This window comes from Drosophila kikkawai, chromosome 3R, assembly GCF_030179895.1.
Source record: "Drosophila kikkawai strain 14028-0561.14 chromosome 3R, DkikHiC1v2, whole genome shotgun sequence".
NCBI classification, from domain to species: Eukaryota; Metazoa; Arthropoda; class Insecta; order Diptera; family Drosophilidae; genus Drosophila; species Drosophila kikkawai.
In genome coordinates this window covers 23315974-23590536 of record NC_091731.1, presented here as the reverse complement: position 1 = coordinate 23590536, position 274563 = coordinate 23315974, and the positions used below count along the sequence as shown (strand labels likewise).

Here is a 274563-nt window from a genome sequence, read left to right as displayed (position 1 = left end):
TCAAAGAGATCGAAGAATTCCTGGCCAGGAGGGACAACGTAAAAGAAGTGTACAATCACAAGGGAGCGGTGTTCTTTGTTTACTTGGCGGATATGGATTTATGGGCCCATCGCTACACGCCATTAAGCCCTAGGTTCAATCGGCAGCTCCTGCACACTCAGAAGGGCATTCATACCTCCTACGAATTCTTCGAGCAAGTATTCAACGACAGTCGGACGGCCTATTTGTGGACCTCCGATCATGGAATGAAGAATAGTGGTATGTCCTTACACTCTTGCAGGATATTATAATTTTAGTCACAAGCTTTCGACGCAGTCAAAGAGGTACCCATTTTTCCCTACAAATTCAAAAAAATAACTATTAATTTAATCAGAGAGAGAATGGGTATCTTGCTGCACTGCATTGTTTATTCTTGTCAAGCACCCTCAATTTTTTACTTGCTGTTTAAATGCCTATTTTTTTTAGGATATCACGGCACCTCTTCAACTTATGAAATAGAAACGCCTTTGTTTATGTGGGGCGCTGGCGTGAAGCGGACAGTTGGTCCGAATGCTGTCTTCCCCACCAGGAGGAATGCATCTAGGTTGGAACAGATTCAACTGGCGCCACTGATGTCGGCTCTTATAGGCCTTCCACCGCCAATGAACAACATAGCCATGATGCCAAGGGGGTACCTTAATGTGAGCACCGAGTACGAAGTTATGGCACTCCATCTGAACGCCCTGCAGATCCTGCATCAGGCCGAGATCGTTATAGCGCGAAATGAACATGCTCTCTTCTACGAATGGCTGCCGACATTCGATAGTCTGAATTTGAAGCAAATCGCTGACTACAAAGCTAAGTTCAAATATTTGGTATCCCAGGGACACAACCAGGAGGCCATGAACGATTGTCGGAGGATTACCAGATTGGCTCAAATGTGCCTGACATACTACCACGAATATTACCAATCACCGTTGCTGGTGGCCACCACGATCTCCTACCTAGTCTGGTTATACTGCCTGCTTCTGCAGCTGACAAGGATAGCCACGGAAAATGAACGAATGGGACTCGCCACCATGTCGACGGTGGTGCTGTCTGGCCTTGGAATTATCCAAGTAGTTCTGTTTGTTCTGCAAAAGGTGCCGCTCCTCACATCCGTTTGCCTGTTGTTACCAACCTGCTTGCTGATAATGGCTCAAGCAGAACGCTCAGCAAAAGGCGATGTGGTCAAGGCACCTTATATGAACATCCTTTCAATATTGGTGCCCGCAGCTCTGGTAATTCTAATGGTCTTTGAGCACAGATATTTAGCTGAGCTATATGCACTACCGGTGTTCCTGCACTATCATCGTCTGTTCTCGAAGCCGTCGATCAAGTTTTTTCTGTGGATAAGCCTTGTGTGCTTTGTCAGTGGTTCTCTGCTCATCTCACAATATCCAATATCTTATGGGATCAATCCTAAATTCCTTAAAAGTTCATATCTGCTGTACACGGGTATGCTGGTGGCACTGGTACGTCCTCTCGTCTTGCGACACCAGATTGATCTACAGGCTTGGGCCATTAACGCGGTGACCTTGGTGACTGGAGCCTACGGAATCCATTTATTCGACTCGAACAAACGCGTGCCTGGTTACGTTACTGCCATTAGCTGGTTCTTTTTGGTCTACGCCTTCTTGTCCTTTCGCTACTCCGATGCATCCCACAACACCACTATTAGAAGACTCCAGCTGATTACTATGAATATGATCACCTTACACGCCCTGCTCTGCGAACGGTGGGGTTCCTTGGCAATCCAATTGCTGGTAACGGAATTGCTTTTAGGCCTCCAGCAGTACGAGGACGCCAAGCGATATGATGATGCCGACAAGGAGCCCAAACCTCTACAACATTTAAAACAATCGTATAGGTATGGATTCGCTATAGTCCTGTACTTCTATGTGTCCTTTTTCCTAGCCGGACATTGGATAGCCGAATTTGCTTTCAAGGCGAACACCGCCCGACTGTTTTATCCGGACTATGCCATGTTAATTCCCGGCTGCCTAACCATACTGAAGATTGTGCTTCCATCGCTGATCGTTATCTCGACCCTGTACGCTCTGGTTCCCTTCGTCCGGCAAAATATCAGATCGACATTCACCTGCGTCCTGCTCATCAGTAACGTCATGGGGCTGTACTTCTGTTACTACGTCCAAAATAAGGGTTATTATAATAACGTAAGGCACTCTCTGGATAAGCTGCTAATCACTCATGTGGTTAACCTGTTGTTACTGGGATGTTGTTGCATCGTTGTGGCTTTTCTCGGCGGCACGGAAATGGAAAAGTCACCGCGCAAGGACGAGAAACATGTTCGTTTCACCACGCCCGACGAAGAGAGTGAAATTTAGTTAAATAAAAATTATTATTTTAAAGGCGCCTAAAGCCGGGTCAACCCTCTCCATTTGTTACAGTTCAGTGCCAGCTGATAATATTGCCGACAGGTATTCGATTCAATTCATTTCGTTAAGTAGTTAAGCCTTTGACACAGAATTAGACGCGGCCGCAACCGAACGGATGTTTGATATTTGTCATAATAATTAGATGGCATTTGCCTTTTTGCCATTAACCCCGCCACACCCCCATGGATGTGTGCTCACAATCATGGCGCGGCGTTGCAGGGCAACGGTTGATTAAATAAGCTTTCCGGCAAACGTTTTCCACTGCCGTTTGATGAAATTTTCTTATTTTTTCTGGGCCCGTCCTTTGGCGGATGGGTTTATATTTGCAAAGCCGTCGCCCGTTGAGCCTTTGTCGCCGTCTATTTGCCTTGGCCAGCTCTGACAGCTTGTTGAGTTTATCCTGTCAATACGGCATGGCCATGGCCTAAAGAGGGAATGTGCCGGGACTGGCCGACTCTAACTGGTATTGGCTGGCATTCGGATTTCGTTTGGCCCGTCTGAGCTCCCCGGCAGGATTGATCGGCCGACTGATTGATTAATTGACACTTTGCACATTAATTAGCCGAGAATCCCAGCCCTTTTTCCACGCGATGACTTACAGACGCTGCCATCGTCCTTGGCCTTAAGGCAGATGTTTATTTAGTCCCCTTCCCCAGGCACGCTGAAAATAAGTATCAAATGTAGTTATCATGATGTCCCTTTTTTATTCTTAGGTTTTTATATAATTTAGTATACGATAATGGGATAAACATAAATTATCCACACCTACTAAATGTAATAATTGGTAGTGTAAGTTCCCAGATATACAAATTTCGTCTAAACATTGGTTTGCTTACCTTTAAGTTTTATTAAACCTTAGTATTTTTTATACTATATTTAACGGACGGACTCAAGATCGTGTTTTTTGTTAGTGATTACTATTTTTCCTTCCCTTTTTTCTATACAACTAGATTTCTTTTGCAGACTTCTCTGATTACGAATTATGACAACTTAGCGGGGCGTCTTCAATTCGAACTTTGCTGGCCAAACTGCGTTGCATATGCTGGCCAAATTTATCGCTGATTAATAAACTCATTAGAACTTTCCTTGTTTCCTATTCGCTGGCACATGGAGTGAACGAACTTTCCTCAGATTTAATTGGAAAAGTTCGGGCGAGCCCTAATGTAAGTCAGTCGTTAGTTGGTCAATATTTAACTCGGCTTAGCACATCTCGCGTACATCTGTACTAATACAGTCCAGCCGTTGCGGCCTGTCATTGTTTGCCATTCTTATTATCCATGGAAACCCGAAGGCGACGGCAAAGAAAAGGATTTGCACGAGGGCGAAGACAAAGAATTATGCCGTCTTGTCGGTTATTAATGAGCCAAAGTCCCGAGGAAACGCGAAGATCTGATTCCCTTTTGCATCAAGTGAAGTTTCAATTTGGCGGCCGCCTAACAAGAATGCATTTGAAAGGTGAAATGATTAATGTCAGCGCCAGCTTGGGGCTTACCTTTTTGTGGGTTAACCGCCGCCACGGACGCGGATTTAATTAAAATAAAAATCCCAGCACTTCCAAGCGCCGGCAGCAGCTGTCGTTGCCCAAATGTATTTGGGCAAACACATTTGGCAATTATTACATTTGGCAGTTAATTAAAATATTTATAAACAACAAAAAACCAAACAATTTCCAACGCGAATTTAAATTGATTTGCCAAATATTTACCATTTGGATATTTGTTTTTTATAAGCGCCTCATTAAATAAGGTAGCAGGGCATGCCAGGCCTCTATTTCTATTAAAGTTGCAGGCAGAACAAGGGTTTAACTTAACTTAAAATCTAAAGAAGAGAACGAATAGGCTTTAATTTAACGATAGACACATTTTCTGGTAATTCTCAGAGCTATAAATTATAAAGTCAATACTGGATTTCCCACAGTCGATTCCCTCTCTGCATATTGCTGTTCAATGCACAGCTTTTTCCCTGTTATTATGTGTGTCGGAGCCGCGAAACGGAAAATCCACCAACTGAGTGTTCGCCGATATCGTCAGAGTGCAAATTAGTTAAAGCCCAACGGCAATTTAATTTGCTATTAAAATTTTGGCTATCAAACCAATGAATCATACGCATAAAATGTTTCAAATATGCTTAAAAGTTGTATGCAAATTTAATGAATTCGAATGCAATGTGCTGTGCTTTTTTCCCCCTGCAGAGCTCTGTGTTAAATGCAAAACCAAAATAAAATCTATAATCAACTATGCCATGCAATTAATTATGCGAATAGTTTTGCAGTTTGGACATCAGTGCATTTATTTTTGCCATTTGCAGCCGTTTCATGTGCACTAGTTATAAACGATATCCACATGCATTTAGTGAAGTTGAATTACCATAGTTTGGCGCATTTTTCCGATACCAGCATGCTGGGTAGAGCTTTATCCTTATTGCAATTGCTCTATTCAAGTGGATTAGCCATGAATGCTTTTTAGATAATAACGTTTGCAACGGTGTGTGCAGGTAGCCATGATGGGAGATGATCACTTTTTTCAACTACAAACAAAAAGCATTAAAAAGCCGGCCAAAACCGCAATAGGGGGAAATGTAATAAAAGTGGCATATTGTTATTTAAATTATATAAAAGAAAATGCAATTATAATAATGTAATAACTTAAATAGATCTATAAAATATGGCTACTTTCTCTAATACATTTTTAAACAAAGATTGTATTTAAGTTTGAAAGACAGGTGAATGTCTTTACCAATAATAAATCAATAAAATCAAAGAGCTTTACTTTGCAACCCTCTTTTTGGGTTTAAAATGAATCTAGTGCTATATTTTTCTCGGTGCATTAAAGGTGGATATGAATTTGACCTAGACCATTGGCCTTTTGTAGAGATATCTCTTAGCCATCGTAAGTGATTCAGGAGCCATGCGATATCTGCCATCTTTAATATATTACTATCGCAGTTTTCATCACGTTCTGACCTGCAAACAAGCACACCCGAAACTTGTTTGCCATTCGAAGTCGTAATTGAGTACGCCGTGCGCATGTATAAATAACAAACAAAATGTCCTGCCCTCCTTGGTATTTCGTTCTCGGGAGCGAGTCCTGCGAGTCGTATCTCCTTTGTTTTCTATTAAACAATTGACAAAGTGCCTGTGCTGTGTGGCTGTCGCTGTCCTTGGCTGATGCGACTACACATATAAATTATAATTTAATAAGAAAACAAACGAAAAATTCAATGGCGCCATAAACCATAAAAAGACGCTGCAAAGTGCTCTGTGTGCGCGGATGTGTGTCGAAAAACAATAAGCAAACAAAGCCCAGGACGAGACGAGAGTAAACATTGAAATCATCTTCGACGGCGGAAATCGAGCTCAAAGGAGCGGGAGCAGCTCCATTGCGGGACGAGGGCTCGATTAAGTAGCATAAAGTGATGATAAATGCGACATTGAGCAACAATAAATTGTTGCCTTTTGTCTCCTCAATGCTAGTGGTTGTTGCTTTATAGATGTTGTTGTATTTGTTGTTGCTTTATTGTTGTTTCGCATCCTCCTCTGATTCGCACTGCTTGCCATTGACGTGTTTGACTTATTGATGCTGCGTGCCGGGATTAGCGATGAGGCCCACACTGCGTATGAGCAACGCAAATATAGCAGAAAGCATAAAGCATAAAGCAGCGTTGATTAGCATTTGTATGCGTGTCTGTCCGTGCGTGTGTATGTGAGCGTATATATATATGTATATATTCGCTGCTCATTCAATTGTTTATTGGTAATTTGAAATTCATTGGACAACAGCCGACAATCCTCTCAACTTTATGGCACTGCAGACAGCGCATTAAAGCTTAAACTCAATCGAATTGATTTCTGATGCCATTGCAAATGCCATTGATTTTGAGGCAAGGCTAATTAAATACTAAGAACAATTTCTTCGACTGCGAAAAGAGCTTCCAGGAGAAATATTTGACGCAATCAAATGCATATCTTTGTTATAAATAAACATATCCCACGAACAAACCCTGGTTTATTACATTTTTCCGCCTGTAGATCACTCAGAACAAGTCTCTGGCAAATGCGAGTATTCCGGACACATTTGAACTGCATTTGAGGCACACTTTCAGCTTCATTGCAGCCAGAAAACCCCATGGCCAAATATAAGGACCAAAGTTTTCCACTTAAAAAACGCGAAGTTGCCTCAATGCTGAAATTGTTTTTCCACTCTCTTTTTCATTCTTTTTTTGTATTTTTTTTTTTTTTTGTGCCCTCCTCCACTCGGTTTTGATTCTCTTCGCAGCACTTCCTCGGTTTCTGCAGTTGCCCGCAAGTCGTGCCACTTGCCACAGAAAGCCAGGCCAAGCCGGAGCTGAGGTCGAGATTACTTTGGTTTACATTGTGCTACGTTTGCGGCTTAAATATTGTATTAAGTTTGCTGGCTGGTGATTGGAAAGCAACTGCACATAAATAGAAAAGAACTAGGAGCTCTCCCATGGCAATGTTCACCTCGTGCAGCTGCAGCTGGCCACATTTCATTGCAATTTTGCATTATTTGCGACTGGGGGTTGGCCAAGTTAGCAGCCACTTGAGCTGCTCGCTGCTATTAGTCCGGCCAAAAGGGAGAGGCAGCAGCAGCAGCTTCGGCAGCTGGATTTCACATCAGCCCAACCGTCCGGGCAATTGCTTAATTGCAACTTAAGCTCAATTTTCCTGCCCACTACCTCTTCCCTGGAAAGCCCTTCATCCTGTCAGTCTGGGCCCTGTCTGTTTGTTGTTGCCACATAGAATCTTGGCCAGCTCACAATCGTAGCATGTAATGACTAGCATTTGCGGTAGCTCCAATATGAGTCGAGGTGAAAGGGGTCGTGGAATCGAGCTCCTGACGTTGGAATCAGGATTCCGTGATCCGGGGGTCGAGAGCACTCCCAACTGTGTGGGCATAGATAAACAGGCCCACTCGAAAAGCCCCCGGCTAAACCCTTGAGCCGGAGCCAGTTTCGGCCACTTAAAACGCAAAGTTGCCCAGGTAGGAATTAGAATCGCAAATCCGAGGTAGTTGTCCTTAAATGTAGTGTAAGTGTGGTCTAGTTGCGGCCATTTCCAGCCTCAAATGATCCCTTTAATACCGCAAATCGAGTGCCAAACATCAGTGTGCCATGAGTATTAAACAGCAGACATATATTTTCTTTCCCACACATTCACAACAGAAATAATTCGTAAACAATGATTGAAATCAAGGAAACCGAGCTGCCAAAATGGTGTAGAGAGAGCTAGGACTAAGTACCTATAGTCTAAATAATCAAACATTGATGGGAGATAATGAGACCTTAAGGAGAGGAAAGTTTGGAAAAATAAATTTTAATAATAATAAGAACTAAATGGTTTTAATTTAAGTTCTTTTTAAGAGTTGCTGCAGTTCAAACTAGATCATTCTAGACCTCTTCTTTTAGATCACTGAGAAAGTCCCCTCAAAAACATTACAAATATGAGTGGGAAAAGCATTTTCTTAATCAGAAGGTTTCCCAAAAGATGCAGCAAGTAGTTTCTGGCAAACCCAGCCGCCATCGCTTATTCAAAAAGAAATCGTTACATAAGTAAACCGAATAAACCAGTCGAGATAGAGACACAGCCCCCCAGAGAGTATCTCAATATGTGTGTTAACGTGGGCAGTGCTTTTGGGGGTGGCTCAAAACACACCCTTGGGTGCCATATAATTGCTACAAATAATTTCATTAGCTGGGTCGGCCCGTTTGGGCTTTGGTTTCGCATTCGCATTAAGCGTTTCCAATTAGTTGAATGGCTGGCGTTTTGCTGAATTAATTGTCAACGTTTATGAACTAAGCACTTAGCTCACCCAGGCGAAGGTGTGTGTGTTTGTGCTGGTGTGGGTGTTTGTGTTTGGCCTGCAAATACCCAACACACAACGTCGCTGAAAAGCAAATGCAAGCAAACAAAATAAAATCATACATGCAAATGTCAATGCCCCTGGCTGTCAGATCGCTGAAACCGGTAAAAGAAAGGAAAACAACAGTTTTTTGTTTTTGTTTAAACAACACCAAAAGCCAGAACGAATGTTGTAAAATCGGGCGGAAAAACAACGCAATTGACAGGTATAATCAAAATATTTTCACACAAAAAATAACACAATTAACATGCAGAAATCAGGAAATAAAATAAAATCGATTCCATGCCACTATTTTTTTCCATCCACATTCCCTGGCCTTATTTGGGGCTTTTCCGGATTTAACTGCAAATGTTTGAATAACTTTTTTGTTTATCTTTGTTCTACCATTATCCTGCCTTCATAAATTTTGAGCGGGTGCATTAAAACAATAATACAAATGCAATTGATTTGGCTAGCGCCCGGGTTGGTTTTTGCTGAACCCTAAAGCAAATAAAGGCCAAAACGAAAAATAACAAAATTCATCGTTTTTTGGCCAATGTTATTTAATTGTCTGCCGCTGAAGCTGCGTGCGATAAATCAATTACTACAGATTAAGCTTCAGATTATAAAGAACGTTTTTTTGGCCCAGCCCTTTCGATTTTTTTCCGCATATCCTAAGGGGCAACTGTAGCTGATGTAATGCATTGATGCAAATGAAGATAGATGCATCTCTGGCAGTTGCAACGGCCGAATAATTGACGCTGAATATGATGAATGAGAGCCAATTACTACAAGAGATCGAAAGAAAAGAATCAAAAGACGATTAATGAGTCCAAGCATTAAAGAATTTTTGCCATTTCAATCGTCTTTAATTTAAAGATAAAAGAAGACAATTGATTTATGAATTCTTATGAATTCTTCTTTCCAGCTAAAATTCGACATATTTATTTACATACTTTTTAAAAATAAATTTCTCCAGACAAGTTTTCATAAAGTTTTCATCAATTTTCAGAAATATTGAGATACTTCAATAATAGCCTTTAACCTCTGCAGCCTTTGTTTTGGCCTTAGCAGCAATCCTTTTTGATTTTCCATTGCCCTTTATTGGCAGTTGCATAAAACTGATAATCCTATTGTGGTTTTGCTTATTCCCCTTAATTGCCCCCACACAACGCTTTCACACACGCAAACACTCACTCACACACCCAGTCGGCTGTCGACATTCACACCGTTCAAACAGCACAAACAAAAGCGGCTTTAGTTTTCATGTTTTGCGGCGGCTGCGTTTTTGAAGTTCCATTACTCAAACTCTAAGCGCTCGAAGGGTGAATCCTGGAATGGTGAAATGGGTGTGGAACAGAGTGACTGGAGGGGCGGATGGGTGGCAAACTGTTTGGCGGCAAACTTTATGGTGGGGCCCATTGTTTCAATTGTTCAAGTTGCCGAAAAGTTGGTCAATTGTGCCGCTGGCTGGTGGCCTTCACATTTCGAGTGTTTTTTTGGGGCTTAAAGGCCGCCGCACTTAAAGCCTGATTAGCTAATTGCTTTTCCCTAATTTGATTTGTCGGAATATCAATTAAAGTCGGTCAAGATAAGATCGGAAACTTGCTGGTACAGATAAAACCAATGCAAAGAAAAGCCAAGAGGCGTATGAGTGACGATGCCAACAGGGCGTATGGGCAATGCCTTTAGGATTATTCATTTGGAACGAACTTAAGAATAAAATAAAATAAAGAAATTAAATACTTAAGTAATGCAAAGTTCTTTACTTAATAAAAGCCAAATAATATTAATTAGGCAAAAATTTAAATAGAAAAGGCAATAAAAACCGTTATCTGATGCCGTTTAGAGAAAATAACCTACTTCAAGATCCCATTCAACTCGATAGAAAGGTGCTATTGACCCAATTGCAGCTTAGGAGCTTCAGAAAATTTGGATTTTCCGAAACTACACTGGTATCGGTACCGCCCTGCCACAACTACAAGTATGCATAATTTGCTGATTGCAATTAAAAGCAATTATGCTCGGTGTCCTTGCAACCACAAACTCATTAGCTTGTTGCACCAAAACCGCAATGCAGCATATCCCGCAACACCAGCGGCGGCAGCAGCAGCAACAACAACAACAACGAAAACTACTTACACATACCAAAGGGTCGGGTTGGGGTGTGCAAGTATTCGAGTGTACGGGTCACAATCAAAGGCCACTCACTTGACCGGGTCGCATGGACAGACGAAAAGGGATTGGCGAAACCAAATCGAATCGCTGGCAAAATTGCACAGCTTGACGCCATCTTTTTGCACAACCAAATCTATGGAACGCTTTTTTCCTCAATTTCAGTTTTTTCCTGCCTTTTTTTTTTTGGCTGCCATGCGTTTTTAAGCACAGTTTTTGACGTGCGTGTGTGAAGTGCTTTCAAACAAAATGGTCACAGCAAAGTGCCCACAGCTCTGGACCGGCAGAGGACCCGGTTTGTTTAGAAGGTTTTATGCATATGTCCGACATGTGGAAAATTCCATTAGGAAGTTTTCTTTGTTTGCATACATTTGCATGGCTCTCACCCGCCCTCTCTCCCCCTCTGTGTCTATCTCTTTCTATTGCTTTTTCTGGCTTTCCATCAGAAATAATTTATTTGCGGCCAGGAGCAGGCCCAGATTTTTACTATTATTATTTTGTAATGGTTTTCGAGTGTTTGCAGTGGCCGACAACACAACACAACACGGCACAACACGGCACAACAGAGCAGGGCAAAGAAATGGAAATGATTTGCATAAAATCGATTACATATTTTCAGCAAATAAAATGCATATTGAAATGAAATGAATAGAAAGCAAGCCATAAGCAACACTACGGTTAGTTCGGGCCCAGTCCAGCCAAGGGCCATGATTTCTTATGAGTTTTCCCAAGACCTGGACAAAGTGCTCGCAAGGATAAGCCGGGGATACGAATAACCCCACTCAATCGCTGCCCAGTGTGTACGCTAAAGATTTCTCAAATATTGCAAATTCGTTTCACCTTACGTCGGATATTTCACTCTTATATACTGCCCATTCAAAAGCAATAATGCCGAAGCGAAACAAAACCCGATAATCATCTGACCGCATAATAAACTCAGCTAAACTAATAACGAAATAGCGCTGGCGAGGCCATCAGAGCTCAGCTCAAATGATTTTCCATAGTTAAAATCCCGAGCATCTGCCTGCCACAGACATTAATTATGCTCGGGCAGCAATTACACTTGAGAATGACAGTCTGGCGAAGACTTGCATATGCACATCTAGGCAAACAATTTGGCTTTGCCTCAAATTTGATAAGTTCGACGGACGACGGACAAGGTTGAGGGGAATTTTGGCCATCGTTTACGGCAAAATGAGATGTGTAATCCAGTTTGGCAAACAAATACCAAAGTTATTTGTATTTAATTTCTTAAGCAAGCAAAGTTAATTAATTACGCAAGGACTCAAGGCTAAAAGAGAGAGAAAGCTGCAGCGGGATACACTGTGAATATATAACAGCAAATAGATCAGAAAAGAGAAAACTTAGGTAACTATTACAATTTGAAATGTAGTAGAAGTACATTCAAAGTGTTGCCATCTTTAGATCTTCCTCTCTGTGTAGCCATTTTATTGCTACTGTAGCTTGCTCTGGTATAAAATTACAATAATTTAAGAACTTTCGCTTCAACTCACTTGAAAACTTACTTAACAAAGTGAAAGCATCAAGCCGGAGGGCTGCCAAAGGGTTCGGAAGCCCGGCATCAGATGAAGCTCTCAGGATGCTCTCGACTACACTCTGGCATTAATGGCAACTTAAGCTGCCCCAAGATGCAACAATGGCGGGCACATCAAATATAAATGATGCCCCAGTCCAGTGCAGCCCCGAAAATAGAGCTGGTCGCCCGCAATGCCGCAGTTCGTCAGTCAGCAAAATGCAGCCGAAATGCAAATGCAAATGGAAGCGAAAATTAACGCGTATTTGACGGCGACTGCGAAATGCAACAGCAGGCAAAAAACAATTTCGGATACAATTTAAGGAGGATTTTGTTTGTGTGCTTGCCCCCATACATATATATTTGTTATTTCCGCTCTGCATGGCTAATGAAGCAACACAGAGCAGCAGCTCTGGCTAACCCTGAACTACAAGACCCCGAACGCCGAAGCCAGCTGCCATTTTTCGGCAACTTTTGGCTGCGGTCGCCAGCTCAAGATACAAAACTGCAATTCAATTGCCCGGCAGGCATCCAACCATGCAGCCTCGGACTTTAAGACTACAAAACTCTAAAAGTAGCAGCAAAAAAGTACAAAAAATAAATGTGGAAAAAAGGAAAATTGCTTGCAATAAATTTCGAATTAAATAGAAATTTGCACAGTCAACTGCCGGCAGGTTTCGGGGACGAAGGATACCATGCCGAGGGCTAGTTGGTGCAAAAAAATGCAAATCTCAACTAATTCTTATAAATTATTTAATAAGAAAAAGTCAAATGATTCATTTTTAAGCTGCACCCTTCATCACCAAAGCCCAGCTGGAGCTGCAGGCAGCGGAAAAGTGTGGGAGTTGCTGGAAAATAAGGCAAAGCGGCAGCTAGGAAAGCTATAAAAAGCGCAGCAAAAGAGAAAAGTCAGGACCGGAATACGGCAGAAAAATGCTGGAGCAGGATAGAAAAAGTAACTTTAAGCTAGAGCTCTTGAAATACTCTAAGCGAATCATTAAATGATTTTTGTACTTCGTTGTACTAACTGTGAGTTAAAGAGTAATTTATTTAAATAAATATAAGTTTCAGTTGTTATTTATTTGTGATTTAGGCAGATAAATAAATAAAGCCCCAGAAATGTAAAAGGATAAAGGAATAACAACAAGAAAGGAAGTTAACTTCGGCACGCCGAAGTTTGTATACCCTTGCAGATTGGTTTTCATATTTATATCATAAATTATAATGCCGAAAACAGACACTAAACAGAGTTTCATAACATTTTATCTATACTTATTATGTTTACAGTTTGAAAGTTACAGTTATACATTCCCAGCTTTACATTTTCTCTACATCTACGGATCGCTTCTATGGCAGCTATATGATATAGTCGTCCGATTTTCATAAAATTTATACCAAAATTCTGATAAAATACCAGAAGCTCATGTCTCAAATTAGATTTAAAATTTTTTTCTAATATTTTAACTTTTTTTTTAGATTTTTAAAATTTTTTTTAGAATTTAAAAAATTTTTTTAAATATTTTAACTGCCAAATTTGAATTTGAATTTAACTGTCAAATTTGAATTTGAATTTAACGACGATCAATTTCAGTGTGCCCAGGTGCAGTTGTAAAATAAAACCTAAATTTGGATTCAAAAGGTTTGAGTCTGCGCTAACTTTCGCCGGCTCCGAAATGGTTTGAAACTTGGACAAAATTTACAATATGGTCACACTGGCACGTTTTTCGTGGCCCAAAGTTTTTATAACAGTTTATACCAGTTTTCAGTTGCTTGCTGCTGATTTCTGTTCGCCTGGTATCCCAATTTGGGAAACGGGCAATTTGCATGGAAATGGTCGGAAATTTGGATTGGCTGCTGTAGGGATGTTATTGTAAAAAGGTTGTTGTTGCCATAAGCTGTTGTTGTCAGCAACAAATAGGTATAAATGCATAAAATGAAATATAACAGTTTATGCCAATTATTATTTTTGCCCAAATGTTTTTATAACAGTTTATACCAGTTTTCAGTTGCTTGCTGCTGGTTTCTGTTCGCCTGTTACCCCAGTTTGGAAAGCGGCCAAATCGAATGAAAAAATTTGCTCACTTGCATCAGTGATGCTCATCTCCATCAGTGATGCTCACTTCCATCAGTGATGCTCACTTCCATCAGTGATGCTCACTTCCATCAGTGATGCTCACTTCCATCAGTGATGCTCACTTCCATCAGTGATGCTCACTTCCATCAGTGATGCTCACTTCCATCAGTGATGCTCACTTCCATCAGTGATGCTCACTTCCATCAGTGATGCTCACTTCCATCAGTGATGCTCACTTCCATCAGTGATGCTCATCTAGCTATATTGCAATATTGGGAGGCTATAAAATCGGGCTTAATGGCAGTGATGCTCATCTGGCTATATTGCAATATTGGGAGGCTATAAAATCAGACTTTGCATCAGTGATGCTCATGTAGCTATTTTGCAATATTGGGAGGCAATATATCAGGCGTAATAGACAAAATAGATAGATGAGCATCACTGATGCAAAGTCAGATTCAGTGTGCCCAGGTGCATTTAACCAACATTTTAGCCAAAAAATGTACAATATGGTCACATCTGGTTTGAGTCTTCGCTTACTCCAAGATCAATGGTTTGAAACTTGGACTTTTTATAACAGTTTATACCAGTTTTCAGTTGCTTGCTGCTGGTTTCTGTTCGCCTGTTACCCCAATTTGGGAAACGGGCAATTTGCATGGAAAATTTCAGAAATTTGTATGGACTGCTGCAGGGATGTTGTTGTAAAGGGGCTGTTGTTGCCATCAAGCTGTTGTTGTCGGCAACAAATAGGTATAAATGCATAAAATGAAATATAACAGTTTATACCAATTATTATATTTGCCCAAAAGTTTTTATAACAGTTTATACCAGTTTTCAGTTGCTTGCTGCTGGTTTCTGTTCGCCTGTTACCCCAGTCTGGAAAGCGGCCAAATTGAATGAAAAATTTTGCTCACTTGCATCTGTGATGCTCATTAGCATTATTAAAAAATTAAAGCATACTTTTGGGGTTTTCTATTAAAAACGTGGCATCTTTTAGGCGGAAGTTCAGATTACAGTTTGATAAGCACTGGTCCAAGTGAGCTTCAACTTTTACAATTTGACAAGCACTTTTCGGATAATATAAAATGGCCATATCTAAAAAATGGTGCAAAAATGTTGAAAAACAGATAAGTTATAATTTTTTTTCTAAAAATTTATCGATCATTTGTATGGGAGCTATATGATATAGTCGTCCGATCCGGCCCGTTCCGACATATATAGCAGTGAGACTATATAGAAGACTATATGCAAAGTTTCATTCAGATAGCTTTAAAACTGAGGGACTAGTTTGCGTAGAAACGGACAGACGGACAGACGGACGGACAGACGGACGGACAGACGGACAGACGGACATGGCTAGATCGACTCGGCTGTTGATGCTGATCAAGAATATATAAACTTTATAGGGTCGGAAAGGTCTCCTTCACTGCGTTGCAAACTTCTGACTGAAATTATAATACCCTGCAAGGGTATAAAAATATTCTGGAAAACCCATGCACCCCCGGCTCAAAATTGCGAGCGCCTGTCTCTGTGAGTGTTTGGGCAGCTGTCCCTGTGCCTTTTCCAGGAAAACTCTGATGATTTACCGTCAAGCTGCAAGTGAGGTGATGCTGTCAAAGGAGCAAACCGCTCGCCGGAATTGGCAGCATGTGGCTCCGACAGCCGAGGCGTAAATAAGTTTGCATGCATCGAATGGGTACCGAAGGGAGGTGTCTGCGAAAGAAGTCCTTTGTTCGATGCCAGTTGTCAATATTAGTGTGTCGCACACTTTCTGGACCAGCGGCCGTTCGTGCGTGAGTGTGAAATCGAAAGGCTTGCGCCATCCATTAATATTCACGATCCCGTTTAGCACTCAGTCGAGCGGGAGCGAGAGCCACGCCCTCTTCGCTTTGCATTTATATATATATATTTTTTTTTTTTTGAAAGTGAAATGCCTTGGCAAAGTCAAGTTCTACGCAGAATTTGTTGCCTACAATGGGGCTCTTGGCTTGCTTCAGCTTTGCTCACAGGAGCAGAGTGGAAGGAGTCCTGGGCAAAGAGGAAAAATACTACAAAATAGAGCACGGAGTGCACAGCGCAAAAGAAGTGCTGCCACTGCAGGGATGGAAAATGGTGAATGTTGTGCACATGGCAGTTTATTCATGATTTCACATATTTCCAAACGCCCAGCCCAGCTCCCAGCGCCCACCGCCATTGTTGGACGCTGCAAGAGCAAAAAATATTGCCTTTGTGTGTGTGCGAGCGCTTTCCTTCTATGCGACACACACATTTACATGGCGAAGCCATAGCTTTCTGCACGATTTTGTTTTTCCGCAGCGCTATCCTTTTTTGCCATTCGCCGGACCAAGACAAACTTTTTCAGCTGCTTCTTTTGTAAACTTGCATTTTTATGGTTTGTGGGAATCGAGCCAGTGTGGCAACTCGATAAGTTTTATCGCCCACATTTTTCAAACAACCGGGCTGTTAAAGTTACGATCCTGCCAAATCGCTAATATGCGATAGGACCTAAAAAAAGACCACAAAAATTCGCGAACAGGATTTTTGCAAGCCACGGTCACATTGGATCCCCTCACTTCCGTTCTCTTTCTCACAAGGCGTCCCCGAGTTCGGATTAATTTTTGTCGATCCTAAATCCGCAAGCATCGTGTCGATCCGACAGTATTTGTTAAAGCGAATCATACCCATATTAAGTAAATTTAGTGCTCTAACGTATATTGGTAAGCTTGTGTGAATAATCGATCGCCGGAGTGCTAATTTTGCCTTTTCAAAACAGCGTCAGCCGTATCGGCAGAGTCGTCCAAGCGACCGGCATTGTTTTTGCCAGCAATTGCCCACCACGTGAGGTGGCAGTCATTTGTGGCATTCATCGTTGGCATTGTCTGTGGCTTCTCAGCGGGATCAACGCCACGTGTCATCGGAGCATTCGCACGCACAGCGTGGGGCTGCGCTTCCCATTTCGGCGGCCATACACGTGCCGATTGCGGTGATCCTCGATTTGGATTTTCTTTACCGCCTCGCTCACGTGCCACCGTTCCCTCACACGGCGCGCATATTGGATCGCCGTTCCCTCACACGGTGCACATATTGGATCACCGTGCTTTTCTTCGGCGCACCTATTGGATCGCCGTGTGTCTTTTTCGTGGCCACATCGTTCTTTGCCACATCGCCGTGCATCTTTGCCACATCGCGTGCGCTCTGCCGCATCCACACCTTGGCGGGCTGGTCTCGTTCCGCTCACGCCTCACGCAAGGGATTGCGGCCATCCCTGTCGCACATAGTGCGTGTCATCTTCATCAGCGCGAACGACGGAAGTAGCATTACATATCCGTATTGAGAGCTGGTGGCTGATCCGGCCCACACTCTGCTCCAGGAGCGGATAAACATGAATGATAGTGTCTAAAATATAATTAATTTTGCATATAGGAGCTTTTGATTTAAGAATTCGTACTTATAAACCTTTTCGGTCGTAATTTAGCAATTTTTTTTTTGGGAGATTTGGCAATTATAATATCGTTTTGTCCCTCAAATAACTTAAAACACATACAGCTACACATCACCAGTCATCAGGCCTGCTGACGTCGATGGAGAAAGCGTGAGTACGGCCTAGCCGCAAAACAACAAAATAAAACTGAACCCATCCTTATAATTTCGCCAAGACTTCTGAAATAGTTTGCACATCTTAATTCATTAATTGATTTAAAAGAATATTAATAAGTTAATCTATTTAATGTAACGTAAAAAAAGAAAAAGCGTTCTTTCTTATCTTAAATTTTATTTCCTTTCATTTGATCTAAAAACAAACTGACTCAATAAGAGGTCTCGTAACGTAAATAACGTAAACTTAGGCTTAAGGATTAGATTTAGGAAAATGTCTTTCAATATTATCTCAGCCTGCAATTATATGACTTTGAAAATGAACTAATTTGATATCTTGTTGGGCACCTAAGGGGATGTAGAGCATTGGTTGTATAAGGGTGGAGCCTGAATGGACTTCACAGGTTGGGAGGGTTTAGATTGAGGCCAATAACATCGGAGCCTCATCTTCAATAGGTACACTTCCTTCGTCTGATTCATATTATTTACCATATCCCCAGCTAGAGTATCTCTGTCTACAATATTAGTTATGTAGCACCCTTGTTCATGTCAACACAAAACCCACGCCCATTTTCCCTGAGCCTGCCGAGCAGAAAAAGTAGACAGAGCGTGTTGAGGTGGACAACGCTCGGTGAGTGTGTTTGTTACATAATTAATTGGCGCCCAACGTGGGGCCAGCCCGATGCCTGATTAGGCACCTGTCGTTTGACAGCCGAGCTTCCCGTTAATATTCAAACCATCCACTTCTAGTTTCCGTTTAGTATTTCAAATTCTGTCCTGGAATTGATGGCATCTGGATAGGTTCGGAGCCATACCGGAGGAAATGTAATACTTTTAACTGTTTTTTTTCTATCAGTTCGGTAATAATCGAACATTATAGTTAAAAGAACATTCCAATTTGAGTAATTGATTCCTTGGAATTATAGTTCTGATTCAAAGTCGGTTCTATACCAGGATTTCAATATTCAAACACTACCTTCTTATCAGTTAGGATCGAGATTTTATATGGCTGGATAGATTCGGCTAGTTACTCTTCTAATTGGTAAGACAAAATAAATTGATATTTATTTTACTACCCTTTATTTACATTCCGTTTACAACATTTGTACCTATTGAATGACACAACCAATTGCTATACTACCCAGGGTAAGACCTAAACTGCATTTCTCATTTATCGTATATCGTATTCATCTCGAACGACCAGTTTGTTTTCGTTATATCGTATCTTATCTTATCTTACCGTATCTCATTTCGTTTTTTTGTTTTATATTTCGAAAAGCGTCAAAAATGTTGACACACAGCAATGAAAATTTAGTAGATCTTCAGACTGATGAGTCTGCAAATTGCATCATCTGCAACGGACCAGTGTGTAATCTGGATTTACTTGAAGCCCGTTGCAAGCATTCTTTCCACAAGCTTTGCCTTGACAATTATAGCAAGAACAACGACAAATGCCCCAGGTGTGGCCAAACTTTCTCTCAACCCGAGGTAGGACCTCATTCGGCTCCTCTTAGTAGATCTCAGGGACACAAGGTACAGACACGTTCAGCGTCGCGAAATGCGGCAAAGCAAAACGGTGGTTCTGAGCAAAATTCACTGCAGGAAATTCGTAGCGAGGGTAACTCAGACTCGAGGGTGGTAACGGAAGATCACGTGGAAAAATTGATTCAGAAGTCAATGCAGACCTTCCAAGCTAACATGCTGCAGTCAGTTACAGAACAAATAACTTTGGCGTTCACACAATTGAATAGGTCCACATTTGCCAATAATGGACAAGGTGAGCCGCAGCGAGATTTCAGTCGAGACGGTTCCGATGCCAACTCAGATCGAAACAACATTCAACAGGCTAGGAATTCACCAGATTTTCGCAGTGATCGAAGTGATCTCTCTCTGGATCGACCAGACAGAATTTCGAATATTATATCCAATTGGCGTATTAAATTTAGTGGTTCAGCTAACGACATTGCTATAGAAGATTTTATTTACCGTGTCAATTGCCTCACTTCACAATGCCTGAACGGCAACTTTGAACTTCTCTCCCATTTTGCTAACTTACTGTTCGCAGGCCCTGCATTAGCCTTTTACTGGCGCGTTCATAGATCGGCAGATAACATGAATTGGAACTTGCTTTGCAGGCGTTTAAAGGAAAGATATCAAGATCAGAGATCTGATCGTGAGATTAAATGTGCCATGCGTAGACGCAAACAGGGTAACACGGAAAATTTTGATGACTTTTTGGATGCAATGCTTTCCATCGCAGATTCCCTTCGTGAACCAATGCAGGACAGTGAAATTGCGGTAGAAGTTCGTCATAATCTCAGACCGGAGATCAAGCACGAATTATTGCACATTGACACCCCAAACTTAGCAACATTGCGAAAGGAGTGTCACAGGCACGAAGAATTCTTTCTTAACACCCGAATGAAGCCCATTCAACGTTCGAACCCAAGCAAGCGTTTCGTTAACGCAATTCTGCAGGAAGAAGATTCAGAATCTCAGTCGGAGGAAGAACGTGAGGTCGAGGATGAAATTTGTGTAGTTAAGACGGCTGAGAAAATTAAGTGCTGGAACTGTGAGGAAACAGGCCACAGTTACCACAATTGCCTTAAACCTCGTCGTATTTTTTGTTATGGTTGTGGAACACCGGAGGTGTATAAGCCCAACTGTGCAAAATGTAATTCGGTTTCGGAAAACCCCAAGAAGGACATTCGTTACGCGAAGAAAACGGATGTCCGCCGCTAGCTTCGAAAATACCAACAGAACCAGATTTTGTGGCAAATGATGTTCATTCCATTTTGCCTACCTTTCAACCAGACATATCAGAAACCAAACCTTTTAACCCATACCATTTGCGGGTACAGGAGTACGCAAAGCGTAGATCCCAAATTTTGCAAGCTAATCCTGTTTATCGTCGCAAACAGCGATCTTCACGGCGAATTCGTAAATTTTGGACTCGTAAGCGATCATTAAATCGTTTTATGATTTCCTCAATCGCACAAAACAAAAGCGATATTCGGCCTTTTACAAACATAGAAATATTTGGTCAACCGTATTTAGCTCTCTTGGACAGTGGCGCCAACAAAAGCGTTATAGGTGGTGAGCTAGCAAAACAAATAATTTCAGCTAAGCCGTTTAATAAATTTAAATCGGTAGTGAGAACTGCTGATGGGCAATCGCAATATGTTGCAGGCACGATACACATTCCCCTGACTTATAACTCAATTAGTGACAACTTTGAATTCCTGATAGTACCTTCGATAAAGCATGAAGTTATATGCGGAATGGATTTTTGGCAAAATTTTGGCATTTCGATCAAGCAAACAGTTGCGATCAACGAAATTAACTGTGAACCGGAAGAACACTCGAATAATGTGAGATTGTCCGATTTACAAAAATCAAAATTGCAGAAAGTGATAGACTTTTTTCCATCATTCGAGAACGAGGGCTTAGGATTAACTAGGTTGTTAGAGCACAATATCGACACATCCAATGCAAAGCCAATAAAGCAACGTTTCTATCCACTTTCACCAGCTAAAGAAAAACTTTTATGTGAAGAAATCGACCGCATGATTAAAATGGATGTCATCGAAGAGGCTCCGTCATCGCCTTGGTCTTCTCCAGTTATCTTGCACATCAAGCCTGGCAAGGTACGATTTTGTCTCGATGCAAGGAAATTGAATGCAGTCACGGTGAAGGACGCATACCCCATCCCTATAATGGATGGATTGCTGAGTCGACTTCCACCCGTACACTGCATATCCAAAATTGACCTCAAAGATGCCTTTTGGCAGATCTGTTTAGATCAAGAATCTCGTGCCAAAACTGCTTTTACCGTTCCGAATCGTCCGCTATATCAATTCAAGAGGATGCCTTTTGGATTGTCAAACGCTCCACAAACCATGTGCCGATTAATGGACTTGGTTATTCCCTATCAATTAAAATCGCATGTGTTAGTCTACCTCGATGACCTGCTTGTTTTGTCAAACAACTTCGAAGAACATCTTCTGCATTTATCCGAAGTAGCTACCCAATTGCGTAAGGCTGGATTAACAATAAACGTTCAGAAAAGTCAATTCTGCCTGAAAACTGTAGACTACCTTGGTTACCTGGTGGGTGAAGGTACTCTTCAAATAAATCCAAACAAAATCGCAGCCGTGAGCGAATTTCCGGTTCCGAAGACCCAAAAACAGCTCCGAAGATTTCTTGGTATGACTGGTTGGTACCAGCGGTTCATATCCAACTATTCCACAGTCATTTTCCATCTGACGGAACAACTACGTGGCAAAACACTAAGTTGGAACGATAATGCCCAAGAAGCTTTCGAAAACATCAAGGCCAAGTTATGCTCTGCTCCTTGCCTTGTTCATCCCAATTACGACAAACCATTCATTTTGCAGTGTGATGCTTCACTACATGGAGTGGGTGCAGTTCTAGCTCAATGCGACGATTCCGGTTGTGAGCGTCCCATAGCGTTCATGTCCAAAAAGCTAAACAAAGCCCAGCGTAACTATACAGTTACGGAACTCGAATGCATGGCTGTAGTGTTAGCAATTAAAAAGTTCAGAATGTACATTGACGGTCATAGCTTTAAGGTAGTAACCGATCACTCAAGTCTTCGATGGCTAATGAACCAATCGGATCTAAGCGGTAGATTGGCAAGATGGGCTATCAAGCTACAGGGTTTTTCTTTCCAAATCGAACATCGCAAAGGAACCGAAAATGTGGTGGCAGATGCTTTGTCTCGATCGTTCGAAGAGATTGACATCTCTGCAATAGACCTTGAAATTTATCCCGAAATTGACCTATCATCAAGCGCTTTTCAATCGGAAGAGTACTCCGCTCTCAGAGACAAATTCAAATCTCTGAAATCACCGGATTTCAAAGTCATAGATGAGTTCATCTATCATCGTGCAACGTTCCCCAATTCTTATGACGTTTCACCAGACGATTGCTGGAAACTTTTCGTTCCTGAGTCGTTGCGTCAAAGTGTAATTAGTTCGGCTCACGACCAACCAACATCTGCTCATTGTGGAATGGCCAAATGCCTAGAGCGTATCAGACGACGTTTCTATTGGCCAAACATGGTTATCAACGTTCGTGATTACATTCGAAATTGCGAAACATGCCAGACCACAAAATATCCTACCCATTCTTTAAAACCACCAATGGGAGCACAAGTGCAAAGTGAAAGGATATTCCAAAGACTTTATCTCGATTTTATAGGGCCATTTCCGCGCTCCAATTCCGGCAATATTGGAATATTGATTATTCTTGATCACTTTTCCAAATTCACCTTTCTAAAAGCAGTGAAAAAGTTTACGGCTAAAGTGGTCATCAATATATTGCGCGATGAAATATTTTCATGCTTTGGTGTACCCGAAACAGTCGTCAGTGATAACGGAACTCAATTTAAAAGCCGTGATTTCTCTGACTTCCTTTCGAAATATGGCGTTCGTCATATGTTTACTGGTGCCTATGCTCCACAATCCAACAGTGCTGAGAGAGTCAACCGTTCAATCAATGCTGCTTTAAGAGCATATATTCGCACCGACCAACGCGAATGGGACACATTTCTCAGTAGCATCAACTGCTCTCTTCGTAACTCGATTCACCAATCCATCGGTTTATCGCCTTATCATGTTGTTTTTGGTCAACACATGATATCCCACGGTCATGACTACAAACTGCTGCGTAAACTAAACCTTCTTGCAGAAGGCGAAGTAAGCCTGACAAAAACTGACGAATTCCAAAGGATTCGTTCTAACATCGGCAAACATTTGAATAAGGCTTACGAGGCAAACCAAAAGTCTTACAATCTTCGAACAAGACCCCGTTCTTTTGAGGTTGGCCAAGAAGTAGTCAAAAGGAATTTTGTACTTAGCAACGCAGCAAAGGATTTTAATGCGAAACTCGCTCCTGTAGGTATCAAGGCCCGAGTGAAGGCAAGAATTGGACAGTCAATTTACCTCTTAGAGGACATGAACGGAAAGGAACTGGGTAGATTTCATGCCAAGGATATCTGGTGATTGCTCTTGATTCCTTTTTCAGCTTTTATTGTTAATCACAGGGACTAAAAATCAAAGCTGTGGTTGTGGGAATCGAGCCAGTGTGGCAACTCGATAAGTTTTATCGCCCACATTTTTCAAACAACCGGGCTGTTAAAGTTACGATCCTGCCAAATCGCTAATATGCGATAGGACCTAAAAAAAGACCACAAAAATTCGCGAACAGGATTTTTGCAAGCCACGGTCACATTGGATCCCCTCACTTCCGTTCTCTTTCTCACAAGGCGTCCCCGAGTTCGGATTAATTTTTGTCGATCCTAAATCCGCAAGCATCGTGTCGATCCGACAGTATTTGTTAAAGCGAATCATACCCATATTAAGTAAATTTAGTGCTCTAACGTATATTGGTAAGCTTGTGTGAATAATCGATCGCCGGAGTGCTAATTTTGCCTTTTCAAAACAGCGTCAGCCGTATCGGCAGAGTCGTCCAAGCGACCGGCATTGTTTTTGCCAGCAATTGCCCACCACGTGAGGTGGCAGTCATTTGTGGCATTCATCGTTGGCATTGTCTGTGGCTTCTCAGCGGGATCAACGCCACGTGTCATCGGAGCATTCGCACGCACAGCGTGGGGCTGCGCTTCCCATTTCGGCGGCCATACACGTGCCGATTGCGGTGATCCTCGATTTGGATTTTCTTTACCGCCTCGCTCACGTGCCACCGTTCCCTCACACGGCGCGCATATTGGATCGCCGTTCCCTCACACGGTGCACATATTGGATCACCGTGCTTTTCTTCGGCGCACCTATTGGATCGCCGTGTGTCTTTTTCGTGGCCACATCGTTCTTTGCCACATCGCCGTGCATCTTTGCCACATCGCGTGCGCTCTGCCGCATCCACACCTTGGCGGGCTGGTCTCGTTCCGCTCACGCCTCACGCAAGGGATTGCGGCCATCCCTGTCGCACATAGTGCGTGTCATCTTCATCAGCGCGAACGACGGAAGTAGCATTACATATCCGTATTGAGAGCTGGTGGCTGATCCGGCCCACACTCTGCTCCAGGAGCGGATAAACATGAATGATAGTGTCTAAAATATAATTAATTTTGCATATAGGAGCTTTTGATTTAAGAATTCGTACTTATAAACCTTTTCGGTCGTAATTTAGCAATTTTTTTTTTGGGAGATTTGGCAATTATAATATCGTTTTGTCCCTCAAATAACTTAAAACACATACAGCTACACATCACCAGTCATCAGGCCTGCTGACGTCGATGGAGAAAGCGTGAGTACGGCCTAGCCGCAAAACAACAAAATAAAACTGAACCCATCCTTATAATTTCGCCAAGACTTCTGAAATAGTTTGCACATCTTAATTCATTAATTGATTTAAAAGAATATTAATAAGTTAATCTATTTAATGTAACGTAAAAAAAGAAAAAGCGTTCTTTCTTATCTTAAATTTTATTTCCTTTCATTTGATCTAAAAACAAACTGACTCAATAAGAGGTCTCGTAACGTAAATAACGTAAACTTAGGCTTAAGGATTAGATTTAGGAAAATGTCTTTCAATATTATCTCAGCCTGCAATTATATGACTTTGAAAATGAACTAATTTGATATCTTGTTGGGCACCTAAGGGGATGTAGAGCATTGGTTGTATAAGGGTGGAGCCTGAATGGACTTCACAGGTTGGGAGGGTTTAGATTGAGGCCAATAACATCGGAGCCTCATCTTCAATAGGTACACTTCCTTCGTCTGATTCATATTATTTACCATATCCCCAGCTAGAGTATCTCTGTCTACAATATTAGTTATGTAGCACCCTTGTTCATGTCAACACAAAACCCACGCCCATTTTCCCTGAGCCTGCCGAGCAGAAAAAGTAGACAGAGCGTGTTGAGGTGGACAACGCTCGGTGAGTGTGTTTGTTACAGGTTTTAACATGTTTACTTAAATTTCTGTGTATTTGTCTTGCTGGCGTGGCTGTGACAAATGCTTCCAGCTGCTAGCAGCTAAAAAGAGCTAACAATCAAATGGCTGTGCGGAGGATTGACAAAATTAGTTAATTATTCATGTTGAAGTCTTAAGGTCTTAAAGGATTTATTACCATTTATTATTGATAAATAAAAACTCTATTAATAACTAATAAATAAATGTAATATTGGGTGCAATAAAATTATGATAGAGTACAATAGTTTGAAGTTTATAAATAGAAATAAAAATTCTTATTATTAACACATGATTTTTTCCTTGAGATCAACATCTGCTTTCTTACAATTTAATTTCGTCTTGCCATTTAGTTTTCTTAAAATATATTCTATTGATTTAACTATTCATGGAAAAAAAGTAATGAGACTACCACATTGCCTTGCTGATAACATTTTTATCCTTATTGCTGGGCTCAGCGTTTACCAATTACGGCCAGGGAGTCCATACACATACTCATACACATACATTTCACTGCCGTACCCTCTACTATGGTACACTCCACTCCAATCCCATTGCCGCTTGATGGGCCTTAGCTCAGGCCCGCATGTATTAATTCTAATTAAATTTGTTATTCAAAACGAAACTCGGGCACGTCCTTGCTAGCCATTTTGCAAGTGTTAACCTTTTTCCCGGCCATCCGCTGCCCAGGACTACGTTAAGCCTTCGAAAATGGACCAGCCGTCGGATTGGCGACGATTTGCACGACGCGGGGCTGGATATGGGGGCGGATCTGGAGCTGCAAGGGGTATGGGTATCAACCTTGACATTTTTGCTGCCAGTTTCTGTTTTCATTACACTAATGAAGTCATGCGCCACGGTGCGGTATGTAGGCACATACTTGCTCCTGCTGTATGCCAGGCGACCAGCTCGGGTCCAGATCCTGCCAAACGACTGTCAGACACATAAAAAGGTGTACTTGTGTGAGAGCCTCCGAGTGTGTGTTTGTGTGTATTTAGCAATGGCAGCTGCGCCTCATTACCCCATTTTATTGTGCCTAGCCTGAGTGATGCCGTGGCAGTCTTAACACTGTCAAAGCCCTACACACTCTGGCACATAATTAATGCAAAATGCAAACGTATTCATGACGGGGCGCAGCACTCGCATAACGCATACGCCGTGTGGCAATAAAAGGATTTAAGGCCTTAAGGACAAAGTTCAGCGCCTGTGTCAGGTCGAGTTGGCAACAAAATATACAAAGTATTGTTTTAAAGTCACTACTTAAATTTGAAATCATATATTTAATTGAAACCCTCGCTTAGCTTTACAAATTTTAGGTAAGGATAATTAGTACTTTAAAAAATATACTTTTGACTTTGGAATAAGCCTTTTTAAAGCCTTACTTGGTCTTAGCTTTAACTGGGTTTATTTGTTAATTAAATCAGAAAAACGATATACCTGTAATGAAACTTTAAACTTACAAAAAATGTTTATATCCTTTAACTTTGAGTTACATTTTCTATATCTTATTGGTTGCGCTTCACAATCTTGTGACAAAATTAAAGCTTTAAGTGCCAAGTTCTGTACCACCGCCGCCAAGTCAAGTTAGCTGGCAGAGCTAAATTGTAAGACGACAGAAATATTTCAACAGGAATTTACGACGCGAGCACACTAAATGCTCATTTAGTTTGCACTTTTATTTAGAAACTTCTTTTGCACGTTTGCCAAATTGTCTGCGGTAGCGCGCAGCACCACCTTCCGCCCCTTCCACCCCCTGGAACCCCATTCCGAAGGCCAACTAAAAGGGGCTGAGCTGAGACAACAACAGCATTTGTGTGTGGCAAAGTGCAATAATAATGAAGGTAGAGGCGTAAATTTCGCTTTGGCTGCCGGCGGCTGTAGGGCGAGAAAAATGGTCTGACTGCAACGAACTGGGCACCCCGTGGTGGCAAGGTCCTGCGGCTCCGACAGAAATGCACCCCCCATTCCACATCTGGCAGCCCCCTACCGCCTGTACAGGTGAGCCATGTTGTCAGCGGAAGGTAGCTACAAATTCTCGTTGCGAAAGCTTTTAGTGAATTTATGGCAAGGAAATTCCTTTCGCTTCTGCTCGAAAAAGCAGGCTGCACTCCTGGTCGTTTGTTTATGTCTTGGCCGAGGATCCGGACGCCAGAGCGGCGAACTCCGAGCTGCGAAACTCCCCAACACTTGGCATGTGTACGTATGGCTTTATAAACTCCTAGGCATAATGCACTCCACACCACTCCACCATCCTTGGCCAACTCGGAGCCCAGATTCGGAAGCTTTGAGGCCCTACGAGTGCCTAATGAGCCCCAACAAAGGGATGCTGCGCAATTTTCGCAATTGAAAGCCAAAACTTTGACGAGGCAAGGCCAAAGGCAGGCAGCACGCACAATTAATTTGCAAGGAGCTCACGCGCAGCCCCAACTCGCTTGAAAACAATTTGCCATATGCATTTCCACAATTTTGCGGGACTTTTCTTCTTTTCCTTAATTTCCGTTCTCTTTTCCCCCCTTTTTTTTTTTTTTTGGCAGCTGTACTCATATCAATTACCTGGCCATGTTTCGCAAATTGCCAACAACCTTGAAGTGTTGAGCTTCGCCCCACGTTCGCTATTTCCCCCGGCCCATACGCAGTCTGCATCCCGTTATACTTCTCCCTCGCCAAAAGTTGATTCAAGTTTATTCAAAAACAAATTTAACTTTTAAGTCATCAGCAAGGAGCTGCGAGCAGCAGGAGAGAAAGCTTCAGGTAGCTGCCATATGCTGGCTGAACACAGGAAAAAAAAACAGGTGATTGGCACATAATAAACATGGGTGTAAAGTGCCCATAAAAAGTTTAAAAATAAGAATGGAGATTTCAAGGCATTATTTTGTAATTACTCGGAATCGATAGACAACGAAAATAAAATACTATTAAGGATACGAATCCAATCTAGATACTTACGAATAGCAAAACCAAAGATAAACAAAAATATTATCAATTTATTATCATGCTAATTATTTTTATTTATTTTTTGTTGTGCAACACATTCTACTGCTCTCAGAACTGTACCGCCCAGATTATTCTGATAGTTTTCTCCTCCATCGCGAGCACTTTATTATTTTCCTTTCGTGGAATATTTTATTGCGAAAATTACGTTAGCCTGCATGTGCCGGTAGATGGGAGGGTGGCTTTTGCATCTGTATCCTTATTCTGTCTGCCATTGTTTAAATGCAGGTCCTCGCTCTCGCTCTTCTGCAGGCGGCCTGTCAGCGAACCGAATTCCCAGCGGTATTTGCATTCAACTTAATTGCGTTTTAAGTAGATTTGCGGTGAAATGTGTTTGTGTCTGTATGATTCGCTTACATATGCGATTGTCTGTCTGTCTCTCTGTCCGCATATAGCGCACATCCTGCGACTGCGGCCTCGAAAACCTATGGACTTTCTTACAGGTCTTGCCTTGAATATATGCATATGGAGGATGAAAGAATGGGCTTTAAGGTAAATGAAAAGCGAACCCCACACACGGCATCGGAATACAAAGGCAGACGGACAATTAAGCTGGTCAAAGATTTAATGAAATGAATTTACTGATTGTGAAAGCGAGAAATTAATTCAGTAATGGGCCCGAACGAAAATCACTGTTGCATTACTTAAGTGAGTTATATATAGTTTCTTTAATCAATTACAAATTTAATGTTTGATTTTACTCCCTTTAGGGTGCTGTCATGAAGTATCTTCTTTATGTCAAAATTGTAAAAATTCAAACATGAAAATCCAACTCTAAACAAAGCTGTAATAAACGCAGTGGCATTGGTTTTCAGTCAGTAAAAATTTTTAACAGACATCTGCAGACATAATTAGGTTTCGTTTCACTTTCAAATCCCCACAGACAGTCAGTGAGCATCGGGAATTCCCCGTCAGCATTTCTGCATCATTATTATTCGCACAGAATCCGTAAACCGACATTATTTTAACGCCGAAATCTCTGCAGCTGTCTGAGCCGAGATGATATCGTACTCGCACCCATATTCTTGATTTTATTTTTCCTTTCTCCCAGGTAAGGTACACGTGTCAAACTAATTTCACATTTTGTTGCCTTTTATTCGCCAGCGCATTTGTGTCACCTGCACCGTTCCCCCCTCGCTTCACCCTCCTCCTCCGCCACAGTGCTGGTGGCACATTGAAATTCATAAAATATTTGCTCAGCGAAATAGGCTACGAAGGCTGAGGCTGGGGCTTTGAGGCTGAGGCTGAGGCTCTAGCTACGGGCGGAGTGTTATGTGTCAAGCACGTTTGAATTCAAATTCAAATATTTGCCACAGTCGACAAACAAATAAGCGCAAATATGGTAAACAGCAATAAGCAGCTATGTGAAAGCGTAGCGAGCTGAAGTGAACTCGTGTACTGCGGATTTGTGTCCCGCTTTCGAGCCATGAAAAATCTTTAGCACCAGAATGCGAACACGAATATAATGCTGTCACCTTGGGAGTCATCTGAGCTGTTTGTTGTCTCAACGTATCTTTTGGTGTCTTAATTTCATGCACATTGGTATATATTCAATGGCCAGCAGACACCTGCAAGGAGCAGGATTTCTCATCCTCTTTATCGTATATTAAATGAAAAACAAAACCAAAAACAACACTAAAAAAAACACAAAAATCGGGTTAAGAGCTTGACTTGTCCTTGGCCTCAAAACAAGGAGAACAATCGATAGCAAAAGCGGGCAGGCAGTACCTAAGTCGGCTTATCCCGTCTCCGTAAATTGTCTCAGACTTGTAAACTCAAAATGGCCTGTAAACTGTGTAATTATGAACATTTAAAATTTAATTTACAAGACATTAAATTAAATCAGTTTTAAAGGAGGAAAGGAAACTCTAGGACTTTAGGAAGCATAAGATATAACATAGTTATCAAGAAACAATATTCACTAACAACTTTAGCATTTAAAATACAACATTTTGTTTCAACAAACAATTGTTAACTGGCAGTTTGACAGCTCTACCAACCAAGATATCTCGAATTTCTTGAAATATAAATAATAAACCTTAAATTTTGAGATGCTCAAGGTAAGAGATTCAATGCCTTGAAGGAAGTCTGAACAAATGGGCCGGAGAAAGTAACAATGAGGCCATCGACATTGGCTTGTCAATGAATCGATTATGATTTGTGGCAAAAGTATAGCATACTTACATGCGCCGCCTACACAACTTTTCGGTGGCAGGGCATATATTTCAGCGCGAATTTGCACATTTCGCAGTGCCAAAGAATGCGCCGAGGGACAATAAATCTTCGATTGTTTGCCCCAAAGAGACCAAAGGATGTGTGTCCTTGCGGGGGTGGATCTCTCTCTCTCTCTGCTTATGTGTGTGTGTGCCCTCTGCCGACAGCCATTTGGGCCATATCGCAGCCATTTTGGCGGAGCATTTTGCGTTTCGCTCGCCACATTTGCCGGCCTAATTGCGCCGTAGTCTGCCAGCCAGTTGGCAGAACACAAATGCAAACAGAACAGGGTAGAGAGATACAGCTGTCATTACGCTTCAAATCCCACCAAGGCACGACAATTTGTCGCTCCTCCTTTGATAATTGTCCCAGTGACCTTTTGCGATCGAATAACAAGTGAGTTGGCATCCAGCTGGCATCAATGAACTCCTCCGCGCCGCCCGCTTAACCCTGCCAATTAAAGTGAAAAATAGAGCCAAGCACACATTCCACCGAAAATAAGTAGGAATAAGCGAGTTCGGCAATAAATATAGCCATGGCTCCGAAGAAAATATATTTCTAGTTGTCTCGGCCAGTGCGAGGTCCTGCCCGATTTGTGGCTCCGAGTCCTGAGACTGCAGGCGACTTCGACTGGACTCACTCGCTGCCAGGACAAGATAAATGATGTTGCCAAACTAACACACAGTGCCCCTTTGGCCATCTGCCCGTCTGCCCGGCTGGCCGTGTGTTGTTATCACTTAGCTGGCCGTGTTAGCTGCCATTCCGCTGACTTTTTGCAATTGTCTGGCCGGGATTGTCATGACTTTTGACTGGTCCCTGCTTTTTTCGCTTGCTTGGCTTTTTTTATTTTTGCTGCCCTCTGGCAGGACATCTCTCATAATGATTGGGTTGTGAAAAATGCAATTATTTTTGATTGTAGTTTAAGGTGCCATGTTTGCATTGCTCGCCAAATGCCGCACATTTATCACACTTGCCCCGCCCCTCCAGCCCCTTGCCTTTTTGCAAGTCAACATGGAATTTATTGAGCCAGTCTGGGGCAATATATCAGGCGCAGCATTTGTCAGCGAGCGTGGCAATGGCTCTAAACGGAATTGAACTCGGCTCTTATTGATTTTCAACGACAGTCCCCTTCTCATCGCCCTCTCACCCAATGGCAGACTGTGTGTGATGCGTGTTGTAATTTTGGCAATTTTAATGCCATTAAAAGCAGCCTAGCCCCGAAAAAGTTGCAAATGATGTGCGAAGGATGGAAATGTTGGGAGTATTGTTCGTATTTATGCAATTTGTGGCAGCTGCTCGAACAACCGCAGCTACAAGACTCATGTAACACACACTCCTCCTCCGCCGCCTCCTGCCCGAAACAACCACAACAACAATTACAACACAACAAGACTGCTCTGGAATTTTCAATTAAATTGCAAAATCAATTTTCAGCAAATTAGCATATTTATATTTGCATATTTTTAATGGGCTGTGGGTCTGGCGCCGCCCAGGTCACAACAGGTGCGAAAAGGGAAATTGCGCCAAATTAAAATCAGATAACACGGAATGACTTACATTAGAGCGGCACATATGAAAGAAGGTTCAGTCGTCACCCGCATCTGTGCCGGAGGGGCGCGTGTGTGATGTTCAGCCATCAGCATCGGAGTTACAGAGGACGAGAGTTATGCCATCGGTGGGCAACTGAAAGTCGCTCACCGCACACATAAAACCACTTCCTGGAATCTCAGAGTCAGCACTCCTTGCGGCCACGTGCAGGGCACTTGAAGTTGTTGCCAGGGCCTCTGGCAAATCATAACCATATAGAGGCAGCAGCCAGAGCAAGTATTTCGATAATTACATTTAGCAAATGCTGCCAACGATTGGGGAGATCAAGGAGTGGACTGATAATATTTACCAAAACTTTAACAAAAAGTTAAGAGTGAAAAATATTAATATTAAGCTTTATGAGTTACATAAAAAATCAATTTAGCAGTCACTTTATAGTATAATAATTCCTCAGATAACGTTTAATATTTAAATAAGTTAGTAAAAGGTAAGAAAGGAATTTTCTTATATGCAATAATATATATACCCTTTTCAATTATATTTATTTAAACATTTAAAATCTCTAGAAATTTAATTCCATGAATTTTATATTATCTTGCCACCTTGAAACTTTTGTACCTTCCCATGGAAACAATTCCTATTCGCATATACATTTTAATTTATTTATACACCTTTTTACCCCAAAAGAGGCGAAATTGTTTCCCCCAACCTCTGGCACATGTGTGGCCACAATTTTGGTATACAAATTACAAAATTATACAAATCAACGCCGCACAATTGCTTCAATTGAAACCAGACCAGAGGCCTCAGTCCGCCAGCTGCTTAGCTGCTTGAAGTGCCAAGACTGCTACTCCTGCCTCGTCCTTCTCCGCCCCATATTCCCCACATTCCCCATTCCTGTCGCTGACGGTGATGGTGTGGCTGACAGAGATTAGAGTCGCGCCAGACGAACAATCAAAGACAAAGCGCCCTCGACACCTGTGCAGAATTATGAAGCCCATCTCCAGACGGGGATATAGACGCCAAGAGTCGCGGTTGGATCAATCGCTGTGAGTGGTTGCAGGGGGAAGGGGGGTGTATTCTGAGAGGGCGAGGCAATTAAGTCATTACTTCATATACACACAGTACTCTGCGACTGCCACTGCCTCTGCCAAAGGCGTTCGTTCTGCAGGTGTTTTACAAGTGTGCAAACAAAGTGCCACGGTGGTTGCATAAAAACCAGTAAAGCGAATGTAAGTGCTGTGCACAGAGAGAAAAAATCCTCAGCTCCAAGAAATTCAGGTTATTTCGGTATGTCCCTAAAGAGTAAATAAATATTCTTTTAATTTTCAACTTGGATAAATATTAATAAATTTTAAAGATAATAAAAAGAAAACTCTTTTAATGTTATTCTATAATCAACTTTCAATCTGTTACTACTTCTCTTTTTACTTTACAAAGTCTCAACATTTTAATTTAAGAAAAATGCCCTTTAAAGTGTAAGCTCTACTTAAACAAGGACTTAACGAATTTTAAGGACCAACTTTTTTTTCCATGTGTCTGTGTACTGCCTTCGTATGCGTGTTTGTACATTTCCTCGTTTGTTTGCCAGCGCCTGTCTTCCCCGGTCCGCATTTCGTTGTGGTTGCAATAAAGGCATGCAAATTTATGTGCGCCCCCGACCACGCCCCTCTGCCATATTTTTGATAAGCAATTTTCATCGCCCCCATGTCTGAATGTGCGGCAGAGTGTGCGAGTGGTGGTGGTTGAATGAAATTAACAAATCATTTCACTTATGGGCACTGGGGCATCTGCTTCCACTTAGCCCTCAGCATCGCTTTGATGCTAATTTGAATGGGAAATGTGTCATTTCGGGTGATTACAAGGGGATCTTATCAGCACGCAGGCAGCCTCAGCTGTGAAAGGAAAATTAAGGCAATTTTTGTAAATGTCACTGATGAAATACCGAGGGGAATTAAAGTAATATTATCCGTAAACTTGACCTATAGTTTAATATACATACATAACAGTTGAACAGTTACCCCACACAGATAATCGCAATTTACTAATTAAATTTTCAAACTACGTAGGGACACCCTGTGGTAGACTCAGTCATGGGACCAGTGTCCGGGGAACTACACGCAGTTTCACTGCTCGGCATGAATCGCGTTATGAAGTGCATGGTTATGCTTCCGGTGAGCAAACACCTGATCGCCAAGGTGTTTTGCAACGCGGTTCTCTTCACCACTGTGGGGTTTTCCACCAGCTGGCGCTTAAGCTTCGAATATGACCTCGCCTATGACTTTCGCAACGATCCATTTTCCCGCATCATCGATCTGATGAATTTTATAGCTCTGATAACAAGCCACGTCATCATTGTCATGGAACTGGTTTGGCTTAAAAGCGGTGATGACATTAATAGTCAGCTGGAGGAGATTCGCCGTGAGATGAACGTGCTCTTAGGTGTACAGGTCAACCTGCAGCGAGTTCGAGCCTACTGCAATGCCGTTTATGCATCGCTGTTCATCCGCTGCCTGGCCTTCGGACTGGTGACTATCTATGCCAACCGATCCCTTACCTACTATGCCTTCTACTCGGAAATAGTATTGCTGGTGCGCTTCTCCCAGTTTACTCTATTCTCTGCCGTGATTATGGTACTGTACCAGGAGCTGTCTCCGGCCGGCGAAAGTGTCCTGGCGGAACTGGAGTGTTCGCTCTTCGAGTTGAGTTCGGTGCGCCGATCGTCTCTGGAGAAACTGGCCAAGTTGCAGCGGGTCCATGGATTACTTTGGCGGGCTATCCGCTGCCTGGAGCACAATTTCCAGATATGTCTAATCACCATGCTCCTGAAGTTCTTTGTGGACACCTCGGCGCTGCCCTATTGGATCTACCTCAGCAAAGTGCAGCACACAGGTGTGGCTGTCCAAAGCTGTTAGTAAGAGCAGGTTTAATATGATATTAATATAAAACTATAATTATCAGAATAGAAGGAGATGCACTACTCAATAGGACTTTAATGGAAATGGAATCCACTCCAGTTATAAGCCACATTTTTCCAAGTCTGCTAGTTTATAGTTTCTATAAATTACTCATATCTACCAATCGCACTTAGCCAATTAAATAAGTGACCCGGTGCTAGGGACGCCCCAGAGGAGTTTCAGTCATGGGTCAAGTGTCCGGGGAACTACACGCAGTGTCACTGCTGGCCATGAATCGCGTGATGAAGTACATTGTAATTGTGCCGGTCGGCCAGCACCTGATGGCCAAGGTGCTCTGCAACGTGATACTCATCATTGCCGTGGGCCTTTCCTCATTTTTGCGCTTCAGCTTCGACTACGATTTCACCTATGACTTCATAAACGATCACTTCTCGCGCGTGATCGATCTGACCAATTACGTGAGTCTGATAATCAGCCACGTCATCGTCGTAACGCAACTGGTCTGGCGAAATCACTGCGCAGAGATCGATAGCCAGCTAGAGGGAATCTGCCGAGTGATGAATGCGCAACTTGGCAGAAGGATGAATTTGGATCGAGTTCGTGCCTACTGCAATGCCGTTTATGCATCGCTTTTCATCCGCTGCCTGGTTTTCTGCTCGATAAACGTCTACAACAATAAGGCCCTCACCTACTATGCCCTCTACTCGGAAATAGTTTTGCTCATGCGCTTCTCCGAGTTCACTCTGTACTGTGCCGTGATTCTGGCCCTCTACCAGGAGCTGATCCTGGCTGGTTTGAACATCCTGGCGGAGTTGGAGCGTTCGCGATTTGAGCTGTGGTCTGTACGGCGATTATCTCTGGAGAAGTTGGCCAAGTTGCAGCGAATCCACGGATTACTTTGGCGAGCTAACCGTTGTTTGGAACGAAATTTCCAGCTCTGCTTGATCATCCTGCTCATGAAGTTCTTTTTTGACACATCAGCGCTTCCCTATTGGCTTTATCTCAGCAAAAGGGTGCACTCGGATGTATCCATTCAATACTGTTAGTAAGCTCACTAATAACACGTATTTATAATTTTTTTTCTATAGTTCCTATAGTGTCATTTTCATTACGATTATCCGTACACTCCTAAGCGGTTCCTTTCTAGGGGATTTACTCATTAGATTAGATTTATCTTCCCAGGGCGCTTAGCCATTTTAAAGGGTTCGACCGACTGAGGTCGTTTCAGTCATATGAAAAATGACCGGGGAACTTCACGCCGCTTCACTTCTTCGGATAAATCGAGTGATGAAGTGCTTGTGTATCCAGCCGCTGGGAAATCATCTGTTTGGCAGATTGTTTTGCACTCTTGTACTGGCAACGTTTATCGCAGCTCCTGCCTTCTACTACTTTAGTTTTGAGTATAGTTCCGAGTACATCTACCAAGACGAACCGCTTTCGCTGATCTTTGATATGAGCATCTACGGGACCCTGATAACAATACATATCGTCATCGTAATAGAGAGGATTTGGCGTAATTCTCGTCAAGAAGTCGATGGTCAACTGGAGGAAGTACTAATAAGAATTAACGAGCAACTAGGCAAGCAGGTGGACTTGCAGCGTGTTCGTATCTACTGCAATGCCGCCTATGGATCCCTATTCATCCGATGCCTGATTATCGTCATATTCACCATGTTTGCCGAAGAAAAAATCATCTACTATTCCCTCTATTCCGAATTAGTTTTACTGGTGTCCTTCACCGAGTTCACTCTGTACTCTACAGTAATTTTATTCCTCTACCAGGAGCTCACCCTTGCCGGTTCGGTTGTCGTGCAAGAGCTGCATAGGACGAGCTTTGAACTGAGCTCCGTGCGACGGATGACGTTGGATAAATTAAAAAATCTGCAACGTATTCATAGTTTGCTGTGGCAATCGATCAGAAGCCTTGGAGGGTTACTTCACCGAAGCTTGATCACCATGCTCTTGAAATGTTTTTTGGACTCTACGACCATTCCCTTTTGGATCTACCTTAACCATGTTGAACAAACGGACGTGACCGATCAATTTTGTTAGTAATCCAAATTTGTTAAGCTTATTTATAAGAAAAATAGGGAAATGTTAGTTTATATGTACGTAGCTAAAGAACTCTTAGAAAAATATTTGTCTGGTGATTTAAAATAGACATTTTAAAACATTTTGTTTTCACCAAATAAGATTTTTACTTTGTTTTATTAAAAAATTCTTAATTCATTTTCTAATTTTTTCCAAGATTGCGGCATTGACGAGTGTGTAAAGATCCTGGAGGTCGTCGTTCCCTGCTGGATCTGCACTCGCTGCGATGTAATGCAGCGAAGATTCCGCTCGATGTTCTACACTCTCACCAAAGATAGACGCAACAGCCAGCTGAATGCGGCTCTTAACCGGCTGTGCCTGCAATTGGGCCAGGAGAGATGCCAGTTCAGTGCAGGCGGACTGGTGGAAATCAGCACGGAGATGCTGGGAAAGGTTTGTGTTACAATCCGCTACCCTTCTAAGATACTAAATAAATCTGTCTTTCCCACAGTTCTTATTCGGAATGATCAGCTACATTGTGATCTGCATACAGTTTAGTTTGAATCTCACCGCCAGTAACTCCAGTAAAGTGGCCAGCATTCCCACAACGAATGCGCCCCTTTAAATGGTCTCATTTCAATCGAATGTTTTTGGGCAGTCTAGTCGCGTGCTTATTAAATTAAAGTCAATTAACCTAATTAGCAAATTTGATGTCTGCCCGTGCATAATCAAAAAGGGACAGTGGCCAATCAAGGCGGCAGCCAGCAACAGCAGCTGGCCGAAAGTCTTATTCACATAATTATTCATGCTTAAAAATTCTATTATAAACTTTTGCCAGCGACCACTGACCGAGGAGGCTGTGTACGGAGGTCCTTGTGCCCCCCGTGTTTTGGGTTTGTTTTTGCCACGCATGGCCAATCTGTCAGGGCTCTGAGCCAGGCCGTGTGTGTTTCTTATGTACACTTGTAAAATACTTCGCAACGATGTAGGCCTTGGGGACACAATTAATTTTAGATGAATTAACTAAATGAAAATTACAAAGCCTTAAAAAATGTACTTTTCTTGAATACCTTTGTAAAATTTCAAAGTTACATATGTTATATGTGTTATTAAATTATATTGTATGTATTACAATTTTAAACTATATAAACACAGTATTTATTAGTTGATTTTCCAAGTAATCAATTTTTTCGTCTTTATATATTCAACTTAATGGTCCTTTATGACCTTTTTCTAAGCTCTTGTATTGAGTGTTTTTCGGAAACTCCAACTTTTGAGTGTACTGCTTTGGGTGCACGTTTGATGTTTGGGCCGCAGGCGATTGTTGCCACGCACAGATTCGTGGCCAAGTGAGCATGCATAATACTACGACTTTCTTCAAATGTCCGCATGAGTAGGCCCTTGTACCCGGCCTAGGCAAATCTTCCACAGTTGATGATAAATCGAATCGCATCGAATCGAATCAAGTGGTGTGGCTGGGTGGGGAGTGTCTCAGGTCATGCGGCAATTTTCAAACCTTCATTAATCAAGATGAATTTTTTGTCTCGGCTCACTTTAAAATTCCACAGAAGCAAATCCTTCGACGAGGGATCCAATAAACTGCAACTGCTTGCTGTCATATGCGACATGACAATGCTCTTCGTTATTGACTTGGGCTTCTAACGAGCTCCCTGGCACTTTTGACACATGGGATACCCGGCAAAGTTCTGGAAAGGCTTTTAGATTTCCATTCATTGACAGAAATTGCACACTCGGAAAAATTCAATCCACATTTTAAATAAATAATCATAAAGTTTCAACAGAAAAATTAAAAGAAAATGTAGTTTTGTGTTCAGTAAATCGTTATAGTAGCTTAACCACATTTTCTTTTTTATGTATACTGATTTTTCTCCCAGTGCCGAGCAGCTGTCAGTGCGAGATAGAGTGTAAAGTCATTTGGGATTTTCATTTCAGCCATCGACGATAGCTTAAGAAGCCAACTGCAGCTGCACCGGCTTATAGCTATGCCACCTGAAATGGTTATCTCTTTTTTTTTTTCTTACCCAAGTCAGCTTATGTGTTGACACTAATTAATGCTGGGGAATTTGCCCTAGACCCCTAACCGACCCTCGATCGGGTGGCGAATGTTCGTGTGCGGTTGCGGCAACACTTTGGCCAACCCAATGGCAAATAATAAAAGGCAACTCATAATCGTCTCATAAAAATCAGATGTGCTCACGCACATTAATGCACATAGACGCCAATGGCAGCAGCATACAGTTTTGACATAGACAATGGCGGCAATGGCCGCCTGCCTCTGTGCTTCTTGGCAGTGACAGACATGGAAGTGGGACAATGCACTGGAAAAAAGGCCTAGGTGATTAATTGAATAATAAACGAAGTGATCTTAATGGTGAGGCTTTTTGACAGGGAATAACAGATACGTCCTTCAAATATCTTATTAAACAAACCCGAAACAAAAATGCAGATTAATCAAAATATAAATATTAAGATCCCCTTGATATTGACCTTATTTTGGCTCTGTGTACACTTTCGCACACTTGCCGGGGGGACTTTTATAGCGACACGTAGTCAGGCACGTTTTGAAGTGCAGGAAGCTCGTTTCTGTCTATGATAGAGCCCCGGCCAGCATCTCTCTGTGTGTGCGTCTGTGTAGTTATTACTTTTATGAAGCATGTGATTACATTTTATTTTTAATGCTTTTAGTAAAATGAGGTTAGTACACACTTGGTTAGCGACAAATTACTTTTTTTTCGCCTGCGCCCAGGACACGTTGTGGAAATTCGCGAGCATTTCCTTGGCTTTTGCATGGGATTTGTGCACACAATATTGACGCTCGCTAATTGTTGCTATCATTGGGAGATGCAGAGGCAGAGAGTACTTAAACCATCAACCTCTGCCTGCATTAAACATGTGCACAATTAACTTCCGCTTCCGGTTATGATTGAACCCAGCCATATTTGAGCCGAGCACGTACACATGTCCTATAAGCCTTGCAATAAACACGCACACACAGCAGAGGAGTGTGTGCGGTGGCTGCAGTTAACTGTTTGCATATTAACGACAAATAACCCACAATCTCGCAACCTTGCAGCAGCATTATGCATCGATGGACAAGCACGCCGAGTAAGAGATAAGCACTAGATAATGTTCCGGACCTGCCAGGGCCTAAGATACTGTAATGATGGTCCCGATGGCTTTAATTTAAAGCAGCCATAACATTTCGCAAGGCCTTGGGCATTGTTTGACCAGCTGGCATTTTGAATGGGGCAGGGGCTAAGGACAGGGTCAGGGAGATTGCATTGCTTAATATCTGCGGGACATTTGCAAAGCAATTCGAGCCAATGATCACAGGCCGCGATGCTGGGCATTCCAATTAACTTAATGAGAGCTAAAGTCGGTAGTTTCTCGGCCAATTTAAATAAAACTATTCAACAACAAATATTTATTTTGAGTCTCCATTAGTTTTTCGTTTAAAATAAACCTAAATAAAATTATCTTTGCATCACTCTTTTTATTGAAAAAATCATTCAAATCACTAGTCAAACCAAGCAAATAACTAACATTATTTCAGAGAACAAATAACAAAATTAAAAATTATATATAAAAAAAAGGAAAATCAAACAATTAAAATCTTCTCATCAAACATTAACGCAGTTATTAATTGTTGATCAATCATATGAAAATTTATAAACGTCATTAAAAGTAAACAAAAACGGTAACCAATATTGACATTAATGCACAAACTGATTTAAATTCAACAGATGTAGCTCATAACATAACTTCCCCCTGGCCACAAAAAATAGGAAAGAAAAAAAGCATTGCGCAAACTTTTCATAATCAGTTGATTTGTTCAACGATTTGCAGTAATTAAAACAATAATCCTGCCAATGCCCCGGGCGAAACTGACCTAACCAGGTCAACCAGCGAATTGAACCATGCCAATTGGCTGAAGGATTTGGCATATTTATGGATTTTTACGTAAAGGAGTGCCAGTTGGGCCGGCATTTGAGGATTTCACTGTTGAGCCTTGCTGGCTAGGCCGGCTCTCAAAAGCTCTTCGAGACCCGGATCCGGATCAGCTTCCTGCCTCCTTGTCGGCATTGGACTCCGGCCAACCGAACTGGGTGGAAATAATAAACAAATCGAGAAGGCCCAAATGTTGACCAATATTTCAGCAACGATCCTTACCACTCCTTACCCACCCGGACTGCCATAAATTATGAGGGCAGGGGGCTCAGCAGCTCCAGCACCTGATTTGTTTATTTGTGGCACACATTTTTCACATTTTCCGTCTGTTGACATCGCACATTCCAATGCCGGTGCTCGGTGGCGTCACATGGACAGATTTTTAAGCCCGGTCGGTCGGTGAATGAAGCTGACAAAGTGCCGGAGGGAATCCAAAGCCGAAGCCAAATCCATTGACATGTGATAGTATTTGCCGAGCACAAACAAAAAGAGCATGCAAAACATTTAATTGCTGTGCAAATATCTGCTGAAGAGTGCTTAAAAATGTCTCAATACCGGCTGGGTACGAATTTAATTAGTTGCCAGGCAAACGGAGACAAAGGGGGGCTTTCCAAATACAATTTCACTTGGCTACCACATGTGGCTAACAGACATTGATGTGTTCTCCTAATCGGTATGGTTCAGGCTGTCAGGCAGCATCAGAATAGTCAAGGCCTCAAGGGTGACTAGGAAGCTGGAAGTTTGCTTTATGACATCAACTTCCCACTGTCCCCATTCACATTGTTTACGGAATGTGTGGAGTGTGGAGATCTTGGCCCACCTGCATTTTGTCACCCCTTTAAATGCCTTTGGCCAGCAAAGCGTTAACTGATCTGTGTGCCAGAGAGTCGTAAATTTCAGCGCCTGCCAACTTTTCAACAGCCACGCCCACCAGGTCTGTCTGTGGGTGGCAAGTTGCACTGAAATTTTCACACCCTCCACCCTATTTTACCCCTGCGAAAGCTTGGCTGGCCAAGAACTATTAGCATTAGCACCACTAAATAGAAAATTTGGCTCGATTCCAGACGGCACCCGCTGCCAAAACGCTTTAAATGCACTCAAGAACCGCTTTTTCCTCTCTTCACATTCAATAAGTTGGTTTTCCATTAAATATTTCCATATTTCAATGGGGCAAAGCCAAAAGTATTAATTTATTTCGAAAAACAATTCGTTTATGATTTATATAGTAGTTATTTTTTAAATCAATTCCCAACGAAATCAAGTTTGGCAATCCGGAGATACAGAGATAAAGTCAAGAGACTCATGTTTGCTTGCAAACACTCGCATGTAATTGAAAACGGATTTCTGCTCAGGCTGAAGTTGTGGTTGCAAATTGTCTTTGCCGTAGCTTGGCTTTCAAATCTAAATAAATTACTCGAAACTCTTTGATGCTAATTAAAAAAAGCTTTTCAAAAGATTAAGGATTCCAATTCCAGCTGCATTTCGGGCTGTGTAAATGAAAGCACTCAAAGGCCAGAGCCAAGACCGGACTAATTCGTGTGCGGGCAAGCCATTTGGCAAACATTGAATGGCTTGTCTTGAGATAAAAGTAAAGCATCTCTCAGCTCGGCTCCTTGGAGGCCAGGATGCCTTCAAGGACATGGGCAACCGCTCAATCAAGCAGAGCTGGCAGAAATCGCTCCATCTTCCATCGCCGGGACGCTTAACCCCAACCGAATTGGATCATTTGCAAGCTATCTAAACGCGCCCCAATGTTGCCTGCCGCCGCCTTTTGTGGCGCAACAAAATACGGCACAATAACACTTTGACACAACATTGTCATAACTCTTTATATCGCTGCGATGGCGAAGGCGAGCTTCTGCCGGTCCCCCATTCTGCCGGCAATATAAACAATGGCTGAGCTCTGGCCCTAAACGATTGCTCGTGGCTGCCACACACAAGTTGTATTTTTCAATATTGTTTTTCCATGTGATTGAAGCACAAACATTATTAGCATACTCCTCGGCTACTTGTCCATCCCTCGGCCCCTAGACCACACATACACAGTAACCACATACATACATATGTAAAACGGTATATACTGGTTCCCTCTACATTATGCAAACATACATCAATAACCTAGTACAATGTAATGCACTTGTCTCGCCAGCCGCGCCCCCAGTTTAGCCAGCTCCTCCTCCGCGGGGCATGGACAGCTGCCGCAATATGTTGGCGTTGCCGGCGCTGTTGTCTTGGAGTCTGCGGATGGCAATGTGGATGTAATGGAGCCTCCGCACGGCTGAGGGCATTATTTGAACAAAAATCTTGTTGTCTTTGCCAGGCTTTCGTTGGATACACAGGGCAGTCTCGTTTTTACTTTCGCTATATTTTCTCTGCCTTCAAATTAAATAAAGTCCAAAAGCAAAGTCCCAATTGAAATTGTCAAATTTACTTGTCACCAGAAACTAAACTCTTGCAATTTAAAATGACAAATCACTAGAGAAAGTGAATCTGAAACCTAGAGGAATTAGGTCTCAATCTTCCCACAGGAAACCAACGCCTAGAGCATCAAATGGCCACCTAATGGTAATTTGATGCAACTAATTTGATAACAAATTCAATTTGAAAGTGCCAAAAGTGTAGACGTTGGCCAAATGCATTTGGGCCCAGAAGAGGAGGGACACGGGCGGATTTCGGCTGAGGCTTTAACGCCAATGCAGATTGTGACACATTAACGCAGACAAACACCTAGACACAAACACACACAAACTCACACATACACCCACCAACACACGGAGACACAAAAACATTAGCTGCGACGAGGGCAGTAAACAGCACACATCCTGTGGCAGCACTCATGTAATTTGCAAAAGTTCAAAGCTTAACAAACTGTTACGGGGAAAATGCAAATGCAAATGTACTGGATTTTCCAACAACCCCTTTTCCGAGGGTGTGCCAGTCTACCTATGTGAGTGTGTGTTTTCGAAGGGGCGGCAGTTGAGTCAAACAAAACGTAATTTAATCGCCCTATAACAACAAACACTCATTCAATCATTGAGCGCCACAAATGGCGCATTCCCCTTGCAGCCTCCGGTGCGTATACGTGATGTGTTGTGGGTGGGAGGAGGAGCAGGACGATTGCTGACTTTGTGCGAGTTGGCACAGATGCTGACTATTTGCGAATACGCATACGCAACGTGCAACTATTTCGGCAATTAGTGTGGCAGCTCATATATAATTAAGCTAGTTGCACAGGAAACCCGGAAAGGAAACAGAAATAGTAGCAGAAACAGACACAGAAACAAGAGAAGAAGCAGTAGCAGCAACAGCAAAAGAGTTAGCATAAGCAGCACCGGAAACGGAAGTTGACTTAAACATTGTTGTGCCCTTTTTTCAACAGTATATTCAGTTCAGAGGAAAACGCATGCATAATGCCAGCTCAGCAGCAACCTTTACTCGCATCCTACACTGAAGAAATAAAAGCCATCCGTTAATATTTCAGGAAAATAATCTAGGGTTTGGTTTAATCAGGATAATGCTGAAATGGAAGCAACTGCTTATTGATAATTACAGTTGGGAACCAAGTTCTGGGGATTATAAGTTGAAATTAGGGAAATATTTCCAATATTTTTGGCACAATGCAGACAAACAGGCGACACCCGGGGAGCTGGATCCCAGCAGGGGTGGCCTGGACAGCATCTTGCGCAGTGCCCAATTGATTTTCACGGTGGGACGAGCTCTGGCTTGGCTTGGCTTGGCTGTCAACCGAGCTACTTTGGGCCATCTCCGCTTGGCTTGGCACAAGTCAAAGCTAGTTGGAAGTCAATGCGCTTGAGTGCATTGTGGCCCGGCTTTATCTGGTTTTGTTTCACTCTGCGCCACGGCACTTTGTTCGGTCGCTCTGTGTTTTGTGTGCACTTTTGATTTCCTTAAGCTGCTGCAATTAAAGAGTGCATCCTTGCCAGCAGCCAGCTATTATTTCAGGCGAGTGCGCCACTTACAAGCTAGCCGAAAACTTTTTAATGTGCTTGCGAAATTTCGTCAAAATTGCAAGTTAAATAAGTAAGTACAAGGCACGCGGAGATGACATCGCTGGCAAGGCGGCAAGACGAATAAAACAAACACCACAGCGAACTGACAAAGGACTGGAGACTCGAGACCAGAACTCCGCACTCCGGACCCCGGACTGCGGACCAGCACTCCGGACTCAGGACTCAGAACTTGGCAAGGAGAAACCATCAACTTAATTTCCCGCTCAAGTCAATCCAACTTTTGTGCAATTTGCGTGACAAAATGGGAAAAGAACTGAGCGAAACTGTGAAAAGAACTGAGCGGAATGGTAGAAACCAGAAACTTTGATTGCAATTGAGACAAATAGAAGGAAAAAATCTGCACTGAGCCTGCCGAATAATAAATGTCCTGGCACCTTTGCCTTTTCTGCGGTGGAGCGGGAGAGTGAAAAAAACTTTTGAGCCTTTGATGGCAGGTGATGCATTTTATGGATTTCCGATTTGCAGCCAGCAAAAGCAAAAAATGGATAGCCAAACCCACATATGTCTCCTCTGCTCAGAGTGTATTTCATGCAGCTCTGCATTTAATTGAATCGCTATAGCAATAAGCTCTGCCACGCCACAGGACTTTCGCCAACTTCTTTGTCGCAGCAGGGCAGCCGCAAACTTTGCGCCGATAAAGCCCGCCTTAGGCTGAATTAAAATGAAATACGCTTTTTTTAGCGGCTCCCTTTCAGCCCCGCCGTTTCACCTGAGAGATCAGGTGTCAAAACCAGCCGGAATTGTCAATAAAAGTGCACCGTGTGCAGCCTTTTATTATTGCCTTCGAGCACAAAGGAAACCACGGCTGAGCAGGATACTATATGGCTGTGTGTGTCTGTGCGACACATCCTTAATCAAATACGTATGCTCATTAAACTTTTTCAATTTAAAGCCTTTGGGTGCCAAGTTCTGGGGTCTCGTGCGTCAACTCATTAAAGTTGCATGGCAAAAAAGTTGCCAACGCCAAGCACTCGCCTACAAGTCGCAGCTACAAACTCCCAGCTCCCAGCAACCAGCTACAGCTACAGCTCTCAGCTCCCAGCGGGCTGCTCCACTCGAAACTCGAGCTCAAATGGCATGTCATAAATTTCAACCACAAAATGTATCTCAGCATGCGAGCAACAGTGCCCGGCATACAATATGCAAATGAAATTATCGGGCCCAAGCCGGAGCTCTTGGCAACGCATTAGGAGCCCAAAACCTTGGCCGAAGTGAGTCTCGGTCGGAATAGAGTGCTCAATTCGTAGCCTGTGGCCCTGGCTCTGAAACGAAAATATGGACCAACACTTGGACCACATGCATATATTGGCCAAAAAGGCCCTCTTCCGAAGGTGAATTAAAAACGTTGATGTGTTGGTCGAGCCAAATGGGAGGTGGTAATGCCAAGGAAATCGTCTTCATTTGGCCAATAGAAAGGATTACCTTTTACTCGTGATGCAAATGGCTTGCTTAACACGTTAAATCAAAAAGGAATGAATATAATTATGTTATTAAGATGTCGATCTGGAGCAAACTTTCATCTAAGTTTGCTAAGTGCTTTAGATTTGTTTATTTTCACGTTTTATAAGATAAAAATTTAATACTATTACTTAGAATGTCTTAGAATTCCCATACTTTTATTTGTTTTAGTCTTTCCCCGCTGTCAATCTCTCTTTGATGTGACTTCATTCCACGAAAAACTGACGAGAATCACCTGTCGTTGCTGGCAGCCGCGTACCCTAATCGCATTTAATTAGAAAACGCAAATTATGCCACCGAAAAACTGGCACTAGCAACCGCCAAGTTGGCATTTGGCATGCGGCTGAGTCTTAGCCACAAACTCAGCATTCAGAATCAGTCCGACACGTCGCCGCTCTTGGCCGCTTTTAATGAAATCGCAAAGCATATGTGTGAGTGGGTTCAGTGGTTGGATGGGGCATAAAAGGATAGCTGGATAGCTGGATGGCATGCAAGGATGCCAGCCCGGATGCCGGGATGGTCGGTGTCATTCCCACACACTCACCTGAAGTTTTATTTCAGCTGGGGTCAGGCGGGTCGCACCGGCAGTCAAAGCTGACACGCACACGCACATATTTAGGCCAGGTCGACAGGGCCAGCAGTGGGAGAAGGATCCCAGTTCTAGGGTGTGGGAACCACACCACACCACATGCCGCCCCCAAATCCGCCTGACTGTGATAAGAAAGTGTCAACACAAACGTGACAAAGCTACAAATGTTTAATTTTTATGACTGTGGCGGGGCATTTGGGCCCCCGCTCTGCGAGCGTCTCGCGCTGCGGCGCTTCGGCGTGGCGATGGAGCGCGTGCCTCTCCGCTTAACTCAACTTATTTACAGTTGGCAAAGGGTTCGAGGCTCGAGGGCCGGACCACATTTGGTCAAGCTCCGGCTCCGCTTTTTGTGCCGAAAATCACGTTTTTACCGTAAACATGTTGCAAAGTTCGCGGCTGTTTTATCTTCTGGCATAGTTTGCCGGGCGGCCAGTGGGCCATTGGGTCGCGAACGTGTCACATGGCAGAGAAAGGGAGAAGAGTGCCACGACCATGGGAATGCCCAGCCTGCAAATCCTAGAAGGACCTTCTGCAAATATTATATATCAAAGGAGTATTCTACAAATTCAGCCAACTTTAATCATCTCGAAATCATAGATATCCAATACCCCTCGCCTAACTTCTGATAGGTTTAAGTATATCCTTTTAAAATATAACAAAATTCAGCTATTTTGGAAGTAGTATAGAAACTGTGCTCTATATACCTCGCTTAGTACCAAGTATAAAAATGGGACTGTAGGCACTACTAAAATATTTAAATTTAGCTCTGCGCACAAACAAGCTGGCCCGGCTTAAGCACTCGACATTTGTTTGAATTTCCGTGAATTGCCAAGGAGCCGAGCGGACTGGATGAGAAATTTGCTCAACTAAAACTAATTTAGTATAGAGTTTAGGGGTATTTAAGCATTGCTGATCCAAATGTGCTGCTGGAATTAATATCTTCCATTCCGTGTTGGCTGCATGTTTCCCCTTGGCTAACTTAATTTCGAAGCAAGTTTTTCGGCTCACAAGCGGCTTTGTTTTTTGGCTAAAATTTTAATGCATGGCAAGCCGTACGTATACGTACGTACTCACACATACAATGGCAGGCTACATACATATGTATATTGTAGACATTCGGGCATAATGAATGTGCAGCAACATTTTTGATGGCGCCCGCTGACAACAATAAATTACTTTTGGCTTTAAACGAAAACCATTAGCATAAAACTTGGCAACAGCAACAACGGCGGCCGCAACATGAGTAGGACCAGCGGCAACGGCAGCGGCAACGGCAGCAACATCCTTTTAACGCGGATACTAGGCGTATGCGCAATATTTGTCTGGCTCTAATTTTAGCCAACAATTTGCCAGCACTTACATGATTAAATTGCAGCCTCGATGCTGATGATGGGGCGGATGGATCCGGAACCAGTAGCCGTAATGGTGATGGCTATGGAAATGGTGATGGCGATGCCAGAGCCGGGGCGAAACTTTTCAAATATGCGAGCCTTTTAATTAACTTGCTGGCACTTGTGAAGCCCTGTGTTTTAATATATTGCAGGAATACTCCTTTCGACCTTTTTTTTCCTTCTCTGGTCTTTACTTGCCCCCCAGCATGCTTTTATTAAGCGTTTCATAATTTCATGCAGTAAACTTGCTAATTGCGCCGCCTTGCTTCCTTTTTCCCGAGCACTCGACTTCCACTCCAGTGTCGAGCTTCCACACAACTCAGCTCAACGCCCTTCTGCCAAGACTTGAGCCCAAGAAAGCTGCCAAAAAAGTGTGTATAAAATAATAGGAAAACATGGCAAAGGACAGCCGAGTGCAGGGAAGTGGAAGAAAGGCGAGACGAGCCGGAGCGAGAATTAGTTGCCCCAAAGTGTTTTCCGTTTTTAATATTTCCTCCCAACTTGGGGAAAAAGTTGCGAGTATCCCAGCCACTTTGGACATTTGGCCACGGTTGGGTCGTCGCTTGGTCACTTGCCCGGTTGCCCGGTTGCTCGGTTGCTTGGTCACTTGCTCACTTGCTCAATTTCCGCTTTTAATTAAATGAACATTTGGCTGAGCCGCCACACAATCCCTGAGCCCACAACCACCTGATGCCGCAGCATTCGCTGAAATGCACACAAGCCTTTGTCAAATTGCGCGTAAATTGCATGCAGTTAGTTTTAAAATTTAAAATTAATTTTTAGCCCGCATTTCGACCGTTTGAACTGGCCATGCTATGTGGTGTGTGCGCGTTCTTTAATAGCTGTTAATATTTATGAACTAAAAGTTCAAACGGCAAACAACCGAATAGAGCCAGCCAACTGTTGTCGATATTTAACGATGCATTCGATATGGGAGCGGGAAACCCGGCTTTTGTGGATGGCAGCCAGAGCTAAACAAACTGTAGACCGCCAGGCGTGAATTGGCTCATAATTATTCAATAAGAGTGTGTTTAAAACTGGCCAGAATGAATTTTTATTGAACAGATTTCAGCTAATAGAATAGAGTTTCTATTTTCTAAAAGCTAAGTGTGGGTAATATTTATTAGGCATTAATAATCTATGGCCAAACAGGTTCGTTTTAATTTTTTTAATAAAAAAAAGAACCCCTCTTCAGATTCTAAACGAAAAGTGGCTTGCTTTAAATTGATTCTAAAGTAAAACTAATAAAAACTGTGTCTAGCATTTGATGGAATATATAATAAAGTATAAATAAAAAGCAATTAAATAATGCATATAACAAACACACAGTCTATTTACGAGTCTATCACTTGCTGATTTCTCTGTTCTCGCCATAGAAGTATACACAAATCAGGATAAAGACGTCAAGTGCTATCAGCAGCTTCAGCAAATTTAACTGCATCAACTGCATTCGAATCACCTCCAGATCTACAGAACATCGATTCATTTATTATATTCCTTGCAATCCCTCAGCCAACTCACCATCCTGTTCCTGTTGAGCCTGCAGGAGTCGATACTGCAGCTCGGGCAGGTCTGACGGCCTGTCCAATGATAAAGCAAACTTCACACTCCCCTCATAGGGCGCTGGCTGGACGAAGCCCAGCCACAGGATCGAAAGAAATAAAATGAACAGGGATCTACTGAGCAGCAACATCGCCAATTAACAATTGATGAGATCTGAACTCGATATAGACTTTCCTCGTCTACCCAAACTTTTACGACATTTGCGCAAACACTGGTATAAAGAAAACATCGGCTGAGTCAGTGTTTGGGGAGACATTTATATTTACATTCCCGTAGTATAAATACACGCACAAGCCAGCTGAGGTGCAAACAATGACGGGAATTATCCGACAGAAGGTTAAGAGACACAATTTCTCATCATGGAGCTAAGGTACTGCTGCTGGTACTACTGGTTGTACTGCTGACTGTATTTACAACTGTAGTTGTTTCCACTGTCGATGCAGTTCCTGGTGTTGTAGTTGGAATCGCCGTAGTCGGCATTGTTGTAGCCGTTATTATTCTAACGGTTGTGTTGGTTTCGGGAGGCAACACCGTTGTTGTCTCGCTTACAACCGAAGGCTGATTCGCAATTGGCTTCATTTGCTGCAGGGCGGGAGCTGGTGTAATTGAAGCCGTCGCTGATGCACTGAGTCCATCATCGTCCTCATCGCCGGCACTAAAACTGCCCATCAGACTGAGAAGCCCCTGCAGAGAGAAAACGATTGGGTGATTATGACAGATTCACAGAAACGATATAAAACGTATGAAACCTTTTAAACCAATTTGGAAATACCCGCAGGAACAAAAGTAATTTATTTTATTGTTTCTTCAAATATTAGTCCATCAAATAAGTCAATATCGTCTGGTCTACCTCTTTAATTAAACACACCTGGCGTAGGCTACAGAAAAGTCATTTGAAAAAACCAAATACCTCTTGATTAACATATTGTATTTTGTCTTTGTAGCTCAAGCTTATATGGATGGTGAAATTATTTTTGTATCTTGCTATTTTTTCTGTGTAAAATATCGAAAGCTGTGCTGTTATAAAAAATATATATATTTTCCCCCCACTCAGTCTCGTTTTACCTTTTTAAATTGCTGCCATAGACCGTCCATCGAGTCTGTTGCATGTTCAAGTGCCGTGTCCACCTCATCGTAAAATCCCGATGAGGACTCTGCTGATTCCTGGGCTGTTTTGTTGTGACTGCTCGTGTTCGTGTCTGCAGTGTATCCAAAGAATTGCCTGAGTCCGCCCATAAAGTCATCGTCGTCAGAGCCTCGCTTTCCCGTCGTAGCTTTCGAATCGAAGAAAATGCCACTGACACTGGCCAGGGAAACGGCTAGGCACATCCAGATTAGCAGATTCATGTCGGACACCAGTCAGTTGAGTATTTTATTTCTATCCTCAAGCGGCTAATAGACGCGATCAAATGTCTAACGCGATGCGGATACATTTCTGTTTTGTGGCTTGCTTTCGAGCCGATTGCGAGCTGTGACCCTGAATCTAATTGAACTCGACGGCTGTTTAAACACCTCGGAAAGAACTGACATCGTTCGAGGCAGCTGTGTCTGTATGTCTGACTCATGAATGAGCACTGCCACAATTTAGAGTACACAACAATCCAAGAACAGCCAGCTAAATTAGCTAATCAAATTGTCAACAAAAATACAGTGAAGTTCTCGATAAACCTTTACTAAAAGAACATTTGAAATTATATTAATAAAGCAATTAATAATACCTTAAAATTTGTACAAAATATTGATCAAGATAATATTATTTAGCACCGTTTGATGTTAAATATATTTTATTTTTCTTCAATAACTCTGTGTTGTAGCTTTTTGATAGGGATAAGTTACTTGTCTTTACTAACCCAAGAATCTGACTTTCTGCAATAAATTAAATTATTTCTCCAGCTGATTCGGACATTTAATTTTCCTCTTCTGTATCTTATTAAACCGCAGAACTGAAATTCGAACAAAAATGTCAACAAAATAATATTTTTCGCACAGTTTGATATCAATGTGGTTCTAAAGTCGCTGTCATCAACACTCAAATTTTAAGAAAATAATTGTTATTTTCCAGAAAATGTTGAAAACTCTAAGAGGCGTACTAGTTTGTCTTCACTAACCGCAGAATCAGCCTTTTGGCCATATGTCATAAAAACACTTCTCCGTATACTACTCTCCGGCAGAGTTGGACATGTAATTGGCCCTAATACCGCTGTCATCCGCACACGCACACCACTCGCACTCAGCCAGCATTATGGCTTTGATCTGACTGAGACATATGCCCAGGATAATGGTGGATGCGGCAGATGCACTCCACGCCACAACACCCCAGGACCCAGGAGCTTGAGAAAAGCATTTCAAATGCATTCATGAGCGGGGCCCAAGGAGCGCAGCGAATCGTTTTAAATTACTCACAGCGTTAAGGGTGAATGTGATGACTCAGTCAGTCACTCGGGCAGCCAGGGGGATGACTCAGTGGATAACTCAGACCCGGGCGAGTGAGCTTCAATTAATGTGCTGCATTTGCAGGTGCACGCTCGGTTATCTGCAGCCACCTAATTGTTTATTTATGTGCACTTCCCCTGGCATCTAATTAACTGAGCTGCACGCGGATTACCTGCCATTCCCACCCGCTTATCGCCTGTTTCAATTGATCAAATTTGCCCAAGGAAATCAAGTGTCAGCCCGGCCAAGACCAAGCAGCAGCGAGGACCTAATAAAAACGAGGATATGGCAGCAGAAACTAGCAGTCTCATCACTTGCCCCGCAGCCTGATCTATGGCACTGCAAGTGTCACATAAATTACAAGCGGAAGCATCAAAATGCTGTCAAATGGACGCGGAGAGGGGAGAGCTCTCGACTACAGTTGATTCGAGTCGCGTCGAAAAGGATTTTCATTGCCGCATTCTGTGAGCGACTTCCACTTGCAATACACTGGGGAAAATGTAAGCTTCTTATTTTGACATTTTTAGTGAATAAGGAAATATTTAAAAGTGGTTAAAAGATTCTCACAGGAGCGAGCTCAATGCAGGTTTGATTTTCACATATGAAGCTTTCTCCCTGTGAAAAGTTTCTCTCTGTGCACCTGTTTGACTTGCTTTGGCTTGACTTGTTCGGGAGCTTGGCGTTTAGTTTTTCGCATTGGCACTTTGTCTTCATCAGAGGCGACGAGCGGTGGCCGCAACAAGCTCATCATAGCCATCGACGGCCGCATCATCGTCATCGCCGACGCCATCGTCATCGTCATTCTCATCGCTGTCGTCAGGGTGCTCCTACATAGCTATAAACATCAATTTAGCAACGAAAATTGGTTTTCAGATAGCTCCACTCACACACATGTACTGTGCACACGTACACTGCTGCCTCTTCTCCCACTGGAGAAAAATTGTTTTTCGCTTTAAGTGACAAGCTGCAAGAGAGAGCGGAGCGTGGACAACTTTGTCGATGTCTTCGTTCCCCGTCTTGGTGTTGTATTCCCTTTCATTTATTTGTTTTTCTTATTTTTGGGCTAGTAAATTTTGTCATGTCGAGGCACCCGTGTGGAAAATAATAAACCAAAAGGGAAAGACGGCAAGCAGACACACTGCAAAATAAAAGTGTTGCCCACACATCGGGGCAATTATATGACTGTCATTCCAGGACTTTAACTAGCATATTTTAAAAGCTGGCTTTGATTTCGAAAGACAAGTATATCGATTTCCGGGCTCAGTACTACAGCATTTTCGGGTGACAACGCCCTGGCTGGACATGAATTTATCATTGCATAACCCCGGACACATGAATAAGACATTCGAGTTGCGGCTGCTGGTGTGGCAAATGGAAAGCATATTGATAATGATTAGATTGATTGAAATTTTAATGACAAAGCTGATGGCTCAAGCCGAGAAGGCCAGACAATTGACCGGCAGTGGCAAGAAACTCCGTCAGCTCGACACTCTGTCGTAAAATGCCAAAGAACCTGTCATAAACCACAAGCACAGACACACCAACAGATACCATTCCCCTCGAACGTTGTAAACGAAAGCGTCAAAAGGGAAAATTATTTAAATTTATGCCGCCGAAGGAGCAAAAAAAGAAGTAAAAAACGAAGGCGAACGAGTGGAGTGCTGAATGTGTGTCAAATGAAATTCGTTGAAATTTTTATGCAAACCTCAACAAATTGTCATTAAAAGCGGCAACAACACACAAACACACACACTTACAGACTCACAGACGGGACTTAGCCATAAACAGAGCCGCCATTTGCTGCCGGCCATATTTATGATGTGAACGACAAGACAAAATGGACTTCCGGCCGGCGAAAAGTGCTGGCCGTGGAGAGAGACGGCTCTTTGCATTTTAATAGACTGACCCAAACGCTTTTGGAGCCACATGCAGAACGCGAAAATACAAACGCTTTCACACACACGTGTGTGCATATTAGCCAGGGCGGGGCATTTGCAATGCAAATTGGCGAAAGTTTAAAAAATTTATGCGGCTTTAATGGCACCTGGCGACTGCAGACCGGACCCGGTTCAAACACCGACCACCACCAACAGCAAGACTATTCCAGGAAATTATATACTAAATAGCAGAATTATTTTTTTCTATTTTTGGCATTTACACTGCTCTTTTCTCTCCTCCTGCTGCTGCTGCTGCTGCTGCTGCTGCCGTTTTTGTCGACTACATTAAATGCAAATTTATGCCTATTTGCAGCAAGAAACTGTAACGGAACCTTGCTGCTGCTAGCTGCTTGTTAAACTCGCATAAATTTCGCTGGCGGCTTCCCATTTGGGCTGACATTAAAAGGATATCACCTAGTGGTGGCACAGGTTCAACTCGCTAAATGTATGGGGATGGAAACTCACAAAATGTACATAAAAACTATAGTAAAAAGGAAATATTACACAAAATCTGTGCTTCTACATATGATGTTTCCAAAATTCCAGTCCATTTTAGTTATTAAGAGCGTATTAAAATTTTAATAAATAAATCTATAGTAAAGGAAATATATTGGTTTTGGTATACAGAATATTCTAGAGTACACCTCTGTAATAGAGTACACCTCAGTTGATTCTTACCATCACTGGGCCATTGAGTGCTTCATCTGTACCACGGACGGGTTTAGAAGGGGTAAATCGAGGGATTGGCAATGGCGAAACTATGGCAAACTATCGCCACTTGCATTGTGCATTCGAGCAATGCTGGCAACTTATTGTTGTTATCGCTCTTTGCACTTCTTTTGACTTCTTTGGCTGCCACTTGGCAGTCGAAACTCTTTGCAACTTGGCTAAGTAAAATTTATGTGCATTTCTTGTGTCTCTCCAGTGTGAAATGTGCCAAGAAGCGTTTGGTTTTGTCTCCGGGTTTTTGTCCCCAATAGGCGTAGCAGCAGAGGCATTGGAAAAACGTTAGCTCCAAATAATTAGCCATTAACAATTGGCCTGGCCCGAACGGAGGAACGACTTTTGAGCGGTGCCTTATGTTGCCAATTTCTTTTCGGGGCCTGTTTGCAAAAGTTTCATGCTTTATTGTGCCCCCGTTTTATCCCTTTTTATCCCTTCTTGTCCCGCGCCGGCAAATTGCTGTCTTGGTGTTGCAACTTTTAGCCTGACGCGAAGCTCAATAAAACGATTTATGCTGCTTGCCGCTTACCCCTTTCCTGGGGGCCCTGCAAACTTTGTGAACTTTTGCCAACATTTGTTTTGTCTATTGCCTTGGATTCTGTGGCATTTCTGGCAGCCCCGGACTTCGGCCACTTGCCTCAAGCTCAACGGCAACTTATTAGTGCAGTTTATTCACCGACTTGAGAAGCTGCGTGCGGTTTGTCTTGCCCTGCACACATAAATCTCGGCGCGGCAACTTTCGGCTCCGAACGCGCACGGCTAGCAAATAAACGCCCGGAGGTCATAAATCAGTGGGGCGCCACTGGCCCCAGCTGCAACATGGCCGACATGACGTGCAACATGCACCGCATAAAAAACTGCATTCTGATGGGCCATAAGCTGAAGGCGGCAACCCGACCAAGATCGAAGCTGCCTCTTTGGGCGGAGCTAATGCAAATTCAGCTGCAGCGACACAGCAGCTGCAAATGTTGCCCAAATTGCCTGGGAAGCAGATGCTAACCTGACTTGGCATTCATGGAGCTGGATTTCCGAACGCCCCTGCATAATTTATCATATATTTGCGCTCATTACAGAGACAGATATGAATAATTAAAGGTTGCAAAAAAAATGGCATTGCTAATTGAGACAAAGTTATTTGCTCAAGGGGAACATCACTTCAATGTTTAAATTTTTTCACAAGCGAAACTATATTTTGAAATGTTAAGTTCAAAGACTAAGAGTATGGTTTTCCTTTTGTTTAATTTCCAATTTAAAGTTTATTTCTGAACTATATATTGTAGAAATAAATCCTTTTCAAGCTTCGGAATAACATTCGCTTACCAAAAGTTTATCCAAATGAAAGCACATCAGCCAGCACACATTTGAGGCTTTGAAAATTTGAAAAACTACCTGGGATTATATTCTGTGGGCTACCTCCTGCTACATGTCCAACAATGGACGTTCGATCTGTGGCAACTGCCACACTTTGGGTGAATGGTTAAACTGCAACTCCCGTCACGTGTGACAAAAATCGAGAAATGTTGCCATCGACAGACGCAATTTTGGCCACCAATTGTAATTGGTTTAGGAGCCGGGCAGTTAGATGCAGTGCCTGCAAGCTCGAACCATTCGTTAATTAACATGTTCGTGGCTTTGACTGGACGTAGCTGTTACTATTTGAATGGCAGCTCAGGTTGTCAAGAGTGGACCTTGTATACAAAATTACCGATTACCGATGTGCTTTGCTATTTTACTATAAGAAGAGGCCACACTGCGTATGAGTGATTATCAAAAGTGACCTTGTAGAGTCATAAAACAAATTTAAAATAAAGAACAAATTCGTTAAAGGTCACTAAAAATCCGTAATTAAGCCATGTTCCTTTGAGCTTACACAAATGCTTCTTCGGGGATCTGTGTAACCAGGTCCACCCCGCTGTCCACGTCCACCTTCTATGCAAAACTCTCACCATTAGGCGAAGCATTTTGCGCGCGCAATGAACTCGTCGCCAGCGTGGACTTAATCAATTTTCGTAGCACAAAATAGCTATAAGCATCAGCCCGTTTGCAGCGTTTCCGGCACGTTTTTTTTTTTTTTGCCCTTTTTGGCGAAAAGAATCTTAGCATACTTTGGAGCGCGCTTTATTTGGCTGCCTGCGGGGCGGGTGGCGGCAAGTGACACACTTATTTAGCAGCTGGCCTCGGAGCTCACGTCAAGCGGCGGGAGCAGCTCCATGACCAGCTCTCCGTGGCGATGGCGATGGCAATCCCTTCTGGGGCCCCCACTTTCATTCTCCTCTTTGTGCGCCGGGCTTGTTGCACGCTTCACGCTCGCAATGGCACGCGGCGCATAAATCAATGGCAACGATCTTTACGTGCTGCCTCAAAGTTCCTCGTCCAACATCCGCCACATCTAGTGCACTCGAAAAATAATGCAGATTGCTCTAGATTTAGCTTGATATTAAAGCACTCTAAAGAGGTCTGCTGCGAAATATTTTTGTAAGTGTATGAGACCCCATCTCATCCTGTTTGTGCCACCAACACTCACGCGCCTTGCAATCTTTATTGCACATTGCGGCTTCCGGTCGGCGGATGTGGATGCGGATGTGTTTGCGAGAGCGTGTGCTAGTGTTTGTGTTGGTGCCTCATTTTAGTTGAGAATGCGGCATTAAAATGCATTTGGCTTTCAATTTACTCGCACCCGCGTAATATTTTCATTAAGTGTTTTCCTTTTTAGTCATTTCGCCCACGTTCTTGCCCTGCTCCCAGCTCCCGGCTCACTGCCCGCCCACTTAAGTACTCTAAATTGTTAATGAAATGTTAAATGGCTCCGAGTGGCCGAGCAAAGGAAAACACAATTCGACGCCTGCTGATTGACCGTAATGAGCCAGTTACGCAACAATATACATTAATAAGTAATTAATAATGGTCCCTGTGGGGCACTGGGCCAGGTGTTTGCCACATGTGGCATTAATTGCCCAGATAGAGGTCAAGGGTCAGGGAAACCCAAAGCCAGGGCTCAATTAACAGACGAGAAGCAATCACAGCATTCGGCTTAATTAGGCCTACATGAAGATGGCTTCTAATCTGGCTTACGTACGCCCATTTCCTGTGAATTTTCTCCCCAAAATTGAGCCGAAAATGCCATGCAAACAAATTCATTAATTTTAACAGAAAGAAACAACAGCAAATCGATGAGTCGACACAAAAACAAATGCGTTTTAAGTGCACGAATGTGAATTGGTAAGACCCGGCAGAGGAAAAAAGCCAACAGCAGCAACTGGACTGGAACGCACAGATAGACAGCTGTTGATAACGCCCAGAGACCGAACCAGTCCCATCCAATCCGGGCTCAAACCGAACAGAACTCGCAGACACAAACATGTGTAGGATTGCCAAATCCTCTGACTCAAACTCACCCCGGAATATATCATCCCTACTGCTCCGCCTTCACCGCCCGGCAGCAAATGCGCTTGTCCCTGCTGATCCCTTTAGCTGTTGAATTGCAAATTGTTTGTATCTGGCGTCAACAATTTGTTTTTTGTTCCAGCTGGTAAGAGCCTTATGCCGGAGTAATGGCAACTATATGATATAGTTTGCCCAGCCAGATTAAATAATGCAACAGTGCAGAGAGAGCCTGTAATGGAAAGCTTTGCCCTTGTTAATATCAACTTGGCAATGATCCCCAACGTAGAGCTCCTTTAAATTTATGGTTAAAATAAAGTACATCAACTAGGCTCCTTCAGACCTATTAAGATAGTAAGACAAATCAAGAAAATATTGTAAAATTGTTACAATTTTCTATGGTAATATTTAGGCAAGAGTATTCGATGATCGCTGCTATCGAGTGATACTATCTTTCTGGAATTTTGACTGCTCTTTTTTGCTCTTCGCTGACAAAATGTCCACCCATCTGTCACGGCAGGCAGCAACAACTTTCAGCCAGCGGGCAGGCATCAGCAACAAGCATTCAAAAACTTAATTTTTTTTCCATAGCCCACATGCAGCAATTTGTAGAATTTTTAACTGCAGTTTTTTTTTTTATTTTGTTTTTACGCTTTGTTTGTAGCTTGTCAAATGCGTTTCTTCGCCTTGTTTTACAATTTTTGCAAGAAACAATTTTGAATGCGCGGCAAAAATGTGAATGGTAACTGGTAAATGGCAAATGAGCAAATGCATTGTCAGTGGGAATTATTAAATTGCAGGGGAACACAGCGGGCGGGACAAGCGGGGGTATTAAAAAAAGAGCAAGTGCCGCTTAATGGTCTGGCCATGTCGCTTAATTTTTTTCTCCATTCTTTATTTGCTGTTGCCGGCGCTTTGGCCGCATTGCTGGTGCATTGTGCGCTAAATACTTTGACGTCTTTTTACATTATGCTCTCTCTTTTTTGCATTAAATTTGCTGTATTTGTTTTTTATTTTTATTCGCCCGCAAGCATTCGAGCCATTTGCATTTACATATGCGCATTACTTGCCGGGCATTGTATTTAATTAAAATTTGTTGTATTTCTAGAATGGCCGGGAAATGTGGCCATAAAGCAGCCCTATGACAGCAGCAAGGACGGACCTGATTTAAGGCCGTAAACGCACAGAGAAATGCTCAGAAAACGAAAAACATTTAGAGAAAATCTTAATTATGTTAGGTCTTAAAAATATTATATATGAAAATAAATTAACTAGCAAGTAAGGTAAAATAATAAATGAAGAAGGCATTTCTGACCCACTTTATTTTAGGTAGAATTTACTTGATTGTGGGTTTAATTTTATATAGATTTTAGTTTAGTTATAGTTTGGTTTTAACCTTATTTTGGGAATAAATTTTAAGACTGGTTTTATTTGATTTTCATTGGTTGGAATAAGGTACGAAACACCTTCTTCTTAGTCAATATATTAACCATTTTCATTAGGATTATGGTTTATTGGTTAAAAAAGTATTTCTCCAGTGTAGATGTTTCATTTACAGCATTCGATTTGCGAGTGCGTGAGTGCGGGCTGCGCATGGTAAATAATGAATGCCCAAAAATGCAGTAATTTATCGGCATGTTTATCTGCTACTCATTACTAGGCAGCAGCAACACAGCAGCAGCAGCAGCAACAGCAAAATCTGCATAAATATCAAATGTAGCGCATAAGTGAGTGTAGTGTAGTGTTCCGGGGACAGGGCAAAAAACGTGGCCAGTGGCGATAAGCAAAATTCAGTTTTGTTAATGGCACTGGACCAATTCAATTTGTAGCAGGACCGGGGCCAGTGCCAGGACGTTCATCAATTTTGTTTGGCAAATGCAAATAGTGAAATGATAGGCAAATATTTATTGGGCCCCGCATAATGAGTGAGAAATCTTGTTTTGGCAACCAAGTCAGGTATCTGGCCGAGGGCAGGAAGCTAGCCAGATCCAATGAGGCCGGAGTATGACTTCATTCTGTGCATTTTGCATGCAAAGCAGCGTCCTCATAAAACTAATGCGCCGAAAAGTAGACTATTAAAAATGTAAAGTCAACTTTATTAGTCCAAAGGAAAATTGTGTCGTTTGTATATGTATGCATGTATGTGAGTCCTCTTCTGTTTATGTGTTAAAGTTCAGCTTTCAGGCCAGAGAAGTTGGGTTTTTAGATAAAACAAGAAAAGGGGTGTAAACATAAAGATTTAAACAATACAAAATTTTGGTTTTAAGGAGTTTAAAAATATTTTTAGCTTGTTAAACATTTTCTATTTAAACGCCTTATTTAAAATCTGAGATACTTTTTTCCTATGCGTTTTTATATATTTTATAATATTTATTTTTCAGTTTCCTTTATACATTTATGTGTATTGCTCTTTTCTAGTTAAACATTTCGATTTTTCTCTGTGAGTTTTCAGGTTTACTTAAGTCTTGAAAGGAAAATCGTTTCTTATCTTTGGTAAATTGAATATCCCCAAAGGTTCCCTTATACTGCCCCCTCTTTGCCAGCGCCGGTGGCAAAGGCCTGGCAATTGCAAACAGAGTTACACAAACACACTGGCAAACTAACACATTAGGCGGCGCTTCCTTTTGCCAAAGTTGGTTGACTTCGTTTTTGGGACTGCCATTGCCGCTGCCGCTGCCGCTGCCGCTGCTTACTGCCTTTGCCATCAACAACAAGCAAATAAACTGACAGACACTCGTTTCCGTTTTCAAACAAAACAGACGCCATATTTAAAATTCCAAACGGGCACCCCGGCAACAACAAACAGCAATACAAGCAGGCAAACAAATGGAATAACAGAAAATTGCCGTTTGCTAAAAACTTTTGCTTTGCTTTTTGAAGTTATTTTCCCCCCATCCGCCATCCCGGGATCCTGGAGCCTGGATTCGGGACTCTAGAACCGAGAGCTGCTGCCAAAACAAAGAATTCAATTTAGTGGGCCGTGCGTTGATGCGGACAGGTTCATTGAACGGGGATTCCCTCGAATGCGCATAAATTTGACGCTTCCCATGACTTGGACTAATTGTGGAATTATGCCAAGAGGAGATGAGATTTGGCGGGAATGCGTGTGCAAACGCGAATGCGTATGCGGGGATGGTCGTAGAATTTTGAGCGAAAAATCAAGAAAGGCGACCCGACAGAACGCCATTTCGGTTTGTTTTGGCATTTATCATACTCGCAGCAATTCGGGGCTGAAACTTGCTGACCGGCGGCCGTGACTTCCGTGCACCAGAAATGAAATGAAAGATTTATTCCAGATTCGCATGACGAGATAGTGTTGTGGCAACAGCCATGGCACAAAAGACACGTAGGCCAATAAAAATGCCATCGTCCACGGCTGGGCTCTACAGCTGAAGTTGTGTATATTAAAATGATTTGTGTGGCCAAATTGCCGTTCGGACGGTGCACTAATTTCATGAGAAATGCATGGAAAAACAATCAATAAAAGATAAGAAACAACTTTGTGTAAGTGCGGCCGAAGTTTCAAAGAAAAAGGCTCTTGAAAATCGTAATTTTTAGAGAAAATAACCTACATATTTATAAGTATTTTTACACTCAATAGGTATCAAAGGATAGTAAATCGCGAGATTTGTGAAATTAATCTCTTAAAAAAAGCTTATTCAATAAAAAGCTTTAGTATTTCATATTTTAAGCATACTTCAATTGAGGGTTTTTATATTATGAAAGTTTAGTTTAACAAAAGGGAGAGTTTTCCGTCGGTTCTCAGCTGCAAGCCCTAGGCTTTTTTTTTCTAACCCTTTCACCAGAGCATTAGAAAAATCTATAAAATCGCTGGGCCCGTCAGGACGCCACCCATACATGCCAATAAAATATTTTATCAAACGTACGTGCTGCTATTAGTCTCCCCCGGCAACTCCACCCCGTCGCCGTCACACGCACGCATATCAAATGACGGCGTTGATGTGTTGAAAGCCCAGACGGGAGAGTTGAGATCGAGTGAATGAATGTGCGGGCGGTCAACCCTTTTTTACGGCTGGTCAGTGGAGCACTCTCCGGCATCCGGTGCTCCGCTGCTTCGGTTCTGCTTCTGGTCCTGGTGCGGGTGCTGGTCTCTGATTATGCGTCGTGCGGCCATAAATTTATATTGAAAGACGTGCGCTGTTAATCAAATTAAAGTGTTTGATTAAATTTTAAAACTCCCACTCGCTCCACTGCAGTAGCAGCAGCAGCAGTAAAAATGTAAAATGAATATAAAAAAAATGAGAATGAAAATTAATTTAAGAACACGTGGCGTATGCGCAACATTCCAGTTATAATTTATACGCAAGATTATTAATTAAATTTTGTTGTTCTGCGTTAGAGATGGAGAAGTCGGTGTCCTTGTGGGTTATGTTATTACATTACTAAAAAAAAGTAAAATAACGTACAAAACCTCTGTTTTTAAAACATTTTATTTTGTGATACAAATTATTATTAAACATATTAATTTTATTTTTATTAGAACTAAAAAATATATATTTAATTCATTTAGTAAATTTACTTTTATCCCAAAAAGAATGGAACTTAATACTCAAAAATCTATTATATTATCTGATCCTTGGCAAAAAAGCTTCAACATCCTTATGTATGTTTTCTGTTTAATTATTACTCAGAATATTCGAGTTTAGCAGTCTTAACTCTCCCAATTATAGCAGTAGTAATAAATGAACAGAACTAAAATTAATTTGGGAACACGTGGCGTATGCGCGATGTTATATTTATGATTTTATTTATGATTTTAGCGCCAAAACGGTTAATTAAATGCTGCTGTTTTGTGGTGGGTGGATGGTTTTGGGTGCTTATGTTTAGGGGGAGTGGCACCAAAAGGTCACGCGTTTAACCGGGCTAGAAGAATTTCGAAAACGTGTCGCAAAGTACACAGTTATTTGAAGACTAGCCTGGCTCAAGTGCTGCACACTTTAAAGCGCTTAACGGGCCAACTGAAGTTAAATAACAATTTCACTGCTCATTAACCCTAATTTGTATGTAAATTTTTCGGGGTGCCCCAGTTGGCCCTTTTTCCCTCAAAATCCCCTTCCCCGGGGATGCAGCGGAACTCGCAGAAGCGGCGCCTTTAAAAGGCCAACGCCATTTTGTGTGTTTTAAGTAACGCACATGACACGGTGTGGCATGGGAGGGGACGGGATGGGACGGACCGAAATGGAAGTTACTAACGGAAACGGTCGTCGAGGGAGGAGGCAGAGGCAATGGCCATAGCCATTATGAAGCATTCGCTGGCTTCTTCAAGTTGCAAATAGTACGGGGCGCATGCAAAGTGCAGGAACAGGGAATGGGAGATCCCAGGCACAAAGAGATAGCCACGAAAAGATGAAAAAAGCGAGGGGATTGTGTGTCTGCTGCCCTCATTCTCGCCTTTTCGCCTTGGAAGCGGACCCATCTTCCATTAATTCATCCGCCGCCATGCGAACAATAGGCCGTGCAACCACGGTTGCCAATTTCTGTGGCTCCTGCCAAAACTGGTACATTTTCCTTAGTTGTTTTTTTATTTTTTAGTCTTTTTTGGTGGACTTTGCACATCTCAATTCTTCGTAATTACTGGGCAGCTGCAGCTTTAACAGTTGCGTCAAAGTTTCCCTTCATGACACACAATTTTCCACTTTTACAACTTAAAAGATGTTGGTAGTGCTAACAGTAAAGAAAAGTACTTAAAAGCCTTAACTATTAATAACTTAAAAGCCTTTTTATGGAATTAAATTATGTTTTGGTTTTTAAAAAGATTTTAGCTAAATATAAGAAGAAGATAGCAATCCCTTAAATACAAAAACTTAGGCTACAAACATAGTGCACGCTGAGACGAAGCTGAAAATTAAGACGAAGCTGAAGACGAATTGCTTGCGATGCGAGTAAGCTAATAGGTTGCATAGTGGAAGACGAATTTGTTGCGATTTTGTGATGTTAGTCGCTATGGATTTCTCATCAACATCCAATTCCTTTGAAATATCATTCCAATTCTGGTCCACAATATGCCTATTGTAGTATAGTTTATTCTGCTGGTCCCATAAACATTGTTTTTTAAAAACGGCTGCAATTAATTCATCATTTATTATAGACATTTATACAAAACATGTGCTTCAGGAAAATCGCAAGTCACAAGTAAATTGCAGTGTTGCCAAATGAAAATTTGGCTCTCCCCCTATCTCAAAAAGTTGAAATTTTCCCCTAAAAATTCCAGTTTTTCCCCTAAAATGTAAAAAAAAGAAGAAGAACAACTCAAAATAGCAAGCGATTCGTCTTTAAAAACAGTACTGCTCCGTTTGAAGCTGATCGCTTGCGTTTCGTCTTAATCTTCGTCTTCGTCTCAGCGCGCACTATGTTTGCGGGCGAGCGAATTCATATGAATTGTTCTGCACTGTTTTTCGTCTTCAGCTTCGTCTTCATTTTCAGCTTCGTCTCAGCGCGCACTATGTTTGTAGCCTAATTCTCAACTGAAAACTTCTCCAAAATATTATATCAGAAACCAACAACCAAGAATCCCAGTGACCTGCAGGCCAGAAAGCTTACTTTCGCCGGTCATTATCCACCAGGCTGTAACAATGGCAAGAAGGCAGGCCGAAGTGCATTAAACAAAAGTGAGTGCCAGGGCATGGGCATGGAAAATCGTGAAAATGACCATCGGACTCGGACTCAACTCCCACTCCAACCCGCACTCCAACTCGCACTCGCTGTAGCACTTGCAGGCGAAAAAGTGGCGAGCGACAGTCGAGGCAAACAAGAAATGACGGCAATGCAGCCTTGTGCCATGCAAATTCAATAAATTAAGGCAACGACCATTAATTATATTTTAAATTGCAATGTCCACACGCACGCTCGAAAGTGGGAAAGTTTTTGCTTTTCAAAAAAAAAAAAAGTTCCACTCGTTCAGCGGGAAAATTGTCGCAGTTTATCTTCTCCGCACGCATCGCAGCGAATGCCACGCCCCTTCGGCCCCCATTCGTGTTGCCAATGAAAGTGCAGCAACAAATAAACCACTTTGGCCATTCCCTGGCATAAAAGATAAATAAATGCAGAAAAGAAAGGCAACGAGGGGAATAAAGGCGAAAACAATGGAACTCCAGATGCAACTCAAACTGCCTTCTGGGTCCACTCTGGATCCCATGGTCCTCTGGTCCTTCCTCCTGCTCCCGTTTCCCTTTCCTTGGCATTCCGGCACCGCTGACCATTATTATCGCCTCGCGTAAACAATGCCCGAGACGGCCCCGTTGACACTGGCAGCATGTCATTAAGGACAACGTCAGTAGCCGACCGCTGACGTGTTAACTGCAGTGCGTCCAACTTTTAATTGGTTTTAAGTCACAAGTTAATTTCCATAAAGCGCCGGAAGACGCAGAAAAAATCACTCGCAAAAAGCACAGAAAGAAAGACGATAACAAGTTGTAAATGTTTACTATAAGCTCTTGAGCCGAGTTAAGAAAAAAGAGATCTTTATTAGGCAAGTTTATTTATTATTATTTTGAAACTACTTTGATTTCCGGCTGCCTCTTATTTCTTGGGCTTGCCCCGCTTGCCGCGCTTCGGTTTCTTCTTGAAGGGACCCAGGCCTCGACGCACCATGGTGCCGCGCCACCAGGCCTGCAACCTTACGGCGCACTCGATGCGATGAACCTGGAGATCGTGCAGACGCTGCTCCTCCGCCTTCTGGGCGCGATACTCCTGCACGAAGATCATCCGTTCCTCGTAAATCTCACGATGCCTTTCCAACTGCTTCTTCTGTTCAAGGATGCGCAGCTCCCAGGACTCGGCCTCCCGATCCACCCGCCGCATCTCGCTGACATACCGTTCCTGCCACTCCACGATTCTGCGGTGCAGATCAACGATTTCTTGCTGGCGAAAGGAGCGCAGCTCAGTGCTCACGCGCTCTTCGCGAGCCAATTTCTGCTTGATGTCCAGAATATCCCGCAAATAGGCCCGTTCAGCGTTCTCACCCCAAATAGTTCCTTGGGCCAGACGCCCCTCTTCCCAGCGTTGGACGAGACTGTACTCCAGGTCGTTGACCCGCGAGACGCAGCGCAGCTTGTACTTGGTCTCGGCGATGCGATCCTCTAGATCCAGCAATTTGTCCTTGGTCACCCGCTTTTCGGTATCTAGATCTTCCTTGAGTTTCTTTAGCTCGTCCTTGGATTCTTGCAGTTGCTGGGCCGCTTGGGAGACTTCGCTTTTGTTGCCGCCCAAGGCAGCTATAGCCTGCTTAAGCTTTTGCAGGCTCCTGTCCTCCTCATGAGTCGTCTCCTGCGATTCGATTTGTGGTTGCGGCGCATCGAGATCTTCACCCTCAACAAATTTAGATTTTTCCACATCAATCGGCTGGCTTTCTAGGACATTAAACTCCAGAATTTTAAAAGACTTTTGTGACTTTGGTTCATCAGAATCATCTTTACCTTGTACAATTTCCAAGTCAGGCTTTACAGTTTTCTGTTGTATTTCAATCCTTTGAATTCCCACATCCTTCGAGGCAATTTCCTCCTTTCCTGTTTCCAGCTCCTTTCCGTCCACCGAAATAATCTTCCTCTCTTTTAATTCCTCGTCATCCATGGCCACCTCATAGATCGCTCGCAGGGCATCCATATCGCGCTCGAATTTCAGAGCGTCCAGCACATCCTCGTCTAGCTGATCGGCATCGTCCTCCGTCTCCCCCAGCAGCGATTCCAGTCGAGGAAGAACCTTTCCGGTTATCAGGATGCGGTCCGGCTTCTCCTGCTCCCCCAGCGACGAGCTGCGTCGTCGCCGTAGGGAGGCGGGCAGCGAGAGCGGTTTACGGGCATTTAAGCGCTGCGAACGCTGCTGCAGGACCAACTGATTGAGTGTGTTCTTATAGACGGTCAGCAGTAGGATGCGTCGCAGCTCTAGCAATTGCTCCTCGGTGTGTGCTTCTGTCATTGCAGCCAATCCCAAAATGCGTTGCCCAGAGACAATGGACTCGAAGACCCCAGAGTTCACCCCAGTAACTGTTGCTAGGTGCCGGAGTTTATCAATGTTTGGCTTTCGGCTTGAACTCGGATTTCCCCCCATGCTCCTTTGCAGTTTTCCCTTTGGCCGTGTGACTCATGTACGCCCTGGAAAATGCCTGGGTTTCCAGCAGGACCCGGCTTGCATATTTCATTGCTGTCATCGTCCTCGTGGCTTACGTGCAAAAATGCCCAACTGACTGCGTCCCCTTATTGCTGCACAGCAATCGTTGAATTTATTTGCCAGGCTCTCTTGCTCTCTGGCTCCTCTGGTCCTCCTCCTTTGTCCTTTTGTAGCTCTCCGTGTATCCTTGGGGTTCGTTCACTCCTTGGGCATGCAAGTATGTGTCTTCGCCCGGGGCGCTGGCTTATGTGTTTAACCCAATAAATGCCGCGCTGATTGCAAGTTAAATTATTGGCACGGAGGTCTTCAGACCCGCATTACAATTAAATTATCGCATTAACCGCAAAACCTGCACGGCGTTTGCTCTTGCGACTCCGTTCTCGGCCATTTTCCCAGCATACCCGCAGCGACGGTGTTTATAAATAAAACAAGTACATAGACCTCTTTGGTCTTAACCGGAAGGGGGATAGACTGAAAGATACCCTGTGTTAATAATGTGAATTTATACTACTTTCTAACTGCAATTAAGAAAGATTAAAGATGGGATTTTAGAGCTAATTGTAGATTAACTAAAGTATTTTATTGTATAGTAACATATTCTATCAACGGGTTTTTAAATTAAAAAAATACAAATATATAAAGTAGAAGTCATTTAATTAATTTAACTAAGTTATCAAGAGGTTAAGAATATTAAAATATTAAAGTAAAAGCAATATTAGCTCTTATTTAAGACATTTATTTCAATTTCTTTTCTATATAAAAGTGGAAAGAATTAATTTTTATTTTTAACCTGCTATGTAGGTCTATTACAATCCCCCTTTATGCTGGATACCCTGCTAAAGGACAAATAACCCCGATTTCAGGGCGAGGGTAATAGAGCGCTTTAAAGGCAAACCGCCGAAAGTGGTCAATGCACCGGCAGTGTCTGCGACCAACGGCGGCCGTTGTGAAAAATGTGAGAAATGGCTGGTCGGACATTAATTTAATGCCCGCCACTGTCTCGCACACTAACACACAGACACACACGCACGCACGCTGCGATAGAGACAGAGAGATGGCCCATGTGGCGCTTCTGCTTTCGGCTGCCATTATTTTTAATAGACTCGAAAGAAAAAGTTTTCAGTTTTCTACTTCATTGACTGCAAATCGGCAAAAGAAACAGCTCTCGGGTCGCGCATTGCCGCCATACCCCACCCGACTGTCCTTCAAGGATGCCAGGATAAAAAGCCAAAATTAAGTGCCCCGAAAAGCACGCTGTGCAGCGCCTGATAAGCACCCTCCGCCACACTCCCTTACATACATACTAGCGAAGCGAGGCAACTGCAGCGTAAAGTCAAACACATAAATCGCCCGCTCGCCACGAGAAAATTTGCCAGCAAAAAATTTCAATTTCCATTTAGGTCTGTCGTCGTCCCCCTCCCGCATTTTCCAATGCAAATGTTCGATTATGACAAACTCTCCACGGAGACACCATCCCTGGGCGCCGCACACTCATCCAATATCTCTAATCCGAGATACGATTTGGGTGCCAGGACATGCCAAGTTGTTGGCCCTGCTATTAATAGCGTCAAGGCCTGCCGCAAATTGTTCTGGCTAAAATAATAAATATGTAAATATTGGACCGCAACCTGTCCTCGCCACAGCGCCAGTCATCCGAGTAGATACAAAATCAATCCGCAAATTGTCAAAGTTTGCATGTTAGAGGTCTTTTACCAAAACAGCTGGTGGGCCTGAACTACGATATACAGTAAAGGTAAGGCTATTTTGGGCATAAAATTTATGCAAGTACAATCTAAACAAAAGTGCACAGTAAATACATTAGGCAATGGAAAATTTCCCTTTATTTTAATTGGCATTACAAATTATTTCAGTCTGGCTTTAAACAATAATTTAGAAATAAGCAGCTGTATTCATACCCTTTTCTTTAAAATGTTATTTTAGGAGTTATCTAAAATGATTATATAAAGAATAAATATTGCAGATATTATGCTGGTTTCTATAACTTCATATTGGTTCATCTTTGTTGCTTATTTTATAATATTGCAATTATTGGTTTCAGCTTTATTTTCTCTAAAAAAAAAAAAAAAGTATCCCAAAGTCTTGACTCAAAACAAAAGCTGCTTTATTACGACACATTTTCCTCTTTAAATATGCACTTTCAGTATTTTTGGCCACCGCTTAAAGAATGCAGCGAGTGTTGGTTGCGTAAATTGCTAGCGACAAGGCGAAATTGTCCGTGGTCCTGGTCGCTTGGCAACAAGTTCACTATGTCCCTTGTCATAGGTCAGTGAGCACCGCAAAAGGGGGTTTCTTTTTTTCTATATATTGTAATTAAATAATTCTTTTTTAATATACAACTCATTCTTTTTTATAACTATACTGAGTAAAATAAATCAGATTGTAAACCTTTAATATATAAACCCCCTTGAACTGCGCTCCTGCTCTTGCCATGCAAACTCATACCCGGTGACCCATCCTCTGTGCCCGGAAACGAGGAACCGCGGAGATAACCTGCCGCACTTATGACAGTCCCCCGTCGGTGCCTGCTCCCGGCTCGTTTGTTATCCCGTCCATGTAAATAACCAAAAATTTTATATTGCGGCCCGCAACCACGACACCGTGACAGCGCCGGCGAACACAGATGCCACACGGAGAAGCCGGGCCAGGACGAGCAGAGCAAAAGCCAAAGCCAAAGCCAGGAGCCAAGTCAAGCAGGACACGGAGCCGCTGTGGCTTCGGTGGCAGGAACAGGAGAGTGGTCACTGCTGACGCTGAGAGCGCTGATGATGGCAGGCAGGAAACAGGAGGCAGGACCAGGAGGCAGAGGACATGCAGGACACCGTCACCGTCATCGTCCATGTGGTGAGCGTGTGAATATGTCAGCGGGACCAGAGCGAGTGTGTTGTTGTCTGCGGCCGGGGGAGTGATAGACGCCACTACCATTAATTCACATTCAGGTGCCGCACGCTTGGCCGAGCACATTGGGTAGTGTCTGCACTGGGAGAAATGGTTAGCTTAAATTTATTAACCAAAAAATTTATAAAAAATTATAGTAGCTAAGATAAACCATTATGTTTGTTTAAAAAAAAATCTTATAACATTTTAAAAAATATAAATTTTAAACAAGTTGTCTTACTAATATTTTCTCAGTGTATGCCCTGGTGCGAATGTGCGAAAACAACATGTGTTTACACTCATCTGAACAGAAATGGAAAGAAGCTGGGCCCACTCGTGCAGCCAAATCCCGTGCAATGCATTATAAATGGCCCGCCCGGGTCCGAATCCGGTTCCGAATTCGAGCTCAAGTCCGAGCCCAGGTCCGGTGACCCCAAACGACTCTACACGTTTTTTGGCCGGGGCCAAGAACAGAGCGGAACAGAAAGAAGTGACCCACTTGCCGGGCGTGTAATTAGTATACCACAGGCCCCTGGTCTGGAATGTAAAATTCATGGGGCGAAAAATCGAAAGTTAGTTGTTGCCAACAGTCGCCGACTCAGCCGCCGCTCAATGCGTGGCACGTTGGGAAAGCCAACGAGCAAAATCGATGAGAACAAAGTGTCCCTGGGCAATGCCAAGCAACCACCAAAATAAATACCCAAGGAGCCCAGCCAAGAAGGCGGGCAGCCATGACAACGCGACTCAACAAACAAATGTCAGCCACCACCCGTACAAACACGTATTTAATGCGGCCATTCAAATAAAGTTGCCTCAAAAATAGAACACACTGTCGCATTAATATCCCCGTGCCCGTGCCAAGCTAACTGTGTCAATAGCGGAGTGCATATGGCCAGTTGAGTCGGAGCCGCCAACTGGTACAGTTCGCAGTGGATCGAATCGGTTCGCACCGGAAGGATATAATAGCCCAGCGCCAGCCCATAAGCCATGTTTCCTCAGGCCGAGCTGGAGAACTACAAGCTGCAGGTGGAGCTGCTACAGGAGAAGCTGCAGCGAAGGTGAGAGGAAAGAAAATCGAACACCCTTCAATTTATAAAATATTATGTAAAAATAGTTGCTATCCATATAGTAATTTCCTTATTGACCAACAAAAGTTATTATTTATAGAAAATAGTAAAAAACATATTAATTGTTTGCTCTCAGGGTTTTTATTTACCAAAAATCTTGTAAATACAACAATGGTTTGACCCTTAAAAGCCGCCTTTGGTGTACTTTTCGGTTTTTGTATATCATACTATGTAAACTGTGATGCCTCGTTTGCTTTCGTAGATGAATAATTCCGAATTCCCTGAAGTCATGTCCATTGATTTGTTTAAGTCAGCTTTTCTCAAGCCTTTCGAGTGCTTTCCAGCAGCTAAAAAGTCATGTTTAAGCCATTTGTCTCTGTAGTTTGCTTGGTTTACGTTTTGATTTCTGATTTCCTTTGCGCAGCGAGGATAATCGCCAGCAGCTGGAGCACAAGCTGGATAAGGTCCTGCAGAAGCGCAGCGAGCTGTAAGTAGCTTTTTGCCCTTTTCCGTTGTCGCTCCGGAAAGGTAAACCAAATGCGTGTTTGCTTTGCAGCGACAAGTCGGTGCGCCACAAGAGCCGGCAGAAGTACCACGAGTTCCTGGAGGAGCAAACCAAGCGCAATGAGCGCAACAAGAAGCTGGTCCACATGCTGGAGCGGATCGATGAGCAAACGGCAGCCATGTCGCAGCGCAGCGAGCGACTTAAAATGATGAAGGTGAGTCCCAAAGTCCGTCGTGGCCTCAGGAAATGTAAAGTCAATCACACTGAGAGAAAGTATTGATAACTTTTATTGTTTTTTGATATCTGGCTTGTATATCTTCTTTAAATCCAGAGTTTTCTTTTGCAAAAAGAGACATCAATTTTTTTTTTTATCTAAATCAAAACTTTTCTTATAATATTTTTCCAAGTGAATCACCTTTTAATCTACATATATTTTCCCCTCTGGAACAGCTGCAATACCAAATGTACTTTGCGAAATTGGTCCAGAATCAAACACTGCGTTGCATTCAACAAACAACGACGACGGCGACAGGAGCTCCCACAGCCGCCGGCGGAGCCATGCCGATGCCAGTCCTGCTGCAACCGCAGCCGCAGTTGACCAATCCGCAGCCGACGCCGCAGAACTGGACTTTTGCCATGGCCACGCCCACGCAGGCGGGTATGGTGCTAACGCCCCAGTTTGCAGCAGGCATGCCCGGGACCATGCCCTTTTCAATGGCACCCCCCGTGGCATCCAATCCCGCTCCCCATCCCGTTTACTATCCGAAGCTGTTTGGCGGAAGTGCAGCAGCACCGCTTGGCACCTCCAACTTGTTCGATTTGCGCGCCACCCTGCGCGCCTTTGATAATGAGAATGCCGATTTACCCGAGCGCATGCAGCCCCACTTGACAGGTGATTATCAGGCGGAGCTGGGCGGAAGGGCCACCCCGGCAACGCCCACAGCTGGGACATCAAGTACGTCCAACCAGGAGAAGGGTGCCCGCCAGCTGAGCAGCACTTCCTCTACGCTTGCCACATCCTCGTTGACGTTTGATAAATTGCCAAAGACACCGCCATCTCCATCGCCATCGCTGACGTTAACTGAGCTGCCGACTGCAGGAGCAGGAGCAGGAGGTGGGTCAGGCGCTGCAACTTCTGGCCATGACGTGGGGGGGCCACCGCAAGGGGAAGCCGACGACCTGGACCTGAACCTGGATGCTTGGACAAATTCACGCGTGACTAAAGTCGAGTATGAAAAATCACCAACTGTCGTGGGCCATAATGAGCCGAGCCAGCGACATCGCCAGCTCCAGCAGCAACATCAACAGAAGCAGCAGCAGCAACAGCAACAGCAACATGACTTTGAAGCATACTTCGGTGAGCTGAAAATCGATGAGCCCTGGCAGGATAGCACCGCTGGCACCTCACCTAGTCCAATGGAAGACAAACGCCCCCTAAATGTGCGTTCCGGCGACGTGGCAGGAGGATCGGGAATGGGGGCCAAAGTTGGCATCAGCAACGATTTGCTGGACGAAGTCAAAGCCAGCCGGTTGGCCCTGGAAAAGGCAGCTGCTGCGGTTGATGAGCAACTGGCAAGGGGTAATCAATTGTCGCCGCCAGTGAGCCAGGAGACCATGCCGTCCTTCCACCAACCTAAGCCGGGTGTGTCGATTGAGAATATTGAAAATGCCATTTACGGCGAACGTTTGACAGGAAATGCGACAGCATCAGCAGGAGCCGGAGGAGCAGTTCCTGGAACCGCACCAGCAGGCGGTGGAGCCTCGCCAACCCAGGGATTTTTCGAAAATTTGGTAACCAATACATCGCCAACCGAGTTGGAAAGGAGAGAGTTGGAGGAGCAACAGCAGCAGCAGCAGCTGGAGCCGGAGGTGGCCGGTTACGGGCAATATGATGCCAGCAGTTATGGCGATGCCAGTGAGCCCATCTACGCCAGCATCGATTCCGGCAACCTGCAACCTGAGAGCGCGGCGGTGGAGCCGCTTTACAGCGAAATCGGAAATCCCACAGACTATCAGGCGTATGCCACGGATGCCGGGGCTGCCGGAGATACACCTGCGCAGGCAGCGGCATCCGAAGTTGCAGCATCAGCGGGGGATGCCGGTGGCGAGGTGGCTCTGCCGCAGGAGTACTCCAATATTGATTACAGCAACTACGAGGCCGGTCAGTATGCGGGCGGCTACGATCCCAATGCCTATCCGGGCTACATATACGACGAGGCCACCGGCCAGTATATAGCCGATCCCAATGCGACCCAATATGCGCCGGATGGTAGTTACGCGGGCCAGGAGTACGACGCCAGTGCGGTGCAGAACTACGACTATAGTGCGTATGAACAACATCAGCAGCAGTCAGAGCAGCAGCAGCAGCAGCAGCAGCAACAGCAGCCTCAGGAGGAGCTGCAGCAGCAGGAAGCGTATCCAGTGACTGAAAAGAAAACCCCGGAAGCGGAAGAAACTCCTGCTGCTACCGCTGCTCCAGCTGGCCCGGAACCCAGCCAAGCCGCCAATAAACCCCTCAAACCCACATCGATACTCTCGACGACAGACAAACAAGCGGCGCCTAATGATGCGCAGCAGCAGCAGCAGCAGAAGAAGAAGAAGCGCGTTAATTTCGTTGACAGCAGCGAAACGGATGATAGCTCAAGCGCGAAACCGACCCCAGCCGCAAATCCCGGACCCGCGGCAACCACCACCTCCGCCAACGCCTCCACCGTTTCAAATGCGACCACGCCCCCAGTAGGCGGCAGCGAGAGTGACTTCGATTTTTCAACGGGCAGCGAGGCGAAGAATTAGAACAAGCTGAAAACAGTTCGAGCTCTAATTTGTTGCCATTTGGGTTAACCCGCCACCGCCCGCGATTCAAAGCCAGGCCACCGCTTCGATTTATTGCCAATGCATTTGGAAAAAATTCACAGAAAATCCAGCAGAGTGTCGCAAGCGAGAAGGGATAAAGGATAGAGAGGAATAGGTAAATAGTACTTTACGGCGAAAAGGGAAAATGGGAATCTGCTAAATAATTGCTTTCTTGGCCGGCGACAAACTTTGAACACTCGTATTGAATCAATATTCTTACTTGAATGACAAATAAAGCGAATTAAACGCAAGATTTTAATTTTTTGTTCACAATTTCTGAGTTTTGATTACTCGAAAGTAGTTTAAAAACCATTTAAAATCATGGAAATATTTTTAAATATAACTATTTAAATGTTAAATTCATTTTCCATCCATATTTAGCTAATTTCAGGTTTTATAGTTAAGAACATTTATTTTCGAGACATCTGGAATGACTTTAACAACGCTATTATTTTCTCTTTCTACAACTTTTAGTTATAAAAACTTAATTCCACTTTATATATTGCATTAAAAGTTCTCTGCGTAAATGAAACGAACCAGCGAAGTCCTGACACAGTTCAGCTGTTAACGGTGCGAATACGTAATATTCCATATTAATACTTGGCAATGTCACACATGCACACCGCATATACATACATATGTAGGCCATCCGAATGGCCAGGAAAATATTCCATTAACGACATCGGTAATAAGATCAGCAGCTGTTGCTGCCAGGCCGCAATTTATCAAAAGTTCAATTGTCTTTGCCATGGGCTCCAAATTACCTTTTCGCCGGCCTATTTAAGTATGTATGTAGTTGCTGGCCAACTCGCTGGCGTCGTTGGCAATGACACTAATTATGTGCGGCCAGGCGGTTAAAGCCACGGCCAGCAAATATGCTGATTCCCGATACGAGCAGAGCATCCCGCTGTCCAGATAGCTGGCAAAGGCTGCTTACTTGACCAACAATTGCCAACTTAATTGAAATGATGCCTGGCGCAACTCGCGGCATACACTTTATTGCATAAGCCTATAATACATATATACGCATATACATATATTTGGTTGGAAATTTTAATTTGATTTCCCAGTTAAGGCATTTCCACGGGCCCCAACTGTTGCTGACATTTTCCCATCAACTTGAGTGGCGAGCGGCGTTTTTCTTTAATTTTACAATTGCCGAACGAAGGACGGCCGATCATCACGCTTATTGTCAAGCTTTTTATATGGCATTTCCATCGCTTTTCGCTGCCGGCAGTTTATTTGCAATTTTTAAAATAATTTCATGCATTTTTTTAATTGCACTTCAGGCCATATTTTTATTGTGCTCACTCCCTCTCGCTGTTTAATTTAAATTAATTCCAGCATTGAATGGACAGGGGTAAAAATGTAATTAATACATATAATTGGCCTGTCGCAATGTGTACGCCCAGGCCCATCAAACAGGAAAATCAAATGTCAATCAATTTTTGTGGTCGAGTCATTAAATATTTATAAAACCATTGGGAGATGGCCGCACACTACACACACAGCTGTCTCATCGCATATTTCAGCAGCGTGTTTAAAGCGTATGCCGGAATTGGCCAATAATTGCTGGGAAATTACTGCAGTGTCGGGTAAATAGACTAACATCCCATCCCCCAGCCCCCAGTCCCATCGAACTCCTTTCCGTTTCACTTTTTAATGAGTTGAACGTTCGAGGCCTGGCAAACGGAAAAGTAAACCGAAATGAAATGAAGGAAGAACACCAAAGGGAAGAAGGGAGTAAAGTGGAACTTTTTCAACAGAAATTTGCAATTAAATGTAACACACAAAACCTCAAAGGCAAACGGCAATATAAAACGTAATGGGCCACATTTAAATACCCTCAGTCAGGCAGGGACCAGGAGAGAATTCAGACAAATTTCCAGCATGGTGTCACTCCAAATGAAATATTTGCATTGACCCAAACTTTAGCCATCCCGAAAAAAGGTTTTAAATTCCTGCTAATGACGACGCAAAAACCAAAGCATAGAAAAAATCAAATTTCCTATTAAGCAGCTAATTGCCAGCTCAATTTACGGCAAATTAAAAATCTCCCAATAAATATCCCTTTTAAAATAAAAGCGGAGCCGAGGGTTTCAAGTGTGAAGGTAAATGTCGAAATTACATCAAAGTTTAGGGGAAATGTTGCCCAAGATCGTGAGAGAAGTATGTATGCTCGGCGTTTTGTCAGAGGAAATATTATACAAATACCATATAATATGCATGTTCGATGTGTGTCCTTGTCAGCGCGCAATTCAAAAATAAATTGCAAAGCAAATCAAATCGACACGTCGCAGGTAGGAAAGGATAAAGGATTATAGCTGTTTCGCCCACAGTCTGCATAATTGAGTGGCGCTTATTTATGCACCCCCGGCAAGCAGAGAGCGCAAACAACAGGGGACTCCCCCCCCACTCCGCCCCAATCAAAGCAGCCCCAATACCCGCAACATATTCCAGACCCGTATCCGGGAGTGGGTTTGAAAGGAAGAAAAAATATAATCAGTGCTGAAATTCAATTTCGAAATAAAACGCAAACGCAAATCGAGAAGCAAAATTTCCAATGCCATCGAACATATGCTGGGTTAGGGTTCGCATCAGTGTGTGTGCGCACTGCATTGAGTGTGTGTGTGTGTGTGTGTGTGCACACTCGGTGAAGCAGAAACAAACAAGGTGGAACACCAAGAGCCACAGCCACCATACGCGGCGTATGATTGACGGTTATGCAAATGACATTTTCGGGGTAAAGGCAAGACTTTCTCGGATAATATTTATAGAGCAGTTATGGTATGAATAAAGAAGTTACCGGGGTTGAGCAAGGGGGCAGCATAAATGATGGATTGAACCTGTCGGAAATTAATTTCCAGCTGCAGAAACTTGAGCCTCAAGCGAAGCCTTTCGCAAACTTGATCGGCGACAAAGCCTTACTATTTATCTCAATAGCGAAAACCATAAATATATAATATCAATTGTGTTGAATAAGACTAATTCTTTATATTACAAACTCTGTCAGATAATTAAAGCTTTATTTCAATTATCTAGCAACCATTAACAAGATATAAAATATTTTTCTGTTTTTTTAACTCCATGCTCACCTGCTTATTAGAACCCATTTTGAGGGGCCAGGTGAAATTATATCCCGTCTACTAACAAACCTTTATTTGACCTAGGATGGGTTCACTGCGAAAAACCAAACATTGGCCAATGGGGATAGTTTCCAGCTGCGGATCCAAGTCATCGGCCGCTGCACTGACATTAACGCTAATTGAAAACATGAAAGGCGATACACCAACGGAACTCCCCCAGGTTCCCGTCATCCGCGATGATTAGTGCACGTGCAATGCTTTCAACCCGTCTGTCTGTCGAACCGCGTCGATGTGTAGTCTCCCATGCCGCCTGTCACCTGCCATGTGCCACCTAGCACCCTCCTACCGCCTAACCATGTCTGGCTGCTCCATCGTTTTCCTGTTCAATTTCGTGCTATTTTCATGGTGAAAAGATAACAAAAGTTTGCCTCACTTTGGCGCGCCCAGCAACATAAGAGTTTTCTCCACGTTTTTCCGCCAACTTATTATTGTTTAAATATTTACACTGAAAATGGCGGCAGCGGTAGCGGCGGCAAGGGTGCGATTCCCGCTGTCTTGCTCCGTGTCGTTTGCGTTGTCGTTGTCCTTGTAGCTCCAGCACCGGCTCCATATGCGCGACAAGTCTGCCGGAGAGCCACTCTTTGGGGGCACAAAGTTTTCCAGCCACTTCTGTCCTGGGCCGAAGCTGGAGCCTCGCATTGTCACGCAGTTGTCTTGCTGCTAGTTCGAATTTTTGGGCCAGAATGCTGCCAATGCCGCTGATATACATATATGTGCACAGAGAAAAATAACATAAAAGGAATAACATAAGGAATTTTAATATAAAAAGATTATAAATGGTTTAAATTTATAAAAAGAAGCTTGATTAATTATTAGAGACTCTTCATAGCACTTAAATTATTTTTTTTACAATAGAAACCTTTCTTGGAAACTTTATTTTTAAATAGATAGATAGATAGATAGCGTTTAACATTTAGTCCAACTTTCCCTTGGGTTGGGAGACCTTCTCAGGCGACAATGACTAACGATGCCTTCGATTTAGGCCCAGTTTAAAGGGACCCCCGAAGTTGTGCCTCACTTTGGCGATTAGTCGACTTCGCCGGAATTCGCTGATGATGTGCATGCTTCTGGAAATATATTTGTATGTCGGATGCTAATGCCGCTGCTCATACTCGCAATCGCACTTATTCAGATGACGGGGGAATGTTTTCGCATAAACATCACGTCGGTCACGTTTCACGTTTGTCCGTTACAGTTACAGCTATATAGCTATAGCTATAGCTTCAGCTACAGCATACAGTCGGAGCTCCACTTGGCGATGATGCTCTCTTTTTTCTATACTGTCCGGACTGCAAATGTTAGGCAACAGCCAGCCAGACACGTATGACAGTTTTACTACGATGGCAAACAATGCTAATAATCATCATAATGCTTTTGAAGTGGCGCAAATATTTGCCAAGCCCATAAACATAAATCAGCAGGGTGAGATGGCGAGGTTAGGAGGGCGGGCGCAGGAGCATGAGCAGAGGGACGTGGTTGAGTTTAAAACGTCGGCAACATGAAGCCATAACATATACAACCAGGACATTGAATTTACGTCCTGTCAGTCGGAGAAGCAGGAGTGTACAATTTGCAGTCAGGCAAAACTAATTTGGCCAATAAGCCGCAGGCGAAGAGGTCAAAAAGGTAGGCGGATCGAAACCGACAGTTGCAGCAGCCGTGCTCCAAATTGCACAGATAATGGAGCAGAATCAACTTGAGCTGCTGCTATTGACAATTCAATGCCACAAACACAAAAGTTTCAGCTGCTTGGCCCGATTGAGAGATTCCCAAATGACAGTGGAATTGATTTTCATCGATATGGCCGCACACACATGGATGCTTCTTCTGTATTTCATATTCATATGCGGACGTGCCTCCTGCCTCCTCCTGCGGCTTCATTGGGTGAGTGTCCCTGGCAATGGCAGTCAACCGCAATGTAATTGATGTGGATGCCTGCTTCTACTGCTCCGCACTCCTTCATGTTGTTATTCATTAAAGTCCCAGTCGAGTGCCTTTGTCTCTCACGAAGGTCTCGAGTGTTGAGCCCCCCGGTTCGGGGCTAATCTGCATTGTCTGGCTGGCAACATGGAAGATACTCAGATTCTCAGATGCTGGGATACTGGGATACTTGGGAACTTGGATACTCGGATGCACGGAACTGGGAGACACGGCTACACATGTCGCATTGTCCTGTTCCCTTCAACCGCAACACTAAGTAGTCCTAGCGATGACAAAGTTCTGAGTTCGTGAGCAGCATGCAAAGATCCTGGCAAAAAAAAAATAAATTTAATAAGTGAGTTTCATAATCAAATTATATAGAATATTTTTTAATATAAAGAAGTGTTAGAACCAGTTAAAATATTTCAACATATTGAATCTCTAAGAAACCAAACAGAAATATTCTTAGGATATGTTATAATAAGGTTTAAAGTTATATTTTCTTGATCTCTCCACGATCTATCACACTGGGTGCAAGGATCAAAGCTCCTGATAATATTCTTATCCGTCTATCTAGAGGCTCTGGCGGAATTTTCACTTTTATTGTTTAAGCTTTCAGCACAGATTGTGTGCGTCTTATTGAAATCCCCTGTGTGCGCCCCAGGCTGGCGACACACGCCATCTCAGGAGTCCCTGCTCTTCTCTGCTCCAATTCATTCCACCCCAATGCACTCTCCTCTCCTGGCGTGCATTGTTTCGCCTGGCTTGCTGGCTTAGGCGATGCCATTACCCAACTCCAAACCCGCCAATGACGTCGGTGCTCAGTCTCTTGATTTGTGCAAAACAAAAGCCTTGTTGCGAATGGCAAAGTTATTTGAAAGCATTGATTACATATTGATAGCAAGACAAGCTCTCCTGCTTCCGAGTCAACTAAAACCGCCAACCGCAAACCGTGAATCGGAGGAGGAAGTCGAGTCCCGCAAACGCAGCTAGTAGGGCTTCATCCTGATACCAAGCAATTGATACTTCCCTAAATTCGTTATTATTCGGAAGAGTGTTTCCTGAGATAACGAAATGTTTATGGCCTTTGAGAAGCTTTCTAGATGTTTGGGAAGGTAAGAGTCTTAAGTTGTGGCCAAAAATCAATTAACTAACTTTGATCAGGGCATACAATAGAAATGAATTGGTTTATTTTTTCTGTTTAATATTTAATTTAACTCCTAAGAAATGGTTAACATAACTAATGATTTAGTTAAATATTTTTTCAATATTATATATTTCAATATTATATATATAGAAATTTATTTAAAATCCTGCCAAACGTCGAGTAATGTACTTAGCACAAATGCAAAAGGCGTTTATTTATATTTATTTATCGTATTTTGAAATCGTTTTATTGCTAGTTGCAATCTTCTTTTTAACATTTACCTCCTGCTCCCTGGAAAATTAAGTCTCGTTGTCGAGATGTGAACTGCAAGTGCATTAAAGCCGTCTCCATGGCAATGGCACGTGATCCGCTTTACGGATGGCCAAGAGGAGTGCCTTGGAAGGCAGGAGAACATAAGGGGAAATGCGGCTGGCAGTGCAATTTAATGCGCCATGGGCACGGATATCCGTTTAATGGCCATGAATACATAAATAATAAATAATAAAATCGTATTTGTTTATTACTCGCAGACACTCACCGTTGGGGGGGAACTTACACATTGCCGTTATGTGGGATTTATTTACCTTTGCGAATAAAATATATCAATATTCCCCGCTCTTTTTTTTTACTAAAGTTAAATGCAATTTAAACAATAAACAATATTTTTATAATAAGAATGATAAAATGTATTGTGCAAAAAATGGTATATCTGTATGGTATATATGAACATATATATGTACATGTATTCATGGGCTATCTGTGCAGCAATGCCAGAGATTGGCTATTAAGGCCATGTAAGTCGGTAAATGTGTGTGTGTGTGAGTGGACGAGCACTTCCGCTTTCCTGTGGCTTGTTAAAAATTATTTAATTTTATTGTATTTCAATTGTTTGTTGCGGCAGGGAGGAAGCAATAATCCAAAGTCATTGTTACTTCACTGGCCTGCATAATAAATGAGAAGCACGCTCCACCAGCACTCCTGCCACCCCGTATGCACTCATCCTCGTTGCCTCGTCACCTCGTCTCCTCGTCCTTTCACGTTCTTCAGATACTAATGCATGGCAATTTGCGCTGCTCTTGAAGAAGACTGTGGAGCCCCGGTGCCAATTTGGCCTTTTTCCGGAAAAATATGTTCAAATTCAGCTATGGAAATGAAAATAAAAAGACAATAACAATTAATAACAAAATGTTTTCTTAAAAACATTAGCAAGGATGACTTTTTTGGAATAAAATGTTAAATAGCTCGAGTAATAGGAGGATATTTTAAAGATATAAGCAAACTATTTTATTTTGATCCTTTATTTTTCTTCCTTATTTTTGTAAACCCTCATCACTGATGGGCACTGGAGCCGGATCAGAATATGTTGCTATGGCAAATTAAAAATGCCATTGGCACGGCGTCCAGCATGCAAATGCATGTCCATGTCATAGAGTTACACAAAGTGCTTAATCAAGCTTAAAAGAAAAGGACTCCAAAGAGAAACATACATGGCCAAAGTAACAGAAAATAGAAAATAGAAAGGGAACACCCAACCGAGTCAGGGATGAGGGGCGGAGCAGCCAGGAGGGAGCTACATACATACGGCGTTCTCATTGACTGTGCAAAGTGAAGTGAAGTAGTTTAAAATTAAAAAGGACACTTAATCCCGTCAATGTCTTGCCGCCGCGCCGGCAGCCCCCATCCGAATCCGTATCCTCGTGGGTGTGTGTGTGGATCCTAGTGAAATTCCAGCACGGGATTAGCAATTGGTCGGGGATTGAACCGAGCGGGAGTGGGTGTGCGCTGCACATGGAGCTCACATCTGGGTCTGAGGGTGTTTTCATTTGATTTGGCTCGGACCGGAGCACGAGCTGGCTCTGGTGAGTGGTTGTGGGCGGCGGCAGTCGATGTTTGCCCACTTTAGCTCACAAGAAGTGCAATTATGTGCACAAAATGGAAAATGAAGCAAGAAAGTGGAGCAATTGAAAGCGACAGATGGAGCGATGGAAATGTGTGGATGCACATGCAATCGTCGAAAGACAATGCTGATTGCCGGCCAAGACAAAAACAATTTAGCTCGCATTTGCATGGAGGAATGGAAAATGGAAATTACCAGGGTTATGACGTGGAAATTGGCCAGGCACCAAGATAGAAATCTTACAGGGGAACGAGCCCCTAAAAGGGAACACCACCTCATGGATCATGGTCTCATCTTATCTACCTAATTAGTGAAATGCACTAACTCGGTACTCTGAGCAATTAATTATCCGGCAAGGTGATGAGGCAGGTACAATTGGATTACAACACATAATAAAGGGATCCAGTGTGTGCCTAGGCAATGGTTATACATTAATTTCCATCACTGCATATGGGTTAACGTAAGCCACTTCAGTTCGCTTTCACATGTCACCGGAAATGGAGGTCAACACGAGCCGCCTGTTGGCCACTGCCTTTCCCTATCTGCAGATCTTTTCCGTGTTTGCTCTCACACCGCCGCCCCAGAGTTTTGGAAAGACCTCCTATCATCGTCTCAAAAGATATTTGATGGCTGGATACTGTGGTTATGCTTTGGCTATCCTGGCACTGGTCTTTTTTGTGACTTACGTGAACATTGTGGCAATAATCCAAGAGGTAGAAGACTACCAGGTGGCGGACTTCACCAAGGTCATGGGAAATACCCAGAAGATTCTACTCTCGGTCATGAGCATCGCCAACCACCTGAACATGCTGTTCAATTATCGTCGGCTCGGAGGAATCTACAAGGACATTGCGGATCTGGAAGCTAAAATCAATGATGCCTCCCAGTGCTTTGGTGGACAGGTGCACCGGTTCAGCTTCCGGTTCCGTCTGGCCATTGGTGTGGGGCTGTGGCTTATCCTCCTGGTGGGTTTAATGCCGCGATTCACCTTATTGGCCATGGGTCCCTACATCAATTGGCCATGTAAGATACTCTCCGAGTTCGTCCTGGTAATGCAGCAGCTGAAGAACTTAGAGTACTGCGTCTTCGTGTTGCTCATTCACGAGTTGGTGTTACGGCTGCGCCACACGCTTTTGCACCTGAAGATGGAGCTGATGGACTGCGATAGCCAGGACATGCTTCGAGCTTTGAGCGTGGCTTTGAAACGTAATCAGCTGCTCATTGGTCAAGTCTGGCGCTTGGGGGTTGAGCTGGCCACTTACTTCACAGTGTCCATGATAATGCTGTTCCTGTACAACGGCCTGACCATCCTACACGTGACCAACTGGGCGTATATCAATACATTTTATGATGACGATTGCTGTCGCTATGGTGGGTTTAATGTTATAATGACAATTTAAATAGATTTTTAAGTTATACATCTTAATTTGCAGACCGATTCGGCACTTGTTCTTTGCTGTTGATCAACCTTTTGTTGGCCTGCTTCCTTAGCCAGCGTTGCACAAATGCCGTAAGTAACCATCAAACTATTTATATAACCTAATAATTAATTAATCGAACTAATAATTGTTAATTATATGAATACCAGTACAACAGCTTCCCTCGCATCCTTCACCAAATTCAATGCTTGCCTGCAGTTACTGATTTCCGCCCACTAAACATGGGAATTCGGGAATACTCCTTGCAGACGCAGCATCTGAGGCTGCTGTTCACCTGCGGCGGATTTTTCGACATAAATCTAAAGTACTTTGGAGGGGTAAATTACCTTATCGAAAAATCCCCTTTGCCACTCAGCTAATGTCGTTTTTTTTAGATGCTGGTCACCATTCTGGGTTATACCATAATTCTCATCCAATTTAAAGTTCAGACAATTGCCGAAACAAAATATAAATCTATCTACAACAGCACTACCTAAAATAAAGGATCTAAATAACTATATAATTAATAAATAAGAGTACGTTTTAGACCATCGTAAATGATTAGGGCACAATTACATTGATATAATCAAAACATTAATAAAATTGGTTTCGAAAGCTGCTTACCCAGAACGTTTCCAGTTGAATTTATCAGTCTCCTACAAAGCCCCGACGGATATGGAAGCCAATCGAAGTCGTTTGCTGGCCACTGCCAGGCCATATCTGCAGCTATTCTCTGTTTTGGCTCTCACGCCTCCACCCAGGTTTTTTGAAAGTACATCAAACTTGCGACTCCTGCGGAACCTAAAGGCCGGATACTGCTGCTTTGCATCTGGAGTACTTGTTCTGGTCACCTACGAGTGCTATGTTAATATAATGGGCTTGCAACGACAACTAGTTCAGTTCCATGTGGAGGACTTCAGCAAAGTCATGGGGAACACGCATAAAGGCCTCGTTTTAGTTATGGCCATCTGTAACCACCTCAACATGTTACTGAACTATCGACGATTGGGCAGAATCTACGATGAGATCGCGGCACTGGAAGCGGATATTGACGGTGCCTCTAGGTGCTTTGGTGGTCAGCGGCGCTGCTGGAGCTTCCGCTTCCGGTTAGCCATTTTTGTCGGCCTGTGGATGGTGCTCCTTGTGGCTCTTATTCCACCTCTCAGTTACAACCGCGTTAATGTGTTAGCCAGCGGAACAGACAAGATTATAACCGAAATTGTGCTGATTATGCTACAGTTCAAGGGGCCGGAGTATTGTGTGTTTGTAATGCTTGTCCACGAGCTAATTCTCGAGGTGCGGCATACTCTCCAGCAGATTAACCAGGAACTGGAGGACTGCAACATTCGAGACAGGCTTCAGGAGCTGTGTGTGGCCCTGAAGCGCAATCAGCTGCTTGTCGGTCGCATTTGGCGACTGGTAGGCGAGCTGGGCAGTTACTTTACTCTGACCATGATTCTGCTGTTCCTCTACAACGGCTTCACCATTCTCCACGTGGTCAATTGGGCAATCATAAAGACAGGCAGTGACTGCTGTCCATACAGTAAGCATATCTTCCCTCTAGTGGTTTTCTAAATATTAAAAATAATACTGTTATATTTTACAGAGCGAGTGGGAGTTAGTGTTATACTTACCATCAACCTGTTGTTGGTCTGCTCCTACAGTGAATGCTGCACCAATGCGGTATGTAGACATTTTGGGTTAGAATAATATTTTTGGCTTTATTATATTTTTTTCTAGTACAAAGACATTCCACGCATTTTGCGTAGAATTCGAAGCTTGCCGGTCGCAGAAGATTTCCCTATTTTAAAAATGGGTTTAAGGGAGTACTTTCTGCAGATGCAGCATCTTAAGCTCCTCTTCACCTGCAGCGGATTCTTCGACATAAGTCTAAAATACTTCGCCGGGGTAATTTGTATATATTTTATAATGCATATAGCGTTATTCTGATAAGCATTTTTACAGATGTTGGTCACCATACTCGGGTATATCATCATTCTAGTGCAATTCAAATTGCAGGCATTTGTTGAGACTGAAAATAAGAAAATTCTAAATACTAATTAATAAATAAATGCTTGTTACAAGAAATCCAATAATTTCAAAGATTGAATATATTTATAAACAAGCGATTTTAAAAATCAAACAATTATTTATTTTCAACTTAATGGTGCTACACCCTACCATAAACGACAGGTTTTGTTTTCAGGGCGCATTCCACTTCCCACAGGACAGTTGTAGGCCTGGAAGAAGTCGTCGCTATTGGATATTGCCCCTAGAACACGATATTTGTCGATGGTATGAACATCAGTCAGATGTTTATAATAGTGCTCCTCCTGGAAATCAGAGCAGAAGAGTTGCGCAAATCCCAAGAAGAAGAGCTGGTCAGGCTTGAGGTCTAGGCCTGGCAACTGTTCGCTGACACTCTGCTGCTCCGGATCCTCCAATTGTTGCTTCATGTGGCTGTGGTAGGCGGCAAATGCTTGCCGCAGTCCTCCATTGTCGGCGATATTTTCATCTTTGGTCTTAACGCCGTTGATACTGAGGCCTATCTCTGGTATAGTATAGTCGCTGTACTGCTCGATAAAGCAAAATGTTCGAATGTCGAACGCGCGTTGTGTCTCCTTCGTCCACCAGAATCGGATATTTCCTTTGCTATCGAACAGGGAGCTGGTCGTGTCGAAGCCATGCGTGAGTTCGTGACCCACGATGTAACCCAGAGTGCCGAATTTCAGGGATTGGGGCCACGCTCGGTGGTAGACGGGTGGTTGCAGAATGCCGGCCATCACGTTAATAGAATTGTCAATGATGTAGTAGGCAGCTTGAACCTGCATTCCCAGATAAGTGCTCTGTGGCAGGGTGTCGTTGGCCATTTCTTCGAAGTGAAGGCTGCTGTAGCGGTCGGTCTTGATACTGTGTCTCGCTAGGTTGATATTGGTTGTAGCAAAGCTGTCCTCAACGATATCCAGGCTGGCAATCTCCCGGATCAACCGATCGGTAAGTGCTTCGTCCTTAAGGGATCCGACACGTGACTTCAGAGTGGACTCCTTCAGCAGAGCCTCCACTCGTGACTCTGTGTCTAGCCATTCGGCCTCTTCTAGAGATTTTCGCACACTCTTCCTTAGCTCCAGCACCATTGCCGATACCTCCAAGCGTTTCTCCTCGCTGAAAAGCTCCTGTGAAAAATTAAATAATATTAAAGGGGTTTCTGGGGTCATAAGTTTGAACCTACCGCCATGTAGAGTTTGTCTATAAGGAACGACATAGTTTCCCGAACCGTTTTGGCGCAGTAATCCTGTTGGTACTTGGCCTCCGTCAGCTTGGCATCGAATACGTAGAGCAACTGCATCGCCAGATAGTTTGCCACGGCCTCCGGGTGTTGGGTGCAAACCTTGTCCAGCTCTGCGAATAAAGTGTAGCAGTTATTGTCCTCGGTGACGTTCACTCCGTTCCAGGCGATTGCGTAGTAGCTCCTTAACTTTGGAAACTCGTCCTCGGCCTCCTCAAAGGACAAAGACTCGCAGGCGTCATTAAACTCTTCGGTCACCTTGAGTGCGTCACGCCAAAAGGCAAACACTCCGTTTATCACTTCTATAATCCTGTCTTCGGGCACATTGTAGGCTTGTAGGTAGCCCCGCATCCTCTTATCATTGAGCCGGAAGGCGCGAGAATCATTGCTGGCAATGTTGATCGTCTGGACGATGTGGTCGAATCCTAGCTGTGGCGGTTTAAATAACGGCTCAAAGGGAAAACGTGCTACAAGCTCCTCGTGGATCAGTCCATTGGCTCCGTAGTTGGTCAAGTGGGAGCTCATGTTGACCCAGCTGAATTTAGATACATTCCAGGAGGCTCCGTCGACAGCGGGGAATCCTCCTGACGATCTAATGAGAGACAGGTAAGCGGGATCGGCCGCCGAAAACTGCACGAGTTCTGCCGCCAGACAGGCATTGTAGAATCGTTTGGCTACCACTAGCTCCTTGGACACATTTACGGTCTCCGCTAGATGCGTCCGACCCAGCAACTTAACCGTTATATCATTCAGTGTGAACATTAAGTCGTTGATGTTATTCCTTCGATGTACGGAGAAGTGGTCTGCCTTGGCACGCGGATAGTTGCCGCACGCGTACTCGTAAAAGTTGTCACATGGCGCCACACTGAAATTCATATAGGATTTCATATGCTCTGCATAGTTCTGCAGGTAATCAGCAGAGGATTTCTCCTCATCAGCTCTTTCTGGCTTGTCCCTCAAGCTTCTGGCTTCGCTTTCCACGAGAAGCTGCAGTAAAGGCACAAGGATCAGTACTCGCCATATATTAATGGTGCTAAAGTTAATCGTAAACATATTGGGGATGAAATGCGCTTGCTTATTAGAGCACAACTTAAAGCTTGTTCCTTTGATTAAATAAAGAAATTTATAACGCGACTGATTACTTGAAAATAAAATGAAACACTGCCGGCTGCCTAGACTACAACGTACTATACCTCTAAAAAATTGTATATACTGCAATGGAATGTACATATACGCTAGGCGATATATTCGCGAGATTAAATCCCAAGTCTAGGTTCAGAGTCTTTAAATTGGATTATTTATAAAACGTCAGTTCTTATAATCTCTGAGATCTTCGGCATACAGTGGAATTCTGAGTGGGTTTTCCGTTGAATTTCATTTTCATTTGTTGTTTTTTTTTTTTAGTTTTTCGTTAATTTTATGTGGATTTCGAGTAGGGTCCGGTGGGATTTAGATGAGTTTTGCGAGTTTCTGTTCAATTGTTTAATAAAAACATAGGAATTACATGACAGACAAAAAGTTTTCAATACAGTGGCGACCCCCGGCGGGGTAATCGCTAAGAGCATGTCGGAAAATCTCATTTTCTACAGTAAGTTGTCGGAAAACCCTTATGAAGGGCTCGTGAAACGACGTTGCTAACATTTTACAGTAAGAAGGCATTTTTACACTCAGCGTTACACATTTGTTACTTTTACAGTAGTGTCACCAAAATTAGTACCTCCTTCGCTAGTGCAGTATATGTAAGTTCTAAAACCAACAATTAAAGTTGGGAACTTCAATAGTATGTATATATTTATATTATCTTTTTGAACAGTGCTGATTTCATTACACATCTAGCATATTATTTGATCACTTATTGCCATCGACCGATCGACCAATTTTCACCATTCACATTAAGAGGAAAAATCTAAATAGTTATTAAATTAATAAATGTTTTTCAAAAGAGCATTATATTTGACCAAGAAATATAATAAAATAATTATTTAGTTCAACCACACAACAAAAGTAGTAAATGTTATTAATGTTATAAATGCTATAAAGTAATTTTTAATTCCAAAGACTGCATATATGTATTTGTAAGCAATCTGAATATTATGTATCTTCAATTCGGTATTGCAACACCCTACCATAGGCGACAACTTTTAGTTTCAGGGCGCATTCTACTTCCCACGGGACAGTTGTAGGCCTGGACAAAGTCGTCGCTATTGGATAGTGCGCCCAGGACACGGTATTTGTCGATGGTGAAGCCGTTGTTCAGAAATGAGTAGTAGTGCTCCTCCTGGAAATCGGAACACCAGAGTTGCGCAAAGCCCAGGAAGAAGAGCTGGTCCGGATTGAGGTCTAGGCCTGGCATCTGTCCGCTGACCTTCTGCTGCTCTGGATGAACCCACATTTGTTGCTTCATGTGGCTGCGGTAGGCGGCGAATGCTTGCCGCAGCCCTTCATTGTCGGCGATGTTTCTATCTTTGGTCTTAACGCCGTCCATATTGAGGCCTATCTCTGGTATAGTATAGTTGCTGTACTGCTCGATAAAGCAAGAGGTTCGAAGGTCAAACACGCGTTGCATCTTCTTCGTCAACTTATCGTATAGGGAGCAGGTCGTGTCGAAACCATGCATGATTAAGTGGCCTGCAATGTAACCCAGGCTGCCGAATGTTAAGGATTGGGGCCACGCTCGGTGGTAGATGGGTGGTTCCAGGCTACCGGCCATCAAATAAAAGGAGTGGTCATTGATGAAGTAGGCATTTAGGATCTGCATTCCTAGATAAACAGCTTGTGGCCGGGTGTCATTGGCCAATTCCTCGAAGTGAAGGCTGCTGAAGCGGTTGGTCTTTATACTGTGCCTTGCCAAGTTAATATTAGTTGTTGCAAAGCTGTCCTCGACGATTTTCACACTTGCAATCTCCCTTGTCAACCGATCGGTAAGCGCTTTGTTCTGGAGAGATCCGACGATCGCCTTCAGAGTGGACTCCTCGAGCAGCGCTGTCTCTCGTGACTCTTCGTCTAGCCACTCTGCTTCTTCCAGCGTTTTTCGAAAAATTTTCCGCACCTCCAGCACTATTTCCGATACCTCCAAGAGTTTCTCCTCGCTAAAGTGCTCCTGGAGTGAACGAAAGAATGAAGGTTTGAAATAATATGCACGCTATTGTTTACGGTTTCTTGATAAATCTACTTAAAATTTGAAATGCACTATAATAACCTCGTACCCACCAGCATGTAGAGTTTGTCTAGGAGGAACGTCATGGACTCCCGAACCAGACTAGCACAGTGCTCCTGTTGGTACTTGGCCTCCGTCAGCTTGGCATCGAATACGTAGAGCAACTGCATCGCCAGATAGTTAGCAACGGCCTCTGGGTGTTGGTTGCAAACCTTGTCCAGTTCTGCGAAGAAAGCGTAGCAGTCTTTGTGTTCGATGAGGTTCACCCCGTTCCAGGCGATCTCGTAGTAGTTCCTTAACGGGGGATATGCGTCCAAGCCCTTTTCAGACGAGAAAGGCACGCAGTGTTCATTGAAATTTTTGGTCACCTTAAGTGTGTCACGCCAAAAGGCAAACACCCCGCTGATAACTTCTGTAATCCTCTCCTCAGACAGATTGTAGGCTTGTAGATAGCCTCTCATCCGCTTATCATTGAGCTGGAAGGCCCGAGAGTCATTGCTGGCAATATTGATCGCATCGACGATGTGGTCGAATCCAAGCCGAGGCAGACTAAAGTAAGGCTCAAAGGGATATCGACCGACGAGTTTCTCATAGATCAGTCCGTTGGCTCCGTAGTTGGTCAAGTGGGAGCTCATGTTGAGCCAGCTGAACTCGAATGCATTCCAGGCGGCACCGTCGACTGCGGGGAATCCTCCTGACGATCTAATGAGGGCCAGGTATGCGGGATCGGCCGCCGGAAACGGCACGATCTCTGCCCCTATACAGGCATTGTAGAAGCGTTGGGCTACCACCAGCTCCCTAGACACATTGAGGGTCTCCGCCAGATACGTCCGACCCAGCAGCTGAACTGTGATATCGTTCAGCGTAAACGTCAAGTCTATCCTGTTATTTCGTCGATTTACGGAGAAGTGATCTGTTTTGGCACGCGGATAGTTGCCGCACGCGTACTCGTAAAAGTTGTCACATGGGGCCACACTGAAGTTCATATAGGATTTCATATGATCTGCATAGTTCTGCAAGTAATCATCGGCACTTTTTGACCTGTCCGTCAAGTTTCCGTCTTCTTTTTGCACGGGAAGCGCCCATAGAAGCAAAAATATCAGTAGTCCGATGGAGATTATCATAAAAAGAAAGATTTTCAGGATGAAAATCGTTTTCTTATTAGGGCACATTTGCTGCTTTTTCAACGCGACTGATTTCTTGAAAATTAAATGTAACACTGTCGGCTGCCGAGACTACAAAGTACTATACATAGCTTTAAAATTATCTGTGTACTGTATACGCCAGGCAAAGTATTCGCTACAGTGAAGGCTTCTGTCAGCACAAGACTGGGTTCAATGTATTAAAGTTGAATTATTAACCCTTTCATGCCCGAGTAAAAATGGGCGTGGCTGTAATATTTTAATTTTATATATAAGGTAGAGTTGACCACAATATCAACTGACAAAAATTTGAATATCCTAGGTTTCCTGGTTCAAGAGCTACAGGATGCGCAACACTACATTCACGAGGTTTCTTTTAAACTACTCAGTTACCTTTATTTATTAAGTTGTTAAACTAGGTTTTAGATTCACGTAGTATGTAAAATTTTAATGTTTTTAAAGACTTTTTCTAAACCAGGTTTTCTGCGTTAGAGGCTCATAAATACATTGTGGCACATATATGAAACTGCAGGCATGAAAGGGTAAATAAAAACTCACTTCCTATAATCTCTGTCTTCCTTTAATCTCTTGCTTATGTCGCAGAACGTAGCGTACTGGGTCGGCTGTAAGATTCCTCGAACTCATTTTCCACGGAAAGTTACAGAAAAACCCTCATGAAGAGCTCGTGAAACGGCGTTAGTAAGAAACAATTTTTGCTCTCGCATTTTTCAAATTAAGTACCTCCTTCGCTAATGCACAAAATCACAAATTAATGTCGGCAATTTCAATAGTATGTATATATTTACGTATATTTATTTTTTTTGGACAGCATCCACTCCGGTGTCAAATCGGTTCTGCCGTTTGAGTGGGCGCTGATTTCATTACACATCTAGGCTATTATTGTTTCACTTATTGCCATTGACCGATCCACCGATCGACCAATTTTCACCATTCACAATAAACTATCTTACCGCTAGAAGTAAACTTACTCTATGGATCTTACATTGAACATTTCATGTTGTTGTTACATTTTCGGGAATTGTACTCTTAATTAATCTAATTTAGTTTAGTGTAATTGCGACGAATTAGTGCTAGGGACTTACTGGCTAGGACCTAATACCTACTGCTAAACATCTGCCCGCCTAAACCCATCAGTGTTCGATTTGTACAAGTAGTAGCTTACGCCTAAGAGATTGTAGTTGGATTACTCATTTGTTTGGACTCTGATTCCATATAACTTCAATTGCTAATCACAGATTGTAAATAACTGGAATAACTTTTGGAAGTTGTACATTCAAGGCGTATATTTAACTAGTGAAGAGTAAAGAGTAAAGAGAAGAATTAACTAATTAAAACTGGCCGCAAACAGCAACAAACTTGATACTAATAGACATATTTGCACTTGGATTGATTGCAACAACGCCACTGGCAGTTACAGTAAATTCAATATAAAGCTCCGATACATTCAATAACAATGGGTATAAAAAAATGTGTGTGTGTGCTGGATGAGAAAGGACACTGGTGGTCTTACACAGCTACTCAGGGCCTTAATCCTAATTACTCTTAACAGTGGTACTTGGGCTAGCTAACAATCAAAACAGGTCCATATTGTTGTCGTTCATGTAGCTCAGCAGGTAGTACAAGTATATAAATAGACACACTGTAGGCAGGAGATAATTCAGCAGTAGGTTAACTATTATCCCGTCCCATGCTTCCCGTTCTCGAACAGGCCTTTCTTGAAAAAAGACGACAGCTGGACGAGGGAGGCGCGCGTGAGGCCCGGTCCGCCGGGTCCGTCGTAGATCGGGCACTGCGGAATCTTTGAGCACACGACGAACAGGCGGCGCAGGTACAGCTCCAGAAGGCGGCGTCTATGCTTGGCCACCGGTTCACTGTTCGATGCGAATAGCTCCCGTCGCGGGAAGGGTAGTGCAGAGATCTGACCAAAAAAACGCATTAATTAGTAAGCTTAAAGCCGTACTTTTCTTCAACTCACTTTGGCCCCGTAGCAGTGCTTCATGCACAGGTGCAGCTCCCGGAAGCGACTGTAGCGCCGCAGGATGTTGAGCTTTCCATCGGGCAGAGCGATGCGCACCTCATACTCGTAGTGCGTCTGCTTACCAGCGCCGCGCATCACAAAGCTGGGAATGGTGATGAAGTGTTCGCCCTCAGCTGAAAGGATCACAAGTTAAAAGGGAAAAAAGGCTTCCTTGCAACCAAAAACTTACGAAATTCCCGCATGGATGGGCATGACCGGGTCATGCTGGGCGAATAAATCTGCGAGGTGGACTCCTCCATGCTGGTGGGGCTCATGGCACTGGAGCGCATGATGGAGCTGGCCAGCTCGTACTGCCGCTCCATGCCGGACCGCTCGTCAGCACAACACTGGGCGTGGGCCTCCAGATCCTGCACCGACTGGAGCATCTCCTGCTCCATTTGTATGTAGCGTCGTTGCAGATCCTGCAGGTCGGCGATATGCTCATCCAACTGGGCCTTGTTAAGGTCCGTTTCCAGGTTCTTCATGATCAGTGCCTTTTGGGCGGCGATTTTGCGGCGCAGCGAGTGCAGTGGACAGTAGGGACGCGAAACATCCGAGTGCCGTCCCAGCTCGCAGGAGGAACAGGAACCGGTGTCCTCGTCGCTGGTTCGCACTCCTTGCCGGTAGTTGTTAATGAGTCCGTTCTGGAGCAGAGCCTGATTGCGGTGATCCAGGCACACGCCGCTGTCGCTCATAATGGCCTGGGAACTGGGCGTGGCAGTGGGAGCAGATCCGGAGCCGGAGCCACCAATGCCACTCCCACTACCGCTGCTGGCACCAGCGGTACAGGTGCGCGATGCATCTTCGCTGCTACCCGATAGATCGTCGTCCTTGCGCGTATCCTCGGCTTCGTCCTCCGCTTCGCAGGAACAATTGCTGAGCGGCGACTGCTGGCCCTCCGTGATCGTGGGCGATGAGACGATCGAAAAGTTCGACTGGGCGGTGTGGAAGGTATCACAGGTTTCGTACGTGTCCGATTTGGACACATCGTCGGCCTCGTTAGTGCTGGTCGAGGTGGACATGGACATGGACTTGCTGCCCAGCTGCAGCTTCATATTCTGCTTTTTGGCTCGCATCGCCTGGGCCTCGGCTTCGCTTTCGGCGCGTTCCAGACGCAGACGCTCCAGCTGGGCCTGGATCTCCAGCATGGTTTCATCGACCTTGGCTATTTTGCTGGTGCTGGCATTGAGTATACGCTCCTTTTCGGCGATTTGTTCGTCAAGTTTTCGGATTTCCTCGTTCTGAAAACCATATAAAACATTTTTTTCTTGCATAATAAGGAGAAATGTGAAGGCTAAACTTACATTTCTTCGCACAGTGTCCTTGATGAACTGCGCTGCAAAGAGATCCAGCGAATCGGACACTTGCAAAAGCAGCTCATCGTTCAGGGGAGTGCCCTCTTCAATCTTCAGCCCCATCTGTGAACAAAAAGATATACGAGTTCATCATGATATTCATTTATGTATATTATTTTGTTATTCATCTCTAAACTCTAGGCAAAATAAGTCCAAACAAACGAACAAACCTCATCCAGCTTGCCACAATCTTGCAGTTCCTGCAATTCTTTCGCTACATACTCAGAGAAATCTCGTTTCTTAGAGTCGAGCTGCGTCTGAAACGCTGAAATTTGTCTACACACAATGTCGATCTAAAACGAAAATGGAACGAACAGAAAATCATAAGGAACATAAAGCCAAAACAAGGAAAACAATAAGTCGAAAGATAGAGAGAGAGAGCAGGCAAAAACAAGCACAACAATCAATGATCACATGCAATTGGATCAAAAGAGATCTGATCCGAAGGACGCACCTGGACCTTCTCGTTGTTCTTCTCCCAGAGCAACATGTCCTTGCGAGCAACCAGCTCTTGTTCGCGGCAATTCAACAGCTGTAAACCATCCATTTCTTCCTGCTCCAGGCGAATCAGCTCCTCGGTCAGCTTTCGCACCTTGGTCTTGTATTGGTCGTGCATCTGGACGCGCTCCTGCAGAAATAAATAAAAAAGTAAGTAATTAAATTAATTTATACTTTTATAAGCTATATGGTTTTTATTCCAAATTAACCTCAACTCCTTGTCCCCTTAATGTACTCACCACATTGAGTTGCTTCAGGGCATTCTCAATAGTGTCCAGTATCTTGCGATTTTCATCCTGCAACTCGGGATCATCCCGCGACATGGGCCGCTGCGGATAGTACTGCCGCTCTGGCCGCTTATACGGCGACGCTCCATCCTCATCCGAGTAAATGCTGCAGGCGAGCAGGTTCTCCTTGGACGAGGTAATCAACGACAGTCGCGACATGTCCAGCTGAGAGCGACTCAGGTCCTTGCGCAGCTTGGCCGCCTCGGCGGGATTATTGAATCGAAATATATTCGTGCGGCCCAACAATATAATATCGCCCTGCGAAATCTGCTTGGGTTCGTCAATTAGGTGGGCATTCACCCAGCACTGGGCCAAGGGCCAAGGATGCAGCGTAACCACACCGCCTTTAAGGACAATGCTGCAGTGCTGTGCTCGTATGCCGTCGCCGGCCAATTCAATGTCCTGCGCCATATCCGCATCCTCGCTGCCAATTCGCGTCTCGCCCTCCTTCAGGCTGTAAAGCGTCACTCCCGTGGTCACGTCGTTGTGGATGCCAATGAGATGTGGCATCTCTGAGTCAAGGACCACGCCCACACCCGACTTTCGCAGGCCCAGACTCTTTTGCTCCTGCAATATAGACTGGGCCACCTTCCACTTCTCCGTCCACTCCTCGGTGAGGACTTTCTCCTGGGCCTCTTTCTTTTGGAGATCGGCCAGGACCTTGAGCGACGGCTGCAGTGAGTGCTGAAGTATATTAAAAACAATTATTTATGTAATTTTATAGTTATATTTTTTAATGTCCAGCTACTTACAATATCTCCCGACAGCATGGACTTGAGCTTGTTGATCTCCTCCCGGAGCTCGCGAATCAGCTTGACATTGGAATCCTCGTTAACCGTTGGCTTGTTGATGATGTTCTTGGCTCGATTCGCGTACCTTAACGTGCTCAGTGTTTCGCTGTAGTTGCAGTCCGCCGGCGAGAGTGCGGCAATCATGATGGTCTTGCTGTTGCCGCCCAGACTGTCCTTCAGCAGCCAGGTGAGAATGGAGTCACGGTATGGAATGTAAAGCACTCGCTTGCTGGCCCCATTCGGGGTGGTGGCCTGCGTGGAGTTGGTCAGACTGCCGCCCGTTTGCTCCGCCAAAGCGGAGATGACGCTGCCCAGAGTCACCAAAGATTTATTGATGTGGGCGCCCTCTTTCAGCCGCTGACCCGTTGCCCCAGTTGCATTGGCACGCTCGCTGAAAGAAGCAAAAATAAGTTAGCATTTCAAAGTGGGCAAAAATAAATCACAATTTATATTTCTCCCCCAAGCCTGGTTTTACTTTCTAGAGCAGAGCTTCATGCTCCGCTTACGCTTACGCTTACGCACCTGCCTGCCAAATCGACCAGATGGATCTTCGAGACTGTTTCGCTTGGCATGTCATTCATGAAGACGGCCTGCACAAATGTGATCGTAAAGATGGCGTGACTGCGGCTGCTCGTATCGTTCATATTGGTGCTGGCCGTGGTGCGTTGAGCATTTCCCCTGGCGATGCATTCCTTTAGATGAAAAATCCCAGGATAAGTCAGAGTTCTCAAGAGTTTTCCAAGCTACTCACCTGAATTTCGTCAAAATCGGAGACGGCATGCTGGGAAAGGTTCTCCACATAGGGGCCCAGGCTGCGATGCTCTCGCACCCGCAGTCCATGGCCAGTGCTTTGGGCTGCAAGCAGATCCTTGACCCGCTCATTGTAGATCTCCAGGTAGCTGGCATGAGTACGATATCCCGTGCCCGACTCCTGACCCACACGCATTCGGGCAAACAGTTCCTCGCAAATGCGCGGAATCAGGCCAGGATTGTTGGGCGTGCCCATCATGGTGAAGGTCTTGCCGGAGCCCGTCTGTCCATAGGCAAACACACATGCATTGTAGCCTGAAAAGGATTGAAAAGATTTATGTTTTTAGATGAAGTGTGAAAATATATGATTATAAACTGTAAACTAGTTATATAATTCGCATTTTCCCTATGCAATAGGGAACAGAACAAAAGTGAAGCCAAGGTTGGGCAGCTGCCACTCAAGCGCATCATTTCTATAGTTAGTTAATTGCCAGTCACGGAGTGTCTGCTGCAATTGCTGAACCGCCCAAAGTGAGGCAAGCATTTCGTGACTCTAAAAACTAGAGTGCACCGTCACCCGGAGATTGTAAATCTATATATGTACATACATATATGTGTTTAAATAATCATACAATCGCTAGATTTTGACTAGCAATATTTAAAGCTAACTTGGGCAGAGTGAGTCACCAGAAAAAAGTTTATTTTATACTGCGGAAAATCCATAAAATAAATGTATTTCTATTTGTATTCAATTGAAATCTTTTTGCATTTTATTACAACGAATCAAAGGCTGTATATATACATATATGAGAACCTTAATCTTGCAACAAGTATCTACTTAATGAATGAACAATACATAGTAAAATATAACTGCTATAAAACTGTTGAAACTTTCCAAGATTTGCTTTGTTATCACAAACAATTATTGGGACTAACACTTTAAACTATAGAAAGCGATAAGAAAGCCAGAAAAACAAATTTATTCACTTATTCTGATGACTCCCACATGACCCATCAGAGACTTCTATCAGCACCAAGTAATTGCAAAATCATGGCTGGCGCCTGGCCAACAGCAATTAAAGCCATCCGATCCGGCGACATCAGCTCAAATGCCACCCGGCAGAGATTGGAAGATGGTCACCAGTGTCACGCCCACTGGGCGGCTTAAACACTACAACACATCGTTGGACAATCTCCCGTGCTAGACAGGTGTGAGATAAGATTTGCTTTAAAGCAAACCCGCCGTCAACCGAGACTGCACAGGTGGGGCAGCCGCAACAATGACAAACGCAAATGCTCAAGCTCAAGTTAATGTGAACGACGTTTAGTCTGAGACAGGGAACAAACTTATTGTAATTTGTTAGGATATTTAATTACATATTAATGTATTACGTATTAGTTATTATCTACAGTGGGTTGTTTTAAACTTGAAATAACTTAATATACCACAGAAGCCAACCTTTTTAGTAAATACACATAATTTACAAAAACTATATTCTATAAATTATACAATACAAGCACATTGGGTTCAGTGATCTTGGACGTTTCCAGCTGCTCTAAAGCCATTGTCTTAGCCAGCCATTTGGTCGCCACGCCAGTTTTGTTTACGGCTCAAATTCCACTATCTGGGTTTATCTGCATAGCTTGTACATACTATATACACAACATACGTAGTCGTCTGTCATTCCAATTCGCATTCACAATTGCATTTGTGCTCGCATACCCGTTGCCACTTTGCCAATCTTGGCTTGTCGTAATTTGATATTGAAAGCGTGCCAAAACCACGGACAAGCTGAAACAGCTGTTCCATTTCGCTTGGCGTCTCGAGTTGTGGGCGAAAGTTTGTTGTTTGCCTTACTTTCTGAATGGCTTTTGCAATCAAATACAGCTTACTTTAAACCTAGACGAGGTTTTAAATACCCTAGCTGAGTTAAATAATAATAAACGCTTGGGGAATGCAGTTTAGTTTTTTGTTTTGTTTTGCTGAAACATAACCTTTCCCTTTTGGATACTATTCACAGCGGTTTGATGGGCTGCAGGAAGTTCGCATGATTATTGCTAACTGCACCTACTTGCATACAAACTTAAATACTTCACTATAATTAGTCGGCAATGGAGCGTTTCAGGCTGAATAATCAAGTTGTGTGGGTTTCGGTATATGGACCTGCTTTTATTTTTAGAGCCCCAATGTGTTGTTTACAAAGCAGCAAATTTTTTGGAAAACGAGAGGGAAGCAAAAGGAAAACCCAATATCAAAGCCAATAAGCAGACGCATAGGGAAAATGTAAACAAAACCGTAAGTGCTAGAAAACAGAATGAAAGAAACACGCTCTCGGCAGGGGGCTAATGGAAAAAGCACACGGAAAAAATAGGTAAGGCTAAATTAAGCATAATAAGTTCCACTATACTAACTTGTATTTAATGATTTACATTTTATATAATTTTAATATTTATTATTTTACTTTTCTTGATAACTTTAAAATGGTTTTTATAGTGAATATAAAGGTATATTAAAATATATTTATTTTAATTTATCATGACGGAAATGGAACCTCTCTTATCATCAGTGTGTATTTTTTCTTAGTGAACCCCTCATGTGGGTGACGGCCCCACAGCCTAGACCCAGACTTGAGCTATTAGCTGGGGCTTAAGGCGACACCATTGGGTAACCGCATCGTGTGACCCATTAGCCCTTGGCTCACCTTCATATGCGCAATCGACGACGTCATTGCCGAGATCACTGTACACCTGCTCCTGGGTGGCAAAGTGCGGATCCTCCGCGTCGAATGACCAGTATGAATAGTCAAAGGTGAAGTCATGATGATTATCCCGTCCGGCATCGCGAATGGACTGCAGCCGGGGCTTCAGCAAACGCGTCTTCTTATTCTCCATCTCCACGATGAGCTGGGCGTCCAAGTCATTTTCACTGCAAATGAAAAGGGCAAATTATTATTTACATTTTTATTTAATATATGTCGTCCATGATGACTGAGAGCTTGTCTGCTGACAGACTTTGCGGCGCGACCCATTGTTAAAATTTATATAATAAATATGGCCCCTGCCGTTTCTACCAAATCACCTCTGGTCTGTTTTCAGGGCTCTTCGTGTTGGAATATAAATAGCCCCGCAGAGCTAGCTCATAAATATTCCTATTAAAGATTTTTGCATGACCCGAACAAATGGCGAAAAGTCAGGGGGCGGTGCAGGGGAAAGCGAGTGGAAATAGAATAAATATGTGGAAGAAGGCTGGCAGACACACCATGCAATCCAATTGACATGTTTGCCCTGTGATCAAGACGACAGTGTGCTTTGCTCGCTGGCTACAAATTATAAAAGAAAATCCGGTTTGTGGGGAATATTAAACGGACTAAAACTTGATTGCAACATCAAAAGGAAAAGCGGCGCAAATAAAACAGAGGCGGGAGGAAAAACTGGCATCTGGGCACAGAACGTTTGTTCAGAGATGGAACCGAACCGGTTGACTGGAGTTCATAGGGGCACCCACACTCGGAAATGGACTGCATTTGAAAGAAAAACACACACGACGGCGCGTGTAAATAAACAGAAGACCCCTGATGCCATCCAATTCAGAGAAATATCGGCCACAGAATTATACTAAATCCGTAGGCTCTGCTATATACGGGTCGTAACTTTTAGTAGAACCAAATTAAAATTAAACAAATTCTACTAGATACATACTATATGAAGATATATACACAAAACGAGAAAGAGCGAGAGCTAGATCACATGACTGTTATTACAATTTTTACTGAATGGCTTGTTTAGCACAGTAATAAACGTTTTATGAGAAATTCGGGAGATTTGAGGGAATAATTATCTTCCGAAAGCAATTTCTGGGAATGTAATTAATTTTTACGTTGAATAATAGAAATAGTTTACATACTACTTATAATTAACCTTCTGTAAAAATAAACTAATTAACTAAAATAAATTTGTTTTGCTGTGAAACCCTAATCTTTCAAGCCACTTTTTCATATTGCGTCTGAAGTTAGCATTAACCTTAATCAGAGTACGCAGTAAGGCGCCGTAGATTAAGTTTTAATTCAGCTTTAGAGGTCATTTAAAATATAAACTTAAAAAGCATGCAACATTTTTGAGTTAAATAAACATAATACTATTTAAAAACGCATACTTTTAGACTTGAAAAATCTTTAAATCTTAAGTATAACTTCTTCTTTTGCTCTGTTTCCCAAAGAAAGGGCATTTGTGAATTGCCTTGGCAGCTTTATTTATTTTACGACTGCAGCAAGCAGTGCCTTGTCCCATTTCAAGCGACAATTTTAGGTCATTCCTCTCTTTCTCCATAGAGCGGCATGATTACGCCGCTCCAGTTCGCCTTTCCAAACTCAAGTCGGCTCAGTGCTCATTGCGTTTGAGTGGCTTTAATTCGTTAATCTTTGGCCCGATGTGAGAGAGCTGGAGATTATGGAAAGAGAGCGGCTTCAACGAGGGCTTTGTTTGCTAGCTTGCCAAGTCTTTCCCCCTTTTTATCATCCCCACCCCTTTGGTAGGGAAGTTCTCTTTCTGCGTTGATTCATTCGTCAATTAAACATTTATGCGGCAGCCACAAATTTCGCTGGTCTGAGTCATGGGAGCAGCGATGAGATATGGAACTTGTTCGCCCAGTTTCGTGCCAAAATCAAAATTAATTTCCTTTTTTTTTTCGCTTTTTAGGTGCATACATACGTATACGTAATTATAGTATATTTCTGCTTTTGTTTTCGCACGGAGGCTACAGAGTCAGTCAGTCTTGCATGTCCACGGAGGAGCCGTGGAAATATGTGCTAAAAATGTCTGTCGGAGGCTAAACAAACTGGCAAAAAACAGCAACACAGTGTGATCTTTATAACAATTTATCTTTAAGATATCAATGGATATCTAATACCTTCTTGGTTTAACTGTACATTAGTAGAAAACATCACATAAAACTAGTACCTTTGCCTCTAAATTAAAGAAAGAAATACAGTTTAGGTCCCCATCGCTGTATCGGATCCCATTATCGAGCATTCACTGTATCTGTAAGTAGCTGCTTTGCATAAGTCCTAGCCAAAACGATGATGTCACGACTAGTCAGGGAGTTAGCTCTAGTTTTTTTGCCATTATAATTACCGCATTTGCCACTGATGATGTTGTTTTTATTTCATGGACAATTAACACACGGAAACCTATAAACAAAGAAGCCCGAACCCAGAGACAACTCATGTGTATAGGTGAGTGCGAATCTTTTATCGAACCCCCGAGATGAATGACATCATTACGGCTTCCATCTTTCTTTGTCTGTGCCTCGTTCTTTCTGCCAATTTCTTCGCTTCTTTCTGGCTTTTTCGCCAGCTTTTGTTTCACCGCCTTGGTTTTTCGCGCAAGTAACTGTGCCAAAAGCAATGACCGCTCCGCCAGATAGGCAAGATAAAGACACAAAACAAAAAAACAAGGGGCAACAAAAAATAGTTAACGATCGTCATCAGGCGAGGTTTGTAGGAAAAATACATGCTCATAGGTTTAATGTGGTTTTAAGTAGGCACCAGACTCTTCCAGTACTTTTTTATGTTTTAATTTCAACTGGAATTTGTTGTACCGAAATAAGTTAACCAAAAATGTGGAGTTTCCAGAGAGCCAATTCTGTTTTCAAGCTAGTTTAAATGCGCCACATATTTCCCAATGCCTCATTGAGGGGCGTTTTATCCACCTTATCACGAGTCTGGGCAAACATTCTCTAACGCACAATGCTGGCCAAATTAATAACACAAAGTGTACTTTATTTACGTGTGTCTCACAGTAAACATGCTTTCAGAGGCATTTTTGTTTGATTTTACTTAAATAACAACTAGTGTCTAATTAATGAAACAAATATTGCTTTAGTTACTCATATACCGGCACATTTATTGTATATAATGGTATTTTCAATAAGGAAAAATAATAAAAGGACACCTCTTCTAGGACACCTTTTCTTTAGCGTTTGAAAACCTAGCAACACTTTAGCCCCAATTTTCTTGGATTCATCTGTTTTTGTGGTTTTGAATCTTTGGCTGTAATCTTAACTCTTCTAAAAATATATAATGAACTTTGAATGTGTTTTGGAAACCGCTTTATTATCCTTTTTTGTCTGAACCAGTGAATCTACGACCACATTCCTGTGCCATTACTTCAATCCTTAATCCCGTAGCCGTGGCCAGCCTGGAATATCTGAGCTTACCGAGTGTTGAAGGGGCGAACCCTCACAGCGACCTTGAGCGACGACATTTCGGTGGTGGGTTCTATCGCCGTTCTCTATTGGATTCTTCTACTCCTTTTTTAGCTTCCAATTGGATTGCTTCGCAGGGGGCGAGCGGGTGGGTGGGCGTGCTTGGCACGACGTACAGTAACCAAAAACAACGGTCCCAAACTTGCTGCAGCAGCAGGTTTTCGTTTGTTGTTGTTCTCGCCTGACCACTTGCCACGTAATTTGTGTTTTTGGGATGATTTTCGCAGGGGAAGGAAGGAAGGAAGGCAGAATGGATGGCGGGAAGGAGGAGCACTTGAATATTTCACTCTGTTGCGTTAATTCTCGTCCGTTTACTCTGCTTTTCAGTTTGTTTTTCTCTTCGCCTTCCTGTACACCGTTATTTCGAGCGTTTGCCACCTCCTGTCCGCGAACTGTGCGAACTTTGCTCGCCGCCACAAACCGCTGCACATACTAATACATGTACTGGCAACAATAATAATTGTTCGCAATTCAACGTCGATTCACTGGCACTGGCACAATTGTGGAAACACTTTTCGGAACTCATCGCACATCGCGGTGCTCGTTTGTGTGTATTTCAGTATCTATGTGATGCTAGCTGCTGGGATTTTCGGCCATATGCAAATATCCACTTGGCACGCCTCATTAAACGCACTCGCGTCCGCTGCAGCGCAATAAAAAAATAAAGCGAGAAATGCGCGACGTACGCTTTATCTATTTATTAACGAAATCAAATCCGTACGTTGTTGTTTGTTTGTCGACAATTTGTGCAGTGTGCCCGCCAGGTTTTATAGTTATAAAACTTGCGATTCGTCGACAAAGGAGTGGTTTTTTCTCCATGGCAGCTGGGCACACTTAAGCCCTCGAAACACCGTTAAGTTGGCAGCACGGTTTACTTAACAAAGCAGCGCAAAGCGTTTTCCAGCACTGTCTGACGCAATTTAAAATATTCAAAATGGTGTAAAAGTTGTTGAAACTAATATAAACCATTTCAGGTGTCAAGAACTTCTAAGTCATCAATAAAAGCAAAACTAAATTAAAAAAAAAAAAATAAATTTTAAACCTAAAAACGCTTAATTGAAATTATTCATCGACAAAGTAATAACAATTAATAATTTACTTGTTTTTATTTGCCAGTTTTGTACAATATATTTTTTATAAAATAGGTATTAAATATTTTCTTTCTTATTGTTTTTTGTAGGTGTTCAGAAAATTATTATTTTTAAACAATTGTATTATGTGCATATGCATAACGTTTTTATATAGTATTGTGCGTTTTACATCATTTCATTTTTAATTAATTTTAGTGGTGCCTTTAAGTATCACAATTTTACAATATTGAGCAAAATTACTGAAAGCTTTTAATAGCATCAGGATACATATGTACAATATATTTTAGCAAAAAGCGTAAGTAGTTTATTAAAGTTCAATCACACTTATTTCAGTAGATATCAATGGTCACAGCATACAAACTAGTTAAAGCTCTTAGTCCCCGCCAGACGAGGCTTTGGGTCATACATAGGTGCCATTCCACCGCTGGCACCACTCCAGGGCGTACTCGTAGCCCAGGAAAGTGGCGGCGTTGAAGGGAATCGCCCGCGCCACCAGCATCCAGCTGCCTCGGAAGATACTTCGCCAACCGTAGGCTCTGTAGTTGACCCTCACGCAGTGAAAGATGCCCCGGAACTTGTGGTTCTCGTCTGCTTGCATCAGGGTCTTCACCACGTCGAAGGGAATGACGCACACCCACGAGATGACTCCTGCCCAAGCGCCGGCCAGTGTGGTCACCAGCAGATTGATACTCGATCCGTCTGCCTGGCTGCGTCGCCGCCGCACGAAATCCCGTCCGTCCAGGTAGTCAACGCTCTGGCGGTAGGCCAGCATATAGATTCCATAAGGCAAAACGTCGCTGTTAAGCAAAAGATCAGATAAAACACTAGAATCCTTACTTTTTATGGGGAAGCACTCACCGACACATCATGGGTAGCAGACCGCGATATAGACCAGAGATGCCGTCAGTCTTGAGTATCCTTTTAAAAGTGCCGAAGGCTGTCCGTCGCTGGCCGTAGAGATAATCATTGTAGTCTGTGGAGGAGTTTGAAACATTAGCTACAGCTTCTGAATGGCAAAATCTAGAGCAAACCCACAGCAAGCCGTCTGCAGGCGGACCTTGATCAACTCCATGGGACAGGCAATGAAGGACTGCACAAATCCTGCCACCGATCCTGCCATGAACATGTTGTGGTATTCCAGCTGCTCCCGCTGGTAGTCACTGTGGCACACCTTCCTCAGCTGGCGCAGATGGTTGCCGTAGATGCCGAAGAGCAGCGAGTTGATGGCTCCCGTCGAGATGAATGGGAAGAACATGCCCCTGTAGAAGCCGTTAATCTTTAAGGCGTTGCCGACCGATTAAACCCAGTGTCTCCTCCCAGCCAAAGCTTTCAAGGATTACATCTAGTCAGAGAATACAAAAAAAATGTTTTTTAATCTGTCAATAAGTCCGTAAACAGCTTTAGCTGGGGCAAAAAATCTGTCTTTATTTAATTCAATATTGATCAATTCCGATTTTTTAGAAACTCTGACCAGACGTAACCCCCTTCCTAACTTACCCCATTATTCCTGCTGTAGATCTGATGGACGGCAGTCAGGACGGAGGAGTTGGAGGCCTGCTGCCACACCTTGATCGTGTCGAGGGGATGGGCCACAAGCACCCCGCAGGCACCTGAATCCCAATCATAATAATCAAAATAATATACATAAATAATTTAATTAAAAAATTCTTCTACACAGCTGAACACATGTTGAACCGCCGCCGTTGCATGTTGATTGCCAAAAATTCGATGGCGACACCAAAATACGCCTTTGGGATCAGGGGCGCCGCCGCTCATGAACTTGACCGTGGCGCCCATTGGCCGCTGGGTCTGTGCTGTTCCTATCAACAAGTGGCTCATCATCTGGCTCTGGCATTGCGTCATTCCTAGACAAGACCGAATATGGGATGCTCGCGAAACCTATCCCAAGCCGGAGATTTCCACTCACCCCCGAAGCATCCGGCCACAAAGTCGCAATAGTTCTCCCACTTCATGGAGGATCACGGAAAAAATTATTCGGCGAGGGTGGAAATTTCACAATTGATTTTTCTCGCGACTTTTTCCCGACTGCACCTGACGACGGCAGCGAACCAACTGCAGGCGCCGTAGCTTTTGTGGCGTTGTCGCAAAGCTCACTACGTTCTTAGCTTTTTTGCTAACAAAAGCTGAGTGCTAAAATATGCAACAACTTTTTTTCAGACCTTTTTGGCAAGATTAATTATGCTTATTTGCATATTTTTCACCTTAATTTATTTTATTCCCCATTTTTGAGGAATAACTAAGTATTAATTATTATAAATTATAAAAAAAAAAGTTCCTAAATCTGTCTATCCTTGTTGATTAGTGTTACGTATTACGTGTTGATTAGTGTTACGTATTATTATTTAAGATTTAGCCCACAGGTAGCCACTTGTAATCATATTCCTAAAAATATTAGTTTTCTAAAATATACAAAAACAATTTATAGCATAAAATGAATCCCTTTTCCTATGTTTCCAATACAAAAATAAAACCAGTTTTGTGTTTTATTTTTTATTTATTAATTTTTTATTGTTGATTGATCTCTTTGCTTCTTTTCTCTCCGTTTGCTCATACTCATTCATTTAGTTTGTGTGATTTTTTTCAATGTTTTACTTGGTTTTTATTCATTTTTGGTTAATTCTGCTTGCAGCTAAATATTTGTTTTCTTCTGCGCCTTGCAATTTCAAATCATTTTCTGCTGCCATGCCTTCAGTTTCTTGTTTTTGTTTTGTTTTTTATTTATTATATTTTTTTTTTCGCATACTTGCTGTCGAAGCAATCAACTAAACCTTTGTTTTCTTCTGATGCTCATGTATATATACTTTTTATATATATGTATGTATATACCTATATATATATTTATTCCCATTTATGTTTTGTGTAATTATAATTTACTCTTTATATTTACTCTCAGCATAAGATTTTGTTTAGTCGTGTGTGAGTGTGTGGTTGTGGACGTGGATGTGAGTGTGTCTGAGTGAGTGTGTGTGGGCGGGCGAGTGTGGTGCAGTGTGTGCCATCAACCCAAAGAAAACCATTGAAATCCTCGCACACACCGTCGTCCTAAAGAACAAGAACTCAAAGTCATACGTAATAATAGCGTGTATCATATATACGATAGGTTGTTTTTTTTACAAGTCTAGAACATAAGAAAATACATAATTCACATATATATTTATCCTCTTTCCTCTTATCCTTTTCCTTCTCCCTCTCCTTTCATTGTTAGTATCCATAGTATTTATATTGTTTAAGCGCTTTAACTATTTTTGCTCTTATTGTTGGTTTCTGTTTGCTTTTCCATTTAATTTTTTTGTATTTTTCTTTTCATTTGTTTGTTTCTTAACTTTTTTGCAACGTTGTTAATGCGACTTTATTTTTAGTACAAGGTTTCGTCTCTAAAAGTACTTAACGAGTTTGCTTTTGCTTATACTTCTTCTCCGCTCAGCCGGCTCTAAGCAGCAGCTACAGCACAGCTACGTTTAACATGCTCGATTTGTTTATACATATAAATACAATAATAGAAACTATAGTTAAAGTTATCATATGTGTAAGTTGAAAGCGTACTAAACAAGTTAACTCAGGGTGCAACAGAAATAGATCACAAAAATAGAAAGTCAAACGAAAGATTGAAGAGATATTTTGATCATTAAACCACTTGTCTTACTTATTTATTTATTCATTTGTTTATAGGCATTCCTCCCTTTGTCAACATTTCTATTTAGTTTGCTTGCTTGATTTCTGGCTTCGTTTTTACATTTGCATTTTTTTTTTGTATTACATTGATTGGCATCCTATGCGAACATCAAACGTTTACTAGAGAATGGGTGTGCTATGGATCGATCTGCTGCTAGTTGGGAGTCAAGAGATTGATGTCATAACAAAGTGGGCCTCGAGTCTCTATAGTCCTTCTTATCGCTTTACTTCTATTTAATGGAGGTGATCTTCGTGGGCTCTAGTTGCAGTTGCTGGTTTGTCTGGGGCTTTGTTTAGCTATTTTTCTCGTTTAATTACACGCTAATATAAAGATGCAAAACTTTCTTACACACGTTGCTTAGTATTTAGTCGTAGGTTGTTAAATTTTTATGTTTTCGCAATATATCTCTCGCCTAGCCGATGATGACTCTCTAGTGGATGCTCTTTAAACGGTTCTCTCTCTTCACGCACTCTGTTGAATATTGTTGTTGACATTGTTTTACAAACATATTTAATAATAACGCTAACTTTTACGTTTGTTTCCTTTAGATTTTCTTCTTTTTTGTAGTTTTTTTTCGCTTTTTTTTTTGTTTGTTTGCAATATATGTATGTGTATAATAACTCACGATTCACAGACACATTTATCATTAATATTATATGAACTTTTACGGTATTGCCTAATGAGAGACATTCATTAGCGGATAGTCGCCTCACGTCCTCGTCCTATCTCCTGCCTCTGCTCCTAGTTGGCTCCTATAATGCATGCTTCTATACTTTGTAATGGGCGTCGTCGTGAGAGTTGAATGAACAAACATGCATAGTATACTTCATATATAAATTTTATATATCTTCTTACTATGAGTGCTTCTAAGTGGGTGTATGTGTAGTGTGTGTGTGTGTGAATGAGTGAGGAAGCGGTCCAAAAAGTTGTCCCTCGCTTTCATCTTAGCTACATTATTTACAACGATAAAATAATCGAATAATGACAATTGTGCGCATTACCATGAATATTACAAAAAAAAAAGGTATAGGAAATAAATAAATTTCATAAAAAATTGAGAATAGTCAGAAGTGAAATTGCAAACTATTAAGGAATCGAACGCTTCGGACCGCTTCCCCTGAGATATATATGGATTTTAATGCAAAGGATGTTTAGATAGGCTCTTGGAAATGTTTCGCTAGCTGAATTTTCCAAAACCATATTCTATAGACTAACGTTTCCTCGGTTGGTTGGTTTCTCTAGCCTGACCTTTTTACAATGCTCTCAATATTTTTAGTTGTATGCTTAGTACATCTCGATTACTGCGCATGCCCCTATTTCCCAGCTGTGGGGACATATTGTTGATATATTCCGCACACTCACATACATCTAGATAGATCAGCGTTACGTTATGGTATGGTATTTAGTTGTATTCTTATTCGTGTGTTTCGTCTGCCTTAGTCCATTTAGCAGCAACTTCAACAACATACTAAAACTTGGCTCTTGCTACTAACCGATTCGGATTCGTGCAGCTGCGCGAGAATTGTTGGAATTTCTGTTTCGAGAAGTCTTGACGGAGTGTGCAACACTTAAAGCTAAGTAACAAAGTTTAATTCCGGATAGATTGGGTTGGGAGGAGCACAGTTCTTCATATATTTTATGTACAATTCGAGGGGAAATCGGGGACTAAGACACGCCGTTCTATGGAGCAACAAAATTCCGAGGATGCAACTATTTTACACATTTCAAATGAAAAGTATGCTTTGCAAGTGAGTGGGTGGTGTGCGTGTGTGGGTGTTTTGAATGGCTGATCTATGCTAGGATCTAGTTAGCAATATGTTTAGTTAATAATATTCAATGCGCTTCAACAATCCTCGATCCTCTTTTATAGTTATCATCGTCCGCTTGCTCTTTTCTTCACTTACTAACATGATTTCTCTTTATTCAACTTGTGTTCGCTTAAACGTAATTAATAATTATTCTGTTCTTCTTTTTAATATATATTTATACGTGTCTGCATGTGTGTGTGGGTGTATGCGCGTGTGCGTGCGTGGTTTTCTGCTTATATGGGGTGTATCTTGTACATTTATAAAGATCTCTTATATGCCACACACCCAAGCTTCCTACACGCACACTAACACACACACGCGCACACGGACAGGGATTCAGCTGATTCAGCTCCCACTCCAGATTTCGGTTCTACCTCCTTTAACAGCCGCCCAAGCCGCCCTTCCCGTCCCGTCCGATGGTAGGTCAGCTTGGTTGGTGTCTTGTCAATCGAGTATACATTTTAGTTTTATATGTTCTGGTTTAAAGTTTAGCATATGTGTGTGTGTGTGTGTGTGTGTTTTAGTATAACTATATTTTTCTTTCTCCTTTAGATGCTTGCTGTTGTTGTTGCTGTCTCTGCCATTTACGGATATCGGATAGCGCGTTAGCTTTACGCTCCTACTGATGTTGGTTTATTATTAGTTTCCAGCGCGCGCCTCGCGTTGCCTGCTTGCTTAGTTCTCCGTCTTGACTTCCTGTTTGATTTTCGCATTTGTGGTCGCAGGGTTATTGTCGCCTCCGGCTCCGCCGCTGGACAGGCTGCCGCTGCTGCTGCTATTCGACTGCTGCTGATGGGAGTTCAGACCGGCGGAGCTAGGTGGCTGCAGAGACGTTGATGCCGCGGGGGCTGCGCTGTTCGATGTCGCAGCGCTGCCGCCAGCGGAGCGCCCAGTAGAACGATTGGATTCGAGTTCGTGCAGCTTCTTCCACAGCTCTTCGCGGTCGCGCTCACGTTTTTTCTCTCTGAAAAAGACACCCAAGTTGGTTAGTTTGTTTCAAACTGTGAACTCTCAATCACTCACTTTTGCCGCTCCGCCTTGTAACTGGAGGTCAGCTCGTCAAAAAGCTTCGAATTCATTTCCATGAACGTTTTCAATACGTTGTAAACGAGCGCCACAATGGTTTGATTCCAGTGCTCCTTGCTGATGCGGTACAGGGCCGGGAACATGATGGGCATGATAACCGCATTGTTCTCCTCGATGAGCGACATGGCATACTCATTGTTCCACAGATAGAGTGCGCGCTCAGCAACCTACAGGGAAGAAATTGGTTATAATTTTGATTAATTTAGACTCTTTACCATATCAGCGAAATAGGGACTCACTTGAAAATGTGGACTTGACACGCATTTGGCAATCTGGCGGAACAACGGCTCCTGGATCTTGGCAAACTGCGGCGGATCGATCACGTCGAGAATCTCCTCAATTTCGCCCAGGAACATGACCTCCTTTTGGGAACACGTCTTGGGCCAGAACTTGAGAAGCCCACGCACCACAGGCTCGGTAAGGAATGGATCCTTCTCTAGGAATTGTACAATGCAATACGCCAGCTGAGCGTGGTAGAGCGACAGGCATTTGACTTTGTGTAGCGGCAACAGGACCTTGACCAGAAACTGCTTGTGTTCGGCCTTTAGGGGCAAAGCGAATCCGTTGATGATACTGGAAAACAAAAAATAATTCATTGTGACGAACAAGAATATATACCCAATATAACAAGAACATACCTGCCGAGAATTTCCAAAAGCTCACCGACTCCATTAAAGTGCTCCGTCTCGTAGATGAATCGCAAGAATATGTTGTTGATCTGTTTTCGTATAAAGGCCCGCAGTCCCAGGAACTTTCCGTAGATGCGATGCAACACCGTCTTCAGAAAGTCCCGTTCTCGAGGATCCTCCGAGTCGAAGAGCTCCAAAAGCTAGAGAAAACCCTTTTTAATCAATTTGTTACTTGGGTGCGAAAGTAAACACTAACCTGCAAGACAAACTTTTGATCGATTACCCGCTTGCCGATGGTTGCTTGGAAGTCCTGCGACTCCAAGAACCTCAAAAAGACCTCGTAGACCAGCTGTAGGTGTGGCCAAGAGGCCTCCAGGGTCGGATCATCCTCCTCAGGATCGAAATCAGGATTCTCACTGGGCGGCAACGTGCGAAATAGGTTGCATGAAATCTGGTAGAGAAAAATCATATTTAGGGTTGTTTATTGCAGTTTTTATTAAAATATTCGCAAGTAAATGACGCGATATTTACCATGCGAATTATTTCCGGATAGACCGGTTCCGTAAGCACACCGCGCCCATGTGTTATATAGGTGGATAGGTCATTGAGTGCGGCCCGCTTGATCTCCTTGCCCTTCAAATCCGTGACGGGATCCATAAAGTCAAAGGACACGCAACACTGGCGCAGCTTCCGTATGAACAGCTCCTCCTGTTCTAGGCTGGAGCAATCGGCTTTTGGAACAAAAAGGAATGTAAATTGTTAGACCATTAAACTGGAAAAAATAAATGTTAAATTAACCTTTTAACGGCGGCAATTGCTGCAGCTCAACATCCTGAGAATTTCTGTAGCGCGAGGAACCTTGACTCTTTTTACCCTTCTTCTTGAGCGAACGTTTGGCGAACGGGTCGATTCGATCCACAAACGTGCCCGATGACATCTTTTCAGATTTGGGTTCGTTTGAATCGATGGCGGTCTCCGTGGCTGTCTGTGTGGTATTCAGCTTGCCGGCTTTATTCCTAACGCTTGCCACTGAAAATTGATCGGCTGCACCGGCACCGGCAGCAGCAGCTGCTCCACCACCCTCTCCTGCCCCTTGGCCTCTGCCCTCGCCAACGCCCTCGTCGCCGTCTTCGCCGAAATCGCTGTTGAGGATCTCGACTGGCCGTTTGTTGCGTGATTTGCGTAGCCAACCGAAAATTTTATGTGTTATGTTGGCGACTTTTGCGGTTGAGTTTGGCGTCTTGCAGTTGTTTTCGTCACTCCTGGTTAAGCCCAACAGCTCTGCTTCTGTTCCTGCGTCGGATTCTAGGTGTATTTCCTGACCAATCACCAATTGCAACTGCTGCTGCTGCTGCAACTGCAACTTCTGCTTGTGCTTTTTCTTGCCTTTGAGAGCGTTCTCCTGCTGCTGTTGCTGGAGTAGCTGGAGCAGCTTCTGTTGCTGGGTAATGGTGATGGCGGTGTTAAAGCGGTAACGACTTATCTTGGCATCTATCAAACGGTTACCCTTGGGCGTGAAGTGTTTTAGCTGCCTGGATTTGGTTTAAATTCGTTACAGTTGTATGTACACTGGAATAAAGTGGGACAAGTAATTAGCTCCGTGACTTCATCACTTCACCCACTCATCACACTCGCACTCACCTGCTGGAGGGATTGTTGCATTTGCGATGCGCCTTACTCTTGATAATACTCTCGCTTAGCTTCTGCGTTGCTCTGTCTCTGATTCAGATTCTGATCCTCTGTCTCCGCTTCTGCTGGCGCTGCTGCTGCTTCAGCTGCTCCTGAATGGCACATCAATTTGGTGAGATAGAGGGCTAACTTTTGATTGCTGCATTCAACCGCTGTTGCTGGTTGTTTCCTATTAGTTTTTGTGGATATTTGGCATCACATGCACTGCAAGCAAACAGAGAAGATATGGGCACTATAAGCGTTTGCCGGATAGATAGGTTTTATTGGCGAAAATAACTCAAAAATTGACAGCGTAGTGAAAGGCACGCAAAAAAAAGAGCCCCGCATTCGATAAAATGAAACGTTCAGGTGTATCTATCTAATCGCAGGCTTTGCAGGTGCGTCCGTGTGTGTGTGTGTGTGGAGATAATGGCTCTGACTGTGATTTCTTTGTCAGCAGATAACACAGAGCTGATAAAAACAAGATAGATACTGTGGTGGCAACACTGGAAACCCAAACCATTTACATGTAAAAATCTAATTTAAAGTAGTTTTCTAGCCTGCAATTGATGAATTTTCCGACTGTTTCCAGTTGTAAACCCATGCCCGCCAGGCCAACTTTCCTTTGACCAAAGCCTAATGCTCATAGCCGCAGAAGAGGCCGCAATGTGGCCAGTACAAAGAAGCTTCTGCTGGCCTACGAATGTAACCATTTCTGGTAAATTAAATTCCCCATTTGCCTGAATTAAATCAAGGCAAGCCCGGAAAAGCCATTGACCGGAAACTAGATGGCGTTGTCATCTTGAACGGAAATGAAACCAAATAAAGGACACGCGCCCACGAGTGAGGGAGAAACTCATTCATTTGCATGGCTTGTGTTTTGAGAGAGAGAGAGAGAAATCAAGCAAACGGGTACAAGCTTGAACTTCAATTCCATTCAATGCAGAAAAAATGCCACACAAGTCAGGCACACAGTTTTCACTTCGAGGACATTGTGGAGGAACTCGTTCACTGTTTCCAGTTAGGCACAGGCACACAAATTTGCACAAATGCAAGTCAAACCGACGCGGCGGCCCACAGTCGATTCCAAGCGAAAACATGTTTAACATGTCACACACATTTCGCCGGCGGAACACCCACATGCACCCAGAGCAGAAATAAAAGAGCCAGAAACGGACTGGGACCACACGGCGTATGAGTGACAAACAGGTAAATGCGATCAACTCGCTTGGCCCAGCTGCTGCCTGCCTGACTGCCTACCGGTGGAAATGGAAATCGAGACGCGTGGGTGTCTCTGCACGGAGAGAAAAATAAAGTCAGACCAGTTGAAAATAATAATTTCAAAAGGTTGCAATAAAAGTTTGAAAAAATGTTCATCTATCTGAACAATTCATTATAATTTTTATTGTTGTTATTTCAATATTTGGGCAATTTCTCTCAGTGGCCGGCCAAACCAGAATACGCATGTGTGTGTTGGCCAGCCGGAACTCAACGAACCGCAAGGAGAGCGACAGAGAGCGGTCGTGTGTGTGCGCGAGTGGAGAATGAAAAGTTTGCACAGCTGCCTTTGACGGGCTTTTATTTTCTGCATTCGTGGTCAGCGCTCTTCAACGCGTTACCCAGTTAATAATTGAATTTTCCCTTGCTTGTTGTTTTTTATACTTTGCTTTTGGTTTAATTTGTTTCAATCACCTTCGCTGTGGGCGGGGACACCATCGAGTAAACAACGTCAAGTCAACCCCACGGTGACATTTAATATGGGAACGATAGCGAATCTAGAGGCCTGCGCCTGGGCTGGCCATTTATTATGCTATTTTATATAAAACCATCAACGGGGCTCAGCCCGGCCCGACCAGGCCCGGCCCAGCCCAGCCCAAAATGTCCCAAGACAAATGACCGAAAACAACAACAGCAACAATGCCTGCTGACCATTAGGCCCCCCGTTACAGTGTTCCCCTTTAATGTGTGTGTGCGTGTGACCTTATGACATTATTTACTCAGCAACGGCGGCCGCGGCAGGGCGAAATTCCCCAGCATATCATCGTAGAAAACAATAACAAATAGCCGGGGCAGCCGCTCACAAAATAATGAGACAAGTCCGCTGCTTTGTGGCCTCTTCCATTCACGCCGCTACTCCAATACATTTTCCCCGGATTCTCCTGACTGTCCAGGCCTCCTCCACACTTTGTTTTGCTTTGCTTTGTGTTTGGCCGTTGTTTTCTGCTGGCATTTATAAGATTTTTGCCGCCCAATAGCTAAACACAGTCATCGTTTTGGCCATCTAATGACTAAGCGTCGTCGCCATCGCCAGTTAGGAAAATTATTTTCCCACCCCCCCACTTGGGCACCAACACAGCCCCCCCTCCTAGCCTCCAGCTCTTGGTATTGCCTTTTCCTCCAATAGTATATTTTTTGACGCATGTCTATTGGTTTTCCAGCTATAATCAATAAGCTACGAATAAATGTTTGAGGGCGAGAGAGCAGAGCAACTTTTGAGCGTTTTGTTACAAAACGACTGGCATTAAACTTTCGCTCAATGCCAAGTTTTTTAAAGTTTTCATTTCTTTCTGAATTCTTTGGTTATTTTACGTGCTAGTTTGCATATTGTTTGTTTGGATTAGGATTGCTTGAAATTGTTGTCATTTCCCCCACTTAAAGTTCTTAGTGTGAGTCACAAAAAGTAATAATCGTTTACTTTGGAGTATGCCTATCTAAGTCTGTGGGCACTATCAACAGATTCATTATCAGAGATTAGTTTGTTATTATTTTTAACCCTAATTGGGCAGATTATAGGGGAATTGAACTATTAACTTTAATTTGTTTCCGCATTTTGTCCATTGCCAGGGTAAACTGTGCTAATAATACTAAAATGGCGTATCGAACTATTTACACACAATTTACTTTGATTTATTTAGGGCTTTTTGGGAAGATTGATTACTTTGAAAACCCCATAATGTGTTTTGTTTTCAAACATTCAGATTGCTTCAAAGTTTTAGCTTTCCTAAATACTTGTTTATAATTAGAAATGCAATAAAATTGGAAATTAGTGGTACAGTTGTTATGGGGGAAACCCAAACCATTTTTATTGCTTTGCTTTTACGCTTTATATTTTGTACTTCCCCATTAAGTAGCTGGCAAATTTGTGATTATAGCTTGGTTTTGTTATTATTTTTACCTCGATATATTTTTTATGTTGCTCCTTAAATTTGAATGCTATTTATCTACAGTTTTCCTTAAGTTTCGAGGTGTTTATGGACCCTAGTTCTCACAGTTTTTGGGTTTATGTAATGCAAAGCGACATGATGATAAGCAGAATTTCCCCTCTGACACTTTCTCCCTTTCTTCAGATGCCTCTTCCTCAGTGTGAAAATATTGCGCACTGTTTTTCGTTTTTTGACGCGTACTTGAAACGTGTCCAAGGAATCAGGCAGGGGCTGCAGGAGGGTTTCAAGCGGGAAAATTGTGGAAAAACTACGCAGTAAACGGCGCCCTCTACTCACACACACAAACTCACACACACTTGAAATCCTTTTGTGCAGCGCACCAGAGACGAGTTCATGGTCGGTGAGAATCTTCCATCATCACCGCCTCGGCTCCAGCAAGGCATGACAGTGAAAATGCGAGAGATGGAAACGCGGCGAATGCATCAAATTACTGGCATGCACTCGGGGGCTCCGCAGAGTTTAGTGGCAAAATTATAAACTGCGTTATGTTGCGTGTACACGTACAAGTACTTGGGAAATCACCAGCGCTGCCAGCATGAAATTGATTTCTGTCGGTAATCATTGAGGAAAGTCTGAGGCTGTGGGCGGATCTAGCCATGCACAGGAAGAAAAAAAACTCTTATGCGAGAGAGTGTATCTGGAAAATCGAATATTCCTCATAAAATAAAAGCAATAAATGCAAATTGGTGCTTCCATGAATTCCCATTGCTCATTTTCTGTTAAAACATCAGAGGGTGGAGGACTGTTGGAGGCAAAAACCTTGACCTTATCGCACTGAATACACACACTACTGTCCTGCCCTGTTCTGTCCTGTCCTGTCCCCTGTATTGATATCATAGAATCAATCAAATCAGCGCGAAACGAGTTTACATATGCAACAGCTTTTCCGACCCTACCGCTCGTTAAACGTAACGCAACACAGAGCTGGGGAGTATGGGAATCCAGGGGACAGAACTTGGCACATGTGCCAAGTGCAAAATGCAAATATCTGCTTGGATCCCGCCCTCCTCTGGCACCCACTCGACGTCCTTTTCCCCATCCGTGCATATGCAAGAATAATGCACTGTTTAATTTACATAAAGTGAAAGGAAATGGAACAATAAGTTTTATAAGATTTCATGCCCCGGCCCCATCAGCAACAGCAACATCAACAGTGGAGCGAGCAACAACAGCAGCAGCAGCATCAGCTGCAGAAGAAGCGAAAGTTTTCACAATGTAAGCACTTGGGCCGCCCAGCGTGCGCCCTCAAGGCAGCCACGACCATCATCACCAGTCACACGCACTGCGAGAAAAGGGTTATAATTGGAAAAGGATATATTTTCTTAGATTTTCACCTAAGCTCCGAAGTATTTCTTACATGACAATATTCTTTCTATAGCTAACAAGGCCAAGAAGTACCACTTGCATGTCCCAATTACACATTAAAGAAATCAGAGGGGTTATACTATAAAGAGGGCACAAATATTTAGGCAATTGGGTGAAAGATTAAGAAGACAAAAACAGCTATTTTTTAACAAAGAGTATCAATGCACATTTACATTTTTTCCTCTTCATTCTGATGTCAAAAATCTCTTTAAAAAGAAGGAAAACAAACTCAAAAACATTAATATTAACATCATGTAGAGTTTTTCCCCGCAGTGCCAAAACCACCAAAAGGAAGAGAACACATTGTAAATGTCACGAGTGGGTGGTCAGCGTCGCGGGCTTGGGAATGTACTACTTGCTTGGCTCGCCTCGGCTGCTGGTGCTCGTTCTTTGGGGGGAAGAAAGAACCTGCCACTCGACATTTCTCTGGGTTGCATTTTTTATTTGTTTTGGTTTACTCTGCGCAGGATATACACACACACGGGGTCCGTGTTTTTGGTCAGAGCTAACGAAATTAGAAGAAATTTCCAAGGGAATTGGGTCACTTTGGGAAAATAGTAACTGCGTAAATCTGGGCAACTTGTTAGCGAGCATGTAAAGCGTTATTAAACATTCAAGGCACTTAACAAGCGAATGATGAACGAGGCGGGAGAGTAATAAATTAAATTAGAAAATTGCCCCGAAGGCAGAAGACAAAGTTGGAGAAACTCGATTGAAAAAGTTGCAGCTAGCTGAGTGGCAAACAATGGCAAGCCAAACTATCGATTGATGTTTGCCAATCCAGAAAAAACAGCATTAGCTACAGATAGAGAGAGAAAGGGAGAGAGAGAGCTGCACAGATAGAGAAAGAGAGGGCAGACGAATGCGTACAAGAGATAGCAATGAGGGGGAGCTTTGCCTAAAAAGGGTTTTGTTGTGCAAATGTCAGCTAATAAAGCTCAGCTCAGAGTGAAATGCATCCGACGGATGCATCAGCATGAATGAGACTGGGAGCTTTCCTTATCGGACCCATATTCCAACACAGACTTTATAGTATTAAGCCACGTTGAAGGCCACTGTCTGACGTTAACGATTCCCATTCGAGCTGACTGGCTAATGCATTTATTAATTTCAATTGGCAGCATGATTCAATTTATTGATAGCCCGCTTAGCTGTTGGCCGGCCGCAAATTTCCCACCACCACACCAGCTAACTAATTTCAATAAAATGGGGCGCCATCGCCTCCTCTAGCGCGAAGCACCTCACCTCGTTAAAGTTCAAATGAAACCGGCTCACGCAATGCGACATTGACACAACCAGAAAGGAAAAGCCGCAGGAAAAGCACAAGGTGGGGGCACAACCAGCATTTATGGGTCACAAAAATAGACTCGACTTTATACTTCTATTTTTGGTCACCAACTGTACAGAGTACTACGTCAGCAGCTCTTGTCGACGATGGGTCGGAGAAGTAACACATTTTTCCTTTTGCGCAATGAATAATTATCAATCGAAGGCGTGGGGTGCGCACACGTGTATGAGCAATGCATTTACAAAGGACTTGTGTTCCATTGAGGGCAGGATTCACCTGCAACAGATACCTGCTACTGTCGTATTCCTCTAAATTGTCTAGAGTGAAAGGAGCTCTATGAGAGGTTCTAGGAAAGCCACTTTTTTGCTTGCGGGTGAAAGGGGAATAGTTCTTGGTAAAGCAGAAATAGCAGAGCTTACTAAAAGCATAGTTTTGACTCAAGAATTACATTGAAGTGGACTTAATTTAGGTTTTGCTTTAACTCAGCAATTTCCACGAAATCTTCAATGCCCTTAAATATATATACTTATGTATAAGCCTTGAATAAATTCTAGGATCAACCAAGCAAAATACACTAAGTAAAATTTCACTAACAGTTAATAGAATTTCTAAAAGAGGTTAACGGAACTGGTATGAGTTCGTTTTATCTCCGTTCCATAATAAAATAAGTTAGTTATCGCCCAAAACCATTCCAACTAATTATCACTAAATTACCATCATTTTTAAAAGACTCGAGTCGGAGATTTTAATAACGATAATTTATCTGTGGACGATTTTCTTTTAATTTGATTACCACATCTGGCATAACTTCTAGCCCTGCGTGCCATGTGCTTCTGTTTTTTATGTAAGGCATAATTTAACCTATTGCTGTTAAGAGCCAGCAACGCGGCAAAGAGAAAGTGCCACGAAATTGTTGACAATGTACACAAAAACCCACAACTAATTGCATCAGCGACAAGTGTTATGAGTATTCGGGGCGGGGATTGCTGTTTTGGTTGCAGGTTGGGCTCGACGTATATTGTTATTAAATGGGGACCCCAAAGCAGTCAAGAGCAACAAAACCGTATGACGAAATCGTAAAACACGAAAACAGACCCAGCTAAGCGCAAAGAGAGATGAGGAACAGAGAGACACCGAGCAGAGACAACAGCAGTCACAACAGTTTCCTCAATTTAATTAAATAATTAAGACCAAGACACACTGCGAATGCGACAGCCTTTGACTAATTACAAAAACAGAGAGAGATGAAACATAAGGCTGAAAGAATGCAAATTTTGTTGTGAAACAAGCGCCAGACCGCCGATCAGTTCAATGAAATACACCCCGTGCCTATCACGTCACCACCTACGGAGGTATTTTTCTATCAACAGTTTCGGCCATAAAAATAGAACATGGAATCAGAGTTAACAGTGTGAATTATTATTAAATTGTATATATGTACATCCAACTGCAGATGTAGTAGTTGCTTTGAAAGTAACCTTAAATAAGATAGGGAGATACGTAGGATAAGATAAGAGATAATGCTGCTAGCAAGTGAATGTTTTAAATTTGAATAAAAATATCCTTATCTTTAATCCTCTTATTTTGACCGCTGCTGTATGTATAGGAACTACACAAAGTATTTAGATTTACGTATGTGCTACTTTGTGGAATATATGCCACTGCAAATTCAATGCCAGAGCATGGAAAATTTCTACTGAAAAGCGCTACCCTGCCTTGTTGCTCACACCTCTCTCAGGTTTTTATTTTTTCCGCTTTTTCTTTTTCGTTTTGTGCTTTTTAATTAAGCGATTTGAGCTGTGATAAGCAGGTAACGGAGAGTGTGTGTGGGCGTGTCTGCCACCTAATCAAAATCAGCAAAAAATGTCGCATAAATACAGGCACACACTGTGAAAACAAAAGAAGGGAAAATGTATCTCAGGGTGAAAGAGATAAGATAAAAAGTCTTGCCACCTAAAAAACGACAGCGAGTGGCTGAGGAACTCTTCTTCCAAATGGCTTGCTTGTTTTTGTTCTAGTATGCACTTACGCCGTTCGCACATACAAGTGTTAATTATTAATTGTGCAATGCGATTTTGTTTAATTTGCTGCAGCTGTCGCCTGCCTTGAGCGCTGTTTATTGATTTCGTCCATGACGCCACTTTGACCATAACGGAGAACTTCTGTTTGCTCTGGGTACACGCTGAACTCATTGGGGGTCTGAAATAAAGTGCTCTTCGGGATTCAAGGTCAAATTTTCATGATTTCATCCAGCTAAAGAATTTTCCCCATTTCTAGATGCTATAAATACACGCAAATCGAATTAAGAATATTTTCGAAAATAAATTTCCTTTGCTCAAAGTTGAACTGCACTGCAAATGGAATATGGCAAAAACGGAAATTTATTTAATGCCCCCCGCCACTCTGCAGGTTGTAAAAATATCAGCGAAAAGATTTCTCACTGGCACCGAATTTCCCCCAATCTAAAAATATATTTGTGCGGTGAAAAACGTCATTAATTGCCGCAAAAAGCATCGGAAAGTCGGAGAGAAAAGCAAAGGAAAGGCCAGAGAGAATGAAAAACGACAATGTTTGACATAAAATGGGAAAATATTTCTAAAGGCATGCTAGACAGCAGCCAAATGAATGTAGTTTTTCCTAATGGATTTCATTGGCAGACCCACATAGTCTCATTCCCGAACCTTGAACATTGACTCATTTTTAAGCTGATTAAAATTGGCAGTTTATTGTATGCAATAAATGGTTCATTCAACAAGCTGGACTTCTTGGATTAATGCAATATAGACAGATGAAAATTTGGCAAATGACATCACTTACTACGATAAGGAAGTAAATAATAATTGTGGAGTCAATATACAGTTATAAGAATCCTTGAAGTTAAATGAAAAGTTATTTTCGAAACTGATTTGTCCACTGAGTCATTGGCATTCTTTTAAAAATAAATCAATACTCGGAGAGATTAATTTTTCAAAACCAATAAATAAAATATATGTGTGGACATCTTATGATGAATTTCTGTGAAACATACCTTTGATATTAGAAAGAAGATAAATTCATATATTAAATATGTCTTTCGTGCTTTTCGCCTGAACAAAAGCACGGTATTCCAGCCCTAGTGTTTCTAATTGACTTTTTATCGTTTCATTTCGCGGCGTTTTTCTCATTTCTGACAGCTACACAGCTGATTGCTCCTCTCGTTAGCGAGGCGTGCGAAGGAAAAATGCAAACATTTTGCAAAACAAAGGCAAATCTGGGGCTCGGCCCAGTAAGCGTTTCGGCACCGAAGTCGTCTGCCCGGTCAGACAGACAGAGAAGTGAGGGCAATCATCTAATTATAATGAGAGAAACATTTGCCCTCCACTCAGACGGTCGTTAATTGGCTGTGTGCAAAATATGTTTACTCTGGAGTACTGCAGGGTTTTTTTTTTTACCCTTATAGCATATATTCTACCTGGCGCTGGCTTCGTAAATAGTATAAATATTCGTGTACTGGCAAATAAAATTGATTTTCCCCCTTGCAATGGATTCCTCAATTGCCAATAGAACAAACAATCAAACAAAAAGCTTCGACCAGACTGTAGTTTTGCTTGAGGCAAGCTGGCCATTGCAAATAACGAAAATATTTTCAAGCCAAACACAAAAACCTGACTGAAAATCCCACTAGGGAGCTGAGGGTGGGTATATATAAAACAGGAGTTCCACTGCAAATAGATTGAGTAAGCAATTTGTCGAGAATTTCACGAAAACTTTACGTTTTACACATATTTCTACCGATACAAAGCGATTCACCGAAGATGGCTGCTGTTTTTATGTCTTTGTTTACACCAGAGCCTAGAGTAAATCAATTCAACTTGGATAGAGTTGAAAGAAATATGTGTGCGGGCTTTATTTTTAGAGCAGCCAGAGGAATGAAAGCGAGCATATAAAATCCACAAAGGAACAGAGAGTTTCTGGCAGGGTACAGGAATAAACCAGTCCCAAAAAAAGTCCTATTTCGATTAAATTACATCCTTACATTCGGAATATACAAAACTGAATGACATCAAAACATGTGCATGAGTATTAAGGTCCATCTCTTGGAACACACGAACAATATCTTTAAGGTATTCGCGATTTACAGAACTTTTTCCAGTGTGAAATTAGGGAAACTGTTTCAGTGAGACAGGTATAACCCAGCAATAACAATTCGTACATAACGAGGAGAGAAAATGGAAGGGAAAACACAACACCACACCGCGCACACATAAAGCGGCGGAAAGTGAGGTCAGTTATGTCAAAACAGACAGCCAGAAATGTACACAAGCGAGTGAGTGTGTTTGTAGTCATTAAGAGGTTACCAAGCTTCAACTGACAGAGGAAAATCGGCGGAGAAAGAGTCAACTTACAGCAGGCAAATTGACTCTGAGCACGCTCTTTAACTTCTGCGGTCGGGCAGAAAAGTTAAAGCTGCAGCGAAATTAACAACAACCGCGGGGAGAATGTGCGTCAAAAAGGTGAACAGACGCAAAGCAGGTCGTCCCGAAGGGAGGGGACAGCCCCAGAGACATAGTAATTTTATAATAGAGCTCGTCTTTCACCCGATACGGGGGACTATAGATAGAGAATGCGGAGCGCTTCATATGCGAAGGCATTTTATGGCAGCAGGCACATTCTCCTTCACAGTGAAAACTCCAGTGACCGCACAAATTGTTGCTCATACACATGCTGGCACGACACATATTTGGGTTGGCTGTCTCGGTTAACTCGTTAAAATACTTTTCGGAAATGAAATCCTTCGAGAAAATCGGTTACAATCTTTATAAACAATAAAAGATAAACTGGTCGGTCAAACTTCGAATAACTAATGAAAACATCAATTAAAATAACGAAATTACAAACAAAAGTTCCAGTCTCAAAAATAAAATGACAATAAACATTTAAGGTTATAGAACAACTTTTTTTATTTTGGTTCTTACTTGGAACAAGTTGTAGCTATTGAAAAGAATTAATATTTACCAGTCTATATTGATTAATCGGCTTCCTATTGAGTTTTTAGAATGCTTTTACGGTCTTTTAATTTAGGAGTCTCAAGCTTCTGTCTACAACACATCTCAGTGGTTTCGTTAAGTAAATCTTTATTTTAAAACCCGTGACGTCAAAGTTAAGTACAAAAGCATACTGGGCCAGTAGTGTATCACACACACTCGCGAAGCAGTTAATGGCAGGTGACAAACCCGCTCGGACAAAAGCGAAAAGCTCGTAGGGGGAATCGATCGCAGGTAGAAAACTGGAATATTACCGCCGAGCGGCCAGAAACGTACAGTGCTATACGAGTGTGATTTTGTTTTCTTCTGCACTAAGGCGAAACAAAATTAATTGCGCACAAGTCACGTTCAATTTGGCAACTCTCCACTGGGCGTGCTGGTTGCCCTGTAGATTACTGTAATTAAACTGATCTGTCCGACGATATACTAAGTAAGTTTTATGACTTGATTCCAGCATTGCAAGGGCCTTGTCACCTGTCTGACAGGTGCGAGAGAGCCTCCGAAATGATTTACCATTTACCATTTTGACACATTTATGCTAATTTCGAGTAGGCTCGACAAATTTCGTGTGTGTCCCCACACGTATGTATCAATTGGAACTTGTTAATTTGCTGAGCAGGTTCTCCCCTTCCCTTTCCCCTGCTGCCCAACAATCACTCAATCAATTAGAACCAGTTCTTTGTCTGACTTTCGGTTGGGTTGCGCTTAACCCCATGCATACATCAAATTAGTTCCCTTGACGTTTTGAAAATTATTTGGATTGGTTTTAAATCTAATTAAAAGAAAAACGGAACGAAGCTACAATTATATTTTCAAACTTGCAGGCCGTTAGTTTTAACTTTTACATTAACCAATTAAGATTTTTTGGACCGATATAGTCTCTGCAAGGTGTCGCCTTGCAAGTTATCGTTCAGATAAATTATAGGCTTCCAAAAAAACCTAAATGCTTTTAAGACAAGTTTATCTGGTCTTTACCTTTTCCGGACACAAATATATCGGGGACTTTACAAAATAAATAAAATATATTGATAAAATTCTAGAAAACTTAAACACCGAGACTTCATAAGTTTGGTTTTGTTTCTCAATTAGGATATATAATGTACCATGGGTACTTAATGGGTTAAAACATTGAACGGAAATAGAGCGAGCTTTGGACCAAAATGGTTGCGATTCGATTTGAATTTGTTGTGGGCCAACTTCCGTTGGTCTTGGCATACCTTTTGCAGTTTCTCGATTTCTCAGTTTCTGTGTCTCAGTTTCTCCTTAGCTGTGCTCTCTTATTTGCCTACGTCACGGAGTACGGAGATTGAAGATGCTTTTTTAGCTTTCAGCTGCTGTTCGGTTGCACTGTGGATGTGTATAGCGTTTGACATAATTGAATTAAAACTGTAGTTCACCAGAGAATTTTTGCACAACGCATCGCGCGACAGGTCGGGGAGGGGGAGGGGTCCAAGTGGGGTCAACACATGTAAATGCGGTGTCGAAGCAAAAAATACACAAAGCAGCAGCGGATTTTAAGTAAAAGCCCGTGTGCGAGTGTGTGTGGGCAGCCGAATGGGAGAATGGCAGAATGGGAGAACGGTGGAATGGCGGAATGGTAAGGAAGAGTGGAAGGTGAGAGAGCGCAGCTGTTTTGATGGGGCTCTTTGCCTTTGCTCTTTCTTTCACTTCACTTCGGTTTGTTGATTCCTTTCTTTTCGTTTTTTGCAGTAAGATTAGGTAACTTGTGTCTATATGAACATAATTCTTAACACATTTTACTGCTTGACACACACACTTATCATAAATATGTATGTTTCAAACACACACTCACACAAACGCACACTCGGTGCGAGAGAGACACAAACACACATACTCGCACGCACATACACACACACACAGGCAGACAGCGGGCAACAAAATCGATATTCTAAAAATAATATAAGTAAAAAATATATATGCTCATACGAAATCCAAACGAATCTCAATTGTAGCCTCCGTACGCATGTGTGAGTGTGCAATTACATATTTATTTATTTATTGAAACTTTGGGAACACCGAACTGCGTCTGGGCTTCAGCCGCTTACTGCGCACTTGAAAATTTGCATTCGAATAATAATCGCCACGAAAAACAGCCTCGATTCGGTGCTCGGCTTATTTAGCTGCGCTTTTTCGGATTTCAATTTGCGGTTTTGCTTTGTTTCGAGCTTGCAGAATATTTTAGGGACCGACCGATAAAGCGTTCTATATCAGGAGTGTATATAAAGATTTCTATATCTTTGCACCCAACCGACGACGAAGGCGGCATACGGCAAATGTGGCGATATTTTTTTCATTCGCCCGACTCTCTCTCTTTCGTCTCGCTCTCTCTTTCTCTCCCCCACATGTGTATATACTATAGTACGCGAGAGCGCGCACACGGCGAAGAAAAGCTGAGAAATGAGCAGTACTTGAAATATTTGGCTTATTGTTATTGTTGTTCTCGACAGAGAGTTAATACTGGCGCACAGTGTCACAATTTCACACCCAAATGCCTGGCCTAGTCACTATCGCAATTACTCATTAGCCTAAATTTCGATACCACTGTGCCAGATTTCTGGGTGAGAGCGTGGTGAGTTTGTTGTTGTGCCACCACAAGCTGTTGTTGCGCGTCGCTCTCTCCCGCACGGTCACACCACAGGTAAGATATCGATGGCCGCAGCACGGTCATACTGAATGGGACTCGGCCGCCGTTTTATCTTTATCGGGGCGATAGCTAAACACTGGCTATCGTCGTCGACTGTCGCTGTCCCTCTCGCACTCTCTGTGTGCACCCACTCGCACAATTCCCTTTATGCCCTTTCGCCTGCGTTATTATCCTGCTGATTTTATGTAATTTCGGCACAATGTTTGCTCGGCACTGCAGCTGCAACGACGGCGGGCACACAAAAAAAGCGACGCAACGCACACACACCTCAGATTCTGGTTCGGTTGTACACCCCGATTCGCTGCCGTTTTCCTGCGGATTTCGCGCACGCACTGCCACAATTTCACCTTATGATCGCGCCGCAGTGGAGGACGTGGACTTTTCGATCGAGTTGAGCGGCCGGCGGTTGAGTTTTATGCGAGAAATATAACTTTTTTCGGCAACAGAAAATCGTTCAAAGTAGAAGTGACGCCATCTTTAGTAGGGATGCGAAAACATCGATGGCACTATCGATAGCATATGGTATCGTTCGCCAGCGTTGCCAGATCGTCCGTGCATAAGCAATAATCGATGTAATCGATTGGAAATCGAATAGTTATTAGGAAATCGACTAGTTGAAATGACTAATTGAGATATTGAAATGGAATCAACGCAGACTAATTGATAGCGAAAAACGGTACAAAGAGCCATTAATTGCAGCAATTTCACCTGCCACAGGTCACCAGATCGCCACACCGCGTTCCAGAAGCTGAAAACGCAACCGAAACCCCACAAAGACAGCCTGAGACAGCGTCGCAAAGTGGACAACTCCCAGTTTTCAGAGCAGCATCACCTGCAGCAGGAGGAGCATCGCGACAAAAAGGCGAGACTGAGGCGCAGCAGAATGTCCTCGCTGTCCGCGTCCGCGGAGAATGTGTCCAGCCTGGGCCTAGGAGCCGGAGGCGGTGGCGGCTCCCACGACGGCAACTCGCAGCAGGGATCGGACGGAGGATCGAGCATGTGCCTGGAACTGGCCCTGGAGGGTGAGAGACTCTGCAAGGCCGGCGACTGCCGGGCAGGCGTCGCCTTCTTCCAGGCAGCCATCCAGGCGGGCACAGAGGACCTGCGCACCCTGTCCGCCATCTACTCGCAGCTGGGCAACGCCTACTTCTACCTGGGCGACTACAACAAGGCGATGCAGTACCACAAGCACGATCTCACGCTGGCCAAGAGCATGAACGATCGGCTGGGCGAGGCCAAGTCGTCGGGCAACTTGGGCAACACGCTCAAGGTGATGGGTCGCTTCGACGAGGCAGCCATCTGTTGTGAGCGCCACCTGACCCTCGCCCGCCAGTTGGGCGACCGCCTCTCCGAGGGACGGGCGCTCTACAATCTGGGCAATGTGTACCACGCCAAAGGAAAGCATTTGGGCCAGCGGAACCCGGGAAAATTCGGCGACGATGTGAAGGAGGCCCTGACTCGCGCCGTGGAGTTCTACCAGGAGAACCTCAAGCTCATGCGGGATCTGGGAGATCGTGGAGCCCAAGGCAGGGCATGTGGTAACCTGGGAAACACGTACTACCTGCTGGGCGACTTCCAGGCGGCCATCGAGCATCACCAGGAGAGGCTTCGCATTGCCAGGGAGTTCGGCGATAGGGCAGCGGAACGACGGGCCAACAGCAACCTGGGAAACTCGCACATTTTCCTGGGACAGTTCGAGGACGCGGCCGAGCACTACAAGCGTACCCTGGCCCTGGCCATGGAGCTGGGCGAGCGCGAGGTGGAGGCACAGAGTTGCTACAGTCTGGGCAATACCTATACGCTGCTGCACGAGTTCAACACGGCCATTGAGTACCACAACCGGCACTTGGCCATTGCCCAGGAGCTGGGCGACCGCATTGGCGAGGCACGGGCCTGCTGGTCGCTGGGCAATGCGCACTCCGCCACAGGTGGACACGAGCGAGCGCTGCGATATGCGGAGCAGCATTTGCAGCTGGCCAAGGAGCTGCACGATCCAGTTGGTGAGAGCACGGCCAGGGTTAACATCTCGGATCTGCGTAAGCTGCTTGGAATGCCGGAGTCGGAGCCCTCGCCCACCGAGGAGGAGGCGCGTTCGAGCGCCTTGGACCACTCGGCCAGCGGTCATCAGTCGGATGGCTCGGAGAACTCACAGGGAAGAATGGTGAGTAATTACAGTCGAGATTTGAGATACATTTTTCCAATCCAATACATTTTCCTATCCCTTATTTTTGGAAAAAAGAATCTTGCATGGTTTTTGTTTATTACCCCCCGCTGTCTGCGGTGTTTGGCCACTAATCGTAGAATAAATATTTAGACAACAAGAAACCCGAAATGAAGGGTGGCCAACTATAAAATAGAAACCCGGAAAGGAACAGCTTCATAAACATATTTTTCATTATTTTATTTGATTCCTTTCAGGTGCGTGTTCGTCGCCAGAGCATGGAGCAATTGGACCTGATCAAGATCACGCCGGATGGCAAGCGCCTACAAGAGGAGAAGCACCGGGCGCAGGCCACCACAAAAGCCAAAGACGACGACTTCTTTGAGATGCTCTCCCGTTCGCAGTCAAAGCGCATGGATGACCAGCGCTGTTCGATCAAAATAAACCAAGCTGGAGCTCCGGCAGTGGCCACCGGCGCCACTCGCAAGCCGCTGGTGCAGCAGAACTCGCTGTTCGTGGACCCCACCAACCTGCCAGGTCTGAAGTCGCCAACGACGGCCAATGCTGCCGCCATCGGTCATGGGCATGCGCATCCTCCGCTGGCTAGAAGTGCCACCACTACTCAGCAACCAGACGACGCCTTCCTGGACATGCTGATGCGTTGCCAGGGCTCGCGGCTGGAAGAGCAACGTTCGGAGCTGCCACGCCCCAATGTCACAATGGATGCGGAGGCAGAAGCGCCGCAGCCACAAGCTCCGGATGTAGCTGCCGGAGGCGCTGCCCGCGGACAGACTGGACGCGGAGCCACAGTGCCCGACGAGGACTTCTTCTCGCTGATCATGAAGGTGCAGAGCGGTCGCATGGAGGATCAGCGCGCCTCGATACCGTTCCGCAGTGCAAACAACAACAACAACAGTCGGAGCAACAACAACGGCTCGGCTGGCGGGGCTGGAAAGTAGAGGAGCCGGAATGAGTCCAGAATGTCAGTCCAACCAGAAACAATCCTATCAGTCCATCCCTGGCCGCAACTCCCAAATTCATTTTTGTTATACCTACGTACATCTTGCGGCCATTTTTTTCAGCTGTTTAGCCGGCGGCTAAGCATTTTGTTCTTTTTATAAGATTTATATACAAACACACGTAATGGATTATTAATTTATGACTACCGACTAACCAAGTAACCAAATATTAGGGGCGTGCGTGCCCCGAACACGAGCGGAAGCAGAAACAGGCGCAGAAAGAAAGAGAAACTACCATTGGGTGATGAGGCACTCACTCATCCAGTCATGACTCATTACACACTCACCTTGGAGAGAGCTGGCCATGATATTGAACAATCTGCACACGAGTTTTACGATATTAACGTTTGAATTGCATGTGAATCTAGCTTAAGCTGATTGTGAACTAATCCCATTTGCTCAATAGACGGAACCAAGTCTTCTCTACGATCAACGATCTTTACTACTACTATATATGTATACATTCTCTAACCGCATTCAGCTAAACCCTAAGTTTTAAGTCTAACGAAAATCCACATACATATACCGAATAAGCAATGCATTTTCCAAATCAAAAATCTACAAATATTTCCAATTGTATCCATATGAGTATTGCATTTTGCTCCGAACATATTTTAAGCAACTTACAATTTTTTTTAGATATTAAAACACAAAGAGAGGCGTCTCGGCTTTCCTTTTCTGGACCGGCGCTCTTGTGTTTAGCACGTAGCATACGATATACACATTCATACGTACACATATACAAAATACATATGAACAATATATAGTTATACCAATGTCCGGCGATCGATCGATCGATCCAGGATGGTTCTACACAATATACACAAAAGAAAAAAAATACAAAACTGAGTTCGAGTTGCATGAAATGAAGCCAAAATTTATTGATGTTAAACGTTTATGTGCCGCGGCAGAGGTGTGCGCTCATGGAGCCAATTGTAATGGTCGGCGAATGAGGTGTCATTATGATATGAAGCTGCAAAACATACATACAGGCGGACAAATATGTCATGTATTATTAAATATTAAATTCCAAAAAAAAAAAAACTTTTTGTTGACAAAGTGCAGATATTCTTATTGGGAGGTGGTTAACAATGACCAAAATGAAATCATTAAAAAATATTTATTGACACCTGTGTTTGGTTTTGATTAAAAACAGGAATCGAAAGAAGTCTTTAATTTTCTATATTTTTCTTTTCTTGCTCCTTTTTGAATACGAGAGTAATAAGTATTAGCTCTTTTGAGACCGCTTTATTTTCGAAAAATTATTTGGTCTCGGAAAGTGTTGTTGCCCCGCTTATTCTTCCTTGCTTTACCTGCAATGTACAAGCATACAATGAAAAGCATACAATTTCCATTTAGACTCATTTTGAAGCAAACAAAAGAGTTTTTAGCTACACTCTAAGAGAACCTTTACAATCTCCTTCAGGTTTTAAATTCCATAATCCCAAAAATCAAGAATATTCTTTCGACTTTAAAGCTTTATTCATAAATTAATCGTCTTAGAAGCTAAAATATGCAATAAGTATTCGACAGTGGGGGCCTCTCCAGCCGCACTCCCCTTTTGGCTTGGTTGGGGCAGGATCGAGACCGCTGACCTGGAACTCCTCCCCCCTAAAAGTAGATCTTAAATTTGCTCTTTTTATTTACAAATTGATTTAGATAACTCAACAACCCACTCCTACGCCTTTACACCCAGATGGGCGTCCATGTCACTGGCGGCCAGCACGAAAATGGGCGCCGAATAGTCCACGGCCTTGTCGCCGCTTCCACCGGTGCCACCGCCTTTGACATAGGAGTGTACAGCTTTGTGGCCACGCCCCCTCTTAAGCATCACGTACACGACGAACACACTGACCAGGAAGGCCGAGCTAGTGGCCATGATGAAGAGCACCAATTGGATGGACTCGTCCTGAGCGGTGGCCGCCTGGGCCACTGGCACCACGGCGCTCCGGTGCACAAAGTGGGAGCGGGTCAAGTCCGGACGGAAGTGGCCAGCGGCCAACCGGAAGTCGCCTGCCGCAATGGCCGTTTCAATGGCGAAGGCCAGATCCACCTTGGCTTCGTTATGCAGCTCGAAGCGGACAATCGCTGATCCGTCAAAATTCTCCTGCACGCGGAGATTCTCCACGGACTCGCCGCCAAGCAGCTGCTGCAGCTCCCGCCGGATGGTGTCGTAGGCGTTGCGTACACTTCGTCCGCTACTGTTGGTCAGGTGCAGCTCTATGGCTACGGCCTCGATGGGTACGTGACTGCAGCGCCGGTCCCCGGCTCCGAAAATATGGGTGGCCTGCAGTTGATTGCCAGCGGCATCCACGCACCAGCAGCTACGGCCGTTGCACTGCAGCGGGCGGAAGGCACCCGCCTCATCGCAGCTCACGGGGAACGGAGCTGTTTCCGATAGAGCACGGCACCGGGTGGTCTTCATTTCCATGGGTTTCAGAGTGGCCTGCTCTACGGACAGCTGAGAGTCCAGCAGGGAGTTGGCCAACTCGAGCACTCGTTCGGTGACACTTGACTCTGCCGCACTGGCGGTGGCCGGTAGGATCTTGGCCTCCAGTTCATCAAAATCCAGATCCTCACTGGCCACGTCGTTCAGTTGGGTAAGCTGGGCAATTAGCTGCTCCATCAGTGGGTCTCCCGCGTCAAGGTTCTTGCGGTTACGGGCCTGCCTACTGTTGCAGATGGGTTCGCTCTCCCGGGTGAGGGTTCCCTTCAGCGGAGCACCCTTCTTGTCCGCACACCAGCACACACCGGGAGCTTCCTCGCCAGCGGAAGCTGAAGCTGGCTCGGAGGCGAAAGCCCGACTCACAATCTCCGTGTGAGGTGGCCTCTTGTCTGAAGGCTGCGGCTGCTTGCCCAGACATTGGACGGGGCTCCAGTGGCCGGTGACAGGATCGCAGCGCGGCTGGAACCACACCGAGGAGTGTCCGGTGCGCTGGGCGGCCAGACTGTTCTTCAACTTCAGGCGTTCGCACTGTGTGAGCACTGGGGATGAGAAAGATGGTTTAAGTAAGCAAGAATAACCTCCGAAAAGAAATTCAATCTCACCTGGACACACGGAGTTGCAGGCCAGCTCGTTGTGGAAAAGGTTCTTGGTCTGACAGGCTGGCGCCTCGGCATCGATGACCACGGCCAGGCACTTGTTGGCTCTTGGGCTGAACCGGAAGCGAGTGCTGTTCCGTTCCGACTTGGCGGTGGCCTGGCAGCCACTGTCCATGGACTCGAAGCAGACGTCGCGAGTCTTTGAGCAGCAGACGCCACGATTGGTCACTGGATTCAGCTGGCAGGTGTGGGTGGTGGGACAGGCCTCGTGCTCGTTGTGAGGTCCGCAGCTCATGTCGAGGTCGCCCTGCTGGAGGGGATTTCCCTCGGGACATACAGATGCCCTGCGCGGCACACAGATGGGCATCTTGGGACAGGGGCTGTCCACGCACTCCACGGAGATTAGTTGGCACTCCTCGTGCGGGGAGCAGCTGACCTCGTTGCAGTAGTTTCTGCACTGGCAGGTGGGGCAACCATTGGCGTCCATTTGGTGGCCACTCTCGCACTGGAGGCTGCAGTTGGTCCGGGGACAGGCGAAGCTGGAATTCTCCTGGCACTTGGGCGCTGCCGGAGACTTCACTTTGGTGCCAGGCAGTATCATTCCTTTGTCGTCCACACACCAGCAATGGCCATCGGGGGAGCACTGAATTTGCTCCCACTTGCCGCTCTGGGCATCACACTGGGCCACAGCCATCTGGCGGGCAGGGATTCCCAGCTCGGAGCTCTGGTGCAGTTGGATGGCCTGGAGGTGCTGGCACGCTGTCTTCAGCTGGGGGTCCACGCACTGAGTGCCACAGCCGTTGGAACAACAGCGTCGGGCTCCCTCGCAATGGGCATCCGTGCGACATTCATAAGCGCAGGTATTTGCGTCTAGGTTATCTGGACCTGGGGGCACCAGATAAGGACATTGTCCCGGTTTTCTGGGAAGACATGCCGGCACCGGAGGGCAGTACTCGCCCTCGCAGCTCACGTCAACCACGCGACACTCCTTGCCAGAGCCGCAAGTCACACCCTCGCAGGGATCACGGCACTGACAGGCCGGACAGCGGGTATCCGGATCCAAGGCAAAGCCATACTCGCAGCCCATGCGACAGGTGAGGTCCAGGCAGTCCAGGTCGTCGCGCACGTTCAGGCAGGTCTCCTCGCTGACATTGAAGCCGCGAGTTTGGGGAATCTCGGTGCCGAAGCTGTCCACACACCAGCATTGCTCCACTTCCATTTCGACGAGCTCATCCTCATTCTCCGGCGCCCGTTTGGATGCCGAGGCCACCTTCTTGAAGTCCGTTTCAAAGAGCTGACCCAAGCCCTGCTGGCGATCGGCGCCCATGTCAATTACCTTGGCACTGCGACCCATCACAGGAGCTGCCACCTGGACCTTGAGGGCACTGTCCTCCACTCGGTACAGCTTCAGGCGTTCCGTATCACGACGACTGCGCTTTGGAGCACTGGGAGCAGCGCTAGCCAGCAGCATCCTCATGCGACGGATTGTGTTCTCCTCGAGGATCTTGCGCTGCTCGGCGCGAGTAACCCGAATCTTCTTCAGCTGACACTGGCGGCCCTCATAGTCTCCATCGCTGGTGCAACGGGGCGAAGGAACTGCCAGCTGCATGCCCTCCTCTGTGCCCTCCATACGCTCCGAAAAGTCCCTCAAGTATTCGCACACTATGACAGATCTGGGTTAGATATGTGAATATACTTGAGGATATTCGGTACTTACTAGTTTGTTGATGAGCTCCCGTTGCCCCTTCGGCAGGGGTGCTCTGCTCTGGCACTGGACAGCACACACTTTCCGTTTCCCGGTGGAGCTTTGTGCACTTGTATTGTTCCGGGCACATGATGCGGTTGCTCATGGAACGTCCCTGCTTCGACTGCGTATCCGCTTCTGGTTCAAAAAAGGCTGTGGGCTGGAAGCTGCGTCCCTGACGCTCCTCAAAGCAGTACATTACTTCACCGGTTGCCGTGTCGGAGAGCGGTGTTCCCACATCGCAGGGATTGGAGTAGACCAGGTCAGGTTTGCACACGGGCCAGGAGGCGCAGAGCGAGGACCCAGACTCGCACAGAGGATCGGTGGCCACCTCGCAGTGGGAGCCAATGGCACACTTGAAGCCCTCGCAGGGCTCGGAGCACTCGCAGGTGGGACAGCCGTTGTGGTCATTCTGTAATTGTAAAAACCGACTTTTAGGCTAGGATTCCAAGATTCATAATAAAGCCATACCTTAAATCCATATTCGCAGACGGCGGCACAGATGTTGGTGTCGCACTGCTCCATCTGGAAACTCCTGGCATACGAGCGGCTGATCATGTTCTCCCATCCCTCGCAGTTCACATTGTTGGCGGCTCCCATGGTCTCCTTGATCTTGTGCCCGGTGCGGGGATCCACGCACCAGCAGACGAGGCCATTCCGGGAGCACTGTTTGGGTGAGAACTGGCCACCGGGTCCGTTGCACTCGGGAACATAGCCGCGTCCCTCACGCTCGTTGATCGCCAGGATGTCGGCCAGGGCCTTGGCCTGGTGGCAGCCCGTGATATTGCCCGGCTGCTGGCAGTTGAACTGACAGCCCTTGGTGAAGCAACACTTCTCTAGGTTGCGGCACTCCAGGTCGTGGGAGCAGGGCGATCCGCACATGTAGCCTGTGCGCTCCGTGTACTGACTCTGCTCCGGAGCCGGGCAGATTCCTGGCTTCTGGAAGGTAAGGGCGCTGGGACAGCAGACGCCATAATCGTTGCCGGACTCCACCAGGCACTGATACAGGGGTGGACACTGTGGCTTTCCGGACTCCAGGCCACACAAAAAGGGTCTCACCGTATCATCGATGGCCAGAGGCAGACCGGCGGGACAGAGATTGGCCAGGGATCGGGCCTTCTTGCAAGTGGGCAGCGGTGGACAGGGCTCGGACTTGCACTGCACTTCCTGCAGCTGGCAGGACTGACCGCGAGGACACTCCAGTCCATCGCAGGGATCACGACAGCGACAAACGGAGCAGCCCGTCTCAGCATCCCGAGCGAATCCCGAGGGGCAGAACATACGGCAAGCGGAGGCAGTACAGTGCTCAGGCTCGGAGCAACTAACTCCGGCTCGCGTCTCATTGCGACTGCCGGGCAGCTCCACGCCGTACTCATCGACACACCAGCAATCGCGGCCAGCTCGCTCGTCCTGGCACTGGACGGTGTCGAAGTCGCCGTTCTTCTGGCAGCGAGGCACCCGCACTGAAGGTGCCTCAGCTCCGGTTTGCAGGGCCTTGGCACGTCTCGTCTCTGCCCTTCTCAGATGCTGGCAGGCCGTGAGATTGGCTATAAGTAATTAAGTAATAATTGGTAATTAATTTAAAGAGACTGGAGTTTATTAAGCAAGAAATCTGTCAAATTGGGCACTTAATTTAGGAGTCAATGAAAAAGACATTTATCATGTTAAGTCAGAGGTCAGGTTTTTCGAAAGTATAATTTGTTAAGCTTCTCCAGTTACGTTTATGTGACTTATTAGGAGAAATAATAAATAATATGCTTAAGTTTTAAGTCAATTAGCTTTACATAATTATTTTGAATAAATTAACTTTAGTTTAATCTCTAAAATTAATTATTTTATAATCTTTTGACTATGTTAAGTGCTGAAAAATTGAAAACAAAAGTGAAATAATAAACTTTAATAATAATAATCAATAATATACCCTAAAAAGTTAGTTATTAAGTTACTATTTGTTCATTTATTTATTATTAACTGAAGAAGTCTACAAGAATATCGAAATAATTTCGGTTTTTTATTTATTTTCAAGCGAGAGGGCTTGACATACATTCGTGTTATTCAACTGCCGAATCCCAGCTACTACAATTTCACTTTTATTTTTTTTTTTTAGGACGTGACGCGTGCGTTCAGAAATAAATAAAAAACCCACCGTCTATGAAAACTGCAAAATTGAAATGAAAAATACAAAATGGAATGGCCGACGGCGGCATTGCTGAAATTGTTGTTATTGTGCCAGCCATTTGCAGCTGTTGAAGTTTCATTTGCTCAAAGCGGCGTCCCAGGGCCAGGCCAGCGTTTTTGAATTCAGCGCTTTGTATGCCGGGGAGGGATTCGCTTGTCCACGGGGCGTATAAGCAATTCGCTTCAACGGACCTAGGCTGTGGATGCTCTGGGCATTCTGCTTTGGGAAGAGCCATGCCATTGTCTCGGCGAACGGCTTACGCAATTAAAGCGAGTGATTATCATCCCCTTTTCCCCCGGCTGGCCAGCACGCAACGCTGCCTTCGGAATTGCGACAGCTGAGCCAAGCTGAGCTTTTAGTTGCGTCAATCTCAATGCTCATTGCTGGTCACTTCCCGTGCACTTTCGATACACATTAAATGCAACACAGCCATTATGCAACTGTCAAAGGCACCCAGGGCATATATGCTAAGCCTGCACTGGAAAATAACCAGGTTTGTGGATTAAAATCAATATGTTCGTAAAGCCTTTTTGAAAGAAATTTACTTTTTCTTTTTTGAATTTTGTACTTTCCACTGATTAATATCTTGAAATGTCTTAGAAAATAATTTATTTAGTTATGGAGCTATTTTTTATCTATCTTCAATTTTCAATAATTTTAAATATTAGTTTAACTGCAGCCATTTATATACATTTTATTTAAAAAACACTATTTCCTTGACTATATTATTTTCTCATCAGCTTTTCATCTGCTTAGCTAAATTTCTTTTGATAAAATAGAAGCTTAAAATAATATAATATGAAAATAAAATTATAGTAATCGTAGTAAAAGAAATATTAAAAAGAAACCATTTAGGTTGACCCCAATTTAATTTGTATTTTCCATTGTACACAGGTGTCTTAGGTATAAGTTTTTGACTTGGCAACCGAGGAGTAATCGCTGAACTTATCAGCGGAGATTTCTTTTTCACCGCACATCCGCCTTGGCTCATCCGAAATTTTGTATTTATTTTTATTTACTTTTCACTGCCTTTTTCTGGAGTTTTCGCTAGAAATTGAATGAAAGTTTTTTTGGCAGCGCCCCGGGCTTGAGTTGGCCATCAATTTGTGGTATTTGCTGCAAACACACATACACAAAATGAAAATGGCTTTCGGTTTCTGTCATGAATGGAAAGAAAACAACAGCAACAACAAAGCAAAAGCCGTCGGGCAGCTGGCAATTAAAGCTGACCAATGATGAATATAATCAAGCAGAAAAAAAAACAAAACAACAGCAAAGTTGGCGTCATTTGGGGAGCGACTTTTATTCTCGCCTCTTCGGCACAATCAAGTTTGTCGCTTAAGTCTTTCGTTCGGCTTCCGCTCGCCGCAAGAGCAAAAAACAAAAAAAAAAGCGAATAAGAAACAGAACCGTAACGAAATCGAAATCAAAGCGGCAAACTGGTACGTACCTAGAAAATTACCCCGCTGCCTCCCTAGATGATGGCCCATTGTGAAGTGGCTGTGGGACTTTGGACTGGGACTGGTACTGGTACTGGTACGGGCAATGGGTCTGGGTCTGGGACCTCGTCTGACCGACTGACACAGTGTCCGCCTGCAACTGGAAACTGGCTTAGAGCCGACTCTGTTTCCCTTTTGCTCTAGCCGAACTCTTAACGGTTTCTGGTGTATTTTTCAGCTAAGCGCTTTTTAATGATGGCGTGCCATATTTTTCGCACTACCCAGACACACAGGCAGACCGCGTTCTACACGAATTTCCACACGTCACGTTAATTATGCATTTGCAACTGGCACTTAATGAGCCACCAAATGGTCCATATTTGCCACCGTGGCGGGTTCAATGACTGCTTTTGGCAACAAACAACAAGAAAAGTATAAAAATAAAAGCAAAGGAGCAAACAGTTCTGGCTTAAGAAGTCATTGACTTGAAAGTCGCCTTTCAACCCTGCTAACTTTCCAGTACACAGAAAAATAAACATTAACAGAAGTACCAAGGTATGGCGATAATATTATTATTAAATATTTTAAAATGAATGGAATGAGAAATGGGCAAGGTTCTAAAATAAACTACCAAAATATTATAATTTAAAGAATAATATATTAGATATAATGAAGGTTCTTGTTTTATCACACAAAATTATATTATTTAATATAGAATATATAACTTAAATTATGTAAAGAAAGCCTTAATGATTACACAAATATATATTTTTTATATAAAAAATTAAGGTAATTAAATACATAAAGAAATTACTTAACATTTGTTTACTTATATTTACATACATTTATTGAAAATGTAGATTACTCACTAAATTATAATGCTTATTTTTCATATTTTCGAACAGTGTACTCACCATTTGATCGCTTGGCATCTGAAACCTGCAGAGCCAGCAGCAAGAGGAGGAGGCAGCCGGAGAAGAGCTTCAGCCAACGTTGATCATAGTGCGCCATGTTCGGGCATCCAAGAGTTGCCAAAATAAAAAGTTTCCTGTTTTCTGCAAACAAGAAACGATAAAAGACAAGAGAGAAAGAGAGGTGCGTGAGTAATGCAGTTGCTTCAGTTGGCTTTGACGTCACACGCGTCGCGGCCCGTGAGATTGAAATTTCAGCTGGATTTCCAGCCCGTTCCAGCTAGACACTTTCACTATCATCGCGCTTAGTGCGAGCTCCGGCATATATTTGCATCTGCTTTGGGGCGCGGCAAAGAATTCAAAGCGTTTATTCGGTGCCGGTTGCGCAACATGTGAAAATGGAGAGCATCGTCGAAGAGGGTCACGAACCCATCATGGATTGTCTTTGGAGTCCAACTGTCTTCGCTTTACGGGCGGGTGATTAATCTGCTCGCAGGCAGGCCTCCGCGCTCTGACGTTGACGCCGCTGCGCTTTCACTTTGGCAACAGAAAGAGCAGCAACAATATGGCAGACAACAGCAACCAGTCAACTTTATACATCATTTATTTTTATTTAATTTTTGTCTTCTCTTAAAATTCACTTCAGCAGCGAGCCTGTGCGTGTGTGAGCTTTAGCGTTTTCCGGTCCATTGAAAATGGCTCAGCTCGGGCAGAGGAGGCGGCATCTGGGGGCAACTCCCTGACCACTTTAATGACACTCAGGATTTTCCCTCATTATGGCTATAGCCAATTATATAATGGACCAACCCCCTCCCCCCTTTGCAAAAAACTATATAGTTTGTGGCCTAAGTCTTTTCATATTTCCTTCAGATACTCGTATGTTTGGTTTTTCGTAGTTTTCGGTGAAAACTAGCCCGAGTTTGATGGTGTTGAATCATTGGCCGCATTTGCCAAAACTAGCCAACACCTGGCCGATCCACAATGAAATTTCAACACGGAACTACGGCTGCAAAACCCAAAATAAATTAAACAACAACAAAGGCAGTTTTTTTTTGGCTGTTGCATGGTTCTGGAAAAACGAGGCCAGCCTGCACGGAGCAGCATTTTCACTGCAGCCAATACGAAACGAAAGCCTGGTTACTTGAACTTGGGCCAAACTTGGGCGCGCCTGCCAAAGATTTCACCTCGCGCATGCAAAGCTGCAAAACGCTGGAAAAACCTCAACATTTGGCTCAGCACTCGGCTTTATGGTTTGTCATTGACTGGGGCCACGAGGAGTCAAGTGTGGCTAATGGGTTGTGGGTACGGACACTGAGACTGAGACTAAGGCTAAGACTGAGACTTAGACTAAAGCCAAACCTTTGGCTGATGCTGAGGCTAAGGCTGAGTCTGAGGCATCTTGACCCTGCCTGACATGCTTGGTTTGGCCGGCAGTAAGTAGAGTGTAAAGTTAAATGATTGGTGAAATGAGGCCACATGTGTCAGTCGGGGGCTCTGCATAACTAAAGGGATTTCATGGCAGCTTTACATCTTGAGTACTTGGGTAAAGAATGCCTGTAATCCGATCATGTGAGTGCTCAACCATTAAACCATTTCCCTGGGATATTTGTGGATTTCTAAGCCATTGAGTGGGTATTGAAATTGGTCTATAATGTGCATAGTTTCTAAGCTTTTACTATGACAAGTCAAATGTGTGTATAATAAAGGAACTGGCTTGGTATTCTATATAAATTGAATTTTTCCATTGAAATCTCCCATTGATGTTGCCATTTAAATTCTATTCCATTGGCACTTTTATGCCCAACTTTTTACGAATTTTTTGCTAGTTTCCCAGCCTATTCAGAGTTTGGCAAGTGTGTGAGCATTTCTTCAGGAACTACTATCTTGAATTGGATCAACGGTGCCCTCAACCCCTGGGAACCCAGCACTCCACATGTTCCACTTTAAAGTCCAACACACCACAGTCATTCGGTTATTTTTGGCATTTTCCCTTGGCAGGTGGCTTATTGCCAACTTCTTTTGCGCTGCTGCAGCTACAGTTAGCTTCAGTTAGACCACACTTGCGAAATGGTTTTTCGGCTTACGCCTAACGGTTCGGCTTGGACTGGCGCAGCAGTTAATGTCGTTTCTTCTTTGGCTCACTCGTTTTTTAGAGCCGTTTAAATTGCGCGTGTCGAACTTTTGAGGGGCTCTGACTGGAGCTCAACTGTCAGCCAGGCCAGGCCCAGTCAGCTCTGACATAATTTCGTAATGAGCTTAAACAATATTTGCCCAGAACGCGTATTTGTTTACTCGGTTATTCCAGTTTGGAGAATCGCGAAGCAATCGTAAATGCCAATAGTTCACCTTGAGCGTTCAATTAACGTTTGCACCTAAATAATTTAAGATCGTTTTGGGTTCGGTACTACAAAGATCGACTTTTGTTTTGATATTCTATGAAATATTTATATTTAAACTGATATCAAGATTTGTTTCTAAGTAAGCTTGGGTGTTGGTTTAATAAATAAAAATACCCAGAAAATTTAATCGATTTTGCATCGATCTTAAGATACTAAAATATCTAAAACTTCGATTTTAGATCGATTTTTACTTTTAAAAATATTGAAATCTTATATTTTTTTGCTGTTTTCTAAAAACATTGGTATTTCTGGAACATTGGTATTTCAATGTATGATTATTTTGTTTTAAATGTCTAGTTCTATTGTGTTTGAATCTACATTTATTTTTAAGTTAAACCATTTTTCACTGTGTGCATGTAAGATTTAAGGCCGCTTGGAATGATTGAATTGCACCTTAATTTGCGAAAAAGAATTAAGTGCGCGCACCTTTGACACCTTTTATGAGCGACACTTAAAGTTTGGTTTTCGATTTCAATTAGCAGCGGTCTCCGCACCCATTCCCCACTCGTGTTGCTCAACAAACCTGTTTAATTGAGATGAGTTGATGCTGGTGCGGCTAATCCAATAAAAAGTGAAACTATTTTGATTGGTATCGGTTTCGGTTTCGATTTCCAGCGGTGTGCTTTAATCCAGGTGCACACAGCTGGCCGGCGCTATGAAATTTGCAATTTTCACTGAATTTCACTGGGCAGCACACCACAGCACACACACATGTGCATAAATATTTAGCAGAAACGTCGTGCCAATTTGGGTTTTCACTCCGATCACTTCGCAAAACTCTCTCGCGGTGCAAAAAACTGTTCACTGTTTAGCGTTTCGCGGCAGCAATTCAAATTCGCGTGCAACCTCAACGGCGGGCGGTGTGCATTTGAGCCTTTGCAAGACTCCACCGTGGCCTAGTAGCTCCACCGTTGGTGGTTGGATCGAACATGTCGCGGTGCGACCGAAAAGGCCAAAAACCAAAGCAAGTCGGGTTCCAACTAACTCATTTCAAATACCCATGACGCATTTGAAGGGGGCTAGTGGTACCCGCAAGGCCGAAAAACGTTTTCAAATTGGTTATTCTGGGAAGACTTAAACTTTGGTGCCTTTGCGCTGAAAACCATACAAATTAAAAATAAATATGATTGAGATTCAACATAAAAAATTAAATTTCAATTAGATTTAATCTAGAAGCGATTACGTATACGTAATATATTACGTATACGCCATGATATTTTGTAAAATAATGTTTTATACTAATAATTATGTTGGAAGTAATAATATTATTGTAAAATAATGTTTTATACTAATAATTATGTTGGAAGTAATAATACAAAATATATTTTTAATATGCATATTCTATATTAAATAAAGAATAAGTCTACTAAAACTTATTAATCCATTTCAATTATTGTTTATATCAAATTATTGTTTATATTTACATTTTCATTACCGTTATATATGTATTTGTCCTAATTTTGATGTTTATTAGATTTTTAGCATCTTAAAAAGACCAACAAGCCAAAATATTTGTAAGAAGCTCTATAAAAAAGTATGCCAACTCTGGAAAAAACTAAACTAGGTTTGTCAGAAAATATCTTCTAATCAATAACCTGCGAATTTTCCATATAAACTTTCTCTCATTTTTCAACTTCCGTTTAAAAATGACCTATTTTTTGTCGAAGCCATAAAGTTTTCAATGATTTAACGTGGATCTCTGTGGGTGAGGAAATGGTCTCTAATAAACTTAATTTTAAACGATCGGAAGTCTTAAACTTAGAATTTGGAACAGGGTCGAATATTTTTAATTCGTTATGAACACGAATTCTGAAAAATATTCTTTGTAATTATGTAAACAATTTAATAAACAACACAGTAATTCTCTACTAAACTGTCTTTTTAAAGGAATTATAAGAAGAGAAGGAGCTAACTTTTGGAGCCAAAGTTTATAAGTATTCGTCTCCAGTTTGCAATTTAAAAAGCTTTGTTGTGTAAGTTTTATTCGTTTAAAATAATAACATTACATTTTTTGCTTGAATTTTGATAATTTTAATGATGGTAATGTAAAGTTATTTCCAACTATTTCATTTACAATTATTAACCAACAACAAAAGCTATAATTTTATTTATCTTTTCCTGCCACTTTTTAAATATAATGCGTAGCATAGCTGGTTTCGTTTGTGTCCCATATGTGGACACTTATTCATGCTCCAATTCCACTGGCAACATTGTCGCCGGATTCTCGCCGAGCTCGGGGCATTCCACCGTTGATTCATAACGATCGGTTAATGCTGATAATCATTTGTTATGGGACGCAATAGTTCACTTAGCTGCCTAGTGCGTGCTGGCCTTCGTGGGCCAGAATAAGCTTAACGGCCGGGTAAAACCGACTCAACTTACCCGCACATCGGCTGACTCAGCTCAGATATGCATAAAAATATATATAAACATACGGTTGGCTATGCTTGAACACCAAAATTTGTACGTCAATGCAGTCAGTCAGGCACCAAGGGCGTTGATTTCGTCTGATGGATGTTTTGACAGAGATCTCTGGTGGCGGGGACTTCCGCTTCAATTCGGATTTCGCACGCTTTTGCCAGCGCTCGTCGTCGGCTTTCTTCTTTAATTTCATTAATAAAATCGTCATCATTAAATTAAATGCGGTGCTTGGAAATATCGTGACACAAAAGCCACGAAAATTACCCAAGATGTTCAAAACGATTGTAAATAAAGAGAGACGAAAAAAAAAAAACGAAAACTGGCTGAAAGAAAGAAAGAATGGACAGGAAAGGGCCATCCCCAATCCACAATCACAACATCCGCATACGTGAAAGAGATCTTACTACGGAGCCCGCAATTACTCCGATCGAACCTCGACCTGAATCAGCGGCTCACATTTACCTGGTTTATCAGGCCATGCAGTCGGGCCGCGCCACGCCCCCGAATGTACTCCGCCGGCTACCGAAAGTGAAAGTTCTGCGCCCGCCTGCCAGCTGCTACTCCGAGTTGATGGATGAAATGGAGACGGGAGTAAATGAAAAAAAAAGTTCACTTACATTTGGAGTGTCTTTTTATTGGTTAATAAAACTAATATATGATTCTTTATCTATGTATATCTCGCTGCTACTGCTCTGGCTGGCTGTCAGGGATCTTGGAGTTTTTTTTTTTTTTTTAGGCAAACAAACAAATCTTCGTTTGTTTATTTCTATTTTCCGGGCAAGTATTCTCATTCATATATATATTTTTTTTTGTATATATCTTATGTGTATATCTAAACGCATTTTACAATTGAAATTAAATTTCACAAATGGACTTTTGTTGGAACAAAAATATATAGATTTAGATTTACAACTGGTGTCTGTCCTGCTGGCGCAAAGCGACTGGAGACTGTGTACTTTGCTGAGAGGTTCTCTAAGTGTTAGTTCAAGTTGAGACGAGTATCTTTTGATTCTAAAGGTTCTTCTTACGGAGATAGAGAGTGAGTGCGTCTAGTAAATTGGTGTTGTTTTCCTAGTTTGATTTGAATCGAGTTAATTAACTGCGTGAGTTGTGGTTTCAGTTGCCAAGAGGAAACCTTACGATTAGTTTGTGATTGAATTTGAATTTTTTGCTTAAATGTTTGATTTGTTTTCGGCGCGCTCTCTCGTACCAAGAGTTGTATTTATTTTTTATAGCTGCTATCTATATAGCGGTAATAAGAGTTTCGTATCTTTATTTACACTGACTTGCTCTAGTTTTGTTCTGTGTACGGGTTCCACTGTCGCGTATTTTGCATTGTAAATATTTGCACGAATATCGAAAACAGAAATATTCCTATTATTGAACACAGTATTTGCATGTTTTCGTCACCATAGCTCCCATGTACATAAATGTTCCCCTATCGCTTTCGTCTGTCTTCGGGTTTGGTTCATCACTTTCTCCTCTCTTTTCGCTAAGATCGATTAAATGTCTTTTTGTTTCCGTTCCTATATCCGACACTGTCCGACGCAGCGCGCAAAATTTGCATAAATAAATTCTAACAACATGCTTAAGCTATGTGTATGTGGATAAGTAAAAAAAAAAATACATTAATCATTTGAATACAGCTGCTTGCCACGTACGCGGTATAAATAATAAATTAAACATTTATAACTATTGCAACGCTACTCGACCTATCAACTATATCAAATTGTATATAACCGTATATAAATATGTCCTTTTGCTAAAAATTATTATTATTACTTTTGTTTTTTGTTTGTTTGTTTCTCGCTTCGTCACTAGTCTAATGCATTAAAGTAATAATAACTGCGGATTATCGACTTGCTAGCTTTGCCTTTTTTGTGTTAGTAGAAGAAAGTCGGGGCAAATACGCTATATACGGGTGTGTGTGTGTGGGGGGGAGGGGGTGTACCTATTTGCTAGTTACATATTATCATAATTATTATCAGTATCGTTATCGTTATTACTTTATGTAGGTAAGCATAGTGTTACGGTTGGCTATTATGTACAACTGTCTGGGTGCTGGCTCTGCTTGCGCTTCGACTTTGGCTCCTTGGGGTGCTGCTCGATCGACGGGCGACGCGGATTGCCGAGCGTGACTAAGGCGCTGGCCACCGCCAGCCCCGCGGACTGACCAGACGGCGCCTGCGAAAGGCCACCTGTTTGGGGAAAGGTTTTCAAAATTCAGCTAGGAGACTTGAGGGGACTTTTAGAGATCCTTACCCGTGGGCAGCCGGACTAGAAGCGAGAGCACAGCGGCTCTGTTGCCGCTGCAGGGCTCTAAAGCAATGGGACTAGGGCATTCCTGTGAAAAATTAACATTATGTATTAGTAATTAGCTTCAAAAATTAATATAATATAGTTATAACTGTCTTACAAAGCTGGAAAACAATTATAAATATATATATTATTGATTGATTCGCCCACCTTTTTGCGTTTCTTGGACAAGTGGCCAATGCCCTCCAGCGTCAGACTTAGATCAATACTGTCGCGGTTTTCGATATCGACCAGCACCTGTTCGGAGAAATCAAAGAGTTTGGCTAACGGGAATCGGATTAGTTTGTTGTGTGCAGAACTCACCTGGGAAAACGGTCGACTCGCCATCTGTTCCATTTCGACGAAGAGTCGCTGACGTCGCCGGAACATGTCGTACTTCTGCTTGATCTTCCAGAGGACGGCGGCCATTAGCAGCAGCAGCAGGAAGCAGGAGGAGAAGGTGATGAAGAACTGCTGCAGATTGAGCTTGGGATACTGAGAGAAGGCGATCTGGATCCAGATCGGGGGCTGGAAGTCATGGACAAACACGTAGAACGTGGTCAGCGAACTGTTGTCGTCCGGCGAGTGTCCAAACTGGTACTCTGTCTTGGCGAACCGATGCCGGAATGTTGAGCAGTTGACCCCCACCAGGATGAGCATATCCGGCGAGCCGGCCCTCTTCACCGAGATGTCCATTTTGGCCGGCACGCTGCACGTGATCGTGAAGTCCGCATCGATCTCCGGCTTGCCCGGCGAGTTACGGAAGTTAATCTGCGTGAAATGGCGATCCTCCTTCTTTGAAAGATTAAACGTGAACTGGTAGTCGATGGTCAGTTCGTAGTAGCAGGAGCCCTTCAGCGGATCGCCATGGTAGTGGTTCTGCGAATCGCACTTCTCGCAGTGGTCGCCCACAATGCCCTTGGTGGTGCAGTAGCACTTGCCGGTGTCCGGATGACAGTAAACGCCCTGGCCATTGCACTCGCATCGCTGGCACTTGCCCCCGTTGATGGGGTTCCCCCAGTAACCGGTGCGGCACTTCTCGCAGTGCGCTCCTGTCGTTAGGTTGTTGCATGGCTGCTCGCAGTGCTGCTGGTCGTTGCAGTACGAATGACCGTTGCAATTGCACCGGGGGCAGGACGTGAAGAACCAGTGCTTCAGCGCACACTCCGTGTCATCGTAGGGCGCCAAAGCACCGCCCACTACACACCTGCCCAGGCCCGTATTTGAGCCGTTGTCACACCATCCGCACGCCGGATCGTCCAGGCACTGCTGGCAGCTGTTGTAGAAGCCGCACTGAGCACTCGATAGCGCCGTGGTGCTGCCCACGCTCAGCGCCGTTGATTTGGTGGCCGGAGTAGAGCGGCACTTGGCCGTAAAGGTGGTCCACTCGCGGCACTGTCCGTAGGGGAAGCTGGCCGTGTAGGCGTTGCGGTCCACGCAGCGCTGCTCGTTCTGGCACCAGATGCACTCGTCCTCCGTACAGTTCTGGCAATTGGTCAACGTGGAGCATGCCGGGGCGCAGGCTACCTCATCCTGCGTCCTATTGGATGCCATTCCCCCGCCGGAAAGGTGGCTCCGGCAGCGGTTTTGCTCCGAGTCCCAGCGGCAGGCGAGATTCGCCGAGCAGGCGCGACAATTGTGGAGCTGCTCGCAAACAGACTGGACCAGGTAATCCTCAGCAATGGGACACGAATCCAGGTGCTTGGCATTCAGCGGAGGGCCCGGCGTGGACACAGCCAGCTGGGTGGACGATTCAAAGAAGATGGAAGCCATTGAGGTGGTTTCCCGACACCGCTCCTTGCTGCAAACTCCGTTGCCGCAGTACGTGCAGCCGAAGGCGGTGGACACGCAGGACTGGCAGCTGGCCAGCTCCTGGCAGCGATGCACGTCGTTCAGCAGCTCCGAGGTGAGCGTGAGCCGGCTCTTCGAGGGACAGGCCACATAGTCGTACTGCTCGCGTCCATAGATGGCCGATCGCTGGACCTGCGTGATGGCGATGCAGCGCATCTTCTGTACGTCCCAGATACACTTGAGGCCAGGACGAGCGGCCGTGCACTTCTCCTGCTTGGTGTAGTAGCTGCAGTAGCCCGGCTGGTAGCGCAGCATGTCGTTGAGCAGCTGGCCGTTGAAGCCTCCGTAGATGTACAGCGACTCCTCAAACACCACCGAACTGTGGCCGAAGCGGGCCAGGTCCGCCTGCAGGTGGCCCGGCATCGGATGGTAGTGCCACGAGTCGCAGTACACGTCGTACACGAGCAGGTCCTGGCTGTAGCACTTCGCTCCGTAGCTCTGCGAGGTGTCGTTGTGCGTGTTTCCGCCGAAGACCATCATCAGGCCCTGGTTCACAAAGTTGGCCGTGTGCAGGAGTCGGGCACTGGGCGCCGCCGACAGTAGGCTCCAGACTCGCGTGGCCGGCTCATAAGAGTACAGCCTCGAGCTCAGCACCTGGCTGGACTCGCTCTCGGACACGATGCCGCCGTAGACGTACACCTTTTCCGTGAGAAAGTCGTAGGCGGCGCTGTGCCCGTAGCCGCCCTTCACCACATACCCCGTGGTGGGAATGATGCGCCACTCCCGCGACCCAAAGTTGAACTCCTGCACCGTGTTGAGGTAGCCGTAGTTTGGCGAGTGGCCGAAGATGACCACCATATACTGGTAGTTGTTCTTATCCCCGAACCCGGGCACCAAAGTGGCCGTGTGGCCCAACACGTGCAGGGGTCCGCACATGGCAGTGGTCCCGCCAGTGGCATTGCACGACGGATCCGACCGCACAGAGATGTTGGCCCAGGTTCGCGCCGAGACATCGAAGGCCCACAGTTCGTTGGTGATGCCTTGGCCCTTAACCACGCCGCCGTACATGAAGATTTTGTCGCCGTACATCACCGTAGAGGCACCGTAGCGCTTGTCCGGCACCTCGCCGCCCTCCTCTGGGCGCAAGGTCTCCCACACATTGCCGTTGAAGTCGTAGGTGCTCATTAGTTCGCCGCGTCCGTACGATTCTCCGCCCACAATGTGCAGTGTGTCGCGCCAGACGGTGGCGCCATGGGAGGCGGTGCCTGCCGGCGCCGGGGAGTGCTTCGGGTGAACAGTGGTCCAGGCTCCGTGGGCGCTGATCTGGCTGCAGTCGTCGCCGGCGAATCCCTCGTAGCAGGCGCAGCTGCACAAAATTAAAGGGTTTGTATGAGTAATGAACGTTTTGTAATTGGTTTCATTCCGGTTTCACTTTCAAAGTTTTAGTTTGCTCCCGATTTTTCCTCTCATTTCTAGTTTAATTTACATTCTCAAGTTAGTTACTCAATTAAGCAGCTCCGGTAATTATATTTAAAGCTAAAATTAGTTGGGTGGCTACGTTGTCGTTTCGAAATAACAACTAATTAAATTTTAAGTTTGTATTAAAATTATTATAAATCTGTCCAATATAAACGTAAACTACAAAGATTTACGATATTTTCTATCTCTAATTAATACCCAACTCACCGCTCTTGCTCGGGCAGGCAATGGCCTTGGTTCTTGGACTCCAAACAGTTATTGGGACAAGCAGCAATGTTGCAGGCCTCGCCCCGGTACATGGGATCACAGATGCAGTCGCCTTCCCGGCACATTCCATGGCCAGAGCACTCAACCTCTGCAATAATAGAAATGCCACATATTAATACTCTTCCTCCTCTACGATAGGTTTACGTTTTACCATCGCTATCCGAGGGACAGCCGTTCATCTTGTATGTGAGATTGAACCCTGACATATTGTAGGCGTCGTCGCTAAAGAAGTGCACCAGGGCAGTGCCGGACCTGGCTATGACCTGCGGCACTCGGCGAATGGAGAAGTTGCCCCGGTACATGAGACCACTAAAAAGGTTAGGCCAAAAATATGTTTAATTTGTATTTCTTAGTTTTGCAGACCAACTCACCTAAACACTGCCAGCAGGGGAGAGTCCACGCTGTCGCCATCGTATATGTACAGGTGATCCCAGCCGCACTCAGTGGCAAATTCGCGCAGGTGAATCCGTATGTTGGCCGTTCGCGAGGGATTCGTGTTGTGGCGACGGCTCCAGTGCGGGTGCCGGGCATCGATTAGCCAGCTGCACTTGACACTCACCGAGTAGTTGCCCCAGCCGTCGTGTATCGTGCCCATGGTGTGGTACATGCTTCGAGATGTAAATGAAAATATAAACGGGAAGGGGGGGAAAATCCATTAGCTTGGGAGGCGCAAGCAAAGTGGCAAAATAAATCAATTCCTCTATCGATTTAGCGATAGTGGAGCGCACATTGCCATCCGTTCACGTATGCAAATGGCGATGATTCGATGCTGTGCGCAGATAATTGAATCTGCTGGCCAGCGGAATTGCAATCTCCAATTGATACGGCGAGATTGCGAACGGTATATGCTATATATTATAGGCACAAAGTAGTGTAGTTCAGCATGTGTGACCGAGCTGAAGCCTCAAAACTGTTGACTCGGCGGCAACGGCAACAGGGCAGCCTCGCCAAGTCGCCGTTCGTTCTCCGGTCTCTGTGGCTATTGTTCTGCAAGCGGGAATAATCCCTTGGGGAAAAGGTCTTGGACGGAATGCGACAACTTAAGTGCGAGCATGAAACTCGATAAGGGTATTCGGCAGTCGCTTTTCGACGACTTCCTTTGTTTGTCTTGCTTTCTGCTTAGCGTATTGTGTGCACATCCGCTTAAAAATAACTGCTTTCTTCAGATTTAGTCGCTCTGATTTCAATTCACAGCTGTGCACGAACAAAGCGCAGGGCTCTGGTCAAGTTAAATTAAAATCAAGCTCACCTTTCTAGTCGCTGTTTGAACTCTAAACTTAAGAATTAATAGGTCAAGACAGATGAATATTTACAGATGAGAAATCAAACGAAATTCTTTAGATTTATTTCTATTAATATTGACACGACTATGAAAAGCTAGACGCTAGATATAAGTCATTGCGAGGTTATATGGCTGTTGCTCCTTACTTAAGATAAGGAGTCAGACAATATTTAACTAAAACAAAGATTAATGTCACAGTCATATAGTCAATATCCAAGCAAGGTAGAAAATGTAATTTTAGCTATAAAATTACTTTAAGATTAAAGAAAGCAACCTAAGTAGTATTCACATATTGATTCCCAATTCATTGTGTTCTACTTGCAACGAAAACCAAGTTTTGCAGACTCTTTCAAGATGTTTATTTATACACAAGTTAAAAACAATTAACTCACATAGCCAGTGTACTGAGAGAAAGTGGAAACGGTTGCCTTCCGCATTCTAATGCGGCTCACGTTACACTGAGCAAGTGCCGATAAGTATTGCATATAGCACAGCAGACAGTCGTGGTCAGAACTATAGAACTAAACCATAAATATCTTATAATTGGAAGTATTTTAAAATGGGTGATCAATAAACCCTAAATGAATAAAGGAAAAATACTTTATTAAGTTAAATTTACCTTAAAATTTATACTTTCCTATTTGTCAACAGTATGAACATTCTGATCTGCTTATTAAAAACAATTTTTAGGAGTTATAACTTCAAACAATCTGTTGATATTTAGAAGACTTAAGAAAGCAAAGGCGTCCTTTTAATTTTAGTTGTTGCAAAGAATCTAAGGATATAATAAGTTCCATCCCTAATTTATTTGCTAAGCTTTCTTTTTATTATTGAAAAACGCCAATTTTCTTCAGAACTTTATCTTTCCTAGCCCAAAGTGACATCACTCTGCCATATTTCTGTTAGTCAGAACTAAAATGGTATCAAAATTTCACCATTTCGAGCAAATTCTTGAATATATAATTAAAATTGGGCATTTTAGAAAACCTGCTACTATCTCATCTCCAGCTGTATGAGCGTGCCTTGGCTGGGCGTCAATTCTCGGTCAGTTCTAAACTTTGAGTAAACACTTGGCCAGCCGGGATGCAGCTTGTGTCGGTGCCCGTGCCCGTGCCTGTGGGCGGCACATCAAGCGATAGCCACGAAAAATCAATGCTGGACAAAGATATATTTACACTCTCATTGGCAGCCGGTGGGTGAGTCACACTCTGTGCACTCGAGCGCTAAGCTTACGCACGGCTTTCGAGCCTAGGAATCGGGAGCCGGTACCTGGAAGCCAGACCAGATGACCAGTCGCCCTCGTCATGTGGCCAATGGTCTGGAATGCATTTCGGGGGAGTGGAGGTGTTGTTAGTAAAAACCAGTTTGATTGTGCCCAGTTTTTGCCTGGGATTTTGCATAGAAAGCCGGCAAATGCTGCTGCTGCTGCTGCCTCTTAGGCATTTCAATTGGAATCGTGTGCAAACAGAGACAAGAGGGTGGAGCTGGTGGGCTGAAATCGTGAAAATTCACAGGCGATAAGCGGGCACAAACAGCTGATAAGAATGCTAGTGAGCGAGTTTGCTTATCGGGGGCGTAAATCGAATGGACAAGTGAGTGTGTGGCCCCGGAATTTACGGTCCGTTACGAGCGGAGTTGCGGCTATGCAGCATTTAAACGCAGGTCGAGATCAGAGGTTTCTACTAAACGAACTGGTTCCGATGGTGTGGCAGGTGAAACGACCTCAATGCTCGAGTGCGCAAATTCCCGGGCTCATCACGGCACGGCAAATGGGGGGCTTAATTAATGTCAAGATAGAACATTCGCTTATCGTGCTACGCGAGCAAATAGGCATTGTTAAGAAACATAAACAAACCATTTCATAAGCTTTATGACGCCAGCGTGAGCAACCAAACTGGCCCAGTGACATCTCTTACATATCTACAGTAAAATCGTGGGCAAAAGCTCTTAAAAATGGTTTTGACAGTGTCATGGAGTTTAAGTATTCTGATTAGGATCATAATGTGATATTTAACTAATGTGTACATATCTATTAAAATGTGTAATCCCCTAACCTATTTCAATAAAAACAATAAAACAAAAATATGACAAGTCGAAAATGTAAATTTAAATTGGAGAATCACATAAATATCTAGGGGTTTTGTTTATAAATTGTAAATATATATGCACAAAGATGCATATTTTTTATTGTGCCTCCTAGTTAACAGCTAGTATGGTGTATTTAATTAATGAATTATTGCCATGTTTTGTAATTAATTTGACCTTTAGAAGGCAAGCGTCTGAATGGCTAAAAATTACATAATGGTTACTTGAAACTTAGGCTCAAGGTGGATTTTAGAAACTTGAAAGTAGCCATATGAAATAACTGGAAAAACATTGATCTTATTGATTTAAAATCCAATTATTGTAAATGTGTAGATATTTTATAGCTTTATAAAATTAAATACGATGATAAGTGGATCTAACATAAGATAGCTCCTAAGACCACCGGAAAAATGATTCTAAAATCTAAAATATTTCCCTTAATTTCGTAAATAAACACCCCAACCCTAAACAGGTTCACTGTATTGAACGTGCACTGTAAAATCAATGTTTAAGCCTCCCAAAACGGGTTCTGCTTTCAAAGACATTCAGTTGGGAAAGTTGACCATAGATAATATAGAACTATTCGTTCTGGAAGCCGATTGACAAGTTTCCCGCTTTGAATAATTGCCGACTTTATGACATGTGACATCCAATTAGCCTCTATGTGTACCTGGACATCCCCACAAGGACTCCATATGGCTGAGAGCCCTCTAGCAGGGCGACAAGTTCAAAGTCAAATCGAACTAATTAAATAATCCGTATTGGAAGCAGCAGGAGGCAATGGAGAAAGCAGAAAGCAGGTGAAAGAATGCACACAGAGAGAGCGAGCGGGAGATAAAGAGAACGAGAATGGGAACGGGCAGTGGAGTGGTGTGGAGGCCAAGAACCCGTCCGACGAGATGAAACGGAACCGTTGCCTGACACAAATAGGCCAGGCCCCACCAAAGCCAAAAAAAAAAAAGCGAATCGAGCGCCGCTGATTGAATAACGTGCCATGAATCACAGTTTCTCCCGGAGAACTACTCACCGCACTTTTCCGCCGCAGAACTGGCACTCTGGACCCTGCCAACCGTCGGCGCACAGGCACTGGCCGTCCTCCTGGCACTGCCCATCGTTCTGGCAGCGTCCGCCGTGGGCCGTGCAGTTGAAGGCGCTGGCCCGGTGCAGGCCGCTGAAGCAGCCGTGGAAGAGGAGCAGCGTCAGCAGGAGCAGGCATTTTCGCCTATACTTGGCGTTGAAGGTGGGCGAGGTGCTGCCGCCCCGCTGGCCAGCGGATGGGATACTGCTCCGGGCGGGGTGCTCCGCCAGGCACATGATTTGACGCGTCCTTGTTTCGCCCGCAGCTCGCCAGCAGCTTCACATCGTCGTCCTGGGGCAGCAGGTCTTCGATTTTCGCATAGCAGCGACTATTGCACAATTTTCTATTTGGGTTTTGGGCTTTTGGGGCCTCTGCTGTTCGCAGTCGGGGGATCCCAAGGCCAGTGGCCAACACACACTCTCACGCACAGGCACACACGAACACGCACGCGACTTGCTGTTCAACAATAAACGCAGAAGAGGACACAATTGCAGATTGTAGGATAAATAAACAGCAAATTAAAATAGTGACGGTTTCCGTTCCTCTAAAAATCTCAAATAGTGTGGCCCTACATTTATAATTATTCGTATTTTTTAGAAAAATTACTTCCTAAAAAATCTCAAATTAAGTGTGCCCTAATTTTATATTCGTCATTTTTGGATTTTCGAACTACAGCCACACGACACACACTAACTATCGATACTTGTCATCGATTTTTCCTTGCTATCGATAAGGAGTAACAGAATTTTGTCTATGGAATTCCCCAGAATGAGAGTAACAGGGCTTGTTAACAGAATTTTCTGTTAAAATAAGAGCTTAACAGAATTTTGCCTTTGGGTTTCCCCAGAATGAGACCACAAATTAGAAGTGTGCCCTTGAATTCGATAATTTTTGGTATTTATTATAATTTTACATTTATAAATTGTTATAAATGGGGTTGAAAACATTGCTAGGGTGAGGAACATTGCTCAACGTTACACTCATTTCGGGGTTCCCAGAACTTTCCCGCAAAGGCGGGGGTGCGTCAGTAGTGCTGCTGCGGTATTTTGTTTATTTTGTTAAATTGGGCAGGAAAAATAGAATTTTTTTACTATAAAAGTGCTTAGCTAGTGTAAAGGCAATAGAATAAACAAAAACCCTCTATGCCATCAGAGACCACCGCTTGTTGGTGACCAAAAAATCGATATCCGTTAAAAAACACAACAAGAGCAGCGTAAATTCCGTCAGTTTGACAGTTACGGTGATAAGAACTATGCGGACGGACAGGCGCAGGCGCGCTCTTGGAGCTCTCTTCCGCTTTTCCCCGCCAACCCCACCAGCGGCCATACCATCCTAAATACAAATTCTCCGCCATCAGCAGTCCACGTTCGGACGTTGTTGCGGCAGTGTGCTAACGGGAATTTCTCCACCGCGCTGCATGTGCGTTCCGTGTGTGTGTGTGTGTGAATGTGTGCTTTAACGGATAAAAAGGAAGTGAAGTAAAAAAAAGGAACGGAAAACGGGAAAAATAACGGGAACGTCTGCCCCAAAACAGTTGCTAAAACACACTCGACGCGGTTAATTCATATGTGCAGCACTTATTCGGTGCAAAGACTGTAATTCAATTGGATCCAGCTTTTGCCCAGCACAGCAGAGCAGCAGTGAGAGACACGCGAGAGGGGCGGCGACGGCACAGGTGAGTTGTGGAATTCCGTTGTCCCCTTGGCTGGCAAATATCCTTTTTATCCCGGCAACATTGGTGGTGGTTTGGATTGGCCCCCTCGAGCCATGGACACTGGGAATGTCTGTGCACTACAGTTTGACTTCCGTAAATCGGACTGAACTTGAAAGGACTCGCGTCATCGCGGGCTGTGTGTGTAATACGAATATCCTTGCAATCTCAATGAAATTGTAGTCCAACTTGTATATGTATGTATATGTAAGGTGCAAAATTCTCTACTGGAATTCAATTCTGAAGATTTAAGTTTTTATTTGACTTAATTTTTATTTGTACTTAAAAGCTTCAAACTAACTAGAAAAATAAAAAACTGTGATGGGTTTCAGGAAGTCTATTTTCTCATATTTAATAGAAATATCTCCGAAGGATTTCTGTGACTTGTTTGGAAAAATAAACGTTTTAGCTCTAAAATTCTGTTTATTTTTATATTCATTGGATTAAACACACATCTTTTGTACATATAACGACTCTAACTATTTCGTTATAACATTCAAAGTGTACGATATTTATAGGTCTACGAGGCTTCACTATAATAGGACGTGTTTTACTTTTTGTGTTTGTTGTGGCCACCAGGAAAACACCTCGGGAGCCACCACAGCTCTTAGAACTCAGGGCTAATTAAAGGTGTTTTTGAGCCACGGTCATGTGGGTTAACTTTTCCAGTGGTTAAACGTTTTTTATCAGCCCTATTTGCCTAAGGGCTCTCACCGACTTAAATTTGTTGCGTTTCGGCTTCGTTTTTAGTTTCGGTTGAGTGAGCTGCCCACGCACGTTTTCGATTAATCCGCATCAAACAACCAATGACAGTGAAAATCGATCGGCATTGGCTTTCCGCGCGACATGTGGATGTGCTGATGGGTCGAGTGTGTGTGTGTTGTATGTTTTTCTTCGTAATCGAAAAACGACTCCGGCGGGAGAAATACGTACGTCCGGCCGGAGAAGTGGCAATCAGGAGCACGCCTATAAAAAGCGCCCGTGGAAAATGCGTGCCGAAATTGAAATTCCGTTAGTTGGTCAGCTGGAGCGATAAGCATTTAAGCCACATAACCGTTACATTTGCATGGGGCGACAGCTGGACGGTGGGTGCTACATTAGGTGCACTCAAAAAAAGGACTCGAATTTGCATTCATACTTGGAACATTAAAAATTTAAATTCATTTAAAGATAAATATAGATTTAAAAAAATATATTTTCAAATATATATTTCTTTTGCTCGAAAAATTCAAAAAAATATTAATCAAAATTGTTCAATTTTGTTTAAAAAATTTTAAATTTGATTATTTTTTCGAGTGTGCATGTGTGTTGGTGCCGCAATTCCTCAGTTTGCATAATTTAGATGCCTCGGCGCCGACGTCGACTGCAGCAGCGACCGGCTCTGCCGACGTCAACGCCTACGCCAGCGCCAATGTCTTGTTCTTGGGGCTTCTTCTTCTTCTTCTTTGCCTTCTCCTCGGCTGCTCTTTGAGAAATTATTTTTAAGTTTGTGTGTGCTTGAATGCTGGCGCGGGTGTGTGTGCCAATGTGTGTTAGCGTTGCGTTGGCGCTTGGCTGCCAAGGTCATTACATTTTGTCTTATTTTGCTGCGTTTTAGTTTACCAGCCCCCCATACCGCATTTTGCGTTAACAGGCCATCCTAGATATGATAAACCTTTAGATTGAGGAGGAAATTTGATTCAATCTGATTTTTCCTTAATTTAAGCAGCGTGAATAGCTAAAAATAGATGTAAAAAAATTTCGTAAACTTGTTAACTTAGAAATGTGGATAATTTCTCCAGAATAAAAATTTTTATTAGTAAATTTCATTGATTGTTAAGTTCAGAAACCTTAAAAAAAATTAACCCGAAATAAGTTAGTCAAAAGCCTACTTTTGGATAGCTGTTGCTCCTGCGAGAATAGGTAAAAATATGTCTCTCTTATAAAATATATATTTAAAATTATTCCCAACGCAACTTATTTCGAAAGCTTCACATTTCTTTGGATAAAAAAAACGGAATATAAAAGATATTCACAGAAGTTTGACTGTATTTCTCGCGATTTGCATTATATAATTCGAGATGGCGGCGGGAGGACGATGTGGCAGGGCTTTTGTGGCAAGTTCAAGTGCAGTTTGCTCGATTTGCGGTTTTTTCCGAATGTTTTGCCAATATTTTCGCCATTGACAACAGGCGGCTTTGCTTTTGCTTTTGCTTTTTTTTTTTTTTTTTGTATTTCTGTTATTGTTATTATTTTTGTTATTCTTTGCCTTGCCAATATCAGAATCTGGCATGTTGATTATTTTGCATAACTGAAGCAGCGGTGGCAGCGCCACCAAATAATGGAAAAATTGTTTATATTGCCAAGGAGAGGGCAAAACGCACCCGGCAACAACCGCAGCAAAAACAACGAGATACATTTGGGTAACTGTAGCGCCACTGAGGCGCACAATTTTCCCCAACATGTAACGGGCGGCGGGGCTTGAGGGTTAGGTTAAAGTAGAAACAAATTATACGACACACCCCCAACAGCCCCTAACCCCGGACAAAGTCAATAAACAAGCGGCAACAACTACACGGACAATGGATGGAAGCAGGGAAAAGAGTCCGTCAGCTTTGTTGCACTGTACAAAAATTATTGCCTGAAATGTATTGAAATTTGGGGAAATTAGGACATGAAAAATATATGGTATTTCCATTTTCTATTCTCATTTATTTACTCTTTAACTGAATAACTTGTATCAAATTCGCACTAAATGTAGTTCCCATCTTTAGTTTCATTAAATAGCATTTACACTTTATATATTTCTCCGAGTGTACGGAATTTCCCCAGTGCTCCCAGAAGCCAACCTCCACTTTCCTTTTGAGTCTCCATTAAAGCTCAGTGCACACATAGAGACATCGATGTAGCGCCGGCACCCCAAAGAGCGGTTTTTCCAACCCAAAACCCACCCACGCACTCCATTCCTCCCTCTCCCAGGGTGCGTATTTCTCAATGTTGCTTTTCTTTGCTGTCATTTATTTCGTCATTTATGCAAAATTTTATTGCTTTTTTTTGTCTTTGGGTGCGCATCATCCGCAGGGAAGAGTTAAGGAAAACAGGAGGGGTTTGGCTGGAAAAACCCGCCAATTAAATGCATGCACGTACATATCTGGTGTCGCCTTCTGTTGTTTCCCAGTTTTTCTTAGTTTTTATTTTTATTTCAAACGCATTTCTTGTGCTTGCTGGCGTGTGGCTAATTAAAGCGAATGCCCCATGGGCAGTTGAAACTGAACTCGCAGCAATTACTCGGCTGCCTGCAGCCCCCCATTGGGGACGAAAGGAAATTGGAGGGGGTGGCAAGCGGGCTTTGAACTTGCTTCAATCCCACTGGTTGCCTGGCATGCGGCACACAACAAAGCAGATACATAATTAGGGGAAAATTAAAACCAGGAAAAACCAGGTCCTTTTGCTAAACAATGTTTGCAAGAATATTAAAACAGACCGATAAGAAAATGTACTATAATCTTCGCTTGTGATTTTATACTTTTTCTTAATTCGTACATCATTAAAAATACAAATGTAATAACTAACAATAAACTTTGAATATGGCTCACCAATACTTCTACTTGAACTATATTTTATTAAAATAAATTCCGTAATTAAAAGTGGTTTTGCAAATTGGAAATTTCCTTCCCACCAAGGGCTCTTGATTTACGAGTAACCGCTACACCACCGAATTAAGTACTTTCCCGATATATGTGGACATGTAAATATAGTATGTATAACATGCCATATGTGTATGAATTTTCCTGCGACCAACGTCACGAACCCTTCGAGGCGAGGGCAACGCACACGAGTTTCGAATTGGGCACAAAGTTTTTCGTTGCTTCCACTCGACTCTCTGTAGCTGAGGCCGTTGTATTTGGTCTTGTTGCATGCACCGCTGCACTTTCATTATACTACATGCAAAGGAGCAGCGAGCCGAGCTAGTTGCAAGCGGTTCAAGGACATTCCCAGCCCGCTGACAGCAATAACAATCGCAAAAACCACGACAGCGACAAGGAAATATGAACAATGCCAGCTCGTTAGGTAGATGAAAAGCATGATGAAAATGAAATAATTGCGAGCATTCAAATTCAGTCCTGGCCCGGGGATCAAAAGCAAATTGCCACAATTAATTCGCCGACAGGATGGAGGGACATGCGCCGGGGATAAAAAAGTAAATCTGGATTTTAGCGGCATTAAGTGGGGTCCAAGCGACTGTCCATGGCATAAATATAAGCACATTTTTGCATTTGCGGCAACAGTGGGTGGAGAAAATGTTAATCCGAAATAAAGTGACGTAACCATAAGTGGCCATTAACTAAATAAAGTGTGCAGCTTAATCCTCTTATAAACATGAGTGTGTTTTAGTGAAATGTGACACGTTTATATTAGTTTACATAAGCTGGGATTTAGCTTTGAGTAAATGAGTGCCTTTTCTTTATTCATTGTAGCTAATATGTTTAGTATCTTTAAGATTTTATTTTAGAGAAATTCTGCTATATTTCCTTTAATCTTCAGGAACTAATTTATGTAACCAAATAGATATTTGTCAGTTTTTCCTACCAACATTTTATTATTTTTAAGACATCTAAATTCTACATCTTTTGCAACTCCCACTGTAAGGATAGTTACCGTTTGCCAAAAATTATGCGACCCGGCAAGGAGTCCAAAACTTTTGCCGTTGAAACGGCGTTAGAAGTAACAACGTCAACGGCGGCAGCAGCAACAACAGTTACGACTACATAATAGTTAAGCGCCTTACAGCCAACTGCGTACAACGACGCGTATACGCAATCCAATTTCGGCAGCTTAATTGCAGCAGCCGAAGGAAAGCGAACTAGCTGGCGACCAAAGTTTACTTTGTTTTTGGACTTCTATGTGAGTTTCGCCCCCGCTTCTTTCCACATAATTAACTTTTAATGGCAAAGCCCAAACAAATCCTATCCTCGTGCCAAAATGGCGTTGCCCCTGAATTGTTTCGGGGTCGAGGTCAAAGAGCGAAAAGTATCGCTTAACAAATTGAAATATTTGTTTGAAATTCGATCCGCTTTATTGAAATTAAAATATTTACACAACGCATCTCTTGATTGCTGGAATTGTATCAACAACAAATACTTGGCAAATCGATTGAGTAATCTTTTACAGAGCCATTTTGGCTTATTTATTCGGAAGTTTTGCTCTTGGCCATTGCCCAAGGCTGATGGCACCATTGTTGATGGTTAAATGCATATTTCATGATGTCTGGCCAGGCTGTCGTGTCCGCTGCACACCTGCGAAGAATTGCCCGGTCTGACTGGCATTTCGACAGGTTTTCCGCCACCTCAGCTATTTTCGTTACTTTGCAGCGTTATGGCGGCCATGAACCGCACACGGCTAAAAAGTGCTCAATGTCGCATAAAAGCGCCGAAAGCCGAAGGCAGAAAGCATGCGGGGCGTTGCATGGGCTCCCATCCAGGATGGATGGCAGATGGTGGTTGCTGGGTGGAAAAGTGCAGGTTGGCTGCCACGTTACCCGTTGCCACGTTGAACAATTTAAAAGCAGCCGAACAATGGCTGTCTGGCTGCAGAGTGGCGAAAGTAACACGTCCCGCATGTGCCCCGTGGCGAATGTGCAATCATTCATCTCGTGAACTACTCGAGAATGCATTCCTCCCGCTGTCTGTGTCTCGCATTGAAATGCAATTCGGAGGACTCTTCAATTTATAACGAGTTGTAGTTGGCTTTTTATCAATATTTAAGCAGGCAAAGGGCCATTGCCGAAAAGCATTCATTCCCAAGGATTCCATTAGTTGGCTTTCCTTCGGTACGTCTCGGTCTTTGCAGTGATGCCTTTGCTGATGACGGCTCGCCCCCGGGGCGTATACGCAATCAAAAATGGTATATAACATGTCAAATTCAATCAGACAGAGCGCACGACATAATTGAAGCAAATGCGTATGTGTGTGCTTTTGTCTGAGCTCTATCCACCCTCCCCAGCTTCCCCAGCCACAGGCGATGGCAAAAAGCACTTAAAAAAAATGAAGGAACCAATTGTGACAGGTCTAAGTTGGCCTAAAATATAAGATCTGATGGGTTTTACGGTACTGTTAGATAAAGTATAGTGCTTTTTTTTTTTATTAAAATATATAAACAAATGTCTCAAAAAATTCATATTTTCCAAGTGTCCATTTCTTTTACCTTGAATAAAATCAAATGAAATGAAAGCAAAATATTTGTGTTATCATAACTCTAACAAGTTTGAAGCCTTCTATTTATTGTTTGAACTTTAATTCATAGCTTGAATGTCCTTGCTAATATTTGTCTGTGTACGGAGAGGACCGCCTACCTAGAACCAAATACACAAACAAATTCTTGGCCGAGACGGAGAGCGGGAAGCCAGTCAAGCAGCTAGTCAGGCAGTCATCAAACGAGACAACAGACAGCAGCAGCCATATCAATTATTCAGGCATAATTTGAAACATTCCCGTACTGAAGGAGAGCTGCTCGTCTTTGCTCTGCTCAGCAAGGGATTGTTTTTCTTTGCCCATGGCTCTTAGCAGTGCTCAACTTTACTCGACTTTTTGTCTCTACAACTTTCTAAATAATTTAAATGAGTGGCGTAGAGAAAGTGACAAGACATTTTTGACAACATTTTTGGCATTTTAAATATTTTTCAATTCGTGGGAAGTACAGACATATTTTGCTTGAATAAATGGAGCACAGAGTTTGAATTGTTATGAGCCTATTAAAGCAGCTTATTCCTCTGCTTTATTTCTCTTTAGGAACACAAATTTGGGCTTTATGCAGTAGTCAAAAAACGATTGAAGAGTTTCACTCCTTTAGACTAATTGGCCAGGTTTTGTCAAGGGTTTTTCCAAGAGTTCTGAGAAGGTTTTATTCATTTGAGTTACTGATCAATGCTACTATAGAAAAGGTATTAAATTCGCTTTCAAAAGCAACATAACCCCTTGGGAATTAAACCCTTTAAATTCATTTACAAAGAACTAAGTACTTTGCAATTATTTTATTACGCATGCCATGCTCATAAAATAACTTTTGGAAAAGCTAAAGTAACCAAATTATCAAAATTTAAACTTTAGCCACCGAGGCATTCGACTTCCGCTAAAAGTTTTCAGCTTTTGCAGGAATATACATACATATACAAACGTACACAAATATGTAAGCCATTTGCTAAAGAGCATTTTTATGGGCCCTGTGCGAGTGTATTGGTGTGTGTGTGTGTATGGGTGAGTGGGTTATCCGGGTTATCCGTGCGACTGGCGGAGCAAAGGCAGATACGACACATCCACTTTCCCACTAATACCAATTAGTGTGCCCTGCAAAGTATGCTTCAAATTATGTCGTGTACGTGGCAGTGTGTGTCCTGCGAGCTCTTCCTGCGCCATTCGTGTGCAATTTGTCAACCCTTGAGGGAAGTGGAAAGATGAAGTTGATACCCTGGCACGGCGAACATATGCCGGGGACATCGTTCCACCCGTCGATAAATCCCCGTACAAAGCACAGCCAATGACCCGCAGTAAGGCAGGGCTTGCTTGTGAATGTGTGTGTTTTGGCCTGATAAGGCACCAGCAACAGCAACAACAACAACAACACGAAGCGTAATAATAACAACATTGGCAGCACGAGTGGGCCAGCCATCAGCAACAACAACGACTCCATTTGGCTTTCATCGTAAATTAGTTATTGGCATGTTATACTAAACGATAATGAAACCCCATCTATTTTTCCTCTGTTTTTCCTTTTAGCAACATGTGTGTGGCTTAAATCAGCGTGCAGCAACAACTAACCGTACGAACTTGAGGAAATAGCTGGCCTTCGCATTCGGGCCATAAAATGCATTTACATTTCGAGCGGAACATAAACACAAAATGCGACTGCACGATACTCTCGTTATCATGGATGGGAAAGGTGCCAGATGATATACCCGAGGTAAGTACTTTATACTCGACCATTAACAATTGTCCTGCCCACAAGCCATTAGTTTTGATACTTAACAAGGCTGCACAGTAAAAAAAATATGCGTATTAAACTAGGTTTATATTATTTTGGCCAAAAGCAACTCAAATACCATATATAAATATATTTCCATTTACTTCATTAAGCCTTATCCTATGGATATTCTCCTGAGAATACCCTTTTTTTTCTTGGTGTATTGAACAGCCTTTTCCATCTCATTTGTTCGATGCTTCTCGGTGTAATATTAATACAATAAATACTGGACAAAGTCCATTAAACTGTCGGACACTTTAAACTGTCAGGCGAAACTATTAAGTCCGAACGTTGGCCATTAGCCGAAGTGGATGTTCGGTGTGTGTGTGTGTATATGGTCAGCTCATAAATTGGAAAGTGGCTTCGGCTCAGGCCGGGTCATGGAAATTTCATGACCCCCATAAGCTAGATGATCTCCATGTGGGGCTGGATATTTCACACATGCCCGACGCCTATACGCCGGAAGTGTTTAGGCGTCGCACCGCAGCTTTTTGGATAAAGCCGGACCTATTTATACACCTGGCCGTGGACGCGGCCGTGTGAAGGACAACGTGGCAGGTGTCGCAGGGCGTAGGACTCCCTAATGGCCACGTTGCACTCATTTCGGGCTCCAAATTGATTTTACACGCCACGTGTGGGGCAAAGCTCAAACGGAAGCGAGAGGGGCCAGGGGTCTCGGGTCTATCTGTCTGCGAAGGTGCCGCCCGTCTGAGTGGCCGTAACTTTTCCAATCATTATGAACTTTCAATGCTTGCACAACAAATGCCATATAATCCTTTTTATATTGAATATAAAAACCCAATCACGTCTGTCTCGGCTGCCTTTACCGAAGAGGGTCTCCTCCCCCCCCCCCCCTCCGTGTTTTGTAGCGCAAAATTAAAGTTAAGTGAATGCGGCCCACGCAGACTCAAGTGGATCCTCGGTTTGTGGGTCTGCGGTCCCTTTCTGAGCCCGATATGTGCAGGATGCTGGATGTTGGATGGGTTTCTGGCTTGGGATGGGGTGTGCTTGGTTATGCTGGTTATCTCGCCGTCTCCTTTAAGCCATGCAGCACACAGTTCGAGCAATAAACCCGTTTGCGATTTGTTTAACAGTTTTCAATTTTGTTTTCAACACGAAGGGGTACACTAAGAATATCAGGTTACTTTTAGTTTTAGAATGGAAATCACAGGTTGTAAAAAAAATATAGAAATTAGTATGCAGTTCTGACTTCTGAAACCTAAATTAGGTAACATTTAGTTGTCGCACCCAAAGCATTTGAAATCTTTAAAAAATATATAACTTTTCTTATTTAAACCCTTATATTTTCGAGTGTATTTGCCGGGAATGTATTTGTGTGGCGACGGACACGTGTCGAGGTTTGTGAGAGAGACGCGTGTCTATCCATATCCCCGGAACCCAACATGCAACCCCACCTCCCCGAAACCGTCCCATTTCCGTTTCCATTTCCATTCCGATTACGTTTCCATTTCTGTTGCAAGTGCGCTAAGCCACAAGCTTAATTCCTTGTTACGTCTTTGAGCAATTTAGGGGCGATAAGCAGCAGTATTGCCCAAGCCAAAGCAAGTTCGAACCCATCGGGGAGTTGTCCTCATTTCCATTTCCTCCTCGCATAAATCATCTCAGCGAGGGGATGAGCGAGTGCGTATTAAAACAAGCGAGAAATATTCCGAAGTGATTTTTTAAGTACCCTCCCCCTCTCCAGAAAAGAGTCAAATTTTGCTTGGGGATCATAATATTTTAACAACTGCACTGCCATTAATAGAATATTGATGATGGAGTGCGTCATCGTCGCTGAGTGCGTTGATTTGTTGGCTTTCCGCTTGAAGGAGAGAAAAAAGACAACATCCTTAGAGACTCGACGGAAACTCAAACAAAGACGAGCCTGGACTACTCGGGATTCCTTTGCTCTTCGCTCTTTTTTTTATCATCCCAAGGGTTGAACAACTGTCGCGGGCTTTTCGCATAAATTGACGCAGCAAATTGACATGCCATCGAACAAGGACACTGCCTCAAATCATAAAATGTAATTTAATAGCCAGCTTTCTCCCTTTCCTCTGGCATGTGACACACATGTCGGTTTTTTCGGAAGGGAAATCCCCGGATCGGGCATCATAATTTCCTCTCTGGCGATTTGGATTTATGCAAAATCCATAACAAATGCAATCTAATGATAACTAAATGATGAGAACGACAACAAAAAAGAGAAAACTTTTTGGAGCGATTACAAAGGAAATGTTCGTACTTTGGCTGATTGGGTACAGTGAGTCAGGGAAGGTGTCTTTACGTTCCTTCATCTTTCTGGACAGTCAATGTTTTATTAGTAGAGTTAATTGTAAAGTTCTTCCTACATTTCTAATACCTGAATTTTAATATCTGAAAAAATAAAGGTCAAAGATGGAATGAATATGGAATATCATTTCGAGAAGCCCTGTAGGACGACTACCTCGAATATACATATACATATATGTATATATTGCCTGCGAATCATTTAAATTGCTGGCGGCAACTCGGAATGTATTTTACATATTTATGGCGAGCTCAAGAGTATGCCATATTTTTATGAACTTGCCTCGTCTCGCAAAACTTTTAATAATGCAAAAAGAATAACAATTTCTACTCAGGCTGAAGTGGAACATGCTACTGGAGCTGAAGATGAAGCTGTAGCTGTAGCTGTTGCTGATGGCGATGCTGATGGCTTTTAGCTGAAATGGTTCACTTAGCGTAATTAACTTGGCAACTGTTGATGAAGTCGGCGAGTGTAGTTATTGCTTCACTATAGAGTTGTGGAATTGGTGGCCGTAGCAGGAGCAGCAGCAGCATCATTAGCAGCTCGCAGAGGGCTCAACATCATTAATATTTGCCAGCGCCACTGACACAGGACAATCCGAAAGGATATCCCCCACCCATTTCAGCTGAGCTTTAATTACGCGCAGTAAAAAATAATTGAGTTCGTTTCAATCTTTGTGCGCGGCGACAGTTGAGGTGGCCCTGCTTCTGTCCCTGTGACTCCTGCTGGTCAGTGACCACAACACCACTTGAATAGCCCTCGGCCAGCCACTGGCTAATTATGTGCAGCAGACCATTATGCTCGCAGTCGCGCATTTTGTGCTGGCGGTGCGTGCTCTAAGTTAATTTCCACCGGATCATGAGAATGCCGAGCTCTCGCCACCTTTCCACCATTTTCCGCGCTTATTGTTAGCCAGCGATGATGGTTTTATGAAAATATTTAAATCAAATACATATATTCAGGTGCCTGTGGTAGATTTTTTCCAGCTAGTTTGTCATGAAATAGAGCTTTAATTTAAATTTAGTATTATTAGCAATTAAAATAGTTTTGTGGTAATAATATTTCCCTACTTCAGGCTAATAAAAGGTTTTCTGCTTAGTCAAGCATAAAATATTAAATTTAAGCTATATTCTAATAAAACCTGAGTGTTTGTGTGAATAAATCTAAAGGCTCAAGCTTTTTATAGGGTAGGAGGTACTGGGACTTGTAGCCATAGTAAGCAGTATTAAGCGCTTAGTTTCTCTTGAATTTTCCTCTTTAAAGCCAAACTTTTGCCACCCCGAAAGTATGCAACGCAATGTTGAAAACTCATTTATCCTCAAACGCACATACAGACTTCTATTCGACGGCGTGCTCACGCGTAATAAATGTATTACGTGCCCGCTTGTGGTAGTGATGCCCCTGCCCACCTCCCCGCGAAGCTTATTTGGGCAGGAACGAAGGAAGCCGCCCTCGGAAAACATCCGCAGGCCTCTGTTTGTTACGCTTGTTGAACAGGTGCCGATTACAAGTGCCAATTTCGTAGCTGCGAGTTAATTGAAAACTTTTTAATTGTTTAGGCAGCGGCAACATCTCGAAACAGACTTGGCTTAGTTCTAACGGCCCGGCCCCCGGCTCTGATTTACGACCCAGGCCTGTCGCTGACAGTTTCAATTAGATGGCGTCCCGTCCAGGCCAAGGACGTGGTTGGCTGGGTGAATCCCGATCGGCGCCACTTTGCCAAACAATCGAGACCAACGGCCACATCGACTTTCACATCCTTTGCTAAATGAGCTTCTGCACTTTCGCCTGTTTGTTCTTGGCTCTGAAAACTGTAATTTAATGTGCCCACATTGAAGCCGCACATGTCCTGGGCGATGGTTAAGGGATGCACCCTAAGAAAAGTGAGGTTCTAAGTGTAAGGAATTCCTTTCAAATCCACTTAATAAATTTTAACCAATTAAGCAGAAAATTGATATCGATTTGTCTGCAGTTTGTACAGAAATTGCAATCGCTTTAAAAGCCTTTTCCACTTCAGGCAATATTATTTTTGAATCTATTTCTAGTTTGATTTATTTAGTTTTCGTGTTTGCTTATTGGTACTTCAGTTTGACTGCTCCTAGCAGCTCCTTTTTTTGCGAGTGTGGGGCTGCTCAATCATCCCCACTTGGCTCTTCACACTTGGGTGACGTTGTGGCTTTCAGTTGTGTCATTGATTGGTTTGCCCAGCATTTCCTTGTTTGTTTGTTAGCACTGCCTTCGATCGAGTCCAGTAGTAACTGCGGTTTTTGTGTTTTGTGCCTTTGCCACTTGCCAACAATGCCAGGGGACGTCAGGACACGAACTCAAACATACACACATGCAGACGACCAGCCCGAAATCCCTTTCCCACAACCGCTGTCCTCGTTGGCTAACCATCTCTGTCCAATTGTTGCATACGGATTCAATCAATCAATTATGCAACCGCCTGTCCCATTGTTATTGCATAAAACTAGACGGTTGCCAGGAGTGCAGAATCCAAAGTTGATTGCAGTCCCTGCGGCACTGATTTTGATTGGGGGAAAAAGCTCCTCAGCTTTATAGGGATTTAATTTTTTCATTTCGCTTCTAGGGATACTTTTGCATATATGAAAAAAAAAGTTGAGTGCTCCTGGCATCCCCTTAAAAGTTTTACAAGTGCATTTTATATGTATATATTATTGTGCAATTCAAGCGGAGTTGAAAATATATACAAATCTACTTGTAAATTTAATATTCTACTAATTACCTGAATATAACAAGTATAGACTCTCAAAATAAATTTTCAATCCTAAGGAAGTTCCTCATAACAAGTTTTCTCAGTTATTCATGTTTTTAATGGTTTTTCAAGGCAAACGTATCGTTGAATCACTTAAGAGCTGGCTTTAATTTCACTGAAGGCCTTTGTGTAATATGAGAATGCATTCTGGATGTTTGGACATGTCAGCTGCTCTCATGCTCCATTTGTCAACTTGCACAGATAACATTTGGCTGCTCTCGCAGGGAAACTCATTTCGCATTGTATCGCCAAGATTTCGCCCATTCTCCATATGTCATCCCAGGCCCAGCCTCATCCTCATCCTCATCCCCTCCCTCCCTGTTGTCGGAATGTAACAAAAGATGAGATGCACTTGAGCATGCTAAAATGCGTTATTAAGTGCATAAATATGCAATGCTGAACCTTTTGCACTCGGCAGCAGCACCACCACCCTCTTGGCGGCACTTTGCACCCCGAACCCTAAGCCCCTCCCCACCCGCTTCACCTGTCTAACAACGGTCGTTTCAGGTGGGCTTTCAAGTGGGAGAATGCTGGCTATATGGGGACATGTGAGGAGAGCTTTTGAAATTTAATAAAATGCAAATTCAAATGCAGAAACCAGTGAGCCAGACATGTGCCACATGCCACGCCCCGTGCTCCCATTGTGAGTAGGGAGCAGTGGCGAATCCCCACTTGATTCCCTCCCCATCTCCAGCCTCTGGCACACACGCTAATGAGTTGAGTTTTGTCTCCAAACACACAAAAACACAGAGAGAGAATGTATTATGCAGTTGGAGCAGAAAGGATGCAGTGGAGCGACTGCCCCCACCGAATTGTGGTAATGGCGAATGAAATGACATACACTCCATTTCAGACCCTTACATATCTTAAATCAGATGTATAAACAGTATATTTAGCAAGCAGCCAAGTATAAAATGTAAGTTACTCATTAAAAGAGGTGAAAACATACCACCCTCTACAATTCTTTTTTTGAAACAAGCTGTATTTTTTTAATTATTTTAAATGCGAAAACACACACATGAAAGAAAGTCCGCTTGGGGCCCAGGAGGCATCATCTCCAGCGGCAGGCAAGCAAAAAAAAACATACTGGAAAAAAATCGATATCGCTTTTTGGGCTGGCATTAAATAGGATCAAAAGGTGGAGCACGTGCGCACAGCCAGGAGGCGAAACGCACACAGATATATCGGCATAGTCCGACTATATCCCGGTGTGTACACATGTAAGCCATCGGAACCTTTGCCGCCGCACACCCATAAAAGTTGCCAGTTGCCAGTCCCATTCCCATTGCCATTGGCATTGTCTGGTCGGCCTGATCCGCCTTTAGCTCGGTTTCTTGCTGCTGCTCCCGCTCCAGCTCCTGCCGATTGCCTTGGCTTTGGCTTTGAATGAAGGGTGGCGCGATGCGACCTTAAGTAACCCGCAGCGGCACCCCTTTTGGCCATCCGGCCCATTCACACCTACGTGTGCTTGGCACAAGTGGCAAAATGTTGTTACGTGAGCATTAAACCATATTTTAAGTTATTAAGTTATTGACAAAAGCTCACGTCACCCCTTCTGGCATCGTTGGCTTGGCATTGGAACTGCCATTCGGCAGGGGATTGGGTTGGGTGCGCTTGGCCTGGCCTGGCTGGGAATGGATTGGATTGGGTGGGTTGCTAGGGCACTCGGAGAGAGACTGACTTGGAGGCGGACGACACTTGTGCGCTGCTTATCCCTTATTGTTTACAATGCCACGCCTAGCCGCACAAGAACACTGACAGACACTGCGAGAAAGTTAAGCTTAAGCTTAAGCTTTAAAATGCCAAAGTTGTGAGGAGAAAATCTCTGAAAATATCATCACAGTTACTGGAAACTGTCTAATAGTATGATTTATTCAAGGACCAAATTTCAACATATTTTTTCGATAGTTTAAGAATACTTTATATAATACTTACTTTTTTTAAATATTCAACATTTTCTGAAAAGTATTTTTAAAGCCTCAAACTGAACATGTATTATTTTTCCGCAGTGTCTTCTACACGTGTTTCCTTCTATATATACACTCGTATAATGCCTGAATTATATGTCTGAGCATAAAAAGTTTTGTAAGCGTTACCACGCATAAAAAGAAATTTTCAATTCCGCACAAGCTGCTGGCTCTCTTCTGAAACTGTTAAAGTTTCAGCTTCTACATGGGAACCGCTGCAAGTGTCGCAAATATTGCTAAATTTCTGTTGTAAATTAAACATAAATATTGTCGGTAAGCTGTGCCCTAGGGGGCCAGTTCCATTCCCTCGAAACGCTGCGGTAGAAGTCCAATCTGCCAAGCTCCCCAACTCCGGCGTCGTCGTTCACTCACATGTCCTTTGTGCCGGACACTTCCCTGGCTGCTGCTGCTGCTGCTCATCTCCCCCTTGAAGCCATTATCCCGCTACGGTTCCATCCTCGTCTTTTTCTGTGTGGCTGTGACATTTTTACTGCTCCTGCTGCAGGCTCCCAGGTAGCAGTATTTCGTATTTGGAATTTCTTTCCACCTGCAAGCGACAACCAACAAAGGAGACCGTCAGCATCATGGCATTGCAGCCACAGGACAGCCACAAGGATGTGCTTTCAGGCGGGCAGCAAGCCGGAAATTGAAATACAAGTTATTAGATTTCTTTGACAAAACGGAGCGCTGGGCACACAAGTTTGCTTCGATATAGGAGCCACTATATATCATATATATTTGCCACACTGAATATGGGAAGCCTTTGAAACTTTCGAAATACTTAAAGGATTATTTGGTGTAGGGTCTCTGTCGTAAATCACTCACTCTTGATTTTTCGCCTCTCGATCTGGGAAAGCTATTATGCTTTCCCAATTTTGCTATTTTTTTTTGGCCTCGCCCGCTGCGTGGAAACAAAATACAAGGCACATAAATTGCCAAGGCAAAGGACACATTTGGGTCTGCTGACTTAATGTCCAGGCAAATAAACACATTCGCCGGGGTGTGGGCGGAAAACTGCCGCTGTCGTCAGTTGGATTTCCACTTTTTCGTAGCCGCTTTTCCTTTGTCTGCAATGCCGAATCAACCACCACCGCCGACGCAGATAATTTGCCCAGGGAGTTGGTTTATGGGCGAGGGTTGCGTATACGGTGTGTGTGTGTGAGTGTTTGTGGTTCGGGATGAGGACGATGGGGGTCAGGGGCCAAGCCAACGCCATGACCTACTTTTCCCGGCAACTTTTTCAATTTGCCGAAGAGTGAGTGTGCTGTGTGATGTGCTTGGGTTAGGCCAAAAAGTTTATTTCGTAAAATACAATACACAGAATGTTGGACTAAAGACTACTCATAAAGCTTTCCATGGATTAACTAATGACTTCCCGCTAGTGGTGCAGGACCAGGAGGAGCAGCACTCCCAGCCAGACCACCAATTTTGAATCCAGCTGCCGCATCGCCGAGTCCTTCTTCGCTGATTCGTTTATGATCCGATTGAACTCCATGTCCTCTGGCTTGATACTCGGCTGCTCCTCGTCATCGCTGTAGATCACTGGCGGCGGAGTTGTCTTCTGGCCGGTCATCAGGAGCAGTTGCATCGTCTGCACAGGTGTCAACACCGGAGTACGACTGTTCGTGGAGTCGCCACTTCCCTGCCAGTGTGGCGGTGGCAGGAAGGGAACATATGTGGCGGGAGCCTCGTTAGCGCGGTAACCGTAGATGAACATTTGGACGAACAGGGTCTCCGTGTCAAAGTCCGTGATGACGGCCTTGAGGGTGTTCCTCGAGAAATGACTGTACTCCGCCACGGGAGCGATGTAGTCAGGGTCAGAGATGTTCTTATTTCCATAGTGCTGAAATCAGTATAATAAATGGAACCAATATATAAGTGTTCTCCAAGCTATTTAATCTGTACAAAGTCAAAGACATCGAATATCCGAAATCCAATTCAAAAACTTGATATACTCACATCCATAACGACAAACTTGACATAGGTTATAGAGGCGGAGTCAATATAGTAGAATATGACCGATTGGTTTCTCTTCTTCTCATCGGAATCATCGGACGCTGTGTGGTAGCATTCGTACACCAGTCGGTCGCCTATAATAATAGGAATTTAGTATCGTCCATAGGATGTATAATCTCTTAACTCACCCGGCTGCCTCTGACCAATTTCAATGATCTTGTCCGGCGTATCAAAGTGATCTGTGGGTGCAAATGGTCCCTCCGTCGACTCCTCGGCCTCCTCGTAGGACAGATCCTCATCCAAGTCCTCCTCTTCCACCTGTAGTGTCTCTCGATGGATATTGTCATACCGTTCGGCGTCCGAAATCTGTTCGACCTCAAACTCAAAGGGTTCCATTTCGCCCTCGTACTGCTGGTCGGGATTGACGATCATCGAGGGATCGTAATTGACGGCGGTGTCATTAAGGCCAAAGATCATGATGGTAACATCGAACGCTGTAGGTGTTGGAACTGGAACGCTGGCCTCTGTTCGTGGGGATTCATCGCTCTCATTGCTGCCCGCCAGCCTGACCATGCCCACGATGAGACGGTTCACCAGGCTAAATATCACCTCCGCCGAAATGTTCTTAACGAATGAAAGAGAGAGGGGAAGACCAAATCAGAAATCCCATCAAATTTGGACAGACTCAATCATGTGTGACCATCGCGGCAACATCCATCAGCGCTTTGCCATGCCACAATTTCCGAGATGTTTACTCGGACTGACAATCGGATTCGGAACGACGTACATTATGTACTTTGAATAATTTGATATACGTGTATTTTCGGGGAAAAATCTCGCGTCATAATTGCCTTTAGAAATGCCAAAAATTTAAAATGCATTTAGCGAGACTTTATTTCGTGATATTCTTGAAATAATATATTCACTTTAAGGTCGTTCTCCGCCACTTGACTTTTCTGTTTTGCCAAATTGCCATACTTTGCAAATATTTCAATAAGCCACTTTGTGTTTATTAGCCTACAAGTGTGGGTTATACAATTTCAATTATCGATCCAGACGTCTATATATTTGGAATTTATTTCGCATAACTCGGTCGAGCTCATAACCTAATCATATTTTAGGGCAAAATAAACTAAACAGATCTTGGTAAAAGATACAGGGGGAAAATGTATTCCCTTGCGGCCTCAAACACACTGGATATAAATATAAACACACATCAATGACTAAAACTTGTTGTTGTCGTCGGCTGGTGACGAAAAAAATGCCAGTTCTGTTTCTATTTTGGTACCGGGCATTTGCAAAATAAAGCACAACAAGGGGTCAGAACGACAAATGCCCAGAGTCAACATCGAATACCCGTACATATCGCTCAGTTGTTCGGAACCCAAAATGCATGATTTATGCCCAAATGAAGCGGAAATATTTGTATTGTATACATGGTCGAATTCTGTAGGAAAATCGGCATCATTGTAGCTTTTGTCGATACAAAATGAAAATAAAACTTTAGTATCTGAAAACACTGAATGATTTACCGCTGACCTGAATCGTTTCTCTTTTTGAGTTAAATTCACCTTTAAATACGTAGGAATAATGCAACTTTAAGTTTTTAAAAGAATTTTCAAGGGCCCTAATCCTTTCCTATAACCATAAGCAATGCAAACTCACTTCCTCTGACAGAATTTCAACACAGGTGATCGGCTCCTGGATCTCGTATGTAAAGTCCACACGGGGCAGCTCCTCGGAGCCAGCAGGACGCGAATGACGCACATCCTTGACCAGAAGCTGGTCACCGGGAATCCGCTTTCCCACGCCAAAGAATCGCTTGGCCTCAAAACAGTCGCCGGTCCTCAGCAGAAATTGGCAGCCAATTAGTGCCAACAAAAACAACTTTGCACCCATTTTGCGTAGTTTTTTTCCGTTTTGAATTTAGTTTTAAGTTTTCAGTTTTCGGTGATCAGTGTTCGGGGAATGTTTAGCATTTTCAAAAATATCCGCCGGAGTCGAGGGATCTTTGCACGCGTCGCGGCAAACGAACTTTTGCAACTGCGAAGACGGAGACCTGAGCGTCGAGTGCTGACCAAGTGCTGATGGATCGGCGAAGCTGTTTTTGTAAATTCAAATTCACTTTCGTTCATCGCAAAAGAGAAAAATACAGAGAGAGGAAATGTTTGAGAGCTAGGCAGCTGAGAATTCACAAAATGTGCTCTCGAAAGTCTTTGGCAATCCATTCAGTTTCTCTATTTTCAAGATGTTTTTATTTGCTTCTGCACTTGACCCGAATGGAGACGATATGTGGCGTTCCAGGCGATACTCTGAACTCTTTGTCAACGACCCCAAAAATAATCCAGGTCCATAATAACAAACCACAGCCGCCTGTCTCAGGGATGGCGTTTAAAATTGGCTACAAAAGTGGCAAAAATAGCCCTAAATGAAGCGTATATATAGATTTGCTGCTATATATAAATGGGGGGACTGTTTTGCATAAGAGTTCTTTGACTTTTTTCGGGGGAGCTTCACTCAAGCCATGTTGGAGATGGCGAAAAGGTGTGAGGCTTATTTGGTTTGTTATTAAAGTCTTTTGATATCCTTGTAGGGTATTATAATTTTGATCAGAGGATTGCCAGGCGGAAAATGTTAACATATTTTCATATTATAGCCTTAATTTTATAATAATCTTGCCAGAGGAATAATCACTAAGTATAAAAAATTATATGAAAATGAAAATGTTGAAACTTTACGCACTCGGAGTTTTTACATATAAAAGTTTAAATATCCCCAGTAATAAATATTTAAAAATTACCTAATTCTACTTATTAAATCTACTTCAACTAGCAAGGGTATACAAACTTTACCTTCCAAAAGTTAGCTTTCATTCTGGTTTTCTGTTGTGTTTATAAATTGGCTTTATTTAGTTGGATTAGTGGAATATTGGCGATCAGCCTTCCCAGAATATTGTCAGATTTTGTTAAATCAGTTTTATAAATTTATTTGGGTTATTTTGAATTGCATTTTGTTTGTGGGCAGCTTTTGATTAACTTAAATATTGTATTTGTATTTATTTTTATTCACATCAACTGCATAAAAATCAGGATTTTTATTAAAAAGCTCTAGCTCTTTAAATATTTATCGACAAAGCTCTTTGAACTCTTTATTTATTTACCTTTTTCGGGTAAATAACGTTTAATTTTGATTATCTATTCGCCATTTGTAAAGCGTTAAACCAAATATTTAATTTAGTAAATGCTTATTGGCATTAGATGTCCGTTTAGCCGCAGCTTTGTCCATTAGCCCCGTGTTCGGGAAGATAGTGCGTGGCGGGCTGCCATTGGCATGCATAATGAATTGCAATTATGGTTAATGCGCCCGAGTGCGGAAAATGGAGGGTCGGTTGGCCAGGTGCCGCCTGCCTCAGAAATGGCCTTTTTAATTAAAAGCGTGTGCCGGGGAGAGCGAGTGTGCTGGCGAGGCAACATATTTGAAATGGAGCGGCCCGAATATATGCAGTTTTCATTTGCCAAATAGCTGCAACATAATTTATGGAGGCTGCATAGCCACAGAGGCGATGCTGTGCTGCAGCGCAATCGCAGCAATGGCATCTGGGCCAGAAACTGCGTCTAGTTTGGTGCAAAGTATTTGCATAAATATATGTATATTCCAAGGGAAACTTGCATCTGAGTGATTGCCAGGTAATTTCTTTAGGATGTCAGCCTCGCCGAGCGTCTAACAAGTTACAAGTAGCCCCTTAAACATTTTAGGCGAAGCAGCGGCAGCTACAACGTCCTTTAACAAGGATGTCAACGCCTCGCCTTCATGTCGGCGCCCTGACACTGAAGTTGCTGTCCCTTGCTGGCGCTGCTGCTCTGTTGCTGATGTTGTCGCAGCGTTGACAAATGAAATTACAGCATTTAGGGAAAATTGCATTACCCACTGCAATGGGAGGAAATTCAAGCCATTTGACTGCTTAAAGCCAACTTTGTCTAATTGAATTGCGTCCGAGTTTTCCTTCGTTTTTCATTGCATTGCAGAAAATAGATTGGTTTTTATTTCGAAATGTTCGCCGAGCTTATTACACTGAAGTGTGGCTGAAAACATGCACGGAAAGGCATGCCGATTGCTCGAGTGCCTCAAGTGCATCTATTCTGGCCAAGAGCACGGGCAGCGTCATCCGGTTCAAGTGGCCCGGCGAAAGGTTAACAACACTCCACAAAGAGATGCTGAATGCCGCTCATAATTGTTGCCATTTGAGGAGCCTTCCCGACGTGCTCGATGGTGCCGTAATGAGCCAGTGAGCCATTGAGCCACTCAATGGCCTGTCGACGACCATCGGACATCGGCCATCGGCCATTCCTGGGACACTCATGCGATTGAGTACATGTGCGCCCTGGGAAATGTGTCCAATTATATAATTGAATTGGCCATCGCAAGGACATCGGCATATGCACATCAATCAATCTGGCTAATAAAGCAATTAACTGGGCCGACGCCGCGCGCCGTCCTCTGGCCGAAACGGAAATTACAAATTTTTCATAATTCTTGTTTTTGCCTCTGCGGCGGCATTTTAATTTATGCCTCACAAATTGGATTTGGGCCCCGAAAACGCCAATTTGGCTTAGCGGGGATTAGCCAAAATGCTGAAAGCGCCCGAATTATGGTTTAAATTGAAATATTTTTCGCTGGGCATTGCGCTTATCGCGCCCTGAAATGTAGGCTAAGCTTTGCTGTGAGCAGCCAAGCCCGGAAAAACAATCAATTGAAGGGGGCCGGTGGGGCGCTGGCAACAATCTGTTCAAATTGTGAGGCAACAGCTCTTACACTCACAGGAGGAGCACTCGGAGATGGAGGAGATGGCCTGAACTGCGGCTGAGTGCCGCTGCAGCAGTTGATAAACTGGCAAAGAGTTTTTCAAAGAAAGCCCGCCGGGAGAAAGAAAGGCGCAGCTGGCAAACAAACCAAGTTAAAAGTTGCACAACGAATGCTCGACTGCCTGATGACTGAATGAAGCTTTTGAAATGTTAATTGGAAGCCTTAATTGGTTTTAATTCAACGAGCGATTGCTTTGCGTTCTGCAAACGGCAAATACCGCGATAGTTTTTATTCACCTTTGTAAGCGCGATTTCATTTAAATTCCAAGTTAAATTGAGTTATGGCTTGCATAATTTCATTTCTATATTTAATTAATATCTGGGAGAGTACGGTTGCCGAAGGGGTTTTCAATTCTATTAATACACCATTCATAAATCATATTAAATTATTTTAAATAGCAGTTTAAATAAGCCAATTAGTGGGTTGCAAAAACTGGTAAATTCAGGTTTACTTCTTTTATAGTAATGCTAAACTGGGGTCGCAATAAGGTCTTACGTCAAGTAATAAGCTTCCTCAGCTCGTCTTAATAATACCGAGTTAAGGTGAAGGGCATTTACGCCAAGGAGTAGTCATTTGCCAGCTTATCTCCATGGTGAGCATACCCCATTCGCTGGCCAGTTGCGGAGAACGCAAACGATTTAGTAAAAAATGGCCAGCTTGGGGCTGTAAAAGCTGGCAGCTGGCAGTTTGAGCGGCTCAAGGAATAAGAGATGCAGTCACAAAGTGGAGCATATTTGCGCCAGCCTGTCGATGATGCTGCCAACATGGCAATGTGTGAATGGGCCAGGGCCAGGATTTGAGCCTGCGGTAATCCATTTCAGGAGCCAGCAGCGACCACTTGACTCACAATTGCAATTGCCAGGCTTAGGCGACGACCTGCCACCAAGCTGCAGCCTGTCGACATCGTTCTCATTGTTCTCTCTCTTTTTCTCCTTATCCTGCAGGACGAAGGATGGAAGTTAAACCGTACCAACTACTACCAGGAGGGATGGCTGGCCACCGGCAATGTGCGAGGAATCGTGGGCGTGACCTTCACCACCTCGCACTGCCGCAAGAATATGGACTATCCGCTAAGGACTAACTATAACCTGCGGGGCCATCGATCAGATGTGAGTTAGAAAGGATTAAAGCAAGGTTTATAACAAAACCGAATGAATTTAATTTACCTTTACAGGTCATCCTGGTCAAGTGGAATGAGCCTTACCAGAAGCTGGCCTCCTGCGACAGTTCAGGCATCATCTTTGTGTGGATCAAGTACGAGGGCCGTTGGTCCATTGAGCTTATCAATGATCGCAACACGCCGGTTACCCACTTCTCCTGGTCGCACGATGGCCGTATGGCCTTGATATGCTACCAAGATGGTTTCGTTCTGGTGGGATCTGTGGCCGGACAGCGCTATTGGTCCTCCATGCTCAACCTAGAGTCGACGATCACGTGCGGCATTTGGACGCCCGACGACCAGCAGGTGTACTTTGGAACCACCCAGGGCCAGGTGATTGTGATGGATGTGCACGGTGCGATGGTGTCGCAAGTACAGCTCTCCAACGACGTGCCCATTACATCAATGGCCTGGTCCTGCGAGAAGTTCAAGATGGAGGAGGGCGAGGAAGCTGAGCCCGGTGTAACCAATGCGGGTGAGTTTTAATCAATAACATAATCGGGGGAATTTAATAATAAAGATTCTGGTATTTTCTTAGCTAAGCGATCCTTCGTGCTAGCTGTTAGTTTCCAGAACGGATATATATACTTGCTAAAGTCGTTCGACGACGTCTCACCCGCACATATCAACACCTGCCTTAACGGCGCCCTTGGCATGGTCATGGAGTGGAGCAACTCCCGGGAGCTGCTCGCCGTTGCTGGTACGCTGCGCACCGGACTGGACGGAGCGAAACCGGAGGAGCTGGGCACGCCCAGCAGCTACACGAACCTGGTCAAGTTCTACACGGAGACGGGCACGTGCCTGTACCAGGCACACATTCCCTGCACAAGTGCCACAGTTTCGGCCATCACCTGGGGCCACAACGACAAGCGGTTGTTCATAGCCACCGGGACACAGGTGCACATTGCTTGGGTATCCAGGCGGGTGGCCTCCCTGCAGCTCCTCTGCCGGCTGGAGATCCAGGCGAGCGTAGGCTCCGAGACGCTGCTGCCCCTGCTGCCGTTGCCTTCTAGGATTAAGTCTCTCATTGGCAATCTGTTTGCTCAAACGATACGAGTAAGTCTATAGCAACATTCAATGAATAAATTTAATCAATTCATCTGCATCCTTTGAAGTGCTGTGTACCTGACCTGAAGTCTCTGCGTGATTTCGTTTCGCGACCGCCGCTCTGCTCGACCCGGCTTCACTGCACCATGATCCGGCACGACGATGACTCCAACCTGAGCTCCGGCACTTGCTACACGCTCTATTTGGAGTACTTGGGCGGCCTGGTGCCGCTTCTCAAAGGCAAGCGCACGTCCAAAATACGACCAGAGTTTGTCATCTTCGATCCCCAGGTTAATGGTGAGTTTTCCACTTGACACTGGAAGTCCTGAGCCATTATAATTATTGCTTTATCCTCTCGTCAGATGCACCCTTGTACTTTCAATACTCTGCCGAGGCCAAGAGCTCCTCCGGCTCCAGCCAATCCACTACAACAGGCAACAGTGGGCGTACAGACTCCTCGGACAGTGACTACGAGGAGCGGTCTCGCTTCGGCTCTCCACGGACTCCACGCAAGAAGCGAGTGCGACCGAAGAGGCGCCACCAAGCAGGCGACCGACTAAGCGCCTCCGGAGGCGGGGGAACCAACGATCCCGACAGCTTGGATGAACTGGCCTACGTGGACACACTGCCGGAGGTAGGTGGCACTCTTGGCAGGAGAAGATCCACGCCATCACTGATTCAAATTATTTGTTTCATTCTCAAGCAGGAAGTCAAGCTGGTGGAGGTGACCTCCAACATTTGGGGTACCAAGTTCAAGATCCACGGACTTGCCAAAACCGTCCCAGCCAATTTAGGCCAAGTAACTTATAAGACGTCCCTACTGCATTTGCAACCGCGTCAGATGACGCTGGTCATCACAGAGCTGCGCGACGACTTTCCACCTGGTCCCGATCCCAGTTTTAATCCCAATATATTCTCCGAGGACGAGGACGAGCATCACCAGCACCAGGCCAACCACCACGATGCAGTGCCGCAGGTGAACGTGACCAGCGCGCAGGACATGGCCTCTCTGAAACCACCTACCATCCCCCAGAGACGGCTCACGGATGGAGCTTCTGCACCCTTAATAGCTCCAATGTCGCCGCGCCCTAATCGTATTCTGGCGCGGCACAAGAATTCCTTGACTGTGAATGGAGGAGAGCGCGGTGCTGGCTCCTCGGCGGGCTTGAGCCCCCTGGCGCGAGCGGAGAGCTACGACGATGATTCGTCCAATGAGTCCCAGGAGGCCGGAGCCACGGGCAGCCAGTCGACCACTGTGTTGCTGCACCAGGCGCCCTCCAACGGCTCTGGTCCTGGTCCCAGCAGCGGCAGCAGCAAGACGATTACGCGTCCAAAGACCATTAGCAGCTTCAAGAACAGCTACAGCCGCTCCAGCTCCAACTCCAGCTGCCAGTCCCGGCACGCCATCTCCCCGCTGTACTGCGATGGGGCAGTGCCCACGCTGCAGAGTCCCAAGAATGCGGTGGCGCCCTCGGACATCATCTTCGAGCGGCCAGCCGTGCCCGCCGCTGGACAAACCACTCTCATGTCGTACTCCAGCAACGCGGACTACGCCAACAATGTGGTGCAGGTGAAGAATGCTTTGATGTCGGAGCCGGTGCGTTCGGCCAATAGCCATGTCAATCCGGTGCCGCTTAATCTGAACCTCAATCTGGAGAGAATGGATGCAAGGGTCAAGTGCATGGCACCCGCAACGGCCTCCACCTCCAAGCGACGTGATATGCTGTACATCGACGAGGAGACTCAGTCGCCCACACCCACCACGAGCGCAAATAGCATGAAGCGTACGCCCACGGTGGTGTCGATAGCACCTGCCCTGCCCGACTCCATTACACGGAGCTGCAGCGTGGGTTATTTGGACTCGGTGGCCATTACGCCGTCCGACGAGGCTCTATCCGCCCTGCGAAAGGATGCGCCGAATAAGCGGCTGGTGCTGGTGGACAAGCGGAGGAACCGCCGGAAACGACAGCAACAGGAGGATTCCCGGCGGCACAAGCTGCAACAGACGGGAAAGTCCAAGAGTCTGGACTCCTGCGAGCTGCTCTCGCTTCAAACGAAGCTGACCAGCAAGGAGCACGAGCAGGTGGTGCGCAAGCTCCAGGAGATCTCCGATAGCAGTGCCTGCAGCAGCGCGGCCAACACGTTGTGCTTCAAGTGCCGCAACAACATGAATACCAGCAGTGCCTGCAAGCGTTGCCAGCCGTCAACGGGCTCCGCTCTGGATGAGATTACGTCCGCGGTGGCGGCCACAGCGGAGCCTGCAGTCAAAGAGCCTCCGGTTGTCAGCGTACAGGCAAAGCCGGCGCCCAAGAAACGCTTCGATGTCATCACTAGCTTCACAGACTCACCGCTCTTCACGAGGAAACATCGCTTTGGATACGGACGGAACAAGGAGACAGCGGGCACGGAGAACTCCACACCGCTGCTGGGAAGGAAGCAGGACAATGGCTTCAGCTTTGTGAAGCAATTATCCGAGGTACGCTGGCGACGAAAGGAAGCGCCACAGGCGCAAATCAATGGGGCCAGCAATGCCAGCACGCTAGAGAGGCAGCCGCCAGAGATCGTAGGAGCAACATGTGGGGCAGTGGAAGCAACGCCAGTGGAGGCCAAGGCTTCTGTTTCCTTGCACACTCAGGTAGATGTCTTAAATAAATTGGGGGATAGGAGTTAGTGGTGTTCTAATGTTCTGCCTTTCTAAATTCCAGGCCCTAACCACCTTGGAAAATATAATAAGCCGTCTCCGTGATCTCGACGAGGGTCGTCTGACACCTCCTTCCACGCCCCAGAGACTGCCGCGTAGTTCCCCAGCATCGCCGGCGGCCAGTAAAAAGAACAAGCGACAGCAGAGCAACTCCCCCATTCGCCACATCTTAAATTCACCGCTTCTAAACCGCCGCCAGCGGAAAAAGCAGAGCATAATCGAGAGTTCAGATGATGAGGGCAACCAGACAAATGGCTCTGGCGAGGAGAGCAACAACGCGGGTAATGGGAAGCAGTATCGCGACCTGGAGACTTTCCAAAAGGCTCAGTTGCGTCAAAAGGTGAGCTCAGTTTACAGACTTTTAATTTAAAGGCTGCTTAGAATGAATATAGTATCTAATATAATACCAATAATTACAGCTTAAGCGCGGCAAGATCGAGCCCAATGGCAGTGCCAGCTGTGCCAATCCGGCGCCAGTGCGTCGCGAGTTTGTGATGCACAACAAGGCGCCCATGTGGAACGAGATGAGCCAGGTCTACCAGCTGGACTTTGGGGGTCGCGTTACCCAGGAGTCGGCCAAGAACTTTCAAATCGAATTTCGTGGCAAGCAGGTGAGTCCAGTTTTCGAAATATAACCCTGAGATAAGTCTTATAGAATAATTTAAATCTTACTTAAAACAGGTCATGCAGTTCGGTCGCATCGATGGCAACGCTTATACTTTGGATTTCCAATATCCGTTCTCCGCCCTCCAGGCCTTTGCCGTGGCCCTGGCCAATGTGACACAGCGACTGAAGTAAACGGAGATCGCATTGCACCGCATCCTTCAGAAATGTCGCCAGCTGATTGCAGCCATTGCTTTTTTGGCCTACGCTATATATATTTTTTATACCAGACGATAAGATGGACGATTAGCGAAAATTGCTTCTTCATTTGTATATATTGTATATGTATATTGTGGTCTTTAGGTTTCCGAATACCGTATTTTAATGATTATGTATGTATGTGAACACGTACCACCACTTGATTGAAGGTTTTGCCATGTGCAGCACAATGAAGCACCCATGGGTGTGTGCGCATGGGTGTGCAACTCACAGTCCGATCCATTTTTGTGCAATATTTGTATGACAAGTTTTTTGGATTAAGTGTAGCCGAGTGTAAATGTTAGGCGTAACGAATGTATTTTAAATCAAACTACTTTAACACGAGATAGACGGATGATCAGTCGGTTTTTAACACTAGTTTGTACAAGAGCAGCCTTTTTTGCATAGAGCTTCGTTTCTCGCTTTACTCGACTTAAGTGCAATAACTCCTTTCGTTGACTCTTAGATCTAAGACAGGCATAACCGAAGGATACCGCTTGGCCCAGCACTCAAGCCATTCATTGCGAGTAAGGACCCGATCGCCCGATCACTGGATGCTAGCATATTTTTTATATGTGTAAACTAATTGTGAATGCTGAATCGATCGACGGCAAGGAATACAGAACTTTGTGCTTTTCCTCTCAACTCTTTTTGGTAGGTAGGCTTAATTTCAAGGAAAATTCGTTATTGTAATTGTTGTGAATATTGAAATAAGCACGAGTCGTAAACGATTTAGGCGGTCAACTACATAAATCATTAAATAAATGTATTTTACGTGAATAAAGGCTTTCGTTTTATAAATATCAACAAAGTATTGCACCTAGCTGTGAAATTTTGACTGTGTCACCTCTTTTGTTTTTCGATCTCGATCTCGGCCTTTTCCCAATCCGGAATGGTTTTCTCCTTGATGTGCCAGGAATCGGTTTTGGGGCCCTTCACCTCAGCTGCGATATGGGGATATCAGATTAGGGCTATTCAAAGATTGGAAAAGCGGAGAACTCACACATCTTGAAGCGCTTCACGCCATCCTGCATGTCCGTTATCATTTCTGAAGTCACATTCATGATCTCGTTGTAACTGGCCGCATGGAAGCCGGGACGGTTGTAGGCATTGGCATTCTCCAGCAGGGCATTCCGATCATGCATCAGCGAAGCTATGGGAAACTTGGCTATCGAAAAGGCCAGATTCACAGCCTGACCAAGGGCAGTGCCCGTGGCCACCACGCGATTGACCAAGCCCATCCTCATGGCCTCCCTGGCGTAGACGCGTCTCCCCGTCTCAATGATGTCCAAGGCGTTCGAGTAGCCAACGGCAGCGCTCAGACGCACTGATCCTCCATCGCTTAGGGGCACTCCCAGGCGCCGGTTAAAGAACCCCAGCACAGCAGATTCCTCCATCACCCGCAGATCGCACAGGAGCGCCAGTTCCACGCCGCCGGCCACACAAAAACCGCTGATGCCGCAGACGAGTGGCTTGCGGAGATGTCGCCTGGTGGGACCCACGGAGCCCTCGTGACGCAACAGAAAGTTGAGGCTTCCGCGCTGGGCCTCCGCCTCCAGTTCCGCCAGGTCATAGCCGGCGGAGAGGGAGCCACCGATGCCGTAAAGTACTCCCACCGGAGAGCTATCATCCGCCTCGAACTGGCTAATGGCTTCGGTGAGCTGCTCGGCGGTGTTGGCATCAATGCAGTTACGTTGCTGTTCGCGATTCAGGCCTATAAGGGTTATGTGGGAGTCTTTCTCCACCAGCACTGTGCGGGCGGGGGTTGGACCACTCCCTGCATGCCTTTTGGTCGATACATAAAGGTGTCTTGACCCCAAATTCAATTTGTTTACACCCTTTAAAAACGTACAAACAAATCTGCCCATTTCGTGGACCAAAAACAACAACTAACCATGGTCGTAGTTTGAACCGGTTTCTAGGGGTTCATGTTTCGGAAATATACATGTAAAAAGGAAAATCAGAGGTAGTAAACACGAAGAGATGTAATTAAATTGAGCTATAGGCTCTTTTTAATAAGAATGAAGACAAAATAACAGTTGGTTTTGTGGCACATAAATAAGGAACACCCCTCTCCCAGCACCCATGGTAACCAGTGTTAGGCAACGTGCACGAAAAGTCTGGGAACACACCAGTGCTACCAGACTTTCCATTATGTCATGAGCGATATTTTTCGAAAACATCGATAGTGAGAAAAAATTCAGACATCGATGTTTTGCCACCACTAGTTTGATTCGGGTTGGAAAAAGAAACAAAAAAAATTAAACAAAAACTGGAATCACTCGAGAACGCTGCGATTCCCATTAAACATATATTTATAAGTGAAAAACGCAACGAAAAGTGCAAGTGGCGGACGAGCCAGCGCTCCAAGGCAGGCCAACTCACACAGTGATACAAGTAAAGTACAAAACAGGCGCGCCTGCCAGACAAAGGATAGGTGAAAACGGTAAAGCAATATTCTCCCGGTGCTCCTCCACAACAAAAGACTTTCTACATCTGCGGCGATCCCCCCGCGCCGTCGCCACTCCCCGTTGCATGTGGCGCAATGTCTCAGTTGAACTCTAATTGAATCGGCAGCGGCGGAGTGGCGCCCTCGCCCATCGTTATTAGAACTTAATTGTGTCTATTTTTGTGCGGTGTGTGCGCGTCTGCCGGTGGCTTCCGCGTCACCAAAGTAATCCCCGCCGCCCCAGCCCCGCCCACGCCCACGCTGCACCACTGGAAGCCCCCGGGGGCAACTGTTGCCATTCGTCGTTGGCACCGCCCGCTCCGCTCTGTTCCCATTTATCTGTGGTGCCGCAGTCTGCCGCCCATCGTGGTCTATTTTTGAAAAATGTATTTGCGAAAACAACGAAGTGCCGCAGCCGAAATGAGACTCTCGTTTTATTATGCTTCATGGCCCTGCTGCGGTTTTGTTATTTGTTTTCTTTTCTTTTTTTTTTGTTGTTGGGCTTGCGGCCGGGACACACCTTTCGTTGACGTTCGAGTGCCCAGCCTTTGATCATCCCAGAGATACGCCAGAGCAGAGCGAAAGGCAATTAAAGTATATACAAATGTGCGGTCAGGCTGCCGGGTTTATTGCCTCGAGTAGAACTTAATTAATTGAATTAAGCTGGCGAAGACGCATTCTCACAGTTCCATCTTATTTTTGCCCATAGCATACTCCGCACACCAAAACACACACATACACACACACACACACGGCACACACTCACGACTCACGATGTCAACCGGAAGGCCCATAAAATGTGTTGTCGTCGGTGACGGCACTGTCGGAAAGACCTGCATGCTAATCTCCTATACGACAGACTGCTTTCCCGGCGAATATGTGCCCACAGTGTAAGTTTTCCCTTCTCCCAGTGGCCGGATCACCTCCCGGATAACTCCCACTTTGATCGCCCCAACAGCTTTGACAACTACTCGGCCCCGATGCAAGTGGACACAATACAGGTCTCGCTGGGACTGTGGGACACGGCGGGACAGGAGGACTACGACCGACTCCGACCGCTCTCCTACCCGCAGACAGACGTCTTCCTGATATGCTACAGCGTGGCGAGCCCCTCGTCCTTCGAGAACGTCACATCGAAATGGTATCCGGAGATAAAGCACCACTGCCCCGACGCGCCCATCATTCTAGTTGGTAAGTTGCCAGCTCTCAAAGGGGAAGTACATATATAAACAATAAATACACATTGCAGGGACCAAAATCGATTTGCGCGAAGATCGAGAGACACTGAGCGGCCTCGCTGAGCAGGGGCTGACGCCACTGAAGCGCGAGCAGGGCCAGAAGCTGGCGAACAAGATACGCGCTGTCAAATACATGGAGTGCTCTGCCTTGACGCAGCGCGGCCTGAAGCCGGTAAGTTGTCACCGGCACACCCTCGCCTCTCTCTCTTACTCACTTACCGATTTCCCCACTCCCCTGCCACCTTCAGGTGTTCGAGGAAGCGGTGCGCGCCGTGCTCAGACCAGAACCGCAAAAGCGACGCCAGCGAAAGTGTTTAGTTATGTAAATAAGGTAACATGTTATTGGCGACAGAGATTCCTCGGAAGCGACACGTAAGCCGGCGAGACGGCCGACATAGACACTCACGCAGCGTCCTCATCGACAAATCAAACAACAGAACTCATTCACTGGGCCTCATATTTATTTACATAAGTTTAAAATTACTCCTAATGTACCAGGCTCTTGGTGGCACCGGTAGGCAGCTATAAAGCAACGATAATGCGCTTGAATCTCAAATCTGGCGTTGCTTAAGTATTTCTTATGGGGCCATTAGGAGTAAATATTTTTGGCACAAAATCACAAAATCCCTCCCGCGACAACTAAAACAGAACAACAGAGAATCGTAAATCTAATGCAGATACATATGTAGAAATCTAGTCAATTGAATCGAATGTATTGTACTAATAGTAACAAGCAGCGAGTGCACATTATAAGAACCGCAGCCAACTCACAGCTAAAAATTGGTTTCGCATATCACGAGCATCTATGCATTTCCTAATTTCCCATTTAATGTATTATAGTTATGTAGCCAGACGTTCAAGCAGCTGAACTGTCCCTGTTTCCAGCTTACCAAAACAGAACTTGACGACGAGCTCTTGGAGAAAGCCACTTCTTACGATATTCAAGCATGCGAATTTTTTGTATTCTAACTCGACCCTCGAATCGTAATCATAATCATCTGACGCGCATTTGAAAATGTAACACCTGTTGTTTATTATTTTATAATGACCTATTTATTATCCTAACTTTAAAGAAATGAATTGTATAAACAACTTTTACGGCGTAAGTATAGCAAAGGATTATGTAAATGGAGAGGCGAACAAACTGCATTTAAGTGTGGCCCGACTCGAATAGGCAAAGAAACAAGAATCAAAAATGAATACAACAAAAGCCCTCAACTTAAAAAAAAAAAAAGAATACAATGAGCAAGATGTAACGAACTCCCAGGACACTTTTTGTACTAATTATATAAACAAATCTAACGAAAGTCTTATGTAAATGAAATGTAAACGAAGGCCGTTTGGCTCCAGAGAGATGTAGCAGCCGTAAACTGATTTAATACTTACGAAATATATACTGTAATTATTTAAACCAAGAACAACAAACCGCTGTATTTTGTGCTTAACTTTGCCTCTCAGTTTCTCGTTTATTTTGTTGTAAATGCCACGTTTCGTTTTCGGTTCTAAACAATTAACAGTTTGATCAAATTTGTTCTGGATATGTATGTATTTTTAGAAGTGCGTGCCTCGATATCAACTTGTGCTCGAATCTCGAAGTGCTTCACTTGGGATGCGTCGTCTCGTGCAATGTTGTGGTGGTGGAGCGGCTAGGAAGTCCTCGGTGCATCGTCTTAGTACAGGCGGAAGGGCTTTGTGTGGACAGCCTGTCCGGGCTTCTTCTTGGGACCTGCACTCTTCGGACGCTTGGTTTCAGAGTTGAGCGAGGGCATGGAGACGGAGAGCACGAGGCACTCGGCTGGCAGCGACATGGACGAGGTGAGTGTGGTGGCGCGTTGGATGCGCGGCGCCTTCCAATACTGCGGGGATTCGGATACAAAGAGGGTTCTTAGAGGCGGTTCATAGTCCAAGGTGGCGGATGCAAAATAGTTGTCGCAGTCATAGCTCGATTGAGATGGAGACTTACAATTTGCTTGATCAAATTTATTTTCGATTTTTGTTTTTTTCGATTACCAATGCATCCAAATGAGGAAGAAGAGGATGTGTGCTCGTGCGTGGCTTTGTTGGAACGCTTGCGGCGTGGGCGTGGCTTGCCAAATGTACTTAAGTTTCTCCAAAATTAGTTGTCTCAAATCGCAAATCTCAAACCGATACAAACCAAACTGTTGAAATATTCGAAAAACTAAGTGCAACAACAACTCCGGGATTTAATAAATGAAAAAACGTTTTTTTGTTTGTTTATTATGCTTAAATTTTGCCATTGTTCTTACATTTTGTAACAGGGTGTAAATAAATCGTGAGAATGATGCGCTTGACTAATAAGATACAAATTAATAATAGTAAAAATATGCTTATACGTGGTATTATCTGTTCGGTTCGGTTCGGTTCGGTACTGTTCTGTTCTGTGTGGCTTTGTTCGTCGCAAAAGTATCTAAACGGTTCACATATCATCGGGTCGCATTATCTTAGTCGTATAACATTTAGACGTCGAGTGTAATGGGGTGTCGTTCAACATTTTCAACTAAGCACACGGTTTGTTCGTACGAATCTTGTATAATTTGCTTAAATATTTAGATACTTTTATGTATACGTATATATATATTTTATGTATATATGAATTTCTTGTAATATATTGAGATATATAATTACGTCTGGTATCTGACGATAAAGAGTGCATTGCTCAACTAGTCAATATACTTCGATCTGTATACCAAATACCGCTTCTATGTGGGGTGGTGGTGGTGTAGATGAATCTGCATCTGCATTCGCAGTCTGCGTGCTTGCACCTCTATCGAGTTTTCGGGTCTTATTACTGGATTGTGAGGGTGTGTGGAAATCATTGCATAACTTTTTCTTTTTGTGTAGCTTTTTGCTTAGATAGTACATTTCAAATTAGCTGGTTCAATGTTCGTTTCGCTTTCAATCTTGGCTATCTTAGCTTGCAAGGAAAAGATATCGGCTCGACATGCATTTCGGGCATTTCGGGCATTTAGCTTTGTTGATTTAAATTTTCATCAGCGCCAGAAGCCGTCATGGATGGTAGTGGACTCTGCGTTCAAGATAAAAATATAAACGTGAATGCGTATCGATTGCTCAAATCATAAGGTTAACTATTACAGAAATAAACCATAAGCCTTGTTAGATCATGAATTGGTTTTGGAATGCAATGGAGTAAGAATGGGGGTCGCAAGCAGTTGCCCTTGAAACCGTTTCGGGGTCTATAGAGTATGTATGTTTATGGTTTGGATGCAGGTGGCCCGGCAAATCAGCTTCGGTTCGGTTAGTCTATCACAGCACTGTTAAATATTAGGTATATCAAACTATCTATGCATGTATATAATGTACGCAACGGACACATCTTAGAAGAACTTGCAACGCACAAGGACTTACGGGGCTGCGTGATCGTGATCGTGATCAAATCGAATCGGATCGGATAGAATGTTTCTAGAGTGCTTAAAATAGCGTCGCATTCGGACCTCCAGTATACTATGCTGCAGTAGCACTCGTAATAGGCTTTAAATAACTCTAATGGACGTAACATGTATACGAATTTCGAATTTAATGCACTTAGTTTCGTATGACTAGCCTAATAAAACGTGTATATATATTCCTATAATAAACGAAAGAAAAGGTTAAGCACAGAAATGAAGAGTACACTTAATAATTCATAATTAATCGTAATATAAAATGGATGTCAGTATTGATGTATGCACATATGAGGTCAATGTGTGAGTGGCTTTTCTTTCAATGTTCGTGTGTCGAGGGTGAGCGGGCAAAGCACTTGGCTAGATGACTTAAATGCTGGGCAGCCTTTCGCTTAACCGTCCAAAGGGTCAGAGTCTGGGGTACGGGGTTTCGGTTTGAGCAATCGCGGATCAGTATATTGTTCAAAATTTGTACTATCCTACGTTGTATAGGGTTCTTGACCGTTGCCATAAATAATACTTGTGTTCGCTACATACTAGGGACTAGGGGGAGTTAACAAACATCGGGCTGCTGCCTTCTGCCCCTGGACAGTGACCTGAGCTGGGGCTGTGGTTAAATTCAATTTACACCTGGCCGGATCGCAAGAGCATCCCTCCTCTCCGGGGATCTGCCCAGGGGCAGGACAGCGCATATCCTCAACATACTTTGTTTAGTGTACAATTTAAAATAGAAACTCTTGCAAACTCTGTTGAGTTCGGGTGTTTTTTAGTTCTTGTTCTTAGTTTTGTCCTGTTACAGTTATCGTTTGGCTTAAGGTACAGTTCAGTAGTGTTGATGGATGTCTTTTCTATACTCGATACTGTTCGATATCGAGCTCGGGCTCAATTTCGATTTCGATTCGGCTGATTAAAGCTAGGAGGGAGTTCATTTAAAAAGCGACTCGAATATATTGTTACACACACAGTCTGAGTTACAGAGACCGAATTCTAGGTGGATCGTGGCAATCAAGCGCCCTTGCGCCGCAAACTACATTAGCAGCCGGTTAAAGCGAGGGGAGACAGAGAAAAAAGAGAGAGAGATTTGTTTAGAGTATCTTTTCTGGTACAACACATGTCAAATTGATGGATGGAAAGCGCTCTTGCTACCAATTTTGTTGTTTATTGTCATCGCCAATGAATCTCAGTTTGGGTTTGTGGGAAATTCATTTTTAAATGCAACGTAATGGCAATTAACTGAACGAAATGATAATCTGAACGAAACGAAAGGTTACGACGAACTAAACGGATATCAAATGCCCGCCATCGAGACCTAAAAGTGCCAACAAATACTTTGTCCAGAGGTTACTTCTCATTAATTACGGATAGGTGATCTTTTGGTGGGAGTTCTCTGAAAGCGGTTCCGGGTGGCAGGTGGGAATGGTGTCTGTGGGGGGGTTTTGGGTTACGTGTGAGTGTGTGGGTCTCTTTTGGGTGTGGTGCTCTGTTAAGTGGCTTGATTGTAAACCATAAGGTGTTAACGCAATCAATTACAATTACGGATTACACAAAAATGAATTTCTCGACGCAAACACAAAATGGGATATCGATAATATTAGATTATATCTTTTGTTTCCTTCTTAACGAACTAAAAAAGGTCTAGTAAATCAGGGTTAGGTTTAAGTTAAATTCTATCGTTCGATACGTAACTACAACGAGCTTATGTACACGTAGTTTACCTGTGTTGGTGGTGTTGTCAGTGCAACAGAGTGTTCAACATTTTTCAAATAATCCTTATCATCGAAAATCTTCTTTTCACCGCCACCGGGCTTGTGCTTTACATTATCCAAAGAGCCAACTTTGCTTTGTGCCTTAATTTCTATTTTTTGCGTTTGGATCTGAAAAGTAGCACCGGCACCGGCAACGTACAGAAAACGATTAGCAAATGAATCTTTCCAAAGTGTTTCGAATCGACGACCCCATGGGTCACTTCGACTTTGCGTGGTTGGGTTGGTGGATTATTATTTAGGACACGGGACGTCGGCCAATCGAGGACACACAACTGAAATTTGGAATTTAACACACAAAAACACAGGGACAGAGCACGGGGAACGTAACAAATGGATATCATCTAAGGTAAATAAGGTAAAGGTACAAAATATACTCTACTATCTACTAGGTAGGTGTGGTGCCTTTTGGGACATATGTATATCAAAAAGTGAGGCTTAGGTGTTCCAAAAAGATCAAAAATAAGAAAGACATGATGCATCTAGGGGTTCGTACAAAAGCACACATAGGATGCATATCAGATGTACACAGAGGAAAATAGTTATCACGACTACTTACATCCTTGGGGTTGTAATCCTTTGAATTCGTTGTGTTTAATGGTTTAGTGTAAAACAAAATACATTTTCCAAAATATTGTTTAAACATGTTTCGGTTCGTTAAAATAAGTATGGAAAAATTAAAAGTTATTCTCGATTATTCAGCTATTCGGTATGGGTTAGGAACTGAACAAAATGATTTCCCTCTACGCTGTACAATGCTGACCCCAATGCTAGGACAGGTGTGTATTACTTGACTTTTAGTCAACAATCAGGTGGCAGGCATATGTATAGTACATCTGGTGTGGGTGTGTTACCTACCCCGCTAAAACTCTACCTCCTCCTCATTATACAAATTCTCATCCAGGCGCTTGTTACTGGCGCAGTGGCCGACTATCTTTGAGCCCTCGCCATAGATGATGTTCATCTTCCTATCGTAGCTCTGGAAAGTGGTTCAAGGCATTGGTTTAGGGGTGTTCTGCGTGTTAGTTGGATGTAGGTCTAGGGTTGACCTCCAGAAGGAGGGTTTAACTTGCAGCATGCTGTTTAAAACTAAGAGAACATTGCGGCCCCACATGCACTGAGGGAAGCCCATGCCCATGCCCATGCCCATGAACATGCCGGGTTATTGTTGGCAACAAAACGACAGAGTAGAGCATCCAAAAACCAACGAAAGCCAACGTCAATCGGAAATCATACTTAACCACTACAAAAATCAATGGGAGCTCGTTCGGTCTCTGGGTCAAACTCAAACATGAAACGGTGGGTCACATGACGGGTGGGGGGGAGTATAGAGGGGGCCTGCATACCTTGATGTCGCCGCCGCCGGGCTGGTGCTTCACGTTGTCCTTGGAGTTGACCTTCGACTTGGCCTTGTTGTTGAAGTCCATCTTCAGGGTCTCGATCTTCTTGTCCCCGCCTCCGGGCTTGTGGGCGGCGTTCTCCAACGAGCCGATTTTCGACTTTGCGTTCCACTGCAACTTTGTTGTTACTATCTACGGATTTGCAGTGCCGGATTGGTGGAGGATTGGTGGTGCGAGTGTGTGCGGAATCGTTGGTTGTAAGTTGTAAATAGATACAAGGTAGGTAAACGATTATAAGCCAGCGTCAAATATCGATCCAATGATAGATATCCCGCTGCGCCGTCTGCCGCTGTCAATGTCAGAGTCGTCGCACCCAACTCTGGCACATCCAGCTCAACGGCGGAGGCGCAGTCGGATGCGGATACGGATGGGGTTGGAGCTTGTACGCTACATAAGGCAACGGAATTATGCTGCTAAGTGTCGCTGCGAATTGGTAATTGCATTTCCTACAACAAGATACGAGAGTCAAGATACCGTGCTGCCGCCATCTATAATGGGCATAAGTATATCTCAAATCAAATCGCAAATCGACCGTGAAATTGAGTTTGCCAATACAATACGAGTTACTTTACAGTACGCGACTATACGTTACTTTTCTTTTTCGAGAGAGCTTTTCTCGGTATTACAAAAGCCATTTGTAGATGAAAGAAATTTACAAAGATATATGAGAGAGAAAGAGCTAGAGTTATGTCCTGGGTTGCCCCAGCAGGAATGCTTTGAATGGATACACCGGTCCCTCCCCGGATTACCCTCTAAACAGGAGCTGGAACTTCCCAAACGTACCTTCTTTTCGCCGCCCTTGGGCGCATACTTGTCGTTCTTGGCCTCGATGCGGGGCGCCGCCTTGATTTCGATCTTCTTGGACTCGATCTTAACGTGGCCACCGCCCGGCTTGTAGGTGGCATTGTCCAGGGATCCAATTTTGGAGCGAACCGCCTTCAGGTTGGGCGAAGGCGCATGTCCGACCTGTACCTTGTTCATTGGAACTGCAAATGGAGGGAATAATATTATTCATAAATTATTGTTATCATGGCAGATTTTTTGATATTAAGGAAGAGAGCTTTCGGTAAGAATACCAGAGAATGTCCTAACTTCAGTGATATAGCTCAAAGGCAGAGTGGCTCGGAGGTATTCGGCTTTTTTAGCAAGCTGGTCGAATGCCTTTGCTCTGGGACACTATTACTCAAGCTCTTATAATAAAAGAAGTATCACTCACCTTTCTTTACTGGCTCGGGCTCTGGGGTCTTAAGGAGCAAGCGGTTCTTTGAGGCGCTGCGCGACTTGGGTGCCGATTTGTTCGAGGGCGTGGCACTCGGTGGGCGGGACGTGCCCGGCTTCGACGATGTCGATGTGGGTGTCTTCACCGGTGAACTGGGCGAATTGGGTCCGTTTCGATCCTGTCGAGAGGAGATAATCACAGAATAAGGGTCACAAACTGGCTAACTATCTCAATTCCCTTCGTGGATTACTAGCAAGTAGGTCGAGTCGGCCATGATGACGAGATGCATCTTGGGGCTATGGGGCTGTGGACGCGGTTTATTAACTATTTACGACTCGCTCTCAACACTCCCTGGCTTTCCGGAGCTGTCAACGTAATGCCATTGGCATTTATGACTGCCGCCAGATCTGGCCGGGCCAGTGAGCCATCCGCCTGCCGATGTCGTCGTCGATGTCGATGTCGGTACGAAGGACTTATAGTTTATGCATTGTTTTATCGATTGTCGCCGCTTCGTGTCGTTTTTGCATATGGATGGCTGTATTTATAGAGCCAACAACCGCTTTGCAGATATATGTGTGCTATGATTCCGGCCCCCTCTCTTCTGTAGTCCCGTGGTAACTCACTGAGTCCCCCTGCCCTGCCCCATTTCGTGTTTGGCACTTATCTAGGCACAGATATCACCAGGCATATAAATCGCTTTTCTGTGTATTTCTTTTCGACGACCGACTGGCTTCTTTTTGGGAGTTTCTGCCTCGCACCTGCTACCTGCTGGGCTCACGTACCTCATATATAGTATAGTATCTGGGTGAGAGTGAGAGATATATGTCTGCTCGCCCGACTTTTGTCGCACTTTTCTGCGGGTTTTTCCGACGCGCCAACTACCGTCTGCCAAGACAAAACTTAGTCTGAACTTTGGCGTCTGCACACGAACACGAGCCAACCTGGGAAACTGACAAAATGAGCAACTGGCGGAATTGTCGCAGACAAAAGTCGGGCCAGCTATATGCTATTTTCTATATGGTCTCCAATGGAGCGTGGAGCAGAGCTCTCAGAGCTCGCCCGCTGGCAGCCCCGGCCTTTTACAGATATTTATGATTTGTGAACAGAGACGGTCAACGGAATTAAATTAATTTGTCGCCAGTTCCAGTTAATTTCCTCTCAATTAACGTAGACGCAGCAGCAGAAGAAGCCCCAATTTATGGCCAACTAGTTAACTGGTTCAAAGCCAACGCAAACTCACCTTCTCCTGAGTGGATTCGTCCACGCCGCTGTCGTTGTCACCCTCTGAAATGAGTTAATAAGAAGGGAGTTAGATAATATTCAACATAATATTAAGTTCATTCAGGTCACGATTTTGGCGGAAATGGATTTAAACCTAAAACTGATCTGTACACATAAATTGTTTTGATTTGGAATGAAATTTATAGGTTTTTAAACATGTAAGGAAATAATATTTACTATGTTAAAGCAATCTCCTTTGGTTCTTGAATAGAAAAACTAGACCTAACGTAATCCGTTTCCGCTAAACTTCAGTATTTATGCTCACTATATCTTATTTCAGATTTAAATAATTATTATAAACAAAAACTAATAACTCCTAGATGGCTTCACTTATGGCATGTATCTACTTAGATTGTTTTTCTTACTGAAACCGGGGCCCTTCTTGGCCTCTACCGCCGGGGGGCTCGTCTCAAAGGGCGGCTCTGTCTCCTCCAGCAATGGCGAGCCCATCGGATCGGCCCTTGGGTTGAATGTCTTGAGCGGGGTCACTGCCGGACCCATGATCACGTCATCGTCGTCGTCGTTGTTGTTGTGAGCACTCGCTGCCGAAGGTGGGCGTAGTTGCTGCGGTGGCTGGTGTTGCTGCTGTTGTTGTTGCTGCTGCTGCATGTGTTGCTGCAGCTGCTGCTGCTGTTGCGGTTGCATGGGCGGCTGGTTGAAGGGCGGTCGAAAGGGTGCCTGCAGCGGCTGACCCGGCAGCGGTCGTGGAAAAGTGGGCGGCGGTGGACGCGTCATGTTTTGTGGTGGCGGCGGCCTGGCACCTGGCGGCATACCCGGTGCCCCGGCTGCCGGGTTCCAGGGAAAGCCACCCGGTGGCCTTGGCGGTCCCTGGCCAGGCGGACTAAGTGGTCCGCCTGAGTTGGGCAAGCGTGCCTGCTGCATGCTTTGCTGACTTAACTGCGGAGGCGGCATTCCTGGCCTCATACCCGGCGGTGGCGGGCCCATAAGCAGGTTGCTCTTGCTGTCTGTGGTTCGCAGTGGTGGCGGCGCCATCTGCCTAACCGCCATATTGGGGGGCGGCATGGGAGGACGCGGTCCCATACCCACCATTGGCCGGGCGCCGGCGAACGGAGGACGCGGCTGGGGCGGTCCCACCGCGGGACGCATCTGCGGTGGCAAGACAAAGTTCTGTGGTGGTCGCACATACTCAGCATTGGGTTTACTCGGCAGCTTGGGCGTGGGATTGGGATTGGGATTGGTGTTCAGGGTGGAGGTGGTGCTAGTGCTGGGCTTGCTGTGCGAAATAGTGCGTTCTTTGGGCGGTGCCGCGTTGTAAGCGGTGTAGTTAGCAGTGTTCTGCTGTGGCCGCTGCTGCTGCTGCTGCAGCGGCCTGGACTCGTAGAGAGAACGATCTATATTGCCGCTTGAGTAATCTGCCACTGGTTGGGCACGAAGTGGCTGCTGTGGGGTACGATTAATGGAGCTTTGATCCGAAGTAGCTGCCTCGTAAGTGGGACGCTCTGATGGTACCGTGTTGGTTAGGAACTCTGTATTCAACTGGGATCTAATCGGCTGCTTGGAGCGATCTGAGAGCACTGAATCCATCTCATATGCAGGACGATCTGGGATGGCATTATTGCTGGAATAATCAGTGTTAATGGGAGATCTTAGCTGTGGCCTGGCGCGTTCTGCTGATGACTCAGCGGCACTGTTGCCGAGATACTCGGGGTTAAGTTGAGATCTTAACGGCTGTTTAGAGCGATCTACGGATACGGCGTCTGGTTCATAGCTTGAACGATCTGTTGGGAGAAACTCCGTCTTCAACTGACGACCCTGTAGCTGCTGCTGAGCTGAATCTTCTCTAGCTCCAGAGTACTCCTTCTGAGAAATCTCCTGGCTGGATCGGGTCTTCTCCGTGCCGTACATCCCGGAGCTGGAGCTAGGACTTCTCGCCTGCGGTGTCGGTGCAGAAATGTGCAAGTGTCTGGTAACCCGATAGCTGGCAGGGCTCGAGGAGCCGCCAGAGTGTTGGCCAATGCCACACGTGGCCCCGCCGGCGCCCACACCCGCGCCTCCAACTGGCCCATATCATTTGCATATGTATGGCCATATATCGTAGGGCCACCAACAAGGAGCGGAGTAGCGAGTGTCAGTGTGGGTGCCAGGACTCATGTATCCGCGGCAGACGTATCAATACGATTCACATTGAGTGGTGCTTTCAAATTTGATGGCTCTTTCTGCATTTGTTTACATTTTATTGTTTTGGCATTCTCGGCAAGTTCTGGGGCTCTCGTCGTCGGTCGGCGGCGGTCCTCTTCGGTTACCATTAGGGAATTTTGTCATGAATTTCGGTTGCCAGTTGTAACATGACCCAAATTGTTTTTGTGACTTATTGATTCAACAAAACTTTGTGTTTCGGCTCCGCTTTCGGCAGTTCTAAGTCGCACAAATCGAATGCAGGCCGAGAGCAAATCGCTGTTTGATTTATTTCGCAAAGGGTTCGATCCTGATCCGACCCACAATGATGTATGCAAGGTCGCCTCGCCGGAATAATGCGGCCATTAATACCGCTGTCATATTCAAATTATGCTCGTAAATCGCTTGTGCATGGGCAATTGGCGGTGCTATAGTGCTGCTCTTGAATTGCACAGGTAGGCAGGTACAGGTACAGGTACTCGACTTGAACCACCAACCGAAGGACTCACCGCATCGGTATCACTCATGTCGGAGGAGGAGGCGCTATGTGGCACTGGGACCCTAACGCGGACTCTGGACTCGTTCTCGTTCTCGGCACTGCCTGGCAATTAACTTTACGCGGTCGCGGCGGAAGAAAAGAACCGAAAACTTTCACATTTAGTTTTGGTGTGTTACCTTTGGAGGGCAAATCGATAAAATAGCACAGACCCACCAAAAAACGGCTCGTAATTCCCTTTAAACTGCTGCTGGTGCTGCTGCTGGAGGAGCTCCAAACTGGGGCCTCAGCACGTGCAACATTCAACTCGCAACTGAACTTGTGTCGAGTCAGAGTCAGAAACGGACTCGTCGTCGGATCCGCCAACTTCCTGGCCAACTAAAAGCACTGAAAGGAGGCCTGTCAGGCAGCGGGGCAACTGCAAATTAGGGCCACAATGATTTGTTTCCCTGTCGCGGCTGACATAAACCGAAATTCCACACAATGTTCATGTCAACCGCAACAACGACAACTGTCATTTGTGGCCAAATGGTCTTGGCCAAATTGATTACCAACAATCGCTCGCTGTGCGCGGGCAGGGGCGGAAAGCCAACAATTGCAGGTGCAACTCCGGCCAGGCTGCGGCACATAAACCACAAAAGTTCGGGGGAGCCCCTTCTAAGCGCTACTGCTCCGCTTTTCAATTAGATTCCCCGCTCGCAGGGCTAACCAGGGAAATATTGTTAACAAACTTGGTCCTCTGGCAATTGAATTTCGCTTGGGGGGAAGGGGCTTCGCGGCTTCGGCTTCCCCCGGATGTGGGGAACTACTGCCACTGCAGTTGCGATTTTATCACGGACACACCGACAGGCGACAGACGACCGACCACTATCAATTGTTGCAGTTTGCCGTAAAACCAAGCCGTGCAATTGTATCGATTTTTCTAGCCAAGAGGGCAATAACTTGGCCACGTACAGTCTGAGAAGGCTAATGCACTTTGCACTTTGCGCTCACCGCAAGGATGTTGAGGGAAGTCGCTTAATTTCCGTCTCGATTCAGACACAAACTCCTGCTTAACCTGGTAAGGGTTGCCCTTAAGCAGTTATTACTTTTCGATATTGTTTTATATTTCCTTTAGTTTAGTTTATTTTTATTTAAATATTTTATTCGGCTGTGTTCTCCGCGACGCCAGCTCTGACTGCGTTGTGTTTGGCGCGAGTGTTAAAACTCGACTGCTTTTATTTGCTTTGAAAAATTTCGAATTACAATACTTAGAATTTGTTTTGATACGCCTGCCCCTGCCCTGCCGCTCTGTGGACTGGCGAAGCAGCCGCTCGTAAACTTCTCGGGGCGCATAAACAGAAAGTGTCCTTGCGCAGTTCAAAGAGCAGGATATTTTCGTGGAGCAAAGGCAAAGGCAAAGCCAAGCCCGAACCAGAGCTAGCTTCGCCTGGCTTATTCTATTGACATACAAATTTATTAGTGGGGCGCCGGGGAAAAATGCAAATTCAACACGCCAATCCGGAGCGGAGCAGGGAGGCCCAGCCAGGCCAACATCGGGGTAGCGTTGATTTTATATGCAGATTTCATTTGACTTGATTAATTTAATGGGCCCCCGGGGGGAGGCATGGACGCGCATTTGTGCAATTCCTTCGCAATCCTTTGCTCCTAATGCCCCCCAAACACACACACACACACACAGTGCACATACGGAGGGAGCTGTGTATGGAATTGAGGCAGCTACAGGCACCGCCTGCCACGCACCGCATCATATTTATTATCCAGGTGTTGTTGTCATAGGCTCCCCTAATTGTTGTCTATTTACAGGCAGCCAGCACGCAAGACGGCAGCGCAGCGCTCTAATGCGTAGACATAAAAGTAAACCAGAGACGATCCCAACTGACATGAGGTTGGCTGAGAAAAGACCTCTTCGGTGGTGGTGGTCTCCTGGCTAATATCTGCCTAGTTCTTTAGCCTAATTCGATTGCCAAGGTTAGTTGTCTGTTGGCGAAAGAGTTTACTTTCGACTTGGTTGCCTAGGTTAGTTTATACTTGTATTAATCTTGTATTGTTGTTTATTAATATTCTAATTTGATTTAATATTTAGCCATTTAACATACCTATATAAGTGAAGCCATCTTGAGTATATATTTATTAATTACATGTCAACCAACTTGTGTTATTCCGTATCTCTGCATACATACCTGAAAAAAGAAACATTTTGTTGATATATTTACTTATTTTGTCAAATATAGTTCTTTTAGTTTAAAGATCCACATTAAATCTATATTTTATCTAACAAATTTTCTACTTTTAACTTTTTTGGGACGTGAAAGCCAAATAATTGGCAGCGAACAGAAACACTACAAAACGAGTAATAGGGAATCTCCTGAGTCCTGAAGTTGGCTTAATCATAATCAGTTGATCTGATTGTAGAAGAAAACTAAGACAGTAAGCCAAATTATATTAATTTAATTAATTTTTCAAATATTTTAAATTTTTTCTCTTCACAGTTCTGCTCAAACTTGAAAAATATGAAAGAGAAAGAAGAAAAAAAAGTTTTTTTTTGTTTTTGGAATTAACGTTTTATTTTCCCAGTGTAACATAAGCAGCTCAAGTAAGCAGTTCGACCAAGCAGTTCAAATATTGTAAGTCTGGCAACGCCAAAAGATTTTGTTTGCGACTTAAGTGTGACCTTTTCCGGCGAAGCTACACACTACGCGGGAAATTTAAACTATAACTAGGAAAAGCATTTTACCATTTTGTGTTTAAAAATCGTAAGAAAAATAATTCACGTTTTAACGTATAGTTTTTTTTGTAAAAATTTTAAAATATTTCCATAGCGAAATATCCAGTTTAAGTCCCCCTTTAATTTAAAATAAATCTATTTAGTTTATTCAATTACAATTTGTTAAAAATTATGTAAAGCGAAAGCATTTAATTGGAAACACACGCAAACCAAGGCCGAATTGTTGATGCTTTTGTCACTCGTCGGCGTTTGGGGGTGGTTTTGCCACCCCCAAGTGCTTTCATTTTCCGTCCTAACCGCCCGGCATTTGTTTTGCTTTTTCGGGGGATGCAGCCGGTCGGTCGAGTGGCTTTGCCTCGCTTACGTTGTATCTATCGGCATGCCTTCCCCTTTTGGTTGGCTTCCTTCCCTTGGTCAATTCCGTGCCTACGCTACGCTCATTGATTATTCTATTCAGCATTCCTGTGAGCATTATGGCGGGGGCGGAATCCTCATGTGGTTGCTGGGCCCGCAAACTGCGCATGTTTGGTCAAACTCGAGTTATCCTGCGGCGTAGAAGATGAATCACGACTGGGTTTTGGAAGAAACCCAAGGCAAGGTGCAGGTGTTTAGCGCAGAAAGAAATTTGAACATCAAGGAATATTTTTATATCTGACTTACTTTGAGTCGAAAAAGAAATATGTCCAGTCAGTTCAGATATGTGTCACAAAACCAAACAAACGTATAATAAAAGAGTTTCATTTCCAGACATATATCCATCTTTAATTCACACTTGTGTCTGTTAATTCCAAGCTGAGAATCAGAATTGTTTTCCCTGCGGCAACACCTTATCAATTAATCAAGAGCCAAATTTATGGCTGTATTATCGACTAGGACCTCAGGTGACGTGCATTTCATGTCGAACATGGCTAGATTTATTGTCGGGCGGTGGAAGCTAGGTGGCTGGGTAACTTTAACATTTGTATTTTTGACGCACTTCGATTATTGATTGCCTTCCACAAAATGTGGCAATTGTCAGTGCGGCAGCCGCACGCACGATACCCGATGTCGGCCAAAACGGGCAATGCCGCCCCGTATATGGTCTTGGCTAAAAACTACAAGCAGAACAACAAATTATGCGGCGTCTGCCCAAAGAGGCAGTGGCCACTGGGGTAGCAATGGGGATTGGGCAAACGGCAACCCACCCAACGGCTCCTAAGAGACTCCAACTCCGACTCCAACGAAAGTGCAGATATGCATGGCCATAAGCCCGTGGAAACTGGTGGAAAATCGCTGGTAAAATCGAGTGAATCGAAATCAGAGCAGGTCCCCGGTCCCAGACAGCCACCGCTGGCCGAGTTTATTGAACTGGAATATCGGTATTGTCAGGCGTTGCTCGGCGGGGCGATGTTCGCGCCGAAGCCATTTGACAACTCTTTTGTGGCTTTAATTAGAGGGCAGCACGGAGTACTCGGAGTACGGAGCTGGAGCTGGAGCGGGATTTGCGTGTCGCGTGTCTAGCGACACTTTGTTCGCGGGAAAACAATTAGGCAAACACCCAACCTGCCACAGCACCCACCAGCCAGCCTGAGCCGTAAACCCTGAACTCTTGAGACTCCTGAGCCACCACCCGAAACTCGGAGCCTTATTAATTTTGCAGCAAACTTTATTGATCAAACTTTTAATTTTGTAATTAATTAATCAAGCCGAAACTGTGCCGCATTCCGCGTTTCAGGCTGCGAGATGCATCCATCAGATACACAATGCATTAATATGCCGGCAGTTACGAGACAATAACAACCTAATGAACGCTCATTGTGCGCCATGTGCATGCTAATTGTTGCACCTCCAGGCATGCACGCGGCTTTCTAGGGTTAATACCAGGTATTCGCGGCCTAAGTTCGGCTGACAGTACCATTTTTCCGACTAATTAATTAATCGTAAAGACCATATGCGGGCGGGAGAGCCAAGCGTATCCCAAAAGTCACAAAATCTGAACAACCAACTTTCGTCTTGCTTGAATTAACTGAAGCAAGGCGGGGCCACCGAATGCCTCACAAATATGGCTCCAAATATTCGGTAATTGTTTCTCCGAGCGGAAACCTTAACAATTAGCAGAGTTTTTAAAGCCGTTGGGTAAAAAGTATCTACAAAAGCACAAAAGTATCTAGCGCACGCCCCCGTTAGCTCGGTTCTCTGAAGACGTAGAGGAGAAAAGAGAAAAACACGGGGGAAAATCAATTGCAGAGCCAAATGCAAATGAGAAACGAAACTGTCGCTCAGCTGGCAGCGTTTTGTGATAATTGAAAAGCCAAAGCGAAATAGGCGACAGAAATTGCACCGAATCTTGGCTATTTTTAAAAGACCGCGAGCGCAGAATAATAATAATGTGCAAAGAGATGGGTTTGTTTTCTTTTCTCCATTACGTCACGCGAATATATGTTTTGCGAAATATAAGTGACACAAAAAGAAAGTGTCCACTGGAAAGCCATTTCACCTGCTTATCAGCCAGGGCAGAAGCTGGCGAAGTCCATAATCGCAAATCTACATGATATAGAGCCGGTGTCGGCGGGTGACTTCATGCGGATGAGAACGCTGATAGTAATCAACAACTATATTTTTACTCTTCTGTCATTCGCACTAAACAAAGCTAAAGCGGCGCTGCTTTGTTATTGTTTTTTATTATTATTTAACAGAGAGCCGGTTTGCTCTTGACTTGATTTAATCATCAGCCGAGGCAGGGGTGTATCTTTGGCGCACTCACATAACACCCGCTAACCCAATGAAGTCTATTGCCGACTGGGGAATGCCCTGGCAGGAACAGCTCGCAATTATATGTATTATAGTGTTTACCCAGCGAATTCCGCCCAGCTAACCGACCTTTCGGTGGGTAGGTGCACTCGCTGCTTGATTCGAAACGAGGTCAGCTGCAGAGCGACCGCAACATCAACGGCCGCATCAGCACGAGCTCGAATGGCTGATAACTTTTATCGCCGTGCCCGTATCCGTATCTGTGTCTCTGTATCTGATAGATACACACTGGAGCCTCGACAATGCAGGGAGCACAATTAAAAGCTGTCCCTGTTGCAGGTCGTTACCCCGCCTCCCACACATCCTGCGCTCCACCCCTATTAGAAGCAGCAGACAGACAGTCGAGCCCCCTTCAGACGGCCTAAAGCGGCGGCTGAGCAAACAGATCTCGCACACAATAGCTTGGAGAACGCCGAACCTGCCAAATCTATTTGCATAATGTCCCCTGCCCGAAACCGGCTGGATCGAGGGCATGACGTGAGCCGGAGCTGCATGTTCGCCTGACATAACCGTAACTGAACAGTCGTCAATGTCCTGGGGTGTGCCGGCAGCACACTTCCTTTAATTGAGCCATTGCCAATGCAGTCGGAGATGGAGAGGCGTGCCTGGAACTTTCCCTAATTGATTTTCTACGGCGAACGCGGCGTATGCGTAATGTGGAGTGAAGTCACTTTTAGCCTCGAGTGTATCTTACCTTTCTGCTCCTGATTGGCCCTCGCAGGTGCGGGCTTCTGTGGCTGCTGCTGCTGCGGTTGTTGCTGTTGCAATTGTTGCTGTGGCGGCGCAGCTTCCTGTTGCAGCTGCTGGTGCGACTGGGCCTGGGATTGGGAATGGGTGTCGCCTAGTGCTGGCACAGCATCCAGCGCCGAGCTTTTCTCCAGGACATCCGCCATGTTGAAAGCCGAGCGAGAGAGTGTGTGTGTGTGTACGTATGCGTGTTTGGTTGCACTCACGGAAAAACGGGATGCGGTACTTTTGTGTGTGTATATCCTGGCGGCCGAGTCCTTTTCACTTTTGCACTGTGCACTGTGGCGGTATTCGGTGTTTCTCGGTTTCGTATCTGTATCGCAGCGTTTGGAATGCCTTTGGATCTTGGCTCTCTATTGCATTTTTAACCCCAGGGGCAGAGCGCAAAAAGAATACACTTTTTCAGCGTTGCGACACGCTCACTCGCACTTCACTCTGACACTCGGCTAATTTATTTGGATATTTGCTGGTGCAAATTTTGAGACGGCCAGGCAGCGCAGCTCCGTCGGCTGTTTTGTATCTTTTGGGTTTGTTATCTCGGTTCCAACTGATTTTCACGGGTTGAAAATTCCCAGCAAACGTTCGCAGGCGGCGCGCGCCGCTGAGCTTTTCCGCAAGCTGCTCAGGCAGGGCTTTTTTAGTACACGGTAAACTTTATGGCTTTTGTTTTAGCTCAAAGGCTTGTGTCCCCACTACCCACTTAAAATACTTGAGCTGCTTGCTTGAACTGCTTGCTTTACACTGGGAAAATAAAGCGTAAATTTCAAAAACCAAAAATAAAAACAATTCTTTACTATTTTCTTCTGTAAAGAGTAAATGTTGGACGAATCGGTTTGAAGTTGAGGGGACTCAAGAGATTTCCTATTACTCATGGACTTGTAATTATTTTTTAATAAAAAATTAAAAAAAAAAGTTCAAATGTTGTGTTACTAAATGGTACTTAATTCATTAAGCTGACTTTAGCTGTTTTGCCACAATATTTTGTTTAATAATTTTTCTCCCTTTAAAAATGTCGTTCTCTGTGGGAATCCCCCTTCCAACTCCCTATCAACGGCATTGTTTATCGATTGTGCAACCCCTTTTCCGGCTGCACAGTTATTTCTTAGTGTTTATTTAAATACATTTTACTTAATCCACTTTCACACATTCACATGTTAAAACCTCGGAAGAAGAATTCTTCTCGTGTGGCTCCGGTGGTAGAATTCGCCTAAGCCGTGTGGCTCCGGTGGTAGAATTCGCCTAAACATTATTTTATTTGCTATTTGGTTTATTTACGTCTCATAAAAAATAATGATTAACTATTCATGTTTTGTTTGTGTGTGTGTCATCATCACCAACAAATCAAAAATTCATAACAAAATAATTGTGCACAAAAAAGTTTAGATTTTTTCAGTTTTTTTTTCGTTATTTTATAATTTAAATTTTTTTATTTTTTAAAAAATAATATTATCTTGAAGTTCAATTTTGCAGTTGTAGTAGCAGATGTAATTTTTAATTAAAATAATATACGAGAGAGAGATAGAGAGAGTTAGCGATGAATATAACATCTATGGAGAATGGTTGTTGCTATAAATTTGTTGTTGGTGTTGTTGTTGTTGCTCTATAGTTGCTGTTGTTGTTGTTTGTAACTATTTATAGCTGATCTGGTCTATCACACATTCTGGCGAGGAATGCTGTGGAAAAGAGAGCAAACAGAGCAAGATTAGCACAGGATCGTAGGCGTTTTTGGGGGACAAGACACGTAGACATCATCCGGACATCGGGTGGCACATGTTGGGAGGCCAGCTCCAACCCTACTTACTGTTTAGTCGAAGACGACTGGATCGCTCATCAAGCGCTGGATGAACTCTGTGTGGAGCGACGACAAACGGCGGGAGAACGCAGGATACAGGAGCACACAGTCACCGGGCAGAGAGACCATTCGAGTGGCATTCAGGATTTGTTGTGTGTTGTTTTGGAGTGATTCGTGGTGTTTGTGACATTCGAGTGTGTGTGCAGTTTCGGTGCAGGGCAGTGACAGTGACACATAAACATAGACACGCAAACAGAGAACACATTCGTTGGGGTTTCAGGCCGAGACGGTACAAAGTGCACAGTGCAGGTGCAGAGTGGTTGGTGGGGAGATTTGGTTTGTGCGCAGACAAAGAGTGACATGTGGAATAGACAAACGGCGTTTACAACATGTGCATTTGCTGAGAAATGCGGCAATCCAGACAGATCGCTCGACTGGCGAATACTTACGGGAGTAGGGGATCATGCCTTCATCATCCTCGGGGTCCATGCAGTCGGCGAACAGAGTCTCCACCTGCTCGTCATCCAAGTTCTCACCTGAAGAGTTTAATATGCTATTATTTTATCTGACTAGCAGGTTCACTAAGGAGTCACTCACCGAGCGACAGCAGGGCGTGTTGCAGCTCAGCCAGCATCATGTGGCCGTTCTCCTCCTTGTCGTAGAGCTTCAAGCACTCAATGAAGTCCTCGTAGCAACCCTGCTCCTTCTCCTTCTTCACCTGTGAGTAGATGGGCAGGAACTCATCCATCTTGATCTTCTTCTCGTTGCGCTTCTTGGTGCCGCCCATCTTCTCGACCAGCGCCAAGGTGGGGTTCAAGTTCAGAGCGCGGAGGGCATCTCCTAGGTCGACGGCATCAATGCCCTCGCCGGGGGAACCCATGACTTCGAAAACGAATTCGACATCTGCACGAAAGACAGTCGGTTAGCATGCATTGATCGTTATATTCGCACGAAAATCTCATCAAATTCTTGTTTATTTTGTTATTGACTTAATCGATTGATTTGTTTAAAAATAATCCGGACCCTACCCCTACTATCCCGCTGACACCCTTTGGAAACGGGGTCGATGTGGTAACCCTGAAATTTCTGGTACGCACATTTTTGGTCATCATGAAAATCTTGACACGACTGCCCATTAGTTACTGTCACTGTCGAGTGTATGTGTGCGTGAGTGGCGATCTGGGAGCGTTGCCAACCCGAAGAGCACACTGCGTATACGTAATCCGACACCCGAAGCGAACGCCTTCGCTATATACATGCACAGCACATATACATATACGTGTATGCACTCTCTTTCTCTGTCGCTCTCGGTGCGTTCGAACGAAAATAAATCTCGAGAAATAACTTGGCCAAAATTAGATCACTGAACGATCAGCGTTCGCGGGTTCGCGCGCTCGGGATCCCGACCATCCCATCGAATATACACAAGTTCTCCACACTGTCATTTTCCCCGCGAGCTTTTCCCCAAGTCCAACTTGACTTCGCACTAGTTTTTCCCGGGGGAAAGAATGGGGTTGTTGGCTTGGCCCGTTGGAAACTTTTCTGGTTCATCCCAACGGTCGGTCAAGTGTCGATCGATCGGGGCGAGGGCAATGAAAATAGATCGGCGGCGATGCATATAGACATTCCGTAATGAAAATTTTCCGCAACAAATGATATATATAGGCGCGAGTATATGTAGGATTCGTGGTGTGTGTATATATATGGGGTATATTCCAAGTGATTACGAAATATGTTCACTGGCTTTTTGTGTACTTTTCGTTGTATCTACATATATATTATGTGTATCTCACACGCGCACATTATGTAATCAAGTTTTTCGAAGGCAGCCACAGAGAGATTTACAGCAAGAAGCGAGTTTTTTTTATCCTTTGCCAATGTTTTCCCGACTTTCCTCGATTTAAACTGGTTGTTATACGTTTTAATTTGTCGTTTAACTTTGATGGATTTCGTTTGCGTTTGAGGTTAAAGATAATCCTGTTCTTTGCGGTTCAACTTACTTTCAACTTCACGCTTTGGAACATCAGCCTGTCAACGGAATCGGAAAAGATTTGAGAGTTTTGCATTATTTTTTTGAATTATTCGATGTACTGCCATATGTCTATATATCACTGGATATTCGAGGAGGAGGAAGTGTAGAGATTCCTTGGCCACTGGGAGCACTCACCATTTTGTCTGTTAGATGCGAAAATCAACTGTATCGCGGATGAGCTCGGTCTCGACTGAACGTTATTCGTCGGCGGCACCACGGCAAGGTAATTCTGAGGTGATAGCCAGCGGCGGATCGCCGAGCGCACACAGATACCCATACAGATACAGAGGCAGCCGAGTGACCGAGCGAGTGATGAAACACTCGCTCTTCTCCTGCGCAAGGCTGCTGCACACACACTCACACCCGTACATCGCTGGGGTGCCTAGTTCGATGCCAAGAATTTACTTTCATCTTGGGAACTTTTTCGCCTTCGAACGCCGTCTCTCTGGCCGAAGCTCTCCCATGGAGCCGTTTGTTGTGCTCTCCTCCTAACAGGGCGGCTATTTTTAAACCATTATTTTTTTTTCGGCAATTCTGTGTGTATTTTCTTTTTATTTCGTGTTTGGTTCGTGAAGGCAAAATAATAATCGCTTGTGGCATTCCCAGCCGGATAGTGTTGAATATCATTCGATGTTACAGATGATTTTGCAGATAATATTTTAGGCAAGATAGTTGGCAGGAGACGCTGCGGGGCTTTATTGTTATGGGGCTGCGCAATAGATTAGTAGTGGGGAGGAGACTCCATGGAGGGACCGAGCGGGGAGATGCCACGACACGCACACCCACACATACCCCCCTTGCTCAGCGGCATTTATGTATATGTGGCGGACCATGTACTGGCCACATACACGTACATATGTATATTTATACACTCATCGACCCTGATCGTTATTTTGGCAAGCCCCGAGTATTTTCAACGATTTGCTCAGGTCTTGCGTGTTATCATTCGGGATCGAAATGTTTTGTCAGCCGGTCGGTGGGTCGGTTTGTCGATCGTGGGTGTTAAATGGCCGATTTTCGCCCCCGATTGTTTGACGGCAACACCGCAACACCTGAAAAGCTGAAAGCCATTTCAATATTTATACATTTTCCAAAAGTTCTTCTATTCCCATGCGTCTTGGGCTTTGGCTTTCCCGCCCGATCCGCTGGCGGATCTCATCTACATAGAAGGCGGCACCACCAACACCACCAGCACCACCACTGCTGGCCCCTCGGGCGCCTCTACAACAATTTAATGCGTGCTATTTATAAAAACTATGACACAGATACACAGCGCGTATTCAGAGCAAAAATGTACAGCAACAAATATTCGTTTGAAATGCTTCGCTTAGGTACATAACACATAACGCCCGCCCGGCCAGGCCTGAAGGGTGAAAAGGTGCTTAAGAGCCGGAAAATCCGCCCCGAGCAATTAAGCCATCCATAGCCCGACAGATTCACAGGCCATTACACTTGCGAGGGTTGGCCTGGACTCGATGCCATCGATGTGTCCTTGTCCTTGACATTCATGTGTACGTGCCTTCAGAGACAGAGGCCCGTCTTTGACCCAGTTTAGAGCCCAGCTGAGTGGCCAACTTCCGGAGAACTGTGCTTCTCTGCCGCTCAGTCCATTGATGGTTCGACTCGGCTTTTTGGCTGCGCAGCCTCCCTGGCTTTGTTATTGTTTACGCCACTGTTCGGGGGACACCTGTTGTTGTCCCAGGAGTAGATGTGCTGTTTGGGAATTTGGGCCGAGTGGGTCCTTAATCGAACAGCTGTTATCAGCCGCCGATAGCTGCATCGAAGAAGCTGCGCAGTTTTGGGTGCGCAAGTCATTGATAAACCGGTCTAGGTGGAATGGGAGGAAATAATATGTATTTATAAATAAGTGTGTATACCCTGATTTTTCCCAACATCAAAACAGGGCCATCCAAAAGATGTGCTTGGGTATTAGGTGGATATTTTTGGGAAGCTAAAATTTCGTATTACGATTAGCAATAATTATAAGATCTTCCCTTTATACATCTATTTGACCTTGAAAATAAACGAGATAAATAGACCATTTTAATTATTGATTTATATTCTATGCAATATTTTATAGAAGGTATGTATGTATGCTATTTCAAATTTTGTGTAGAAATTTAAAGGTAATTTTCTTTATGGATATTCCCATAAAAGTACGTTAAAACAAAGCAAAGTCCAAATGTTTCAAACAAATTATGAAAAGTTTCCATCTTCAATCAATAGATTAAGTGTGGGACAGACACTAACAAATCACTTTTATTTCCCCCTAAAAGACAATACCATTTATTTGCAGACGCACCCCTAAGAGGCACAGACAATGGAATTTAATGGCGAACGAACATAAATATGTCTGGCGGACAGCGTATACGCAATATCCACCCTCAGGCATTTGTTATCATTGATAAGTGTGCTCCACAAACAGGGTGTCCTGATCATGAATCACCCTGCTTCAAGAGTTAATAAGCGCAAAGACACCCATTTCATAAATGCCGAGCGCAGCCCTTTTGGCATGCCAGTGCGTATACTTGATATGGAGTGCGGGTGCTTGTGGTCCTGTGTGGGAGCCTCTCTGTGTGTGTATGTGTGTGTATCCTGTATACGCACTGCTGGCCTGCTGCTGTCGGCATTGGAAACGATGGCGAACGGAGGACGACGGCGGCAGCGAGGATAACAACGACAGGGAGCTCAGAGCTCGTCAGTTAACGACGCTTGTCTCAGTTGCATCCGAACGCTCCAGCAGTAAACGTTATCGAAACTGGCCAAGCGCAAATCAAGGTAAGGTTAGAAGCCATTTTGCAAACTGGGCTGCAGGAAAAAAAAATTGTTAAAATACACAAATTGAAATCAAACAATAAGTGCTAAACGGCAGCGTCAAATAAAGGGTCGGCAATTAGTGAAAGTCCGCGGCCCAGCCCAGCTAGGAGGTGCGATGGCCAGGAGCCATTGCCAGCAGGTTTCGCTGGGTGCGGCCCCAATCAAGCTAAATGTTGGCAGAAACGGCGACGTTTGATTTGAGTGTGTGCTAAGTGCTAAACAATTGCCGCTGCGACGGCGATTAATTGTGCAAAACTCGAAATTTTCCACAATCCCAGTCGGGGTTATATAAGCCAGTGAAAATTTTTGCCCCAAATTAGCATGTATACCAGAAACCCAGTTCTGTATCTATAACCCAGTCGCCTCGTTCTCGGCGCTGCTGCGGAGTCTGCGTTCTGCGCAGCGTCCCAGGACCAGCTGGACCCGTCACTGGGCTGGCGTCGGGGGGGTGGCATCGCCACACACACACAGTCACAAGGATGTGGTGGCACTGACCTAGTCGAGGAAATACCAGAGCAACAGGAGCCGAGGCAGGCCTGCGCACGCAAACACCTGTTGCGGGACATGCTAATGGCTCGGTTTTATGAATGACTCGACATCACAGCTGTTGCACAAGCCCCTTGATTTGTGTCCTTGCCATTACAGCTGGCCACCATGGTGACCAATGCCGCCGCAACGGGGGCAGCTGCAGGAGCAGCAGCAACAAGCACCACCACCGCCACAAACAACAACAACCTGCAGACGAACAACAACAGTCATGCGGCGAACAACAACAACGATGACTTTGACTTTGACCAGGACAACGGACTGCAGGACCTGGGCTTGCCAGTGTCCGTGCAGACTTTCCTTTGGCGCCAAATAGCCCCCTTCATCCGGCCCAAGCTGGGCAAGCTGCACGAGTCTACCTGTCTGGTAAGTGTGGCCCAGGTGGGCAGGCCAAAAAAAAAAAAATTAAGGAAAAAAGCTACAAAGGTCGAACATGAAGCCAAATGGGAACGCTCCCAAGTGAAACTGTGAACTGTGCTGTACATTCGCTATGCGTGTTTGTTGTAAGGATGGACTGTGTAACATGCCGAAACCAAAAAAGAAAGAGAAACTGAATTGGCATTCAGATTGGCACTACCAATTCGACACCAAAGAAAATTGTGTTCAATGTTTTGATTTCTCTCAGCTAAATTCAAGGAAAATGGAAATTCAAAAAGCCATCTTGACATTGATGTTTGATGTTTTTATATTTTTCTGCATTTAATTTACTTTTCTTTAACCAATACTAACACGGTCACCTTCCACGAACTAAGCCACAGACTATTCTATCATATACAGAACCAGGGAATGTCTCTAATTTTATAGAATATTTTTTTTTTATCATGCCCACCCCAAAAAGTATGCTCTACTTTTTGCCGCTTTGAGCCATGTTTTAGAGACATTTCCTGGGGATGTTACATTCAGTATGCTTTCCACACGAAACCAACTAAAACCACAATAACAATAACAAACTGTACAAATAACATTGTAAAATCTTTCGCAATTTGTCTAAATCTGAATGTAGTTTTGTCAACATGCACCGGGACACCATGTAAGTTATAAATGTTTGTGGTAGTTCTAGCCTCTTTCTAACCCCAAATGCTTGTTTACTCAATTTACAACATTGGAGTTATTTCTCCAAATTTTTTGTATATTGAGGAAACTTCCTATATTCCCTTTCGGTTTTATATTGTAGATGTTACGTGTTTCATGTGCCTATGTTTAAGATTTGTTTTGTCTTAAATTATTTATTTTTTCGCTTTACTAGTAGCTTTGACTCTATATATTATTTTATAACTATAACTTTACTATACATTTCTCACCCCTTTTTTGGTGTCCAGGAATCGAAGGAAGCCTGCAAGGTAAGAATCATCATACATATATTTTAGAGAAGATCAAATATCTAATGTTCCCGTTGCAGTCCTTCGAAAAAGTTTTGGTTCAAAACATCCAGTTTGGTCTCTCGCCGCCGCTTACCAAGGCTCTGGGTGCCATTCCCCGATGGCGCCTACTCCAAGGAGCCCTACCACATGTTATGCATGCCTGTGCTGCCCTGCTTCATAACCGCGTCAAGGATATGCAGGCCATTGGACCTGTGGAAACCAAGCTGCTCTACACCATGCAGTGGATCCTACTGTATGCCGCCGAGGAATGCGCCGATGATGAAGGCGGCGAGGATCTGGGACTGGGCGAAACGGCTGAGCCCAAATCCAAGTCCATAGATCAGTACTTGTTTTCGGTGCCAACGATTACGGTGAGTGAACGGAGTGCTCCTCTCATTCTTGACAACTCACACAATTTTCTTTCTCCTCCAGCTCTTTGTGTACCTCTTTGCACCCATCATACATCATCTAAAGGAGTCGGATTTTCAGAACTTTCGTCTGGAGAATGGCATTAAGCTCTGGCAGGGTATGTGGGACAACCGTGCACCGGGAGCGCCTTGCTTTACGGCTTCGGTAAAGCCCAAGGCCCGGAACCTGTTGTGTGCTCCCACTCCAAAGGGATCTACGGATGTGTTTCCCGCCCGTAAGCACTCCCTTAGCGCAGATGCCATGTCCCCCAAAGCGGACTCGCCGCAGAGCGGCATTTCTGATTACGGCAGGCAGGATGAGGAGGTTTGATTTCCGAAATTTCAAGGTCGTTAAAACATTGATTCTTTTGATTAATATCACAGGGTTCCTGGGTATCCTCACCCAAGGAGTTTGCCTTTCCCGAAACCATACCAGAGGAGGCTTCCAGCGTGGAGGATGAACGCGTTGTCATATTTAGACTGCCTTCGGCGCCACAACTAATGGATAACTCTTTCTTTACGGTAAGTTTAAGATTGAATACATTTTGAAGATATACAATGTTTAATTTTTTGCTTTACCAGGCCGATGCCAGTCTGCTCCAGCAACAGCAGTCCCAGAGTCGTCGCGGCAGTCGCCAGTCTATGAACTCCCGCGACAAGGACAAGGTGCCTTCCACCAAGTTCGAGTTCGATCAGCAGGAGCTGATGCGCGGCGCCTCGATGAAGGAGAAGCGTAGTGCCTCCATCGAAAAAGAGACCGACTCGGACAAGTCAGACAGCATCAAGGCGGATGTATCTGCGGCCACCTTCCTCGATGTGGCGGTGCTTCGTTGCCTCTTCATCTCCCACTGGCAGGAGGAGGGAATCTTTTGGAGCCTACAGTACCTGTACAATCGGTAAGTTCTTATGGAATAAGACCAACTTATTCCATGAGATGATTGACACAATTCCTTTTGCAGTCTCAGCGACATTGGGGAAGAGGCAGCCATCACCTTGAACCAGCCTCGCAAGCGATCAAACTCCTTGCCCATACCCCAAATAGAGATATCACTCTACCAAGGACCCGGCAGCAATAGTCGCGACAGTCCAGGGAGCTCTGTGGTCAAGGACTACATCGAGATACCCGAGCCATCGCCCACGGTGACTGCCTGTGTTGTGGGTAAGAGAGATCTCCACAAGATTTTAGGGATGGAATCATTACAACTGAACTTTTTGCAGAGGAACCCCAAAGCGCACCGAGCACCAGTGAAAGGCGTGGCAGCGAGAAGAAGAAACGGGTCAAAATGGCGGATCTGCGGGCCTTCGTGGAGACCAAAATGTTCTCAAAGTCGGAGAAGAATTTGGAAAAAGTAGGGCTAGATACAAACTCTGCCAATGGCAAGACACCAACACCACTGCAACATGCAGTAAGCGGAGTGAAAACTTATGTTTACTGTTCTTAAGTGTTTCTGCTTGGCATCCCGCTTATAATCCCCACATAAATATTCCATAGTCAATGGTGTTTGTTTGGCTTGAGAGTTTAATGTTGATATATGTCCCAGGACATTTTTTTTATTTACTGACTGTAACTATATATTTACTTTGTTTTGCTAGGAGTACCACCGCAGCCTGGACACTGGTGAAAAGAAGCTATCGCGTTCGGCTTCCATGATCAGCCGAGAGCCGGCCAGCAACTTGATCAAGGGAAAATCCATGCCCAGCCTCAGGTAAGCGAAGATCCTCTGACCACCTCGTCTCAACCACCGAATGCATTCGACTGACTCTAAATCAGGCCTCTGACACCAGAACCAAAAACATGAACACTTCCAATCGTCTCTCGACTCATTCTATGCTCTCCAGCTAATGCTATATATTCTATACCTTGTATACGACTTGTACTTTGACTTTCTCCTTTATGAACAACCAGCTGTCTGCTTGATAGCGGGTGAGTTTTGGTCTGCCAAGCAACTAAATACGATTTTTCCCAATCTCCAAGCACACTATATCTATGTCTATATGCTCTTTGCCTGTCTTTAAACGTGCTTCAGTCACAGTTTTCTCCCTCTTTTCCCGTCTACCGCCTCGCCTGTTTACCTTTGGCACCTGTCCTTGCCGTTTCTTTGGCACCTCTCCCCGGCTTTTCCCCTATGTACCCTCAACCAATACCCCCAAGCTTGCTGCACTCCGTTTTGACTAATGCCACACACGCTTTCTCGCACGTCTCCTACAAAATACAAGATTTTACAGATACGTAGAGCCACCCAGGGCGCCGAGGCCATCGCAGGCCACCTGTCCGCGCTCCACGGCGTTTTACCCGCGAAATCCCATCATTACCGTCACAGAGCACACGCCCACACCCTCGCCAGACTACATTAAGCGACAGGTGAGCACCTATATTGGGTCAGAGTTAAGGTCGAGATAACCCTGAGTTTAATTGTGAAAAAAAACCCTCTACATTTCCACAGGGATCCATTGACTCCCAGCTGGATGCCCTAAGTAATGGCGGAAGCATTGCCGGCGGCAATGGAGGAGGCAATGGCAGCACCGGCATGGGCAGCACGACCACCCGTTACCGTGGCCAAATGCTGCGCTCCCACACGGACTCCCATATCGATTATACAGGCGTGGACGAGTCCGAGGCGCCTGGCTCGTCCTTCTACATTACCCGCGATGGCGGCATTGACTACGAGATAATCCTGCTGGCCATCAGCAATGTGTTCAAGCGGGACCCGGCCCAAGTGTGTTCGCTTCGTGTCTTGGAGGCGGGACTAAACATATGCGAGCTCCTGATCGAAATGGGTGTCCTCAAGTTGGGTGAACATGCCCACGAGATATCCATGAGCATAACTAGGCGAGCTCTGCAGGTCCTGGGTTGTCCACACGGCTGCAATGACGGTAATTTACTTTACACTTCATTGAAGATGATCTCTTAGTGTTTCCCTTTTGCCACAGGTGTTCGAGGTCCTCCCGCTGACTTCCTGCGCAACCAGTGCCAGAAGATCCTGTCCCGAATGCTGCGACAGGCCGGCCAGCGGACCAAGCGATACATGCAGGAGATGGTCCGAACGTCACCGCTGCCAGAGCTCATCGACTACTTTCACGCCTTCCTGGCCTTCTGCGTGGACCCCAGCTCGCTGCTGTCGCCCCTGAGTAAGTGTTGACCCACCGAGATCCGATGGCAAACCGCAAATGCTGGGCTTGGATGCCAACCCAAAGTAGGCGCACCGAATCCCCATTTAACGCTCGTTCCAACCAGTCTTTTGAGTTCCATTGGCCGTTTTGTGTTGGGCTTCCTATCTGGCTTTTGATTTGCTCATCCGTCATCCTTCATTTGGATCCCGGATCCCGTCTCCCGCCTACAGTATCCCGCATCCCCCATGCTGTTTGTGGTTCTATTCTTGCATGCCGAGACCTTTGCTAATGCTTTTGAGTTGTCCCTCCCGATTCTTTACTGTCACCACCAATACGTTGTATATATGTGTATGTATAAAATGATGCAATAGCTCATAAACGTCAGAGTGGATATAAAAATGCTAACACCGATCTTGGCGGCGTACCAGGTCAGGGCGGCTATTCGACCAATTTTAGCGGCGGCATGAGTGGCGGCGCCGAGGCTCAAGTGGTTGGGGCAGTCTTCAAGCCCCTGGTCAGTCGCTTTGTGGAGGCCAGCAAGGACCTGAAGGGCCCCGAGAACATAGCCCTTTACGGCGACATCCGGCAGCTGGTTACCTATGTCAAGGGCGCCCATGGCGGACCCTTCCGTCTGGTGGCCCTCAGCGGCATCCTGGCTGTGACCCCAAGGCCCCACAAGAAGGGACCGACCTCGCAGACCACGCGAGTAATCAGGTGAGTGTCCGTGGTATATCCTATTACCAAGCTTCAGGATCTTAAGTTTTATATCCATTTTGCAGACACATTCCCCAGGCCAATGTCCCGCAGAGTTCGCAGAACGACGACAATCGCTCCCAGCGTCGCCTGCTGCTAAAGAAGCGCAGCACCTCGTCCGCCTGCGCCGTGGTGAGTCACGACTTTGAATCATCCACGTGAGACTTATCCCCTTTCCTGCTTTCATTTCTTGCCTTGCAGAGCCTGCTGGAGACGGAGGCGTGCGAGGAGCACTACAAGACCAGCCAATCACCGCTGAGCAACTTCCGGAGGCGCACAACCGGCGTAAGGCCCACGCTGACACCGCGACATAGCGAGAGAGCCCTGCTCTCCGATTCCACGTCCAGCTCCGAACGCAATTCGCTGGGACGGCTCAGCGGCTTGGTGCGCTGGTTCCGCGGCACGCCCAAGGAGGCATCGTCCATTGACCTGGAGATCGGGTCCCTCAACCCGGAGATCTCCTCCACATTCATGCGGCACGCCTCGCTAAAGATCCAGCGCGGCCGGTCGAGCGATGGCATTGGGCGGTCCATTCAGCGTGCCAAGCGACGCGTCGAGCGGCGGCTGAACCGTTTCGGTGGCATTGTGAAGGGCAAAAAGAAGGTTGGTGGCATCGAGGAAACGGCCGACTTCAGCCGGCGCAGCTCCTCGGACATGTGCGACGGGCCACGCGAATCGGAGGTTGTCATCCTCAAGGAACGGAAGCTGGTGCCCACAGAGCCGGTGCGGGTGGGCATGCTACGGCTCTCCTTCCTGCTGGAGACCTGTGCCCCTGGCTCCTTTCCGGATCCCCAACTGGTGGCTGCCGTTCTGGATCTGGTCAGTAAAAGCCAGCAGCTTTTTATTTGCGCCTTAGATCCTTCTCAGATTAATCTAACTTGTTAAACTCTTTATGTCTGCAGCCCCAAGCTCCTCTTGTGGCCCGGGCCACTTTTCTGCTGGAGTGCGCCCACTTCGTTCATTTGTGCAACAAGGGTCAGTGGCCCGCCTGGATGAAGCAGAACGTGGGCAGCTACCGGACCTCCGGGGCCAACATCAACATTAACCAGATGAAGCATCAGGTGAGCCAAACGAGCGCCAGACGCACTCACATCCTGCAACGAGCTGCCGGGAAGATGTTCCACCAGTGGGCGGAAATGGTGGGTGCCCGTCTGGAGGAGATCCTGTTCACCGAACGTCTGCAGTACGAGGCGGTAAATGCTAGCCTCACCGATCCCGAGAAGCAGCGCGAGCTGCTGCAGCAGGACGAGGAGGAGGATTTCCTAGACGAGACATCGGTCAATCCGCATGGCAACGATTGCCCGCACTCCCTGAAGCTGATTGCCTGCGTCCTGCTCTTTGAGATCACCGCATTCTTGAGGGACACGTACCTGATGCTTCCCAAGACATCCAAGCTAATCCACCGGGACAAGCCGGCGCCGTGGGAGAAGGTTTACCGCGAAGCCAATCGTCGTTGGTCAATGGCCCTGAGTTCTATGGGTCATTCACAGACCTCGGCTCAGAGTCTGCAGTCGATAGCAGCGGGCAACGATGTTGCTGGTCAGTCAGAGCGAAAGATATCCTTTGTCCTCCACGAACCGGATAATGAGTCCGAGAACAGCAGCAACACAACGCTGACAAAGGAGGGAGGCGAAGAGGGTGGGCTTTACTATTAAAAGTTTCTGTCTTAAAGACTTTATTAAATGTTTTATTCCATAGCTCGTCGTCCCACAGCCTCTGCTGTTCGTCCATTCTTGTTAAGACGCGGCACTGCCACCACCACAGGCGGATCTTTCAAGCGTCGCTCTCTGAAGCTTCGTCGCAATACCAAGGACAGCAAGGATATAGAAACAGATTGTGAGTGCAATCAAGTATACAACTTCCTGGACATAATAATTGTTCCTATAAATCCATCCAGTTAACATGCAATCGCGACGAAAGGTTTCGTCTCTATCAGATCGCAGCGACACCTCGGAGCAGGGCATGATTAGTGGAGGCGAGGAGTCACCGGGAATCCTTAGTGACGATCAGCAACCAGAATCGCCCACTGACTCAAACGAAAACGATGACACGGCCAAGAATATGCCCTGGCTGAAGGCAGTCATCGACATGATGTCCAGCTACAACTACTACTGCACCCACAAAGGATACTGCCATCCTTTCTGCTATAAGCGTCACATGCGCTCCTGCACCCGGCTAGTTAAGGCCACACGGAAGGTGAGATCCATCTATTAAATTAAATTAATTTTTAACACTTCGCCTCAAAAGGTCTATGGCGAGGAATTTGGGTTTACCTTCGATGCCGATCATCCCAATGTCGAGCCAACGGTAATCAGCTCCAGCAAACCCCACACTTCAAGATCCCGCTCCACGCGGAAAGTATCAGAGCAGAGCTCCACCCAGACTTCTCCTTCCAAGCGCAAGGATAGTTTGTCACGCAAGGATCGGTAAGTAAACTAAATTACACACTCCAGAAACAGAGACTAATTTTACATAACCAGCATAAGTGATGACCCTGACCTGGAAATGGCTGAGAAACTGGCCAAAGCCTTCCGCCAGGAGAAGGAAAAGAAGCTGCAGGAGGAGCCACCAATTCTCAAGTTTATTCGCATCCATATTCGCAATCTGTTTCACTTTCCGCTGGCCACCTTGCTCAAGGGCGCCGTTGTGCTTACCGAGGAGATGGTCATCGAGGCTATGCCAGCTGCATGGGAGCTCCTGCTGGAGACGAACCATGATACGGCCACTTCCAGCGCCGCTGTCTTTTTGATGGGCTCCGTAAAGGCCCAAAACTTTGCCTTCGATATCATGCAGAGGGCCCTAAAGCACAAGGATCCGGACATAAGGATTGGGGCCATCCAGCGGTATTTGGTGCTCTGGAAGTGCCGCTTCCACGTCTGGCCGCGAATGGAGGAGAACGCCCACGACGTTACGTTTAAGGTGCCGCCAGGCGGCATTGAATTCACTCTACCCTCACCCAAGATTGGTATCGAAAGTCTTCCTGTGGTGGATCCGCCGTGGATGCCAGTTCAACAAACGAAGGACATGGACGTCACACTGAACCAAGATAGACATGTGAGTGAGAAGGCTGCAGAGACTCTGGGTTATGTACTGGTCAGGAGGTGATCTTGGGCGACCAACCAATAACTGTTTCCATTTTCTAGCGATCCCTGGTCACCGCCACCAAGAGCCGTAAGATGCAACAGACGGAGGCCATCCGGAACGCTCTGCGCCAGCAGCGGGACAAGCAGAGGGCGGAGCGGCACAGCTTCCTTATTACCATGATACCCATTAGCCAGCAGGCCTCTCACGAGCCAGGTATGGAGAAGCTGGAGGACCACGAGATCGAAGAGGATCTGGACGGAACCCGCATGTCCTCGCACCTGCACCACTCCCACTCGCTGTTCCCCTCCGTGCTCTGCTCGTCCGTGATGCAGATCGTTGGCTGCCTGGATGACGCCGCCATCGGTTCAGACGGCAATGCGGTGTACGAGATCGCCTACCAGGTGATCTGGGTGTGTCTGGTCGAGGAGTCCGCTCTGTTCCTGCGCTACGTGTTCGAGCGTTTGACTCGCGACCGACAGGATCAAATGTTTAAGCTGCTGCGCCACCTCATCCGATTCGTGCCCCGTCTGCCGCAGCAGGCGGCCTTTGCTCTCTACAACTCGATCATTGGGTACATCATGTTCTATGTGAGATCTTCCAATGAGCTCAAACAAGAGGTAATCCTTGGAAGTTTCCTTGTTGCGTCAGTTTACGAATACCCTTCTTTCAGCTTGTGGGGTCTGCCCTTTCGGTTCTGTGGATGGTGGTGCACTCAGTGCACGGCATCATGTTCAAGGACTTGAAACAGATCCTTCGAAAGGAGCAGTGCGATGCCTCCATCCTGCTAACGGCCAATGTGCCTGCAGCCAAGAAGATCGTGGTGCACGGACCGGCTGATGACGACTACAACATACCCTCGCAATTTCCCGTGCAGGAGGACACACTCTTCTGTCAGCTGCTGAAGGAGGCCCTGGATTACTATCCCATAGATGAGAAGAACACCAGTCACTACTGCCTGGTGGACTACAAGAGCAGTAAGTGGAAGATGTGTTCTATTAAGCCAAGTTATTCACATGGTTTTCCATTTAGGTAAAATTCTCAATCCGAATTGGTACATTCGCGATCTGTACTTCTTCAAACGCTCCCAGTACCCGGAGGTGCGTCTCATGCTGATGCGTCCGGAAGAGTCCTTCCTGGCCCTGCAGAAGCAGGAGCTAACCAAGAAATTTGTCGAGATTGGAAAAGTTCATCTGACCTGGGCGATCCTCAAGAACGTCGACATGGTAGTGCAGCGGGTGGTGTTTCTGCACGAAGAGCTGATGAAGCTGCCCTCGTTTCCGCGCAAGGCTCTCGAAGTGGATCTGGATCTGCACCATGGCGGCGAGTACGGAAAGGTGCTGCTCGGGTTGGACGTCCTGCACAAGTTCATGTGGGTGCGACTGATCGCCCGCATGTTCGAGGCCATGGCTGGTAATTTCGCCTACTCCGCAGACATCCAACTCTTCCTGAACGTCCTTTCCGGCGCCTCCATTCTGCACGCCGAAGATTCCTGCATCATGCGCTATGTGATGGCCACCTTCATCAACGCCGCCTTCAACTTTAAGAACATCTTCTCCACGAACGGTTACTTTATGATTATGCCCACGCTGCTACAGGTCTACTCCCTGCATCAGACCAACAAGCTGATCACCACCACCATTGAGTACGCGGTCAAGCAGTTCTATCTGCTCAACCGGAAGCCCTTCATCCTGCAGATGTTCGGCTCCGTTTCCGCCATTCTGGACACCGACGAAGACGGCACCTATGGAGAGGCCCACAAGGTGCAGTCCAGCTGTCTCTTCAATCTCCTGCTAAGTTTGGAGGACCCCTCGCCGGATCCGCTAAACATTGCGGAATTGGTCAAGGAGCCAAAGCCTCTCAAGGCCATTGACTTTTGCTATCACGACGAGGACGACGACGTGACCGTGCTGGACTGCATCACACTCTGCGTAATGGTGGTTTCCTACTCCGCGGAGAGCACCCGAGGATACCAGATGCTGGTGAGTTGCATCTTATCACCAATTATTACAAATTGATTATTAATACTACACTTTCCAATTTCAGATTATTTTGGAGGCCATTCTGCCGTGCTACTTGCAGCAGATCCAATCGCCCAGCTACATTCCGCTGCAGGGAAAGTCCGAGCGCGACATTATCCTCCAGCTCGCAGTGGCAATTCGCACCATGGTGCACAACTGCGAGGGCCTGGCCAAGAGCTACAACGGACCGTATCGGAACAGTCCAGAGCACAAGGGCTCCTCGCAGCGCAACTGCAGTCGCGGCCCGCCCTGTTCGCCTGGCCTGGACTTTGAGGAGGAGTCACACCCCAAGTACTTGACGGATGCACGCACTAAGAACATGATGGACTCTGCCGAGGATTCGGAAATGATTCGCACTGAGTACCGGAGACCCCGAGACGTACTGCTCTCCGTGGTGGCGGATTTCCTCACAAAATCCACGGCTCGACTGGCGGAGCTGGCCAAGAAGATGCCCAGTGACACCAAGCCAACCGAGGTCCTGGACGCTAAATGCCACATCCGCCTGGCGGATATTGCGCACTCGCTTCTGAAGGTGTCGCCTTACGACCCTGAGTCCATGGCGTGCCGGGGTTTGCAGCGCTATATGCAGGCTGTTCTGCCACGGGCAGAGTGGTCTAACGACACTCTTCGCAACGCCTTGGTCACCATTCTGCGGCGCATCGACAAGGTGTTCCTTAAGATTTCAAAAAAACCCTCAATTCGGCGCAACACCGACTGGGAGGCGGCCGCCGGCCTACTGAAGGGCATCCACGAGACAATAATCCGGCACTCATACGTCCTCCACTGGCAGCAAATGAAGGTCCTTATCAGCACTGTGCAAAATCTGATCGTCAATGAGCCCGGATCCGGCATTCCCGAGGGTGTCTCCAGCGCAGGGGCGGCCCTCATGTCTCAGAATCCACCGGCCTTTTTCTGCTCAGCCGTGGTGCGCCTGGTGGCCCTCCAAGTGGTCAGCCCCGTGGACTGCTTCTCCCTCGTCCACATTTGCGGGGGCAGCGCAGAGTTTGCCACGCAGGAAAAGGCCGAAGGCTTTCTAATGCATCTGATCATGCCGCTGTGTCTGAAGGTCTGCTCGGGACGCGGTGTATCCGACGTGGGTGAGCTCAAAATGACGGACGTGACCTTTTTGCTGACCGCCGTTCTCAACGCAATGAGCCCGCCGGCAGGTCGCACCGGTCAGGCTGTGTCGCAGATTAACCGTGTCACCGGGGACCTCCGTGCCGGGTCCCTCACTTTCACGGGCAGTCGGGACGCCAAGCGTCCGGCTCGCATCTCCGGTTCCCTCTATCAGGCCGCCTTTCTGGCCCTACGCATCGTTTGCATCTGCTTCGAGAATCGGCTGTCCAACGAGTGGCCACGCATCGTCCGGGTGATGAGGGATTTGGGCAGGCGGAATGAAGCTGCTCCAGACTTGTGGAGCTTCATGGAGTTTGTGGTCACCCACCGAACGCCCCTCTATATTGTCCTGCTGCCCTTCATTTTGCACAAGGTAATAAGCGATGTCTAAATTGTATGACAGGAAGTAACCATCTTCTCAAGGGGTGTCACTTGGTGATCCCAAGGAACTGAAAAAGATTCTTTATGTGACTTAATTTATACTCTTTATTATTTGTCTTTAAACCGGGGAAATCTGAGCATCGCTAACCCATAACTCTTTCCAGATCTCGCAGCCACCCATTGGAGACCACGAACGGCACATGCAGTTCATCATCAGGGAGAGACTTCGCGGAACGCCGCCTCAGGGCGGAATCAAGTCGAAGGGAGCCCTGCTGCTGGAGTTGGCCCGGGAGCTGCGCGACCTGCGCGACGAGCTGGAGGAGAAGCGATACGGTAAGACCGGGTTAAGGGAATCATTACCCATTCTTGCATCCACACACACGCACTCATTTCTCAGTCTCCACAGATCGCGAGAGCTCCGAGCAGAAGAAGAGCGACACCCCGGCGGCAACCAGTGCGGCAGACGCTCACAAGTCGCAGCAAAGACCTTCACTCATATCTATATTCACAGGGACCACCACCGGCCAGGCCACCCACTCGCACGTCTCCGCCGTGCCGATCGACTCGCGCAGCGGATCGGGGGGCATCTGCACACCCAGCGACACGCTGTCGCAGCAGACGCTGCACCCGCCGCGGGAGTCGTTGTCGAGCAGCTCCACGGGCCGCGATCCGCACACGACGACCAGCGAGAGCCAGAGCGGCGAGGCGGACGCAGGCTCGGCGCCGACGCTGGTGGGGCCCACGCCTAGCGGATCGGGTCACGGCTCCGGCTCCGGTTGCGGCACCGCCTCTGCCGTGCCCTCGCACCTCTCGCACTCGCAGTCGCTCCAGCAGGCTCCCTTCAAGGCGCAGCCCCCGAAACTGCGCTTCGTCTCGTCCGTGGAGTTCCGGCACTCCTCCGGAGAGACCTCAACCACGCCGCTATCGCCGGAAAGTCCGGCCGAGGACAGCTCCGGGGATCACACCCGCTCACGTCTACAGCGCTCGAAGGCAGCCAGCCGGAAGACCTTCCGGCTAAAGCGCAGCCGTCTAACGCCCATGGAACCACCCAGCATTGTAAGCAGCTCCTAAAATCCTTCTTTCCCAGTAAATTACAGATCAACTCACTATTTAAAGGTCACCTCGCACTCCCAGGAGGAGCAGCCACAGCCGCCCCAGCCCAAAACACTCGGCGAGATATCCTGGGACTCCGTTTCGCAGACATCCTCGACGTCGGGCTATCGGGATAACAACAGCTTGCAGACGGGCCTGCTCTCACCGGACGGATCCCTGGGAGGACTGACCCTGGGCCGGTCGCCCTCGCAGCACTCGCTCCTCATGGTGTTCGAGGGCCAGGACGAGGACACGCTCATTTAACAATCACAGAACGGCGACCGCGCCTACGAACTCTAGAGGCAAGAACTCTAGAAAGATTGACTAGTTAACAGGAATTTGGAATGACGGTAGTAATTGGATGTTACGTTTTATAGACAAGTAGTTGTTTTCCATTGTGTGCCCATTTTGTATTCGATAGGTAAAACTAGAAACTAATAAACGAACTTGGTAGCCGTTCTAAATTGGGCAGGTTTTTATCTGTTACGAATGAACCCTATTTTAAACCGATTGCAAGATGAATCAGATAGTTTTAGGTTTAGATAAAACTTAATTTTGATCTTAAATTGTTCCAGAAATACAGAAGAAAGGTGCTTTGCAATTCAAAAGAGCGCCAAGCTTTATAATATGGCCAGGCATTATTCTAAAGAATAAGATAAGAGGCTAGCGTTCCAAGCTTTCGTTGATAGCAATCTACCCCACTGGGTTATACTCTTCCAGGGTACTATAATTTTAGTCAGAGGTTTGGAAGGCAAGGTAAACCGCTTGTCCGCCTTTAACTATAACATATATTTTTAAAAGAGACTTCCCCGTTAATTCTGATCAAGAATATATATAATTTATAAGGTCGGAAAAGACTCCTTCACTGCGTTTCATACTTTTGACTAAAATTATAATACCCTTGTAGGGTATAATAATATAAATTTTTTTTCAAATTTATATCTATTTAAAAATATTTTTTTAGATAAGTAAAAAGAAATCCCTTATTCATTTTATTGCTGCAATCGGAAAATTTACATAAAAAAGAAGGTTTCAAATTCAATCGATTCTATAGGAAGGGTATACAAACCTTGGTTTCGTAAAGTTAGTTTCGTTTCGTGTTTATGTTGATTGTTGATTGTTCAGTGTTGCCATAGATCAGTGATTGCCCTTTGGACTTACACTATGAATCTTTGGATCCAAAGGTGTTTGCTGCATACTAACGGTGACAGTTGAATTTTGTTTCTCCCTGCAAAACGGTTTGCTGTGCGCTTAAGTCTACAGTCGAAATTTGTCTCTTACTGCGAACGGTCGATACAACTGAAGCTCCAAGATGATCAATTCAGGAAAGTTAGCCGGTCGAACGCTTTTCATCACAGGCGCCTCTCGGGGAATAGGCAAGGAGATTGCCCTGAAAGCGGCCAGAGATGGAGCCAACATCGTTGTCGCAGCCAAGACGGCCGAGCCACATCCCAAGCTGCCTGGAACTATTTTCTCAGCGGCGGAGGAGATAGAGAAGGCCGGCGGAAAGGCGTTTCCCTGCGTAGTGGACGTGCGGGACGAGAATCAAGTGCGCAGTGCCGTTGAGGCCGCAGTGGCCAAGTTTGGCGGCATCGATATTGTGGTGAACAACGCCAGTGCCATCTCCTTGACCAACACGCCCGACACGGACATGAAGCGCTACGATTTGATGCACAACATCAATACACGCGGCACTTTCCTGGTGTCCAAAGTGTGCCTGCCGTATCTCCAAAAGAGCAACCACGCACATATCCTGAACCTCTCGCCGCCGCTGAGTATGCTGCCCAAGTGGTTCGGCCCCAATGTGGCCTACACCATGGCCAAGTACGGCATGTCCATGTGCGTGCTGGGCATGGCTGAGGAGTTCCGGGACCAGGGAATCGCCGTCAACGCCCTCTGGCCTCGCACAGCCATCCACACGGCTGCCATCGAGATGCTGACCGGTCCCGACTCTGCCAAGTGGTCTCGCAAGCCTGAGATCATGGCAGATGCCGCCTACGCCATTCTGAGCAGGGATCCCAAGGAGGCCACTGGTCAGTTCTTTATAGACGACGAGGTGCTGGAATCGGTGGGTGTAACGGATCTCACCGACTACGCCTGCTTCCGGGAGAATGCCGACGCTCTGATGGTTGACTTTTTTGTGGAGGAGAAGGGAGCTCCTGCTGGCGGTGCCGCTGTTGCATCCAATGCCAAAGCTAGTGTCTCAGGCGGCGATGGGATTCCTCAGCTGTTCCAGAAGATCGAAGCTCTACTCTCTCCCGAAATCGTATCGAAGACGCAGGCCGTGTACCAGTTCAACGTCAGCGGCGCCGAGCAAGGAACTTGGTTCCTGGACCTGAAAAACGGTTCCGGATCCTGCGGTGCTGGAGCACCGCCCACAGCTGCAGATGCCACCATGGACATGAACTCGGAGCACTTCTTGGACATGTTTTCCGGAAAGCTCAAGGCCACTCCTGCCTACATGTCCGGAAAACTGAAGATCAGCGGAGACTTCCAGAAGTCCCTCAGGCTGGAGAAGGTGATGAAGGCGCTGCAATCCAAGCTGTAGATGCCTATGCTTTGTAGATGCCTCTTTTGTGTTATGTATTTCCTAATAAAACGTTATTCTGTAGCCATTAGATTTAAAACAAAACATAAATATTGGGCGGCTATTAGTGTGACCAGATCTTGCTTCTTCAAAATACCTTTCGCTCTTCTGGTATTTGTTCTGCTTCTCTGCCCGGTCACATTATTGTTGATAGGTAAAATTTTGGGTAAATAATTTTTGCAATTAGTAAAAGTATGTGTGCAGCTGGACGTGAATAAATAACTAGTTCTGACAAAGAAGCCAGCATAGACCGTCGCCATGGCCTCCGGTTCCTACAAGGTACGTCCACATTCAGAAAATGCAAACCGGAAGTTGACTAACCATTGTTCGTTGCAACCGCCAGGACAAGACCCTCAAGCTGATCAAGTGCTTCTGCGGCTGCAGCGACATGACCGTTACTGAGGTGCGAAGGATCTACACGCTGTCGAACAGCGTCCACGAGACCCTGCTGGATGCGGATGCCAGTCGGCTGCTGCACCGCTTCATGGAGAGTCGACGTTCCGGCGACAAGAACGAGGCGGAGCAGTACCTGGAGATCTATGAGAAGTGCGCCGAGCTGTTGCAGGAGACCCAGCGTGCCTTTACCCAGGACGAGGTGGACGAACTCGTCGATCTGGGGCTACCCTACGATCTGGAGCAGGATCTGAGCAGACGCATGCTGAGCGGCCAGCAAACTGACATCAATCTCGGTCTTTATCGCATTCAGGGCAGATGTCGCACCGAGATCGAGGGCAGCGGGGACTTTCGAGATTTCAGAGACTCTATCGCCGACAAGCTGCGTCGGGTGCCGAAATGATACAGCCCGGTGCATCTGGTGCTTTTTGTGTTTATTCTACAACGCATACCAAAGTCAAGTTGGTACTACAACCTCGCTGCCCTCACCGTTCCCAGTGCCTTTGTGGCCTCCACAATCTTCACCCAGCTCCTGGGGCCGCAGATCAATAGTCATCGTACAACGAACAAATGGAAACCGTCCGCCCTCATCTCACTGGCTTCCCAAACGTGCTAGAGCCCATGCTCACGGAACAATCGCATTCTACTAAACCCTCAGACACGTAACAGACAACTTTTTACTTAAAACATATAGCTTTTTTATATTATATGCTTTATAACTTTGTTATGCACTAGATGTAGAAAAATATTGACAGTTCAGAAATTAAATAAAATTACCTCAAAATGTCTTTTAAAGGGTTTTCGTATTCAGGCGAACTACTTTTTTAGTTATTTATATTTAAACGACTGGCAAAATTTCATAAAAATTGACGCAGTGTCAGAAAATATAATGCTTAAGAAACCTAAAGTGGTTATTATATCCAAATTTTACGCAGAATTTATTTACACTATTAATTTATACAATTATCATCGCTTCTCTGCTATTTTCATTTTATGTTTAAACTCTTTTATTGTTATTCAATTCGAGGTCATCGTTATTTTGATCAATAGTTAACACACGTGATAAAAGAAAATCAAAGTTCATCATACAATATTAATAAAATCGATAGTCTTTAAAAATATATATTATTACTTTTTGAGGCAACTTTGTTAATTTATTCAACATCTAATCGATAAACTTAATAAATTTAACTTAGATTTGCTCTTCTGAAGATAATTTTTTTTTTAATGTACATGCGTTTAAAAAGCCCGCCTTCACAGCTAATCGGAGGCAGTGCTGCCAACTCGAAATCTTCTATCTATTTATCTCGCTCCCACGCCGTCTTACTCTCTCAAGATCTTGACCAAGAGAGTTCCCTAACCAGTGGCGTAGCAAGTTTGTTTTGAGAGGGGGTTTTGAATATCATTGTTCGAAATATTAAATGAACTGTAAAAGCAGTATAAAATTATAAAAATGTAATTTTATTTTAGTTTTGTTTTTATTTTTTTATTTATTTATTTTTATTATTAAATTCTTAAATTTTTTTTTCTTTCTCCCTAGAATCGACAACGGTGTGACAAACCCCTCCTCTTTACAATAGATTGCTACGGGTCTGCAATAAACCTGCTCTATCCTCTCCCTGTTTTTCACATCCTAAGAGTTGATATATTTATTTACTAATTAATTACTAATTTCCTTAAAAAAAATATAACATTTATGAAAGAAAATGCAGGAATTTAAATAAATTTAAATGATGCATTCAACTCTCCTACCGTAACTACTGACAAAAATGTTTTCCATTTAATATTTTTTTTATTACATCTTAAATTAATAAATATTAAATACAAATTAAGAATATTTAATTATATAATTATCTAATTCCAAATTAGTTATTAGTTTTCTTCTGCTATCAACCCTAAACTTTTTAGACTTTTCTAGCTATTTTCCAAAAGCTTTTAAAGCTTTTATGCGATCCGAAGAGTTGGCGGCACTGTTGTTTGCACTTTGGACTTTCTCTTGGAATCTTCGGACCAAGGTCTATAAACTCAGAACTCCAAGATGATCAACTCGGGAAAGTTAGCTGGACGGACGCTCTTCATCACGGGCGCCTCACGGGGCATAGGCAAGGAGATTGCCCTGAAGGCGGCCAGAGATGGAGCCAACATCGTTGTGGCAGCCAAGACGGCCGAGCCGCATCCCAAGCTGCCCGGCACCATTTTCTCAGCGGCGGAGGAGATAGAGAAGGCCGGTGGTAAGGCGTTTCCCTGCGTAGTGGACGTGCGGGACGAGAAGCAGGTGCGCACTGCCGTCCAGGAGGCGGTGGCCAAGTTCGGAGGCATAGACATTGTGGTGAACAACGCCAGTGCCATCTCCCTAACCAATACGCCCAACACGGACATGAAGCGCTACGATTTGATGCACAACATCAACACACGCGGCACCTTCCTGGTCTCCAAGGAGTGCCTGCCTTACCTGCAGAAGAGCAACCACGCCCACATTCTGAACATCTCGCCGCCGTTGAGCATGTTGCCCAAGTGGTTCGGTCCTCATGTGGCCTACACCATGGCCAAGTACGGCATGTCCATGTGCGTGCTGGGCATGGCTGAGGAGTTCCGGGACCAGGGAATCGCCGTCAACGCCCTCTGGCCTCGCACAGCCATCCTTACGGCCGCCATCGAGATGCTCACCGGCTCCGAGTCGGCCAAGTGGTCTCGCAAGCCTGAGATCATGGCAGATGCCGCCTACGCCATTCTGAGCAGGGAGCCCAAGCAGGCCACGGGTCAGTTCTTCGTGGACGACGAGGTGCTGGAATCCGTGGGAATCACGGACCTTACTGACTATGCCTGTGTCCGGGAAAATGCCGACGCACTGATGGTTGATTTCTTTGTAGAGGAAAAGGGAGCTCCTACCGGAGGTGCAGCTTCTGCTGGAGCTGCTGCTGCCGCTCCCGCTTCAGGCGATGGAAAGATACCCCAGCTGTTCCAGAAAATCGAATCTCTGCTCTCGCCTGAGATCGTCTCCAAGACGCAGGCCGTCTTCCAGTTCAACATCAGCGGCGCCGAGCAGGGAACCTGGTTCCTGGACCTCAAGAACGGCTCTGGCTCGTGCGGCTCCGGCACCCCATCCGCCGCCCCCGATGCAACGCTGTCCATGAACTCTGAAAATTTCTTTAATATGTTTTCGGGAAAGCTAAAGGCAGCTCCAGCTTATATGTCTGGAAAACTGAAGATCAGCGGTGATTTCCAGAAGGCCCTCAAGCTGGAAAAACTGATGAAGGCATTGAAGTCCAAGCTGTAGGTTAACAACTTTCACAGTCCCAGTTTTATGTTAGATACACAGAGCCCAGCAGGAATCCATATTGTTCGAAAGATTACGAGATTTATATGTTCCAAGCCTCGATATGGGATCCTAAGTTACGTAAAGTTGGAATTTTGAACTGAAGAATTCGAAAATTTTCTAATATTTATGCTAAGAATGGAACTAGAATAAAGATTTTTTCCAAGACATTGTAAACGATTGTTATTTCTATTTGAAGGAAGAATGGAAGCTACTTCTTGCCAAAAAATTGAAATTATTTTACACATTTTAAGCAATTCTTAAAGTTTCTGGAAATCAGAACTACATTGAAGCATAGTTATGTTTCAGAGCTCTATTCTAAAAGCAATAAGAATATCCAAAGCTTTTTATCTACAATACTCATAAGGACAACTACAATCTTTATATACTTTGTCCAAGGACTTAGGACATTGCAAATTCAAAATGATTTAAAAAGAGGAATGAGCATGTTTACTTATAATTTACATATTGGTTTTTATATTGTAAGCTTTGTGTAATTGTGAAGCACTACAGCTAAAGATATTTCCTGGAATTTCCGGAAATACGCCACCTAATACTAATTTAATCCTTAGTACTGCTTAGGTCTTCTTCCACGAGTAATACATTTCCATGGGCTTGTTCACCTGAAAAGAACAGAGTTAAAATCCAGACATAATTTGGCCAGAGTGATGGCTCACCTTCCAGAATTTGTCGTTGACCTGATGCAGCGTCTGATTGCCGTTGAGGATGACCAGTTGCTGGGGCTGGGGAGCGACGTAGATGCAAAAGTTGAGCAGACGGCAGGCCTCCGGCAGATCGGCGCCCAAGTCGAGGGTCAAGCGCATGGCAAGATACTTGCTGAGATGGTCGACTGTGGCATTGGCCGTGGTTTTGATGTAGCGCACACAGTTCTCCTTGAGGGCCCGTATCAGCTGGTTATCCGCAGACATCTCAGTGGGATGCGGCTTGAAAACCAACTCGATTTCGTCATTGATGCCCAGCTCACCGTTGCCCTCGCCCTCGGTGTCTATATTGGAGTCGCCCTCCGTGCGGCAGTCCATCTGAGAGTCTGATTCCGACTCCTCGGACCGCTCCGAGGTCAGCACCGACATGGCGCGCTTCGGCTTAGTGCTGCTCGAATTGGAGGGCACCGGCGAGGGTGTGCTCCGCATCGAGGGCGGGTTGGAGGCATCGTCCACCTGCATCCGAGTGGCGGAGGTACTGGCTCCTGAGGTGACCGACGACGAGGGCGCCGCATTCGAGGTGGTTGTGTTCGCCGATGCCGCCGAAGTGCCAGAGTGTCCCGGATCCCGGTTGTCGCGGTCGATGCTGTTGGTGTTGCTGTTGCTGTCGTTGGAGGCTGTATCGTGGACATGTAATTGATTAGAGGCATTGCGACCCACAGCGGACCCACCACCACCACCACCAGCGCCGCCAGCAGTAGCACCTGCGCCGGCAGCAGTTCCCCCACCAGCAGCTCCACCAGTAGCTCCAGCATTACCATTACCATTGCCGCCGCCTCCGCCGCCCTTGGTGCGGAATCTCTGGGGTCTGTTCTGGGACTGCAGCTTGATGCCCTCGTTGATGGAGTTGACCAGCGCCTGCTGAGACTGTGTCTGGTTGAACTTGGCCATCACCTTCTCCTGGATGGCCTCGTACTCCTCGCGACTGGGGTAGATCTTCGAGATGAGCAGGTCGAAATTTGGGTCAGCACGCAGCGAGCGCTTGGACACCAGTTTCTTGCGGCACGTTGGGCACTCCTTGTTGCCCGACCTCAGCGCTGTCACGATGCAGTCCGAGCAGAAGCGGTGCAGGCACTCCTTCGTCGTCATCGTCTTCTTTAGCATGTCCAGGCAGATAGGACACATCAATTCGCTGTGGAGGCTCCGCGGTGAAACCGCGATCTCGGTGCTGTCCGTGATTATCTCCTGCGGCTTGCGCTGGAGCTCGTACAGCGACAGCTCCCAAGTCTTGTTCGGCGCCGGGTCTAGCGACGTCATTTTCACACCAATTCTGAGGCTTTTCAATACAGTATTTAGCGTTTTCCCGAAAATTTTCCGAAATTTTCGCTGAATTTTCCGATTTTTTGTTTGCAGAGTGACCGTAGTTGTCAGTGTTGTCGTATGCAAAAAACTAAAAAATCTCAACGTTTTTTTTTTCGGAGGATGGTCACTCTAAGTCTTCCGGCTGAGTGGCAACCTTACGACTAAGCAAATTCAAAAACAAATTTTTAACGGTTTACAGTTAAAAAATAAATAACTTTATGTTGTGAAAATTAATTGTAATTGTATCTGAATAAATAATATGTCATTTTACTTGCAATTATAATTGCATTCTTTACATTTTTAAACAGATTTTTGATTTCTATTAATTTTATATTATAATTTTCGTTTATTTTCTTGTAAATATGTTTTTAGTTTGGGGTTGTCTATTATTCATTTTATTTTATTGGATTGCAACATATTCAAATTTGTTTTTTTGGCTGAGACACGTACGATTTAAGGTTTTTGAGATGATAGTTTTTTAATTTTCCACAGAAACCCATTACTAGAAACTATTTTTAAATAAATAAGCCAACGTGTCACGTTCCGTAACTAAAAACAAGTATTGTTCAATCACATAACAAATTAGGATAAACTAAGCAAATAGGCAAATATATTTTTTGGCTCTCCATTTTCTAAGATAACCTACGGTGTTAAATTCCAACGCCAATCCAGTGGACCCCTGTGCTGGCCACCGATCTGCCAGATCCTTTTCGGTTGACACTCCGTCAACACCTCAATTTCAACGAGTTTCTCGCGGCTGTCAATCAAGGTGGCTGGAAAGCATTTACCGGATCCCGCCAAATATGGCTTAAATGCAGAACCGCCGTTACCTAAATTGCGCCTCAAAGAAATTCTGCAGTTGGTGACGCCGTGTGGGGCCGGCAGCTACAGCGGCGGTGGCAAGGGAATGGGAATGTGAATGCTGCCGCCCGACTCTTAATTGAATTAGAGGCTCGCCGCCACATGGGACACTTAATATCCGACTGGGGGCTCCTCCAGTCTGCATGCGATGACAATGACCCTTGAGCATTCCATTAGTTTCGGTTAGGAAGGAGCGGGGCATATCGGATCGGATCGCGTGCTCCGAGATTCCCAAGCCAAAGGTTTTCCCCGACGCGACGTCCCACTCACTCACCTGTCACATTTACTGCGCATTGCACATGCGCGGCGGGAGTGACGTGGCATAAACCTTAGGCAAATGTGCCGCCGTCGCAGTCACCGGCAATGGAACAAGCGGTGAAATTGCTGGACATGCCTGGCATGGCCAACACAAACTGCTAGGAAAACAGAGGGGAGCAAAAAATATATATATATACATTTGTCATATCCCACGGGGCCAAGCCATGCGCAGGCGTTGCCACTTTCGAATTCCTCTCCTCATTAGATCGCCCAGCTAATTATCGTGGCCGGGAGGCGTGCCCGATTTTCGCCCGCTCCGAATTGCTGCCTCATGGCGGCGGTAATTGCAGCATCTATGCGATCCCGGCAATTTTCAACTTATCGAGGTTATCCACCGCACCTGACTGGCAGCCAGCAGCAACCACTTGAACCTCTGCTCCCACACGACGACGCCGACAGATCGCGGCTGTCCTCGATTCTTTGCGGCAACCACAGCCTCGGTACGCGCAGGTTCACGACCCACATGGACGTCGGTAACTTTCTTGAATGATCCCAGCGTTTTCCATCGGCCAACGTTTATTGACATTAATCATTTGCGGCCGCTTGCGGAAATTTGCAAGTACCAGCCCAGGTACTTCTGGGAAATGATTGCCTCTCAGCACACTGTTTTTTTTTTTTTATGGCAGCTTTATGAACGGTGGTTTACGGCCAAGGTGCCAGAGGATGCTAGTACGCGACCGACTGCCAAACAAGAACCAAAGTTTCTCTATGTTATTCCCAATTCTTTTCCCTGCAGTTCGATTTTCCTATCATCTTTTTTTTTGGGGAATTTTCCCTTGGACACACAAAGCATTGAATCATTCGGCGCTAGACCGGAAGGAAGCCGACGCCATTTTCCTGTTGCTTTTGTTGTCGTCCGCTGTCTGCGCCATTTTGTTGTAGTTGTAATTGTAGTTCATGTCTGCGAATTTGTAGCCATTGTTCGCAGTTAAAGTGAAAGTTTTGCTCCGCTTTAGAACGAGCGAGCCATGCCATCGAGAAATTGCGAATACCTAATTGGGCATAACGAGCTTAACTCCGAGGTGGGCGTTGACTTTGATGTGTGTGCTACACGGAAGCAAAAGTATATTAACGTTTAATCGGAGATAATTCTGTTATAATGGGAATTTTATTTAAAATACTGATAATGATAAGGATTGACAGCTTTTAATTGGATTAGAAGATGCAAAAGATTCATAATTAATTGAGTAATTTTAATAATTTCAGACCCTTGAATTCAAACTTTTTACATATTTATATTTTTCATATATAAAAATGTCTAAAATATACAACTTTTCTGCAAGCGTAGCAGTTAAAGTGAGCTGGCCCAAAATTGCTGTATGAGTAAACCGCAACATGCCACTTAGCCCCGAACTCCAAATCAATGATGGCTTTGGGTATATGGGCTTGGGAATGGGAGTTACGAATTCCAGGCCAGATTCAGACAGTTAGAATGTCACCCACACACACACACACACACACACTCCTCACCTGGTATTGCAATCTGTTAACTTGTCCAACAAAGACTGCCACTGGCACTGCCAATGCCACTCATAGCCAACAATTGACAATAACAAGCGGGCGGCGTCCGCCCAATTTTCAACCCAAACCGTTGGCTTGCTCACTCTTTGAGCACCACTTGGTTGCAGCAGCAACATCGGGGGCAGGAGCAACATCATCGATAACAACCACTGCAAAAGCAGCCACACAATTGGAGTTCTTCAATTGCCCACTGTCCAAATATTGCCAGCATTGTTTGCTCGTTATTATGGCCGTGGCTCCTGATGGGAACTTGACCTGGGACTTGGGCTGGGACCAGGCTCTTTTGTCTTTCTGGCCACACATACCATAAATAAATCTCAATTAAAATTCAACCCCTTTTCGAGGGGCGTTTCCCATGGCCAGGATGGTAATCAATCAGCGGACAAGGCTACTCCCAGGCTTATCCCGGCTTTTTGGCCCCCTGCTCCTGTGTCCCAGTCCACTGTCTACTGTCACAGATGTCTCCGCATTCACACCCCGACACGGCTCGGCTCGGCTTTTCGGCTGCCACTCTTTATTCTTTTCTATGCCACGCCATGCGGCACTTGCATGTTTATTATTTGGCTTGGCTCTTAGAAGCCGGTCCCGATCTGGAGACTGGACACAGTCAAACCTGGTGTGGAGTGGTTGAGGTGGCAGGGGAGCTGGGGCACAGAGCTGGCCAAGTCGCGACGACGTCACAGTCGTTAAGCGTGACTTTTGTTATTGTTGTTTGTTGCTTTTTGCATACCGTCGGAGCGGGGTGGAGGTGGTCACAGTTGGGGAAGGGCAGCGGAAGCGGGCACAGGAATGGGAACGTAAACAAAAAGCCGAACTCTAAACTCGAAGTCGAAGCCACTCCACGAACAACCAAAGGCGGAGAAGAAAGAAGTCAGAATTATTCTGTACATATCGCACTGTGAATACCCTTAGAATATTTAATCCTTGTCAAATAAAAAAATAAGATTGAAGGGATATAGTATGATAGATGGAAGGAATATAGTATGATAGAAAAATAGTCAATAGTTTTAATTGTATCATGTCGGGTATTCATTTAATACGAACTTCCCTCAATAATTGGAAATTCTCATTACTCTAAGTAAAGAACATAATCTTATGTTTATAGTACAATATTTTATGTATATGCAATATTTTAAGTAAGCTCTATTAAATTTATTTTTCCTATAACAATATAGGTAATTAAAATTTTCAACTATAATTAGAAAAATATTAAAACCTTAGATAGCTTATTCAAAAAACTTTCCCAAATGGGTATTTAATTCCCAGAACCCGAGTAAGTGTAATCGGAGGGTTAGTCATGGCCTAGTGCAGCACCTAGCTGAAATACCCAGAGTCCAGCTGCGGTGGCTTCGTTCTGTGGCATAAACGGCAACGACGACCGGCCCCGTTCATTCAGTCTTTGGCGAGATTTTATCGAGTGCGGACGTGTCTGCGGCTGACTGGCGAACTTGAATACGAATCCGAATCCGAAATCGAGCACCAAGCCCCGAATTCCGAGACCAAGTACGCTCGATACTCACGCGAATCTCTAGATGCATTTGGTATCCAACGTTTGGCGCCACAAACGAAAGACTTTCGAGACTCTGATTCGATTCACTTGTATTTCGCTAAAAGTGACAACTACAAAAGCATAAAACAATATGAGTGCCACCTGGATGGGAGCCCGGACCATGGCCTGGCTGCTTGGGTAAGTTGCAAGGACGCGTCGACTGAGGGTTCGGTCCTCTAGATGCGCTTTAGGGTCCAGCGACTGCGCTCCTTCTCCAACTTCTCCGTCTGCGTGGCCATCTCCACGCTGACCTTCGCCATCTTCTGGTTCTTGTCCACCTTCTCCTCCTCCTTCTCGGTCTGCGTGCTCTGGCTGCTGTGGAGGGAGAGGAAAAAAGGAGACAAAGGTAAGGCGTTGAGTAGGGGTCGGGAACACTGAGTCACCAACTCGATGGGCAAAAGGATTCGGATGCAGGCCGCAGTGCTTGCAATTTATAGTGATGTTCCAACAGTGGTCAGTAGAAGAGTTGGCTGGAGGCTAAATCAGCCAGGTGACAAATTATTGTTATAGTTTAGTTAACTTCAAAAAGAAGTCAAAAAGCTATAATTTATATTGTAAAATTGTCTAAATTAAGTTAATCCTTCAGCGTGTATTTGAAATATTTTTACTTAATTGGGGAATAGTTTATCCTACTTATTAACCCCTAAAAATGGCAACAACCTTTTATTTATCGTAGAAAATCCTTACCTCTTGAGAGTCGTCGTTGATAAAAGACCTCTTATGCCAGCCAAGGTTATGAATTTCTCCGAAGACAATTTGTCACCGATCCGGTCGACTGGCAGAGGTGTTAGCGGCTCTAGGGCTCCCTCCCTGGGCAGGTCCTGCTTCTTTGTAGTTTTTTTTATTTCAAGTCCCCTGACATCAAGCACCTGGCTGACGGCACTAATCACTTCGTTGCTGATGATATTGCTCATGTTCGTCATGGACTCGAGCATCAGTGCCTGCAGATAGGGCCTGATCAGCTCATCTTCGACCTCGTCGGTCTGAGTAGTCTCGTGCTTGTCATCTATGTTTCTCTGAACACCCACGTTGTTGCAGCAGACTTCGGTCTGGGAGCCCAGGGTGGCGTTTCGTATCCTGGTCTGGGTGGCCCAGCTTTTGGCGGAAATCTTCGCCTGGGTGGTGCGACTCTGCAGGACCTGCTCCTCCGTCTGGCTGCCGGAAGACTGAATCTCGCAACTAGTGGTCTGCTGATCCTTCGAAAAGGTGGGAAAAAGGTCCGAAGTATCCAGCTGGATGCTGCTGCACTCCCGACTTGACGTTTGGCTGGCAGTGGTCACCAGAACAACACTCTCGGTGTTCACGGCAATGGAGCTTTGAAGCAGCGAGATCGGACTGCTGGATTTCACGCTAGCATTCGCAGTCTTCAGCTTCTGCTGTTGACGACGCTGGCGCTTCTTCGGCCGGCTGGCCGGCGTGGAGCCAACTCGGGCCTTCTTTATATGGCGGATGATCAGCTCACCCTTCCGCAGCTCGTAGCGAACCATGAAACTTGGATTAAGAGCAGTCACTGGGGTGATGGGAAGAGATGAGCGAACCTTGACCCCGCACTCACCTGGCTTTCCCCACCTGAAATCGCTTGCTCATGCGGATCACGCTGTCCGAAGCGGCGGACGTGGAGATCAACAGCAGGGCCTTCAGATCGATGCGCATGATGGTGTATATTGTTCCTATGTTTTCGTTCGAGTTTGTTTCTATTCACAATTCGTATATAACAAACAATTTGGAAAAAGAAGGATCTGTAAGACTACTTTCTCAGAGTGTGATTTACTAACTGACTGGAGGCGCACTACCTACTTGCTTCATTTGCCGAATTTTCACACGAAACCCTTTTCCTAAATTTGTCTTAAAACCAGCAACACGCAACCTCATGTCGCTGCGATGTTGTTTGCCTGTTGCTGTGTCTGTGTTTGGTGTATAGCTGCGGGCTCCTTTGTGCTGGCAATTCATTAATAATTCAAAAATGCCGCATATGTTCAGGGCCCAGGACGAGGACAACAACAGCGGCAGCAGTGGCGGCGGCGGCGGCTACAGAACAAAAAAAAAAAGGCATTCACTTATTCTGCAATTTATCAATACAAAGTTAACATGAAAATGGCCACAAAAACCACAGCACAGACAGAGAGGACACCAAGTAGGAGTAGGAGCAGCAGCAGCAGGAGCAGGACAGGCCCAGCCTGGGGTGTTCGTTTGACTGGAATTGGGTGGATGGGGTACGATGGCAGCAGCATGTGGTGGCCACTGCTAAGTACGTGTTGATTTGGGCGCTTTCGATTGGGCTGAGGCTCTCATGGATTTGCAATCCAGCGAATCGATTGGCCCCATACCATCCATCAGCTCCCGATGGAGCTGGCCTCTAATCCCGCCCGGAGGCACAGTTTCCTTGCTGTCTTGCACTCGCAATTTATGCAGCTTCTTGGCAGACTTCTAAGGCCTGGCTATGTGCAGTTTCTTGCATGCATTATCTCCGTGGAGCTCCGTGGGGCCTAAGACTTGGCTCGGGATGCCGGGCACGTCGCTTGGCCTTCGGTTACATTTATTGCATAAAACCCAGCCAATTTCCATTATAATTTGTAACGAGCGGAGACCGCCAAGGGGCCGGAGTCGGACTCGTACTCGTATGCTTAGTCGGCCAATAGCATTTGGCTTGACAAAGTCGCCGATAGGGACCTCAAGACCTGCTGAAAGTCCACGAATATAATCACATAATGTGGCATTTAAAGCCGCCTTTGTGGGTATCGGTATCGCTATGGGTGATGGCATTGCATCTTTAGCTGCTTCTAATGGGAGTCGATGCCTCGCGGAGTTCCCACCTCCGGAGCCTCGCTTTTCACTGGTGTACACTGGTGTAATTGTACGTGCCTATTTGCATTTTTATCTGCTTCGTTTTCCGCTTTCTTCCTTATTATTACTTGACACTCCAGCGCAGAAGAAGAACAGCAACATCAGCAACAACAGCAAGTAGTGGTTTTCAGTTTCAGGCGGGGAAGGGGGCGATACATCTATTTAAAGTTGAGCACCAGGGTTGGTTACCCCTTCGACCCAGCAAACAAACAGCTACAACGATTCGAAATTAAGACCTTGCCGGCCGACTCACCTGTCAAAGTGACTGCCGCCGCCAGAACGACCCTGAACCCTGGCCGAAGGGTCCAATCAAACCGCAGGCCGGCAGGCTAATCCCTTACAGAATTTCGCACATAAAATGAGCTATGCCAGCGCATAAAACGATGGTCATAAAAGCTGTTTCATTCTACTCTATTCCCGCAGGTTCTGCTGCCTTTTGTGCCTAGCTGCCATGGCTTCAGGAGCGGGATCGGCGGCGGGAGCATCGCCAACTCTGGCCAAGGATGTGGCACATGTGCACAAGATCAAGAGGCAGGAGAGGCGCCACGGAACGAGTCCTCTGACGGCCATCAAGAAGCCCAAGCAGCTGGTCAGAAGTGCTCACGGCCTGAACAAGAAGCTGCTCAGGTGAGTAACCACACAGGGAGAAAAGTCCACCCAACTGTAAGGCTTAACCTTCGCTTTAAGTCCTACCATCTAGTATAAACACTATAATTATATATTAACTTCTCAAAGAACCACTTCATAGAACATTAAAGTAACAAGGTAATAAAGCAAATGCAAGCCTCATCAAGCCATCATTTCAAGAACCAACTCTTGATATTATGACTTTATTTTTTCCACTGCAAAGGGGAGGGGAGCCAGCAAGTGCACGCCTCTTATTTTGGGCTTAATTAAAGCAGCATGTCCAGTACGGCTCATCCCCCTTGCCAGCCATAAATTAAATAATGAAATATTCATGGAAAACGCTTACCACGTTGGCCAGACAGTCCACTCGGCACCTTCACTCCCTCTCCCTGCCCTGCCCCGACTAACCTCTATTACACACTGGCCTTACACCAAACCAATCCGAACCTCTTGGTCGTTGCAGCCAGATGGGCTTCATGAAGGTGAAGGCGCCCAACAGCCACAACAGGAAGCGCCTGGCGGTTGAGTCACGCCGCCACGCCTCGCGCGATGATTCACACATGTTCATCATCAAATTGCCGCCAAATATGCACTACTATGCAGGACCCGCTGCGAAGAATGCGCTGACGGATCACCCGGCCAGCGACAAGTCGGGTGATGTTGCTGGTGCTGGTGGCAACGCACCCAACAAGATGGCAGCAGCAGCAACATCGGCCACACGAGCAACATCAACCACATCGGTCGCTGAGGCGTCGGCGTTGAAAGCTAACGGGAAAAAGGTAAACGGGATTCCATTAGGTTACACCATAGACACACACACACACCCGATTCTCTCCCCTTAGCCAGAACTGGCTCTGCTCTCGGCTCAGCTCGGCTCGGCTCACCTCCAGGCTGTCAGCAATCCAGCCAGGTCCAAACCTAGCCGAGACCGCGATAAACATCGCCGCGCATGCGCATAAAACAAATTGCAAAACGGAGAACAGAGAACAGAGCCGAGCAGCAGAAGTGGATTACCCATTTGGGCCGATGGCAGAGGCAGACATGGGAGAAGACCCAGACCAAGACCAAGACCAAGACCGTTGCCTGAGCCAGAGCTTTTGGACATGCGACTGGGCCTGCAGTTGCAGCTATTTTTATGCGTGTGCGTGTATCCCAATGCCCAAAATGGGTATCTTGGGCATGGCCCGCTGTCCTATAAATAACTAACAGATAGGGTCAGCCAGGCACGGGGTATCGCTTAGTCCATAGAGCTCCCATTCCATGTCAACTGCAGCATTTCAAGTCGCAAATACATGGCCTTTGTTGCTTCTGCAGAATTAATGCAGCAAGTGTCAATGTCAGGGAATGTCGGACAGGCAGCCAGGAGACAGAGACAGTAACAGTGGCACTGGCACGAAAATTATTACGCTCTCACGACTCCTAGTGGAGTGATGCCGCCTGAACCAGAAATTAATATGCAGGCCATTAACCAAGTCCGAGCCTCAATTAAAAATGCAATTTGTTTGAGCCACTCCGCCGGCTAGTGTGCCTGATTTAGACGCCAGAGCACGGCTGATTTATGGGACGCCAGTCCAGATCCACTGCCAGTGCCAGTGCCGGTCTAGTCTCCAGTTCCCCGTCCAAGAGCCATTCCCCGGGTAATGTTGTCTAATCAGTGCGCTTTCAATTGCAGGTCTCGTTTCCCTTCAGCTCCAACGGTCGGCCGGGCCGCATCTACCACTGGAACCTGCCGGTCCTGAAGCAGGCTCTGGCTAAGAAGCCGCACTTTGCCCACGTCTCCGCAGCGGATCGCAACAGGCTGCTGGACATCGAGAGCGTGCCCACCTGGCGCCAGCCCTGGGAGAACGAGACCGCTGAAAAAGGTTTCAGTGCGGGCAGCGGCAAGTCCAAGTACCGCAAATCCCTGAAGCCCAAGTCACCCACATACTACGCTCCCTCGCAGGCGGTCAGTAAGCAGAGTTTCCACAAGTACTTTGCGGGGAACGGCAAGCCAAAGGGCTTCTACGTCATCAAGGAGCATCAGAGCAAGCCGCAGTTCTACCAGAACATCATCTCGTAATTCGGTTAGGTCGCCATTCGAAATACCTTCAAAAGACTGCGCGGTGCAGGGAGTTCTATTTCTACAACATTTTTCAGGGGCCATCTGTCCCCTCTTCCGTCCAGTTTCGGCTTGGAACAATTTCCGAGCTATAACCGACCACTTGTAAGGACTGTGAAACAGTTTTGGGGTCAAGTCTATTTTTATAAAACGGCAATGAATACAATAACAGAGTTGGGCTGGTTCAAGGAGGATCATATCGACACGGAAAATAAGTAAAGGTTAATCGGATTAAATTAATAACAAAAATATCTTTGATAAAATATTTTTATATAAAGTTAAAATTTTAACCCAAATGACAATAGCTAAAATCAATCTTTAAAGATTTCACATTAATAATCTTAAAATACACTTCAATCAAGACATATCCTGTGAATCGAATCCGCTGGCAATGAGAATAATCCCTCTGGAAGACCAGCCCAAACTGCATTTTAGCTAAGCATCTACGGCATGGCAATAAATTATGGCAAATATCGAGCTAGGTTTAAGTGCATGAACGATTTTGTTTTGATAAATAAATATTGACTGATTTTTAAATGCAATCCTCCTCAGACAAAGGCAAAACTGTCTGCCTCGAGTTTATTGACTTGAACAAAGGTAAATCGCTATCAGAGCAAGGTGAGTGGCTGGCAATTTTCGGCTGCTGTCACGACAGAGACACAAGCCCAGGCAGCGGAACAACAGTCTGGGAAAGCCGGGCTAATTACATAAGCAGCTTTAAGCCTGGCTGTGTTCTGAGACTGAGCCCTATGGGAGACTGGTGTGGCAGCAGCGGAAGCGGGGCGAGCGTGCGCATGCGCAGTTTCTCATTCGGCAGATAAAGCGGCAGACAGATATGCGGATACAGATACAGATACATATTTATAAGCCAGCGCCAGGTCGCAATAAGTAACAGCGATAATGATAATAACGACGACAAAAAGTCGGGTAGACAGACGGCACACCTCCAAAAGTCGGCATAAATAATGTTGTTCTTCCCTTGCCATTTTCTTGATTTTTTTTGTTTTTGGCGACTTCGGGCGCATAATTGTTTTTGCGGCTTATGCCTTCCTGCTCCAACACGGGCTCCGCTGACTCACGTGCGTTGAACTTTTCACCCGTATCCGTGGCCGGCAGAGTCTGTGGCATATTGAGTGCGCGGCTTAAGTAGATTTAATGACTTGTAGTTTCGCAGGCAGCGAGCCAACGAATGAGACATAAATCACTTTTATGACAAATGCCATCACTGGGACTACGGCTGGATTGGAGGATAAAGGATGGAGGACGGAGGACGGAGGATGGGCATGGGTGGCGTGGCTCATTGATTTTTTATGGCCGTCATCAGGTGAAATGGCTGCGCGAAGCTCCTATGCAGATAACCGTCCTGGCAATCAAATGTCGGATAACTAGTGCCACAGTCACAGAGCTATCGCAGTCGCAGTCCCAGTCGGATCCAGAGCCAGAAGTTGCTACTTGTTAACGCCATTTCCGCTTGTCATATCAAAATAATTATCTAAAAGTGTTGCCCAGTCCTAAGAACCCAAACGAACCGATCTCGAAACAAGACCACGGTATACGACGACTCGACTCTCTCGTTTGCGTGAGGGGCGGTTCGGCGGTCTGACTGCAACACCACTGGACAACTTGATCTGCAGAACGAGTTCCTCACGCAATCTTGATTGCAATTATGTAATTCCGAAATTCTTACTAATTAAACTAACATTTTACCTAATCGTATTTGCATTGCGCTCCAGAAACAAGCAGGAATTGCCTACGATTCTCCTCCTGTTGTGCAGAGCAAGAAATTGGTAAGTTGTGATTGATTGGAAGGGGATACAAATATATAAATATATTATATGTATAATTGCTTGACAATAAAATATATACAAATTAATATATGTAGATGTACGAGGTGCTCCGACACGGGGATATTAGTTAATAATTATGAAAATAAATGTTTAAAAATTAAATTAACAGCAGCAACAATTATTTGTATTATTATTCCTAAAATTATTAATTATTAAACCATTCATAAATAAAAACAAGAAAGAAAGCTAACTTTGGCCAGCCAAAGTTTGTATACCCTTGCAGGTAACAATTAAAATTTATCATAACTAAGCCAAAAATGCATTAAATTCGATTCGGAAAGCAGTTTTGTGTTAGTTTTTATTAATTTAAAAAAACTGCATACCAAATTTAAAATTTTAATAAATTAAAATTTTTGGCCATTTTTGCTAATTTTAATGATGAAACCCCTTATCAAATTTCGCAAAAATGGCAAAAAAATCTATTTCTTCCGGACATGTCTAGAAAGATTCCCGTTAATGCTGATCGAGAATATTTGTGGTTTATGGGGTCGGAAATAATTCCTTGACTTAGAAAAATATTATTTTGTATTATAAAATCTGATTTTTTATATTAAAAAACTTTTTGATTTTTTTTTAAATTAAAAATATCATAACTCGGCCAAAAGAGCATTAATTTTAAATCGGAAAACTGTTCTGTGCAAAATTTTCTACAGTTAATAAATCTGCATACTTAATTTAAAAATGTTGAAAATTCAATTTTTTATCAAAATCAAAAATTTTAATGATGTAACCCCTTATAAAATTTTGGAAAAATGGCAAAAAAAATCGATTTCTTCCTGACATATCTAGAATGATTCCCCTGTTGATGCTGATCAAGAATATATATACTTTATAGAGTCGGAAACGTCTCCTTCACTGCGTTGCAAACTTCTGACTGAAATTATAATACCCTGCAAGGGTATAAAAATAATTAATAAATTATATAGGTATAAAAGAATAATTGCATTCGAAATTGTTCATAAGTGAGCCGACAATAGATTAATTTTAATTCGAAAAAAGTTTTTTTATAGTGATAATAGATCTGCATTTATTTATTTTTTAAATACAATTGTTTTCCCTTCGGACTAGCTTCGTTTCAAGCTTCTGACTGAAATAAAAATATCCTCAAAGGGGTATTAAAATTGAAATTTGTATTCATTATTTAATTTTATAATTTTTAAGAAAATTAAAACCTAAAAATATCATAACTTAGCCAAAAATGTAATTTAAATAAAGAAAGCTGATATGTGTTAGTTGTTAATAGATTAATAAATCTGCATCCAACATTTAAAAATTTAGAAAATCAACATTTTTGCAGATTTTTTAAATGTTAATGATGTAACCCCTTACAAAATTTTGAAAAAATTACAACAAAAATTCTTCCGGGCTTTAAAGACGTGGCTGTTGATGTGGATCAAGAATATATCGACGCATTTTCGCGAAAGTATCGTATGTCGCTTTTTTTCGAAATTGAGATTTTAATGCAAAATTGTTGGGCACCTAATGTCTCACTACCCTGTGAAATATTATAACTGAAAACCCTATAGTTCCGATAAAAATTAAGTTTCAATTTTGTCTTTTCTATAGAGCTTCCTAAGAGATTAAAGCACAAAAAAGCTTCTCCTGTAAAATTGGATTTTTCGACATACGATACTTTCGCGAAAATGCGTCGATATATAGTTTATATGATCGGAAATGACCCTTCATTATAAATAAAATAATAATATCCTGCAAGTGTGTTTAAAATAAAATAAATTAAATGTTAATAAGATAAAATAATTATTTAAGTGGCATCTTAAGCCTAAAAATACGATGTTTTTAAAAGGCTAAAATAACGTTAATTTTCCTTGGCTAAACAGCTTGTTTACAATTTAAAACCGGCATATCTAGCGGAAAAAAGCTAAATTGACAACCCTACAAGCACAGCCCTCTTAAAATATAAACAATTTGAACTTTTAAATAACATACAAAAATATAAAATAACCTGGAGAGCGACTCGAGCCTTACCTTGTTGAAATTTCTGTCATGGCGGCAAGCTCGAGACTCAGAGATCTCATCCTTAACACCCGCGTGCCACTGGTCCTCGATCACTTTCCGCTGGAATGGGAGTGCTTCAACGGCTCCCTGCACGACTGGTGCGAGCGATTCGACCAGGAGAGTCCCAATCCGCCGGCCTTTGAACTGATGGCCCTGGCGGACACGAAGACGCCGCAGTGGGAGCGAAAGCGAAGAAGCAGCCCGCTCCACATGCAGCAGTTCCTGCACGAGTACGGCGTTCTGGAGGAGGAACAGACCCATTGGGCGGCGTACCAGTACAAGAGGGCCCACGAGATTCCCGCCAGTTGCGTAAAGGGCATCGACTTCTCCAGCTTCGGCTTCCCGGAGCACGGCAACGATTTCTCCCTGTGGCTGGGATCGGAGCAGGCCAACACTCCCTGCCACTACGACACCTTCGGCGTGAACATAGTGGTGCAAGTGCACGGCTGCAAGTCCTGGCTGCTCTTTCCGCCCGAGACGCCGCTGCAGAGCACCCGGGTTCCCTACGAGGAGTCCAGTGTCTACTGCCTGGAGAACTTCTACGCTCCCGATCCAGAGAGGATGCAGGAGCTTGAGGCCTTGAGCATGCAGGCCTACCACTGCAACTTGCAGGCGGGCGATGTGCTCATCGTTCCGCGCCACTGGTGGCACTACGTGGAAGCAAAGTCCACATCGTTGAGCGTCAACTACTGGGTGCCGCTCAAGGACGACATGGACTTGGCTCTGGACGAGTTTCTGGTCAAGCACATCGTGGAGAGCTTCGTAAAGGGTGAGAGCGATCAGCTAAAGCAGTACCTGTTGAATCCCAACCAGCTGGAGGACGTCTCTGCCACGCCCAGCGAGCTCTATGCCCAGTTCGAGCGGGCTGTGCAGAGTATGGAGAGCGGGCAGAGCGGCCGGAAGCTCTGGGAAACCGATTACCTTACCCAGGCGGACTTTAGCCGGCTGCTCAACACTATCCACTACACTGTGCGTCCCCTCCAGGTAATGTCCTCTGATGAGTTTAAGCTGCTCCTGAAAGAAAATGCCAAAAGGCACCGCGCGGATGCTGCACCGTCCGAGCCCAGTCCCATGAGCTCCACATGGGAGCTTTTGGTGAGCAGCATGTGTGCTCCCCGGGTGATTGCCGGAATGAAGCGCGAGTTCTTCCGCAGACTGCGACAGGGTACAAGTTCATAGGATACACAAAGCAAGTCTAGGAAAGAACGTTTACTGTGATACGGGATAATATTGTTGAATATGTGAGATTAAAATCCATTATGCCATCAACATGTATGATACAATTTTCAAACAGAACCAGAACAAGGAGCATTAAATGCCGAATACCATCCTTCTCGCCTTCCCACCTTCTCCAGATTCTGATCTAAGGCTCTGCCATGCGATAGACCCTTGGGCGGATAAGCTGAGCACATGCATCTGGGCCATTTACCAGCCTGGTGGCTTCTGGTTGGGATAGCCTCCCTGCTGGTTGGCATAGCTGCCAGGGTACGTGCCGTAGTGGCCTGGCGGTGGCCCCTGCGGGAATCCTTGGTACTGATAGTCTGAAAGACGAGTTTTGTGTTATGGGAAACCCACTTTTTTTTCTCGCAAATTACTCACTTCCAGGATAGGGCAATGTGGCGTAAGGATTAAAGCTCTGCGGCATTGGAGCGGGGACATAGGCTGGATATGGCATACCCGGCTGGGCTCCATACGGCACTGGCATGCCGTGAACCTGAGCCGGATACGGAACATTGGCCGCAGCTGTGGCTGGCGGTACACTGGGTGCGCCACCTGCTGGAATATCTAAAGGCACACAAAATACGATTATAATTTTAGTAATTGTAGTTAACGTGAGACAACCCACCGCTGCCACTGCCCGAGGTGGAGGCGTAGTGCGAAGGCAGGGCCGGTGTGGCCGGACAGGCTTGGCGACTCGACTCCGTGGTCAGATCCTTAAGCAGCTCCTCCTTCTCCGTCTTGCGGGCGAACACAAAGTCGCTGATTTTGTTCTGGAATACGACCAGCAGCTGGGTGAGGTCGTTGTAGAACTTGGTGCCCTCCTGCAAATTGCCGGAGAGCTCTATGTAGCTGTCGTAAGCGGTGGCCAGCTCCTGGTACAAGGTGTCCCGCGAGCTACCGCAGCTGCCAGTTTCCGAGACGAAGGCACCGTGGGCGCTCTGGATGTCTGCTACCAAGGACTTCTGGCGCTCCACACTCTCGCGCACCTGCTGCTGCAGCGGATTGAGCACCTGGCCAATGCGGGCCAAGGACAGAGCGGGCTCATCGATAGCCCCATCCTTCTGCAGGGCCAGCAAGAACTCGTCCTTCATGTCGAACGTGGCCCCCTTGAGCTCCGACTCTACAGCCTCGCGCTCCGCCTTGATGGTCTCCACATCCTCCATCAGCTTCTTGAGACGCTGCACGCTGGAGCAGTTGGGATCCACACTGCCGCTAGCCGAGGGCAGTGATTGCTGGATTTGGTCTGGCGGCAGCGACAGCAGCTGGATGCCCTTCTGGTTGGCCTCGAACTTCTGGCGCACGACCTTGTCGGCCTCGATGGCATTGGTGATGACTTCGCGGTACTTCTTGGCATTGGTGCGGAACATCTCGGTCAGCTTATCTGAGCTGATGCGCGTCCAGCGCTCCTTGAACTGCGCCCGCAGCTGGTTGTCAGAGTCCCGTTCCTCGTCCAATAGACGCTCCGTCTCGTCCAGGATCTCGCGGTTGCGATTCAGCAGCTCGGGAAGATCCTTGAGCAGCGTCTGCACATTCTCGATGCCGCCCTTCTCGCGTACCTCTGTGGCCTTATCTTTGAGCGATGGTGGCAGTCCACTGTTGCCATCGGCCGTCTCCACGGCTGCCGGAAGATTCAAGCTGGCCAGCACGGCGTTCAGCGTCTGTGTGGACTCACGCAGCTTCATAATCTCCACGTTGACAATCTCGTTTCGACGCATATCGGAAGCGGTAAGAGCGCGGTGCAGCTCCACGGGCACCAGTGCGGCGAAGATGTCCTTAAAGTTGGCCGCCAGGGGATGTGCGATGGGCAGCGGCTTGGCCAATTGGGCCTTACCCGGCGAAGCCAGCGTGCTCAGCTCGGGGATCATCTCATTGTAAATGAACTCGTTGTCCTTGGTGGACTCGGCCAGGTTGCGCTTGGCGCGGCTGAAGTACTCGTCCAAGTAGGTCTCGTTTCCACCGCGCGATTGAGCAGCCTTGAACAGATCGACCGAGTTGCGCAGGCGGGCGATCTCCTCGCCAATCTTCTTGGAGGCGCGGCACACAAGGCTCTGATACAGCTGGGTGAGGGCATGGAAGCCAGCCTGCTTGCCGGCAATGGTGGGAATCCACTCCTTTTCCCACAGACTGCGCACGGACTCCTTCTGCATGGCGCGCAACACGTCCGCGTAGAACTCCTCAGCCTGGCAGCACAGCTTGGCCACAATCTGCTCCTTCATGTTGTCTGCAAATTAATTTAAACATTAAGTAAAACTGAGGTCTAGTGCCGGAGAGATGACCTCCTTAATAGATAAGAGTTTGGCAGCATGATGACTAAATAAATATACTCGATACGGGGCTTATATAACATAGACTTCAGCATACCTTTGATGGCTTTGAGGATAAACACCTCCTGGGCCTGGGCCACCATCAGCGCCTGCAGAACGATCAGAGTATCCTGGCTAAGATCGGGTGTAGGTTCCGAAGGCACTGCTGCCGGGGTGGCGCCTTTCAAGTACTGGAAGATGCCGGCGCTCTGCTGGAGCAGCTTGATAGCCAACTTAAGGCCCTCATCCGTGTCCAGCTCCTGGTTTGCCGCTATACTGCTCTGCAGGGCGGCGATGTTGAATAGCACGCAGACCTTCTCGTACATCAAAGAGGTGTGCGCTGCGGGGGAAATCGGAAGTTAATGGTGAAATGTCAGGTTTTTTTGGATGAATCACTCACTGAGGCTGATCTTGCCGCCAAAAATGGAGCCCTTGTCAAAGGCATCCTTCCACTTAAAGGGTATCTGGAGTTCGCTAACCGATATTTTGGTCTCCAAAGCGCAGATCTGGTCATAATAGCTGTGAAGACAAAGGCCAGAGGCAACAAAACCAGCCGACAATACCCATTAGTGACGACGTCATCCGAGAGCTTGTTTACGTCCGGCCACTGGCACGCACACAGGTGCCCCACAGAGCTACTGTGTGTGTGATTAGCCCCGACTCCGCTGTGTGGAGGCTGGTGACTCATCCGGAGAGCCCCGGAAAAAGGCCCATGACCCACAAAGACATTCCTGGAATACTCACGCATAAACCACCTCCAGCGACGCCTCGTACTTCTCGAAGAACTTCCAAATCGCCGTATTGCGTTGTTTAGAAAACTCATTCACTGCCTCTGCGTACTTGGCCTTCTCCTCCTCCGACGCCCCATTGTAGGTGCTCTGGATGAGGTTGTTCAGCGGCTTGACCACGTCCACCTCCGAAGGCTTCTTCAGCGGCACGCCCAGAAACTTCGACATCTTGCTGTGTTCTGCGAAGAATTGCTCAGACCCGACTTGGAATCAATTAATTAACCGTCTCTCGCTTTTATTCCAAGTCTTTCTTCGGCTCTCTCTTTCTCCAACAGCTGGCAGAGTGACCGGGCTAACCGGTCTTGGTATAATACGGTAAAGTAATTTTAAGCTTTGGTCACTCTAAAGAAATAATGTACCTTTAACCCGAATCCCATGTTATTTGTGATAGGTACTCGTTATATATAGAAGACGCCGTGCTTTCGCAATTAAATTTTTGTGTTTTCTTTTATTTGGATGCGACGAAAATTTAAAATTTTTGGATTTTCGAGCCCCATATAAGCCAGGCCACGTCCCACGTTATTTTCTTTGATTTGTGAATATAAAATCATTTAAGCTAATTAATCATTACAACCATCTCATAAGATGTCATTAAATTTATCATATGAATGATAATTTTATGATTTTTTTAGTATCTTTAAATATTTTTCGAGCCGAGCAAAGGACATTGTACAATAAATCGTGCTCTACTGGGCAGGGCTGTTCTAGCCGTAGATAACACTATTAAAATAAAGAATTATCTGAAAATAAGAAAATTAAGCGGTAGTAATAAAATGGCAAGCTAATAAGGGCTGGAATACAGCGCAGACTTTTTTAATAATTATCTTAAAACATTTTCAAAACCAGCTATAAAAAAGCCAAATGTACCTAACCAGATCGCATCTCTGAATTCTTGTAACACCAGAGGCTGGTCACACAACACATTAAAAGTGGTAACCCTAGACACTTTCTATTTTCTGATTGCGTTGTTGTCGAGGAAACTCTGCGAAAATTTCGGTAATAGTGCAACCTTTCACTGACCTAAAAGCAGACTTGGCAGAGGACCTAGCCCCAAGCGAGGACTCGCACTAAGAAGCGGAGACGCAGAAGTAGCAGCAGCGAGGAATAAGTAAAAAATATCCACACGATGGCCGAAGTGGAGAAACCGACGGCCACCCCGCCGACCGACATACCCCTGGCTACGCCCCCGAGCACCAGTGATTTGGAATCACCCGCAAAGGACAGCGCGGGAGCGGACGTGGAGCCCGGCACCTCGCCCACGCAGGAACCCAACTCAAACTCGCATCCGCACGACTCCGAATACGACACGGCGAGCGACCTGGAGGGTGGCGAGGACTACGACGACGAGGAGAGCGGCAGCGGAAGTGCCAGTGGCAGCGGCAGCGAGGAGGAGACGGAAACGGACGACGAGGACGAGGACGTGGGCAGCGAGACAGACGATGGCGAGGCGGAGCACGCTCAAGACCGGTCCATCGCTGACAGCGAGGCGCAGAAGAAGGTCGACGAGGACCGAAGTAATCCCCAGTACATCCCCAAGCGGGGCACCTTTTATGAGCACGACGACCGGACGGCAGAAACCGAGGGCGACGTTCTAGTCGAGCCCGAGAACGGCGCCGGGCAGGCTCAGCCAGAGCCGAATGGCGATCTCAATGGACTCGCAGCAGCCGGGGCAACCCCCGCCGGTCAGACGCCACAGATCTCACAGGCCTCCAAGACCATGCGCAAGTGGCAGCCGGCGTCTGGTGGCGATCGCTGGTCCCACGACCGCTTCGAGGCGAGCGAGCAGGCGCCCAAGTCGCGGGCCGAGCTGTTGCAGGCTTACGGCTACGATATTCGAAATGAGGACGCACCGCCTCGAGCACGACGGCGTCGGCGCTATACGCGGGGTCCGAGCAAATACTCAAGGAACTGGGAGGACGAGCAAGCCTATCTTAAGGCCAGCAATAAGGAGCGCAAGCCGCCGCGACCGCAGGACTTCCCGGCCCTAAATGAGCGCAAGCCGCGTGGACCACGCACCTCTTCTTCCCGGGAGGAGAAAGAGAATCGCCGCTCGGGCGGTGCTGGAGGCATGGGTGTAGAAAAGCAGCAAAGCGTGGCCAGCAGCTCGAATCCCAACAGATCCCAGGAGCGAGAGCGCGAAAGGGAGAGGGAAAGGGAAAGAGAGCGTGAGCCCAAGAGCCGCAACTTTGGGCGGATGAACGGCGGTCCAGGTCGCCAGAATGCCATGGAATTCAAGAAATCTGGCCGCGGACAGCCACCGCGCGAGAGGGAGCGCGATCAACTGGACAACCGCAATCAGAAGCAATCGACTCCACGCTCCAACCAGCAGCACCCACAGCAGCAGCCCCAGCATCAGCAGCAGCAGCCGCAGCAACAACGACAGCCGGCACAGCAGGCGCAGGCTCCGCTCTCCACCACGAACCTCTCGCAGCGGTTGCAGCAAGTGCAGCAGCGCAACGATCCCAGCCATGTGGGCAGTGTCCAGATGCACTCGCTGGCCAACCAAAGCCCACAGCAACCGCCGCAGCCACTGCACCAGGAGCAGCGTAACGCGCCCAAGCGGTATTCGAGCCTGCGACGCTCCCAGCAGGAGGCATCGCAGCATCTCGCGGAGCAGCAACAGCAGCAGCAAATGCAGCAGCAACTGCACCTCCAGCAGCAGCAGCAGCCTCAACCATCTCAGATCATGATCCAGGACCCTCACGTACTCATGCAAATTGCTTACCAGCAGCAGGAGCTGCAGGCGCAGCTGCAGACAATGCAACTGGGACCAACTGCCCCTGGGGCAGTCCCAGCGCCACCAAAACCTCATGCGCCACCGGCAGCTGCGTATCCGCAGGCGCAGGCGGCGCCCTACTATGTGACCGGTACGGAGCCAGTGCCAGTGCCCGTACCCGTATCCGTACCCGTACCCCAAGCACCATATGTGAATCCGGCCAGTGCCGCCTACTTGCCCACCACTCCCGCTGCCGTGGCCTATGCGCAGGCAGCGCCGCCTGTGGTGCCACAGCCAACTCCGGCGCCCACCCAGGCGCCACCCGCAGCCCAGCCTGCACAACCTTACCAAAACTACAACACTGTCGGTGGCACCACCTACTTTGTGCCACCGGCCCAGACAGCTAGCCGACCAGCTGCTTTGCCTCAGCGTCGCCCAACCAATGCTATTCCCATCCTGCCGCCATCAGAGAAGCACAAGACGAAGGGCGGCGGAGGCAAGGAGGAGGGCAACTCGGACAACATCGATCACATCATTGACAACATGTTCGTTGCGCGACCCTCGGCTTTCCAGCCTACCGGAGAGGGTGCTGCGGCTGGAGGAGGTGCATCCAAGGAAGATGCAGCCACTCCCCCGGCTGCCGAGCAGAACCTTCAGCCGGTGGCGGCCACTGGGAAGGAATGAGTGCAGGTGTATGCTGGCATGTCGACGCCGCAGCAGCAGAGGCGAGGTCAGAGAATGGCTCCTTCTTCCCCCTCGTCCACCTACGGCATGCTGCCGCCGCAGCCGCACGCCGGCTATTACCGCGCTCCGCCGCACTAGCTCCAACCAGCTTTGGCCAAGCTCTGGCTCAGCTCATCTAAAGATTTTTTTTCCCCCATTCTGTCCTCGGGTCTGGGATCCGACGAACCCCAGAAATGAATTATCGCAGTAAGAACCATTTGTAATTAGCATTTAGCTCCCAGATAATCGATCTTACTAACGTCGAATCCACGTATATAGGACGAGAATATATAAATATATATAATCAGGCGCAAGCTCCCATTAAACTGTATGTAGTATCTAGGACCAGCTGCGGATTCGTTTATTAAGTCGAAAGTGAAAACGTGCTGGCGGCGAGGCGCTTAGCTTATTTAGCCGCATTTTAGAGTTGAAACAAGAGATTTATCGTGTGAATTGTATTTGTGAAAACTAATAGAACTTGAATTTGAATAAACGTTTAACACGAAGCCACTAACTGTGCACGCTAACTTACAGACTATTTATGAATATATATATCTATATTTCTATATCAAATAGAAATACTATACACCCTAATAATGACTTTAGGAACAAGGGGAATCCCAAAAACTCTTCCTATTAATTGAAATCAAGAAAAGTCCTTTGGATGATAAAATGTTTTCAGATTTAATTCTGCCTTAATACTAGGTAAATCTCTACAGCTTTGACTCCTTGGCCAGCTGCTCCAAGAGAACGCTAATGCGTCGGAATGAATCCTTGAACATATGATTGAATTTGCGGGCGCTTGTCTTGATGCTATCCCGATATGCGGTGGTATTGATGTACACGCTGGCCCGAGGAAAAACATAAAAATTATTTATGATTAAAAGGATATAACTTCAAGTATTCTATACTTACGCATCAGAGGTTATTGAGTAGAAGACGCCGTATCCGTCGAACAGCATGGGCGCCACATAGCCCACGTTGGCCGTGAAGCCCAGGGTGCTGGTGGAGAGCACAAAGTTGCCTCCGCCGCCACTCTTCGCGTACATGGGATCGTCGTAGAAGGCGGGAATGTCCATTTTGTTCTCGTATGCCGCACACCAGAGTCCAAAGAGGTGTCTATCGATGCCATTTCCCTTTCGCGCCTCGTTCATGAAGTGCTTGTGGTCATCTACGGCGGCCCGGAAGGCCCTGGCTAGGGCCATGTCTCCCATCTGCTTGTTGGACGAAGCCCGCAAGAAGTTCGCCACAGCGCCAGTGCAGGAACGCAACGTCTCCGTTCGTCCATTGTAGTACTGACGCATAAGTGCGGTCTCATAGGTGGGAGCAATTCTGAAAGGCAGCTCATTAGCTCCCAGTGGGGATCTCAAGTCAGGCAGACTACTTACTCCTGATGCAACTGATAGTAGGTCCACTGCATGACGACTTGCACAAAGGAGTCCGGGTGCAGGCGGTGTTTTTTCATGAACTCCTTGCCGTAATCATCGAACACAGTGAAGGTGACTGTTACATCAATGCCCTAAGGAATGAAATATATTTTCAAAATTAATTGAGGATATTAAAGATATAGGGGGAAACATGAAAAATGCCAAAATTCTGGCAGTTTTCATGTATTCCCCCCTCTTGAAGTTAATCAAATTTCGGGAGCCATTAAAAGTGATTCCTTCAGTCGCTTTATGCTTCACTTACCCTATCCTCGACCTCCTGGCGGACTCGTTTAATCTCGCTCTTCAGTGAGTCATCCAGCTGGAAGTGGAGCTCCTTGATCTCAGCCACGCTCGAGTGCTCGGCCTCCGTCCAGTCCGGCTCAGGCACCTCCATGAAGCTCAGCTGCATAAAAGTGGCAAAGCTAATGCTGACAGTGCCGTCGTAGCAACTGTGCTCACCCGTCCAGTTGAAGCGTCCGTTGCGGAAGGCGATAATGCTGCTGCTGCGATCCGCCCACCGGGAATGCAGGTCACCGAAGAGGCCCAGCTGCGAGGACTCCTCGTAGTCCTTGGGCGACTGTTCGTACCAGCAAATCTCCATGCTGGCGCTCTCCACCAGCAGCAGTGTCTCCTTGTTGGCCTCGGATACCTCCATCAGGCGATTGCGATTGTTGGCCCAAGTGGTGCGATCATCGTGGCTCAGCATAGGGACACAATCGCCTTCGGGTTCATAGTCCAAGATGCTGCGCAACCGTTGCAGGGCCACCAGGATTTCGGGTGCCGTGAGGATAGTGTCGTCCTCGTGCACACAGTTCAGGATAAACTGCCTGCCCTTACCGGAGATGAGGATGTGCGAGGGCGTCTTTCCCTCATCTTTGGTTAGGAAATGCTTTTCGATGTGATCCTGCTCTACCCCCGGAACGCGACAGGTGGAGAAGAAGTGCTTGTACAGCGCGGAAGAGTATTTGATCTTCCCACCGTTCGAGGAGAGCGGCTTGATACTGGACGTGCGAGTGAGGTCCCAGAACTCCAGACAGTGATGGATGTGACGGGCGAGGCTCTGCGCAAATAAATAAACATAAAACGAGTTCCAAAGTCTATCGGTGAATGCACTCCAATCGGCTCACCTTGAGCATGTACTCCGGGGTCTCGGGCACGCCCACCATCTCCAGCTGCGCGGGCATGGACATTAGCTGATAGGGCAGCAGCGGCATGCGGATCAAATGGTACCCGTAGTCCTCCCACCATGTGCCCAGCCAGTTCTTCATGCTGGCCTCCCGCTTCTTGAGCTGCTCATGCAGTTTAATGCCCACGCCGTTTTGGAACTCATCAATGGCCCGACGAGCCTGGGCCAGTTCCTCCTTGGTGCCGAAGGGCTGGATGCAAGCGTAGTATCGCTCCATGGTGTCCTTCAGCTCGGGCAGAGGCAGCGGGGGCAGCGTCTCATCGAAATCGAAGGTATTCTTGTCATCCTTGCCCTGAAAGTATAGACTGGTCCGATCCATCGTGGTGGCTTATCTGCGGGGGTAAACAGGCGTGTGTCGAGATTAGACTTCCAGTTTGCTTGTGGTGGCCACCAATAGAGGTCTATGTCGAGATTAGAAGCCAATCATATCGGGTATCACTTTTGCGGTCAGCGGGTCCAAAGTTCTGCACGCAAATTATGGTGAAATTTCCATAAAGACAATAATCCCTTACGCAGGAAGATATAACAAAAACTATAGAATAATTGTGGCAATCGGATATGCAATTCTGAGGTGTGCATGGCAAAATTCAAAGCGATCTTTTCCTCGGTGGATTATCGTCACCCTCGAATATCAGACGTACAAAGTCCGTTCTTCTCAGCCGGATTTATATGCTTCATAAATATTTATATTCCCAAGACGCTCGTAAACCACTGGGCAACTGACCTTTGGACTCGTTGGAATAATTACGTTTGCCGGAGACACCCGTAGCGCCAGACTGCCGTTGCTCGACTAACCGCCTACCGGGAGTCCATACCCCAGCACACCTCCGCTTGGGATCGCCTCCCACGCCCACCTGACTCAGTTCGATAAGGGCGTCGGCGGCGGCGGCATATTGACCCAATCATCAGTACCTCCAGCGCGCAGACATAGCCGGCGTCTGATAAGCCCCTTGATAATTGTTATTTAGATTCTGGTGAATTCATACCAATCCAATATGGAGATAAACAATGAATTTTGTACCTGAGCTGTACTTTCGCCGGCGGCATGCAGTTCCCAATCTGGCGAACCCAATGCGCTTCTGCAGCTATCGTGGATAACTTTGCCACTTGATAAATGTTTTAATTAAAGATTTTATCATTTAATCCCAAGGCCATTGTTTACAGACAACAGACCCAATGGGAACTTTGCCAGGCCAATTAAAGGTAACAATGTGTTGTGCTTCTAATAACACTAAGTGATAAATAAGCTCAACAATAGTGCTTAATAATAATTGTTGACACAAATTCTTTTTTATAAACAAAGCCACAATGTGACCGCAGATAGGTCGCTAAAATATACCCAAGTTGGCAGCGCTGGAAAAACAGCTGACTGGGAACAGCTGCTAACTGTTCTCAGCTAGCTCCAGCTAGGCAAATCGCAGTGTGGCCAGCCGCTGCAATTCATGTTTCCCTACTAGGGAATCCCTACTGCGTCCGAGAATAAATAAATAGAGTTTGGACGCTGTTTATAGAGCGGCCTCGATTTGTTGCAAACCCGGCGATTTCCGGAATGCTGCCGTCTACTGGGCTGTTCAAGGACTTCCTCTGCCCGTACTTTGATGGCAAGGACGGCCCCGACGACGCGGTGGCCTGCCGTCGTCCCTTCTGCCACTTCAAGCACGCCCGCAAAGGTGAGAGCTAGCCGCTAATTTCATCATTACTTACCGCCTCCGGTTTACAGACGATGTGGAGACTGCTCCGCTTGCGGAACCCGCTCCCGTTCCGGAGTACAAGCCGGCGCCCAAGCTGCTCTCCCTGCCCCTGCCCCACATCCCGCTGTGCGCCCCGAAGAAGAAGAATAACCTGGAGTACCATCCGGAGAAGCCGGCTCTGGACGCCTCTCCGGCGAAGAAGAAGCCGGATGTGGCCGTGGACAGTGCCCCGACGTATGTGCCCGCCCAGCCGGGCGGCAAAAATGGAGACGGTGGTGGCAACGACGACGACTGGCAGGCGGTTCTCGAGAAGGAGATCGACGAGCAGATCCAGATTGAGATCGAGGAAGCGCCATTGGCTTTGGAGATAGAAAAAGAAAAGGAGAAGAAAGTGGATCATAGGGACAGGCATGGCCGTGAGCACAAGTCTAGCAAGGATCGGGATAATGACAAGTTAAGGGAAAGGGACAAAGAGAAAGCCAAAGACAAAGACAAGAACAAGGAGATGGGAAGGAAGGAGAAAAGGGACAAGGACCTGGACAAGGACAAGGAAAGAAAGGACAAGGCAAAGCACAAGAGCAAGTCATCGCACAGTGACAAAGATCGCTCGAAGGAGCGCCATACCTCCAGTTCTAGTTCCTCCCGACACAAATCGTCGTCCTCCTCCTCCTCGTCCACCCATAAAAAATCCTCTAGCAGCGACAAGCAGCGCGATGAGAAGACCTCAGAGAGCAGACACAAGAGCAGCTCCTCGTCATCTGATTCGAAGAGTCGCCCAGACAACTCCAGTTCCTCGAGCTCCCGCTCCAAGTCGAAGAGCAGCTCCAGCTCAACCAGCAAGAGCTCCAACACCGGCAATGGCCCCTCCAAGAGGGAGCCGGAAGCCGAAAAGGAAGACAAAGCTGCTGATGACCTTGATGAACTGGACTTCGACTTTGAAGTGGACACCTCCGAGGGAGAGATCGTGCGCCAGTGTGAGATGATTTTCGACGAGCTGGAGACCAAGTTTGCCCAAATGCACAAATCCGAAGCCGACGGTGAGAGCGGAGACGCTCCCAGTAGCTCCCGCAAACGTAAAGCTCCATCCCCAGACATTGATACCTACACAGAGGCGGTAACGGCGGCGCTGCAGAAGAGGCGGGTGGCCCATGAGAACGCGGACAAAAGCAGGCCGGTAGCGGCGCCAGCACCGGCAGTGGGCAAACCGAATCATATCCGCAATGCGATGCAGGCGATTTTCGATCGCCGAGCGGAAATTCGCCGCCAGGAGAGGCTGCAGGCGGCGGCAGCTAGCGAGCAACTGCGTCAGGCCCAGGAGCGGGTGCGAAAGGCGCAGGAAGAGCTCCGTCAGGCCCAGGTCAACTCAAATCTCACACCGCTAATCTCGCGCAGCGCCCTGACTCCGCCCGTTCGTACAGGTGAGTAAAAAAAACTTTCTACAATTTAAGTATTTCATTTTTTAATACTTTCAGCTCGAAGCATTGCTCCTGTGGCCAACATTGTGGCCATAGCTCGAGCCAAGAAGAAGATCGAGGAGCTGCAAGCCGAAAAGAAACCCGCCTTCACACCTGCCCAGTCCTTTAAAGGCACCGGTCGGGTGGCCCACAAGTCAACGGTTGCCCTAGACAAGAGTGCCCCGGCAGCCAATGGCGTCAATGCCGAGAAGCCGACCGTGCTGGAGCCGCGCAGCTCCAAAATATCGTACAACGTGCGCACACAGTATTACGAGATGATGGTGAAGCATTGCACCGTTATCTATCCGAATCTGACCGATGCCTGGGAGCGGGCGCAGGTGGAGGAGCTGGCCGTGTTCAAGAAATGCAACACGGCAGCCATCTACAAGAACAGCTGCATGCTGGCGATCAACAAGCTGCGCAAGGAGGCTGTCGAGGCTGGTAACCGGCCAAGTGCGGCCTGCAAGACGGTCTCCCACGAGATGATGCTGGGCGGCAAGCGGGCCCTTACCACATCCTGGAGCGTCGAGAAGAAGGAGTAGGTTATTGCACTTAGGTTTTCCTCAGTTAATATTATAATTTCTTGCAGAAAACTCGGGTTCTCGGGCAGCGGTGAACCTTTCGACGCTTTAGATCCCCAGAAAGCCTACGAAATGGTGTTTGATTTGCGCCTCACGGACGAGCAACTGGTGGAGAACGGATATCCCCGCCCGGGGGCTAAGCGCGGCTCGGCAGTGATACGCGCCTGCCGTCCCAACCGGCGACCCAACGAGAGCGAACGGTATTGCTCCCGCTGCGGCAAGGTGTTCAGCCTGGACATCTACGATCGGCACGGAGCCGACATGTGTAACTATCATCCCAAGAGCACTGGGTATCGACGAGGATTCACCGACAATCAGCACCGATGCTGCCAGCAGCCGGCGGGCACTCCGGGCTGCACCTACGCCAACTACCACGTCAGCGACTACTACGACCCGGACAAGCTCACCTGTTTTGTGAAGACGATCGAACGAGAGGAGGAATACGTTCCCACCAAGAAGGATATCTTCGCCTTGGACTGCGAGATGTGCTATACCACGCACGGCATAGAGTTGACCCGCGTCACAGTGGTGGACATCACCGGGCGCAGCGTCTACGATGCTCTGGTCAAGCCGGACAACCAGATTGTGGACTATAATACCACGTAGGTAGCTGATGGCTCGGAATGCGAATTTGATACTTAGCGAAATAATCTATTGCAGCTACTCTGGTATCACGGAGGCCATGCTCTCCACTCAGACGCGCACTCTAAGAGATGTACAGGCCGTTCTGATGTCCATGTTTCATGCCAGAACCGTGCTGGTGGGCCACAGCCTGGAGAGCGATCTGAAGGCTTTGAAGATCATCCACGACGTAGTTGTGGACACCTCGGTGCTCTTCCCCCACAAGATGGGGCCGCCCAAGAAGCGCGCTCTGAAGACGCTGTGCATTGAGCACCTGAAGCGCATCATACAGGAGAATGGTGAGTGCTCCACAGGGTTCTGAATTCACCCAAATAATACTTACTTCGTTTCCACAGAGGCCGGCCACGATAGTGCCGAGGATGCGGAGGTGTGCATTCAACTGATCAAGTTCTATCTGCGCAACAAAATAAGCTGAGCTGCTCCCGCTGGTCGCCTCCTCTGCCAGAAGCAATCGGTTCAAAAGCATTACATACATCTGTTAATATGTATACTGCGTTCATCCCGTAATCAAAGTCTTAGACCCCCAAATAAACGAACAGTGTGTAAAATGTTTCTCTATTATCAAGTTTAATGCTTGATAAAAGCACAGTTATTCCAGATGTAGTGAAACTCCTGTTCCAGGCTCTTGCAGATGCGCGGGGCGCTGGTGATGAAGATGTCGTCACAGCTGTCGAGGTAGTTGACCCAGTTAAAGGATCCGGTCACACAAACTGTTACTGGCTCCTTGGCGCCTTTTGGCAGAAGCTCACGCAGGCTCAGATAGCCGTCGATAACGGAGAATTTGTTGTGCATCAGTGTGTTTATCAGCGTTGGCAATCGACGCACAGAAATGTCGGGGAACTTTTCGTTCATATTCTTCCTGTTTGTCTGCGTGGCTAAACGGACCCGTACTCCGCGTCTGGCGGCCGCGATCAAGGCATTCAAAATCTCAGTCGAACCAATTGCATACATGGCAAGGTCAATCGAGTACTTGGCATTGTTTAAATGCCAGAAGATGCGCGCAACATGGCCGGGGACGAGGATAATCTGATTGCCCTCAAGCTCAAGTGGCTGTGGCGGGCAGTGGTCGATCGGCACACCAGAGGGGACCACATACAGTACTTCATTCACCAGCTGGCCTCGGTGGTCCTCACTCCACTCCGCGTACAGGCTCCGGAAGTGGCCGAAAATCTGCAGCGGCTCCTGTTTAAACAGATGGAAGAACTTGATTAAGTAATACAACATCGTGCTAGCTCCAGGAAGAGGAAATGTGAAATAAGTATTTTGGCTGCAGGGTTACCTTTTGACGTTTAGAACAATTGTCAGAGTAATCACTATTTAAAGCTTTTTTGCGATAGTTGCCGACATTAAAATATATTACTAGATTTTTTTGTGAAAGGTAAACTATTTTTTTTATAATTCAAATTTTAGGCTGCAACAAATATGAACTTTGTTGATAAATAAAATAAAATCAAAGGTTCTTTTGATTTAAATTTTCCATTATTAATTTGTTTTGAAAAATTTCCTTTGATTTTTCCCCCATTTCGCTATCAATAACAATTCAATAAAAGCAATTCGAAAGTTTTGTAAAGTTTTTTACCTGGCCGAACCGCGTTACAAACTGTAATTGCAAGTTTCGTGCTTGACGCACGTCACAGAGTATTCCTTGTGGCCGTGGCCCGGTGTTGCCAACAGTTTCCAGTTTCCCCTCCTGTTCTTGTTGTTATTATTTAAATGTAATTTTAATCAGATTGCGGCGATACTTTATATTTTTCAATTACACTCGGCCATGTCGGCTGGCCGTGGGCAACATCTGGATGTTCGCTTCTTGTTGCTCTCCGTGGCGGCGGCATGATTTTTCAATTTTAACGTTTTATAATTCTCTGTTTTCCTCGGTCCCGGAAAAGTTTGGCTTATTGAACGGCGCTAAAAGAATGCCGGCAAAGTTCCGGCACTTAATTTGGCGTAATTTTTGCCATCGGCAGGACTCGGGCAAATGACAGGAGGGATGTCAGTGAATGGCAGTGGGAAGGGTTCTCGGCTAGACCCCTTACCCATTCTCCGAAGAAATGGCTGATGGCGACACGTGTTTATCTATTGAGCTGGCACAACAACACACAACCTAACGAAAAGTAAATAATATTAGTGGTACTTGGCAATGACAATGTGCATATGTGGCCCAGTATGAGGAGCAGACCCAATGGCCACAGCAGAGCACACACAAACAAGGATGCGGAAGTGCTGCTTGAGGCTTAGCAACCAGAGTAGCAGCAGGCTGGAATCTCAGCTACAGGCGAAACAATTTTAAAGAAATATAATAGGTATTAGAAAAACCATTTTTAGAATTATTTCCTAATATATTTTCTTACCTTGAATTTATGCTATTTTTAATATGAAAAACATGATCATTGATTACTGATCATTGGTGATCCTGTTGCTGAACGCAACGAAACACAAAGCATAAACAAATTCCTCTATCCCGGAGCCCAGAGCCCGGGCCCAATATCTAAGGTAAATAAATGCACATTTCTCTCAGTGCAGATTCCACAGAAGCAGAAGGCGGCATGAGTGGAGCCAGTGGGCAAAACAAACACTGGGCCAAATACAAACACAAATAAAAAGCCAAAAACCAAGGGGTACTATGTTGTGGGAACGAAGCTGGGCTAGGGAGGCGGAAAAGAAGGAGGAGGAGGATTGAGGAAACGGTTCGGTGCTGCTTGACTTGTCACACATTGTTGTTGGGGCTCGGCTCGGCCTGGTCGGAAGTTTACTTAAGACCGTCGAAATAGAGGCATTAAGATCTTTACAGTTAATCCCTTGAGTAAATGCTGTGCGGTCGCGACGACAGCAGTGCTGTGCGTGTGTGCTACCTGGTCTAGTTCTACATACATAGTTGGGGCATGGCATTATAAAAAGGCTTAAAAGCTTGCCGGGTGTTTTGTAGGCCCTGGAGCCTGCATATTGGCCCTGCTGTCGTCCATGAATATTTCATTCCGCCTGATGACAACATGCCTGGCGGTTAAGTGCTTTAAACATTTAGCTTAATGCCCGGCCCCTTTTAATTTGCGGAGGGTTCGTCACGTATTTAACCAAATTGCGCATACGCCACCGCGTATGCTCTGTTGCAGAAATATTAAAGCGAGCCTTGGCGAGCGAGTTATGCTGGAATTTATTTTTGCTTTTTTTTTTTTTCTTTTCGGGACTAAGCCTGCAGCGCATCTGGTTTGGGCGAAAACCTTTTTACAACTTTTACACAGACCAAAAAACAGTCTGAAAACGAAAAAAAAAACAAGAAACGGCTAAGCTGCCGTCGCCCTTGCCAATCTAAATAAGGTGGCTAAAGGCAATGGGAAAGGAAAAGTGCGAGCGTGGGAGGAACGAGGGAAAAATAAAGAAAGCTGGCAAAGCAATGCCGGGAGCCAAGAGCCAAAGCTGGCGGTAAACGCAAAATAAAGTCATCACAAACATATTAGCAGCTAAAAACACCTGAGCAAATAGATTTATATGCACGATAAAGCACAGAGTAATTTCCCCTAGATCCTGTCAACCACCGCCCACCAAACAGCACCATGCGCCGAACGCCGAGGACCAACCACCAACCACCAGCCATCTTGCCCATCTTGGCCTACACGACGCCTGTTGCCTAAGCCGCAAAGTAGCTGGCAAGCTCAAGATAACATCACTTTATTGTAAGAAAGTTAAAACACAAAAATGCAAGCTAGAGTCCCAGCTGCGGGCCCGAGTATGTGTGCTTTCGGTGTGGCACTAAAAAAATATCCGAAAAAAGCAAAGTACCATGGCGGATATTCTGGCCGGGAAACAACAAAGCCAAAAAGGTGGCGTAAAACTTCTCAATGCCGTTTGCCGCTGTTTTACGAGCCATTTCCGTTTTGGATGCTGCTCTTCCGCTCACACTCGCACGCCCACTCCCTGTTTTAGGTGTGAAATTATAAAATTTGTAGCATAATTCTAGGCTGCGCAGCCGCCGGTGAAGGCAAGCGGAGCACGCGTGCGTCCACGTTGTAAATACCTAGCCGTACATAAGTTCGCTGGGTCGCAGTCACAGTCATAGTTACGCCCGCGACTCCACGGGGAAGTCGGCCAGTTTACGACTCCGGCAAGTGCACGTCAGAACACACACGTAACGCTTTTATTTCGTACTTAGCAGGACATTTTTGTGCACTTGCCTGGAGTGGAATTACTCTGACTGGGGACTGGCGAAATCAAGGGAAAACTTGACTTGGTTCTATCACACGGCTACAAACTTGGCATTATTTTAAAAGGAATATTGGGAACTACTATTTATTGGTAAAGTTTTCCTTATCATTATAAGAAATAAAACTTAAAACATGTTTCTCTCAAACTGAAATGTAATGCTTCTCTTGACGAAAGTGAACTTGGATACCCGCTTGGAATGATTTCCCCAATGAGTTGTCGAGTGCATGGAAGATTCGTTAGCTGAAAATGGCTGGCCCCTTATATTTTTTTTTGTCCAAAAACTGCGAAGCGGTGGGAGGTGGAAGGTCGGCCCAGGCCATTAGCAGAATGCTTGACAAATAATTAGGGCAAAAACTATTAAGTTGTCGCTCGTGCACCCACACACACGCGCACATGACTGATGACGTCCAGTGAAGGATGAAGCGGAGGACTCGAATTGACATTGCTCAACATGCCAGTCAAGTTGGCGACCAAAGTTCAGGCAAAAACGGCAAAGATTTGTCGCGGCTGGCAACTAAAAAAGTTAATTGCAGTTAATGACGACATTAATCACAAGAAAATGAAGCCGGGCGCAATGACAATAAGCACAAAGCGACAAATGAAGAGCCAACTTGAAGGCTCCGCTGCTGAGGATGAGGCACTGTACAAAATAAGTGGGGTAATTATGCATCTTTACTTTAAAAAAAAAGTAATTAAACATTGAAAGCTTTTAACAAACACAATGTTGCAAGGTAATTATGGAAATTGTAATAGTAAGCATAAGGATTAATATCTATCTACTAGTCTATAGTATTTCCCTCAGTGTGTCTATGCTGACGCAGTTCCTGCTGTTATTTTCTGTTGCTGATGCTGATGCTTGTTGCAGGCGAGTCCGGCGTGCCAGGCGTCTATTAACACCGATACCCAGGACTTGGCCACTCCTCGCCCTCACAAAGGCGCCAAGACAATGGGAAAGTTGCGTCAGCTCCAGCTCTCAAGCTCTCCAGCTCTGCAGAGCCGGAGCGCAACAAGCGGCAACAGGAACTGAGCGCGTAGTAGGAAAAGCAATTTTACTGCGAGTTTCCTCAAGACAAATAAGTCTGCTGGATCAAAAAGGACTTTCAGCCGGGACACAATAGAAATGAATTATAAGCGACAGGCGGGGCTAGGGTGTCTGCAGGGCTGGGAGAAGGGATAGGTGGCGGTGTCAGCGATAATAATGAAGTAGCATGACTGATGATGCCGCCTTAGTGCAGCCTGGAAAAAGAACAACTTCGGCGAGGTCCATTGCGATTAGGCGGCAATAAAGGCAGCGACAAGCCAGTAAAATGTTTTTCTTTGTTTTCCCTGCTCGCCGCCTTTGTTTTTCGCTGCTTTTGTATATTTATTGCTTTTGTTTTGTTTTTTCTTATGGTGTATGGAAATCAAAGTGGCTGCGCTGCGCTGCGTTTATATAATGAAAATGAGCTCGGCAAACGTTCTTATAGTTGGCATTAATTAAGCGGGATTCCCCATGAACTTTCATTGATTGTGCTGACGTCGGGATGACAGGAATTGTTAGAGGAGCTTGGAATGGGGAGGACCGTGGGGGAATCCTCTGCCGGTCAGGTAAATGAGCTGCACGTACTCCAGCTATTGACGCACGACCGCACAATCCACAATCCAGCCGGGGATCTGCAGCTGGTGTTGGCTCTGGGTTGGAGGTGTCAAAACAAAGGAGTTTGCGGAATTTATGCAACATGAACATCTATAACTTATCCAATTAAAACTTAATAAACGCCGCCTGCCAGAGCCGGGCAAATAGATGAAGATGCCAAGCCAGGCACCCATCCAGCGAGCCATCCAACCAGTCTGCCAGCCAGTGGCATCTGCCAAGTCGAGGGCAGGAGTTTCCGTTCGGTTCAATAGCATCCAGGCTCCGTCCCTCGCCATCTTGGCTTAACACAGCGATTACAAGTGCCTTCAGCTTGTAATCCACTTTCGGAAATGCACCGCACACACTCTCGGATGCCCCAGCGCCTTTCTGCCTCCAGGACGAAGGAGCCCCGGGAGTGACAGACACAAATTGAAGATGACAAAATGTCTAAACAAGTGAGTGGGAGTATGTGTGAGTGTGCGGGTAAAAGGGCGTGGCAGCGAGCATATCTAGCGGAATAATCAATAAATTACACACCTGTCTGGCCACAGCAAATTTATATATCTCCCCGCATTGGCAGAGTTATGGCCATGACTTGGGGTAAGGAGCAGCAGCAGCATCAGCAGCAGGAGCAGAAGGAGCTAGATAAGACAAGCCGGGAGTGCATAGAAATATTTTTCACAGAGATTCCAGCGAGCGTCGGCGGCATTCCGCAGGTGCCGTCCCCACAAGATGCCACGGAGCGGTCCTTGTCCTGTCGCACTGGATAGCCCCGGCCGAGTTAAAGTCCTTTGCAGGAGAAGGTCCTAGCTGCACTTAGGGAAAATTTTCTTTGTAAACTTTAAGTGGTATTATATTAAATTTTTAAGGATTATTTTAGGTATTCCATATGTTATTTAAGATTAACATGAAAACGGATTACAACGTTATATTCGTTATGCAACGAATATTTGTTTGTATGCAACTTATAAATATATTGAATATATTTTAAATAAATAATCAATAAATAATAATTTTGTAATCATTATTAAAAGTCAGCCACAAGGCTCTTAATCAGCTTTACTGGGCCATAAAGCTTTGACAAAGTAATCCGGTAAGTCCTATTACTAAGTGCTTTATGTAATTTAAATTTTGTTTAAAATTAAATCTTGGGTTTATACTTTAACAGACTGTCTTATTTTAGAAGTAAACCTGTCCTGATTATCGGAGTCTTTGATTTCTGGCAGTGTACTTTTTCCGCTTGAGCCTTAATATTTCACGCTAGCTGGGTTTTCGATTGTGTTCAGCTTGGACTTGCCGTGGGCTTACCTCTGTACTTGTCTGGTAATTGCTCTGCCCAAGGGCTGGACCGGCGCTTTGCCAGGAATTTCTGGGCAGGCGGAAGGGAAGTGAAGGGCTGGGAGCAGGAACACCAACAGCAGGAGGAGCTGCTGGCCAGGACTCGTGGCACTGAGTGAGTATTTGTGCGTGCCACACTGACAGGCAGCAATGCGAGGCGGCACTGAATTTTTGATTTATGTGCCTTACTTATGCTTTTACTTAGTTGTCTGCGGCGAGTTGCCTTCCCAGGCCGCCCTCTCCCCATCTCCATTCTCTCTCCATTCCACGAGTCTTATGGACGAGCCACCAAATTGATGCTAAGTGCTTGGGTGCGCGTGCGAAATGGGTTGGCAGGGAACTGGAGCTGGAACTGGAGCCGGAGTAGCTCCTGCCCACACGAGACTTTCACACACAATTCCGAGAAGCTGCACACACTCTTTAGTTCCCCGGCGCACACACACATTTACGCATATTAAATACCATCCTTGGAGAGTCATCAGCATTCCTCGAGCGGTTTTTATTTCCGTTTTCATTAGTTGCTTTTTACACAAGCGACACTCACCCACACAGCAGCGCGTAATAGCATTAATGTCTCGTTTACTTCTTCTCAGGACTCTCCGCTCTCTCTTCTTTTGTGAGTGTGTGTGTGTGTGTTATGTCAATGGCAGCCATTTCTATGTTTGCTCACGTATTCAGCTGTTGACATTCCAGTGCACTGAAGAGCTATAGCATCTATATGTACACCGGACACTGGACGATTGAAAAAATGAAATGAGAAATCGTCTGCTATAATTTGCAGCATCAACAGGCGCTTGTCGACGGCAATCAACAAAGGATTTCCATTTAGCAATATCCATGACTTGTCACAAAAGAGTCAATGCTATTAATTGAGTTCTAAGTTGAAAGAGCTTAAATGGATTAGTATATTCTAGAACATATTATTTGATATATGCCAATCCTTCTGCTCAGGCTTAACTTTATGGAATGCTGCTCTGTAATATAACTAACATATTTTTACAGCCATTATAAGATTACAATTAACACTACCTATCATATTTTTTAAGTTTAAGATTTCTAAAAAAAATTAAACCTTTCTTGGGACTCAGAGCTCTTACACAGAAAATCTCAATAAAATATTTATTAACGCTTTGGTTACTCAGCATTAAAAGTTAAGCGGTACAAGGGTTTAACTTTCACGTCGGATTTAAATACTTACCGACTTGGCTGCGGAGCCTTGTGGGCCGGTTGGAGCCCGGATTTTTGGGCGCTAATCAAATCACGTACTTAGCCAAGTAAAATACATGCGCAGAGACCCAGAAGCAGGACCGCAGGAGAGCGGATGCCGAACTGAAGGCAACTCAAAAGTGCGCCACACATTTTGTACACTCCGCACTTGGCGGACTTAACGGGAGAGGGGGGATGGGGGGTTGGGTCCTTCTGCTCGAGGACGTCTCCCAAGGAAGCGGCACATTAATAGCTTACATCGGTATGTGCGTTTCTATGCCACATGTACACACATGTGGAGAAAACTTTGATGGCACAAAGGCAAATTACGAGCGCATTTAAACTGGGGCGCGAGTGCTACTTAAATAACTCATTTAGGGGCCGAGTCCTCGGTAGAGCAAGGGAGAGGGGGCTGGAGCTGGAGGGAGTGAGACCGAGTGTGAGTATGTGAGTGTGTGTGTGTGTGGGGCACCCCAAATCAACAATAAAGTTTGTCATCTCAATTTGCTTATTACCAGCAGGCAACCACCGAACTTTCTTATTAATGGCAGGGTGATTGCAAAGTGTCCCTGTCCTAGTCGCTTTTGCCAGGACCCACTGCAGTGGCCCTTTCCCTTACCCGCTCCCTCACAGGATTTTGTGGAATGTGCACATGGAAAAAGCCCCTTAATATTACATATTTATTAACTGTTAATATATGTTATTAGGAGAAAATTACTTATGCCCAATGATTAAATACGCAAAAACCTTCCCAAAAATATAAATTAAGGGGCTCTCGAAAATATCTGCAACCTTGGCGAAAGCTTTCTAAGAGATATCCAAAGAAAATAAACGGCAATTATAAACCAAAAGATTTTCGTGGCTCTCCAGTATAAGCCGACTATTGACTGCAGCGAAAGTCCCTCAAGGCCTCGGCTAATATTTGTTTGTTTTTCCCGCCGTGCAACACTGCGGTAAACTTTTAATTCTCGGGTCTCCCTGACCAAGGTGGGGCGGAATGCGGCCAATCCCCTCTTCTCGAAGAACCGCAAAATGGCAGCGCGAATGGCAGTGAGGTGTGTCCTGTGGCACATCCTTCCTGTGTAGCTGCCATGTCTTGCGGTTAGCTGCACGTCGCAAATTGCAGAATCCATAATTAGTGTCTGTCATGGCGACCCCGCACACTCGGCCATCCCCGATGCCCCCTTCTGGTGGTCCTGATCCTGCTCCTTCTCCTCCGTCTCGTCCTCCCTCGTACTCCCGCAATTCTTCGAGCATCCGCGAAGGCGCGGCTGAGCTGCACTTGAGTGGCTTGGCAGCTGCTCTAATTGCAAGTAAATATTTTATACGGCAAGCCAGTTTTAATTGCCAGCTGAAATAAATACGGAATCATTATAAAATTATTTAAAATGTGGCAGCCGCGGTAGAGGCGACGCGGTCTGGCCCACATTTGTAGTGGCAGCAAGTTTTAATGATGCCCCCAGCTCCACTCCAGGATCCACTTTCACATGCACTCGCACTCGCCCTGGCAGTCGCACTGCTCGTTTCTGGGCCGGATAAATGCAGAAATCACGCAAATTATCGAAACATGCGCAAGCACACTCAAACTCCTGGCGACTTTGCCGCATAAATCTTGCCAAAGTCAAAAAACATAAAAAACTTTGCTGGCGAATCGGTGGGAGCTGAGGCAAACCCGGCGGAGAAAAATATTCTATAAATCTTGAGGTAGCCGTAGCAGCTACGAGTCCGTAGCCGTAGTCCGGGCACAAAGACCAACTTTCCACTGCCGCAAATTGCAAAACTTCAACATTATCGTATGAAGTGCGAACATGGCGCAATCGATTGGAAATCGAGGCAGCAGCCAGTTATGGCCAGTTTTGGCCTCAGCGCCGCAATCAAGGCCCGCAGAGGCTGAGAATATGAAAAGAAAAATATTAAAACCACAGAGAGTGATGAATAAATAATATTAAAGTTTAAAAATAAAACATTACGTATACGTTGAGCTCTAGGTTTCTGAGATAACTCTAAGCCTAAGTCTATATTTATAATTCCACTGAGAAAATCTTAAATAAAATTATTTAATAAGTAAAACACACTATTAAACTTAAAAAAAAAGTATAATAAATTATAAAATAATAAAAAATAAATGTTCGCATAGTTGCCCCCTGTGAGGGTTGAACTCACGGCCTTTGGTTTACGAGACCAACGCTCTACCACTGAGCTAAAGGGGCTGTTAGGAAACTGCGTCAAATACCCGGTACATGCTAGCGCCCTCTACGATCATTCTGGATAACAGAACAGCCGCTTTTGCGCCAGGTGGCAACGCTCTGGCGAAACGTTAGAACTCTGTTCTGATTGGCTGGTTTTATCCGGGTTTTCATTTGCTTTATCAACGGGAATACCATGTAACGGATAAAAAACACCTAATTAAAAATATGGATATTGCGTGTTCTGATAATGAAATACAAAAAAGATGTCACGATTTTATGTCGTTGGTCTTGAACTTTTTACGACTCTGTGCGTAAACTGAAAAAT

General features: G+C 45.2%; 36 protein-coding genes, 4 long non-coding RNA genes, 1 other non-coding gene and 1 pseudogene across 69 annotated transcripts in view; 19 read left to right on the top strand and 23 right to left on the bottom strand.

Moving 5' to 3' along the window:
• LOC108083963 (GPI ethanolamine phosphate transferase 1-like) overlaps positions 1–2394 on the top strand; it is a 2989-nt gene extending 595 nt beyond the window's left edge. Inside the window, exons 1-2 of the mRNA XM_017179970.3 lie at positions 1–258; positions 466–2394. The exon at positions 1–258 is cut by the window's left edge and continues 595 nt beyond it. Of these exons, the coding sequence (XP_017035459.1) occupies positions 1–258; positions 466–2366 (2159 nt within the window). The 3' untranslated portion in view covers positions 2367–2394. The remainder of the gene's footprint in view (positions 259–465) is intronic.
• Positions 2395–16481: 14087 nt separating this feature from the next.
• LOC138928783 (uncharacterized) lies at positions 16482–17976 on the top strand. The gene is made up of 2 exons (XR_011445139.1): positions 16482–16775; positions 16832–17976. It is a non-coding gene; the product is annotated as an uncharacterized lncRNA (long non-coding RNA).
• Positions 17977–18322: 346 nt separating this feature from the next.
• LOC138928782 (uncharacterized) lies at positions 18323–25265 on the top strand. Its single transcript, XR_011445138.1, has 2 exons — positions 18323–21112; positions 21184–25265. It is a non-coding gene; the product is annotated as an uncharacterized lncRNA (long non-coding RNA).
• A 9185-nt stretch (positions 25266–34450) lies between these two features.
• Positions 34451–37931, top strand: LOC108083621 (putative gustatory receptor 98a). The gene is made up of 3 exons (XM_017179492.2): positions 34451–35267; positions 37524–37759; positions 37818–37931. The coding sequence occupies exons 1-3, from the start codon at positions 34451–34453 to the stop codon at positions 37929–37931; spliced, it is 1167 nt and encodes a 388-aa protein (XP_017034981.2).
• On the top strand, positions 35500–37226 carry LOC121501870 (putative gustatory receptor 98a). Its single transcript, XM_041774392.1, has 3 exons — positions 35500–36316; positions 36648–37073; positions 37174–37226. The coding sequence occupies exons 1-3, from the start codon at positions 35500–35502 to the stop codon at positions 37224–37226; spliced, it is 1296 nt and encodes a 431-aa protein (XP_041630326.1).
• Positions 37932–49879: 11948 nt separating the features above from the next.
• LOC108083622 (uncharacterized) lies at positions 49880–50437 on the bottom strand. The gene is made up of 2 exons (XM_017179493.2): positions 50266–50437; positions 49880–50211 (listed from the first exon to the last, which is right to left on the bottom strand). Exons 1-2 carry the CDS (start codon positions 50435–50437, stop codon positions 50090–50092), a joined length of 294 nt encoding a protein of 97 aa, XP_017034982.1. The 3' UTR covers positions 49880–50089.
• A 107-nt stretch (positions 50438–50544) lies between these two features.
• On the bottom strand, positions 50545–51703 carry LOC108083652 (uncharacterized). The gene is made up of 2 exons (XM_017179524.2): positions 51373–51703; positions 50545–50991 (listed from the first exon to the last, which is right to left on the bottom strand). Exons 1-2 carry the CDS (start codon positions 51652–51654, stop codon positions 50665–50667), a joined length of 609 nt encoding a protein of 202 aa, XP_017035013.1. The 5' UTR covers positions 51655–51703; the 3' UTR covers positions 50545–50664.
• A 1538-nt stretch (positions 51704–53241) lies between these two features.
• LOC138928903 (uncharacterized) lies at positions 53242–53904 on the bottom strand. The gene is made up of 2 exons (XR_011445320.1): positions 53628–53904; positions 53242–53575 (listed from the first exon to the last, which is right to left on the bottom strand). It is a non-coding gene; the product is annotated as an uncharacterized lncRNA (long non-coding RNA).
• Positions 53905–66320: 12416 nt separating this feature from the next.
• LOC108083668 (dynein regulatory complex protein 9) lies at positions 66321–67715 on the bottom strand. Its single transcript, XM_017179542.1, has 2 exons — positions 67281–67715; positions 66321–67238 (listed from the first exon to the last, which is right to left on the bottom strand). Exons 1-2 carry the CDS (start codon positions 67713–67715, stop codon positions 66321–66323), a joined length of 1353 nt encoding a protein of 450 aa, XP_017035031.1.
• Positions 67716–71789: 4074 nt separating this feature from the next.
• LOC108083642 (uncharacterized) lies at positions 71790–75167 on the top strand. The gene is made up of 4 exons (XM_017179514.2): positions 71790–71860; positions 72294–72356; positions 72426–72588; positions 72825–75167. Exons 1-4 carry the CDS (start codon positions 71790–71792, stop codon positions 75165–75167), a joined length of 2640 nt encoding a protein of 879 aa, XP_017035003.2.
• An 8667-nt stretch (positions 75168–83834) lies between these two features.
• On the top strand, positions 83835–85252 carry LOC108083623 (putative gustatory receptor 98b). Its single transcript, XM_017179494.1, has 4 exons — positions 83835–84708; positions 84771–84847; positions 84926–85093; positions 85151–85252. Exons 1-4 carry the CDS (start codon positions 83835–83837, stop codon positions 85250–85252), a joined length of 1221 nt encoding a protein of 406 aa, XP_017034983.1.
• A 173-nt stretch (positions 85253–85425) lies between these two features.
• LOC108083624 (putative gustatory receptor 98d) lies at positions 85426–86819 on the top strand. The gene is made up of 4 exons (XM_017179495.2): positions 85426–86298; positions 86362–86438; positions 86496–86663; positions 86721–86819. The coding sequence occupies exons 1-4, from the start codon at positions 85431–85433 to the stop codon at positions 86817–86819; spliced, it is 1212 nt and encodes a 403-aa protein (XP_017034984.1). The 5' UTR covers positions 85426–85430.
• A 29-nt stretch (positions 86820–86848) lies between these two features.
• LOC108083647 (neprilysin-4-like) lies at positions 86849–89194 on the bottom strand. The gene is made up of 2 exons (XM_017179518.3): positions 87985–89194; positions 86849–87928 (listed from the first exon to the last, which is right to left on the bottom strand). Exons 1-2 carry the CDS (start codon positions 89092–89094, stop codon positions 86933–86935), a joined length of 2106 nt encoding a protein of 701 aa, XP_017035007.1. The 5' UTR covers positions 89095–89194; the 3' UTR covers positions 86849–86932.
• A 925-nt stretch (positions 89195–90119) lies between these two features.
• On the bottom strand, positions 90120–92378 carry LOC108083625 (neprilysin-4-like). The gene is made up of 2 exons (XM_017179496.2): positions 91252–92378; positions 90120–91141 (listed from the first exon to the last, which is right to left on the bottom strand). Exons 1-2 carry the CDS (start codon positions 92368–92370, stop codon positions 90164–90166), a joined length of 2097 nt encoding a protein of 698 aa, XP_017034985.2. The 5' UTR covers positions 92371–92378; the 3' UTR covers positions 90120–90163.
• Positions 92379–93109: 731 nt separating this feature from the next.
• Positions 93110–105075, bottom strand: Klp98A (kinesin-like protein 98A). The gene is made up of 12 exons (XM_017179635.2): positions 104274–105075; positions 100762–100985; positions 98061–98374; positions 97832–98001; positions 97271–97700; positions 96471–97202; positions 96188–96361; positions 95904–96026; positions 95683–95796; positions 94569–95619; positions 94337–94512; positions 93110–94279 (listed from the first exon to the last, which is right to left on the bottom strand). The coding sequence occupies exons 1-12, from the start codon at positions 104318–104320 to the stop codon at positions 94037–94039; spliced, it is 3798 nt and encodes a 1265-aa protein (XP_017035124.1). The 5' UTR covers positions 104321–105075; the 3' UTR covers positions 93110–94036.
• A 327-nt stretch (positions 105076–105402) lies between these two features.
• Positions 105403–107472, bottom strand: LOC108083684 (solute carrier family 25 member 45). 2 transcript variants are annotated; one of them, XM_017179562.3, is made up of 5 exons: positions 107340–107472; positions 106910–107022; positions 106448–106688; positions 106271–106385; positions 105403–106209 (listed from the first exon to the last, which is right to left on the bottom strand). In XM_017179562.3, the coding sequence occupies exons 1-5, from the start codon at positions 107383–107385 to the stop codon at positions 105813–105815; spliced, it is 912 nt and encodes a 303-aa protein (XP_017035051.1). In that variant the 5' UTR covers positions 107386–107472; the 3' UTR covers positions 105403–105812. The 2 variants fall into 2 exon arrangements, with proteins under 2 accessions (XP_017035051.1, XP_017035054.1); XM_017179565.2 differs by lacking the exon at positions 107340–107472 and having other exon boundaries at positions 106448–106754; positions 106910–107012.
• Positions 107473–108062: 590 nt separating this feature from the next.
• wdb (serine/threonine-protein phosphatase regulatory subunit widerborst) lies at positions 108063–114172 on the bottom strand (the record flags this gene model as incomplete). Its single annotated transcript, XM_017179559.3, has 7 exons — positions 108063–111878; positions 111938–112167; positions 112240–112573; positions 112639–112829; positions 112886–113080; positions 113161–113360; positions 113428–114172. Coding segments are annotated over 7 exons (2184 nt in total), but the record flags the coding sequence as incomplete, so codon positions are not given.
• A 13530-nt stretch (positions 114173–127702) lies between these two features.
• Positions 127703–131920, top strand: pins (G-protein-signaling modulator pins). Its single transcript, XM_017179558.3, has 3 exons — positions 127703–127857; positions 128581–130024; positions 130282–131920. Exons 2-3 carry the CDS (start codon positions 128747–128749, stop codon positions 130981–130983), a joined length of 1980 nt encoding a protein of 659 aa, XP_017035047.1. The 5' UTR covers positions 127703–127857; positions 128581–128746; the 3' UTR covers positions 130984–131920.
• Positions 131921–132529: 609 nt separating this feature from the next.
• LOC108083752 (uncharacterized) lies at positions 132530–143611 on the bottom strand. The gene is made up of 6 exons (XM_017179668.2): positions 143281–143611; positions 140362–140502; positions 136301–137376; positions 135803–136241; positions 134092–135747; positions 132530–134028 (listed from the first exon to the last, which is right to left on the bottom strand). The coding sequence occupies exons 2-6, from the start codon at positions 140456–140458 to the stop codon at positions 132722–132724; spliced, it is 4575 nt and encodes a 1524-aa protein (XP_017035157.1). The 5' UTR covers positions 140459–140502; positions 143281–143611; the 3' UTR covers positions 132530–132721.
• Positions 143612–145791: 2180 nt separating this feature from the next.
• dsd (attractin-like protein dsd) lies at positions 145792–156045 on the bottom strand. The gene is made up of 8 exons (XM_017179621.3): positions 155405–156045; positions 151382–151618; positions 151162–151319; positions 150951–151098; positions 147798–150630; positions 147645–147731; positions 147441–147522; positions 145792–147376 (listed from the first exon to the last, which is right to left on the bottom strand). Exons 1-8 carry the CDS (start codon positions 155689–155691, stop codon positions 147219–147221), a joined length of 3990 nt encoding a protein of 1329 aa, XP_017035110.1. The 5' UTR covers positions 155692–156045; the 3' UTR covers positions 145792–147218.
• A 610-nt stretch (positions 156046–156655) lies between these two features.
• Tusp (WD40 superfamily protein Tusp) lies at positions 156656–185461 on the top strand. 3 transcript variants are annotated; one of them, XM_017179638.3, is made up of 11 exons: positions 156656–157130; positions 164918–165101; positions 179958–180122; positions 180188–180647; positions 180711–181228; positions 181288–181516; positions 181582–181853; positions 181926–183854; positions 183925–184260; positions 184340–184531; positions 184602–185461. In XM_017179638.3, exons 2-11 carry the CDS (start codon positions 165006–165008, stop codon positions 184716–184718), a joined length of 4314 nt encoding a protein of 1437 aa, XP_017035127.1. In that variant the 5' UTR covers positions 156656–157130; positions 164918–165005; the 3' UTR covers positions 184719–185461. The 3 variants fall into 3 exon arrangements, with proteins under 3 accessions (XP_017035127.1, XP_017035126.1, XP_070142277.1); XM_017179637.3 differs by having other exon boundaries at positions 181923–183854; XM_070286176.1 differs by lacking the exon at positions 156656–157130 and adding an exon at positions 158989–159068 and having other exon boundaries at positions 181923–183854.
• On the bottom strand, positions 173469–176224 carry LOC108083731 (uncharacterized). The gene is made up of 4 exons (XM_017179639.3): positions 175816–176224; positions 174339–174774; positions 174154–174284; positions 173469–174037 (listed from the first exon to the last, which is right to left on the bottom strand). The coding sequence occupies exons 1-4, from the start codon at positions 176047–176049 to the stop codon at positions 173573–173575; spliced, it is 1266 nt and encodes a 421-aa protein (XP_017035128.1). The 5' UTR covers positions 176050–176224; the 3' UTR covers positions 173469–173572.
• Positions 185462–185526: 65 nt separating the features above from the next.
• Positions 185527–186682, bottom strand: LOC108083732 (probable enoyl-CoA hydratase). The gene is made up of 2 exons (XM_017179640.3): positions 185785–186682; positions 185527–185725 (listed from the first exon to the last, which is right to left on the bottom strand). The coding sequence occupies exons 1-2, from the start codon at positions 186647–186649 to the stop codon at positions 185625–185627; spliced, it is 966 nt and encodes a 321-aa protein (XP_017035129.1). The 5' UTR covers positions 186650–186682; the 3' UTR covers positions 185527–185624.
• A 311-nt stretch (positions 186683–186993) lies between these two features.
• Positions 186994–189268, top strand: Mtl (Rac family small GTPase Mtl). Its single transcript, XM_017179615.3, has 5 exons — positions 186994–187227; positions 187940–188120; positions 188189–188421; positions 188480–188640; positions 188717–189268. Exons 2-5 carry the CDS (start codon positions 188005–188007, stop codon positions 188792–188794), a joined length of 588 nt encoding a protein of 195 aa, XP_017035104.1. The 5' UTR covers positions 186994–187227; positions 187940–188004; the 3' UTR covers positions 188795–189268.
• Positions 189269–189901: 633 nt separating this feature from the next.
• LOC108083712 (microtubule-associated protein tau) lies at positions 189902–206982 on the bottom strand. Of its 9 annotated transcripts, none has more exons than XM_017179611.1 (8): positions 206398–206982; positions 197513–197556; positions 196270–196450; positions 195837–196039; positions 195000–195185; positions 194213–194230; positions 193606–193764; positions 190672–191514 (listed from the first exon to the last, which is right to left on the bottom strand). In XM_017179611.1, the coding sequence occupies exons 1-8, from the start codon at positions 206594–206596 to the stop codon at positions 191455–191457; spliced, it is 1050 nt and encodes a 349-aa protein (XP_017035100.1). In that variant the 5' UTR covers positions 206597–206982; the 3' UTR covers positions 190672–191454. The 9 variants fall into 9 exon arrangements, with proteins under 9 accessions (XP_017035103.1, XP_017035100.1, XP_070142275.1 ...); XM_070286174.1 differs by lacking the exons at positions 194213–194230; positions 206398–206982 and adding exons at positions 197919–198681; positions 200199–200231; XM_070286175.1 differs by lacking the exon at positions 190672–191514 and adding an exon at positions 191535–192075.
• Positions 198718–199441, bottom strand: LOC138928899 (uncharacterized; the record flags this gene model as incomplete). Its single annotated transcript, XM_070287167.1, has 2 exons — positions 199326–199441; positions 198718–199292 (listed from the first exon to the last, which is right to left on the bottom strand). Coding segments are annotated over exons 1-2 (669 nt in total), but the record flags the coding sequence as incomplete, so codon positions are not given.
• An 846-nt stretch (positions 206983–207828) lies between the features above and the next one.
• On the bottom strand, positions 207829–210554 carry Mlc1 (Myosin light chain alkali). 2 transcript variants are annotated; one of them, XM_017179616.3, is made up of 6 exons: positions 210410–210552; positions 210243–210270; positions 208840–209145; positions 208692–208778; positions 208252–208298; positions 207829–208123 (listed from the first exon to the last, which is right to left on the bottom strand). In XM_017179616.3, the coding sequence occupies exons 1-5, from the start codon at positions 210410–210412 to the stop codon at positions 208255–208257; spliced, it is 468 nt and encodes a 155-aa protein (XP_017035105.1). In that variant the 5' UTR covers positions 210413–210552; the 3' UTR covers positions 207829–208123; positions 208252–208254. The 2 variants fall into 2 exon arrangements, with proteins under 2 accessions (XP_017035105.1, XP_017035106.1); XM_017179617.3 differs by lacking the exon at positions 208252–208298 and having other exon boundaries at positions 210410–210554.
• A 2460-nt stretch (positions 210555–213014) lies between these two features.
• On the top strand, positions 213015–227224 carry unc80 (unc80, NALCN channel complex subunit). 11 transcript variants are annotated; one of them, XM_070286502.1, is made up of 31 exons: positions 213015–213052; positions 213737–214003; positions 214641–214667; positions 214957–214977; positions 215037–215369; positions 215431–215730; positions 215790–215927; positions 215988–216301; positions 216365–216564; positions 216624–216754; positions 216999–217111; positions 217312–217329; positions 217623–217767; positions 217850–218279; positions 218337–218534; positions 218888–219230; positions 219296–219401; positions 219471–220088; positions 220172–220907; positions 220968–221105; positions 221167–221465; positions 221517–221695; positions 221750–222323; positions 222413–222970; positions 223024–223327; positions 223383–224332; positions 224397–225860; positions 226033–226201; positions 226275–226322; positions 226380–226924; positions 226985–227224. In XM_070286502.1, the coding sequence occupies exons 2-31, from the start codon at positions 213746–213748 to the stop codon at positions 227222–227224; spliced, it is 9897 nt and encodes a 3298-aa protein (XP_070142603.1). In that variant the 5' UTR covers positions 213015–213052; positions 213737–213745. The 11 variants fall into 11 exon arrangements, with proteins under 11 accessions (XP_070142603.1, XP_070142602.1, XP_070142601.1 ...); XM_070286501.1 differs by having other exon boundaries at positions 216624–216811; XM_070286500.1 differs by having other exon boundaries at positions 216624–216811; positions 226266–226322.
• An 826-nt stretch (positions 227225–228050) lies between these two features.
• Positions 228051–229578, top strand: LOC108083633 (Hydroxysteroid dehydrogenase like 2). The gene has a single exon (XM_017179503.3). It carries the CDS (start codon positions 228273–228275, stop codon positions 229506–229508), a length of 1236 nt encoding a protein of 411 aa, XP_017034992.1. The 5' UTR covers positions 228051–228272; the 3' UTR covers positions 229509–229578.
• An 89-nt stretch (positions 229579–229667) lies between these two features.
• Positions 229668–230728, top strand: LOC108083643 (uncharacterized). The gene is made up of 2 exons (XM_017179515.3): positions 229668–229826; positions 229891–230728. Exons 1-2 carry the CDS (start codon positions 229806–229808, stop codon positions 230341–230343), a joined length of 474 nt encoding a protein of 157 aa, XP_017035004.1. The 5' UTR covers positions 229668–229805; the 3' UTR covers positions 230344–230728.
• Positions 230729–231978: 1250 nt separating this feature from the next.
• Positions 231979–233424, top strand: LOC108083738 (hydroxysteroid dehydrogenase-like protein 2 pseudogene; annotated as a pseudogene).
• On the bottom strand, positions 233195–235369 carry Sce (E3 ubiquitin-protein ligase Sce). 5 transcript variants are annotated; one of them, XM_070286591.1, is made up of 3 exons: positions 233934–235369; positions 233807–233879; positions 233195–233328 (listed from the first exon to the last, which is right to left on the bottom strand). In XM_070286591.1, exons 1-2 carry the CDS (start codon positions 235233–235235, stop codon positions 233835–233837), a joined length of 1347 nt encoding a protein of 448 aa, XP_070142692.1. In that variant the 5' UTR covers positions 235236–235369; the 3' UTR covers positions 233195–233328; positions 233807–233834. The 5 variants fall into 5 exon arrangements, with proteins under 5 accessions (XP_070142692.1, XP_070142693.1, XP_017035137.1 ...); XM_070286592.1 differs by lacking the exon at positions 233195–233328 and having other exon boundaries at positions 233555–233879; positions 233934–234595; positions 234650–235369; XM_017179648.2 differs by lacking the exon at positions 233195–233328 and having other exon boundaries at positions 233555–233879; positions 233934–234595; positions 234737–235369.
• A 4193-nt stretch (positions 235370–239562) lies between these two features.
• LOC108083766 (uncharacterized) lies at positions 239563–241311 on the bottom strand. 2 transcript variants are annotated; one of them, XM_017179692.3, is made up of 3 exons: positions 241085–241311; positions 240217–241020; positions 239563–239841 (listed from the first exon to the last, which is right to left on the bottom strand). In XM_017179692.3, the coding sequence occupies exons 1-3, from the start codon at positions 241180–241182 to the stop codon at positions 239706–239708; spliced, it is 1038 nt and encodes a 345-aa protein (XP_017035181.1). In that variant the 5' UTR covers positions 241183–241311; the 3' UTR covers positions 239563–239705. The 2 variants fall into 2 exon arrangements, with proteins under 2 accessions (XP_017035181.1, XP_017035179.1); XM_017179690.3 differs by having other exon boundaries at positions 239563–239844; positions 241085–241310.
• A 1382-nt stretch (positions 241312–242693) lies between these two features.
• Positions 242694–245634, top strand: LOC108083767 (uncharacterized). Its single transcript, XM_017179693.3, has 3 exons — positions 242694–243000; positions 243464–243779; positions 244673–245634. The coding sequence occupies exons 1-3, from the start codon at positions 242825–242827 to the stop codon at positions 245057–245059; spliced, it is 879 nt and encodes a 292-aa protein (XP_017035182.2). The 5' UTR covers positions 242694–242824; the 3' UTR covers positions 245060–245634.
• A 3207-nt stretch (positions 245635–248841) lies between these two features.
• HSPBAP1 (HSPB1 associated protein 1) lies at positions 248842–250291 on the top strand. Its single transcript, XM_017179642.3, has one exon. It carries the CDS (start codon positions 248950–248952, stop codon positions 250138–250140), a length of 1191 nt encoding a protein of 396 aa, XP_017035131.1. The 5' UTR covers positions 248842–248949; the 3' UTR covers positions 250141–250291.
• On the bottom strand, positions 250156–253579 carry ALiX (programmed cell death 6-interacting protein-like protein AliX). Its single transcript, XM_017179641.2, has 6 exons — positions 253230–253579; positions 252886–253004; positions 252544–252825; positions 250808–252403; positions 250561–250746; positions 250156–250502 (listed from the first exon to the last, which is right to left on the bottom strand). The coding sequence occupies exons 1-6, from the start codon at positions 253439–253441 to the stop codon at positions 250387–250389; spliced, it is 2511 nt and encodes an 836-aa protein (XP_017035130.1). The 5' UTR covers positions 253442–253579; the 3' UTR covers positions 250156–250386.
• Positions 253580–254192: 613 nt separating this feature from the next.
• Positions 254193–257222, top strand: btz (CASC3 exon junction complex subunit). Its single transcript, XM_017179631.2, has one exon. It carries the CDS (start codon positions 254400–254402, stop codon positions 256671–256673), a length of 2274 nt encoding a protein of 757 aa, XP_017035120.1. The 5' UTR covers positions 254193–254399; the 3' UTR covers positions 256674–257222.
• Positions 257223–257371: 149 nt separating this feature from the next.
• CROT (Carnitine O-octanoyltransferase) lies at positions 257372–260626 on the bottom strand. 2 transcript variants are annotated; one of them, XM_017179632.3, is made up of 6 exons: positions 260347–260626; positions 259267–259657; positions 258402–259199; positions 258101–258231; positions 257628–258044; positions 257372–257558 (listed from the first exon to the last, which is right to left on the bottom strand). In XM_017179632.3, exons 2-6 carry the CDS (start codon positions 259642–259644, stop codon positions 257426–257428), a joined length of 1857 nt encoding a protein of 618 aa, XP_017035121.1. In that variant the 5' UTR covers positions 259645–259657; positions 260347–260626; the 3' UTR covers positions 257372–257425. The 2 variants fall into 2 exon arrangements, with proteins under 2 accessions (XP_017035121.1, XP_017035122.1); XM_017179633.1 differs by lacking the exon at positions 260347–260626 and adding an exon at positions 260050–260183.
• Positions 260627–260786: 160 nt separating this feature from the next.
• Positions 260787–264245, top strand: LOC108083746 (RNA exonuclease 1 homolog). Its single transcript, XM_017179662.2, has 6 exons — positions 260787–260995; positions 261046–262434; positions 262489–263008; positions 263060–263653; positions 263712–263971; positions 264029–264245. The coding sequence occupies exons 1-6, from the start codon at positions 260875–260877 to the stop codon at positions 264106–264108; spliced, it is 2964 nt and encodes a 987-aa protein (XP_017035151.1). The 5' UTR covers positions 260787–260874; the 3' UTR covers positions 264109–264245.
• Positions 264237–264989, bottom strand: LOC138929026 (uncharacterized). The gene is made up of 2 exons (XM_070287524.1): positions 264973–264989; positions 264237–264896 (listed from the first exon to the last, which is right to left on the bottom strand). The coding sequence occupies exon 2, from the start codon at positions 264642–264644 to the stop codon at positions 264261–264263; it is 384 nt and encodes a 127-aa protein (XP_070143625.1). The 5' UTR covers positions 264645–264896; positions 264973–264989; the 3' UTR covers positions 264237–264260.
• Positions 264990–269259: 4270 nt separating this feature from the next.
• On the bottom strand, positions 269260–270950 carry LOC138928859 (uncharacterized). The gene is made up of 3 exons (XR_011445257.1): positions 270814–270950; positions 270043–270315; positions 269260–269952 (listed from the first exon to the last, which is right to left on the bottom strand). It is a non-coding gene; the product is annotated as an uncharacterized lncRNA (long non-coding RNA).
• A 3237-nt stretch (positions 270951–274187) lies between these two features.
• Positions 274188–274259, bottom strand: TRNAT-CGU (transfer RNA threonine (anticodon CGU)). The gene has a single exon. It is a non-coding gene; the product is annotated as a tRNA-Thr (tRNA).
• Between the last annotated feature and the right edge of the window lie 304 nt (positions 274260–274563).

Coding starts and splice junctions, on each gene's coding strand:
- LOC121501870 (XM_041774392.1), top strand. CDS start 35,500: ATGGGTCAAGTGTCCGGGGAACTACACGCAGTGTCACTGCTGGCCATG. Junction 36,317..36,647: donor GGATGTATCCATTCAATACT/GTTAGTAAGCTC, acceptor CGTTTATCGCAG/CTCCTGCCTTCTACTACTTT. Junction 37,074..37,173: donor CCAGGAGCTCACCCTTGCCG/GTTCGGTTGTCG, acceptor ACGTATTCATAG/TTTGCTGTGGCAATCGATCA.
- Mtl (XM_017179615.3), top strand. CDS start 188,005: ATGTCAACCGGAAGGCCCATAAAATGTGTTGTCGTCGGTGACGGCACT. Junction 188,121..188,188: donor GGCGAATATGTGCCCACAGT/GTAAGTTTTCCC, acceptor TCGCCCCAACAG/CTTTGACAACTACTCGGCCC. Junction 188,422..188,479: donor CGCGCCCATCATTCTAGTTG/GTAAGTTGCCAG, acceptor TACACATTGCAG/GGACCAAAATCGATTTGCGC.
- unc80 (XM_070286494.1), top strand. CDS start 213,746: ATGGTGACCAATGCCGCCGCAACGGGGGCAGCTGCAGGAGCAGCAGCA. Junction 221,696..221,749: donor AGTTTGTCACGCAAGGATCG/GTAAGTAAACTA, acceptor TTACATAACCAG/CATAAGTGATGACCCTGACC. Junction 225,861..226,032: donor TGCCCTTCATTTTGCACAAG/GTAATAAGCGAT, acceptor AACTCTTTCCAG/ATCTCGCAGCCACCCATTGG.
- ALiX (XM_017179641.2), bottom strand. CDS start 253,441: ATGTCGAAGTTTCTGGGCGTGCCGCTGAAGAAGCCTTCGGAGGTGGAC. Junction 252,826..252,885: donor TGGCGGCAAGATCAGCCTCA/GTGAGTGATTCA, acceptor TTTCCCCCGCAG/CGCACACCTCTTTGATGTAC. Junction 252,404..252,543: donor TATCCTCAAAGCCATCAAAG/GTATGCTGAAGT, acceptor ATTAATTTGCAG/ACAACATGAAGGAGCAGATT.
- btz (XM_017179631.2), top strand. CDS start 254,400: ATGGCCGAAGTGGAGAAACCGACGGCCACCCCGCCGACCGACATACCC.
- LOC108083732 (XM_017179640.3), bottom strand. CDS start 186,649: ATGGGCAGATTTGTTTGTACGTTTTTAAAGGGTGTAAACAAATTGAAT. Junction 185,726..185,784: donor CGTGAAGCGCTTCAAGATGT/GTGAGTTCTCCG, acceptor CCCATATCGCAG/CTGAGGTGAAGGGCCCCAAA.
- LOC108083623 (XM_017179494.1), top strand. CDS start 83,835: ATGGAGGTCAACACGAGCCGCCTGTTGGCCACTGCCTTTCCCTATCTG. Junction 84,709..84,770: donor TGACGATTGCTGTCGCTATG/GTGGGTTTAATG, acceptor CTTAATTTGCAG/ACCGATTCGGCACTTGTTCT. Junction 84,848..84,925: donor GCCAGCGTTGCACAAATGCC/GTAAGTAACCAT, acceptor TATGAATACCAG/TACAACAGCTTCCCTCGCAT.
- LOC108083731 (XM_017179639.3), bottom strand. CDS start 176,049: ATGGGTGCAAAGTTGTTTTTGTTGGCACTAATTGGCTGCCAATTTCTG. Junction 174,285..174,338: donor AATTGGTCAGAGGCAGCCGG/GTGAGTTAAGAG, acceptor CTATTATTATAG/GCGACCGACTGGTGTACGAA. Junction 174,038..174,153: donor TCAAGTTTGTCGTTATGGAT/GTGAGTATATCA, acceptor TACTGATTTCAG/CACTATGGAAATAAGAACAT.
- Mlc1 (XM_017179616.3), bottom strand. Junction 209,146..210,242: donor TCCAAAGCGTGAAGTTGAAA/GTAAGTTGAACC, acceptor TCTTTCGTGCAG/ATGTCGAATTCGTTTTCGAA. Junction 208,299..208,691: donor AGGCATGATCCCCTACTCCC/GTAAGTATTCGC, acceptor CGCTCCACACAG/AGTTCATCCAGCGCTTGATG.
- LOC108083712 (XM_070286174.1), bottom strand. Junction 197,557..197,918: donor CAAGAAGGGCCCCGGTTTCA/GTAAGAAAAACA, acceptor AACTCATTTCAG/AGGGTGACAACGACAGCGGC. Junction 191,515..193,605: donor TGACAACACCACCAACACAG/GTAAACTACGTG, acceptor TCTTGAACGCAG/AGTCCACTACCATCCATGAC.
- LOC108083684 (XM_017179562.3), bottom strand. CDS start 107,385: ATGAAGTGGGAGAACTATTGCGACTTTGTGGCCGGATGCTTCGGGG. Junction 107,023..107,339: donor TGTGGCCGGATGCTTCGGGG/GTGAGTGGAAAT, acceptor ATTGGGATTCAG/GTGCCTGCGGGGTGCTTGTG. Junction 106,210..106,270: donor CTGCTACCCATGATGTGTCG/GTGAGTGCTTCC, acceptor TTTGCTTAACAG/CGACGTTTTGCCTTATGGAA.
- LOC108083643 (XM_017179515.3), top strand. CDS start 229,806: ATGGCCTCCGGTTCCTACAAG. Junction 229,827..229,890: donor TGGCCTCCGGTTCCTACAAG/GTACGTCCACAT, acceptor TGCAACCGCCAG/GACAAGACCCTCAAGCTGAT.
- Sce (XM_070286591.1), bottom strand. CDS start 235,235: ATGACGTCGCTAGACCCGGCGCCGAACAAGACTTGGGAGCTGTCGCTG. Junction 233,880..233,933: donor TCAACGACAAATTCTGGAAG/GTGAGCCATCAC, acceptor TGTTCTTTTCAG/GTGAACAAGCCCATGGAAAT.
- LOC138929026 (XM_070287524.1), bottom strand. CDS start 264,644: ATGTATGCAATTGGTTCGACTGAGATTTTGAATGCCTTGATCGCGGCC.
- pins (XM_017179558.3), top strand. CDS start 128,747: ATGTCCTCGCTGTCCGCGTCCGCGGAGAATGTGTCCAGCCTGGGCCTA. Junction 130,025..130,281: donor AGAACTCACAGGGAAGAATG/GTGAGTAATTAC, acceptor GATTCCTTTCAG/GTGCGTGTTCGTCGCCAGAG.
- LOC108083647 (XM_017179518.3), bottom strand. CDS start 89,094: ATGTTTACGATTAACTTTAGCACCATTAATATATGGCGAGTACTGATC. Junction 87,929..87,984: donor TAGACAAACTCTACATGGCG/GTAGGTTCAAAC, acceptor AATTTTTCACAG/GAGCTTTTCAGCGAGGAGAA.
- LOC108083752 (XM_017179668.2), bottom strand. CDS start 140,458: ATGGCGCACTATGATCAACGTTGGCTGAAGCTCTTCTCCGGCTGCCTC. Junction 135,748..135,802: donor GGGAGCTCATCAACAAACTA/GTAAGTACCGAA, acceptor GATCTGTCATAG/TGTGCGAATACTTGAGGGAC. Junction 134,029..134,091: donor CTGCAACTCCGTGTGTCCAG/GTGAGATTGAAT, acceptor TCTCATCCCCAG/TGCTCACACAGTGCGAACGC.
- LOC108083766 (XM_017179690.3), bottom strand. CDS start 241,182: ATGCGCATCGATCTGAAGGCCCTGCTGTTGATCTCCACGTCCGCCGCT. Junction 241,021..241,084: donor TTTCAGGTGGGGAAAGCCAG/GTGAGTGCGGGG, acceptor TCTTAATCCAAG/TTTCATGGTTCGCTACGAGC. Junction 239,845..240,216: donor TCAACGACGACTCTCAAGAG/GTAAGGATTTTC, acceptor CTCCCTCCACAG/CAGCCAGAGCACGCAGACCG.
- Klp98A (XM_017179635.2), bottom strand. CDS start 104,320: ATGTCGTCGCTCAAGGTCGCTGTGAGGGTTCGCCCCTTCAACACTCG. Junction 97,701..97,831: donor CTGGTCGATTTGGCAGGCAG/GTGCGTAAGCGT, acceptor TGCTTCTTTCAG/CGAGCGTGCCAATGCAACTG. Junction 97,203..97,270: donor CCATGCTGTCGGGAGATATT/GTAAGTAGCTGG, acceptor AATATACTTCAG/CACTCACTGCAGCCGTCGCT.
- LOC108083633 (XM_017179503.3), top strand. CDS start 228,273: ATGATCAATTCAGGAAAGTTAGCCGGTCGAACGCTTTTCATCACAGGC.
- LOC108083624 (XM_017179495.2), top strand. CDS start 85,431: ATGGAAGCCAATCGAAGTCGTTTGCTGGCCACTGCCAGGCCATATCTG. Junction 86,439..86,495: donor GTGAATGCTGCACCAATGCG/GTATGTAGACAT, acceptor ATTTTTTTCTAG/TACAAAGACATTCCACGCAT. Junction 86,664..86,720: donor GTCTAAAATACTTCGCCGGG/GTAATTTGTATA, acceptor GCATTTTTACAG/ATGTTGGTCACCATACTCGG.
- LOC108083625 (XM_017179496.2), bottom strand. CDS start 92,370: ATGTGCCCTAATAAGAAAACGATTTTCATCCTGAAAATCTTTCTTTTT. Junction 91,142..91,251: donor TAGACAAACTCTACATGCTG/GTGGGTACGAGG, acceptor CGTTCACTCCAG/GAGCACTTTAGCGAGGAGAA.
- HSPBAP1 (XM_017179642.3), top strand. CDS start 248,950: ATGGCGGCAAGCTCGAGACTCAGAGATCTCATCCTTAACACCCGCGTG.
- Tusp (XM_017179637.3), top strand. CDS start 165,006: ATGCATTTACATTTCGAGCGGAACATAAACACAAAATGCGACTGCACG. Junction 184,261..184,339: donor AGGCTCAGTTGCGTCAAAAG/GTGAGCTCAGTT, acceptor CAATAATTACAG/CTTAAGCGCGGCAAGATCGA. Junction 184,532..184,601: donor TCGAATTTCGTGGCAAGCAG/GTGAGTCCAGTT, acceptor TACTTAAAACAG/GTCATGCAGTTCGGTCGCAT.
- LOC108083767 (XM_017179693.3), top strand. CDS start 242,825: ATGGCTTCAGGAGCGGGATCGGCGGCGGGAGCATCGCCAACTCTGGCC. Junction 243,001..243,463: donor CTGAACAAGAAGCTGCTCAG/GTGAGTAACCAC, acceptor TGGTCGTTGCAG/CCAGATGGGCTTCATGAAGG. Junction 243,780..244,672: donor TGAAAGCTAACGGGAAAAAG/GTAAACGGGATT, acceptor TTTCAATTGCAG/GTCTCGTTTCCCTTCAGCTC.
- CROT (XM_017179632.3), bottom strand. CDS start 259,644: ATGGATCGGACCAGTCTATACTTTCAGGGCAAGGATGACAAGAATACC. Junction 259,200..259,266: donor CCCCGGAGTACATGCTCAAG/GTGAGCCGATTG, acceptor TTATTTGCGCAG/AGCCTCGCCCGTCACATCCA. Junction 258,045..258,100: donor TACTATCAGTTGCATCAGGA/GTAAGTAGTCTG, acceptor GCTGCCTTTCAG/AATTGCTCCCACCTATGAGA.
- LOC108083622 (XM_017179493.2), bottom strand. CDS start 50,437: ATGTTGCTGCTCAGTAGATCCCTGTTCATTTTATTTCTTTCGATCCTG. Junction 50,212..50,265: donor GGCTCAACAGGAACAGGATG/GTGAGTTGGCTG, acceptor GATGTTCTGTAG/ATCTGGAGGTGATTCGAATG.
- LOC108083746 (XM_017179662.2), top strand. CDS start 260,875: ATGCTGCCGTCTACTGGGCTGTTCAAGGACTTCCTCTGCCCGTACTTT. Junction 263,009..263,059: donor TGGAGCGTCGAGAAGAAGGA/GTAGGTTATTGC, acceptor AATTTCTTGCAG/AAAACTCGGGTTCTCGGGCA. Junction 263,972..264,028: donor GCGCATCATACAGGAGAATG/GTGAGTGCTCCA, acceptor TCGTTTCCACAG/AGGCCGGCCACGATAGTGCC.
- LOC108083668 (XM_017179542.1), bottom strand. CDS start 67,715: ATGACAGAAGCACACACCGAGGAGCAATTGCTAGAGCTGCGACGCATC. Junction 67,239..67,280: donor AGGAAATTGCCTCGAAGGAT/GTGGGAATTCAA, acceptor AAAACTGTAAAG/CCTGACTTGGAAATTGTACA.
- LOC108083652 (XM_017179524.2), bottom strand. CDS start 51,654: ATGAATCTGCTAATCTGGATGTGCCTAGCCGTTTCCCTGGCCAGTGTC. Junction 50,992..51,372: donor TATGGCAGCAATTTAAAAAG/GTAAAACGAGAC, acceptor TTCTCTCTGCAG/GGGCTTCTCAGTCTGATGGG.
- LOC108083621 (XM_017179492.2), top strand. CDS start 34,451: ATGGGACCAGTGTCCGGGGAACTACACGCAGTTTCACTGCTCGGCATG. Junction 35,268..37,523: donor AGGTGTGGCTGTCCAAAGCT/GTTAGTAAGAGC, acceptor ATTTTTTCCAAG/ATTGCGGCATTGACGAGTGT. Junction 37,760..37,817: donor GCACGGAGATGCTGGGAAAG/GTTTGTGTTACA, acceptor TCTTTCCCACAG/TTCTTATTCGGAATGATCAG.
- LOC108083642 (XM_017179514.2), top strand. CDS start 71,790: ATGTTTCCTCAGGCCGAGCTGGAGAACTACAAGCTGCAGGTGGAGCTG. Junction 71,861..72,293: donor CAGGAGAAGCTGCAGCGAAG/GTGAGAGGAAAG, acceptor TCCTTTGCGCAG/CGAGGATAATCGCCAGCAGC. Junction 72,357..72,425: donor CTGCAGAAGCGCAGCGAGCT/GTAAGTAGCTTT, acceptor TTTGCTTTGCAG/CGACAAGTCGGTGCGCCACA.
- dsd (XM_017179621.3), bottom strand. CDS start 155,691: ATGTGCCTGGCGGAGCACCCCGCCCGGAGCAGTATCCCATCCGCTGGC. Junction 147,732..147,797: donor CGAGTCGACCGTTTTCCCAG/GTGAGTTCTGCA, acceptor TTCTCCGAACAG/GTGCTGGTCGATATCGAAAA. Junction 147,523..147,644: donor TGTCCAAGAAACGCAAAAAG/GTGGGCGAATCA, acceptor AATTTTTCACAG/GAATGCCCTAGTCCCATTGC.